Raw genomic sequence first — 232,173 nt, forward strand, 5'->3', positions numbered from 1 at the left:
ATAACATGGATGGACCTAGAAGGTATTATGCTAAGTGAAATAAGCCAGTCAGAGAAAGACAAATACCATATTATTTCCCTCATATGTGGAATTTAAGGAACAAGAGAAACAAGCAAAGGAGAAAGAGAGAGACAAACCAAGAAGCAGACTCTTAACTATGGAGAACAAACTGATGGTTACTAGAGGTGAGGTGAGTAGGGGGATGGGTGTAATATGTGAAGGGGATTAAGAGCACATTCATCATGCTGAACACTAAGTAATGTGTAGAATTGGTGAATCACTATATTGTACATTTGAAATGAAGATAAAATTGTATGTTAATTACACTGAAATAAAAATAAAAATAAATAAATAAGGCACTTGCCTTCATCTTACCTCGGTGCTTGGGATTAAAATTTAAAATGTCACATTCCACTCCTCTTTTCAATAAACACCACAGGTTGGCCTGTTCTTTCACAGCTACTTATTGCATTCCAGAGCACCCAGTACAGTGCAATGAATCACTGAAGAGATCTACATACACAACTTTGTATCACATTTTCAGGGCTGTGTAAGAGAGATCTATTTATTCCTTTTGGAAGAAGCATATGAACCCTGCTCATTCAGAGGACAATCACTTATTCTTAAATGTTGGGTTTTCTTTTGTTTTCTTAATGAAGTTGCTAACGCCATCTACAATGTAGTATCTTCTACCAATATCTACTTGCATTGCACTGTCAGGAAACTGATTTTAATTGCTAATTTTAGTATTTTGTGCTAGATTTAACTTATTTTTCTTTTATTCATTCATTCAGCAACATTACAGAGCACCTCAACTTCATCACATTGTCCTACATCCAGTGCTTTGAACATAGTTAAGAACTTTATAAATATTAAACTAAAAACATACTAATCTTTAAACCTATTCAAGCTTAGAATGCTTGAAGAGTAATTCAAAAAGCATTAAACCAAGACTTTTCTCAGAAGAAATAAAAAAGCAGGATGTGGATCTTTAAAAAGATGCCATTTAAGTCCTACTTTCTTTATCACATTAACATAAAGAACAAATCAAATTTGGGGAAAAGTGTAAATAGGCAAAAATAAATTTATCCTTCAAATAATATTCAGTTAATCAATCCTAGTAGGTATTTTTATATTTACTGTCAATTTTCTTGAGGCTTAGCATCCTCCACTACAAAAAGAGGATTCATTAATTAATTTATTAACAAATATGTACTGAATGCCTATTATATGCCAGGTGCTGGTTTAGGCTTTGGGAATATAGTGGTAAACAAAACGTGCAATTCCTGTGTTTATGGTGCTAGTATTCTCATGCAGATAATAATACTAATCTCATAGGATTATTCAAAAGATTGGATATTAATGTAATTAACTGTTTTGTGACTTGCAAAGTGCTTTGTAAATCCAAGACTCTTGAATGTGATAACTGCCTTATTCCTTCGTTCTAGCTCCACAACTCAATAGGTGTTTGAGTGGATACAAGTGTAGCAATACTATCACATTTGACCACTAGAGGTCCTCCACAGACATTTCCAACATTAATCCATTCTATTTATTATATTCACTCATTCCAGTATGATAATTTACCAAAAGTCATTTAAGAAAGTTGGTCATATTAAACAAAATTTATTATATGAAACACGAAGAGACTATCCACAAGAGGTTAATGATATTAACTCAGGTATCACACCATGCAGTAAGAACTGTGCTGTCCCTGGCTGAATGCTGCAAATTAAGAAAAACTATATATTGTTTTATCACAGCAGTCTTGCAAAAAACAAGCCACTTCATCACCATATATACTTCTTCTAAGACAAAGCAAAGTCAACCTCATTTTTAATGACTATATGGTATTCTATTTTATGGCTATACCAATATTAGCATGTGCTATAGTTAACAACCTTATTGCTAAATCCATGCATGTATTATTTCTTCAAGATCAAGTATTGTGTTTTTTTTGCCAGAATAAAACAGTGTATTTATAGGAAAACAACTATAAAATATCAGTTTACAATCTCAGATTTACTGGTAATTGTTTTTTAATGTTTTCCTAATATTCCCCCAAATTTCATAATCTCATGACTTTAAGTTTAAAATTGTACACACAGGTTTTCCTTACAAATAGTTAGGGAAATATAAGAATTTTGCCTAAGTGGAATTTTTTTGTTTTCTTTTTAGGAACATCACAAGAAATACATATTGAACACATATTGAACTAGTTTTTATAATTGCTCTGATCATGAATATACAAAAACATGAGTATTTTCAAGGCTATTCTCACTGTGTCTGAGTGTGTAATTAAAACAGAATTCCAGGAACTGGAAATTCCTCCTATCAGTAGCCTTCCATTAACACGATACTTGTGTAATCTACAGAACTGTGCTTTAATAAACAATAAATTATTTCTATTATCTCAGTTATCATTAAATATGAGTTTAGCCTTTACTGAGTCAAACTTCTAGGAGATACAGCAACTTAGGGAACAAAAATACTGCTATTTAACAGCAGAATCTTATAATCTCATGGGAGTACTGAAATGAATTTCATATGTGTAAAAAGGACAGTTTAAGTAGCAATAAAATCAAAACTATTCTCAAATTATGAGTGCTTAATATATGTGATTATGAGTGCTTAATATATGTGATTTCTCACATGAACCAAGTGATCAGAATGTATTCACAACACACAAAAAAGCAAATGGAGAACTCGTTTACGTTTAAATTTTAATACTTGAGAAAATATAAGTTAAAATCTGATACAAACACTGCTGCACAAGAAAATGTGCACAAATTTGGATTCAAATGGAGTCATATGTGAACCTGGATGTACAAATGTATAATAACCACTTATCATTGAGGGCTTTAAGACTAATAGATTTAAAAATCAAGTAGAGATAAATAGATTACAGAAGGAAGAGCAATTTTTTCTCAAAAAATTTCCCTTATCCATTAAGAATTGTAAACTCAATATGGAAAGGAAAGTTAGAGGTCACTTAATTTATCAAGGTATTTTGAAGACATAAATCTTAAACAACTGCTGTAAGCCCAAACAATCTAAAAATGATCAGCATTTCATTTTCCTTTGAAGATTAGTTTGATGTATGTCATGTTAACAAATTATAGCAAAGAAAAATAAAAACTCATTCCATCCTTTTTTGAAAATACATGCTATTTCTTCTGCCAGGTGCTTTAACAATTTAAGCTTAATACTCATTTTATTAAATATGAAATATGAAAAATCTTTTAAAACCTTGTATTATGAGTAAGAAGAAATGAAAACTTTCCACCTTCGGTATTGTATTTTAAAAACTGTGAAAATGATTAGAAACACCAGTTCTTTAAAAGCATTTCAAAATATATTTGAAGAAAGTATCTTTCAGCTGTTGCTTTTTTTAAAAAATCTTTATGTTGGAAGGGTAAGCTATATATAAATAAAAATTCATTCAACATGAACATAACTGGAAAAATTCCCTACTGATGACGAACAGGGCCATTTGTAAATTAACTTCCAATTTAACAACAACAACAAAATTCTTGGAATTTGTGCCAGATGCCTGTGGGATGCTTTTATTCCTGATTACTCTCAACACAAAAGTTACTGTTTACATACTGTAAAATTTACTTGGATTCATAGGTTGGTTGTAATATCATATTTTTTTTAAGTTCTAGAAGTTACTGATAGAGAAGAATTCTTTGATCTTATGAGGAAATAAACTCCTTCTTGAAGGTAAAACTCTTCCTCGTTGACAGATACATTAAATATTTCTGATCACTAAAAATGTAAAGCTTCCAGCACTTCTTGAACTTGATTTCACTTTCCAAAGACGTAAATATTCCCTCTCAAGGCCCAGAGCAACAGAACGAAACCAAATATTTGGTGACTGTCTCTTGTAAGAAGAGAAACATCAATTATTCCAAAAACGAGCCGGCATATATCTCTGATTTTAACTATATTCCTCAGACAAAAGGTCACTTCATTTTATACAAAGTTTTCTTGCTTTATAATCTGTAGAATGTTAGTAGTCAACTTAAGATGCTTATCTTATAATTGCACCTTTGTATAAACCATTATTTTTCTTTAGACAACACATTCTAGCTTAAAATAGGGAAATACAAACCACAATTTTGAAAACAATAACCTATGATAACTGATAACACTATAAAGTTCATAAGCACACCCCCCAAACTTCTGAAAGTACATTAATACTTTTTTAAATAGTCACAATCCCTTGAAAAATTATTTACATTTATCTTAGATCAATGGAACCTATGCGGTCATTACATGATGTGGATATGTTCCTTGGAGAATCTGCTTACAGAGCCCAAAATGCCGCATATGTACTGTCCACTTGCCATTGAAAAACTGAAAGCAGCATGACATTATTAAAAAAATAATAATAATGTAATTGAAAGGATCTACTTAAAATTGGCATTGTGCTATCTAAAGAAAAATAACAATCACATGAGAGAATTTTTATATAGCACCACCATAAGATTCTTTAATAACACCTTAATTTTAAGGCTGTTAAAACATAATTCTGATGTTAAAACATTATGTTAAAGTAAAAATTCGTATCTGCACTCATAGGAAACTATAATAAAAATATTTTTAATATGATAAAAGTTACTAAATCAGTTTCCCCTTTCACATTGCACAACACCCATCTAAAAGAGGTGTACATTTTATAATGTCTTGTTTTTTTACCAAATTTCAGTTTATATTTCAATATTTTGTGTTTTTTTACCAAAAATATTACAAATTTTTTACCAAAAATATAATAAAATATTACCAATATTAAAATAAGCCAGTCAAAAATCAAAAACCTGATTTGGAAAGCTTGAAAAATTTTAAGTAATAGGATTCTACCAACCCTAGAATAACATCCAGCTAATCAACAGCAGCAGCCACTGGTACTTAGTATTGTTCAATCAGGCAATCCTGATCAAACAATTAAATTAGGTGCCTTTTGTAAGAAAAATGCCAAACCGTTGCTAATTTTAAGATGCAATAATTAATATTTAGAGCACCACTGTTGCCATTAGCCAGTATGTAACCTCCATATTTAATACACATTAAAAAATATAGCAACTATAATTATAACTCTAGTAGTGTTATTTAACTCTATATTTCCCTTAAAGGGCAGACATTAACAAAGATGCTATGAATTGAAAATCATATAAATGTCTATTATTAATAAGAACCTTATAGCAATTTTACAACTGTCCGCCTCAAAAGGGTACCTTCTGGTGAATTCAGAAATGTGAATTCTGATGCACCTTCCACCTCCATCCCCAACCTCCAACCCCCATCTTACTGTGCCTAATGTCTGAACCTATTTGGACAAACAGGAGAAATTTTTAAGATGTGATGCTAATACATTCACTCTTTGACTTTCCTGTTTTCTTCAAATGACACATTTGTGTTTACTTTCTAGGTTTCTTACTTCCAGTCATAACAAAATAATGGTCATCATCTTCCTTTTTCTTTGCAGTATGTTTTTTATCGCCGCCAACTGCTTCCTTGCCAGATGAGGGTGGTTTCCTGGTTGAGGCTGGGGCTTTGGCACTTTTTGGAAGCCCTTTAGCTAAATACTGGCTCTTAGTGGCAGTCTGTGCTGACTTTGGTACAGTCTGTGTCTTGACTGAGGACTGGGGAAGACTCACAATGGACAGCGGGGTACGGCCAGGGGACTTCGAGGAGCTGGGTCCTATCTTCTGGGATGTACTTTTATTTTGAGGCTGCTTTTTGGCAACTGAAACCATATTCTTATCTTTCGATTCCTGTGCAGCTTTTGCAGGCACAACTGAGGATACCGAGAGTGGCTGCTTTAAATTCAAGGCTGACTTAAGTTTCTGTGTTGGCATTGCTCTTGCTTGTGGGGCTCCATCAGATGGCTGACACCCTGTTCCTAGACCTGCGGTTGTAGTTTTGGAACTAGATTTTGTAACTTTTGTAGGGGAATGGAATGAAGGGGAAGGTTTAGGCCTTACATGGATATTTGCTTTAGGGAGCTTTGGACCCTTTGATGATGAATCTGAATGTGCAGCTGAGCGAGATACTGCATTATCCCTGGAAGATACATGAGTGTGTTTCAAATGCTTTGGTTCAGTTTTTCCAGAAGATTTATTTGGCAAAAGTGCAGACTCAGGCACATCTCTGGGCTTCTGGGCCATAGTAAGCTTGACCTTAGGAGTACTGGGTGATGGGATGCATTTAGGTGCAGTTCTGGATGAAGCTGGTGAGGAAGTACTTTTACCTACTGGATTTAAAGAAGGAAGTGAAGACGATGCATTGTTTGAAGGCACTGGTGGTTTCTTTACTATGCCTTTTGAAGATTTGAGCTTAAGATGAGAAGACACTGCTGGAGTATTTGGCAATTTAGGACGGACTGACACGGAGCCCAGATTCCCTCCTTTTGGGGAAGAGGCTGGCAGCAGCTCAGCCGGTGGACATGTCTGCTTTTCTTTGCTCCTTGGAATACCAACTGGTGTGCCAGGTTTTGATTTTTGTTTCTGAAACATGCTAACTGCTGACAAAGGATTCATTTCAGGAAGCTGAGGTGTTCTGGCAGATGAATCAGGTATACTTTCATTAGCAACTCCTTTTTGAAATGCTAGAATTTTTTGTTCTAGTGTAGCAAACTGCAATATGCGACAGGGATCATATTTAAGCAAAAATCCTTGAAGAGTATCCCAGCCTCCACCAACACGGACCATGACGTGTTTTCCATGAAGCATCTTTCCCCCAAAAGAAAGTAAAAAGTAAAGCTGTAAAACTGAAACGTTCAGTTACAATTCATTAGCAGTCACAATTTGTGACATCTGTGATCTATGAAATTCAGAGTACTTGCCAACAGCTTCACTATAAATTGACAGTCTATTCCTTACAATATTAAAATAATCAATTTAATTCATACTGAATCATGCAACAATATACGTCTTCTAATTTGTAAGAAAAATATTTGCACATAACTTGCATCCAAAAATCCAAATTACAAATATACACAAGTGCAAGGGCAATATTATTCAATAAAGAATGAAATATTGAAGGAAGAAAAGAGAGAAGAAAGATGGAGGGATTGGAAGAGAAGTGAGGACTTACAGAAAGTAAGCATCATAAGAAAGAAAAAGTAATTATGGGAGAAAGATAAAAATGACTAAAACTTGTGCTTCAATTTTTTTAATGTTTATTTATTTTTGAGAGAGAGAGAGAGAGAAGGGGAGAGGGAGAGGGAGAGGGAGAGAGAGAGATAGAGAAAGAGAGAGAGAAAGAGAGAGAGAGAGAGAGAGAGAGAGAGAGAGAGAGAATGAGCAGGGGAGGGACAGAGAGAGGGAGACACAGAATCCAAAGCAGGCTCCAGGCTCTGAGCTGTCAGCACAGAGCCCGACACAGGGATCGAACTCACAAACTGTGAGATCATGACCTGAGCCAAAGTTGGATGCCTAACCAAATGAGCCACCCAGGTGCCCCATGTAGTTTACAATTTAAATAAATTACTTTCATGTACATTTTAGCAATTTAATATTTCAAAAACTTTGATATAATTTATCATTTATAAATATATTTATATTGTATTATATTATATTACATAATATATATTCTATATTATATCATTTATAAATATATTTATCATTTCTTCTTTGTATACAAGAAAATTTTGGCTCTGAGAGATTGAGGAAATAGTCTCAAATCACACAGCCTGGCCAGGTCTCAAACATACCAGGCTGCCCAACCCAAATGGTGTTTTTGTGCGGACAAGATGCATCCTGGGTCTGCCAGCACAGCCCCAGCTGATTTTCAGGCCCCTATCCATTCAGCAGGCAAATATTCTCAATTATTTGAGATTGCCCTGCAAATTTTAACTTAAATACCATGCTCTGTGCACCATCACTGTATCAGACTGCCTTAAAAAAAATAAAGCTAATTAAAAAGTAGAAAATGCTTGGATGTGTTTCTATGTGAGTTGGGTGGGTTGTGGGTAATGATAACATATGAAATAACAGAAAATATGGATGGTGAAATTATCTTTTAAAAACTTTTATATTATACTCCTAAATTGGGAATAAAAGAGGTCTAGTATCAGAAGTAGACAGAATGCTCAACAGGTGAAACTTCTCTTTACCAATAAAGGGGATGGCCAATCACCTGTGGGTTGCAGATGGGGCGAAGGAAGGGAATGAAGATGCATATCAGGATGGTGGTATATGCACTGATGCGGTGTCAATGCAAAAAGGTTTTACACTTAAGACCCAATCTATACAGTATTATAAGCTTCAGTGTTTCTACTTCCTTTTCTTATGACTGATATTGAAACTTACTAGATGTATTGTTTTGCTTTTTTCTTCTCATGATGGAAAATTATGCCTTTTTAGAAAATATCAAAAATGGAATACAATACCTAAAGTATACAAATATTTTCCCCCAAAAATTATATTCAATGTCTGAGCAGTCTTAGCTATCCTGTAGTTAGGAGTTTGTTGTGTTCAAGGTATCTACCCAAACTCATTATACGCTCATGAAAGCAAGGATTCCATATTTTTCCTGTAGAGTAAAATTCTTCCATTAATAACACCCTCTATTCCAATTTTTTAAAAATTAAAAGAGAAGCAAAAGGAATTTGGTAAAGCAATAAATCCAATTTCAAAACAAGATCTGTATGTAAATAGAGTGTAAATGGTGGACTTACTCTTATAAAGAGTATCTTATCCCCAAGTCGGTACCGTCCTTCAGATAGGTACTCAATAGAAAATCGGTGGGAACAACTACAAGGAGGGTCTTCAGCAATATGTTTAACCTAAGATTAAAAATAAACAAAATTTAGTGCTTGTGACAAAAAATATTTTATTTAAGATTAAAATGCAAGGTTATTTGATAAGAAAATCAAACTCAAAGATAAGAATTTAAAGACAGTTGAGCCATTTATCTCTCCTTTACCTGTTGACATATATTGGGATATGTTTGTTTTTTTTTTTTTTAAGTAGCCTCTATACCCAACCTGAGGCTTGAACTCGTGATACCAAGATCAAGAGTCACATGGTCTACCAACTGAGCTAGCCAGGCGCCCTGACAACTGTTGAGATTAGACATTAACTAATCTAATAAAAGCTGGCAGTGACAGTCTTTTTTTTTTTTAAAGTAGACTCCACACCCAACGTGGGGCTCGAACTTAGGACCCTGAAATCAAGAGTCACATATTCTACTGACTGAGCCACCCCCAGCTGCCCCAGTGATGAAGTCCTGAGTCTCTCTCTCCCCCTCCCACCCTACCTCTTTCCCTCCCCCTCACTCTCTCTCTGCCCAAGTGCAATCAGGATCCTAGTGCTTTCACTGACCACTGGAGAAGTTCTAAAAATGTGTACAACAGTGAAGTCAATTCAAAACACATTACAACACATTAGGAAATACATGAATTCATTTTTAAGCTTGAATTGTTTTATGCCCTTGATTAATATATCTTTGTCAAATCAAAGACAGGCCACTCAGATAAAGCTTGAGTAGGAATTCTCCCTTGTTCCTTAACACCATGCTAACAGTGGAGGGAAATATCTAGATTCTTCCAAAGTTACTGTTTGAAATAAGTAGAGGCATATTTATATCTATTCACCCAAACAGGGTGAAATTCTAAAGAATTCAATTCAAGAGGCATTTTTTCTAAAAGTGCTCACTTTGTTTCAATAGTCTGCTAAGGAGATGAGAGTTGGAAAGAAATCCCTACCTCTATCCCTCAAGGAGCTTACAGATTTTTACCTGCAGTAAACATCTAAAAAATTACAAAAACTGGAATATAAAAAGAAATTCAGGAATTTTATATTTAAAACGTGGACATTGTAATAAATTGATTAAAAATTAAAATATTTGTTAAGATATGTTTGATTGAAAAAAAGTTGCATATCAGCCACCATGGAAAATAGTTTGTTTTCCTAAAATTACATTTTTGAAAAAGCAAGGCCATGAATATTTTTCTCAATTACTTATCACACACAGCATATCTAAACAAACTCATTTAATTGAACTTAGGCATGACGTTAAACCAAAATCTCTTCAGATATGCCCAATTTAGCTGAGCACTAATAGAAATGTATGATTGTCTTCATTATCCACCCAACGTGAATAGCCACAGGTGGATTCACCAGGGCCTGATCAGAAGGGTCCAGAATTTATCTCCCTACATAATTCATTTAACAAAATAATATGATCATAAATAGAACTTATTTTCATAAGCCATTCAATTAAGTTTATCTTGTTCATAGCCTGGTATATGTGCACATGTGCACACACATAGTACATGCATAAGATGGCTAAAAATAAAGTAAGTATGGGTAAAGAATTTACCATTATTAGAACCATTTACACATTAGTTAACCAAAGTAATCTAAAAGGAGGTATTTTTTTAGTCACTACTTTCTATCCATAAATGTTTCATAGGCATACAGAATTATAGTTGAATGCAGCACTCTAAATAATGAATCAGATGATAATTGTTCCTTATTTTAAACCTGACCCCAAGATTTCTATAGACCCCATATGTATAGGTGAACACTGAATGTATTCACGTAGCACATATATATTTGGAGAAATGTGTTCCTTTTTAGTTTTCACAAGAATGTGAACATGAAAAGTCACTACTTTCTTGAAAATATCCACATACCACTTGCATTCAGCAGTAAAGATTAGCGTTGATCCACAATCTAAATAAAGGGGTAAGCTTAAAAGAAATGAGCTATGGGTAAGAAGTGTTCTCTTCTGATTTCATCTATTGCATAATTAACATTAAAACACTAAAGGACGGGGCGCCTGGGTGGCTCCATCGGTTAATGTCCAACTTCGGCTCAAGTCATGCTCTCACGGTTTATGAGTTCGAGCCCCGCGTTGGGCTCTGTGCTACGAGCTCAGAGCCTGGAGCCTGCTTCAGATTCTATGTCTCCCCCTTCTCTGCCTCTCCCTCGCTCGTGCTCTGTCTCTCTCTGTCTCTCAATAATAAACAAACGTTAAAAAAAATTTTTTAAGTAAAATAAAAAAATAAACCACTAAAGGAAACAGCTAATGAAATTAAAATAATTTAAAAAGGTACTACTCTACTATCGATTATGTACTTTTCACAAATATTTTTCTTATTGCTATATAGTCTTCCAAAGGATCACATACAATGATTATTCTGTTAAGATAATGATTCTAATTCACCTACCCATTGACCTATTTGAGAATATTTACATTGCTTCCAATTTCTCACCATTATAAATAAACACAATAAATACTTTCATGCATTCTACTTTTTTATTCCCCTTCAATTACAACAAAAAGGAAAGAGAGACACTTTTGTGGTTCTTGATATCCATTTGTCAACTTGTTTTTCAAAAGTTTACATCATTTTCCATCACAAGTAGCAATCCCTAAGTATAGTTTTACCAGAATTTACCAGCACCAGATTTCATAATTTTAAAAAATTTTACTAATGAGGCAAATGGTGTGTCTTAATTCCTTGATTATCAGCAAGTTTCAACACTGTATTTTTCTCTTGTGTGAACAACAATCTTTGCCCATTTACCTTCTGGAAATGTTTTTCTTATCAAACTGTGCATGATCTTTATATAATAGGGAAATTAACACAATGTACTTCCTATTTAGTAAAAAAATATTTTGGGGCACCTGGGTGGCTCAGTTGGTTAAGCATCCAATTCTTGGTTTCGGCTCAGGTCATAATCTCACAATTTGTGAGATCAAGCCCTGCATTTGGCTCAGTGCTAACAGCACCAGAGCCTGCTTGGGATTCTGTCTGTCTGTCTCTTTCTCATTCTCTCTCTCAAAATAAATAAACATTTTTTAAAACTTTACCAATGTTTTCTTCTTTATCATTATTTTAAATTATATGAAATGGAAAATGTTTTACTTTTTACCTACTACATTATCACTGTGTAACATACTGACATTGGCAGTCATCAGATAAATCAATAATATCATGTAGGTAAATATATTTTGGCCTGGTAAAGAGTATTCAGGTTGACATTTTCTTAATCTGTCTTGCAAGGATATCCAAATGTCTTACTACAGATTTTTATTACATTAAACAAAACAATCAAAGCAACACTTTCTAAATGTTTATTAGTAATGACTTATTCATTATTTCTTTTTTTAAAAAATTTTTTAATGTTTATGTATTTTTGAGAGAGACAGAGTGTGAACGGGGTGGGGCAGAGAGAGGCGGAGACACAGAATCCAAAGCAGGCTCCAGGCTCTGAGCTGCCAGCACAGACCCAGATATGGGGCTCAAACTCACAAACTGTGAGATCATGACCTGAGCTGAAGTCAGATGCTTAACCGACTGAGCCACCCAGGCGCCCCTTATTCGTTATTTCTTAAATAATTGTGTACATTAAGCACTTTCATAAATACTACAGTCTGAAAAAGACCATAATTCTAAGCAACAGTGGAAGCAGAAAGAAATGTTTGCTACTCAGTTCACCTCCATCATTTACTAGACTACAGTCATTGCAGAAGACCCAGCCTGAGCAACTGCAATTCTAACTTCTACATGATGACGAACAGGTCAAGTTAAAAGGCTTTCCAGTTGAGACCCCTTATCTAAAAGTCTGCATATATTCTGTCAGGGCAACATTCACAAAAACCCCATCAATTTGCTCCCACAGCTTTTCCTCCTATATTCTTCAAGTATCACTATACCTTTACATAGAAACCTTGGAAATCACCCTAGATTTTCTCCCTCATCAGAATCAGGATTCCTTCAATTCTACCTCTAAATATGTCCTATAATTGTTCATTCTGGTTCACCTTCACTACTGCTGCTTGAGTTTAGGTTCTCATCATCTTACATCTGGATTATTACAATAAAACCACTATAATCTCTACATGACCATGAGAGTAATCCTCATAATTTGCAAATCATATTATAATAGTAACATGTTTTAAACAAGAATTAATACATTCTTTGGCCTACAGTACCCTTCATGGTGGATTCCAGCCTATTTGCCTCTCCACTTCTCAACTACACATCCATCCCTTATCTTAAACAAGAAACAACAAATTACCTTTAACAGATAGTGCCCTAAACTCACCAGGGAATGGAAATTAGTACTGGTGTATGTTCTGAATAAGAAACATTTTCTTTTAAATGGAACATCACCTGTGGCAAACTATGAGACTTTGACATATCATAGTTGAGAGAGAAAATAGAGTGATTACTTACAGCTTCATGCAGTTCTTCATGCTGACAGCATGATTTCGGAATGCTAATGGAATCTTCAGGCCCAGAAGTATTAAGTAAGGTCTCTTCCAGTTCAATTTCTTTCTCAAGTTTTACTAATACTGGTGGCTCAATCCCATATCTGGAAACCAATTAGGAGATCTCATTATTCAAGAAAAGTCTGACCCAAACACTTCCCTGCATATCATGATAGGTTATGTTTTATTTTTAAAGTGAAGTCCTTATGATTCTCTTCTACCAGTTGTTTCACTGGAATATCTGGAAATGCTTTTTAATGTTACATGGACTGCCAAAAATTTAAGATATAATCACATCATACTATATATTTGTACTACTGGATGCTCCCAAATTTCAACTGGGATCCCAAAAGTCAGTTACCTTTAAAGTCAGCTCGAGAGTTAGGGTGACTGGGTGGCTCAGTCGGTTAAAGTCAGCTCGAGAGTAAAGACGGGGCTGAGCCAGGTATGGAGGACACCAAGCCTCCACCTTCTTATCAGACCCTCTTTGTGTCCAGAGGATTTGCCTTGCCTTGAAGTGCTAAGAGTTTTACATGCTCTTACCCTATTCTTAGTCTAAAAACTCTAAGTAACTACTTTTACAGTTTAATATTAAATGAAGGTAAAGTATATGGGTGAGCAGATGTTGACACATGACACAGCTCACACAAATAGAACAAAGTTAATATAAAAAAAAAAGGAAGAAGAAGAATAAATAAGAGATTAAGGTATTTCAATCAAAAATTCTTTTCTTTTAGGGATGCCTGGTAGTTCAGTCAGTTAAGCATCCAACTCTTGATTTGGGCTCAGGTCATGATCTCACAGCTCAGGAGTTCGAGCCCCACATTGGGCTATGTGCTGACAGCATGGAGCCTTCTTGGGATTCTCTCTTTCCTTTGCTCTCTGCTCTTTCCCCACTCTCTCTCTCTCTTTCAAGATAAATAAATAAACATTTTTTTAAAAAGTATTTTCTTTTATTTATAGAAAATAGTGTTCTATCTAAAATAAAGTAGTTTTTAAAAAGTTTATAACATTGAAGTTCTGAAATAATGTGAATGCATACCTTGACACAATTCGACCAATTTCTAGAAGACAAAGATACACCTGTCTTGGGTCTTTGTGCAAAACTGTGAGAAAATAAGACCACATATTTTAAAGGGCAAAATTAAATAGGGAAATGTATTTCTGGCATGGAAGAGGTAAAAGAAAAGAATAATGAAGACACTAGGTTTACTTGTATGGAGACTTAGAAAAGACATTTTTATTTTCTCTACATATTATCATCTTCCATAAATTTTTAAAAAACTGGCTAACAAGAAGAAGATGAAAACTTACCATGTACCCAAATTTGTAGCATTTTAGGTCTAAACACCTAAGATCTTAGTAACATTAAGTTATTATATTTCAGATCTCTCAATAAGAGATATTAAGAGATATATCACTTCAATTTTATTCTAAACTCTCTTTAGCTTAGGACTATGTGTTAATGACCTTCTCAAACTTTTTCAAAAACAGAAAAGAAGGAGCACTTCCTAACTCATTCTATGAGGTCAATATTACCCTGATACCAAAGTCAAATATATCACAAGAAAACTAAAGACCAGTATCTTTTACGAATATAGATACAAAAATCTTCAATGCAATCCTGACAAACTAAATCCTGGAGCAAGTGGAATTTATCCCAAGAATGCAAAGTTGGTTGAACATATGAAAATCAACCAATATAATGCACCATATTAATAAAATAAAAGAAACACACAATTATCTCAGTAGTCACAGAAAAAGAATTTGACAAAACCCAAAACCCTTTACTTGAGAAGAATTAGAAGAAGGAGGAGGAGGAGAAGAAAAGACTCAACAAACTAGGAATAGAAGGAAACTTTATAAATCTGAAAATGTACATCTTTGAAAAATCCATAGTTAACATCATTCTTAATGGTAAAAGACTTAGAATCTTCCTCCTAAGAATAGGGAGAAGATGAGGATGTCCACACTCTCCTCTTCTATTTGGAATTGTACTGGAGGTTCTAGGCAGGGCATGTAGGCAAGAAAAACAAATAAAAGGCATCCATATGGGAAAGGAAGAAGAAAAACTATCTGTATTCACAGATGACATTGTCCTTTGCATCTAAAATCCCTAAGGAATTTATTAAAAAAAAAAAAAAAGGCAAACAAGCAGGTTCAGCAAAGTTGCAGGATACAAGATGAGTATACAAAAATCATTTCACTTTACACACTAGAAATAAACAATCTGAAAATGTAATTTAAAAATAATTCAGTTTGCAATGCTTCAAGAAGAATAAAGTACTTAGGAATAAACTTAATCAAAGAATTGTATGACTTGTTTACTGAAAAGTACAAAATATTGTTGAAAGAAGATACAAATAAATGGAAAGACATCCTGTGTTCATGGATTGGAAGACATAATACTGTTAAGATGACAATACTCTCCAAAACTGACCTACAGATTCAATGCAATCCCTATCAAAATTCCAATAGCCTTTTTTAAAGAAATGGATAAGCTGATAAAATTCACATAGAATTGTAAGACAGAATAGCCAAAATAAAAACAAAGTTGGAAGACTCACATTTCCCAATTTCAAAACTTACTACAAAGCTACAGTTAAGCAAGACAATGTGTTACTGGCATAAGGATAGACATATAGACCAGTGGAATGGAACTGAGTGTCCAGAAATAAATCCAGACATTTATGTTCAATTGATTTTTAAAAACAGTGGCAAGACAACACAATAAGGAAAAGAACAGTTTTTTCAACAAATGGTGCTAGCACAAGTGGATGTCTACATGCAAAAGAATGAATTTCGACTCTTACTTCACAACATATACAAAAGATAACTCAAAATGGATCAAAGACCTAAAGATAAAGGCTAAAACTATAAAACTCTTAGAAGGAATAAGAGGTGAAAATCTGTGTGGCCCTGGATTAGGCCATAGTATTTTAAATATGACACCAAAAGCACAAGTAATCAAAGAAAAGATAAACTGAACTTAATCAAAATAAAAACTTTCATGAATCAAAGGACACTATCAAGACAGTGAAAGGCAACCCAAAGACTGGGTGAAAATATTTGCAAATCATGTATTTGATAAGGGCCTATTATTCAGAATAAATAAAGAACTCTTACAAGGCAACCAAAAAAGATAAAAGACCTCCCCAAAAAAATGAGCAAAAGATTTGAATAAAGATTTCTCCAAAGAAGACAAATAAAAGGTCAATACGCCATGAAAAGATGGCCAATATCATTGGTCATTAAGGAAATGCGAATCAGAACCATAATAAGCCGCCGCTTCACATCTCCACTAGGATAGTCATAAAAAACAAATAAATAACAAGATATGAAGGTGTGTTTCACCAGTGGGAATGTAAAATGGTGCAGTCACTGTGAAAAGTTTGGTAGTTCCTCAAAAAGATAAACATAGAATTACTATGTGATTCAACAATTCCACTTTTGGTATATCCCTGAGAGAATTAAAAACATACATTCACTCAAAAACTTGCATACAAATATACATAGCAGCATTATTCATAATGACCAAAAAGAAAAAACAATCAAAATGTCTATCAGATGATAATGTATTTTAAATAATGCAGTATATCCACACATAGAATATCATTCAGCCACAAAAAGGAATGAAGTACTGTTGAATGCTACAACATAAATGAAACATGTTAAATGAAAAAAAAGCCAGACACAAAAAGCCACATATGTATGGTTCTATTTATACAAAATGTCCACAATATGCAAATCGATAGAGAAAGAAAGTAGCTTAGTGGTTGCCAGAAGATGACGGTAGGCAGTAATTGGGACTACTTGTTAATAGCTATGAGTTTTCTTTTGTGAATGATGGAAATGTTCTGGAATTAATTAGTGGTGAGTGTTGCATCACACAGTGAATGTACTAAAAACCAGTTAAGTGTACATTTTGAAATGAAGAACTTTATGTTACATGAAGTACATATCAATTTTTTTTAATGCTATCAACAAAACCTATTATGCTTAAAATGGTTAAGATGCTAAGTTTTGTTCTGTATACTTTAGCACATTAGAAAATTTTGTTTGATTTTTTTTTAAAGGAACCCAAATGTTAACCTAATGGTTCAAAGATCCTTAATGAAAAACAAAGTCAGAGAAACAAAAACCCTGACCATTAGAACTCAGCTAAATGCACCAATACGGTAGTTGTGGATCATCTACCTTTCTTTTCTTGTCCTTAGAGTTAAAAACATTAGGAAACTTCTGAACCCTAACAGAATAATGGTATATGTGATGAATAATATGCATACTGACTTCCCCAATGGAAATGGCAATTGTTCTTGGATTTATGAATATTATCTATTATATAACCCAAGCACAAAGTATACTCTTCCAAAGCAATAGCAAGGCCTTATTTTAATTTAAAATTCATACCAAAAGGAATTTGTCCTGCAATTTTTATTAAACTTGTTTCTCTAAACACTTAAGTACCTTAAAATAGCATGTTTGCTTTTTTAATTGTTTTCCCTAGCAAAATGTAAAAAATTAAGAGTCTTATCTCTGAAACTTCTAGAAAGTAAAAACATTAGGTCATCAGTTCAATGCCTAGAAATGAATTAATGTTACTGGCAGTGCTTTATTTAGTCTTATACTGACCTTCAGGACAGTCAGAAGATGCCATCTACTTAGAATGAGAAACATACAATTTTATATCCTTTCAGAAACAAAAATTAGAAAGTAGAGACTTCAAAGCATGTCCTCTTCCCCTTGATCTCTACAAGCTGTATAGGACATTAAATCAACCTCATTGTCAATAACAATCAGCACACCTGGATTAAAGCAGGGTGAAAATGGGGGTAAAATAGTAACTCATTACATTTTTTTTTAATTGTACAGTGAATAGGAATATCCAGAGACATATCAAATGGGTAGCAGTGGGAGCAGCCTACCCTATGTGCAGGCAACAAGGGTGTGCACAGTGAGAGAATTTATTTTGTTCTTTTTTTAGTTTATTTTCTCAGTTTATGTTTGATATGAGACTATGAACAGATGGTTACCTAATAGCCTGAGTCTTTGCTTAAGGTAGTGGAACTAGTTACTCCTTTTTTTTTAAGTTCAGAGAATTTTAAAACAATAATAAAACTGTCTAAAAATTGGTTTGTTTTTCATTATCACCGTGAACCAGCAATTCTAAACAACGTCAGCGATAAAATACTTGTCTCTACCAGGGCACATTACTACTCCCATGACCCCCGCCAACCCGTGGTACACTACTGTTCCTATCAAAACATTATCAATTCTATATGTGTATGTATGTACATATACAAATGCTTTGAGGAAATATATACATATAGTAATCTAAAACTTAGGTATCTAAGATACCTAACACTTTAGTCCACACAAATGCTTCTACTAACTTAAAGTACATGAGATAATATGTCAGTAATTCTTCAGTAGAACATGACTTTTTAAAATGAATTGTCAAAAACATGAATCCACTTAGATAATCAATTTGTCAGCTACTGTGTATAAGGTAAATCTAAATACCACCATGAGCATAAACTATTTGGCCTTCTGTTATTTCTATAATTATTCAGTTAAAAAGAAATTACTAATAATTTAGACTTTGTAGAATAATTCTGAAAAGATTCATTAGTAAAGGATTAGTCCAAAACCTTCCCTTGACCAACTCATTTAGGAAGTAAAATATTTCTACAGCATTCTAAATATATGAGATCTTTAACTATAAATGAAAAGCCTAATATATATGATTTAGAATCTGATTCTCCAATTGTTTTACATATATTTAAAGTATAAATTTTTCTAAGACAATGAGATATGGAATTTGAGTCCTTATTTGGGGAAAAAAAAATTAGATGTGAGGCATACAAAATTACCCTAATAAACATTAAACACAATGATAACAACAACACTTACCTAAACCTTCAGATTCAAAGAGGTAAGTCTCATCAACCCCAATGTGCCTACACCAGTGAAGGAAGTTTGCAGTATTGTCTCTAGCAAAGAATGAACCTGAGACAGCATCTTTCTTACAGGGCACTTTTCTCATTGGAAAATTCTGGAAAAGGTGAAAGAATAATTTCAAAAATGCAGATCAAAAGTATTTTTATTAGATATCCATTATGATATTACTAAGTAAATGTTTGATGTACTGAATGTCACTTAATAGTACACATTAGGAAGAAAAGATATTTTCAAAAATTATTTTATTTTACTTTAAATATATTTTAGGGGCGCCTGGGTGCGCAGTCAGTTAAGCGTCCGACTTCAGCCAGGTCACGATCTCGTGGTCTGTGAGTTCGAGCGCCGCGTCAGGCTCTGGGCTGATGGCTCAGAGCCTGGAGCCTGTTTCCGAATCTGTGTCTCCCTCTCTCTCTGCCCCTTCCCCGTTCATGCTCTGTCTCTCTCTGTCCCAAAAATAAATAAATGTTGAAAAAAAATTTTTAAAAAAATAAATAAATAAATATATTTCAGAAGATGATTCCTAGAAAATCAATCTAGTCAAAACTGGCAGCAGGATTAAGCATCTCTAACCTCTTTCTTCTTAAAATGACACAACAGTCTTAATTAAAATAAAAAAATGACAGTCTAATAATTCCAAAGCACATCTAAATGTCTCTCCATATGCAGGTAAATACAAACACAAAATTATTGCTATGTTAAAGGTTAATGTTATGTTAACTCAGTTTTGCTCATTTCCTTATTTGCGGAGTCATAAATATGGTTCTGAGTTTCTTGGAGAAACTGTCAAATAAGGAAGTAGTAACCCATTCTTAATTCAAGTTCTTTGAAAACTGATGGTCTAAGTTTTATAGAATCCTAATTCTTTGACTATCTGGACCAAGAATAGTTAGATAATCTTGCTAAGGCGGAGTGGTTTTAGTTCTGTTTTAAATTTTTACTTGAAAAAGCAATTTATGCATAAGATTTTTTAAAATGCAATAGGCACAATAGGGTATAAGTCTTTCTCCCACTTCTATCACTCAGTTCCTCTCTTTATCTAGAGATAACCACTATTACCAGTTCCTTATATACCCTTCCTGTTGCTGTATTTTCCAGAATTAAAAGTCTTGTGAGTTTTTGTAATTGTCAACTGAAATCTTCTCACTCACATGTTAACAAGCATCGCTACGCACAGAGTATACATATCTACACCGACAGAATGCTACATAAACATGCTAGGCTGCAATATGATTTGTGTATGTGCACATACACACTTAACAGTAGGCTGTAGGCATCTTTTGGGGTGAAAAATAACAGATTAAAATAGTCATTTCTAATGAATGGATAATACATTCCACTCTGTTTAGGTACCATAATTAATTTTTAACAATTTATTGATAAGCATTTAAGCTGCTCTTTTTTGCACACTCATTTGTGTGAATTTGTGGTTATTTTCCTAGAATAAATTCCTGGGAGAATTACGTTATGTATCAAAAGATGTGCTTTATTTTCAGTGTGCTGTCTATCACCCACTGTCTCCCAGCAAGATGATACCAATTTATATTTCTGCCAACACTGTGTGAGGGTCCAGACCCCACATTCACAGACCTCAGATCTCATCAGTGACCAATGTCTGATGAAAAGAAGAAGCCTCATCTACTTCAAATCATGAATTTAGGGTCAATGGAAGAAAAATGTCTAAAAAAATTATTATTCATTCAACCAAATTATAGAATTTACCATCAAGATGATATATATGGAGAATATGATGATGATGATGATAATGATGATGATGGTAATAGTAATGGTAATAATAATAATAATAATAATAATAATAGCCCCAAACTGTGTGCCAGGGACCAACACAAGCTTTTTTCTCACTTAACTCTCACAAGTGAGAATATTGTTCTCAGGAACAGCTAACTAGTTACTGGATATTAATTTACACTAAATGCTAGTGTAATACTAGATATTACTGGATATTAACTTACACTAAATGCTAAGCTAAATACCATCCATACGTTACCTCATTTAATTTCACCAAACCTTCACAAATAAATCTAACAAGGTAAATGTCAATACCTCCATTTTGCAAGTGAGAATATTTTTTTCAGATGCTCAAAAAGATTAGGTAAATTATCTAACGTCTTGTAGATACTTGGGTGGAAGTTCACAACCTTTCAGACATGATAGGAAATGTACATAAACAAACTAATATGTACACAGGTATAAAGTCACTACTGTCAAACATGTTCTTACCCCAGGATCTTCAGAGTTGCATGTTTTCACCATGTTTTGAAGAACATCAATCAGTTGGCATAGTAGTACTCCATTATCAAGTTCTTCCAATAATCGTTCTGCCTTAACTTCAATACCTAAAAACATATTTTAAAGTTAAGATCTACTAGAAACAGTAAATTCAAACAATATGGTTAAAATTTAATTAAATGTAATTAGATTATAGCTGAAACACAAAACAAATTTAGATCAGACCAAATATTCACTCTTAGAAATTACAGTTAAAATAGGTAATGCCAAACTACATGAAAGACAACTGAAACAAAAATATCTGTGATATAGAAGGAAAAATAAAATGACCATTTATTTCATTTTTTAAAAACTAGAGTGTTTTATTTTTCAATATTAACTGTTAATGTTAAGTTTTGATTCACTGCACGTTACTGCTTACACAAGAAAAATATTCTCTTTATATAAGATAGACATTGTTACGATTTTAAAATTATAGGTAATAACATAACAAACACCCAGGGAATACCATCTTTTCACCTCTCAAACCTTTCTTTAGAACCATTATTATTACATAATAAACTTTAAAAAAAATTACCAAATCATCAGGCTGATAAAAACTGTGCAGTTTTTTTTAATTATCTTGAGAAGGCCATAGATAAGCTTTATATATTCCTTTTCACAAAAACTTTGGAGTGCTACATGAAATTTTGCATTTAAAAAGAGAGCTTTTGGGGGCATGTGGGTGGCTCAGTTGGTTAAGCATCAGACTCTTGATTTCAGCTCAGGTCATGATCTCATGGTTCATGGGATGGAGTCCTATGTCAGGCTCTAAGCTGACTACACAGAGCCTGCTTAGGATTCTCTTTCTCTGTTTCTCTCTCTCTGCCCCTCCCCACTCATGCTTGTTCTCTTTATCTCTCTCTCTCAAAACAAACAAACATTTAAAAAGAGAGAGAGAGAGCTTTTTTTCTGGAGAGAAAGTTCAGAGCACTCCTCAATTCTAATTGAGTAAAGAAATATGATGCCAGATATTCTCTAACCTGACACTTCCTCCTAGGGTTTACATTAGGGTTTACATGCCTCCACTCCTCAATGCCTCAGAAATAGCAATCATTTTAACTACAGTATATATTCTACTCAGAATTTCATTCCTTATATAAGATTAAGGTGGGGGAGGTCAGTAATATAGACCCCAATATCAGACCTATATACTTTAAAAAAAGATTTTAACATTAACAACTGAAATGTTAATTATTCAAAGATCACTACTGACCCCTTCTGTTAAGCCTCAAACTTCCTTACTATCCAAGTCCTAAGGTTCAGGGTGAATTGGAATATTTCCCCAACTAGAATGTAAGCTTGTTGAGAACAAGAATATCATATGTTTCCTTCACTAAATTATCCCCAGGCTCTGGAACAATCACTCCTCAACAAAGAGTAAGATTCTCAATAAATATTTACTAAATAAAAAATACAATTTTGAGTATCTTTTCAGGCCTTACCTAACAAACCAGATAGCCATATTGACAGATCTTCTTGCATGGGCAACAGGGTGGCTTCATGCCTCACAGCTATCCACTCATCATACTGACAAACATCAGCCAAACCTGGCCCATGTCTGGGGGTCAGAGGACTCCGCGGACTTAGAGGCAGGTCTTCTCCAAACCACACCTAGAGAAAAACACCAACCTTTTTAAAAGTCAGCATAACTCACATCTATATTTAAATGATGAATTATAGACCATATATTATATACACATATACTAAACTGCAGCAATTCACATAAATTTATAAACTAGAAGCAAACTATTAATCTAGACACTTGAGATATTTTCAGTATTCAGTACTGTGGTAAATATAAGTAAATCCCTAATCAATGAATCGATATCAACCAACAGGATAAAGGCCAACAAATACTATTTTTCCTTCACCTGCTAGCTAAGTTTAATAAGTTACTTGATCAGGGGTGTCTGGGTGGCTCAGTTAAGTGTCCGACTGGTTCAGGTCATGATCTCGCGGTGTTTCCTTCTCTTTCTGTTCCTCCCCTGCTCATGCTCTGTCTCTCTCTCTCAAAAATAAATAAACATTTAAAAAAATAATAAGTTACCTGATAAGACCTCAGCTTCTCAGCTCTAAAATGGGTTAAGATACATCTTTGTAGTGTCTAGCATTGGGCCTAGCAGTATTTGTTATACAATGGATAAATGAATGAATAAATGCATAAATGACATTTTATAAACTTCTGGTCATTATATAAGCATTATCTAAAAAAAATCTAAATAATCTGATTTTTGCATGGCCCACAATCTAAGAATGGTTTTTACATTTTTTTTCTAAGTTTATTTTTGAGAGAGAGAGAGCAAGCTGGGGAAGGGCAAAGAGAGAGGGAAAGAAAGAGAATCCCAAGCAGTCTCTATACTTGAATTCCAAGTCAGCATAGAGTCCGATGCAGGGCTTGAACTCACGAACCATGAGATCATGACCTGAACTAAAATCAAGAGTTGGACGCTTAACCGACTGAGCCACCGAAGCACCCTGATTTTTACATTTTAAAATGGCTGTTATATAAGTACCTACATAATTTGTTATATAATGATGTTATATAATAATGATGTTATATAATAATGTTATATAAGTACCTACATAAGTACCTACATAAAAGCCTCCATTTTGCCTATTGGCTCACAAAGCCAAAAATATTTACTAGCTGGCCAATTCCTGGTTAAGAATAAAACTTGACAGAAACATACTGTCAATCCGACACTCACAAAAATTTGAAATACAATTAGATATACTTTAATATAATATTATTTAGAGAAAAGACTATCATCTCTCAACTCAGGAAGGGGTATTTGAGCCCAAGTGAAGTGATGAGGGGTTCTCACAGGAGGGAATCTTGAAATGGAGGATTGGGCCTTGAGTGAGATAAGAGAGTGTCCACACCTGGGAAAAGCCCTGTGCACGGTATCAGAACCTGAGTAGGATGAGGGTGTCCACAGGGGAAGATGAGGGAACAGCCCAGTGCAGGGTGTCAGAGCCCAAGTGAGCTGAGAAAGCCATCAATACAGGGAGCAACAATGGGAGACTGGTTACATTCACAGGGATTTATCAAATGGGAGCCAGTTTTCTCACTGCCAAAGAAGAGAGGTATAACTCTTCTACGGAGTGAGAGAAAACTAGAATGAATCCTATGATGACAGGAGTATCTTTTACCAGAAAGCAAAGAAGGGCTCAAAGAATGATCGGGACATACCAAAATGACATAGACGTTAGCATAAAGGGACTTCTACTGGCTAAATCAAGAGCAATTTGAGCATCAAACAATGATATAAATGGATTATAACACATTGAGTAAAATAAAAAAACTATTCTTTCATATAGATAAAAATATATGAATAAACTTGAATTTTGATGAGGAATTAGATTTTTATATGGTTTCAAAGTACTTCCCCACAAAATGCTTATTACAAAGAGAAGAAAGAATAATTTTACAGTAGAGAAACCTGACAGATAGCAACTTAACCAAGTAACAAAGGTAAACACCATCAATAATGGGACAAATCAAAATCACATTCTACCTGAAAGGATGCAATGAGAAAACACAATATCCCTCTGTGATATTCCTGCCAAAGATGCATAACCTGAATCTAATCATGAGAACAGGCAAATCCAAACTGAGGGACATTCTACAAAATAATTGGTCTATAATATTCAAAAGTGTCAAGGTCATTAAAGAAAGCAAAGCGTGAGATACTGTTCTAGACTGAGACTAAGGGACATGGCAGCTAAATGTAGCTTGTGATTCTAAACTAGACATTATGGGGACTACTGGCAATACTTGAATATGGTCTGAATATTGATTGGATGGTAGTACTGTACCAATGTTAATATCCTGGCTCCAATTATTTTATTGCAGTTCTGATAGGAAGATGTCTTTATTTGTGAGAAATACACACTAAAGAATTCAGAGGTAGTGGGTCATTAGATTGGCAACTTATTCTCAAATGGTTCAGCAAACAAATACCTCTGTTCTACATTTAAAGCTACTTTTCAGGCTTGTGATTACTTTAAAATAAAGGTTTTTTTTTTGTGTTTAAAAAAAGAGGTATGAGTATAGGTAATACCAAGTGAATCTAGTCCTTTCTTGATTTTTAAATGTAGATCATTTTCCTGCTAAAATATATTAAACTTATTGAGGTTTATTTAAGGCAAGTCTTAGTACACCAAATCAAAATCCACACCACCATTGTTAATCCAGACAAACTTTGGAGGAAATGAAAGAAAGAAAGAGCTGCTTTCAATCTCCTATGATGAGAAACAAACACATTAAAAAAAAAATCCCAAAGGCAAAGAAAGAAAATGAACACAAGAGGAAAACAGGAGTGGTGAAACTCAATTAAAATATCCAAAGACAAACAAACAAACAAAAAACCCATAACTTATTTCAGGGCTGTTATTTCAGGAACTAAGGGTAGAGACTGGAGAATGAACTCCTACATATATGAAGACCCTATAAAGTTTTAGGAAAAAGACAAGATGTCCTTTTTATTTGTTTCTCTGAATTCTCTTACAATTATTTCAAAGGGAGTATAACAAAGATTTACTACCTAAATCTTCCTTTCATAAGCATGTCTTATTTCTGTTTACAATCCCAGAACTCAGTAGAGGACATAGCACATGGTACTAAGTCACATATTTGTTGACTAATTGAGGATATTAGCAAATGACTCTGTGTACCATCAAAATCAAGATGCATCTCACATTAGAGGGTATTTCATAGTCAACAGAATGTTATTTTTCTTTTAACCATTTGGCTGAGCTGGAAAAAAGGCACAGCATTTGCAAATGTTTTGTCAAGGAAAGATGTGCATTAGTTAGAAAGGTGGTTTTGAAAAAAATCATCTGTGAAAATGGAGAAGTTAATATTAACAAAAGTCATTCTAATTTCTTGCCACATTAGAGAGAATACTTGGATTCTCCTACTATTGCCATAGAAGATTCTATAATAACCTGGGCTGGTCAGTACCATATTAATGTTGTTAAAAGTTAGATGTAAATAGCAGAAACTGTCTGTGTAAAGGTTGTTCTCAAACATGCAAAAGCTGTCATATTGCAAAGATTCTTAATCCATAGGTAGTCTGTAGATGAACTTGAGTACATATATAAACAACTTACATTTAGGCGAAATTTTATGCCTACATACAAACGGGCCTTTTCTCAGTTCATAGCTTTTTGTCAAATTCTCAAAGGGGACTATGACACAAGAGAGATTAGGAACTATTGTTCATTTGTAGACTGTATGACTATTCACTAATCAGAATGAAGGATATAAATTCAAAAAGAGGGACAAGGAAGATCTTTTTTTTTTTTTTAAGTTTATTTATTTATTTTGAAAGGGAGGGGGTGAAAAGCATAGAGAGGGAGAGAGAGAGTCCCAAGCGGGCTCCACGCTCAATCCCACAAACTGTGAGGTGATAACCTCAAGAGTTGAAATCAAGAGCTGGATCCTTAACTGACTGAGCCACCCAGGTGCCCCAAGGGAAGATCTTAATGTATTAAATTAACAAGAAATCAATTGACGGGTGCCTGTGTGGCTCAGTTGGTTAAGCGTCTGACTCCTGATTTGGGGTCAGGTCATGATCTCACATTTTGTGGGTTTGAGCCCCGCATGGGGTCTCCATGCTGAGAAATGTAGAGCCTGGTTGGGACTCTTTCCATCTCCCTCTCTCTCTGCCCCACCCTGTCTCTCAAAAATAAATAAATTTTTAAAAAAATAAGAAATCAATTAATCAGCTATCTGATGGATGTCTCCTCTCTACAAGGCACTTATGAATATGCAACTGGCTTATATAATTAGCTGAGAAAGAGGTGAAAATCCTACAAAGTTCTCACATTCATCAGAGAGAGAATCAAAAAACATCCATGAGAGATGTCAAGGGTACTCTTATAAAGAATTAATAAAGATGAATCTGTAAAATCTGGATCAGAGAAGATTTCATAGAACTTTAAAACAAAACTCTGAAGAAAATTACCAAGTTAAGAAAATATTAATGGCATTAGAATAGAATGAGAAAAACATGATCAATGTGGCAATGATATAAAGCACACCATAAGGAATCAAGAAAAAACTGATGACATTTCTGAGACTTGGGTAAAGAGGTGAAAAGAGGACAAATAGAAATAATCAGATTAAAAAATGGTATTAAAAATGGTTTTGAGTAATGAAGGAGTTTTGAGCATCCTCAATGTGGGTTTGAGAGGACTCAGAGGGCAAGAACAAGACCTTTTGGAACACTGCCATGGACTTCCAAGTCCCAAAAGGAAAAAAGTATAATAGAACTCTTTATTAACAGAGTGGAGGATACAGCTGCATAGTACACACAGGAGGGAGTATAAGCAGGATCATGTTCAGAGTTGCTAACATTTGATAAATAAATCATCTTCTCTAGGCTTCACTCACTGCCATCTTTCTAAGAATGAATGAATGAAAGAAAGAAAGAAAGAAAGAAAGAGAAAAGAAAGAAAGAAAGAAAGAAAGAAAGAAAGAAAGAAAGAAAGAAAAGAGAGAAAGAGACAGAAAGAAAGAGAAAGAGAGGGAGAGAAAGAGAGGAAGGGAGAAAGAAAGAAAGAAAGAAAGAAAGAAAGAAAGAAAGAAAGAAAGAAAGAAAGAAGAAAAGAGAAAAGAAAAAAAAAATACTTTCAAGACACAAGTTTAATCTCCAGTTTTATATCTGGAGAATTTTGTTGTACCAATGATGCAACCAAATTTTGGAAGTGTCTACTATGCAACGTATATTCTAGTAGGCACTTTGCTCATGTTCTTTCATTGATTCCATTGATTTCCTCACAACAACCCTGAAACATAAGTGCTATTATCTTTACCTTGGAGGTAAGGAAGCAGAGACTCTTAGAGGTAAAATAAGTTGCCAGAATCTCACAACCAAGAGTGGAAGACCCAGAATGAGAAATGATTGATTTTAAAGTTCTCACTTTGCAAGGCAAATTTTATTAATAGCTGCTTGCATCTTTATAGGTAGAATTTCAATGTGATTTTTATCTTTAAGATTCAAGCATGTTCTATTTATATCAAAAGAAAACATTTAAAAGAATATAGAAGCAATATAGCAAATACCAACTCTGGACATCATTCAAATTTAAGATTATTCTGGTTTGTCTGTTTATCTTGCCTCCCCTGACCAAAAAGCAAACAAAAAAACACTAAATTTTAAGTTTTAATGCCTGATCATTTACAGTCATAACAGGGCACAGAGACAACTGTATAAAATAAATAATTTATAATTGTTTTCATTGATAGCTCTTTTAATTACAAACACATAATAAATTGTAAGGACAGGGAAACTACAAAATATTCCAATTCTCTTCCCTCGGTAGTATAAGTAAGATGGACCCACAAATTCTAAGGAACTTTTGAGTCTTACAAATATTTAGTAAAAAAGTTAAAATTAAAATCTTTTCAGAACTAGAAAGTTAAAATATATTAATTCCTGTAACTAAAATTTGATACTTAAGAAACTAGTTCCTTAAACACATTTTGTGATAATTTTAATATTTTACTAATTATCATAAATTTATTATAATCTCATAATTTAAATACATATTTTTCCAAGAAAAACACTTACTTGAATTGCAGGTTGCATGGCCATCTATGTTGAAATGAAAATGCTTTTCTGAAAATAGAACAAAACATTAATATGCAAATAGTGGTAGCTTTCCTACTCCCCCACCTCCAAATTACAAGGAATCTGCTTTAATCTTCCATTTGACTGAAAACCTAAAACTTTTTCTTCTATTTGGAATAGTTTGACTGTAGGAGAATTCAATTATCACCCCTAGCTTCTCACTTATGAAAGTATTCCTCATTTAAAAGAGGAAAACCTGAAACACATTTAATATGTAGATTCTGGCATTGATATCAAAGTAATTCTTGAAGCATCTGGTGAGTAAAATAAAACTGACAATAAAACTTAGCACATATAAAAGTCTCCCAAAAATTTCCCCTGTAAACATAATGTAACTGTAATGCAAACATAAATATCACAACTGATACCGAAGTCAAGATAAAGAGATCGTATAAGTTCATCTGGACTTTGTATAAAGTCACAGGCTTAACCATTAGCTTCTTCTGCCAGACAACAAGGTAATAAAGACAGACAGCAATTTTAACTATGAAACAATACTCAGGGACTTTCTATAATAATTCTTCATAAGCTATTTTATCCATAAGGTGCTAAAGACAAAAAAAAAAAAAAAAAACAGAAACAAAAAACAGCAATTTTAACTCCAAAGTACTATTTTTGAAATGTATAAGAAAAAACTACAATTTAATTAATTAAGTTAGGTTAATAAAATTCTTTAATGTATTTTTAGAAAGGAAAAAGTGAAGAGTTTAAAAACACTCACAATAACATAGACAACAACATATAAAATTTAGGAATATTGATTGCTTATACGAGCATAATATACTAGTCTATTTTTTATTGTAAACCACCATTAAAACATTCTAATAAAAAATATAAAATGGTTTATAAAGCTATAATGCTATCAATTTCCAAGGAAAGTTATTTTCTCCCCTAAGTTATACCAAACATACCACTTTTCTTTCAGGAATATTTCTGCTGGTACCAAAGTTGAACTTGAGCTAAATCTAACAAAAGTCTAATATTACATCACGTTTTCTTTGCGGGAAGGCAAAGGACAGCAGAATGTCCTTTTTGATGTCATTTTTCCTTCTCTCTACCATAGCAAAAGGCCAAAGTACAATTGAGCATTACTAATAAGCTTGTTATGCTTCCCACGAGCTAATTCAGTGGGGAATACATTTTCCTTTAGCATAAATAATCCTTTGTCCTCAACAAAGATCCACAGTAAGAAGCTTCCGAGACCATTTTTTAAAAATGCAGCAAAGAAGCTGCTCCCATTAAAATAAGGAGTCCCACATAATCAGACAAGAGCTTTAACAGTTGGAACTGCCAACCCAAAACAAAAGAAGGCCTAAATTATAAGGCGTGTGCAAATCAAGAACAGTGACACATTCACAAAGAAGCTATCACAAGAATGTTTAGTAGTTGCACTTTTTATGCAAAAATCCAACAGAATTCGTTTTATGAAAGAAATCAAGAATTTGTGAACAACCTTCAGTCACTTGAACTTTAGCAGAAGAGTCTTTTGTATATATATTTTCAAAACATTCTTCTTGTATAATGCAAAGAACTACTTTTAAGATGACAAAATATGACCATCTAAATTACCTTTAAAAAGAGATTCTTTAATAAAATCATACTCAGATAAGCTATAATGTATCTTCACATAGGAAAAATTATCACATATGCAAATATATACTTTTATTGAGAAATTTTTATAAACTGAGATTGTATCAGTAAACCATCAGTTAATTAATGAGTAGTCACCATGTCCCAGGTACTAAGAGCCAGTTGTAGATATTTTCTAGTCACTTACTATTATCTTTCTAAACCATTTTTGTGTCTCAGGCTTTTAATCCCAAGAGTAGCATCTATTCTATAGTTGGCCCCGACCCCAGTCTGCATCATAATTATTATTCTTGCTTCTCACTCATTTGATTACCTATTCTCCTCTTTTCTTTCCCTAAAAGTCTCAGTCTCTATTTTTCTCATATAAACCAATTATGCTGAGTCAGCAGCATTTCTTTTTTTTTTTTTTTTTTTTTTTTTTTTTTTTTTTTTTTTTTTGGGTGGGGAGCTGCATCTTAATTAGCAAATTATTGCCTTTGTTTTGTTTTGTTTTTGTCTTTCTTCCTTTTGGGGGGAGTCTATTTCTATTCTTTGCCAACTTGAGGAAGTCCTTTCCCTTAGATTTGGGCAAAAAGACCTCTCATGTGACCAAGTCCAAACTATACTGTAACACTGCTGGGAATCATTCACAAGACCAGGAGCTTATCCAGAGATCATAAGGGAAGAGTACTATACTTAACCTTTAAAATCTGGGGAAAACAAAACACAGAAGGCACTCACCTACCTGAAACTTGAATAGGATTTGTACCTAACCCACTTACTCATCTTAGAAACAAGATCAGTCATGAGGTCCTTAAGATCATTTATGGTAAGCCTCTTCATACCAATTTGGCTTCAGATCATGACTGGCAAAAATGCCAACCTGTTGAACTGATCCTTTGTCCCATAGCTGTAGGCTCTGAAACTGAGTACATTTTTATTCCTCACCCATGTTACAAGATATGGCGGGAGAGCATAAAGTGGCAAAGCTCATTCCTGGTACAAATCAGGGGGCCAATTTAAAAAAGAATGGCAAAAAAGCAAAGAAATAAGGTAAGTTTTTTTCAGAAAAATAATGATATTAACTGCACCGTACCACATATCGTACTCAGACACCAGATTATTGCCAAGATACATAAGCTGCAGGGATATGATAAATTCCAAAGTTGGGATAGTGGGATAATGTTTACTGCTGAGGAGAGGGAGGAAGATGAGATTGAGGAGAAATGGCTTTCAACTGTACTGGTAAGATTTTATTTCAAGATAAGTGGTGAGAACACAGGTGTTATACTAGTCTGTACACCTTTCTGTATGTCAAAAACCATGTCATCATTTTTCAAGGCTTCATTTAGAAAAATAGTTGTAAAAGATATCCTCTCTGATTTGTTCAGGGGGAAAAAATTTCTTAGCTTTAAAATTTTGAGTTAAATATTTTCTAATTGCCTACTAGGGAAAATAGAAATGTTATAGTCATACAAAACATATTTCACTTTTTTAATGTGTTCTAAAACAACTCACCATAGAGACACCAGCTATAGTAGTAGTAGTAAAAAATAGCAGACACATCTGGTTTGAATTCCAGGTCTAGCATATTAACTATATGACCTTGGGATTCTTAATTTCTCTGATTCTCAGTGTTCTCATCTGTAAAATGAGATACCACCACCTCCTTCATATGGTTATTATAAAGATTAAGTGAGATGATACATATAAAGGACCTGACAGATAACTAGCACTTAACAAATTAGTTGGTATAATTAATACTGTGATGAGACATAATTATAGTTTATTTAATATAACTTATCAAATTAAAAAGAGATAAGGCTAATAACACTCAGAAATCATTAAACATAATATGGATAACTTATTTCACTAACATAAATAAATATAGTTATAAGTGAAAGTAAAAGCTATAAAATGCCCATGTCATAATTGGGAGGATACTCACATATTAATTTATGACTCACAATCCTGTTGGCTAGAATAAAAGTCTTTAGGAATTTATCTAACATAGGCCCTTTGCTCCATTCAGCCTATCTCCTCATTGTTCTCCCTCAGTTTCGTTCATTTCTGTGGCTATGCTGCGGTTCAGGCTGTATGCTTTTCCATGTGGTGTATATTCATTCATTTATTCAACAAGCATTTATTACTCTTCCTCTGCAGTGAACTAGCACCATAGGCAAGAGACACAGTAATGAATGTCAACAGACGTGTGACTGCCCTTACGGAATGAATACACCAGTGGGAAGGTTAAAAAAAAAAAAAAAAAGCAACCACACAAATGAATACACAGTGTTAAATCATGATAACTGCTTTGAAGAAAAGAACAGGGAAGGAAACAGCTACTTTAGACTTAGATTGAATGATTAGAAACGGTTTTGCTGGACGGAAAACATGAATTTGAAGAATGATAGGATTTAGCCAGAGAAAGAGAGGAAGAGTTCTAAGTATAGAGAATAATTTTTGTAAAGACTTTGAAGAGAGAATGTGGCACATACCTAGAACTGAAAGAAGCAGGTATGGCTGAAGCATGGAGAATGTGTGGCTTAGGATGGGGTTGAAACATTAAGCAGCAGCCCCATCACACAGGACCATGTTGAGGAAATTAGATTTCATTTTAGGAGCAGTGAGAAACCATGGAAGAGCTTTACCCAAGGGAGAGACGATCTAACTCATAGTTTCAAAAGAACTCTCTGAGGGGGAGAGAGGAGTATGGGAGTGAAATAGTAATGGGTTTAAGAGAGAAAGTGGGAAGGAAACTGAAAGGGGAATGGGTAGAGATGGGAAAAAGAACCAGGGGAATCAATGAAAGAAGGAGACAAAGACAGGGGTAGAAACAGTGAGACCATATAGGAAATGGGAGCATACAGGAAATGAGGTGGAGAGGTGCCTAGCAGAGGAAGGGTTAGGAATCTACTGCAGTACTGCAGTAGTTTGGTGACAAATGATGGTGACTGAACTAGAATGTGGATAGTGTCTCTACTCAAGAGAAGTGGATGGATTTGATATCCACTTCAGTTAGAACCAAGACTTGATAATGGTTAGAAATGGAGAGGTGGATAGGAGGGATGTAAGGACAGAGTGAACTATTAAGAATGACTCCCAGGTTTCTGGCTTAAGCAACTGAGCAAATAGTTAGTGGGAGATGAGGATGATGGGAGTCTGAATAGATCAAAGCAGGGAACAGAGTACTAACAGGTCAAAAGTGCTGTGCTTTGGTCATGTTTAATTTGAGAAGCCTTTAAAGACAGCCAAGTGGGAGTGTCGATCTAGCAGTTGGAAATACTATTCTAGAGCTAAGAAAAAAGTTCAAGGAGGTAGAAATTGTCAGCAAATACTTGGGAGGTAAAGCCACTGAAAAGAATGAGATCATCTAAGAAAGAAATGGAGAAAACAGTGATAAAGGCCTAAGAACAAGTCCTGACAAAATCCAACATTTAGACATGAGAGGAGTTAGCAAAGGACATAGAGAAAGAAGAGTTGAAAAGATCCCTCATCTAAGATCATCTCAGCTAACTGGGCTTATAATTTATTACCTCCTCCCAGTAGCCTTCCTGACTGGTCTGAATTCCTTCTGATTTTATCTTTAACTCTTGAATTCACATAGCATTTCTAATCACGTCCTTTATACTGCTTCATACCATTTTGTATTATTTCTGTACATTGCTTCACCAACTATAAGTTCCTGGACTGCTGTTGGAAACAGTATTGAAAAAAGTATTCAAGCCTAAAGTTTAGGAAACATTTTTGGTAGGAAAAATTTCAAAATCTCTGGGGAAAACTGGGTTGTCTCCCTTCTCCACACTGCTTTTGTTGTAGAACAAAATGTGACAGTAGGTTAGAAGCAGCTACATAGTAGACAAGTATCTACTGGGAGACCATTTTTGGTATTCTTTATTATTTTCATTTATTATGTAACCTAAATTGATAAATGATTTTGCCTTTCACCCAGCATGTCCAAAGTGAAATATGTACAGTGGTTACTGGTTAAGGTACCAGCAGGTCAAGTGAGATGCCTTAGAATCACTAAGAAAAAGAAAATGACTAAAAATGGTATATAGGCAGAGTATCCAAGTGAAAAGGACAGAATAGCTGTGCCAAGGGGCAAGGATTCTGGAAGCAATGTGCTACTCAGGAATTTGTATGCCTCAGTGGACAGTACATTTTTATTACATCTTAAATAAACTCTATTTGTGGTAGACAGAATAATGACTCCCCAAAATGTCTACATCCTAATCCCCAGAATCTGTGTGTGAGCAAGATGTGCTTTACAGATTAAGTAAATTAAAGACTTTGGGATAACAGATGATCTTGGTGAGTTCAATGTAATCACAAGACTCTTTATAAGAAGGATGCAGAGGCCAAAATCACCGATAAACATAGATGCAAAAATCCTCAACAAAATATTAGCAAACTGAATTCAACAATACATTAAAAGGATCATACACCATGATCAAGTGGGATTTATTCAAGGAATGCAAGGATGGTTCAATATGCACAAATCAATCAACATGGTATATACCATGTTAACAAACTAAAAAATAAAAATCATATAATCATTCAATAGATATAGAAATAGCATTCTAACAAAACTCAACATCAATTTATAAGACAAACTCTCAACAGACTGGGTATAAAGGGAACACTACATATCAAAGGTCATATATATCAAGCCCATAGCCAACATCATATGGTCAAAAACTGAATGCCTTTCCTCTAAAATCAAAAACAAGACATGGATCCCTACTCTCTCTACTTTTATGCAACATAGTATTTGGCAGTCATAGCCAAACCAATTAGGCAAGAAAAAATAAAAATATCTAAACTAGAAAGAAATAAAACTGTCACTATTTGTACATTACATGATATTACATATAAAACACTGTAAAGATCACCAAAAAATTCTTAGAATAAATGAATTCAACATTTAGACAAGAATCAATACATAAAAATCTGTTGTTTTGCCCCATGTCAGGCTCTGAACTGATGGCGCAGAGCCTGCTTGGGATTCTGTCTCTCCTTCTCTCTGTCCCTCCCCTGCTCATGTTCTCTCTCTCTCAAAACAAATAAACTTTAAAAAAAAATCTATTGTTTCTATACACTAATAATAAATTATCAGCAAGAGAAATTAAGTAAATAATCCCATTTACAGTGGCATCATAAAGAATAAAATACCTGGGAATAAATTTAACCAAGGAGGTAAAAGATGTGTACAAACTGAAAATTGTAAAACATTGATGAAAGAAATTAAAGGCACGAATATATGAAAAGATATTTCATGCTCTTAAACTAGAAGAATTAATGTTTTTAAAAGGTCCATATTACCCAAAGCAATCTACAGATTCATTGCAATCCCTTCCAAGATTCGAATGGCATTTTTCACAGAAACAGAACAAACAATCCTAAAATTTGTATGTAACCACAAAAGGCTCCAAATAACTAAAGCAATCTTAAGAAAGAAAAACAAAGCTAGAGACATCACTCTCCCTGTTTTCAAAACTATATTACAAAGCTGCAATAATCAAAACAGTATAGGTAGCTACACTTGCAATAAGTACAGAATAATGGATAGACTTGTGGAATCACTATGTTGTACACTTGAAGCTAAAGTAACAATGTGTGTTACATTACACTTCAATAACAACAACAACAAAAACAGTATGGTACTGGCATGAAAACAGACATACAGATCAATAGAACAGATTAGAGAACCCAAAAATAAACCCATGTTTGTGGTCAATTTTTAACAAAGGAGCCTAAAATATGTTATAGGGAATGAACAGTCTCTTTAGTAAATGGTGTTGGACAGGGGCACCTGCGTGGCTCAGTCAGTTAAGCATTCAACTTCGGCTCAGGTCTGATCTCATGGTTTGTGAGTTCAAGCCCAGTCAGGCTCTGTGCTGACAGCTTGGAGCCAGGAGCCTGGAGCCTGCTTCAGATTCTGTGTCTCCATCTCTCTCTGCCCCTCCCCCCACTCGCACTTTCTCTGTCTGTCCCTCAAAAATAAATAAACATTAAAAAAAAATTTTTTTCATGATGTTGGGAAAACTGGACAACCACATGCAAAAAAATGAAACTGGACCACTATCTTACACCATTCACAAAAATTAACTCAAATGGATTAAAGGCTTGAATTTGAATGTAAGACCTAAAACCATAAAACTCCTAGAAGAAAACATTGGCAGTAAGATCCTTGACATCAGTCTTGGAGATGATTTTTTGGATCTTACTCCCAAGGCAAAGGCAACAAAAGCAAAAATAAGCAAGTGGGACTACATCAAACTAAAAAGCTGACGCACAGCAAGAAAACCAACAACAAAATGAAAAGGCAACCTATGGAATGGGAGAAAGTATTTGCAAATCATATATCTGATAAGGGCTTAATATCCAATTCAACTCAATAGCAAAAAAAAAAAAAAAAAAAAGGAAAAGAAAAAGAAAAAGAAAAATCTGATTAAATAATGGTCAGAGGACCTTACCTTTACAGACATTTTTCCAAAGAAGACATACAGATGGGCAGGCAGCAAGACATCATGAAAAGGCAACATCACAAATCATTAGGGAAATGCAAATCAAAACTACAATGAGATATCATCTCACACCTGTCAGAATGGCTATCATCAAAAAGATGAGAAATAACAAGTGTTGGTGAGAATGTGGAGAAAAGGAAAACTCATGCACTGTTGGTGGGAATGTAAATTGATATAGCCACTATGAAAAACAGTATGGAATTTCCTAAAAAAAAAAAAAAAAAATGAAAATGAAAATGAAACTACCACATGATCCAACAATTCCATTTCTGGGTATTTAATCAAAGAAAATGAAAGCAGTGATTCAAAAAAGATATATGCACCTCCATGTTCACTACAGCATTGTTTACAATAGCCAAGATACATAAACAATGTAAGTGTCAACTGATGGATGAATGGATAAAGATGTAGTACACAAATACAATGGAATATTATTCAGCCATAAAAAAAGAATGAAATCTTGCCATTTGTGACAACATAGATGGACCTGAAGAGCATTATGCTAAGTGAAATAAGTCAGAGAAAAACAAATGCTGTATGATCTCATTTATAGGTGGAATCTAAACAAACAAACCAAGCTTACAGATAAAGAGAACAGATGGGTGATTGCCAGAGGGAGGAGTAGGGGGTGGGCAAAATGAGTAAAGGGGGTCAAAGGATACAACCTACAGTTATAAAGTAAGTAAGTCATGGGGATGTAATTATAGCATGGTGACTGACTATAGTTAATATTTTATTGCATATTTGGAAGCTGGTAAGAAAGTAAACTTAAAGGTCCTCATCACAAGAAAAACAATTATAACCATGTATGGGGATGGATGCCAGCTAGATTTACTGTGGTGACCATTTTACAAGATATACAGATATCAAATCATGTATATTGTACATCTGAAACTAATATAACATGATATGTCAATTGTGCCTCAATAAAAAGAAATACATTTTATTTTTAAAAAGGATGCAGAAAAGTCAGAGAAGGCAAAGTGAGAAGCAGAGAGAAAAAAGGAGATATCATGATGGAAAAGAGGCAGAGAGGGAGACAGATTTGGGTTGTGCCACTGAGGGCTGTGACGATGGAGGAAGGAGTCAGGGAATACAGGCATCCTCTCAAAGCTGGAAAAGGGAAAGAAATGGACTTTCCCCTGGAGCCTCCAGAAAGAAGGAAGCCCTGACAATATCTTTTTTTTTCCTTTCTTAGCTCATTTCTGATTTGTGACCTCTCAAACCATAAGATCATACATTTGTGTTGTTTTAAACCAATAAGTTTGTGGTAATGTGTTCTGGTAGTAATAGGAAAGTAATACACATCTTAAGTGGAGAATGGAAACTGCACCCAGAGGGTCAAGACATTTGGCCTGAAGAAACTGATACACATCCAGAACATGATTAGAAGATATAGCGAGCCCATCATGTTTGAAGCAACAAGGAAAATGGCACCAGTTGTAAATAGTATGCTAAAATATAAACAAAACCAACCAAACAAAAAAACATGCAAAATTTATAGGTGAAACCCATTGTGCTATGCATTGTCTACCATCATCATCATCACCATCACCATCACCACCAAAGGGCCCTGCCTCTGTGTAACTGAGATCATTTATTCATTTACTCACTCATTTAAACATTTACAAAAGCTTCCTGTGTTTACTACAGGGAACAGCACCAACATTCGCCAAGTTAAACAGGTCATCCATGATTCCTTGCTCTCCCACGCCTCCACCGCCTCCTTGAATCCCTCAGTCAAAACAATCTGTGACCATATCTTATTGCTTGTACCTCTAAGTTTTCTCTTCAATATCTATGGCCACCCCTCTAGTTCAAGCCACCATCACCTCTCTCTAGCTTTACTGAAACAGCTTCCAATCAGTCACCTTTTCTCCAGCCTTGCAAGTCTCCAACCTGCTCTTCACGTACTACAGCCAGACAGATCCTTCACAAACACTCATCTGAGGACACCTTACTACTCCCCTGCTTAAAACCCTTAATGACCCTCCAATGCCTTCAGGATAAAGCCCCAACTCCCCAACAAAGCTAACAAAGCTTTATAAGTTCCTGCTAGCCTCTTCTCTTGATCCTCACACTCCAGCTATACTGAACTTCTTTCAGACCCTTTGAGCATGCTCTCTCATCTCTGGGACTTCGACATGATGATCTATCTACATGCAACAATCGTTCTCCTCCTTTCCTCAAGACTCCCTCCTACCTATTTTCAGATTCAATTCCTCTAAGGAAAAAAAAAAAACACACACACAAAAAACCTCATGAACTCCCTCCCCACTTTAGGGTACACAGCAATCAATACATGATTCTATTTTACTCTATACTTTATAAAATAAGAATCTTGGGGGGTGGGTGGGTAACATTCTCCATTTCTTCTACTACAATATAGAAATTAGTGCTAAAATTAGTACCAGACTTACTCCTAAATACAATAAATGTTGCATTTATCACTAAAGGGAACATGAAACAATAATGAAGTAAATCTGTGGTACGTGCATTTAAGGAAAAAGCAGCTTCCAAAACAGATGAAGACTCAAGAGAAAGAAATAAGATTCTTAGAGCTTCATAAAAAATCACGTTATTTGCAAAATTATAAAGACTGTTCATTTGTTGGGAGTCTTTGCTTTTCTATTTGAAATTTTTCTCTTGCAATGTTTCATAGAGATTCCACCTGAATAACTTAATTTTATGTTTGATAGAACTATTCATTTATCCTAAAAATTTTTAAACAACTTCCATCAGTTAGCCTTTATATATGATAAACTAAAAGACTCTATGGAAAACATACACATACACAAACACTAATATAAAGAAATGTAAAAACAACATAAAGCATCTATTAACAGGAAGGTGCTCAAATAAGTTGCAGTATATTATTCAGCCACTTGAAAAAGGAAGAGCTATAGCTACTGCTATGAAAAGATGTCTATTATACATTATGTGACCAAAAGCAATCTGCAGAGCAGTATGTATGTTATTAGGATCACAATGTTTTCCAAATTGGGGGAGGGAAGGTGTGAAAAAGAAAAACTCCTGCACAAACAAGTTTTTCAACAGCCAATTTTATTTTTAGAATAAAAAATAGTAACAAGTCATCCATCAAGAAAAAATAAGTCATTATGTTTAAAACTCTATGTAAAAGGAGTTCTCCACCATAGCTAATATTATACTATTACAGAAAAATGTATGGTGTGTGACAGTAGGCAGAAGTCTCTATTAGCACTTCAGCAATATCTATCACATGACTGATGGTCTTTGTACTATAAATTCCTAAAAGCTTTCAACATCAAAGATGAAATTAACATTTAGTGCATTTGCTACATTTTATTACATTCTAGTTCTTTGGAAATTAGTGATTTATAAAATACATGGTAACTCTGTTAAAACAAACTACTCTGTAGCAAAGTAATAGCATGAGAAAACTTTTTAGAATGAGAAACACTGAAGAAATACAATTGTAATTACTGCCTTACCTTGTAAGCATGGCTTCTGAGGCATTTCTCTGTGGCAGTTAAATTTCAATTAAAAATGGGGAAACCGGCAGTGGGACAAACTTACTGACAGACTCAAGCTTCCTACTCTCTCAAATTCCATGTATATCACATGGTTCATTAGGTACGTAAAGGTGTATCTGATATCGAAGTATAGAAAGCAATAGGTAACAAGAAAGCAAAACACATGCACACATTCACGCAGACATACACAGACATGTTACTGTAAGAAAGTAAAATCTAACAATACATATTAACCTTAATCCCTTACTTTCCTCATCAACAGTAGGCTTGGAAATATTATTGAAATAACTGAACTTTCTTCTCTTATCTCCAAACTTGAGATTTACAGGAGGAAAAAAAAACAATTGAGGAGTGCGGCATAGTAAAAATATAGTGAATACACAAAAGCTAAATGGAAAAATACAAACTGGGAAACATTATTTTTAAATTGGTAAATTCTCCAAACACCACTGGACTCATTTAGTGTTTTAGTAATACATTTGTTACTGACTTTATTCTCTTATCACACACTTTGATCTACCATCACAAATTATTTCATTATTTTTTTTAATTAAAGAAATGTTCAAAATAAACCTATGCCCATGGCAGAAATGAACCTGGGCCATACAAACAACTCTGTGCAGAGAAGTTATATAGTGCTGGGAATATAAATGAAGGGCGGTGTGACACAAAGAAAACCGTGGACTGAATTCCAGGAGGACTTAGTAGGTTATTTGCTTTCTCTGAGCTTCAGTTTCCTCATCTATTACAGGGAGGATTACTTACAGGTTTAACAATAATGTAAGTTAAGCACCTAAAACACATACCTGCACATCCTAGGTAATAATGAGTCTGATAAATAGTAACAGTATTTAGTATGTGCCAGATACTATTTTTAATGCTTTACAGGCATTTAATTAATCAATGAATGAGAACTCATCGCTGCCTCTGGCACTGCCTTTACCTTCTGCTCTCTCAGCCCTTTGGGTGTAGCTTGAAACTTTGAATACAAATTAAACAGCACAGAAATAATAATAGCTCTGTGCCGGGCACTGTACTAAACCATTTACATGGATTATTTCATTTAATCCTCATAACAACCTTTCCATCAATAAGGTAGGGAACTAATATTGACCTTCTTTCACAGATCAGGAAATTTATTTAGCCTTAGAAAGATTAAACAACTTGCCTAAGGTCACACACATGGTAAAACCTGATTTCAGAGCCTGAATGTTTAGCAACTCTGCTATGCTGAAAAGAAATATTACTTTTAATTCAGTAATGTCAAAATAGCAGAGGCATCTACTATCCAAAGTCGGTTGGCTTTTAACGAGCTTTTGAAACAGATGAGTCAGACAACTTGTATCAGAATCTACGCGAGAAAATTCTCATCGGTTTCCACTTTTTCATTCAAATCCATTCCAATCTCCTCCCAAAGAAAATCTGAGGTGGTGAGAATTCTAATTCTTAACAATTTAAGCGCCAAGAGAGGTGATCAAACAGCAGTTCACTAACTGCTTATCTTCTGAGAAAGTAGTTGTTAGCGCGCTTCATCCGAGCAAAAGAAAACCCAAAGCGTGACTTGGACTGGGCCTGCAAAAAAAACACCCCCATCTCTTCACTTAAAGGCTGGATCAGCAACTCCACCGTGCGTCCCGTAAAGCACTCTTAAATCCATAAAGTTCAATCCCTGGGTTTGAAAAGATTACTTAGGAACCAGGAGTGACTCCAAGAGGAAGCAAGCTTTCCAAGTTCTCCCTGGATTTCCAGAGCAATCTACAAGTCTTCCCTTTCTTTTGCAATCCTCCCCCAAGGCAGCCCTCCAAGCTGAGGGGTGCAGGTGGGAAAGCAGAGCCCTGCCCGGACCAGAGAGAACAAGTAGGGAAGAAGCTGTCAGCTCTGCCGGCAGGCAAAAAGGAAGGTCTGTGTCATTCTCTCCCCAAGGTCAGTAACTTCATTCATTCTTCCAAAGGGTGGTGTTGAGGAATCAAGTGACCCTTATCTGTGCTACGCGCTTGGGGATAAGGGTGCCCCCGGAGACCCTCAACTAAACTGCAGGCTCTGATCCCTCTCTAGATTCCAAAGCAGAGCGGTAAAGGCGGATACCTCTTTCCCCACCTACTGTGTCTGCACCTGCCGTCCCCCCGCCCCTGCACACCTGTTGCGCCTCACGCCACACACAAGGGTGGGCAGGAGAGGGCCGGGGAGGGCAGGCAAAACTTCACCTTGACAGCCCCAGGGACCAATCAGACGACGCGAACTCTGCGGCGGGCCAATCGCAGAACGTCTTGGATCCCGCAGCCCCAAACAAACCACCGCTTGGACTCCGCTGAGCGCGAGAAGGGGGGTGGGGGTGGGGGTCCCTCGACCGGCACCTGAGGGGCAGCAGCCCCTAGAAGGCGAGGGAAGGCTCGCGAGTTAAAAAGAAGGCAAACGGGGAAGTACTCACTCGCCCCGGCGCGGGATGGTCACTTCTTCCTGCGGGGTGACATCTCAATTCAATCTGTGCGGAGCCGGCACGCCCCTGACCAACCGCCGCCGCCTCCGCCTGAGCCTCCGGGCTCGCAGCGGTTCGCCGCCTGTTTCGAAAGGACCAATCAGAAGGCGGAGGGAGGGCGTGGCTGGAGGCCCCGCCCCGACCGCCGGGAGCACGCGACCGGCGCGCGCGTCTCAGTCAGCCCAGGGTGCCCCGCCTTCCTCCTCTTGGCGTCTCCCAACTCTGGTGGCCAAACCCCGCTTTTCAACCGAAAGGCAAAGTGGCTCGGTCACGGAGCGAGTCCGCGCATCTGGCCCCTACGCGACCTCAGCAGCCCCGATATTTGTCCCGATAGGCATAAGAGGTGAGGCAGCATCGCCTCCAAACATCCTGAAGAGTTGCAAGGTAGAGTTCAAGGGCGTTGCCCTGAGTTTTATTCACATCTGTGAAGAGCCCTTACCAACCCTAAGCCACTGGAGATCTGGCTGTACTGAGGGCGCCACGGTTTCCGGAGACAAACTGTCACGCAGCAGGAATGGGAGTCGCTTCCTGACAGAGGTCCCTCTTCCTGTGAGGGGTTGGTGGTGAAAGATGGAGAGGATCCTGTAACTCCCAGTCACAACTGGAAGCAAAAAGACGATGTTGGCTCTTCAGGAAACATACCAGGCAACGGAGTAAAAAAAAAAAAAAAAAAAATTTAACCTTATCACAATGAGGGACGCTTATTAGCTGCTGTGAGGGTTTAAATAAAGCAGAGACTGGAGTTCGATGTAGCAATAAATAGGTCTCTAACTGTAACTGGCTTGCTAATAGTGAAGAAGAAAAAAAAATCAATGGCCAAAAGCCTGGAGGCCCAGATCCTTCCCCTCTTGTTGGATTTTGTCAGGTCACGTCACTTCCCCGGGCCTCAGTTTCCCATCTGTAACGTGAGGGCGTTCCCCTGGAGTGAGGTTCTCTCTCTAGCGTTTATGCCTTCATTCACTCATCAAGAACAATGAGGAGGTTCTGCTGCTGCTTTGCTGAGGAGACTAAAATGAAGACAGTCCCCGCCTCCAAAGTGCTCAGCGCCCTGGTACAGGCTCAGTGAAGGTGTGCCAGAGAGGAAACCCCCAACAGTCACGGAGGGTGACCATCAGAGGTTCAAAAGGAGCTGAGTTTTGAAGGATGAATAGGAATCTGCCAAGAGCGAGGATAATTGGGGATAAGGAGTGCTCAATCACGTTTCCAGAGATGTGAGAGCACCTGGAATGTTCTGGGAATTGTAGTTTTGAATGACTAAAGTTTGGGGATTGGGAGATGGGTCAAGCTGGAGGCGTAGGCACGATGAAAGGCCTGGTAGGTGCTCAGGAATTTAGAATTTTTCTTGGAAGTCGTTTGGGATTAGCTATTAAAGGGGTATGAGGTTTCAGAAAAAACAAAAAACAGTTTCCAAGGATTTCTGAAGAATAGAATAAGACTGGCGACAATTCCCCCCAAAAAAAAAAAAAAAAAGTTAGCCATCGCCTAAACTGATTCAAAAGTGATACAGCTGGAGAGGAAGAGGTCTCTGGAGATACCTAAGAGGCTGACTTATCTGGACTTGGTTACCATGTGACAGCGGTGCCAATCTAAGGAATGTGGGGAAAGAAAACTGCATTTTGGTTTCAGTTTGAAGTGTGAGAGGAACATGCAGGGTGGTTAGGTCTGAAGTGGTTTAAACTGGCTGATGCAGGAGACACAGATTTGAGAAGTTAATTCGATAAATATTATCAACTACTTGCTCTGCACCAGACTCTCTCCTAGCACAAAGGGTCCTGTTCTCACAGAGCTTACATTCTGGGGTGGGTGGGTCACATGGCCATTCAAACCTTGACAGTCTAAGTGGTAATTAAACCTGATGCCCTGGAGTGGTTGCTCCTTTTTAGCTAAAGTTAATCCCAGAACCCTTTGCTCCCCCTGACTGCAGCAGATCAATTTGCACAGGCCCTGCTGTTCAAATAAACACATGTTTTATAGTGTTTCTGTTTAAAACTAAAGGACAGTTTGTCACGTGACATCATTTAGCCAAACTTTGAAGTGGAGTTGTAGCTTTAAGTTGGATTTGTTGGGGCCTAATATAAAAATCTGGCCACTTCTCTATAGAACTTTTAAGAGTTGACAAGTCGTTTTTTTTTTTCTTACACGCATACTATGTGCCTAAACATTTGAATACCACTTAATAAAAGTTGAAAGTGTGTTGTACTCCTATATGTACTCTCTCTCCCTCATATACACACACACACACAGACACACACACACACACAACACTTAGTATTTCTGAAGCACATACTGAAACTGGCAGCAGGATACTTCATACTTCATGCTTGCTTTCTTTTTATTTTCATTGTCTTTGTAGTTTGTCTTGGTAACTTCTGTGCCTTATAAAGATATAAGACAGTGTGGAAGAAAGTGACTCTGCAATCAAAAAGTCTATGCAGGGGCACCTGGGTGGCTCAGTCAGTTAAGTGTCCAACTGTCCAACTCTTGATTTCAGCTCAGGTCTTGATGTCACAGTTTGTGAGATTGGGCTCTGTGCTGACAAAGCAGAGCCTGCCTGGGATTTTTCTCTCTCCCTGTCTCTCTGCCCCTCCCCTATGTGCTCTCTCTCTCTCAAAATAAATAAACATTTTTTTTTAAAGTCCATTAAATCACTTCTCTTTAAGCCCATATCCTTCACTGAATAAATGTATAGATTGGGTGAGGAGTTCTCTTCTAAATTCTTTGATTCTTGGTGCTTTTCCCTTCTGTTCCCTTCCCTTCTTGTGCTTTCCCCTGCTTTTTACTTTCTGTACAAAAAGTAAGAAAGTTCTCCTGTTGCTTTCTAAACCTCACTTTTACATTAACTCCCAGTTAGTAACCCACACCCTAAGTGCACTCACCATCTTACCTATCTTGATTTTAACACTGCAATTACTAATTGAGGGTTCCACTTAATGAGGTACAATCTACTTTCATGTGTAGATTTTCTAATTAGTGGTTAGGTTAATAGCCATATTTTAGAGGTCCTTATTTTACTTGAAATTGCCATGGTTAGAACATGTACAGCAAGTCTCACCAGTCTGTGTCCATCAGATGACAAAGTCTATTATAAGTTATGACTTTGCCAGAATTATGAAGATGTACCTACTTTAAGAAAGTACCATGCTTGGAAATCTAAGTTTTAAAAAAAGTTATTACATTAGGAATAATCATTTATCTGACTAATCAAACATCTCTCCAGAATACAGAAGAACCTTCAAAATCATATGCACCTTGGATGTTGAGATATGATTTGGCTTTTTCACAGCCCTGAAAGAATGCTCTAGTGCTTAAAATATACCATAGTTGCAAAAATAAGTTTAAAATGGATTAAGAACTTAGTGTGAGACCTGAAACCACAAGAGCCCTAGAAGAGAACACAGGCAGTAATTTTTCTGACATCAGCTATAGCAACACTTTTTTAGATATGTCTCCTGAGGCAAGAGAAATCACAAAATAAATTGGGACTACATCAGCAGAGCAAAGGAAACAATAAAACTGAAAGGCAACCTATGAAATGGGAGAAGATATTTACAAATGACATATCTGATAAAGGGTTAGTATCTAAAAATATATAAAGAACTCCTGCCGCCTGGTGGCTCAGTCAGTTAAGTGTCCTACTCTCGGTTTCAGCTCAGGTCATGATCCTAGAGTCGTGGAATTGAGCCCAGAGTTAGACTCTGCACTAAGCGTGGTGCCTGCTTAAGATTCTCTCTCTCTCTTTCTCTCTCTCTCTCTCCCTCTCCCCCACTTTCACTCTCTCTCTCTCTCTTTGAAATAAAATACATATATTCAAAGAACGTATACAACTCAACACCACAAAAACAAATAATCCAATTTATTTTTTTCAAATAATCCAATTTAAAAGATAGAAGACATGAACAGACATTTCTCCAAAGACGACATACAGATAGCCACAGACACATGAAAATATGCTCAACATCACTAATCATCAGAGAAATTCAAAATCACGATGAGATATCACCTCACACCTGTCAGAATGGCTACAGTCAAAAATACAAAGAACAACAAGAAAATACAAGAAATACAAGAAACAAGAAGTGTTGGCAAGGATGTGGAAGAAAAGGAACTCATGCACCATTAGTGGGAATGCAAACTAGTGCAGCCACTGTGGAAAACATTATGGAGGTTCCTCAAAAAATTAAACATAGAACTACCATATGATCCAGTAATTCCACTACTGGGTGTTTACTCAAAGAATACAAAAACACTAATTTGAGAAGATATACACACCCTTATGTTTATTGCAACATTGTTTACAATAGCCAAATTATGGAAGCAGCCCAGGTGTCCACCGATAGACGAATGGATAAAGATGTGATACACACAGAAGCACACACATGCACACTTACATATGTGTATATATATATACATATATATATATATGTATATATATATATATAAGTATATACAGTGGACTATTATTTATTCATAAAAAAGAATGAAATCTTGCCAGTTGCAACAACATGGGTGGATCTAGAGAGTATAATGTTAAGTGAAATAAGTCAGAGAAGAGACAAATACCATATGATTTCACTCATTTGTGGAATTTAAGAAAAAAATGAACAGAGAAAAATGGAGACAAACCAAAAAACAGACTCTTAACTACGGAGAACAAACTGGCAGTTACCACAAGGAGGTTGGTAGGGGAATGGGTGAAATAGGTGAAGGGGATTAAGTGTTCACTTATCTTGATGAGCCCTAAGTAATATATAGAATTGTTGAATTACTATATTGCATACCTGAAACTAATATAACATTGTATGTTAGGTATACTAGAATTTTTATTTATTTTTCATTTTTTTAATATTTATTTTTGAAGAGAGAGAAAGAGAGAGAGAGAGAGACCGAGCGTGAGTGGAGGAGGGGCAGAGAGGGAGACACAGAATCTGAAGCAGGCTCCTTTGAGATGTCAGCACAGAGCCTGACGTGGGGCTTGAACTCACAAACTGCGAGACCATGACCTGAGCCAAAGTCAGGTGCTTAACTGACTGAGCCACCCAGGAGCCCCTGGAATTTTTTAAGAATACCGTAGTTGTTGCTTTTTTTGTTTTGTTTTGTTTTGATTGATTAGTTGTTTTGTTCTGCATTTTGTGGCAGCTGCTGTTGCATTTAATGTCTTGATATTTTTGGGTGTCAATCTATGGATTATGTCTGATGTGAAGTACTGGATAAAATTTGGGGGCAATGGAAGTCTTGATTTATTCACAATCAATTAAACTACTCATTCAGCAGATAGTCTATTGAGAACCAACTACATTAAAAACAACATTTAGCTTATCTTAAAGAAATGTATATTATAAATATATATAAGTAATTCAATGATATAAAATGTTACAATAACAACAGTTGTGATTAATACTAAAACGTTCTATCTATGTAGTGGGTGGAATAGTGTGCCCCCACGCCCAAATTCATGTCCATCTGGAACCTCAGAATGTGAACTTATTTGTAAATAAGATCTTTACTGATGAACTCCCTCTTCAATTTTGAGAATTTGCTAGTATGGCTCACAGAACTCTGGAAACAGTTTATTTACTATTACTGGTTTCTTATAAAGGGTACAACTCAATAGCCAAAATGGAAGAGGCACAGGGTTGGGTAGGGGGTGGGGGAGAGAACATGGTGTTTCCATGCTCTCTCCAGCACCCTGTACCCCAGCACCTTGATGTGTGCACCAACCCAAAAAACTCTCCAAACCCATCATTTAGGGATATTTATGGAACATCCATTACACAAGCATGATTGATTAAATCCCTGGCCACTGGTAATTGACCTCTCCCCACTTCAGAGTCTGGGGATGGGGTTGAAAGATCCAGCTCTCTAATCACAAGGTTGGTTCCTCTAGCAAACATCTCCCATTCTGAAGCATCTAGATTCCGCCCCCCCCCCCCCATCACCTTATTAGCATAAACTCAGGTGTGATTGAAAGGGGCTTGTTATGAATAACAAAAGATGCTCCTTTCACCCCTATTAGGAAATTTCAGTGGTGTTAGAAGCTCTGTGTCAGGAACCAGGGACAAAGCGCCAATATGTATTTCTTATTGTATCACAGTTTTCTACATGACAAGCATTATGATTTGCCATTACAAGGTCTTAACTACATGAATAAATCCACACTTACAGGAGAAACTCCTAGCTCTCTCCCTTCCAGCTCATTTCTCACCACCTTCTGTACAGATGCCTTGTGATCTAGAAACACCAAACCACACTCCTTTCCTAAACTGGATCTCATCTTTCACGCATTCAGAAATTTACTTCTCTATCTTAAGTGTCCTTTCTTTACCAGCCCTCTTCCTTGGTGAGCCTGCAACTTCCCACTTCCTTTTCATTCAGGAACTAAATCCCTTGAGATGGTAGGGGCTGATATCTTCATTTCACAATGGGGAAACCGAGGCTCAAGAAGGGTTGTGCACTCTAGATCTCTCCCCAGATTACTTGTGCTTTTTAACATCTGCACAACTCCCCACCCTTTGCTTTTGTTCCTGCCACCCCTTCCACTTTTAATCCTCCTCCCTCTCACCCTGATCCATGGAAGTCCTGGCTATCTTTCCAAGCCCAAGGGAAATCCCACCTCCATAAGACTTGCCCAGTGAGCCCATAAAACTTGCCTCTGCACTTCTTTATAAACCCCTCCTGGAAGTTACTTTGTCCCTATAGGGATCTTTACTTAATGGGGACTCAAGTCTTGTTGCAGCAAGTGGAATTCAATTAGTACTAGCCCCAACTCATTCCTCTTTCCTCTATGCTTAGGACTTCAGGGTTGCTCTAATATTTGAACACAAAAAACCTTTCGCATGCTAAGTAAAGCTTCATTTTGACTGACTTCAGGAGAAAGGGAGATATAAACCCATTACTTACAGAAGGTGTTTTATTGTGTTCACCAAAGGATAACGGGGAGAAGAATGCAACAGTATAACAATGAATGAAGGAAATGAAGGAATTCCTGCTTTGGGGGAAGGATACAACAGCTGTGCACCCATCTGTAGGAGTGTTTTCCAAAAGCAAAACAAAACAAACCAAAAAAAAAAAAAAAAAAAAAAAAGATTGATTATATGCACTGAAGCCAATAGTGAGTACTTTTAAGAGAGAAAAGGGAATATTCCAACACTGGAGTTATCTGCATAGTCTGGATTTGTAAATACTGCTTCAAGACCCTAATTGTGGAAAGGGTTTGCTTGAGGGAATACTTCACTCGAGAATCATTAACTTTTCTGTGTGCTATCTCTTTGAACTTCAAATGAAATAATACAAATAAATGAATATTCACCAGGGCTTCTTCAGGGATTAGAAGAACACCATTTGTGCTGTGAGAGTTTATCCATCACCCCACCCCCGGGCCCAATATGATGTCATTGACCATTTAAAGAAATGAGTTTGTATATTTTTCAAATTTTGTTCTGGAAGAAAAGCCTGTTGCCATTATGCTGAGTTTATTGCCAAAATTGAACACAACTCTTTTATAAAATATATGCAACAAGGTAAGATAAAGAGCAAAATGAAATTTTCCCTATTTCAAAAGATAGAAGTGAAGAATGATCAGTTTGATTAGGCAAACAGGGCATGCCACTTAGAGTGAAAGAATCCCTGAAGCCATGTAAAATACAATGTAAAGAAAGTAATCCTATCTAGCTTCATATTTACAATGGTAGAAGTTACATAATTACTGCATAAATATTCATCAAAATTCTTATGTGAAACCAGGTACAAATGAAATAAAAGAAAGTTATACATCAGATTTATATTATAAGGAAAATAAATCACTAGATGCTGTTGCTCCTGCAATGCTCATCACTGCACATCCCAGATTTCACAGAGAAGTGGGGTAAATTTGTGGTCATTTACTCTCCAAGACATCAGCATCTCGGCATGGTGATGATTGAATGTCCGCAACTCAGTCAGTCGACCCAGGAGACAGGCAAAGTGTTGAGGATTTTCAGGCTGATAAATCTTGCACAGCTTTTGTAGCACATCAAGCAGTGGTTCCTGAAGCTTCTCTACTGCCTCTCTGTCCTTTATGTATTGTCTGTCTGTTTTGAAGTTTAAAATAAGACGACAAAATAAAAAAGTAGAAAAGTATTCATTTGGCATAATAATAGCAATGGTAACTTTCTTGCAACGTAACTTACAAATGTGCACTTCTAAATGTACAAATAACGTGTTCAACTTGATGAATTTTCACACACACACGTATATATTCATGTAATCACAACTAGATCAAGATATAAAACATCTACTGGCCCACCACAGAAGCCTCTCTAAATTCTCCTTTTAATCCATGCCCCCAAAGGTAACCCATATGGTAGACATAAGCATCATTTCTAGTGGGTGTATTCTAAGTAGCAGAATTGCTAGGTCATAGGGTGCATGTGTGTGTGTGTGTGTGTGTGTGTGTGTGTGCAGCTTTAGGATATATGGTCAAGAAATTTTTTTAATTGTAAGTTTTATGGTAAAAAAATTAAGTAACAACTAGTTTCTGCCTCAATATTATATATAAAAACGGTTTAAGGCTAATATTGAAATATTGGAAACATCCTGAATATCCAAACATGGTAACAATTAAGTAAGTGATTGTACATTAATATGATAAATATGATGGATACATATATTTCAACAAAGTTTGAAATATACTGCAAATATAATTTTTTAATGACATGGGAAAAAAAACTTTAAAGAAAAGATAGTATGCTCTATATTATGTTAAAAAAGATGTAAGGGGCACCTGAGTGGCTCAGTCAGCTAAGCGTCCAACTCTTGATCTTGGCTCAGGTCATGATCCCACAGTTCATGAGATTGAGCCCCATGTCATTCCATCTCCACTCTGATAGTGCAGAGCCTGCTTGGGATTTTTCTCTCTCCGTCGCTCCCCTCCTTGTACTCTCTCTCTCTTTCTCTCAATAAATAAATACATACATACATACATACCTACATACATACATAAACTTAAAAGAAAGTAAGTTTAAAAAGGATGTAACTTCCTTTACTTCCCTGTTCAAATTTCAATCCCTTAGAAAAGCCTTTCCTGCCCACCAATTGTAACATTCTGCTGCCACTTTCCTTCCTTATAGCCTCATCTTTATAGTTGTTTTACCATTACCACCTCCTGAAAGTTATTTTTGTTTCTTCATTTATTGTCTTTCTCATCCTACTAGGATGCAAGCTCTATGTAGCTATATTTGGCCTGTTTCTTTACTGCTGTATCCTCCATTGTCTGGAACCATGTTTAGTACATAGTAGGTGTTCCAAACTCAATTATTCAATGAAAGACTTTAATGTTTACAGGAAAGGCTGGGAAGAACTACACTGAAATATTAACAATGATTCCATTTGAGTAGTGGAATTACAGGCCATTTTATTTTTTCTTTATGCCTCTGTGTCTTCTACACTTTTCTTTAAGAAACTTTATTGCTATTATACTGGAGAGGGAGGAGAATAAACAAATGGCATAAAGATAAAAACATAACAATAAAATTACCTGGAGAGAGGATAACAATTGCTGTAAGCAGAGCATACTCTTCTTGAGTCATTTTCAATTCTGCAACACTTTTATAAAAACTAAACATAGGTGTTATATACTCATCAGAGATACCTATGGGGGAAGGATGAAAAATTACAGAGGCATAGTTAAATTTTTGAATGACTAAAAAGTGAGAAACTACAAACATATATACATGCACATGTTAATATTTATGCACAAATAATGTCTATATTTTATTTGTCCAATCAAAGGCAGTTCACTGCAAAGAAGGTCATTTAACAAAATCCTCAATATATAACTTAATCAGCAATGCCTTTATTTTAGTCACTCCTGTCCAACAATAAATCATAATGTTCTTGAATCGCCCAAAGAATCTCCCAACTTCACCATTTTCTGGATGGGGTTTGGTTAATCTTTTTAATATTAATATCTATTGTGGGGAATAAGCTTAAGAATTCCCTGAGCTTGCACCAATGGGTTAACAAGGCTTAGAGCAGAAAGTGGCCACAGGGCAAAAGCGGCCCAGTGTAGAACAAAGAGCAGAGCAGAAATCTGCTTCCACAGGACTAAAGCTTCCTAGAATAGGTAAACAGGTAAAGAGGGCAAAAAAGACCTCCGCCACACCCACCCAACATGGCGGAGAAGTAGGGGGATCCATACCTCCCACATCTCTCAAACAAAGAAGTTGTGAAGCCAAAGGACTTTGAACCCCAACAGTCTGGGAGGAAAAGAGACTGAATCTACCGGGAAGAAAATGGGACAACTTGAGAAACGATAGGTGGGTGATTGTGAATTGGGGAAGATAAAACAGGCTTCGTAGACATGGAGGGGAGGGATCCCCTTCTGCGGAGAGACAAAAGGCAGAGAAGGAGCGGCTGGGGAAGTGCAGGACTGTATCTGGACAAGAGAAAAACCTCCGACTGGGACTGAGAGGGATCCTATCTCTAACTGCAGGGTTTTCTTCAGACTGCGGCCGGGTCCCTGTTTGTGCACCTGGGGAAGAGGGGAGCCAGCCCTGGGTTTGGGGGTAGATCAGGGGAGCAGTCTGCACTAGGAGAAAGTGGCCCCCTCTCAGGAGCACTGTGGGAAAAGACAAAGCCTGCCTGCACCCACCACCCCCAGGGCCCAGCGAGGTTGGCGGGGCAGTCCGCAGTAGGAGAAGGCAACCCTCCCTGAAGTGCTGCGGCACAGACAAAGCTAACTTAAGACCACATATTATGTGCCACACAGAGAGGCGCTTCCCCAGTGTCAGAGCACATGGAGCGGGTCTTTGATTCCCAGCCAAGTCCAGGGTCAGGGGAGTTGGTGGAGCGAGAAGGACAGCCCTGTCTGGGCCCATGGCACAATGAGGATGACTCAAATGGAGTCCACCAGGTCCATGGAGAAGAGACTGGGGGATCGCCATTCCCCCCCCCCTCCACCACCAAGGCAGGGCTTCAGGGATCATCCGAGGGTCCCACAGTGGAGGCAGGACCAGCCTACACCAAACCATGCCCCTCCACACTGGGTAACTGTGTATCTACTGGAGCAAGACAGACCCTGTTTAACCAGATGGACAGCTCCTCTAGACCAGTGCTGCAGCATTGCCTGGATTAATTCCAGGTCAATTCTGGATATACAGATATATTCTCCCCACCATTTTTCCTCCTTATCTCTTCCCTCCTCTAGGCTGGTTACCCTGGTTATTGGTTTGTCTAAACAGACAAATGAAATCAAAGGCATCAAAATTGGCAAAGATGAAGTCAAACTTTCACTTTTCACAGACAACGTGATACTCTACATGGAAAACCTGACAGACTCCACCAAAAGTCTGCTAGAACTGATACATGAATTCAGCAAAGTGGCAGGGTACAAAATTAATGTATAGAAATCGGTTGCATTTTTATACACCAATAATGAAGCAACAGAAAGAGAAATAAAGAAACTGATCCCATTCACAATTGCACCAAGAAGCATAAAATACCTAGGAATAAAACCTAACCAAACATGTAAAAGATCTGTATGCTGAAAACTATAGAAAGCTTACGAAGGAAATTGAAGAAGATACAAAGAAATGGAAAAACATTCCATGCTCATGAATTGGAAGAATAAATACTGTTAAAATGTCAATACTACCCAAAGCAATCTACACATTCAATGCAATCCCAATCAAAATTGCACCAGCATTCTTCTCGAGGCTAGAACAAGCAATCCTAAAATTTATATGGAACCACAAAAGACCCCAAATAGCCAAAGTAATCTTGAAGAACAAAACCAGAATGGGAGGCATCACAATCCCAGACTTTAGCCTCTACTACAAAAGCTGTAATCATCAAGAGAGCATGGTATTGGCACAAAAACAGACACATAGACCAATGGAATAGAATAGAGACCCCAGAATTGGACTCACAAATGTATGGTCAACTAATCTTTGACAAAGCAGGAAAGAATATCCAATGGAAAAAAGACAGTCTCTTTAACAAATGGTGCTGGGAGAACTGGACAGCAACATGCAGAAGAATGAAACTAGACCACTTTCTTACACCATTCACAAAAATAAACTCAAAATGGATGAAGGACTTGAGTGTGGGACAGGAAACCATCAAAACCCTAGAGGAAAAAGTAGGAAAAAACCTCTTTGACCTCAGTCGCAGCAATTTCTTACTCGATACATCTCCAAAGGCAAGGGAATTAAAAGCAAAAAAGAACTATTGGGACCTCATGAAGATAAAAAGCTCTGCACTGCAGAGGAAACAATCAACAAAACTAAAAGGCAACTGACAGAATGGGAAAAGATATTTGCAAATGACACATCAGATAAAGGGCTAGTATCCAAAATCTATAAAGAACTCACCAAACTCCACACCCGAAAAACAAATAATCCAGTGAGGAAATGGGCAGAAGACATGAATAGACACTTTTCTAAAGGAGACATCCAGATGGCCAACAGACACATGAAAAGATGCTCAACGTCACTCATCATCAGGGAAATACAAATCAAAACCACACTGAGACACCACCTCATGCCAGTCAGAGTGGCTAAAATGAACAAATCAGGAGACTATAGATGCTGGAGAGGATGTGGAGAAACGGGAACCCTCTTGCACTGTTGGTGGGCATGCAAACTGGTGCAGCCACTCTGGAAAATAGGGTGGAAGTTCCTCAAAAAATTAAAAATAGATCTACCCTATGACCCAGCAATAGCACTGCTAGGAATTTACCCAAGGGATACAGGAGTATTGATGCATAGGGGCACTTGTACCCCCAATGTTTATAGCAGCACTTTCAACAATAGCCAAATTATGGAAGGAGCCTAAATGTCCATCAACTGATGAATGGATAAAGAAGTTGTGGTTTATATATACAGTGGAATACTATTTGGCAATGAGAAAGAATGAAATCTGGCCATTTGTAGCAACCTGGATGGAACTGGAGGGTATTAGGCTAAGTGAAATAAATCATACAGAGAAAGACAGATACCATATGTTTTCACTCTTATGTGGATCCTGAGAAACTTAACAGAAGACCATGGGGGAGGGGAAGGGGGGAAAAAAAGTTACAGAGAGGGAGGGAGACAAACCATAAGAGACTCTTACTGAGATCAAACTGAGGGTTGATGGGGGGGTGGGGGAGAAGGGAAAGTGGGTTATGGGCATTTAGGAGGGCACCTGTAGGGATGAGCACTGGGTGTTGTATGGAAACCAATTTGACAATAAATTATATTTAATTAAAAAAAAAGACCTCCACAGCAAGGCAAAATTACCTGGAGCTAATCAGTAAAAACAAAAATAAATAAATACATACATACATACATATATACACATATACATACATACACACACACATACACACACACACACACACACACACACACACACATACATACATAAATGCCTTATTAACCCTGAGATAGCGTCCTCCATCTGTCTTATCCCCTAGACAAGTTAAGGTAAACAGACATGGCACCTGGCACCTGCAGTAAACAGCCGTCTGCTCGGTGCTGCAATTTTGTTTTGTATTGACTGAAATCCCTAATACCACATATCTTTGAAAACCCCTTTCTCTCACACACTTGAGTTAATGATCACTGTTTTATTATCTCTTTTTGCACATCCATCACGTTTGTAAGCCTTCTGATCCTAATAAATATGGAGCAAGGACCCTTACTCGGGGCTCTTGTCTCCTCCCGAACATTAGCCTCTCTTGTATTCAATTCTGTGTCTGCTGTCTTGCTGGACAAGAGAGAACTCCAGAGTCAAAGTCTGTGACAATCTGTAATTAAGGTATAGGTAGCATCTTAAATAATCAACAAAAAAAATTATTGTTCTTAAGCCCAGAAGTATAAACATCTTGACTTAATACATTGGCTAGGATTCTTCTCAGTTCCAGTGCTTACTAGGGCATTGGTACTTGTCTGTTCTCTTCAAACTTACATGTCTAAAACCAAAGATACCATGTACAGAACTAAACTCCTCATCTTCCTCCAAATCCACCTCTTTCCTGATATTCCCATTCTCAGTGACATATCTTTACTCATACACTTTCCCCTGCCTGACAACTGAGATTTGGCCCTCTCTCTAACCCAGTTAGGTGCCAAGTCCTATGATTCAGCATGATAACTCTCCCTAGGTGTTCTTTCTCCTCTCCACAACTCCTAGAATTGACTTAGTTTCAGTCCTTATTTCTTTTCATCTGGACTGCCTCCTCAGTCTTCAGTTTGGTCCCAGAATCACAAAATTCAAATCACACCCTGTCTCCTCAATTTTTACAAATCTTCAAAAACTCTCAGTGGCTTTTGGCATAAATGTTCTTCTTTTTTACATAGGAAGCTCCAAGACCTGTACCCACCCACTACTCACCTACCTGATAATAGTAGTAATAGTAGGATCCATATTTGTTGACTACTCATTATGTATTATACGCTGTTCCAAGCACTTCTTATGCTATAATTCATTTAATCTTCCTAATACCTCATGAGGTAGGTGCTGTGAGGTTATCTCATTTGCCCAGAGAACCACAGCTCATGATTGGTGGAAACAATATTCAAACCATGGATAGCTAGCAGGCTCCAGAGTCCTGGCTTTTAGCTGTCACTAAGCTGTGCAATCTTTCTATCACACAGCCTTTACTCCAGCCATGTTTAGCCACTTGGATCTCCCTAAATAATTCATACTGCTCAGTTTTGTTTTTAAATTTTCTTAGTTCATCTATTTTGAGAGGAAGAAAGAGAGCACACATGAAGGGGAAGGGCAAAGAGAGAGGGAATGAGAGAATCCCAAGCAGATTCTGCACTGATAGTCCAACGCAGGGCCCACAAACTGTAAGACCTTGACTTGAGCCAAGATTGAGAGCCAGTTGCTTAACTGACTGAGCCCCCTAGGCACACCCACACTGATCAAGATATTCTACCTGGAATATCCTCCGTCTCCTTTATCTAGATGTAACTCTTCATAATTGAAGGCTCTTTTGTGTCACTTCCTCCACTCATTCAACAAGTATTAACTAGGTGCCTGTTCCTGTGCATGGCTCCATTCCAGAAAAGTTTTGACAGGGGAATTACAGAGACAGAAAAAAAGAAGGAGAAGAAGAAGAGGAGGGTGGGAGGAGGAAAAGGAGGAAGAAGGGAAAGGGAAGGGAAGAAGGGGAAGGAGGAGAAGGAGGGAAGGATTGGGGGAAGAGGAGAAGAAGGAGAAGGAAGAGGAAGAAGAGGAAAAGGAGGAGGAAGAGGAAAAGGAGGAGGAAGAGGAAAAAGAAAAAAGACCATGGGTGGGCAGGGGGTGGGGGAGACTGATACGACTTATGGATGAATTAAAATGAGGATGAGATTCCCTGAATTGTTCCACACTAAAATAGAATGCTGTATCCCATCCTGAAGCAGACCTAGAGACATACAGCTTTGGTAAAACCAAACTAGAATACATTTGGATTCCAGATGCTAAAGAACATAATTATCATCTAATATTCTGCTTCATAGAATCAGAAAGTCTAAATCCTTACCTTGAGAATAATCTAAAGAGTCTTCCCAAATTGAATCCCTGGTCTTCCTCTCTTTAGTCAAAATGCCACACTTTTCTCCCTCCTTGACTTTTGATTCTTTAATCTACCCAGTGGGCTCTCTTAACAACAGTGTCTTTGTTAAGCAATTTGGGTATTACATCATGTGGAAGATTCCAGCTTTTACAGATTGATCCAAATACCCATCACTGAATTAGATACAATTTAAAAATGTAGAAGGTGAAGTATGTGATCCTGGGAATACCAGTCCTGGTTTCCAACAAACATAGAGGTTAAGAGTTAGTGAGCCAGCTCTGAGTTTGAAATTTGACCTATGATTTGATCTTAGTCACAGAACTTAAACTCCATAAACCCCAATTTCTTCATTTGTGAAATGTGAATTATAACAATAGGAAGTTGTTATATTGTATGAGATAATATGCGTGGAGTGCTTAGCATAATGCCTGGTTAATAATAAACCCTCAATAAATGTTAGAGCAAATACTAATAATAACTATTATTGTTATTCAGGAAATTGGATTAATTTTACTTCAGTAGTTCATTTTAATCTCAGTTCATCTTAATTTTAGTTAGATTAAGCTCATGTACTTTTGTGTTTACAAAGCTACATTTTTGTTTTGTTTTTATATTCTGCACTTTTATATTCTGCACTAGAGATGAATCCAAATTGGCCGATCAGAGATTTGCTTCAGTATTTTTCTAGGTGTTAAAGCTTAACTACATCTACATTTTCTTGGCAAGGTTGTTCTATTTCACTTTAAAAAAGAAAAATGGCAGTCTTTAGGCTTTCTTCAGCATTCAGGGACTATGCCCATCATATCTGGCTACCCAAAATAGTAATTCATGATTCTGCTATTTTTAAAAATAGTTTACAAGGATATGGGGATAATATTAAAGGCAGCTGATTTGAAAATATTTAAATTTTAGAAATTATCTTTGACTACCTAATTTTCTATTTTGTCTTTCTTTTTTTAACTTTTTTAAATGTTTATTTATTTTTGAAAGACAGAGAGTAAGCAGGGGAGCGGCAGAGAGAGAGGGAGACACAGAATCTGAAGCAGGCTCCAGGCTCTGAGCAGTCAGCACAGAGCTCAACGCGAGGCTCAAACCCACGAACTGTGAGGTCATGATCTGAGCTGAAGCTGGATGCTTAACCGACTGAGCCACCCAGGCGCCCCATCTATTTTGTCTTTCTAAATCCCCATTAACCTACCAAAACTGCTACCTTCATTAGCGACCTCATTATTGTTAATAGTTTTCAGGAAAAAAAAAAGTAAGGAAATTGGTTATGATTGTTCATCTTGTACATGTTCTACAAGCCAACAGTGAATATACATTATAAAAGTAAGAAAAAGAATTTTATAAAAATAAATTTCCTACAGGATAGATCAAATATAAATCTACTTTTGGAATTAGAGTTAATAATCAGAATTAACCACAGCACCATCAACAAAAGGGTATTTTAAGTGTTTACGAACCAGCAATTTCTAACCTAAGAAATGTAACACTAACATCATTCTGAAGGGGCAGTCTTTTCTTGATTTCCTGCCTCCTCCTCTCTGGAGACTTGCTTAAAGTTTGTTTCGTTTTTTGCTCTTTTGCCCAATTAGCTGATTTTTGGTCACAAGGGGGGGCTATTTTCTAACTTAAGGACAAAGACTACTGTGGAAAAGTGCAAAGTTGTAAAAAAAAAAGTTTGTTTGCACTCCTGTTTCTTGTTTTGCCTTAAAAAAAAAAAGAGGTATGTAATTTATAAATTATTTTAAAATCAGAAATATTCCTTGAGAGAAAAACTATTTGATAGAATTAACTCTGCTATTTTCAGTTATTTTGAACGTAAATGTCTTTCACTTCCTAATTATCTTCCAAGTTTTGACTGGGAAAAAAAATAAAGCAGAGGGGTGTGTATGTGTGATACAAGAATACGTATTATGTAAGAAAATTCCCACCCCTTCATTGAGGGAAAGAAGAGAAGAGGAAAGGAAAGAGTGTGTGCTGACAAACGATTTCTGAGATTGATAGTTTGGACCTAACTTTAAATACCAATAAAATTATATTTGTCATGTCAAAGATCTATTTGAATGAAAACTCATAAACTAAAATCTGTTTTTTAATATTTATTAAGTTAAAAAAAAATAGGGGCACCTGGGTGGCGCAGTCGGTTGGCGTCCGACTTCAGCCAGGTCACGATCTCGCGGTCCGTGAGTTCGAGCCCCGCGTCTGGCTCTGGGCTGATGGCTCAGAGCCTGGAGCCTGTTTCCGATTCTGTGTCTCCCTCTCTCTCTGCCCCTCCCCCGTTCATGCTCTGTCTCTCTCTGTCCCAAAAATAAATAAAAACGTTGAAAAAAAAATTAAAAAAAAAAAATAATAAAATTCCTGGTATTTTAAATACCTCTATCTGATATAATTGGTTTGATCAAGATAGACCAAGAATCTTATTAAAAATGATACTATTTACTCAAAACCATATAATTTGACATTTTTCTAGAAATGATGCCGCCCCATAGCATAGAAGTTAAGTCTCTGACATGGCACACAAAGCAATGTTTACTTTCTGCTTTCCTTCCAAACTAAGCTCTCTCCATCTAACTACTCCGTCCAGTAGTTTCCCTATGAACTAATGACTTCCACTCTTGGTTCCTGAAGCTGATTCAGGTCATTGTCTACACAGCTTATCTACCTCCCCCTGACCCTAACCTTATGGCCATGTACTATGGCAAAGACAGATTGAAACTCCAGCCCAAGGTCCAGCCCCCGTTGGTCTCATTTCTCTTGTCAGAGGTTGGTTAGTCAGCGACAGTACAATTCTGACCAATGAGACAAAGGGGAGTCTACTCAGGAGCTCTCAAGAAAGATTTCTACACTCAGGAAGAGACCATTAAGTTTCTACATTGAGTTTCTTTCTCCTTTGGCCATTGTTGCACCACATGTGATGCCTGAAAATGCTCTGGCCAGGAAGAGAATCAGCCTGAGGGTAAAGCCAATACACCAAGAATAGCAAAGCAGAAAGATGAAAAAAAGACCTATGTTCCTGATAATGTGTTGATCCCTTTAATTAACCAATTTTGCTGTCACCCTTCCTCTGGGTTTTTCATTTGAGTTAATGTCCTTACTTTTTCAGGCCATATGGAATTGGATTTCCTGTGATTGTCAGCCAAGAGCATCCTAACAGATAGTTCCTCTAACACATAAGATACATTTTTAATGTTTTCATGCTTTTGGGTCTGAAGTATAAGGTAGGATCCCTGTGAGGCTAGGACACACCATTCATTTTTCAAGGCAACATTCAAATTTTGCTTCCTCTGTGGAGGTTTCCCTGTCACCAGGAAGCATAATTATTTTCTCCCTTATGTAGGTTCAATTCTATTGCATGTATCAGAATTCATATCTCTTTCCCATTAGAGTGTGAAATGCCATAAAAAATTTTTATGCGAGCAGGAACTAATGCTGTATTCCCAGTGCCTGACACACTGCCTGACCACTAAATGGTGCTCCATAGATGTTTCTTATCCACCTCTGTATTCTCAGTAACTATCATCCTACTGGAGACATGGTTAAGAATAACAATTGTTTGTTAAATTGGGCAATATTATGTTTTGCTAGTTCTTTGCAATGAAGGTCACATAGTTCTGAGATGTAATGGTGGCAAGGGAGGCCATTAGACAATGGAAACATTTTCATGGTGTTAAGAGATTGGACCCTAACCTCTACTTCAACTGCTACCTAGTGAGTCATTTGTGCCATACTGTTGGCCTTAAGTAAAAAGCTGCCATCAGATTAGCAATTCAAAAAATAACTACTTTCAGTATAAAAGATTTAATTTGAAATACTTAATAAACACTTTCCATTAGCCCAAGTGGTTAAAAGTTATCTGGCTAAATTAGATCTTACTGGTACTTAGGAATTGCCAGTGTCTGGATTGTCAAGTTCCAGATTCATCTCAACAAAATTCACCAATTTTTGTATGACAAATGTGTGCCATGCACTATGATAACACTGGGAATAATCTTCTAGCAGTTAATGGATTAATGGAAGGGACAGATACATAAATAAATACATAATGTCCAATACTGGACAAGTATAAAAGGCTTAGGGAATACAGCTGAGAGCCATTGAAAAGGCTGACTCTTGTATCAGTTTAACACTTTCTCTTATTTTGAAAAAGATTTTTCCTACAGTTTGAATCCCAAATTTTTCCATGCCACAACTACCACATGACCACTATGAAAAACAAAATGAGAGGTGTTGAGAACTCCAAATTTTGACTTACACATTTACCTTTTTTACAAATATTCTGCCATTTGTTCTTTACATTTCCAACCCTTTTTTCAAAGTCAGTATCTGAACTGATAATCAGCTTACATCTTCTTCTTTAGAAAATTTAGTTCTTCCAATTGTTTTCATTTGTTACCAAAGCTAAAGCAACGAAATCATGTGTATTTAAAGAGCAGAGACATAAGCACAGTATACTACATAGAGCACACCTTACTATGCTACTGTAAACTAGTTACAACTCTACCATGCTAATAAGGATGTCTCATTTCTCTAACCTCCTTGATCCTATTTATCATTTACTTAAAATCAATTTCAAATTGCTACTCATTGCTTATACTTTCTCTCTCAACCAAAGGGCAGGAATCTGTTTTACTAGATCTTTGTATTCCCTACTAGCTGATAGTAGAGCAAATATTAGGCCATGGTGAGTGAAACATATAGAAAGAGTACTGAGCTTTGAGTTGAATCACCTGTGTTCATCTCTTGGCAATCTGCTGATTAGTTGTGTGTCTTTGGGCAGGTCAACCGGCCTCTCTAAGCCTGTTTCCTCATCTATAAAGTAAAAGCAATGGCACCCACCTTCTGGGGCCACTGTGAATACAATAAGATGATGTGTATAAAAGGAAAGCATTGAAAAAATCACAAGAGATATTGTCATCCTGATAAATACAAATCAATTGAATATTTCATTTATGTCTGTTACGGGGATCAAAAAAAGACCTAAATATACCATAACTTTCAGTGGCTATTTATATTTGAAGTTAATAGAACAAGTTACATTGGTCTGTGAAAAGTTATTGCTCATTCCCTTAATGTTAAAATAGAAAATCATTCAATGTTAGCAATTATAGTGTTGTCATATTTTATCATATGATTATTCCTATTTTTAATAAATATTTTAGCTTTAAAGCCTAGTTTGCATAATACTACATTAGGAATAATATAATTGAGGCACTAAAATTATATGGAAACAACCCAACCACAGGTTATGTCAGATATAATGTTCTGAAGCTTCAATTAACATATATAAACACTGTAACCCTCATTAATTAAATGTATCTCAGGAGACAGTATTTTTGTGTATGTAATTGAGAAAATAATAGCAAACAAAAGAGTATGAATATGAAGAAAAAAAAGAAATTTCACATTGTATTCTTTAAAGACTTCTGTAGGCATAAACAGGGCAACTTTGAGATGTTATGTTTCTCTAGAATTAAAGGTACAATAGAAAGAATATGTTATATTTGCACAAGAATAAAAAGTTATTCTGAAAGGTCATCTTGCAAGATCATGGTTCTATGTGGTGTGTGGAAGAGGCAATGTTCTGAAAATCCACTGGGAGAAGCAAATTCATAAATATTAATAAATGGAAGCATCATTATAGATAATAAAATATGAAGCAGCATGCAAGTTTGAATGGTTTTTATTGTTACAATATGTGGTTGATGTTTGGGTAAAGTAATCTATTTGTGAACTGGAGGCATGCATATTTATTTATACAGTTCTTCTTATGGAAAACTTCGTTCTTGAACTTTTCTGAAATTTGCAAAATCACAAGTTCTGAAACCTATGCTAATCAAGCAAGTTTTTTTCTTTTTTATTACCTATTTTTTAACCTGCAAGACCCTCACCATTTCTCACCTAGTTTTTGCACTGATTTCTTTATAGGGACCTGCTTCTTATCTCAATCCCTCCAAACTTTCCTTCATATTACTGCTCGAAAGATCTTTCTACAGTACTGGTATGGTCATGTCACACAGGCTCCGAACATTACAGAAGACTCCCCACTATATAAGAACTACAATAAACTACTTTTGTGGTGTTCAACATCCATAAAAATCTAGCAGTTACTACATTTCACCTTCACAAATATTATTTTTAGCAATATCAAGGTATTTGTGAGTCCTCTACATGGATGCTCTCACATACCTCCTCATCTTTGCACTTGCAATTTCTATATTATTATAATTTAATGGATATATCTCTTGGAATGCCATTCTCAGGCTTTTGTGGCTTGACAAGTTCCTAACCATGATTCACTTGTCAACTTTGCAAGCCTTTTCTGACTCACCAAGTAAGCTCACACAGAAAGGCAAGTACATCTTTATGCTTCTATTTCATTTTTCAATTTTATGCTTCTATTTCATATTTCAACATACATTCCTCGTAGTCCTTATTACACTGCACCTTGATTTGGAGTCCTTTGCTTATAGCTCTTTCCAACTAGTCAGTAAGCTCCCTGAGGACAAAGACATTTCCTCATCTCCATACCCTCAATAATCACACAGTGCTTGGCACAAAGTAAGTATTAAATGGATATTTGTTGATTGGAAAGATCTCCTTTAATGTGCCTATTGATCAGTAACTTATTTTCCTATCCTAATCAATGGCCATAACGTTTCAGTTAAGCAAGATAAATAAGTTCTAGAGATCTACTATACAACATTGTACCTTTAGGCAACAATTCTGTGTTGTACACTTAAAATTTTGTTAAGAGGATAGATCTCATGCTAAGTGTTCTTACCACAATAAAAAAAAAAATCAAGATACTCAAGGAGCTGCCTGCCTGACTGGCTAAACCAGCAATCAGAAATATTGATTAGTTAAGAGAAGGCAACCAGTAAGACTTATACAACTAGATGGTGCCTTGGAGGTTACCTGATTGAATTCTTCTCCCTTACTCCCAGCATCCTGGACAGATGGATGGAGGGATGGATACACACACACACACACTGTACATTTCAGAACACGTAAAATAAAATCTGTCCAGGACAAGAATCTATATTTCTTTATAATACACTGTCTTTCAAAAGGTGAAAATCTCCAACAATCTATTTCTCAGATCTTTTCCCTTCTTTCCATTTCTTCTGGCAGCACATTCGTGAAACCTTTGCCTTCTGACTGGTGTCACTGGAAGATTTGTAAAGCATGATGTTGATGTTTTTTCCTCCTCTGCTCAAAAATCTTCAGTGTCTCCCTGTTTCTTTTTTTTTTTTTTTTAGTGTTTTATTTTTGAGAGAGAGAGAGAGAGAGAGAGAGAGAAAGTGAGCAGAGGAGGGGCAGAGAAAGAGGGAGACACAGAATCCGAAGCAGGTTCCAGGCTCTGAGCTGTCAGCACAGAGCCTGACACGGGGCTCAAACCCATGAAACATAAGATCATGACCAGAGCCAAAGTCAGATGCTTAACTAACTGAGCCACCCAGGTGCCCCAGTATCCCCTATTTCTTATAAAATAAAGAATAAAACCTTTAGCCCAGCATTCAAGGCCCTCAACCATTTGATTCTTTTTAGAAATTCTATTTCCCTTTAATGTAACGCTTAATCTAAATAAACTCAACTATTCATTCTTCTTTGAATGCATAACCTGGGCTTTCTTGCCTCAATCCTTTGCTTGGGTTGGTCCTTCTTTCTTGTACCTCTATCCTGAATATCCACATCTAATATCATTCAAGGCCCAGTTTGCCAGTGAAATCTTCCAGAGCCCTACCAACTAGGAGTCACCTTTCTCTCAGTTCTCTTCCACATTTTGTTATAACTACCTATGTAAAGTTCATGTCTTCCTACTAGACTGTAAGCTTCATAGGAGAAGGAACACATCTGATTCCTCTCTTTACTGCCTCCATAGTTGCTTGCCCTTAAGTACATGTTAAACTAGTAAATCAATGATATATACAAATAATGCATATTTTAAATGTATATTCTTTAAATCTATCAATAATGATAATTATACTTTCAGTGTTTAAAAAAACACAATGACTATGGGATGGCTGCTTTTAAAAAATTATTTCCAATTTTTCAATTATTTTTCTTATATAACAAATGCAGAACTTCCTAAAAACTTTCCTTCCAACCTCTGTTCTAAAACACTGATTTTATAAGTACCTAAACTTTGTTCTAGTCTTTCATAGAAGGATACTTTGGGAAGAAAGGATCTTGAGACATCATCTCTTCTCATTCATCTCTCCCCTCCCAACCCATATAGAAAGTATCTCAGGAAAACAAGCACTTATCCTATTTTAAGACTCTTCTAAGATAAACTGCACAGAATTCCAGGAAATTTATTGCAATGTCTCTTAACCCTTTCTGTCGCAGTATTCCTCCATAATAAGTTCAACTCATACTATTATTTCATTTTGTCTCTTGAGAGACATGTAGCATAGTGGCTTAGACACACAGCTTCTGAAGTCAGACTTCCTGTCTGTCTCTGGGAAAGTCATTAACCACTCTCTGTGTCAGTCTCCTTATCGATAAATTTTGAATAATAATGGTACTTATTTCATAAGACTTTGCAAGATTCTGATGAAATCATGTATGTAAATTATTTAGAACAGTGTCTAAAACCTAATGATAATGATATATAAATTAAATGATATATAAATGTTGCTATTAATAATTCTTTTTATTTTGCTTTGAATAGAGACGGATAATAGTTTGAGCCACAGTCTTTCATACATGAAGATTTTGAACAAGTGAATCTTTTTTTCGACTGAATAATCCCAACTCCTTTATGCTATGTTTTTCTATCTAATTTTCCAAACTTCTAAAAATTCCTCCTTTGGCGCTTAATCTTAGTATAGGGCAAAGAGTATTTTTAGTATTTTGCTACTACAAGGACATGTGAAGCAACCCTCTAAAAGCCTCATCTAAGGGCACCTGAGTGGCTCAATCGGTTAAGCCTAAGACTTGAGCTCAGACTTCAGCTCAGGTCATGATCTCACTGTTCATGAGTGTGAGCCCCACATCAGGCTCTGTGCTAACAGCCCAGAGCCTGGAGCTTTCTTCAGATTCTGTGACTCCCTCTCTCTCCACCCTTGCCCCACTCACACTCTATCTGTCTCTCTCTCAAAAATAAATCAATATTAAAAAATTAAAAACAAAAAGCCTCATCTATTTAACACATATCTTTTTAGAGTCATTCACCATACTAGTCACAATGTGAATGTAACTTTGCATAAGATAGGTAAGAAGCCTGCCTTCATGGAATGCTTACTTGCAGGAGCAAACTCTTTACCATTAACCAAATCACATACCACTCCTCCGAATTCTTTCTTCCAATAGGTCAGCATGTCCAGCTGGAAGCTTCTTATTGAAAATCTCAGCTGAACGGAGGAACATAGCTTCTACTGCAGACCCTTTCAGCAAAGCAATTTGATCTTCATGGTCCAAAGTCTGAAATCCTGGATGAAGATGATAATCAAATCAAATCAATCAAATCAAGGAACTGTGAATGCTATATAACAATATTTCATCATCATTATCATCCCCATTGATAAAACATTTCCATAAAGTTATTTTGTAATTGTTTTAAGATTGGGTAGTCAGATTGAGTCACTAAAAATTGATTTTTCTGTCCCAAATAGAAGCTGACTTTTATCTTATTGAGTAGGATTTGTTGTACAAGTTGGGTAAAAAAGAATGTCCTATCCACACCAAAAATACATATAATGGCAGTAAAGGCTTATTCAGATGAAGGAACTCTGAAGTTAGAAGCAAACAGATTCTCTTTTAGCCATTATATTAGTCACATCTGGTGATACAGGGTCAACTCTGAAGAATGGAAGCATCCACAGACCAGAAAAAAATCTTTACATGTATCCAGCCATGGGAAGGAATTGACAACCTGAAGGAATTGACAACCTGAAGGAATATAACACCACTTGGAAAATCCAAAGTCCTTATCCAGGCTTGTATGCCACAGTCTCCAGCAGCCTCTCTGACATCATTTCCTCCTCTTCCTTTCTCTCATTCACTGTGTTCCAGCCACACTGACTCATGGCCCTGCTGTGAACATACAAGTTTGCTTTGCCTCAGGAGTAAATGCCCTTCCCCAGCTATCCAAATGCTTTACTCCCCCAACTATATGCAGAGACCCTATATTCAAGGTGACCCTACTAAAATAATACTACTCCCCATAACTCACTAGCCCCTATCTGCTTTATTTTTTAATGTTTATTTATTTATTTTTGACAGAAAGTGTGTGATCAGGGGAGGGGTAGAGAGGGAGACAGAGAATCTGAAGCAGAATCCACACTGTTAGCACAGAGCCTGACACAAGGCTCGAACTCATGGACACAAGCTGAAGTCAGACACTTAACCAACTGAGCCACCCATTAACCCCACTAGTTGCTTTATTTTTACTCATAGAATTTACCACTACCTGACATAATAAATTTATCTGCATATTTATTCATCATTTGCCACCTCGAATAGAGTATAAACTTCATGAGGGCAGAGACTTTGCCTGTTTTGTTCACTTTTGTATCCCTAGTACCTGGCACATAATTGATATCCAAGACTTATTTGTTGAATAGTTGGATAACTGAATAAATGGGAAACAAACATAAGCTCCTATGCACATGTATACATATACATAACACACTTATGAAGATAAACTAATACCATCAGGGTCCAGATGGCTTAGAAAAGTATTAAATAGAAATGGGGTTTAGAGAAGAGAGTAATGTTAAGGTTTAAGAATCACTATCTTAGGGGTGCCTGGGTGGCCCAATCATTTTAGACATCCCATTCTTGATTTTTGCCCAGGTCATTATCTCAGGGTTCATGAGATCGAGCCCCGCATCATTTGTTAGGCCCTACTGACAGCATGCAACCTGCTTGGGAAATTCTCCCCCCACCCCCTCTAACTAACTAACTAACTAGATAGATAGATAAATAAATAAATAAATAAATAAATAAATAAATAAATAAATAAATAAATAAATAATTCAACTTAAAAAAAAAAAAGAATCACTATCTCAGAGCTCCTTTGAAGGCAGAAGCCATTCCTGCAGGGTCTCCAGCACCCTGGACAGTGCCTGGCACAGGTCGTGCACCATGAACTACAAAATGAAATGATTCATCTCTTTAACCCACACCATTTCATTATTGGTATTATATCACTATTACTGTTATTTTTATTAATGTTGTCATTTCCATAATTATTGTTAAAATATTAATTTTAACTATATTACTAGTACTGTTAAAATTTCTTTCTCAGGAGTTTTGGTCTTTTATTTCCTATTGTATTTTTTTTCCTTCTGTTTTCTCATTTTTAAAAGTTTATTTTTAAGTAATCTCTACAGCCAACATGGGGCTTGAAACTCACAACCCCAAGATCGAGTCACATGTTCTCCCAACTGAGCCAGCCAGGTCCCCCTGCTTGACTCATTAAACACACATTAATTATACTCTTTCTTCCCCCTCAGGAACTAGTCTAAGCACTGGAAATAAAGAGATGTGTTAGATATTGCTGTTGCTTTCAGATAAGCTACCTTTTATGAACAAGATTTTTTTCTTCAATTATTTTGTGGATCAAGACCAATAGACCATTTGAACTGAAAACCTCTCTTTTCACAAACAACCAAAAATATATTTCTCCCATTCCCAATTCCTCCTCCCACACCTTTCACTCTTGTATAATCTTGTTTTTGATCAAGATTCCCCTCACCTTAATTAGCATATAACAAATTAAGTTCCTCTTTCATTGTAATAAAGAAGTGAGAGAATATTAATGTTAAAATGAAAATGAGAACTTCCTCCTCACATTTTATGAGTTTATGTAGGCTTATGTCTATTCATGACACTTTAATAAAATAATAGCATGATGCTGGCCAAAGAAGACAAATTAACCTAATTAAAATCTTACATCAGAAGTTACCTTCTATAATTTAATATTACAGTGCTGTGCTGTTATACAAGGTATTTATTATACTCTTCCAGTGCCCGGCTAGCTCAGTCGCTAGAGCATGAGACTCTTATTATACTCTTCCGGATCATAGAATTCTATTGTACTAATATATTTTTAAAACACCAAAACAACTTAAATCTATTGGCTGAGATAGCATTGATAATGTAGCCAAAGGAATTGGGAAGCTGAGAGATTAGAATCTTGAATTCCAGTTTCTGTACTGGCCCCATCCAAATGACTATAGATAAATTCCTTTCCCTTGTCCCACAATATATTGTTCAGTAAGCTCTACTGATTTTTGAATCTCTCTTCATTTTGTTTCCTCTTCCATCTCCCAGTGCTGTTGCTTTATTTCAAGCCTTCTGACTTGAGTGGTGCAGTAGCATCCTAAATGATCCTCCTGCCTCTGGTCCCTCCTCATTCAAATTCATCTTATACAAAATGGAACAAGTCATATCTGTATTAGCATAAATCCCATCACTTCCCTCTCAATATAAACAACAACAAAAAACCACCAAAAACTCTTTACCATTCAGGGGATGAAAATTAAATTCCTTACTTAAGCCCTTGTTAATCTGACACCAACTTAACCTTATGCCTAACCAAGGAGTCTACCACATTATGCTGTGGCCACATTGAATTTTTCCATCTCTAATAATCCTATTTTTGTCCATGCCTCATTATATTTTCACAAGTAGATCTCTCGACTTGGAAGGTTCCTTCTATTCCATACCACCAGGACAACTCCGTTTTCTTTTAGACCCAATTAAAATATGATTTTCTTTGAGGTCTCCCTGTCTTTCTCAGGTACAAATAGCAACAACTTCCTCTCTGTTCAAACAGCACCTTGTATATAATATTTTTATTATAGCCTTTCTTAAATCACTTCCCTTGAAGGCACTAGCTACATACTTAGTATAGAATACGTATCAACAAGTGCTTATTAAATGAATAAATGCATGAATGACAACTTCACAAAGTCTCAATTTCTTAGTCTATCAATCTGGAAAAATTATTATAAGTGATTTGAAATATCCTATCTGGCCCTAACCATTCATGTCTATAGTAGTTAGACATATTAATTTAAATCAGATGTGAGATAATTTCTACTTTACGAACAACAGACCTGACTTTCTCAGTGTCACAAGAATATTGCACAGTATAGCATATACATGTAAAAAATACCTGGAAGTTTTTTTGTGAATTCTACAAGAATCTGTACATGACTGGTAGCCATTTCAGTTAAAATGAGAAAATTTTCTTCTGCACTGAATTCTTCTTTTAACTAAATTTTAAGAAGAAAAGCAAATGATTAATAAGTAGATAAAAGGATAAATCAAACACAAAATCATTATACTAAAGAATAAGATTTGGATAATAAAATTTAAGATCGAGCTTATATTTTTCAGTTCCTTGGAGAGCAATTACTATTACCAAGATAGATATGAAACGTCTGTTCTTTGTCTAATGCTGCTAAAAGTTTAAATGCATAACTTGAATTCTCAGCTCTAATTATTTCAAAGTAACAAATTCATATATAATTTATATAGAAAATATTAACTTTCAACCTATGCATTTTTAGATATTTGTACGTACAATTTTATTTGTTATTTCCTGAGGCATCCTCTGTTTGCTATACGAATCCATAATATAATGAAGAAGATTCTGTTGATCTGGGGTGAGTTCAGTTTTCTCCTACACTGGCAAAAAAATAAAAGGTATTAGGGAGGGTGGTTGTAATGTACTTTTCCTATATGCACATTCATCTGGAGTAAACTAATCTCAGAAATTATTGATAAAAGCCCTAAATATGGCAGGAACTATGCATTCTGATACAGTGTGCACTGTAATGGCTTACTCTGGGTCCTTGGTCAAGCATATCACAATTCACTAAATGGGTCCCAAATTGTTCATTTTTCTATTTGTAAAATAAGGATAACAAAATATTCATTTCATGTATATCTTGGGGATAAATAATAGTCTAGATTTGAACCCTATCAACCCCATTCATAGAGAAGTTCAGTGAAAGTTCAAGGTTTAGTCACTAAGGAAAAGTTCCCACATATAAAATAGAGAATCCAATTAAGGGCATTCATTTAGGGCAGGAGTTGACAAACTATGGCCCATCTACCAAATCTACCTGACTCTACTGGAACACAACCACGTTCATTTGTTTATGTGTTATATACGCTACTTCTACACTAAAATAGCAGAGTTCAATAGTTGTCATAGAAACCTTGTAGCCAAAGCCTAAAATATCTGACCGTTTACAGAAAAAAAAAATGTTTACCTAGCTCTGAAATAGAAAGTCATCAATCTGGACAATTCAGACACCAACTATCACTTTCTCCTTTACTAGCACATTTTGAAGAGTGTGGATAATTGTGTCAGCTCTTTGCTTCCTTATACCAAAAAGTGTTATTGATGAAGTACTATGGCAAAATAACACTTTGATATAAAATTATTTTTTTCTCAAATAAATGCAAAATACTATACTTGGAAAACTAAATGTGGATGAAGTTTTCCTTGTTAGTAGTACAATCAATATTAAGAAGAGTGTGACTTAAATAATCATGGATTTTTGTTTTCTCAACTAATGGCAAATTAAATTTCCTCCATATACCCTGTGGATTATCACAATGTGTTTAGTTAATCATCCAAGATGCTGTTCCTCTATTTTGTCTCAAGTTGTTCAAAGAACTCCTTGCATAAGAAATTTGAGCATAAGAAAATTGTGAATTCATTGGGAAAGGCTTCTCTCTGTTGTTCCACAGATGTGTATCCACCCAATTTTACCCATTGATAGGGACTAATCAGCAAACCTCTACTGAGTACATCTCCTTCCCACTGTAGGCCTCCCTTCTCAATGACAGGAAAAAGAAAAAGGTCATCAAAACTCAACCTGAAAAATCCATTCTATACACTGAACTAATTCTACTGGCAACCTCTTGGTAGTAGGAGTGGAATGGAGCCAGAGAAATGGAGAGCTTTCACTTTTTTACCTGATTTACTGCTATTATTTGAGTTTCTAGACCAAAGCAGGTATTACTTTCTTGATTAAAAAGAAAACTATTTAATACACAATTGAAATGAAATTCTGCTTGTGGCCTGTGGCTCTAATTTTAAAGCCTCCCAACCAGATCACTGATGTGGATAACAAAGGCAAAAGAAATATAGAAAAAATTAAATTTCCTTTGCAGCCCATTGACAAGTTCTTGGGACAGGCAAGGTGACCTTCCTCCAGGAACTCAACTGCCTCAATGTTAATACTTCACTAGAGGCAAAAGGCAACCTTTGCTTGACATTAGCCCGACCTCCAGGATCCTGTAAGTCTTCTTTAACATATAAAAATCCCTTTGGAAACTTCCTTTATCTCTACCCACCCCCAAAGATATATGTTAGCAATCAACCTCCAAGCATTTGCCCACTGATATACATCTGAAGGGTCTCATGACAAGGGTTTACTAGACAATATAAATGACCCCTGGAGATCCTGGACACTTGCTTACAAATTCCTTAGAGACTAACCTTATCTCTAACCCTCTCCCAACTTGAAAGTGTATAATCAGTCATTTCTCATAATCCCCGTGCTGCTCTTTGTGCCCACAGGTCCTGTCCCATGCTTTAATAAAACCACCTTTTTTTGCACCAAAGATGTCTCAAGAGTTATTTGACTGTTCACTCCCAAGCTGCAACATTTCACATTAATCACTACATGCCAGAAGCTCAGCTCCTTCTGGCTTAGCCGACACCATTGCATGGTATTACCCTGCATGACTTAGTCGTCGAGGTCACTTGTCGCAAATCTCGACCTTCACTGTCTTCATTAATGGTCTGATCTGCATGCTGCTTCACATTTTTTCTTAGTCGTTTAGATTTACACTGAATTTCAGTTAACAAGCCTGACAAAATAAAAAACAGAGACTTCACCATGAAGTTCTAGTGGGTGCGTGGTCATGAGGCAGCTGATGTGTAGTCTGCTCACATCTGTGCAATTTGGCACAGAGCTAATTCTAGCCCTTTTGAATTTTAAGACTTGGACTTGAACAAGAAATTTATCCCTCTGTGAGTCTCACTTTCTTCACTTGTAAAACAGAAGTAATATCTACCTAAGAGTTTTGTGTAGATTAAGTATAATTGGGTCTTCTTTAAAAAAATGTACTTTATATAAAGAATTTGTAATACCAAAGCATTGTAGAAATGCAAGATATTCAGTAAATAAAAAGGGAACAACACCCTCCCTATTCCTAGTCTAGTGGACCCTGAAAGCTAGTGTTTCACAACTAATACTATTCTCATCCATGTTTATATAACTGTACCATAAAAAGCATATTCAGTTTCACATTAAACACACATAAGTAAACACGTGCTGTGTAAAACAAATGTCAACATCCTTCAGAGAAAATTTTTAAATCTTGTTAATTTTCAGAACTGTATAAATTATTGAGGACATAGAGATGAAAATAAGTCAAGGGGACTTTGAAATTTTCTTCTGAATAATTATGCAATATCATCATTAATTTACACTTGAGCTATAAAAAATAATGCAAAACAATCTTCCATAGTCCCATTTAACCTCCATATTCTCCAATGTTAATGAGAAATTCCAGGAATTTCTTTGTCCAGGGCATTTATTTTGCAAGATCAGATGAAAGCTCTGCATCTGTTACTGGACAAGTTTGTGTTCATAAATAATATGATAGACTTCTATAAGTGGAGTGTTGAAAAATGTCCTCAGTGCTTCCATTGGAACAAGTTCATATTTAAGTGATGAGCAACATGAACCATCCAGTATCAAAGTAAGCGTTTCCATTGCAGGATTGGATTCCAGCAGTCATCCCTCTTGCAGTCTCTTGTTTCATATGCTAAGAGGAGATAGTGATCATCTACTATAAAACTTTCATCCACCAGAGCTGGATTATTTACACTGACCTATTTTTCCCCCTCATGCACACATTATTTCTCTGGGTCCATCCCAGTTGCTTGTACAGTTTGGGAACAATAGAATTGGAGTCACCTTCCAAAGGCTTTTTATTCCATGTGGCATTCCCTCCCTGAATGTTATCATCCCCTTGGTGACATTTGTTTGTCATTTGTTTTTTGAGGAGGAATGGGCCATATCTCAAAATCTGAGTGGTCTGTAGAATTTGCAGAATGAAAAATTAATACATTATATACTAGCATGCATTCCAAATTGATGAAGATTATGGTTCCTCACAAAGCCAGCAGTTAATACAGTGTCTCTTTATCAGATCAAAGGGCCAAATTATATTAAAACTCACAGTAGTTAATTTCCTGTGTAAACCTATACAAATTGGTTCAAAGCTGCACTAAGAGAAGAAGGACTACTAATAAAATGACTTGGTTTAAAACTCTATTTAGACAATTCAGAGGCAGTTATACTTTATAAAGCATTCTTAATCTTTCCCACAACTGTGAATGTTTATGCTAATTAAACAATAAGAAAGATATTAAATCACATTTGGAGAAAACTTTTAGACTGCTATCATTCTTGGAAGCTACTGTAGATTAATGCCACCTCACTCCACATATGATTCCTTGCAACAATGAATAACAAAAAACTGTTTCTTTCAGGTGAACAAAATGCTCTTTAGCTGACACTTTGGACAATTTCAGTGGTTCATTACCCTTTTCAAGAACTTTGATGGCTTAGTAAATCCCTTCTTTAATATGTGAAGTACCATTCTAATCATGTGAGTTACCTGCCATCTGCCTCCTTAGATTTTTAGTGGAATTTAATTGCTTGATGTGAATACCTGTATACATACATTCAGCCAACATTCCCATCTCTTTGCATTTCCTTAGGCGACACTCTTGGCACTTTCTTCGCATGTACATGTCCATCACACAGTTGCCCCCATTTTTACACTTGTACACGGCATTTTTGGTAATGCTTCTCCTGAAGAAACCTGTGAAAGAAACACAGAAAGGAATAAAAACTATCCTAACAACTTCCACTCAGAAAAACATATTAGGATTAAGGGATGCCAGAGCATTTTCTCAGGAACCCCCGGCAAACACCCAGGCAATCTTCAGGTGGACTGGTGACAGATAACTTCAACTGCACTGTGACTTCCAGAAGCCTGCTCTTTTCAATCTCTATCTCAAAGATAAAGACATGTTTGAACTGTAGCCTCTCTTAGAGAAAATCTTGCTTTTTTTTTTTTAAGAATGGTTACTTTCATTACATCTTTACTGGAAGACCATTGTGTTCCAGTGAGCTCTAGATGCTGGTGGTCCGAAGGTGAGTAAGTCATCCCTGCCCTCTTTGAGTTTACAGCCTAGTGGAGGGCAAAGCCATGCAAGCAATCAAACAAGTGAAATTAGGTGTTCCTGGTCTGTGCTGGGACAGAAGAGGGAGGGAGAATGATCGGTTCTGGGTGAAGAGATCAGACTTGGAAGCAAGTGTTGTGCTAATCCTTGCAAAACAAGTTGCTGTTTACCAGGCAGACTGGGAGAGGTCACATTCAAGGTTTCAGTTCAGTTCTTAACATGCCCAGCCTGGTGCAGTAATACAAATGCCAACCTTGATTTAAAAGCAAACATCTCCCCTGAGACGGTGGAGCCACCATTGCCAGCCTGCAACAGTTAAGCTGCAGGTGGAGAGGGAACACAAACGCCTTTCTTTCAGTTTCTTTTTTCTCCCACTTTCTACTTTTACTCTTCATCCTCCACCTGGCTAACCATAATTTCTGACACTTCCAGACTCAAGGTGGAGTGTGAATAAGGAGAGGATTTGGGGAGGCATGGGAAGAAGTGACAGGAAAGTGCTTACTTGGCTGGCTTGTGCCCCGCAAGTTTCTGAAATTGACTCCTTCTCTCTTGGAGTTGGGTTCTTTAGAGAATGCCCACCACTGGGATCCATTCCTTTGCAAGTCCTCAATGAGGACAAGTACATCTCTATTCTAGCCCGGGGCTTCTATCTCCTTCTTCCGCATGTAGGAATTTGGCAATTCACCACCATCCTCTGTACTCTGGGTCCCTCCATGTTGCCTTCTTGTCATGAGCTGATGATAATGACCCCGTGCCAGCTTTTTTTGGTCCAGCAAACTGCTGGAAGGAGAAATCTCTCCCACTTACCCATAAGCAGTCAGCCACCATACCTCCTGCCCTTTCATCTTCTCAGGTGAAAGTCAGATGCCAGTCTCCTGTGTCCCTCAGCCGTAAGGGATACATATCAATCTCCTCAAGGGATCCTGTTGAAGACCCTTTCATTGCGCCTGGGGCAGGAGGGCCTCCTTACTGTATAGATTACACCTGAGAAGGGTGGGACACGTTCTCCTAATTCTCACAAAAGTACCATACTTTCAGTGGTGGTCCCCAAGGCAGACATCTGTATCCCATCTGCCCACTCCTTTGCAGTGGGGAATGGGATCTATAGCACACTAGTCACATGCTCCAAAATCTTTAAAGACTATACTCTAGAATTTCCAACTCCTGCACACTTCATACCTTAAACTAGGTGAGGTTTTAACCATTTCTTGACTACTGACTACAAGATGGGCTCACTTTGGATGTAGCAACTAGTGCCAAAACTGAGATAGCAGGAGTCTTTCCTATTTTAACAGCCTGTCAGAATAATAGCTAACATTTATTAAGCACTCACTAGCTTTTGTTCTATTTCACCTGTATTTAGTTATTTAAACTCCGTATCAATTTTATGATGAAGATAATATTATATGTCCCCATATTACAGCATGTGGGGAAAATGCACAGAGAAATTAAGCATTTTGGCCATGATCACATGGTTAATAAGTGGATTAGGAGGATTCAAACCCAGGCAGTCATGGACCAAAGGCCACACTCCCAACCACTATATCATAATTGTCTCTCTTAGGTTACAAGAGAATAGAATAACAATATTAAGTACCTACCACCTGAAAGCTACATTCTCTAACCTGGCAGACGTCCAGATAAATAAGACAACCCTTGTCCTCAGAGTTTCCAACTTAGAAGACAGAGAAGAAGTACATTTACAGCATAATATAAGATAGAGTGATAGGATAGTTAATTAAGTAATAAATAATTGGAATGTAGATGAAAAAGTGATCATTTCAAGGCCACATTATATGCTTATGAACATACTGTCACATTCAGAGGAGGCAGCAATTCCATCACAGACATGGAGATTTGTATATTTGTTATGACAATTTTTCCTGCAGAAGGCAATAAAAATTTGTTCTAGTAAAATAAATATGACAATGTCTCAACACCTAGAAATCAAGTGTCTTGAGAGGAAAAGGCATTATAGGGTCTAAGAATGGCCCTGATTAATTCCAGGTAGGGGAAATCAGAGAATTCAGGAAGGAGTAGAATTTGAGCTGGATGTTGAAGAATAAGTAGAGTTTTGAAACATGGACTGTGAGGGAGGAAGCACAGTCTGGGAAATGAGAAAAGGCAACAAGTTATGGAAATTCCAGGGAAGAGTGGATAGTCTATTTTGGTGGAAGGGTAGAATGAAGGGAGAATTAGTGAGAGGTGTGTGAGGGCATGTAGTGGGACAGAATATAAATGCCCTTCAATGCCACAATTGAGTCTTTACCATGCAGAAAGAGAGAAACCATTAGAGGATTTTGGAAGAAGAGGGTGTGACCTAACCTCCATGTTGGGAAGAATCTTTGGTGCAAGGTGAAGAAAAGTGGACCAGCCCAGAGGTTATTAGTGCCTGAACTGGCTGGAGGGTGAGAAAAGAGAAGAGGAAAGGGAGGAACTCATGACTTGGTAACTAACTCAACATAAAAACAGAAGCAGAAGGAAAAGTTAGAGATAGCAAGGTTAAAAAAAAGTCATAGACTTGCTTGTGAAATTGTCAGCTGGTGTAACTTTCAGTAGGAAAGATCTTACCATTTTCCTAAATGTCAAATCCAACCACACAAAGTCTAAAAAAAGATTTTGTGCTTCAGATCAACATTGATATTGGGAGTGCAAATACCAAAGCATGTATTTTAAAAGAGACTCTAGGCAAGGGAAGGAAGGAAGGAAGGAAGGAAGGAAGGAAGGAAGGAAGGAAGGAAGGAAGGAAGGAAGGAAGGAAAAATGTATTTCCTGGTACCAAATCATTGAGCTCAATGACCGTATTAGTCGACCTGAGTCAGTTTTCCACAAATATTCAGCCCTTCCCAGGAATGATTCAATTTAAAACCACCATAGATACTGATAGCTCAATAGTTAACAGAAATAAACCTCCTTATTCCAAGATGAATCAAAGGAACAGTGCTAGGACAATTCTGCAGGTTTTTTTTTTTAACTCTGGTATTAACTGAGAAAGAAATCATTATCATCTCAATAGCTGAATTAATTAGCTTTCACTCTTAGGTGGCAACACAATACTATCATTATATCACTTAAATATGGGTATATATACTGTATTTATACTTATGCAAATCATCCATACACATACCTCTGCCTCTATCTTGTGCATATTTAACAATGCCCAGAAAAGTCATTTGAAAATGAATGGAAAGGAAATTCACTGAGGAACAGAGGCTTCCTGGTAATGAAAGATGAGTAGACCGACCTGGCATTGCCATCTGAGGAATGTGTAGTGCTGGGGGATTCCTGGAGAATGTCTATAGGATAGTAAAATGGATCCCTCAAATATGCATAATATTGCACATTCTGCTTCTCTGCTTCTTTATACAGATATAACTCACATACCATAGCCTATTCACAACTCCTATATACATATGTGTAAGTGTGCACACATATGTGCACACAGTGCACATGTACACATCAGACTCTAGTGACTGACAGTAGCTACCTATTACTTTGAAATCAATAATATATTGGCTGTTTAAAACTTTGAGGGTTCCCACACTTTTTACACAGCAACAAATGCACAAAGCTGAATAACTAGTGATCTCTACATCCAATATGGCTTAAATAGAGTCAGGCTTTAGGTCTATCTCAGCACACTGTAGAATAACAAGGACTCCTCCACCCTCTTATATAGAACTTACTTTGTATCAGGCACTGTTCTAAACACTTTGCTTATGGTGATTCATTTACTATTCATAACAATCCTATAAAATATTCTATTATTATCTCTCTCTCATAACTAAGGAGACTGCGTTACAGAGAGATGAAGCACTTGCTCAAGGTTCTACAGATAATAAACGGTGGAACTTACCTGATAGGTTCAGTTCCAATCTCTGTGTTCTTAACCCCTCTACATTAGGCTGTCTTTCTAGTAAGGAGTTCATATTGCTAAAAATGGTCTTTAGACATTAATCTCCCCCAATCCCACACCAAGTGTTAAGTGCTCCATGGTTTCTTCTCTATATCCAAAACTGTTCAAAACACCCTATTCTCCCTCCTCCAACCCAGGTGTCTTTTCCACCACAGATTCATTATTAGGAAACTATGCAATGGCCACAAACTAGAGAGGAGGGAGCCGATATAAAAAGGTAAGCTTTGGTCTCCATCACACAATTTCTTAAAGATCTCAGCGCTTGTCCCTGAGCTGCTTGCTGAAATTTTTAGAACTTGATAATAGACTCCTGATCACCTAGTAGGAGCTGTTTCAGACTATTATTTTTGAAAAAGCAACCCTCACACTTCTGAAATGAAATTGATGAAAATTACTATTTTTTAAGCTTTCTTTTAATTCATTAGTTAACATACAGTGTTATATTAGTTTCAGGTGTAGAATACAATGAGTCAACACTTCTATACATCACCCAGTGCTCAGCATGACAGGTGCACTCCTTAATCTCCATCACCTATTTCACCCATCCCCCACTCCCTCCCTTCTGATAACCTTCAGTTTGTTCTCAATAATTAAGAGTGTTTCTTGGTTTCTCTCTTTTTCCCTTTGATCATTTGTTTTTGTTTCTTAAATTCCACATATGAATGAAATCATATGGCATTTGTCTTTCTCTGACTGACTTATTTCACTTAGCATTATACTCTCTAGCTTCATCCACATTGTTGTAAATGCCAAGGTTTCATTCTTTTTTATGGCCAAATAATATTCCATTGTATATATATATATATATATATATATATATATACCCTACATCTTCTTTATCCATTCACCTATTGATGGACGATACATGGGCTGCTTCCCTATCTTGGCTTTTGTAAATAATGCTACTATAAACACAGGGGTGCATGTATCCCTTTGAATTAATGTTTTTTTTTTTTTTATTTTTTTGAGTAAATACCTAGTAGTGTGATTACTGGATCATAGCGTAGTTCTATTTCTAACTTAAAAAAAAATTTTTTTAATGTTCACTTATTTTTGAGAGAGAGACAGAAAGTGAGCAGGGGAGGGGCAGAGAGAGAGGGAGACTCAGTATCCGAAGCAGGTTCCAGGCTCTGAGCTGTCAGCACAGATTCTGACACGGGGCTTGAACCCACAAACTGTGAGATCGTGACCTGAGCCAAAGACAGATGCTTAACTGACTGAGCCACCCAGGTGCCCCTATTTTTAGCTTTTTGAGGAATCGCCACACTGTTTTCCATAGTGGCTTCACAAAGTTGCATTCCCACCAATAGTCCAAGAGTTTCCGTTTTCTCCACATCCTTTCCAACACCAGTTGTTTCTTGTGATGAAAATTATTATTGACTAGTTAATGCTAATAAGTAATTTTAAGTTTTTCCCCCTTTAATCTGTTGGGGAGCCACATACAGGCAAAAAAAATTCATCTGACTTTTCCAACACTTACTTTTACCAACTACAATCCCTACTGACTTTTTTTCTTAAATAAATTTTTTAAAGGACTGACTTTGAATTACTTGGGGAAGTTGCCTAACATCCTTTCAAAGTAGTCAAATCTACAAACAACTTAGTAGCCAAAGGACATGCGTCAAACTTCTATACTCCCTTCAGTCAAAAATACCACAAAGTAGGAAAGTTCATGAAACAGCAGTCTCTGAGAGTTAGAGTACAACTCCCTCAGTGTATCAAAAATGTTGATGAATCTCTGAAAGCTAGGAAACAGAGTAAATTTATGAATAAACATTGCCCAAGACAGGTGAAGAATGTAGGATTAGGAGTAAGGGAGGAAACTCCAAGTTCAGATACAAGATGCTCATGGCCTACAAGCATTCAGAAGGAGTCCTGTACTAAGCCAGGAGTTAGCTAACCACAACATGAAGGGAAAATTCCACCCCTTGCTTATTTCTGCATGTGCTGCAACCTAAGAATGGTTTTTACATGATTAGTGGTTGGAGAAAAGAAAAGTATTTTGTGGTATGTAAAATTTTTGACAAATTTTAGTGTTCATAAATAAAGTTTTATTGGAACACAGCCAAGCTCATTCATTTATATGCATGTCTGCTTTCACATTACAATGACAGTCAAATAATTGTGACAGAGACCTTAGTACCCATGAAGCCTAAAATACTGACTATCCGGCCCTTTACAAAAAGTTTGCCATCCATCTAAGCCATGGATGGTAGTAGTATTTGCATACAGTCTCAAGCAATGATATAAACCAGAGTGGGAGGGCAATGCTCAGGAGGAATGGCCTAGAAGACAAGGACTGAAACATTCTGTCCAACACACATCTTATCCTCCCTCCAGATTGCTAAAAGCAGGCTGCACAAACACAAACAGCTTCCTCAGAAGGGTGAACAGGGAATCTCAGAGACTCCCTGACTGTCCTTTCTAAAGTCATTTGAGAAGTGCCTTTGTGGGAGTTTGCCTGGGAGGCAACTCTTGAGTCTATTCCTCCTTTCACCTTAACCTATTAATAGAAGGTACAGGGTCAAAGTGTAAGACACTGCAAGGCAAGCTTCTACAAAGGCCCTTCTTAAATTATATATTTTAATGCTCTTGTATATCACAATTAGAAATGAAGACACTTAGATGCTTCATTCTTTATTTTTTAAAAGTGATATGACTAGTGATTGTCATTTCTATGTGTGCAGGGGGCTAACAACCTTACTTAGTTACTCAGAGGATGGTCTATTTTGGGGTGCCTGGGTGGCTCAGTCAGTTGGGCATCTGACTTTGGCTCAGGTCATGGATTTCACAGCTTGTGGGTTCGAGCCCATGTTGGGCTCTGTGCTGACAGCTCGGAGCCTGGAGCCAACCTTGGATTCTGTAGGATTCCGCTCCTCCCCCACTCACTCTCTGTCTCTCTCTCTCAAAAAGAAATAAACATTTTTTAAAAAGAGGATGTTCTATTTTGTACACAAGTGAGTGTTGTTCAATGATTCATAGTTGTGAGTGCTTTGGGAAAGTATATTGGTGGAGAACACCAGGAGACCATTCTGTCAAATGACTAATGGGTTTAGATTCACCATCATCTAGATTTCATTTGGTTTTCTCTTTGTTGGTGTGTTTTTTCCTTAAACACAGAACCAACTTTTGAAACACTCATTTTCCTTGCATATGCTTTAGTGTTGAATGTCTTCAGAAAGTCACTGACAAAAGGATACAAGGAAGGACAACACAGAGGGCAAAGTATAGCTCAGGAGCCCTAGAGATTTGACTACCCATCCTACCCCAATCTTTTATAGCTGTGAGGCCTGGACAAGTCTCTGAGTGTTGGTATCTTTATTCGCAAAAAGGAAATGATAATACCATCTACTGGAGCCATTATAAAGATAAATGAAATAAACAGTCTATAACAGAATGCCACAACAGAAACAAAGTCATTATGTTCCCCAATTTGTTTGAGCCCATTAATGTATATTTTTTCAATAATTTTAGCAATGTTAATATGAAAGGATAATTTATTGAGTGATTCCCAAGTATGCTTTGTTCTTGCTCCTGTTGTTTTTTGGGGTCTGTTTTTTTGGTTTTTGGGTTTGTTTTTTGTTTTGTTTTTGCTGCTTTGATTCCTCTCTCTCTCTCTCTCTTTTTGCTTTTATTTCCCATCCCAGGAGGAGAAAAGATAGGTAGCTATCTTTCTACATTTACTTAATAAAACAAAAGGTAAAGTCCCTCTCTAAAAAAGAGATAACTGTCACATAGAGTTTTTTTTATTAAATTTTTTTTCAACGTTTTTTTATTTATTTTTGGGACAGAGAGAGACAGAGCATGAACGGGGAAGGGGCAGAGAGAGAGGAAGACACAGAATGGAAAGCAGGCTCCAGGCTCTGAGCCATCAGCCCAGAGCCCGACGCAGGGCTCGAACTCACGGACCGCAAGATCTTGACCTGGCTGAAGTCGGACGCTTAACCGACTGCGCCACCCAGGCGCCCCTATCACATAGAGTTTTTTTCAACCCCTCATTGAAAGGGTTATACTTGATCATCTCAAAGATGATAGAGGTGGAGGTCAGTGCTTTTGTTGGGAAAATGAAGGGAGGGGTAACAATGCTCTGCGTTAGCTTGCCTTTACCGTCTTTAAGAGCCATATAGACTCCAAGGTAGGCAAACTCCAGGAGTTGAAGGCTTATGTCAACTAGAGGGTTTTTTTAGTCCTACTTTCATATTTACATATTGCTTATGTATTTAGTTTAAACATTTTTCTTTGTTTAAATGTAATTTTTGTCTTAGGTTTGTCTTGCATCATTGCTATATATTTATTTGAAATTTCCATTTTTGCCCACTGGAAATCATCATATTACTATTTAAGGATGTTCTTTTTGATACTATTTCGTTGCTTTTATATTTTTTAATCTTTTTTTTTTCTTTCTTACTGTTTTCTCTTTTTGTCTATTTTACATAAACTGTTTCCTTGCTTTGCTTTAAAATGGTGATGAAGAGAACTGGAATTTTGTCTGTTTTGTTCACCATTGCATCTCCTATGCTTAGAATAGTGCCTGGCAGGGGCGCCTGGATGCTCAGTCAGTTAAGTGTCTGACTTCTGCTCAGGTCATGATCTCACGGTTCGTGGATTTGAGCCCCACATCATGCTCTGTGTTGACAGCTCAGAGCCTGGACCCTGCTTTGGGTTCTGTGTCTCCCTCTCTCTGCTCCTCCCCCACTCACTCTCTGTCTCTCTCTCTCTCTCCCAAAAAATAAATAAACATTAAAAAAGAATAGTGCCTGGCATATGGTTGCTGAATAAAGAATTGAATTAATGAATTCAAACTCTCAGGAGCTGGAGACTTAACTAATTAATTAATAGGTGGAGAGACAGTTTTGAAGATAGTGTATGATCAAAATTTGGGAGGCCAGATGAATAGAATAACAATAATAAAATAGTAAGAATTCACCAATAAAGCAGCAATAACTAAGGCTTACTGAGCACTCAAGTGTGCCAGGTACTGAGCTAGATATTTCAAAAACAATGTCTCATTTTTTTTTCTTCACAACAACTCAATGATAATAGTAATATTTACAGAGGGTTCACCATAGGCAAGTACTATGTTAATTGCTTTACACACATAATCTTCTTCAATCTTCCCACCAGCCTCTAGGTGCCTACCTCAAAGGGATGTCCCAAAGATTAAATGAGTTAGTACATGCAAAGCCTCCAGATAAAGCCTGCACATAATAATCATTTAATATATCTTATCTATGAGCAGCATGAGTTAGTACATGCAAAGCCTCCAGATAAAGCCTGCACATAATAATCATTTAATATATCTTATCTATGAGCAGCATCACCATCATCCTCCTCTCAAGGTCTTCCTCCTCCTCCTCCTCTTTATTATTATCCTCATTTTATAAGTGAGAAGTCTGAAGCCCAGACATATTCAGTAACTTGGAACAGCTGGGAAGAGAATCAGCCATGGGGGAAGGGTCGGATGATATCCAGGTCATCTGCTGTCAGAATCCCACTCTTGTGATTATTTAAAAAGTCTTATTTATTTATTTTGAGAGAGAGCGAGAGTGGGGGAGAGGCAGAGAGAGAATCCCAGGCAGGCTCCATGCTGTCAGCACAGAGCCTGACCCAGGACTCAAACTCATTAACCATGAGATCATGGCCTGAGCCGAAATCAAGAGTCAGATGCTCAACCGACTGAGCCGCCCAGGTGATTTTTAGAACACTTATTACAAAAGGCTTCCAACGCAGTAAAATAGCATAAGCCCCACCCCCTTGCATCACATTCTAGTTTGACCTATAGAGTTCATTAGGGTTATTATCAGATCTCATAAAATCAGATCCCAAAGTCAAATAGGATTTCAGGAGGTTTGTGTGTGAATCAGGGCACCTCAGCCCTGACCCATAAACAAAGTGCCCACTGGAAACACTCTGCATCTATTCTACATACCAGAATAGTTTCTGTAACTATCGAGTCTTTTCTACAACCTCAGAACTAAGTCAGAATGTGTTCGAAAGGACAACAGGTTACCCATTTACTCATAAAATGCCTTTTAAGAATTCTTTCACTCTCTCATTGATAGGTGCAAACTCCTGACCTGGAGATGAATGTGACTGACAGTGACCTATTTAAAAATGCGGTCATTTGAAATTTCCAGTCAGATGCAGATCAGTTTTGTTAGTTGAGGCTTGAAGTTTGAATCAAAATTCATCCCCAGACATTAGCACATTTTCGTATGTTCCACTGATAAGTGGGGGAAAAGAAAGCTCTTGATTTAATCTAGTGCTGAGCAAATGGCAGTCATTGTCAATGCGTTATACTTGTGTTCTTGCAATTATACTTTTAAAAATGTATTGCAATGACTCTCATTGATGCCATAAATATCTACAATAAAACATACATTAAAATTAAAATATTTCTAACAGAAACAGATATAGAGACCAATGAAATCAGGATGTTAACCATGATCTTTGCTTTGTTTTTAAGTTTTTAAAAATTTTCTTGTGTGTGTGTGTGTGTGTGTGTGTGTGTGTGTGTGTGTGAGTATCACAAGTCTGACAGGTCTGCAGTGAAGTCTTAAAGGAAGAAAGCTCCCAGGATCTTTAAAATATAAAAATCTGGGGTGTCTCGGTAGCTTACTCGCTTAAATATCTGACTTTTGATTTCAGCTCAGGTCATGATCTCACAATTCCATGAGTTCGAGTACCACATCAGCCTCTGTGTGGGACTCGAGCACAGTGCCTGCTTGGGATTCTGTCTCCCTCTCTCTCTGCCCCTCCCCTGCTCTCCCCCTCTCTCTCTCAAAAGTAAATAAACTTTAAAAAATCTTATAAAATATAAAAATTTAACTGAATTCTACAAAGACCCTGTTAAATTGATATTATCATTCTTTGCAGATTGGAGGCTCAGAGAAGCAAAATAGTCCATAAACTAAGGATTGGCTAGCTGGATATCCACTGTACCTACTTCTAATCTATCATACATTCTCTATCATAAAGGCAAGAAATTGGACACAATCTTTCCCAGACTCCCTTGCAGCTAACATTGTGCATATGATTTAAGCTCTTCCAGACAGATGCACTTATAAGACTGTTGTTTCTGCTGGCAAGTAGGATTGTGGAATTGTGCAGCAATATTGGGTTCCAGCTGCTAGCTTAGAGGATGTTGAAAAGCAAGACACAGGGCCTTCATCATGCACATGTACAGATTTAGCTGGCACGCCATGTCTCTAGAGCCAGTGATTATGGTGGAGGCAGCTTCCTGGTCCCAAGATGGCAGCTAAGGTGGTGTTTTTCTGGAACCAACAGTTCTGTGTTAGCTTCCTGTTTCCCCATCTTGTTGACTATAGCAATGGCCCGGGCAGGCCAGTTCTGCAGTGTGTGCACTAAGCATCCTCTTGGAGACTCAGCATAGAACCTGCTCCTCTGCCCTTCCAACTTCTTCTTCATTCATTCCTTACTGCTTGAAGTTTTGGTTTCTGTTTTATTTCGCTGAACTCTGACCGATATATTAAGTAATTGCATACTCAGCCAAGAATTACAGAGTCTAGATTCAATGCATGCCTGTGAACCCCCAAAGTTCACACATTCCCTTTGATGGAAAGTTAAAGAGTAAAATTCACTTTGTATCTTGTAAGCACAGACATGCAAGGGGTGCCAGGTGAGGGGACTGGGTTGGCCAAGCTGTTAGGCCTTCCTGGCATAGGCTCCTGCTTCTTCCCCTTGTACTCTACCCTATGCTGTGAACCTCCTACCTATCCACTAAGCCAGGATCATTTTCATTTGTTTCCTCAGGAGAACATATACAGAGCACAAAGGAGCTCATTATTGGTTTTTAGTCACCACAATCTGAGCCTTCAGATCCCAGACACTAAATTTCCCCAAGTTGGGAAGGGCAAATAAAGAAAGAGGAAGTTAAAAAAAAAGAGTCAAGACATATATTAGATACGTGAAAAGCCCTGAGTTCTGTCCTTCCCCTCTTCACGCCCAGACTGCATCCTGGGATGCTTGTATTGAAAGATTATAGAAACTCCATGTCATTCAGGAGTTCGAGAACAGAAAAATTCTTGCACCCTTCCCGGGAGACAGCCCGGAGAGGCACTGGGTGCTGCCTGCACACTGGGTGGCAGGGGAGCAGATGAAATGGCTTCATGTTTTCTCTGAGCAGCCAGGTCTTCCAACACGACACTGCAGGAGCATCGGGAACCCACCCCACCTGAGTTGCAGGACAGCAGGCAGGCCAGACAGGAAGGAGGAATGTACTCAAGACCCTGGGATGGAGCCTCAGAGACCTTTCCCACTGGTTACCGCAGACCAGCTAGAACAACACCCAGCAGATGCTGGACTGTGTTAACAACACTGGAGACCAGAGTCCCACCTGCAGTGCCCAATCCCTCCCTGACCCTGGATAATCACAGAATTTAGACAAAACCCCAGAGAAATGTGAGAGTTTTTTTGGTGGGGGTGAGGGTGAGCAGAATAATCCTAAGTTAAATGAAATAAAGGCTCCACAAGGGCTTGAAACTGAATTCAACCCAGCTACACAAAATGAGTTTATGTTTCCTGTATACATGCCCTGACTCTTGTGCTCTCTCACTATATAGCTTCTAGTTAATAGGCTGATACTCACCCTCAAGAGTCATTGGTCCAGAACAAGGTCAGCAAACTACAGCTAGGCCTATGAGCCAAATTCGGCATGCTGCCTGTTTTTTTTTTAATTTCCTTACCTATTTTTGTAAGTTAAATAAAGCCATGGCTATGCCCCTTCTTTATGTGGCCGTGTTTGCAGAGTTGAGTAATCGCAAGAGAGACCGCTAAAATATTTACTCTCTCTTTACAGAAAAAAAAAATTGCGTACCCTAATGTAGCACACGGGCTCATCCTGGCCCCATCTCATCTCCTCCCTTGCACTCTGGTCCTTTTGCTCGTACCACTGGGGCAAAGTCTCAAGTCAAAATCAATGAAAAAGCTCTGCTTTTTTTTTTTTTTTTTTGCTCTTAAAAATTATATCTACATCCAGCTCCAGCTTTTCCTTCCTGAACTTGCCCAAGGACAAGTTCTCTTTTGACCACTTTTCTGTCCCCTTCTGTCCTATGACCCTGCACTTTCCTGGTTGCCCCCCCCCCTCTGGCTTTCTTCTATACCCTTTAGGGGATTCTCTTCCCCTGCCTGCTTTTAAAGTCGGTGTTTTTTAGGGTTGTCCTAGGCACACTGGTTTCACTCCAGTTACCCTGGATGCCCCAGATTCTTCTCAGGAGGACCAGGTTTCTCTAAGTGCTCATCTGTAAGGAGTTGAGCCGACCCAGGTTACTGACTTCAGGAGTCTATTTCCTTGGCCTAGACAATACCAATACTTTGGCCACTGAATTAGTCAATACTAGCCTTGACCAAATAGCTCAAAGAATAGAATGATCATTTAGTAGGCAAGGATTAAAAAACATGGTAGCCAAGTGGTTAATAGCAAATGCTCTGGAGTTAGATTCATAAGCTATACTTTTGAAGCTCCACCTCTAATTAGCTGTGAAGCCTTGAGTAAGTTGATTAACTTCTTGTGCTGCACTTTCTTCATCTATAAAATGGGAATGAGCATGAGAACTAATGTTTACTACTGAGGTATAACAAATACATTATATAATAAAGTATTATTCTCCTTGATCTTAATTTTAAGAAAAGGAAAAGAAAACAACCTAAGGCACCGGGTGGCTCGGTCAGTTAAGTGTCCGACTTCAGCTCAGGTCATGATCTCATGATTCGTGGGTTCGAGCCCCGCATGGGGCTCTGTGCTGACAGCTCAGAGACTGGAGCCTGCTTTGGATTCTGTGTCTCCCTCTCTCTCTGCCCCTCCCCCACTCACACTCTGTCTCTCTCTCTTTTTCTCTCAAAAATAAACATTAAAAAAATTAAATTAAAAAATAACAACCTCCTACCCCTATAAAACCCACAATCCATAAATTCTTTTTAACCATGTGTAAGGTTATAAATAGGAAATAGTTTGTTTATATATAAGCTAAATGCTCTAAAAAGGCTTTTCCTAGAAATCTGTAACAGGTAGGAGCAGAGGAGGAGAAAATGGGAACTTATCTGGGAAAAGGGAAGAATCCAGTCTGAGATATCTCAACAACCAACACAGTAAAACTTGAACAAGGAGAAAATGACCAACCAAAGAAGCTTACCTTTGCACCCCTCACAGGTCAGCGCATTATAATGGTATCCAGATGCTCTGTCTCCACAAACAACACATAATTCATCCCCTTTTATTCTCCCCGTTGTTGTACCCATTCGAGCCTTTTTTGTTACAGGAATCTCTGCTACCTCAATCTCTCCCTGGTAAAGAGTCTCAGCTGGCATTCGCCTGAGTTCATATATTCCAGGAGAATACCACTCTTCAGGCTGCTGGGGGTAGAAACCCAGGTTGGAATAATAGGACGATGAGGAAATCTGTGGTTGAACTTGGGGAAATGGAACATTGTTGTATTGTGAGTATGGTTCCACTTCTAGATTCTGTCCCAAAGGACCTGCTGCTTGTTCTGTTAGTACACCTGAACAAGAGTAACAAAACTGGAATTAAGAAGAGACAAAAATTTAACTATATAAATATTAACAACTTTTTTTACAGCCCAAAAACACCGTAAAAAGGATTTAATGACAAATTACAAGCTCAGAACAATATCCACAACATAAAAGACAGACAGAAGACTCATATCATTAATATGTAAAGAGCACTTGAAACCAATAAGAAAAATTCAACAGCCTCATGGAAAGAAAGGATAGAGGATATGAATGGACTGCCTGTTTTTAGAAATACAATGTGTTTTTATAAGCATACAAAAATGCATTCACCCTTACCAATAATTAAATTTAAATTTAAATTTAAATTTAAATAATTCTCGGATAATTTCAGATGTGTGATGCTTTAAAGCATGATAGTAAATACTTTTCTCTTCCTCCCTTTGGACTTCCCTTGGTTAGTCCAATATATAAACTGCAATATAAAATATGATCATGTTCATCCTCAAATGAGTAAAGGTTAAAAATGCTCAACAGAACACACTCTTAGAAAAGCAAACATTCTTGGAGGGTAATTTTTTAATATCTTTCAGCATCTAAAACTCTAATACTCTTTTAACCCAGCAATTAGACTGCAAGGAATTTTTTATTTTATTATTTCATTTCATTCATTTCATCTCATTTCATTGAGGGAGACAGCATGCAAGTGGGGGAGAGGAGCAGAGAGAGAGAGAGAGAATCTTAAGCAGGGGCTTAAGATGCGGGGCTTGATCCCACAACCCTGGAATTATGACCTAAGCTGAAATCAAGAGTCAGATGCTCAGCTGACTGAACCACCCAGGCACCCCAAGGAAATTAATTTTAGAGACAGGTTTGCATCTGTGTGAAATGTTTCTGTAAAGATGTCCATTTGCAGGAAAATCTGTAAGAACTATAATCAGAAACAATTTAAATAGCCACCAATAGGAGTCTGGTTTAATGAATTACACGATGTGATGCACTGAAATACTATGTAAATATGAAACAATGATTTAGATCTATATGTATTGATAAAGAAAGGTTTCTGTGATGTGCTACTATTTGAAAAAATTAAGCTACAGAATAATGCATAGATTTATGTGGGTATTGAAAAAATAATGTGTGTGGTGTATGTGTGTGTGTACAAGGCAGATTTCTGTATGATACAAAAGAAACTGGATGATGGGGACTGGAAAGTGAGATTGTTGACTTGTTCTTTGGGATAGGAGGTTGCATAGTATTTATACTGTTTGTACTTTTGCCAAATATATTTGTATTTTAATCATTATTTTAAAAAAAGGAGGGGCTTTAAAAAAAAAAAAGAAAAGAAAACAATGCAGTTCCTGGAATTGAGTATGGTTCAAATACCAGTCCTGTTACTTATTTTCTGTGTGCATGTTGACAATTTATTTAATGTCTTTAAGGATCAAATTTCTCTTCATAAAATAGGGAATAATACCTATCTCATTAGTTTGATGTAAGAATTAAACAAGATAATGCAGGCCAAGCACTTTGCTAAATGTTGGGCACACAAGGAGTGCCTGATAAGTTATAGTTGCCATTAAATTATTATTAATAATAATCATTATTCCTACCACCATTATTACAAAATGAGACTTTTATCTATAAAACCTCTAGGTATTAGAAAACTATCAGGTTGTGAAAATGCTTCTATTTCCTAGAAGCATAAACTATGACTCTTTAGAAAATAAAAACATTTAAACTATGCAAAGCACTAAAAAATTTAATAAACATAAATAAGATATGAGAGTGTACAAATGTGTCTGATTCTTCAAAGCATAGTCAGGCAATCCTAGACTGAAATTCCAACTCCATCTCCTATGAAGAGCGGGACTCTCAGGCACTGATGAACCCCAGTTTTGATAGCAGCAAGCCTGAGATGAAAATATCTCTATCAAGGGTTTTGCTGAGGAATGAATGACATAATACAGATTCACAGTTCTTCACCTGAAACTCTTGCTGTCATATGTGTTTTGGAATTCAGAATTGTTTGTGTTTTGGAACAGAATATAGTGCTATTTTTCCCAGCGTGGTCTGAGACAGAACTCAGAATCAAACACAACACTCTTTTCCAGAGTGAAATGTACACATATTCATACTAAGGAATAAAAAAATGCCATAAATATCCTCACATCCGTTCAGGTCAGGTTTTGCCACCAAAGAAGTTTGTGTCAAACTTTGGATAAAACGTTTGGTTTTTAGAGCATTTGGAGTTTAAAATCGTCGGTTAGGGACTGTGGATCTATGTATCTATACATGTGGAATATTTTGTGCGGTGCTCAAAAAATGGTTGTAGATGTGTTGTTATTACTGCTACAACCACTACTGTCAGAAAACTCTTAGAGCCTCCCTCCTAATGCCAGGCACTTGTATATTTTCATCTCTCTCTCACAAAATCTTAGGAGGTGAGTAACATCATTATCCTTATTTACAAATGAGTAGCCTGGGGCACAAAGAAGTTAGGCAACTTTACTCCTACCTACCCGAATAGCTAAGATTTGAACTTTGGTAGTCTGACTTCAAAGCATCACTTGTCTCAGATAATTTCAGATGTGTGATGCTTTAAAGCATGATAGTAAACAGTTTTCTCTTCTTCCCTTTGGACTTCCCTTGGTTAGTCCCTTCAATGCCTCTGCTTGCAAGTAAGCTGCAACCAGGTGTGCAAGGCTCTGCATGATCCTACATTTTATTTTCCAGCCATTTCTCATGTTTTGACTTCTCTGTTCCTTGTATTGCTGCTTCCAGACTCAGGACCTCTCTTCTCCTCACCCCTACCCTTACCCCCCCGACCCCCGCCCCCACACGACTCTTTCCTGAGCCTGGAAACTTCTGCAACACAGCCATCTGCTCACAGAGCTTCATCTCACTATTCTCCGCTTATCTCTAAATTTCTTTTTCAGTATAAGCTTCTCTTGGGAAGTCTTCCCTGACTTTCTGCTCCTGGGCATCCTGAATCTAGTTACATGGTACTTACCTATCCTCTCTGGGCGGCTTTGCTCATCTGTAAAGAAAAGACTTCATGTTGGATGACCTTATAGTTCTTTATATCTAAAATCTCCATAAGTATATGACTAATAGCCTATAGGCATAAGAATTCAGGGATCTTCTACAATGGCAGTGGGGAATATATGCATAACAAAAGTTTGTTAAAAAGAATGCTTTCTGCATTGACTCAGAAAAAGATTGCTGAAGCACAAAGTATACACTATCTGGGCAAAAATTAACTTCCTGTCTTTTATGCCTGACTTCTCCATATAAAACTAGCATTGAATCAGTATATCTGACAGACAAAAAGTTTCGGCAGTGGTGCTTTGTCTTATTACCACAAAATGGAAGAATATGAAAATATGATATTATCACAGCAAAAAGAAAAGATAAAATATAAGCAAAATCCTGATCTATTTCATAACCAAATATGACTAAAATTTGTAGAATGAATAGGCTTGAAAAGAACTGAGAAGCATTAAAAGCATTAGTTTCACTTACACTTATTCCTAGATTTTGTCCTCCAACTGATCTTACCCCAAGTCAATTACCTGTCCCCAGCCCCAGCCCCTCTCTTTCTGTAGGTCCAGCAAGGTTGAGCAATTTGCCTGAGGTCAAACAACCAATTAATGATAGAATCTGGATTTTACAAAATCCAAGGAAATGTGTAGTTTTTTTTCTCCTCAAGTGACAATTGCAAGATCTCTGAGCACTGTTTCAATAAAACTAATATTCTTGTAATCAATAGACACAATATACTCCCAAGTAAAGTCAGAACATGGAATCAGTGTCAAATGTCTTTGGAATCATTTCAAGTAAAATGGAAAGTTTTCACAAAGACATTGATAATATTACACGAAAACAATGAAATGTAAGAATATGAGAACAGCACATAATATTATTAAATAATGTTTCTATTCTCAAAGCACATCCACTTCTAGTATTTCAGTGTCCCCACCAAATCTTGACAGAGGAGAAACAATCAGTATGCAGGCAACTTATAATAAAAAATCCAGCGTGGTCAACATAACCCAAAATAGTGAGATTAGAACAGCTTCCATCATGAACTCACTGACAGGCTTCAAACAACTGCCTAACATTTTTCTTTTTCATTTTTTTCTGGGACTATTAACGCCCAACCTTGCTATCTCATAGGTAATCCTGAATATAAAATAAGGTAGTTGAGAAAATGTTTTGATATGTTGAATGCCATAAAAAGACATGTTTGCTTCTAAAAGAACCTAGCAAAATCCTGATTTTAATGATAGTTGACTGATAGCTAATTAGTAATTATTAACACTTAGTCTGTTTTAATAACATAAGTTATAGGATACTTCTTTCATTTATAAACATATACTGAACACTTGTTATTTGACAGGAACTGTGCTAGACCCTGAGGATACAACAGTGAACAAGATAGAGATAATACAGACACAAAAGGCCCATCCCTTCTCTGTGCATGTGTTTGTGTGTGGAGAGATGTCAAGGGACAAAAACAAGTAAATGAATACCAGAACTTTGTGATAGGACTTTTCACATCAGATGTGGAAGGGGCAGAGAGGTAAGTCAACTTTAAAACATGCTTTCTAAAAAGGTGCATTTATTTCTACTTTAATACAATTTAAAGGGAATATATATATGTATGTGTGTGTGTATTATACATACATACATATATATGTATTTGTATGTACATATATATGCGTGTATATATGTACATATGTATGTATATAACACATATATTTGGATTTATCAGTGCTTTTCTGGAATCAGTCTAACAAGGAGAGGGACAATTTGGATTCCTTTATGACAGGGAATGTTCCCTGAGAGTTTAGAAAGAGCTTTTAAATGGCAACACATGAATAGACATGAGGGGAGTCTCCATGCAGGGAGATCCCCTGCAAAAGGAAAGCAAAACTCTTTTGGGTAGAGTCTTTAGCATTTAATAGTTTTTCTAAAGGAGTAGAATCTGACCGAATTTTGTGAGATGATGGAAATGTTTTATACCTACCAATATGGTAGCCACTAACCATATGAGAATGTGGCTAGTGATATTGAGAAACTGAGTTTGAAGTTGTATTTAATTTTAAATAATTGAAATTTAAAAATTTGTGGCCACATGTTACTAGTGCCTACCATATTAGACCGTACCTCTCCAAGGAGTGTGTGATTGAATCCTTGGGTACCCAAATGGGAGAATCAGGTTCATGTAATAATGATGGCACTTTGCCATGATCTCAGTTTGTTTCTGAAGAGACTGGAAAGCATTCACATTGTATCCATTTTTTTACTCCTGGCACTATTTTACTCTTGACCATAGTAAACATTTCATGACTGCTTGTTAAAATGTTTCATGCATGGAAAAATTGCCTTCTATGCCTTCCTTTATTTCGTAATCCATTGTTTCTTAACTAAAATGATATGGCTTCATTTGTAAGCTGTCTGCCATTCCTGGCCTTTGTGATGTTGGTGCCTTTCCCTGGCTTGCCAGCTGATCACCTCCTCTGTGAGGCCTGTCCTAGCTCCCCTCGATTAATCTCCCCTAGAATTAATCTCACCTACTGTCTGTACACACCTCTATTGCAGCGCTTAGAAGCATGGACTATTGTTTGACTTGTTTACAGGCTTATCTTCCACGCTAAACTTGAAGTTTAGTGACATACAGGTTTACCAGGGCCCTTCTGCATGCACAAATCTGGATTCAATTCACCTGCAATTTGCTAGATGTATGAACTTGGGAAAGACATTGAACTTTTTTAAGCTTCTCTTCCTTCCTTTATAATGTGGAATAAACGACCTGGGTGAGAGGTTGTAGTATAGGTAAGCTAAGGCAAAGAACATAAACTGCATAGGGCTGGATATAGCATAAACATTCATTTTTTAAATTTTTTTAATGTTTTATTCATTTTCTGAGAAAGAGAGAGAGAGAGAGAGAGAGAGCAGGGAAGGGGCAGAGAGAGACAGAGGGAGACACAGAATCCAAAGCAGGCTCCATGGCCCAGAGCCTGATGTGGGGCTCAAACTCATGAACCATGAGATCATGACCCGAGCTATAGTCAGACATTTAACTGACTGAGCAACCCAGGCACCCCTCAATACATTTTTTATTGTTGTGGTTAGCCAGTGAACTCTTTGGGGAATATATTAGATTATATTCCTCTCCTCTTTTTTTTTTTCATTCCTGGCACCTTACACAAAGCCTGACACAGTACGCCTAATAAATGTCTCTTAAATGGAAATAGTGGGAAATTTGCTTCTCCTGCCTTTCAACTAACTTCCTAAGTACAATGCCAGTCACTTTTGAACATCATATTTAAATAAAATGTTATGCTACCATGTCTACAATCAGAAATAGGCTCAAAATTATAATTATTGTAAAAATGATTAGAGTTTCTCTTTTAACTGAAAATTTAAAAGGTAAGATTCTGTTTTGAGAAGAATATTAAAATAGACAATATTACATTATACAGTCTATGTTTTAATTATAATCTGTGTTTTGCTTCAGAGAAAACAAACAGCCTAGGCCTAAAGCTGAACTCTTTACTTATCTAATTTTCCACAGACTTGGGAGAAATCAGCTGTGAAACTAGTTCAGTACATCGATGTTTCTCAATCTCTTTTTATTTTTCTCACCACAACAATAGTTTGAAATACATCTTATATCATGACCCCTGTATACACATAAACATATGTAGAACTAATTGAAACAAAATTTCCATGAAATAACACTTACCCCTACTTCTTAAAGTACACTCTGACATTTCTATTCTATTCTACTCCTATTCTATTCTATTCTAGTCTAGTCTAGTCTAATTTTCAATACTGGTTATAAGCCCCAAATAGGCTTCATGATCCACTGGGGTCTAAGACATGCCATTTTTAAAACACTGCATTAAATAATGCACTTCAAAGTGTTTTTTCAAGTGTCTACAGGCATTATTGTTAGAACTGTCTAGTGTTTAACTTGAAAAAAATCTTGCTCATTTTACATAATATTCAATGAAGAATCTTGGGAAAAAATACTTAGATTTTATCTCAATGAGATATTCACCTGCCTCGAATCCTAAAAAATCACCCCACCTCAACTTCTCACCCCAGTCTTCTGGCTCTGACTGAGACATCTTTGACATAGATCTGTTGCTAAAATCTCAAACAAAAGCCCCCACACTTGCTCAGCCCAGTTGTGTAAATTTGACCAAGAGCAATTGTGAACAGTATCCTACCTTTATCAGGCTTCATGCTCATCATTTCCATGACAAATCCTGATGATGTGTGGCTATGGCAAGGACTACTTTGAATTGGATATTCTAACCCCTGAAACTGCATTACCATTCTTAGCTTATTCACAGCAACTGAAAATGAGACCAGGTAAGGAGTGACAGAGGCCAGAGGTTGTATGGTTTACTGATTAACTTCATTACAGAGCAGAATATTTGTAAATGTTTATGAGAAAAGTCCTCGATGCCAAGTTGCCTAGTAAACTGGAAACCAGTCTCTTAGTTTAATTTTGGGGAGTACTTTCCAGTTTCAGAACTTAATATGTAGAATAGATTTCTGGTCAGTGGCCCTAAAAGTGGATTTGGGATCAATTGCCATGCTCTAGGTCTTGACATTTGTTCCTATCAAAAGACTACAGAATAATTTAATTTTATGATGTCAGGAAACAATAAAGCATAATGCTTAACAGTAGAAGGCCAATTGATCTGGGTTTATATCCAGTGTTATTGGTGGAATTGTGTCCCACCCCCCCACCAAATTGGTATGTTGAAGTCCTAACCTCATCATGTGACATTATTTGGAGAGAGGGTTTTTATAGAGGTAATCAAGTTAAAATGCAATCATGAAGGTGATCCCTTATCCCATATAACTGGTGTCCTTATATAAATGGGAAATTTAGACACAGAGACAGTATGAAGAGACACAGGGATCTACAAGCCAAGGAGAGAAACCAGGAACACACCCTTCCCTCACAGCCTCCAGAAAGAATCAACCCTGCCAACACCTTGATTTTGGACTTTTAGCCTCAGGAATAGTGAAACAATCCATTTCTGTTGTTTAATCCACCCAGTCTGGGACTTCATTAAAGCATCCTTAGCAAACTGATACATCCAGACTCCCTTGGTACTCACTAGCTCCGTGGACCATGGACCAATTCCTGAACCATTTTCTGCCTCCATTTCCTCATCTATAAAGTGGGACTTATAACCATAAAATCTCATAGAGTTAGTATGAGGATTAAAGAAGATAATATTGATGAAATGCTTAGCACAGTGGGTGGATACCCACCATCATTACATTGATGTTATGATTCTTCATCTTTGGACTCAGGTTGTAGGGTGGCTTGCTTACTGAGTAGAAATAGTTTCTACAGCACAACTGGTGGATATCAAGCTTGTGACTGTTGCTTATTTCTTGGAAGAGAGGGCTCTAGAATAGGAATTGGTAGGACTAGGGTTAAGCTCACATTTAATGCAATCAGACACCCTGTATAACCTTAGGCCAGTCTCTCAGCTTCTCTGGGCCTCATTTGTCTACATCAACAGATGGTAAAACATAGATAATAATTCCTGCCCTACTTCCCTCATAGACTTGTTGTGAAGATAAAAACGCAATAAATATGAAAGCTGTTTCAAAGGCAATAGTGATCTGTACAAATGCAGTCATCATTGCCAAGACATTTCAACAGCTTTCACGTGTTTACAAAGTGGTTCCACATGCATTACCTCATTTGATCCTTCTCACATCCTCTGAGGAAGGTATTATATCTGAGGCCCACTATCTTCTACCCTATTTTACAGACTCTACAAGGCAGTGACATTCAGTGATTTATCTAAAGTCATGCAGTTAGTGAGGGATGAAGTTAGGACTTTACCCCAGGTCTTCTGACTCAAAACCCCGTGGTTGAAAAACTGAGGCACACTTGCCCTAGTTGCCAAGAAGGGGAAAAGAGTGATAGTGCATGGGTATGTTTCAGTTCAGCTTGCCAAATCACTTACCATTTGCAAAGCTATTCTCACTCCTCAGTCTACTTCCGATTTCATTCTCCTCTCCTCACAACCCCAGAACTATCCTTGCCTTGAGAGGATCCTGGGTGGAAGAGCTACCCAAAGGATTTAACCAGGACAAATTATCTCTGAGTTTTCAATTTTAATAATTCTCTACTGACTTTTTAACTGCTCAAACAAATGGGCTTCTTGCCCTCAGAAACTGCTATACTAACAAGGAAATGAGTAGGACAATTTAGCTGATCGGGGAAACAGCTGTTGCTGAGTGACAGTCACACACGATATTCTCATAATAAGACTGGTTGGATCCCTTTGCTTCTTTCTCAGTGATGACCAACTGCCTCATGTTATTTTTTTTCTAAAAACACATTATCCCCCTGCTGTTCTGTGCACTGAAATAGTAGCCACTAGTGATATATGCCTACTTAAGTTAAAATTAATTAAATTAAATTAGAATCAATTCCTCAGTTACACTCGTCTTATTTTAAGTGTTAATATGTGGACAGTAGCAACTGCATTGGACAATGTAGATCTAGAACACTTCACCATCACAGAAAGTTCTATTGGTCCTATTGCATAAGGTACTTGGGAACAATGTGAATGATATATCCTTCCTGGTAAGTCGGAGAATGAGCTATGAAGCCTTGAAATTAGGTAGTCCCAGGTTTTCTGAGAACTATCCTTTAGAGGAGACTTGACCAATAGACTCTGGGTGATGTAATCTCATTGGAAAGACCTCCCCTGAGAAGGCGAATGTGAGTGTTCTCTTAGCCTGGATCCTTAACCATCCAATTCTAATTCCTTGTCTTGATTATATTTTGGTTTCCACTTAACTACCTATGGAACTTTAAGCAGATTATTGAAATTTTTAAATCTCCATTTTCTCCCCAGTAAAAGGGGAATAGTAATGGTATACACCTCATAGGAGTGTTGTAAGAATTAATATTAATGGTGGGGCACCTGGGTGGCTCAGTCAGATAAACATCCAACTTGGGCTCAGTTCATGATCTCATGGTTCATGGGTTGGAGCCCCACATCGGGCTCTGTGCTGACAGCTCAGAGCCTGGAGCCTGCTTCGGATTCTGTGTCTCCCTCTCTCTCTGCCTCTGCCATACTCGTGCTGTCTCTCTCTCTTTCTCTCAAAAATAAATAAAACATTTCAAAAAATTTTAATAAAAAAATAAAAGAATTAATACTAATGGCAAATAGTTATAGAGTACTTGTGATGTGCCAGGCATTCTTCTGAGAACTTGATTAAATAAAGCAAGTCACTTGCATAAAGTTAAAGGACCACATACCAGTAAATGACAGAGATGGACTTGAATGCAGGAAGCTTGCTAACTAATATAGAATAAGTATGATATCTGACATATAGAAAGCACTCAAGAAATAGTAGCTGTTACCATTAGCACAATTCTTTTTATCCCTGTAAGTGTATAAATTTTCAATCTGATTTTATATTCAACCTTTCTCAGCTTGGTTATTCTGAGTGCCCTTGAGATTTGTTTCTTAGCCTACAAGGTTGAGCGCAAGGCCCTGGATGGCAATGGAGTCACCCACCAGTTAGCCACTTTGTAATTCTTCATCCCACTGCATGCCTTCTCCAAACTATTCAGCCCTATCAGAAGAAGCACTGTTTTGTCTACTCTATTTTGTAATAAGGAAAGTCCCTGTCAATACTTCTTTACCATCTTCCATTTCTAAACTCCACCAACAAGGGTTACCAGATCTGAGATTCCTGGGAGTGCAAAATCCAAAGCCATAGTGAATTAATAAAAACTTAGATATTGCATAAATCTGCAGAAAAGATATGGTTAAGAAACAGTAGTGACACAATATTTACATTACACTAAAACAAAGCTCCCGATTTGTCTGAGCCAATGGTATCTTTTCATCTTCTGGAAACTTTCAGCTTCAATTTACCCATCACATCAGAACTACATTCACTTTAGTTGAACTCAGTGAGATTAAAAAAAAAAAAAAAAACCTGAAGTGAAATGTCAGAAATATTCCACAAAACTGCATCTTAAGACCTTTAATTGTATTTTAAAACATCTGACTGACTCTGTAACATCTGAAAGATTCTTTTAATTTAAGCAAAAGACATAAGCAAGAATAAGATTCTAAAATGAATATCTTTTAATAAAAATAGAACTACCCAAGGGCACCTGGGTGGCTCAGTCAGTTAAGCATCTGACTTCGGCTCAGGACATGATTTCTCAGTTCATGAGTTCAAGCCCTGTGTCTAGCTCTGTGCTGCCAGCTCAGAGCCTGGAGCCTGCTTTGGATTCTGTGTCTCCCTCTCTCTCTGTACCTCCCCTGCACACACTCTGTATCTCTCTTTCTCTCAAAAATAAGTAATCATTTAAAAAAAATTTTTAATAAAAAAATAAAACTACCCAGAGAAAATGGACATAAACAGCTAAGGGAAGCACAAAGTAATGAAAAATAGCTAAAGGAAAGGAATTATTTGGGATATGCCTCCTGCCACTTGCTGATCCTCATTCAAAACAGGGCTTTGGAAAGACTATTAGATACAAATATAAAAATTAATATAAAAACACAGATTCCATAGCTATTGTTAGCAAAGCCATAATACCAAGATGAGACAGAACAAGTGTTTCCTTCCTTAGGGCACCTGGAAATTTATTTCCATGCTGTTGGGTTTTGTTGGCTCCTTGAAGATTCTTTGCTTCAACAATGTTAAGATAAATAGCACTTCCTTCCCTTAATGAGTAGGGCGGTGTTTATCATTTCAACAATTTAAATAGTAACAACTACCTTGAAAACTCTGGATTAATTATGTTGTGTGATGCCTTCAGGTTTACAAAAACACTTTCAACACAGCCACTCAATTCTCCCAACAAGCTGTAATGTGTCATTATTATCCCCATTTACAAGGGAGAAAACTAAACTTCAGAGTGTCTCAATTGCCTCTTAGACTTTATTTCTTTAAATTTCATTGCTTATTTCCACTCACAATCAGTGAACTTTTCCCAATATCACTGAGCCAAAAGAACCAGAATTCACTGCACTAAGAACATTGGATATTGGAGCGTAAGACAGTACCTTCTCTTGCTTATGCTATCCTATTGTTACAATGCTTTTTTATTCATCTGAAATTTTGTGATTTTTTGAGTTCTTAAGGCACAGTTTGGTAAAAGAATACATAGGTTTTGGGGCGCCTGGGTGGCGCAGTCGGTTAAGCGTCCGACTTCAGCCAGGTCACGATCTCGCGGTCCGTGGGTTCGAGCCCCGCATCGGGCTCTGGGCTGATGGCTCAGAGCCTGGAGCCTGTTTCCGATTCTGTGTCTCCCTCTCTCTCTGCCCCTCCCCCGTTCATGCTCTGTCTCTCTCTGTCCCAAAAATAAAATAAACGTTGAAAAAAAAAAATTAAAAAAAAAAAAAAAGAATACATAGGTTTTATATAACATACCTATTCACCATGTCAAACTGTGGAAAGCTGTGGACTTTGTCATGATTACCTTTTATTGTGCACTAATTGCATAAAGATCCTGCCTTCTTCATTCATCAGAGAAGCCTTTCTCAACCCACTAAATTAATCTTTGACCAAGTTTCCTGGCTTGTAGGATGTCCCAAAGGAAAGGAGACTTATCTCTTTTGGGTCACCATGTCCTTCTATTCCGAGTCCTACATGTGGATTGAGTTACCAATGAGCTAGATTCCCATCTGGATTTGTCAGGGATGTGTGGTAGCAGAATAAATTAAACGACCTCAGAAAGTGATTCCAGTCTCATCTCTACAATTCCATTCTGTCCCAGCTTCTTTCCTTCTTTTCTGCAAGAACCAGTTTAAGAAAACAGAATCTATAGAGCAAATCTGCCCCATCCCCCCTCCAAATCTTAGCCTTCCTTTGAATATTTAAACTGATTTAGCGGAAAAGTCACATTAATACTGTGTGGCAGACCCCTCTGGTGGCAGTGTCACATCCTGAAGCCCACCCCTCATTTCAGCTGTAGCCACAGCAAGTGATCACATATGAGCTCAGACTCACCTCATACTTAGTCTGTCATTTCAGGATCATGCTGCATATCTTTTTGCTTTCTGCTCAGAACTTCTCCAACACCATAGGAGGGAGACCACTTGGCCTGATTCCACTGGGAGTAATAAAGGCACAACCCACAAGTGCCAGGGAGTTCATGCCCCCAGGGGTGACCCTGTTAGTAACTGCCCCAGTCCCTGGTTCCTCAGAAGACAATCCTCTGTGCTACTCTCAGGGGAATCAAGATCCCCTTGTCCACAACAGGGACCCTCGTAACTCATCTCATGTTGGTTTTCCTCTGTCCCCGTTTCATGACTCCAGTCTTTGATTTCTACAACCCAGGATCACCTCTCACATAAACTGCCTGTGTGCAAGTCCTTGCTTCAGGCTCCTCTCTTCAGGGTAACCATTTATACATGAGGAGATGCACTCCCATCACCTTACCCAAAGCCTTCAGAGAGTAAGGCGTCCATAGCCATCTCTAGAAGAGGCTGAAAGTTCTCACTGCAGAGGTAATTAGTGTCACCAGTGCCCATTAGTGAGTACTTATCAGTATTTGCTATATAATCTTACCAGCACCTTCCCACTGTCTTAACATTGGGATTTCATTATGGCCTTTATAGTAACCTGCAGGGAGGAGGACCATGCCCAAGGCCACCTTAGAAGTCACATCATGTGCCAGATAAGTACCACTGAGTCCAGGTCACCGCTTTCTAGCACAACTAGAGCAATTTGTGGATTCAGATGTTAAAACTAGACAGTGGTTGGGGCGCCTGGGTGGCTCAGTCGGTTGAGCGTCTGACTTCAGCTCAGGTCACGATCTCACGGTCCGTGAGTTCGAGCCCCGCGTCGGGCTCTGGGCTCAGAGCCTGGAGCCTGCTTCCAATTCTGTGTCTCCTTCTCTCTCTGCCCCTCCCCCGTTCATGCTCTGTCTCTCTCTGTCTCAAAAATAAATAAAAATGTTAAAAAAAAATTTAAAAAAAAAACTAGACAGTGGTTCTAGAATTCTCCATCTAATCATCTCCTTTTACTCATGTTGGTTAATGGGGATGCAGGGTCCAAAACCAGTTGTCTAGACTCTTTCAATGACCCTAAATAAAAATGAAAAGACAAGGCCTTAAAGTCCATTGCAGACTTTGGGCTTTTGCATTTACTATTTCCTCTGCCTAAAATGTTCTCCTTGGCTTCTTGTCTTTCAGTCTCAGCTCAATTGTCAACTCCTCAGAGGCTTTCCTTGGCCACACCAGTTAGAGCAGTCCCATCCTTCCAGTTACTATGATATCACCCTGTTTTATTGTTTTCATAGCACTTACCACTGCCTCATGTTATTTTGTTTATTTATTTATTTGTATGCTTATTGTGAGTCTACCCTCCACTAGGATCTTGCCTGTCTTTTTCCCTGCTTTATTCCAATGCCTGGTATATAGTTGGTACTCAATATTTGGGTGGAAGAAATGATAGCTATCCATATGCCATACAATTAACCTCACTTTCCTTTGTTGTAACAACATGATAGCTGGTTTTCATTACACAGACCATTGGAAAAGAGTTTCACTCTCCAGCTAGTTGAGTCCATGGGTTAATACTTCCGAGTCTCTAGCATATCTCAAAATCCAGGAGTGGTGAGTTAGGCACTGTGGGTTACTCATCCATGGGCCATAGTCTTTTCCCTGGTGCTCTGAATCCTAAGCTCAGGATGGGAAGCCCAAAGAATCCATCAGGCTCATCAGGAGACAAAAGAAGATGGGAGGAGGAATAAGGAAATTAAAATGAAAGTCTCCATCCACCGCTTTGGTGTACCTTTAGCTCAGGTATGTTGTGTGGAGTGAGACTGAGCCCCCAGGAGGAAAGAGATGTGATAAAAATGCTTAGGGCCGGCTCTAGAACTTAATGGAGAAAAGGAAAGCATGTCCCAATGGCCACACTGGATATTAATTTACCAGGAGAGAAGACCAGATGAAGATTTGAGGAAACTGCTCCAGTCGGGAATAACAGCTGTGCTGGTGGCTCATGCGTCTTATACTATGTATTCTCAGAAATCTTAAATGACTGTGTTAGGAAACAAATTAAGAATGTGGTCTAGCAAAAGAGAGCTGGAGGAAAAGCAACACTGAAAGCATGAGTTACAGTGCTTCTTCAAGCAATCATTTCCAGATGCTTCTAACGTGACAGCACCTTCACAAATTTTTCTCTATCTGCTCACATCTTTTTCACCTCATGGCTGATGAGGTGAGCCTTCAATCTAATAATGTGCTCTCTCAGAAATCCTACCATGCAATCATAAAATTTCAGTGAAGTGAAAAAATAATCTTAAGTAGAATTTTCCTTAGTCTATGATATACATGTACAGTTTTAACTATCCTGTGAGTTCTGATTAGTAGGACAAAAATTATAAAGATGTCTATGCAGGCTGTTTTCAGGACTCATAAAAGGGTAGAACAGAAGTAAATGGTCATGTAAATGGACATGGAAGTAGGCACCGTTGTCTTTGAATGCATCCATAGGATGAAGAAACGCCAAATGGAAGAAATAAGATACAGCACTTATGTCCCAGAACTGGCATTTCATAAATAATTACTGCTGCCTTTGGTCTCTCTGAGAGTTACTGATAAATATCTCTTTTTCTCCCTAAACCTCTTTTCTCCTTCCCTTTTTTTTTTTTTTCCAACGTTTTTATTTATTTATGGGACAGACAGAGACAGAGCATGAACGGGGGAGGGGCAGAGAGAGAGGGAGACACAGAATCGGAAACAGGCTCCAGGCTCCGAGCCATCAGCCCAGAGCCTGACGCGGGGCTCGAACTCACGGACCGTGAGATCGTGACCTGGCTGAAGTCGGACGCTTAACTGACTGCGCCACCCAGGCGCCCCTCTCCTTCCCTTTTATTATTTATTAGTTGGTTCTTATTTATCAAGTGCATACTAGGATTAGTAAAATATGGTCACTGCCCTTAAATGCTCTTATACTGTATGGTACAGGTAGATATGTAAACAGGTAATACAAATAATGACCTCTCCTTGGAAATGACCTGCTAAACCATTACACACTAAGATGCTAATGGCTACTGGGTAATAGCATAAGCTATTAATTAATATTGTTCAAGGTTGTCTGCAACCAAATAGGCAAGGATGTCATGCCTCCAAATATTGCATTTTGTGGAATTATAAATGTTTGCATTTTCACTATCAGAGTCCATGGTCCATACTTTAATGTAGAGTAAAAAACTGGGAGCATCCAAGCCTCCCAGAAGGGCTATTATACAGAAGGGAATTATTTTAAGAGTGGCAGAAAGCTTCCCTGCCCCATCTAAAATATTGCTGCTGTTGAGTCTTTGCTGATGTTCTCAACTGAAACTATAATGAGAAGTTTTTTCATAAATGCATAAAGTGAAGCAATATATCATTTTATGGTATCATCTAGTTACAGATCTACTGAAAACAACTTAGTACAGATTGTCCTCAATCCAATTTAAATGACTAATCATGACACTGTGCCATATATCCCCCAGCATGGGAAGAAGAGTGGAAAGGAAACTTATTGCAGAACTATAACCTAAGCAACCCCAACCTTTTATAGGTATAATATTAAACCATAAGAGGCATGATTTCATACTCTAGTACATGCTATAATAATATCAGAATTAGCCCGGAACAGGGATCTGTTTCTACTCCAGCTCTGTTAATTATCTAGCCTCATGGCCTTGAACAAGTCACAAAGCTCTCTTGCCTTGCAGCCCTCGACTATAAAAAAGAAGACCATCAGGCTCAATAAATCCAAGGTGTGATCTGCCTCTAACCTGGCATGGTATCTAATGTTTATTGAGTACTTAGATGGAACAAAAACTTTTCTGGGTTCTGTTGGATTCATCATCTAGGCTTTTTTCTCATGTATTTCCAAGTTGCACTTTATTTTCACTTATATTCAAATGAACTTGACAACTTACCAAATAAATTTTCAGAAAGAGAAAATTCATCCGTGACAGGTAAGTGGGAGTGTTCGATGAGATTCATTTTTGATCCCATCCAAAGTTCTATTTAAAATATCCCTTTGTTACGGTAGTCTTCAAAAGAAAACTCTGAAAGACAAATAAGTAGTAGAGTTTGAGGAACGGTGGGGGCATAGATATTTAGTTAAAAGAGAGAGGGAGAAAGGGAGCAAGCTTATACACAAAATAGCAAATGGATCTGTTTGTAGACATTTTGCCAGAGCCTTTCTGTACATATCTGTTCTCAGTATTTATCATTTTTACCCCTCATTTGAACTTACAAATGCCCAGGATATGTGCTTTCAAAAGAGACACTCTGTAATGGATCTGGGAAAACACCATATGTTTTCATTTAAATTTCAGCACTTGAGAAATTTGTACAAGATTTGATGACATTTTGGTTGTGTCTTTATTTCTTTTACAAGTAGAAAAAAACAGAAACAAATAGAAAGGCTTTGATTAAAAATGGGATAAATTAATGACTTAATCTCTTAAACCTTATTCCTAAGTTGAACAGGTATTTCCAGACACAAAAGTGATTTAAGACCATTTCCTTCTGGAATTTTCTTTAGTAGGCACTATAGCAGCAAATCAAAAATTCACAAAATGTTCTCACAGGATCTTAATTTTTGCTTTTTAGAGAAAATTTCAGGGGCTTTCATTTTCACTCTCAGGGTCTATCATGGTCTTATATTTACATGGGATAGAAAAAAAGTTATGGTAAAAGGAAAAATAATGGTAAATCTCACCAAAGTGTCTGAAGTTTCATACTGAGTAATGTCCAGAATGAATCCAAGAACCCAAGGGAAGCAATGTCCACTTTTAGTTATATCCTTAGGCCTTCCTTCCTTCCTACCTTCTTTCCTTCCTTCCTTCCACTATGTTTCCTACTTTCCTGAAGAGATAACTTGAAAGGTCAAGTAATGAAGTTATACAATCAGAATTTCTTTTCCAAGGCTGTTTTCTAAGGATGATTTTTTAGACCTTTTTATGATGTCTCTACTAAGAAATCATTTTGTTTACAAATAAATATTTACATTTGCTATTCAGGAAGAGCATATAGAGTTTCTGTTGGACAAATTTATTTCATTATAATGTCCCTACTATTTATGTCTCTATTTCTTTCTCTTTCACTCAGCAGAATGTTCCAGTTCAAGCAGAAGTGAGTTTCAGATACACTAGGCTTCTGTTAAGGTAGTCTACCAGACTATGCTGATGCATTCATTTATTTATTCATGCTTGCAAAAAACATTTATTGAGGATTTATTCTGCATTAAGCTCTTGGCTGGATCTTTGGCGCTAAAATGGTAAAAGGAAAAAAAAGTATCCACGATTTATGACATCAAGCGTAATAAAGAGATTAAAAATAATCACACATCGGGGCACCTACGTGGCTCAGTTGGTTAGGTATCCAACTTTGGCTCAGGTCATGATCTTACAGTTACTGAGTTTGGGCCCCGCATCTGGCTCTGCACTGACAATGCGAAGCCTGCTTGGTATTTTCTGTCTCTCTCTGCCTGCCTCTCCTCCACTCTCATACACGCTTGCTCTCTCTCTCTCTCTCAAAATAAATAAATAAACTTAAAAAAATCACACATATACACAGACAATTACAGATTGTCATGAAAGATGGTGATAAAGCCTAAGATCAGTATGCTCTAATAGAGAGGTTGGAGCATGAAAAGGTGCCAAGATAGGGAAGTAGCTGATGAAGAAGTGGTTTCAAGGGCAATTTTTATAGAGGGGGTGGCTGTAGAGGCAAGAAAGAGAGAGAACCTCCTGCTACAGGATACAAAGCCCATTGTGGGAATGCAGACAAATCTGGGTCCATCTGGGACCCAGGCATTGGTTCCCTAGGAACCAATGGCATGGCCCTACCAGAATCTACTCTCCAGAAAACTAAGGGACCTGTTGGGGGAAAAAAACCCATTCTAAAGTCAGAGGGAGCCAGGAACCTTCATCCTAAAGCAAACCTTAGTCATTTCAGAAATGTGTAATTCTCAATGTAGCACGGTTTGGCCAAACCATACTGGATTCAAAAGGCCTTCCTGCCACCCTAAGGTGAGAGGGAAGGCTATAAATAAAAATGAAATCTAGAAGCATTGAAGTATAAAGTAGAGGTAGATCCTTCCAACAGAATGCAACAAGTAGGAGAGACTACTCACCCTCACGCAACTCTGGCACATATCACAGTGGAACTTTGACCCCAAGAGGACCAGGGCCTTTCTGGGGCAATTGTGAAATAGCAGCAGCACCCTAGGTATCACCATAACCCATGGAGAAGGAGAGGAACTGTGACTGCTGGTTGGGCACTACTCTTACTCATGGACACAAGAGGTAATGGAAGAGACAGCCAGAACAAACCTGATCATGAACAAACATGAGGAGACCCTAAGGCACTTCTGAAATACTTGGACTCTGATAGAAAGCTGAAGGTCCTGAGTAATAAACCAGTAAAAGATGAGTTGTCACTATTTATAAGACCTCATTCATACTAACAAGCCAGTTGTGGACTAGGAAAATTCAACTTTTAATATGTGTGTATGAATTGTTTAGGTATATATTCACTGTGTATATATTAATATATAAATTAATTATGTATGATCATTATGTATATGTGCCTGCATATTGTATAATAAATGGATTGAAAAGCCTCCCCAAAATTCAAGCAACTATTCTTCTAGATAGAGTTCCTTCTCTGGAATAGGAAATTCCACAGTTTCCTTCCCATAAAAATAGTCTTCAGGAACCCACAATATAGAGTTAGGAATTTCTCCTAATTTCCAATCCAAATGTATACTCTGTAATAACATAAGACCCTTTTCCTCTGGTCTTTAAAAAAAGGGGGGGAGATTTTAGTTCTTTGACTCTTCCCTTACATTTCCCTCTGTGCTATGTTTTTCTCATATTTGTCTTTTTCAGCCTTCAGTCATGTTCATCAAGCTCCCTCATACCACATGATAGCTCTGTAATATTTTCCAGGTATACTCATCTTTATTTTGGATTCTTGTATTTTCCTTCTTATATTTTACTCTGTATGTTCATATAAACTTGGTGTCTTTAGTTCAAGTGCCTGGCACATAATAGGCCCTCAAGAAATGTTGGCTCAATTAAATGATCTGTATTAATTGCTTCTCCCGCTTCATTCCGCCAAATTCCCTGCCATTTGGCATGCTCTTCCTGGAGAAATGGTACAAGATAAGGAAGAGGTTCTCCTATTAGCACAAAGGACATAATTTGTCAATCTCTCACCCAAATTAAAGTCCAATTCCCCAAATTCTGTAGCACTTGAGTCATTACCCCTGGCTGGAGATCCACAATATGGGTGCCCCTGAGTAGCTAACAAGAGAGCCCTCTAGAATCTGGAAACAGTTGGCAGAGTCTGCTCAAACCAGATTTGTTGGGTTTATGATTTCTCAAGGGACTTAAAGAAAAGGACACTCTTTAATTTTTGAAATGGCAATGCAAGCATGTGGTAAGCAATTCAAACAGTACACTGAAAAATTAGTCTTCCTTCTAGCTCTGTTACCCATTTCCGTTACCAAAATTCAACTACAATGGCCAGTTTCTTGTGTATCCTTCCAATACTACACCCACTCTTAGCATAAAGGGCCCTTAAACAGTGCCTTAAATCAGGGTTTGGCAAACTATTGCTCACAGGCTAACACTGGTCTGCCATCTGTTTTTATACAGCCTGCAAGCTAACAATGGTACTATACTTTTGGATGGTTGAAAAAAATCAAAAGAAGGATATTTCATAAGACATAAAACTTATATGAAACTCAAACATAACTATTCATAAAGTGTAAGTGGCACATAGTCACATCCATTTGTTTATGGAATATCTATGGCTTCCTTCCCCCAGAAAAGAAGTTGGGTAGTTGCAACAGATACTGTAGCCCACAAAGCTAAAAACATGTATTACCTAGCCCTGTGCAGAAGTTTGTTAATCCCTGCCTTAAATAACAAAAGAAGAAATCTTTTTAATTAAGTAAATATAGGCAAACTATGAATAAACATAATGATTGCCTTGGGGGTATAAACTCACTTATATACATCTCATAATAGTACGGTCTTCTTAGCAGCTCCTTACTGGGATTGGTGACTTTAGCCTTACCTGGTTTGTCACGTAATGAGCATCTACCATGTCCCAAGCATTTGACAATTGTTTCCACATATATTATTTCTTTCATTAGGGTTACTTCTATGTCCTCCTTTCTGTAATATTTTCCACCCTCTTGTTAGGGGAAGAATTGCAATGGAAAGCCTAAGTCCCAGGAGACCCCACACCTTAGCTCTGCAGTCTTTTTTTCCCCTCAAATCCTCCCTTCCATATAAGGAGTCATATTTGTAGGTTGAGAATAAGCAATGAGTATTCTTTACACTAGTGGCCTCGGAATAGTTTTTGTTCATTTATCCCATATAAAATGGTTGAAAAACAATATACTCCATCAACACATTTTTTGGTTTATATCCATAGTTTTTCACATAAAAGTTGCAAAAAAGTTAACTTCTGACATATTATAAAAATTGACATTTTATGTGTTATTACATTATTCTCAACCCTATTCAATTACTCTTAAATCTACTCTTAAATACCACAGCAACTTAATATCCTCCCTTATCCTTCAAAGAAATACTCCCTTATCCTAAAAAGTGTTAACATCTGGAAAAAAATTTTTTATCATTCCTGTTCCTGAGTTCACATTTCATTCCACTAGACTGCAGAATCTTACTCTAGTGTAGCACATTTTAATGACTGGATGTCTATAATTGATTATCATATCATACTTTTCTGTAACTAAAACATACACATAAATATGAATTTAAAAAGTCTAGTGAGCTTAAGATTTTTAATGTTTAAATAATAAATATTCTGGATTGAGTTTATTACTAATTATTATCAGTGTCCATTTCATCAAAACTATACCTTGCCCATTAGGCTTTCTCTACAAATAGCATGGATCTTTCTCCTTGGAGCCAAAGAGCACAGGTAGAGAAAGTCTGTTGTGGATGAATGAGCATGCAGATGAGAAAGGAAGTCACCACTGTCAGGCACCAGCCACACAGCCAGCAATGACTAAGCACATGCATTAAAAGAACACCTGCTTAGAAATACGGTTAAAGGTTCTGTTTAAATACTGAACTTTAAGAAACTATAGACAGAGAACCTAAAAATTCTCTGGAGTTAGTAATAAAAATGCAGATCACAGAAAGCCATTATTTCTATTCAGATAAATTCATGTGTGTGTTAATACACAAAGGATTGAATTTAGAATCAGAGCAAAGAAAGAAAGATGTCTGAATTTGCACACAGGCTTCCCTTTCTGTTTTCCTGAAAAGTTAACATTTATTTTTAAATGAAAGTATTTTTAAAATAAAAGAGCCATTGCAGAAAATTCAGACAATACAAAAAAGCATTTGAAAATGCCAAATTGCATTCTATAATCTTTTTTTAATCTACACTCCCAGCAGCATTCAGTAAGAGTACCTGCCTTTCTCAGCACACCTTCCTTCAACAATCTTCTCTAACCTGATAGGTGACAAATCCTATCTCACTGTATTAAATTGCATTTCTTTATTAGTAAAGTTTAAAAAAAAAACTTTACATCTTTTTTTCTTTTTACTTCTTTGTTTTGAGAGAGAGAGGAGAGAGAGAGAGACAGAGAGGGCATGTGCCCATGAGCTTGGGAGAGGCAGAGAGAGAGGGAGACAGAATCCCAAGGAGTCTCCATGCTTTCAGTACAGAACCCAACACAGGATTTGATCCCACAAACTGTGAGATCATGACATGAGATGAAATCAAGAGTTGGATGCTTAACAGACTGAGCCACCCAGGCACCCTTTTACATCTTTATTGTCTATATGTGATAGGTTCTTTCCATTTTCTGTTTATGTTCTTTGTCATTTTTCTATGGAAGTGTTCATCTTTTTTGTTGACTTATAAGAGTTCTTTGCATATTGAATGTATTCCTATTCTGGAATATCTGGAATATTTACTACAAACATTTTTATTTGCTTTTAATTATCTTCACCTGAAAAGTTTTTCCATTGTATGTGGTTAAATATATCAGACTTTTTAAGCTTATTTTTATTGCTTTTTATTTTTAAGTTTATGGTACAAGGTGAGTTTTCTCAGAATTGTTTCTTAAATACTTTTTCCCACTGATCTATGCTCCTTGTATTGACTCTAAATTTAGTTTCCCATTGATCTCACAGTTCTATCTTGTACCAATATCATCCTTCCCTATTAAGGTTCATTCTTTTTCAGTATTTCCTAAGATACTCTCATCTTTTTATTCTCTGTAGTAAATAATCATATCTTGTGTCACATTCTTTTTCTAAAAAGTTTCTTTAGGAGTTTGAGATGGTACCAAACCTATATATTTAGGTAGGAGGATTTACCTCTTTATAATATGCAATTTGCTTTTCATGGGCAAGCATGTCTCTATTTACTCAAATGTGCTCTTATAGCTCTCAGTTTTGTAGATTTTTTTTTCCATGTATGCCCCAATTTCTCCATGGACACTCCTCTGTCATTTATCTTTCTCCTCCTCATGTGGTAATTAATGAGTTATCTACATCTGTCATCTTCCCCTTTGTAGCACAGGATTGTAAATTCGAAGAAGGCTGGAGTCACAACTTATATTTCTTTTGTGTCCTCCTATCACACCTGGTAGTGCTACACATACACAGAAGCAACAACTGTGGTCTAACAGAGAATAGAGATGAGACGTGAGATTAGGATGGAGAACTATGCTGACCTTCCCTAGCTTCATGTATGACCTGGGACTATCCACTTAACACTCCCCTCCCCATACTACACTCTGAGCTTCAGGTGAAGGAAAACTTAAAAGTCTAAATTATAGGGCTGCTGTAGAGATTAAAAGGTAACCCTTCATAAGTGTTTACATATATGTATAGGTGACATGTACACAAATGTTCACTGCATTGTTTCCAATAGTAAAAAACTGGAAACAGCATATATGTCCATCAACAAGACAATGGACAATAAATAGTACATGTATAATGCAGTAAGTATATTCCTAAATGCTATACAACACTTAAAGCGAATGAACTAGGACTATCCATATGTATTCATATGGATCAAACTTAAAACCTCTTGAGCAAAAGAATCAGGTTACAGAAAAATACAGTTTGATAAATGCATGTAAGTTTAAAGATACGCAAACAACGCTCTATATTATCATTGATACTCTAATGCAGGGGTCAGTAAACTAGGATTCATGAGCCAAATGCAGCCTGCCAAAGATCAAATTTGCCCTTTTGTTTACATATGTCTGTGGCTGTCTTCATGCAACAATAGCAGAGTTAAGTAGTTTTGACACAGTCCATATGGTCTGCAAAGCCTAAAATATTCACTATCTGGCCTTTATAGAAAACACTTGTGATCCCTGCTGTAACCTCTAGAGACACGTATGGAAGTGTTGAATCCACATTCAGAACAGTGGCACAGAAAGACTGGGTGGGTACATAAGGGAATTTCCACAGCATCTATAATACTCTCCTTAAGCTGGAGGGTAAATACAAGAAGGCTGATGATATTACTCAATTTTTTGCATATGGGAAATATTTCATAATGAAAAAAGACTGAATGAAACTAAGTATGTGAAAAGCTTCCTCATCTATGAAGTTACACAAGTTCATACAGGATTCTATCATTCTTAAGGCTCTGAGGAGAAAGTATTCCTTTCTGTAAAATGTTTGGGGACTCTGTGTCAGTGTGGAGCTAGTGGAAATGCTGAGCAACACAATGAGATCTGTGTTCAAGAGTACTCTAATGAGAAGGTGGCATGGGCAGGGTAAGCAGTAAAAGGAGGAAATTTGCTGCTGAAGTGAGATGACTTTATGCTTAGCACAGTGGTGTCTGGATGGATGGAAAGAAAGAGACTTGAATAGAGCAGATATAAAGGAGGGGCGAGGACAGAAAGAATCCTAATGATTCAAAGTTTAAGCCTTGAGTATTTGTGGGAGCAGGGATAAAATGTTTATTTTACTTTATGTTTATTTGTATGGAGCTGCAACCTAAGTCTCAACTTAAGGACCCAGGAATAGTTTCAGAAATGGTATGCACTGTTTGTTTTTAATGTGATAAGACACATAGTGACTGGTAACTTGGACTCCCACTTTCTAGTTATCAATTTTTACTTGTTTAGATACTGCATGTGACAGGAAGTTCATGGTATGTAGAGCTTTTCTGATGCAGCATAAACCATGTGCAAATAGAGATCTTGGAAAGACCCTGTTCCAATTAAATAGCTTTGACTGTGATTTAGAAGAATCTCAGTTTTCAGAAGATGAAGATAAAAACCATTTATATATGTTGGTTCCCTATGAATTCTACACACCCAAGGACAAAGTCCTTGGTGACATTTTTCTCAGATGAACCCAGTTGTTGATGACAAAGTATACCTTTTGTTAAAAATGTAAATCATTCTTAAATAGCAGGGAAAAAGTAAACTTTTTCTAGCTATCATTATTTCATGCCCAGGGGAAGCCCTGGATTTAGCCCAAAGTCTGGAAGAATGTTCTTAAGAGAAAGGAGCTCTAAAGGAGCTCCTTAAAAAAAGAGAGAGATTTATCTTTCCAGGAACTTAGTTTTCCCAGAAGCATTCAAACTTAAGTCATTCTTTTCAGGGCAAAAATACAAATTTAATTTAAGGTAAATAGATCTTTCTCAAAGTCCACAAAGATTTATAGGACAATCTGTGGCCAGTACCAACCACAGGTCAGGCAGGATGACTGCACGTCAGTACAGCCATTGTGACTACATTATTCTGAGAATGATGCCCTATAGGAACCAGACCATATTTATTACTATCAGAGTAACTAGTACATATTTGGGGAGATATAGATTAAAATAATATCTACCATACTATGAGTACTTAGTATGTGGTAGCATCATCCATGCTATGTTATCTCATTTAATCTATAATGAGCCAAACAAATATTAACATACACACTTTATAGATGAGAAAACTGAGGTTCAAAGAGATTAAGCAAACTTTTCAAGCTCACACTGCTAGTAAAAAGCAGAATGGGGACATAAACCCACATCTAACTCTAAATTCATGCTCTCTCGTGTACTCTCCCACCAAGACTGTCACTAACCACTTACCAGCCCCTAGTAAGGGTGAATTGGCAGTTCTGCAAGGTCACTTCTGCCTAAGGCAGTCAATGTGTTCATATGCACATATAATGAAGTAAGCCTATACATGGCTTGCCCATTATATTGTTTCTTCTTTTGTATTTCTAAAGTACCCACTTAAAGGTATATTTCCTTGAGGCATTGTGAACCAAAAGTACTTAAGCCAACCAGACCTCGACAGCCCTTTGAGTTTCTGTGCTCTGGAGGTTACACAATGGTGCCTATAGAGTGGCTGAGTTTGGGGCGCTCCCGGGTGGCTCAGTCGTTTAAGGGTCTGACTTCAGATCAGGTCACGATCTCATGGTGTGTGGGTTCCATCCCCACTTTGGGTTCTGTGCTGAGAGCTCAGAGTCTGGAGCCTGCTTAGGAATCTGTCTCCCTCTCTCTCTTTGCCCCTGCCCCACTAGCGCTCTGTCTTTCAAAAAATGAAAACATGTTTAAAGAAATAAAAAAGTGGCTGAGCTTTATTTCCAGCTGACTATAAAAGTTGAGGCCCTGAGAGCCAGGAACTTGACAGTGAGTACTCCTTCCATTCTGTACCTGCTCCCTGCTGGTCTTGCTCAAGCTCTAGCCTGGCTACCTTCACTAGCACTAACCTTCAGGAGTCTTTGATACCACTCGGTACCTCTTCTTGTCACAGTTGTAACTCAGTCTTTGTGTTTGTGGTGAGTAGTTGTCTATCTCCCCCACTGGACCATCAGCTCCAGGAGAACTCACATTGGATCTCCAGTGCCTAGCAGACTGCCAGGTATGTATTAGATACAAAATAAAACTTACTGATTGAATGAATTAGAGGGTGGACAAATTAACTGCACACACATATGAAAAAATGAATAATATACCTTAGTAGATAACCACCTTTAGAGTCCATCTTGTTTGGGCCACAGGACCATTAGTGAATAGAAATGTACAACAGCAACACACATAGAAACTGAAGAAGGATTTTTTTTTAATCACATACAAAACCTGACAACTAAGGCTGTTTTCTCCCAATGAAGCCCTCATTAGTGAACTGTATCCATTCTTGTTGGAAATCTCTTAACTATTTTAAATGCGAATTGACCATCCCATAAAATGGTTTTAATAATCCTCCCAAATCTCCTTTTGTTAATTTCTCTTCCCTCAGAATTATCAGAAATAGTTTTGTGTCTTCTTAATGTTTACTCTTCATAGTCAAGAAAGCTCTTTTCCTCCATAATCTTCTATAGTCGGAATGGTCAAGAAATTATTTATGCTTTCTCTATTACTGACCTATCATGTTTTTTCCCAAATAGTTCATTAGATCTCCTAAAATTTTATGATTATTACTTATGTAAATTATTTGTTATTTGTGAAAGTAGACACTATACATTCTTCCATTCTACACTCCATTTTGCAATGTTAGTTTGCCACTACCCTTCAACAGATGAAGTCTATTCTCCAACCCTCGAACATGAGCTGATCTGGTACCTTTCTTGACAAGTAGAATGGTGAACACAATGCTATGAGACATCTGAGTGAGACCTTAAGAGAACTTTGAGCTTCTTTTCCTCATCTAGGAATGTTGCCCTGAGAGTGGCACACTATGTATAGATGCCCTCAGATACAAAACCTTTAGGACAGAGAAGTCCAGATATCCCAATTGTCCCAGCTGACAGCCACATCAAAACTATAGGCATATTTACAAGGCCGTCTTGGACCTTCCCTTCCAGTTGATCTTGTATCTGAATAAGCCACATGAGTAAGTCCCTGCAAAAATGGCAGAGAACCTACTCAGCTGACTCATAGAAATATGAGAATTAATGAATCATTATTTTTTTAAGTCAGTATGCTTTTGGGTAGCTGTTAACAAAGAAAAAAATAACAGATATAGAAGCAGTACCTGTCAGAGGGAGGATGTAAAAACAACAACACAAAAAGGGCTAAAACGTGTGGCCTTGGCTTTGGGATTAAGGGTTGGGCAGAGCCTAGAAGGGCAGTAAGGAGACTGCTTTGGAAATTGGAAGAACAGTGAGAAAATTACTATAAGAAACTGCAAAGGGGATGGATCACTTTTTATAGTCATGAAAAAATTGGCGACACTGTCACCTGTGGTAACTTGGGAGATGGAGAGTTTTCTAATAAATTTGTGGACCTGATTGAGGAGATTTCTAAGGAGTATAATGAATGTGTCGGTTGGTGTTTTTAGCTATGCATGATAAGGTCCATAAAGAAAGAGATGAATTAATGAAGGCACTGTTCATTTTCAAGTAGAATTTAAAGTCAAATGATGCTTTCAAGACATGCTAAGTTGAAAAGTAAGACTGTTTTGCATTTTTGGTCTCTCCATATGGCAGAAGATTCTCAAGTAAGAGATAGACAAAGGGTAAATATCAAATCATGGGTGTGGCTGTAAGATCCTTGCTAAGAGTTCAAAAAATTTAAGGAGGTGCCTAATAGATATTCACATCTAGGTAAAAAGGCATTCTAGGTAAACGGGCATAATCCCGTTATCTCATAGCATTGTTCCACAATCGCTTGACATGCCCAAAGTAGAAAGAAGTCTGTCTCAAAAAATTATGGATGTAGGTTTTCAGGCACAGAGTGAGTCCTAAAAAGGCTCATAATAAATCCATAAAGTGTTATGCAAATTGCTCTAGTGAGACCAATGCTATCTTGAACCAAAAGCTGATTTTGCATTTTTTCCCATTATTGAATGAAGTCTATTTCATCAAGTCTATTTCATCACCCCTCTAATGAGCTGTTATTATTACAAATTTCTTTGACCAATAGAATTGTTTGACTTCTGAGGCTAAGCCTCAAGAGACCTGTGACTTCTGTTTTCACCTTCTTGGAATGATGGGCTGAGGCCACCATGCCATAAAGAGGCCAGGAATAAAATACTCCAGGAGAAAGAGACTTGGTTATTCCAAGCATCCCAATCAACAGCCAATATCAGAGACTTCAGTCATGGGAGTAAGACCTAGTTTATCTTCCAGTTGAAATCAGTTGCATGATTGAGCCCAGGAAAAACCAGCAGAAGAATCACCTATCCAACCCATAGAATTACAATAAATAATAAATCATTATCTTTTTCAGCCATTAAGTTTTGGGGCAGCTTGTTACACAGTATTAGATAACTGATTATAATCCCCCAAATGAACAATATGGCATGCTGGCTTTTGTCTTACTGGTATCTAAAGAAAGTGAGTATTTCCTTTAAAGTAATATATTTACTCTTGGGGCACCTGGGTGGCTCAGTCGGCTGAGTGTCCAATTTTGGCTCAGGTCATGATCTCACAGCTCATGGGTTTGAGCCCCACATCAGACTCAGTGCTGACAGCTCAGAGTCTGGAGCCTGTTTCGGATTCTGTGTCTTCCTCTCTCTCTGCCCCTCCCCTGCTTGTGCTCTGTCTCTTTCTGTCTCTCAAAACTAAATGTTAAAAAAATTTTTTTAAATAAATAAAGTAATATATTTACTCTTTAAAAATGGTATCTCAATGTCAAGTTCCAATGTCAATGCCAAGTGAATTCATTTACTCACTTATTTATTCAGCCAATATACATTTATCAACCCTGTGTCAAGCATCAGATATAAAGACAAAAAAAGAAAGAAAGAAAGAAAGAAAGAAAGAAAGAAAGAAAGAAAGAAAGAAAGATAGATCATGATCCTTCAGGAAGCTTAGTATAAACATCAGTCAAGGAAACCCAATTAAAATAGTGTGGGGGCTGCTATGACAGAGGTAAGCATAAGTCCCTTCAGGAACATAAACAAGGACATTCATTTATTCAACATTCATTAATTCTCCACTATGTATCAGACTTTGATTTATATCTTGGAACTAGAGTGAAAGATGAGAAAGAAAAAAAAATCAGTACATTCTAGTGCAAGAGTTGGATAGTTTGAAAATAAACAAAAAGTGAGATTTCTACTAATGATAATAAGAAAATAAAGGGGACAAGTGATAGCACGATGCCATCGGACACTGTTTTGGACAGTGGGAACTAGGAAGAGCTCTCTGAAGAGTCGAAATTTAAGCTGAGAAGTGGAGGATAAGTAGCAAAGCTCCAAGGCAGAGTGGTCAGCAAGTTCTGAGAGCCAGGCTCAGGATACTGGAGGACAGCAAAAGCCCAATGAAATGAGTGAGCAAAGGGAGAGAACAGGAGGTGAGGTCTGAGAGAAGACAGCTTTCATACGGCCTTGTTGATTGTGGTAAGCAGTTTGGATTCATTCTAAATGGGAATCACTGGTGGGTGTGAAGCATGTGACTAGGAAATATTTCTGAGGGTGGAGGGCTGCCTCTTGAATTTAATCCTGAGTGGGCACTAGACTAGGAAGAAGGCATGCAGTGGGGATGGCTGTAGGAAGGGAAATAGCATGCTCTGTGCAGCATTGCAACAATGCTAGTGGATTCAGCTGGCATCAGTGGGGGAAGAATGACCTACCTCTTCAAGACGTAGTGTCCAGAAAATTGACAATTCCTTTGAGGGAAAAAAAATTAAAGCTTTGTACCTTGTATCATGCTTACAAATAAGTCTCGGGTGGATTAAAAACTTTAAAATTATAAAATTATTGGGGCGCCTGGGTGGCGCAGTCGGTTAAGCGTCCGACTTCAGCCAGGTCACAATCTCGCGGTCCGTGAGTTCGAGCCCCGCGTCAGGCTCTGGGCTGATGGCTCAGAGCCTGGAGCCTGTTTCCGATTCTGTGTCTCCCTCTCTCTCTGACCCTCCCCCGTTCATGCTCTGTCTCTCTCTGTCCCAAAAATAAATAAACGTTGAAAAAAAAATTTTTTTTTAAATAAAATAAAATTATAAAATTATTGAGAGAAAATATAGGAAAACACATTCATGACCTTTATGAATGTAGGGATTAAGGAGAATCTATTAAATAATAAATAAGTAGCAAAAGAATAAATTTGACTATGTTAAAAGAAAAAAGAAAGAAATCAAGACACCATAAACAGAGTTAAATTTAGGAAACAAACTGGGAGAAAATGTTTACAGCATAAATAGCAGCCAAAAATTAGTCCAAACCATACATAAATAACTCCTATAAATAAAAACAGAAAGGATAAACAATCCAAGAAAGAAATTGGCAAAGGATATAAAGAGGAAAATTCACCAACAGGAAAACAAAAATCCAATAAACATACAAAACATCTGAAATTAATTAATTAGAAAAATGCAAATTAATGTAACTAGACAGTGTTTCCACCTATCAGATTATCAAAATATTTTGATAATATGTATTTTCACAGACTGCTAGTGAGGGCATAGGTTTTAGTCTTTTTGGAGGGCCCTTGAGCACTGTATATTAAAATAAAATACAATTCTAATACTTAAATATGGCTCCTGGATAAACCTTTGCACACGTGCACAAGGATGTTCATTGCAACATTGATTCTGTTTAGAGTGGGAAGTAAAATCTCAAAGTTTATTAGAATTTTATCTTGAAAAATAAAAATTAATCAAAAATCTATATTGCATTCACACACATTAATTTTTAGTCACCAGAACTCTGTTGTAATACTTGGACCTAACAAAGAAAAAATATGTTACTCTGTCTATGCATTATTTCACTTTGCAATCAAGTTGCATTATATTATTAGCACTGTATTGACACAAATTTACAAAAAGAGAGAGGATAAGAATAGAAGACACTCCTTTATTACAAAAACTGGAAAGGGGCAAAGTGAGGGAGAAACTAACTGCCTATGGAGGGCACAGGGATTAGAGAATGATAGCATAGGGAGAGAGAAGACAAAGATGGGTTGGTATTTTTATGTAGAGACAACGTTTGCCTTCCCATGCAGCTAGGTAACTAAAAACACTCGTATAGTATGTGGCCACATCTCCACTGGCAGGAAATAACACCACAATAGGAAATAACTGGGAAAAAGAAAATTGGTCCTATTTCTTTCGGCACCTTCATAATCTATGTTGCTAGGATGTAAGAGGAAAATGAGACTATTAGTGAAATGAAGGGGAAACTCTTCCTATCAAGAAAAGAACACATGCCTTCATGTTTTCCTTTATTCATGCACCTGAGGACAATGTGAGCCTTTTAAAATCTATCACATGGTGATGTGTATTCTCCAGGCTTTCATAACCTGCAGACTCTATGAACCAATAGCAGTGCTGAGCTCCTCTTGGACATCCCTAATCACAGCACCATGGTGGGTTCACGGAGTCTTTAATTAAGATACTCTTAACTGAAATCTCCAACCAGCATTCCCAGACTGACCTCTGGGTTAAAGCAAATAGTGCTGAAACTTTCCACTTCCCCTACTCATGGTGTAGTCACTAGAAAACACCCTAGGAGGCTTTGGGAATCTTCACAATTATGCTATGGCTAATGCATCACCTCTGTCAGCTGAATTACTTCCAAGCAGATCCTCCTCCTCTCCCATAATTCCAGATTTCAAGTTTTCCCAGCCTCCAACAATGTCAGGGTGGCAAGGAAAGGACTTTGGAGTCAGAAAGACTCCATGTTCGGGACCTGCTACTTCCTAACCATGTCATCATGGGTAAGTTATTTGTCTTCTTTCATGAGGCACCTGGCTAGTTTCAGTTGGTAGAAACGTGATTATTGAACTCAAGGTTGTGAGTTCTAGCCCCACACTGGGGGTAGAGTTTACTTTAAAAAAATGAGTTGTCCTCTTTGAGCCTCTGTTTGCTCATCTGAAAAATGAATATAAGACAAAATTCAAGTAGGCTTATTGTGAGATGGGAACAGGCAGTTTTGGTAAAGCCTGTGACCTGTTAGTAGACGCTCAAAGCCAGTTCCATTACAAACTCATGAACACACACACACGTTTCTTTTCCTTTCCTTACAAAGTACTCAGGGCCTCACAACTATAGGGTGTTCCATTACAATCTGATCAGATTTGGGAGGTGTAGAGGTGTGGGAAGACCAGGTTACATTACTTCACCTCTCCAACTATGGTGAGAGGGCAGAGGAGCCTAGAGAAAAACACTGCTGCAAATAGTGAGGAAGGGTCTCAGGACAAGAGTGTGTTGTCCCTGGCTGGTACTTATCAGCTACCTTCAAGTTGCATCAGCCACATTGCAACATTCTCAGCAAAACAGAAAAGTCCACGGTGCAAATGGCATAGGTCCATAATTTGGAGTGGGGCAAGGGGAGCAGTGACTCAAAGATGAAAGTGTCTACCATTTCATAAAATCACAGCTAGAAACCCAGTGATAGTTCCCTCAACATCTTTCTCTACTTCTCTTGTTAATACTGCCGAAGTCCTTCTAAGGCAGTGCCAGTGACACATCAAATTTCTTTAAAACTCAGGTGAGTTTCCTAGAGAAAGAATCCAAAGTGAGTCATGTGTATCCCCTCCCCGCTTCTAAATAAAAACTCAGTTAAAAGAAATGATCCAGGCTCACCTTTCAGTTGCTTAATTCACTGTGGCAGTAAGCAGACAAGGAGATGCCTTGTCTGTAGATTCAAACCTTGGACACTTTTAATATCAAAGTTCTTCCTAACATTTTCCATCTTTTTTTAGTATTTCCATCTGATATTAGTATGATAAATGGAAAGCAGGTTTACAACCGAAATCAAAAGAGAAAGCTTTTAAACCTACTCTTCTCCTAGGAAAAACTTTTATTTTAATTAAGAATGGCTTAAATATTGTCCTGTCCCTAGGTCCCAAGTCATTTGATATTAGCAATATTCCCAGACTCACAGCAAGATCTGATAAATCACCAAAATAGAGCATAATATACAAGTCAAATTGTCTATGGAATCAGAACAGAAAACATTTCTGAAATTCACGGTCTCTGGTGATTCTCCTGGGTGACCACAATGTTTAAAAGATATCCCTAAATAATTTGTCAATAAGGTAAGCAACTGTTAGACCCAATAACTCCTGCTGCTTTTTGTTTGTTTTTAGTTTCTGTTTCTCTCCCTTCCTGTTTTCAGGATTTTACATCAAACTCTACTAACTTAGAATTCATTCATCAACCACACTTCTTAACGTTAAAGAAAAATTTTAAATGATAACTTCCCCTCTGTTGCCTTGAGATAGACACCCCCTCCCAGAGGAATTAGGTACTCACTTGGATTGTCTCAGGTCAGAGATGAACTTTCAAGGCCCTGGGAGGATTCTGAGTCCAGTCTTCCTCCAAATCGCAGCAATTCTGCTACAAATGTTCAGAACCTGGGTTTGCATTGGGGTGAGTCCAGGAGACAGTGGGGTGAGGAGGAGGAGGAAGAGGAGAGAGTTCTAGCAAAAGCTGTAGATGATCACAGGCGGCCTTCCGGCTCAGCAGCAACATCTCTTCCTTGGCTCTGTGCCTCATGAACACAGATTAGTCATTAACAATCCTTTCCCTGATAAATGATATAAACATAGAAAGGAACCTTGGGAGAGCCTCGAGATTCCCAGGACAAACTCCCAGAGCCCCAGAGTAGGGAATGGGACCCAGTCAAGGAGCCCTGAAACTTGCCTTTTAAAACATTTCTCCTCAGACTGCCTGCAGGATTCTGAGAACCCAGGTTTCTGCACCAAGGCCTTAAACTGGAACTGTACTCTCCCCTCCCCCCATCCCCAATTTCTTTTAATAGCTCCACCACCTCCCAGGGACTGAAGTTAGCAACTGAGCCTTCTTGACCCTTCCCTCTCCAGGGCCTCCTATATCAAGTAATAACAGATTCATGTGGATTCTATCTTTGGAATGTCTCTTATTTCCAGCCCACCATGTTCCTCTGCTAATTTGGGCCTACCACAGTCTCCTTCTTGAAGAATGGCACTGGCCTCATATCTCTTTTCCTCTTTTCTTTCTCTGCTTTCCAAGTTGCATAGCGGCATAAAGCGTGGGCTCTGGTCAGATGCCTACTTGTTTGTCACAGCCCTCGGCAAGACACATAGCCTCTCTGAGTCTTAGCTTCCTCATCTGGAAGATGGAAATGGAGTATCTCATGGGCTGTGGTGAGAATTACTTGCATAGTTAAAAATGTGTAAAATGTTTGAAAAAAAGTGCCAGCAGGTGCACAATAAATTTTAGCCATTATTATTTCTTTGCTTTATCAATTGAACTAATATTGATTGGTTGTCTGCATACCCTGTACCCAGCAAGCACCCTGCTAGATGCTCTTCTAATCAAAAACCCCCAATGGGTTTCCATTGACTACAGAATAATTTTAAAATGCTATGGTTTGACATTTAGAACCCCTTCCACCTTCTGACAATCTAGCCCTAATCTATCTTTCTAGCATTTTCTCACATCCTGTCTCTCCATAGACCTTAACTTCTTGCCTACATATGCCAAGCTCTCAGACCTCCATGCCTTTGCACAAGTTCTTCCTTTTGCTTAAATCACCTTCCTTTCATATCTTTATGTCTGCCAGGCCCACCATAATTGCTGTGTTCTCCCTGAAGACAACCCCGTTCTTCATCTGTCTCTATGCTGCCCACCAAACCCTCCTCACCCTTTATTTGTAGTTCCCTCAATGTCCCTTAATTCTTCCGACCTTGTCTATTAATGTTACCTACTTATCTCTTCTACAAGAACAAAATTTCTGAAGGACAAGGACGGTAGCCAACTTGTGTTTGTATCCATCTCTGGTCTTAGCATAGTATCTCTCATGGAAAAACGGTTGCATAACTATTTGTTAGCTAAATCAATGAGTGAGCTGAGAAAAGAACAATTTTCCAAAGTAGCATATCTGTGCACACACATGGGTGTGTGTGTGTGTGTGTGTGTGTGTGCAAGCACCAGTGTTCCCGGTAAAGTTAGTGGAAGGTCTATATTAAAATCTGTTAGGAATGGTAGATTTTACTCCTCTTGTTAAATAGCATGTGTTGGTCCTACAGGTTCACACTCCTTATGCCTGTGGACTCCCTGTATACTGAACCATGCCCCCAGACACACCCTTCATCACAAGGAAGAAGAGAAACTTAGCCCTATAAATTACCCCCTCCCATTTGGAGAGTCTGTGGTGACACTCACCCTGCTCTGCAGCTCTGGGCACCCCGAAGGACTCCTGCATGACTCCCAGACCAGTTCTTCGTGGATGGCAAGAGCCTATGCTATGATTTCATTCTCCCCAGTAGCAGTGGAAGGTGATGGTGGAGGACACACACTCTGGAACCTATCACTTGTGTCCAAATCTCAGCTCTGGCACATATGAGCTGTGTGACCTTAGACCTTAGGATTTTATTTAACATCCCTAGATCTCCTCATCTGTAAAATGGACATATAATTACTACCCACTTCACGGGGGTTATTATAAAGATGAAATCAATTCATATGTGGTACATGCTAGTACATATAGAGAATCTGATACCTAGAAATGCTATCTAAGCATTAGCGATTATTGTTTTCCCTAGCATTTCATACTATCACATCTGCCCAGCTGGACTAGAACTGAAGGAGCTCAGGTGTCTTGAGTGCGAAAGGTATTGAGAAGAAAATTTCAGGCAAGGGTAAGGCAGCAGCAAAGCTCTGAGCCAGGAGGTAGCTTGGAGAATCCCATGAAGTAAAAGAAGGCCAGTGTTTTGCAACAGAGTATGGAGGACGCATGAAGAGATAGGGGTAGGGGCAGTAGTATGCCCGGGAATGTTTAACAGTCAGCTCTCAGGGAGGTGAGTACATATAAAGACACATCCTCATGTTTCGCCTTTTTAGATATAACAGATGTGTAACATGTTTCACAAATAATAATAAAACATAAAATTTTTGTGTATTGTAAATTCCATGTAGCCAATTGACTCCCACAGAATGCTTTTAGTTAGCTTGCTGAATTCTCTTGTATTGGTAACTGGTTTCCAACCATGATTTAACAAATGGAACTGCATTCTAGTCCGCTGATGCTTTCCCTAGTATATTTGCTGTCATGAAATCACATGTGCAATGTACTGTTGAACTGTTACCGTCACACAAATTATATTCATTAAACTGCACCCTCTTTCAGCTCCAACATATATGTTGCATCACTTAATCAGTGATGCAAGCAGCTTCTTTGATGAATCAAATAATAGTTGTCAGACATCAGAAGACATTTCTTCATTTTTGGGTGTGTGCTCCTCACAATGTAAAGCTACAAGCATGAGGTGCTTTTAAGTTTAATCTTTACTATTAACATTTTATACTCAGCAAACTTTTCTCTAAAGGGCCAAAAAGTAAATATTTTAGGTTTTGCAGCCACATATGATCTCTGTCAGATTTTTAAAAAATATGAAACTTCTTAGCTTGCAAGCTGTACAAAAATATCCATGGGCCAAACAATCGACAAAGCAACAAATCAAGTCCTGATTTATAGATTTTGCTCATTTCTGTGGTGTAAATATTCTCATTGTAGCCACACTATCAACAAGGTGTTACTCAACCCAAGGTTGGAAAGAAATGTACAGTGGCACATCATTATTTAGTATTTCCACATTACAGATACAACAGATGGAATTAACCACAAGGGCAGAGATAATTGTAAAATATAGTAAAATAACTAGCATGTGATGAGTTTTGAGTATTTATTACCTCTGTTTTTAAAATGTATTTAATTGTAAGTTTATTTAATTTTTAATAATGGCTATATTTAACCACCAACTCAGAAAGCTCCTGAAAATTTACCAGTTGTCTCTTATGAGCTGGGACAAGCCAACTCAGCACATCACTGGGGGCATGAGGGCTTCTTACATTCAGTCCTTATTAGTTAGAAGCTAGGAAGTATTACCTCCATTTTACAAATGAGGAAACCAAGGCTTAGAGATTCAGTGACTTGTCAAAAGCAACAAAGGTGGGCTTTAAACAGCTTTGTTTTCTTCAAAGCTGATCTAGTTTCTCCTATACTTTATTCTACTACTAAGCCAGGTGAAGTGAGATCAAAATATTTATGAAATGCTTATCAGAACTGGGATATTTTAATTAATTGCTGAATAGAATACAGACGAGGGAAGTCATTAACATATTGCTAGTGATCAATTCTGGTATAGTATTAGGTGTGCAGCAGAAAAACCATTCTGTCACAAAAAGACCTCTATTCATAGAAATTAATATTTTTTGATTAATGCTTTGGCTTCTTTATCTGCTAGAGGATTCCTCCTTTTTTTAATTGAAAATTCCCCCCATCTACCCTAATGAATGAGTTTCTCACAGATCAAGGATGATAAAAGATCCTGAAGCAAATGGGAAGCAGAACAGGTACACTGTGAATATTGTAGCAAGGGTGCAACCTAACCTAGGGACAGGAGGTGTGTGTGACCACCACAGTCAGAGAACAGAAACAGGGCATTTAGCTTCACAGGGCAGTGACCACAGTGGGGACACTGAAAAGCACAAAAGGAGAGAAGGAAAGAGAGCGTGGATAGTCGAGTTGACCTCTTTCCCCACTGGCTCACTCCTGGATGTGAGTGTGAATCTCTGTCCCAACACTGAACTGGTCTTAGCAGAAGTGTGTGTGCAACAGTCCTTATACTACAGCCTTAAATAACTTCTTTTCTCTGGTTAGGCACCACAACCCTCAAGAAGCTATGCTCTCAAACCAGAGAAAATTTCTAAGACCTAGGACAACATGGTAGGGGCAGTGGCAAAAGCATGGGCTAATATAAGAGTCAGGGACGTAGGTTTGAGTCCTGACTCTGGTTTTGTCATATGACCTTGTGCAAGTCAATCTCTCGATCTTAGTTTTCTCCCTCCAAAATAATATAATAATGGAAAAAGATGTCCACAACATAGGATTATTGTGAAAATCAACATGAAATATCGTATGAAAATGCATGGTATAAAAACAGCAAAGGGAAGCAACTGCCAGGCACCATCAGATGTGAAATCTTCTAGAAACTGGAAACCATACAAGAGTCTGACCCATCTCTCTGCCATCACCTTTTTTAAGTGACTCCCTAAAGTCATGGGGTCTACATTGCGGAGATAGCCCTCCTATAGATGGTGAAGAACATAGCTGAACATTTATCTGAACCCAGACAACCAATCTTAATAATCAGAACCTTTTAAAAATAAAATATTCATAACCTGTTTTAAGATGTAATCCATGAGATAGAACATTACTATATTGTACTTAGGAAGTCTCAAGTTAGTTTCTCCATTCATCCTAGATCAAATGCACTTTGCTTTTTGTATCTTCCTTGCCCCCCCCCTTTTTTGGAGGAGTCCTTTATTGCTGTTGTTATTGTTTTTAATTCATAAGTAGCAATGGTAATTGTAGAAAAATAGAAAATACACATAATAATAAAGAAGAAAATAAAATTCACTTATATTCTTACAACCTATAGAATCATAGAATATACTATCCATACTGATCTATTTCCTTCTTAACTTTTAATGCAAATAGGTATATCACAACTTCTCATCTCATAAAAATGATATATGGTATATACTGTTCTGAATCTGCTTTCCTCCTTTACTGTATCATCAATATTTTAATATCACTAAATCTTTTACATATAACATAATTTAATGACAACATAATATTCAGTTCATATATATATATATATATATATATATAGCCCTCAGTTGACCAATTGCCTACTGTTGAAACTTTCACTTGTTTCCAATTTTCCTCCATTATAAATAATATTGCAATGATCACCCTTTGTACTTAAATCCTTAGATTCTAAATCCTTAAAATCCTTGAGATTCTACAGTAAACTTAGCAAACTGATTCCAGAAAGATTGGGCCAATTTATATTCTCCCAATAGGGTCTAAATGTGTCTATTTCTCGCCCTTTGCCAGCAAATGGGGGCCTTGTTGGTTCTTCTCTTTTCCAGAGGAAATGCCCTATGTGATGCCTCCCATCCTCACTTACCCCTCCCAGTACAGAAGCAACATGGACATTGCAGCAGAGTCTTTTGAACTGTGTGACATGACCCATTAGTGGTTCATAAAATCAAGTTAATGGGTCATGACCAGCATTTATTTGGTTTCAATGAAATAGAGCATTTGTTTAAAATAGTATAGCAAATATCACCATTGCAAGTAGAAAAGTATGTACCAATTACTGGAGCTTTTGTTTCACTTACACATGTACATGTTGATGAGGCCTAGATTTCAATATAAAACAGTTATAAGATCACAGCGTAGATCTAACTAAGCACTGGTTAGTCAAAAGATCATAGAATCCAGGCTGATGGGGTATAGATTCAGGGCATAATTTGGTGGGGAAGGAAGCAAAGGGAATAGAGAAAGGACACACATTCCATTCATATTCCCTGGTAGGAAAGCTATCTTTCTTCAATGGGGAGAAAGCTACGTTATTAATAGAAATGTGATAGAACTCTCAGAGGTACACAAAATTAGCTACTTAAAAAAGTGTAACATAAGTCATGGTTTTATAGTAGGTGAAATTATAAATTTCAGGGTGGGACAAGTAATCTGTACCTCTCTTCTCCACATATTTCTGTCACATTATGTCTATAGTTTTAGATCCAGAGGCGCCTGGGTGGCTCAGTTGGTTAAGCATCCAACTTTGGCTCAGGTCATGATCTCACAGCTCGTGAGTTGGAGCCCCACATCAGGCTCTGTGCTGACAGCTCAGATTCAGATTCTGTGTCTCCACCTCTCTCTGCCCCTCCCTTGCTCATGATTTCTCTCTTTCTCTCTCTCTCTCTCAAACATAAATAAACATTAAAAAAAAAATTATAGTTATAGATCTGCCTCTGCTTATCCCACCAGTGTTTGGGGGGCAACTCACCTTATCTCTCTAAGCCCCAGCTTTCTCACCTACAAAATGAGGATATTCAATCAGATGACAGCCAAGGGCCCTTCCACATCTGCGGTCCCAGGGATCTGTGCTGTGCTGATCCATTGCAGCTTTCAGTGGCCCATTAACAGGAGCTGTTAATTGCATGGCTGTTCGTGAGCATGCAATCTATGCAGTCATACAGGGTCCCTCACTTAGAAGGCCTTGTGCTTAGTTGAATGCTTTATTGTCATTGTTTTGAAAATTCTTAATAATTTTTTGACAAAGGGTCTCATATTTTCATTTTCCACAGAGCCCCACAGATTACATAGCTGGTCCAGTCTATTAAGTCAGACAACATGAAGTCTTCCTGATAGGAACATGGAGTTCTTTCCTCTGGCACTGCTGGGAGCTGACGCAGTGGCTCTCAACCCCAGTGGATAAAGTACAAGCTGCTTAGAGGGTTTATGACTTGCAAAAGTCTGCGGTGCACTACAAACAACACATAAGGGATGCTGTTTAGAACTTTTGTTCTGCCCAAGGCTTGTGTTCAATTGTTCCAGCCCCAGCTGGAGTGGATTGTCCAAACCGCATTCAACTCTTATAAAAAATAGTCTTAAAATAGGATGACCCATTTAATGCCATGTGCCGCTCTACGGGTTAATTGGATGTGAAACATTCACAGCAGGTTCTCAATAAAAGATATAATAGAAAGATGAAGGTCAGTGTTGGGCCTGAGTACTATATTATGTCCAACCTGCATTTTAAACCCAGAGGCTGCTAAAAAGATGATTAATAGGTAGAATAAAGAAAACATTTGAGGGCATGGTCCATTTTATATTTGAAAAGGCCCCCATCTGTTTGGAAAATTCAACTGATAGCTCAATGGTAAGCTATCTTTCTTCAATAGGGAGAAGGCTACTTATCATCAAGAAGGCACATTTTCAGACCTTTATAATGGTGGTGACATTGTATTTACACTATTCATTTTGTTTTTCCAGGGACCAAATATAGACCATGACAATAGAGCAGCATCAGATATGGTGAAAATCATAATGCTGGTCTCCTTACAAAATCATGATACTGAAACAGAAGAGGCAAACAAGGTACTTAAAATGTCTGTCTTTACACATAGAACAATCATTTATTAAACATCTGGTTTAATAAAGACTTTGTTCAACCTTTGCAGAATTCCCTAATCAGCATGGTCCATGTGAAAATGTTATCTATTTTCTGTACCCTCAAAGCACTCCATGTTCACCCCCCTCCATGCACTTTTTATTCATTATTGCAACTGTTTATTTCCTCATCTGTCTCCTTTACTAGTTTGTAAGCTCCTTGAAGGCAAGTCCTGTAGTGGTGTTTTTTTAGTTTCTCGATCTCTAGTCCTCACACAGCACCAAGCCTATTACAGGTGCTCATAAAATCTCTACAGTTAACTAAAAGAATGAGTGGCACATTATATATGAAGAGCTTTTACAAATCAATAAGAAAAAGATCAACAACACAAAAGAAAAATGGGTAAAGTACATGCAAAGATGATACTTATAAGAGGTTGCACAAATGACTGTTAAACATATGAAAAGACTTTTTTTCTTCAAATTTTAAAATTCTAGTTAGTTAACCTATAGTGTAGTATTGGTTTCAGGAGTAGAATTGAATGATTCGTCACTTACGTATAACATCCAGTGCTCATCACAAGTCCCTCCTTAATCCCCATTGCCCATTTAGCTCATCCCCCCCCCCCACCTCCCTCTAGCAACTCTCAGTTTGTTCTCTATCGTTAAGAGTATCTTATGGTTTGCTTCCCTCTCTTTTTTTCCAACATTTAAAAAAGACATTTAAACTCAATCATAAAAAAATAAATAAATAAATAAACTCAATCATAATAAGAACCATAATAAAAGACAACAAAGGATATATAAATGGCTGATAACACATAAAAGACATTCATATTCAATCATAATAAGAGAAATTCAAGCTATACTGAGATATCATTTTTCACCCATCAGATGGGCAAAGATAAAAAGAAGTTTGCTAACATATCGTGCCAGTGAGGATGAAGAAACAAGTACTTTCACATATTGCTGGTGGGGATGTATATTGGTACAATCTCCAAGGAGAACAGATTGCAAGTGTATACAACCTTTTACCCAGTAATTCCCCTTCCTGGAGTCTATCCTAAAAGATACTCACTCAGATGTGTGAAATGATACTTGAACTCAGTGCTAAATTCACCTAGTATGCTCCAGATGTACTGTACTGATGATTAAAATATTAAAATTCTTATTTGTTGGGAAACATAGCTGTCCTGAGCCCACCCAGCTGCCTACTCCTGCCCTGCCCATCCAGCCCCTTCCCCAAACCCCAGACCTTGCTGCAACCAGGCATTTCAAAAGAACAAACTGAGGGTGGATGGAGGAGGTGGGTACAGGATGGGCTAGATGGGTGATGGCTATTAAGGAGGGCACTTGGTGATGAGCCCTGGCTGTTGTATGTAAATGATGAGTCACTGAATTGAATTCCACTCCTCAAATCAACATTGCACAGTATGTTGGCTAACTAAAATTTACATTAAAAAAAAAAAAGAAGAAGTAACACCTGATACTGCAGGGGCCTCCAGGACCATGCTTCAACACTGTGGCCAGCCTCATTCTGATTGATTGGTGCTTGTGCTGTAAGGGTTGTTATATATTTGGATAGCACTCCTATGTCCAAGGCTGTTCCCTGAAGCATAGGATGCAATAGCAAAATTTGGGAAACAACCTAATCAAAAGCTAACATTTATTGAGAGCTTACTATGTGCCACTCACTGTTCGAAGCACTTTACATTGATTCTCATATTTAATCCTCACAACAGGCCTAGGAAGGAGGTACTGTTATAATTCCCATTTTATAGATGAGAAAAGGAGGCACAGAGAAGTTAAGTAAGTTAACATATAGCCAACATCATATACTAATCAGTGATGAACGAGAACTCTGTCAGGGTAGTCTGATTCCAAGGCCTATGCTCTTAAAACAAAATGTGTTTCAGTAGAGACTGGTGACATTAATTAGGGTATACCCATGGAATAGAAACTTATACAGCCACAGAGAAGATGGGGAAGCTCTTTTTTTTGTAATGTTTATTTATTTTTGAGAGAGAGAGAGAGTGTGAGCTGGGGAGGGGCAGAGAGAGAGAGGAGGACAGAGTTTCCCAAAAGGGCTCTGCACTAAAGGCAGAGACACTGATGCAGGGCTTGAACTCACAAACTGTGAGTTTATGATCCAAGCCGAAGTTGGTCACTTAACCAACTGAGCCACCCAGGTGCCCCAGGGAAGTGCTTTATGAACTCATAATTGATATAGCATTCAAGCTAAACTACTCATTGTAAAGAAAGTACAGAAAAATGTGTAGTACTTATCCAGTTTGTGGATACACACATGTGTGTATATGTATTTAGATACATAGACATATATATGTATGTATACATATATGTGTGTATATATACACACACACACATACACACACACATATATACACACACACATATATGCACACACATAAAATCACAAATTGGATACGTAGGATGTGTCTGAAATGATATATAAGAAACTGGTAACACTGGTTGCCTGCTTCTGGGGGACAAGGTATTAGGAAAAATGTTTTCTGTGTGTACTTTTTGTACCTTTTGGATTGTATACTATATGCACATACTGCCTGTTTTAAAAATTAAACTGCAAATTAGTGTTTTAAATGAATGATATGTACACAAAGATTCTGAGTCAGAAAGTCAAAAGGGCTTAGAGAGAAATAGGAAAGGTGTCCAGGTGGTCAGAGGTGAGTGAGATTACACCCTTCTGGTCATCAGGCAGAGCTGAGCCTTTAAAGAAGGGAAAGTTGTGAGGATATTTGGGGAGTGGGGGAGGGCAGCCTGCTGTGGGGCAGGTAAGGGGCCTGTGATGAACTTTAGCACACAGTGAAGACTGTGTGTCCTCTCTGGATGTGAGTACATGCATAGGAAGCCAAGATCTGGGTGTGAAGGGTCTGGGAGGAGCCCCTGAGGTTGAACGCAGATTAGAAACCAGCCTTTTGTTGCCCATTCTAGGGAAGTTCAGGGGAACATAAACTAGAAGTGCCCAAACTTTGTCTTGTCTGACATCCAGGGCTGGTAAGGAGTTAAGCTGTGGAGCCATTTTCAAAGGACTGGACAAGAAACAAAGAAGTAATTGAAGGGTTGGTGGAAAATAGGGCTGAGGAAAAATGGTCCAAGGAGCTGATATTGTTGGTTCTGAAGGAGGACAATTACTGTCCCCTTCTTGACGACACATCATTGTCATTGGGAGGGTGACCAGCTGTTCTCTGTCACCACAAAGGAGACAAAGAGGAAAAGGGTTTCAACTGTAGCATGAGCAATCTAAATTAGATTCAGAGAAAATCTTTCATCAGAAAAAAATTAAGTTGTTAAACACTGAGGGAACAGACTCCGAGAGAAGATATGGTACCACTATCCCTCCCTCTAAATTAGACCTAATAGTGTAGAAGCCAAGCTGCACCTGACTCAGTCATCATTTGTGTATCCAGTGTCTTCATCTTAAGCTGTGGGCAGCAACACCAACCTCATAAAGTTGTTAAAAAGGTTAAAAGAGAGACTGTGTGACCCTGAAGGACCCTGAAGGACAATAGCTGCTATCGTTCAGTGTTTACTAACACTGAACGATAGCAGCTATTGTCCTTCAGGGTAAAATAGACAGTGTCTACTAACCATGAAACTCTTCAGTGATTTAGATGGTCACTTGGGATGGTCCCTGGTGGTCTTTTGAATTCAAGCAAATATCCCAGTGCTTCAATGGTTTTATGTCCACAGCTTTATAAGGAAATTCTAACTTTTCTTGAATAAATAGTAGACCATTCATCTCATCTGCTTTGGTTGTAAAGAGTTCTGATGTCAACCATATTCCCAGAAGTCACATTTAAACAACCTCACTCTCTGGGGAAGTGCAGACCACAGTTGTTCAAATATTTTGAATTGGGACCCAAATAGTAAATAAATTTCATACCACAATGCAGACCACAAATGCACACACACACACACACACATTCATATATGTGTGACTGAAATAAAAGTTCATAAACAAAAATGCTTAGGCTTCTATGTGTCATCTATTCTGATATTTTCTATTTTATTTTATTCTAATTTTTAAAACACTGATCTTGACCCACTAGATTGATTTCATGACCTGCCAATGGATTGTGACCCATAGTTTGAAAAACTTGTGTCAAGTCTAAGAGCATTGGGCAAGTTTCTGAACTGTTCTGGGATCTACTAGAACAACTATAAAAAGAAGATTAAAGTATCTATAGCTTGGTGTCTAATGAAGTTTAATTTAGAACATCAAATACACTGGACTTCACTTTTATTTAATAGACCCTCCTCAATTAAAGTTGATAATGTCATTAAAATGGCTGCCATGAAGGCTCTGCATCAAAGCCAGGCTTGGGTCCTGGCCCAGAGCCCATTTGCTGTTATTTGGTAGGTATCCTCCCAAGTCAAGGTGCTTGGTTTCCTCTCTGATAACAAATGCTCATCAGCAAACCAGAAAAGAATCTAGAACAAGGTGAGAGGTGGCCACAAGCAGGAGACCAAAGTTTTCCCCAAAATATGAGAGGACTCTGTTTAATATGAAAACCCAGAAGAGAGTGAGTGTTGGGGAGCTGCAGAAAGAGGTAAATTGTGTCCTCTTCTTTCATGTAAAAGGCAGGGTAGAACAGAATGTATTTTAGAGGGCAAAAATCTGTTCCAAGAGGCAAAAATACAAAAAATAACTAAATATTTTGTTTCTTGAAGAATCCATGCTGGGGCACCTGGTGGCTCGGTCAGTTAAGTGTCTGACTCTTGATCTCAGCTCAGATAATGATCTCCCAGTTTGTGGGTTCAAGCCCCATGTCGGGCTCTGCACTGACAGAGTAGATCCTGCTTGGGATTCTGTCTCTCCCTCTCTCTGCCTTCCCCCTCCCCAAAATAAATAAATAAACTTTAAAAAAATCCATCTTGGGTGTTGAAAAAATTACTGGAAAGAGCTCTTCCTTCAACTACGACAAATGCAAGAACTATCAGTGCCATTTGAAATAAATTGTCAGAAAGAAAGAATGGGCATTTCACCCATAAACACAGTCCCCTTTTACCCGGTAGTTATGATTCCTTGCTTTGAACCCCAAAAAACTAAATACAAACAGTTTTCAAATTTTGTTTCTATCATGTTTATAACTTCTTATCATGAGCTGTGAAGCAGGATATTAATGGGATATATGTGTGTTGTCCCTCTATTCTCCAGTCCCTCCAGAAAAGCCACCACTCTAAGCAAGTAGATAGATCTTGTGCATTTCCTTTTCTTTGCCTACCCACCCCCATGGTCCCATATATCCAACTGGGGAAAAAGTAGAAAACCCCTGAAAGACCTCTTCAAAAATATTTTAATGGTAACCTGAGAGGAGAGAGAGAAGAGAAGTGACTTGTGGGCAAGATTTAGAATTTTAGAGATCCTGACTGAGAGGAATATGGTGCCAACATTACCATCCTCCAAACATAAATCAAAATAAAAAAAATATTAACCCATAACATCAATAAAAAGAAATCCAATTAAGGGTGCCTGGGTGGCTCAGTCGGTAAAGCATATGACTTTGGCTCAGGTCATGATCTCACAGTTCGGGAGTTCGAGTCCTGTGCGGGGCTCTGTGCTGACAGCTCAGAGCCTGGAGCCCGTTTCAGATTCTGTGTCTCCCTCTCTCTGCCCCTCCCCAGCTCATGCTCTGTCTCTCTCTGTCTCTCAAAAATAAATAAACATTAAAAAAAAGAAATCCAATTACATTTAGATTTCTTTTGATCAATAAAATGATTTTTTTGTAATATCAATTCTTCTAAAAGTGTGTGTGTGTGTGTGTGTGTGTGTGCACCCAAGCCCCTGCATTGCTAATACTCTAATTGACTATTCAACTCTTGGGTTTATTTAACACTTAGTGCTTTAGAGGAAAGATATTCTCAAGATTGGAAAGTAGAAGATTAGTAAGAACTCTCACTCTGCCATGTGTAGTGAGGGGACTTCCAAGAAATGACTCCAAGGGGTTTCTAGAAAGTCTGGGCTTGAGGCCCAGGGGTTCCAAGCCTTGCCAAAGATTCAGGCACCCTGCGTGTGGTGCAGAAACCAGTGAGCTGCAGAGAAGGCCCCTGCAGTCTGGGACAATGGGTAGCCCCGTGGTGAACACTGTGGATGGTGTCCCATAATTGATGAAGTTGTACTATGTGTAAGAGCTTGACACAACACTAGAGTAGAATCCCAATAATGACCAAGACTGATTATCGTGACAGCTTAGAAGAATGGAAAATAGGACTATTTTTCACACACTTGAGTTTCTCGCCAGCAATTTAAACTTGCTCACTGCTGGACCTGACATCTTAGTGATACCTCTGCAGATGTGGCTGAAATCTTTCTTCCTGCACCATGGAGCCTATGGCCTTTGAGAACACTTCTACCAATGTCAGGCAATTTTCTCCCCTGGTCCAGCTCAGCCAATTAGACTTTATACCCTGGGCATAAGTTGTCAGGTTAGTGTCTTACAAGCAAGACTTGAGCAATAGGCAAAAGATGAGCTGAATACCTATACCTATCTCTTGGGTTTTACATTTCAGAAACGAACTCATACTCCTACTACAATAATACATCATCATCTGTTATATCGAAAGGATATAAGGCAAGGTGACACTTTAGGGAGACACATCTCACTAGAAAATGAAAAACTGTTTCAGACATAAGATGCTCTCAGCCCATCCCCCCCTTTCCTATTGGTAGGCAGAGGAAGGGAATGTGTCTGTATCACATTTGGGAATCAGATATCACAGATGAGGCTGAAAAGAGTGAAAGCTTTGTTCTTTTAACAAAGCCCATTTTCAAAATATTGTCCCTCCCTGCTACTATACTTATCAAAGAGAATCAGATTGTCATCAGAATGAGGCCCAGTATCATTTTATAAAGAAAGTAGATCATTACTCACTGGATTTTAATTACTAGGTTTCATTTTGTCGATGCCACCTCCTTTCATTTTTTTTCTCCTAAAAGATCTCCTTGGAAGTTTCTTCCATCCTTTCTGATTTATGATTCCATATCTTATGAATATTAAATACTTGGTTTATTAACATTTTTTCTTAATTGATTTTTAAAATTCAGTGCTAAGCATAAGTCTCTATAAATCACTTTGGTAATATCTTCTCTGTGAATCCATAGCCAATGGTTAATACAACCAATCATGGGCTTTTTCATTAGTGGATAGTTTATTAAAGTGTTATTCTTATAGCATAATATTAAAGCATCTATCCACAAACGTGGGCTTCCCTGGGCTCAATTGCTAAACGTACTATATTGAAAAAGCAAAGCTACTATCTACAAGATAAAATGAGCAGAATGTGTCTATAACAATCACATATGAAATCTAAAATTATAATCAGAGCTGGAGTTCCTCATCTCCCTCCGAAAAGGTAAAAGGAAATAAGATGGAGAAGGTAATTATGAAAATCAAATCAAACAGATCTTCAGCAATAGTAGAAAGGGGAACGTGTGAATTATCATTCAGACCAATGAGGGTATTGGAAGACTGGACCCCTCATCCTCAGGGGCAATGTGATATTAGAAAGATTTCCAAATCAGAAAACTTGATGCATGGTGTAATGAGGATGAGTACAGTTATGGGCACAAGCACTCCCCACTTCACCCTAATTCATTCATTCATTTATTCATTCAATCATTCATTCAATACATATTTATCGAGCCCTTGGTCTGAGCCAGTCATTGGGCATACAACAGAGCACAAAACTGATACATTTCCTATCTTAATGAAGCATATTATCTAGTAAACTCCAAATCTACTTTATATAAACAAACACCATGAAAAAAAATGTGTAAAAACAAAAGCAACTGAAACAAACTTAGACCTCCCTGGCTGCAAATAGGAATCAAAGAAAACTAGACAACCATCATCATACTCATTATGTCCTGACCTGCCATTTTACATATAATTACCCTAGTACTTAAAAAACTTTTTAAAGTAGATCCTGTTACCTTCTTTACAGCTGAGGATGCTGAAGCAGGCTAAGGGACTTGCTTAAAGCCAAGGGCTAGAAGGTAGCCACAAGACCCACAACATTCTGGTGCCACACTCTTTCCCTGTACAGGGATGACTTCTCTGGGCAGAGGGCTTTTCCTGCAACTGAAAAACCAGACTCATCATATTAGAATAACAGAAAGAGGCCTACCTAGAGCATATTAGCTTAATTCTTCATAGAAATGCTTCATAAGGATTTATCATCTCTTTTAGAGATGATATTAGATCATCTATTAGAAAAATAACTGTTATATATAGATCACTTCTGTTTCTTCTAAAATGAAGATACCATCATTTACCTTACCTCTATTATTAAAGACCACACAATAACTTGTTTTGCCCAGCTTCCATGTTTTCTTACATTAGATACATAACTCATCATGGTTCCCTTTTTGCTCTAGCTTCTAGGAACTTCTAAGCTTAAAATGTCTGATTTTACTTTAATTCACTCATTTGTTCACTCAACAAACATTTATGGAAAATGATTACTTTAGTGTGATTATCTTGTACCTGCCTCAAAGGCTTTTGATTTCCTTTTTATCTTTATTGTAATTGCTTTTCTATTATATGTTATTATAATGTATTTTATTACTTGTGTTTTTGGGAGTAAGAGAGAGGGTATAAAATGTAAATGACTGACAGCTAAAATGGTTTTACTGTAAAAATGATAGAATCTGGGATACACTGTAGTAGCTGTGACTGAGAGCACAGGGCTTAGGATCTTATAGCCTCTGGGTTCAAATCTTAGTTCTGCCCCACTCACAGTGTAAACTGAGACAAAATACATTTTCTGAGCCTCTGTTTCATAAAATGGGACTAAGCATTCCCACACAAGATGTTTCTAAAAACTAAACAGGATAATGTATATAAAGCATTTAGCACTGCATGGCACATAGTGTTTATTAGTCACTACTTGTGATTAAAGCACATAAATACACAACAAATAATTCTACCCATAAATACCCAGTCTCTGAGGTAGGTTGAGCTTGGTTTCCATGGAAAATAAGTGGACATTTTTAAAACCTCAAAATTTAAATTAATTTTAAACTGCTTCCCTTTGGTCCTCTCCAAGATTCTCGGCAATGTTCCATCACCCCTGGTTGTTGAGCCCTGTCTAATTATAAACCAAATTCTGGCTTGTTAGCAGAAAAGATTTTCTCAGGCTCTGTTCTATAAACAATACCAGAAAAATCACAGATGCTTTGAAAACTGGGAGGGCCCTCCCAGTCTGAAGTTTTTGGGTTTTTTTTTTTTATCTTAAAGATCCCACAAATGAGTCTGGCTTTAAATTTTGTGTATTTGCTATCAATAAGCACAGTACCTTATACTTTCCTCTTTGATAACATGAATCACACTTTCTTGTTTATGTCCATGTCTGCCTCACCCATAGGAAACGTCTTGAGGGTGGGCAGTATTTCCCATTCCCCATTCATCCCCAGTTCCCAGCCCAGTGGCAGGCTTATAGTAGGTGCTCAATAAATATTTTCTGAATCAATGAATGACTTAACCAGTTAATAAAAAGCTACATTAAGCCAAGGACCATATCTAATACATTGTGTTATCTTCCCATAGCACCTATCATTGTGAATGAATAAATGATCATTTAGCTGAGTCCACTTGAGATACAAAGAAATTTTTAAATACTAATCACTTAAATATATATTTTTTAGCTTAAGCCACGAAATAATAACTTTTTAAAATCCCAGAATCAATTTTTGGAGAACTTTCGAAGCACGACCAGCATTTACGTTTGGATTTCTTTGTGACTATTTTCATCAAAATTCTCAAACAAACCTTGTGAAGAAGTTCACACAGTATTCTGGTGTGGAGTCTTGGTGTTGTACTTTTTCTCTTAGTGATAGGGGAAGCTGGGACAGAGAGGGGTGAATGGACTCTCCCAAGATCAGACTGAGTTTAGTAAGGTCTGCAGCTGGAGCCTGGGTTGTGTTCTTCCTAGAACTCAGGTCTACTTTTCATATCTAGAAGATGTGAAAGAGGATTGTCAGGGGTTCATTCACTATGAACGCCCAGGAAACTATAGAGAAATTACTCTCCAAAATTGGGTTCAAGGACACCAAGCCCATGGAGGGTGATGCTGAGTGCCTACATTCGTGAACTGTTTCACTGTTCTTTATCATGCACATTATTGACTTGCACATGAAACTTAACCCCTTCCTAGATTCTAACCCATACATAAAACCCAACCTCACAGAGGCTTTCTTTAAATGGCAGACCTGAGGGGCACCTGGGTGGCGCAGTCGGTTAAGCGTCCGACTTCAGCCAGGTCACGATCTCGCGGTCCGTGAGTTCGAGCTCCACGTCAGGCTCTGGGCTGATGGCTCAGAGCCTGGAGCCTGTTTCCGATTCTGTGTCTCCCTCTCTCTCTGACCCTCCCCCGTTCATGCTCTGTCTCTCTCTGTCCCAAAAATAAATAAACGTTGAAAAAAAAATTTAAAAAAAATAAAAATAAAAAAAATAAATGGCAGACCTGATAAAAATTTGGAGAGTCTAGATTCTTTGTCAAGTAACTTGGTACCCCTCCCTTTCTCCTCTTCCTGATACCTTCATTTACCCATGCAGAGAAATATCCAAACTCCTTTTATCCTACTTTCTCTTCCTAGACTTTGCCCTGATGCTTTTATTTTTATACCCAACTAACTCATAAATATATTTCCCTAAACAATACACTTCCCTTTATAAGAAGAATCTTGTACCAGCTGTTAAAGAATGATTTTCACCACTTGGGCAGAGATTCCTAATTATTTCCCAATATCCATTCTCCTTTCATAAGCTTAAAACTAGAACTCTTGAATTTTAACTGGGCACATGGACACCCAGAACAAAGACTTTCTCAGCCTCCCTATGTGCCAGGTATAATCATGGAACATAAGCAGAACTAACATGAGAAACTTACTAGTATTCCTTACAAGGAAGGAGCATGTCCTCCACTTTCTTTGTATCTGTTTCCTATTGGATGAAATGTGGACATGATGGTGAATGCTGGAGCGGCCATCTTGGACCATATGAGGAGGTTCATCTTGGACCATATGAGGAGGTTGTATATTGAGAATGACAAAGCAACAAGATCAAAGGAGTCTGGGTCCCTGCCAATGCAGAGCTGCTATTTTAGTCCTGAACTACTTAAACTCAGACTATTGTGTGAGGGACAAATAGATTTTTCCCTTGTTTAAGCTACTTTTATTTTGGTTCTTCATGGCAGCCATTAAAACTGTATCCCGCCTAATACACCTCTTTACACAGATATTGGCAAACATAAGCAACATCAGTAAATACTGTGACAGGCATTCTAATCAGATTATCCATTGGAGTAAGCCCTGCTCATTTCCTATTGCTTTTTTTTGTTTTCCTTTTTATGTAGACTCATTCTGCCAACTCTTATCAAGTTGACAGATCTCTATTGTTTTGGTTATAAGTAAAAAGCTTAGCATTTTATATGAAATGGAATTTTTTCAAACATTTCCAATTAACACTGCATGCTTCTGAATTTAGCATTAGTTTACATTTAACTTAAATTTAAATTTTCTATTTAAATTTTCTATTTAAATTTTCTACTTAAATTTCAATAAGCTTAAAACTTTTCTTTCAGATTGTGTCCTTCTATAAATGTTTTAGAATGAAATCTTCAGCTATGCAGAGAAAATATTTTTTAAACTCCAAGAAATCACTAATCAATCATATTCAAGAAATTTTAAGGCTTTGTCGTACTTGTTTCATTTAAACTTTATGTATATTACTCTGTGACTTGCTTTTCCATTCAACAGCAGGCTCTATTTCATTCATTTACATTCTCTTTTATAATTATTCTGCAATGTAGCCATCCTCCCATTGATGAACATTAAGGTTGCTTTCAATTTTTCACTATTCTGATCAATGCCAAAATGAACATTCTTACATTCTTACATCTTAATCCCGGGGTCACAGGTTCAGATGTTTTCTAGGATATGTCCCTGGAACTGAGATGGTAGCACAATAGTGTATGCACACTTTCAACATTAATAGACTTTACTGAATTGCTCTCCAAACTTGCTCTACCAATTATAATCTCATTTCTCTACATCTTATCTTCACTGACATATGATATTGTCAGCTGTTTTACTGCCAATATGATGAGTACCAAATGGTATCTCATTTTAATTTTCATTTCTTTGATTACTAGTTAAGCTTCTTTGACATTCAGTTTTGCTATTCTGTGACTTGCCTCTTAATATTCTTTGCCCATTTTATTATTGGGTTGTTTGGATTTTTCATTGATTTGTAGCTAAAACTTTACATATTTGGAATCTTCAATTTTTCTGGTTACATGCATTACAAATATGTTCTCCTTATGGGCTGTCTTTTAACTTTGATGCACAGAATTTGAACACTGTAATGTTGATTCTGTTTTGCTGTCTGTTGTGCTTTTGTCCTGATTAACCATACAAATACACTTCAATATTTTATTCTAAAAATTTTTAAGTAATTTTGTTCAAATACAGGTCTTTAATCCATGGAGAAATAATATAAATTCAAATTAAAAATGTTTAATACTAGGAATACAAAATTATACCTTTTTTGACAATTTAAAAATTGGCAAAAGAAAAAAATTGTGAAAAAGTAGAAATGACACCCAAAGTATCCACAAAAAAGATCAGAAGTAGCTGAAAGAATTCTGTCATATGTATTGTTTCTTTTTATGTAATTTTAAAGTACTCCCTGGATCCTTTCATCCATTTCTCATGCAACATATAACCCTCAGCTTATGTATGGAGCTCATTTTATGCCCCACTCCAGATCTGCTCATCCTCACATATCCTGCAGCCTTGGCCACTTGCCCTTCTTCCCAGGCTGGAGCAATCCCAGAGATGGCTCACATCCCAGCTGTTGCCACCATCACCTCATATTAGGTTATGATCCCACATCTCCAATTTTCTCATCCTCCCTAGAGATGAAGGCTGGGCTTAAGCACAGATTCCTCTGCGCCAGCTGTAAGGGAACTGCAGCAGGTCCAGGGTGCAGCCCCAACCTGCTTTTCCCAGCAAGTGTTTGCCCAAAGTGAGAAACTCAGTGCCCTGTCGGGGAGGCTTTTCCCAAGGAGCAGAAGATGGAAATAGGTTTGCAGATAAATGCCATGCCCTTATTCTTCTTCCACAGTGGACTGTTCTAAGAAGCAATGAATCCATGTGACCACTCAGGAGATGTCCCACATTAGCTAGCAATGTTTTCTTGAGAAGGTGTGCCTAAGCTTGGCAACATACCAACTTGTATTGCTTTCCCTCGTTCTCTGCCTTATTCCCATTTTTCCCTCCCTCTTGCATTCTTAGGATTGCATCCTATTCTCCAATAAGCACTGGCATGAAAGTTTTGCTTCATACTTTCTTTTCCACACTAAGAGAGCTTGCCTAAAATTTTCAAACCTGTATTATCCATCGGTAACTAAAATTTATAATTTTTATTAAAACTAGTAAGCAGTTTTGGATTTGCATATGTGACCCATCTCTAAGGCCAGGAAGTCTACTGGAGAACCTCTAGGAGACATTTTTTTCCCTCGATAAAACAGAGAGCCACATAAGAATAAAGCTTTCATCTGCCTTCAAAACCCTCTTCCTTTCCACTTTAAATGTGTTATGTGGAAACCTGAGGTTTGGAGCTTTAACGGCCATCTTGAAACTGTGAGACAGCCTTGTCTCACAGAATGGCAGAGCTGAAAGGTAGAAAGAGTATTGGTGCCTGATAACATCTCTGAATCCCTGAACTAACCCTGGAACAGACTATCTCCCGACTTCTTGTTCTATAAGATGGTTCTATAAATATCATCACTCTTAAGCCATTATTGGGTATTGTGATGTTTGCAGCCAAAGTCTCCCTAAACAACGCAGATATCATCTGCACACAATAATTGGAGCAATAGGAGTGGATGAGACCAGCAGAGAAGGCCTTGGGTAGGACTCCAAAAAATGCCAATGTTAAAAGGACAGACAAGAGAGAACAGAATCCACCAAGGAGTGTTAGAAGGACTAGCTCAGATGTTAATAATCCCAAATAACAAAGGCAAGAGTACTCATAATCTAGCAGGACCACAGGGAAGAAATGTAACTGAAAACTCACAATTTAGCTCTTTAATTGCAAATCTGTTTAAATATTTGGCCAAGATAAGGTGGAAAACAGGAACCACAGGTTTTTATCTAAATAAATGTTGTTGTTGTTGTTGTGTTGTTTTAATTATGGTAATTTTATTCTTTTTTTCCCCATCCCATTATCCCCATCAAGAATTAGAATGGAGTCATTCACTGATAGATAAAGTGAATATCTTCAAATTCCTTGCTTAAGAGTTTCCTATGGGTTTGGGTCATGAAATTCACTCAGCCCTGGAGAAATAATTGCCTGTCAGCATGAAGCCAGGCTGATGAGTAATTCTGACAATATCACACACCAAATTAGTGAACTGGCCAACTTCAAATTTCTCAACTAGCTACTGTTTCTGCCAAGTTTTTAATTGTGAATGGACGTGATAAGGTTATCCCTGTCCCTTCACTTAGAATAAATATTTGTAGACTCACTGACATTACCCTGCCCATGTAATGCATTTATTCTGTCATTGTGTTAATGGTGGTTTAAGGATAAATACTCTGCTAGACCAAAGCATAAAAGATGAGATCGGGAAATACTTCGTGGGAGATAATAGTGTAATTTTAGAAATTTTTAAGGTAAACTAATTTAGCACTAGGAAGAAGAAAGGGCCTGGGAAAGAACTCTGGAGTCAGAGCTGCTGTTGAATTTCAGCCCTGTCACTTGGAAACTGTGAGAAATTAAGCAAGTTGCTTGGACTCTCTGAATCTCAGTTTTTGCTCTGCCAGATGGAGATAGTATCAACTCCATAGGGTTGTTCTGAAGACTAAATCGTGTCTGAAAAGAGCTAGCACAGTGCCTGGCTTTTAATGAATAACTAAAACTCCTAAATCAAAATATTTACAGATTGTTTTTAAGAGATTATTGAGGCTAAATATCTATTAACTACATTGCAAAAACATTCTCCCAAGCAGCCTTAAATTTCTTAACTTGTATATAGTGTTTTTCTTTGGGCAAAAAATTTCCACGTTTATGTCGTTGTGTCTGTCCACTTTTTTCTCTTTATGACTTCTGTCTTTATGTCTTGCTTAGAAAACCATTCTCATTTTCCAGATTTTAATATGTTGCCCCTTATTTTGTCCTAATACTTGAGTAGTTACATATTGCAATAATCAGAGATTTTGTGTTAGATTATGACCTAACTTTTTTTTTTCAAAATCAATATCCAGTAATCTCTCTCTTCTATTGAAATGACAACTTTACCATAGATTCAATTCTGTAAATGTATACCTCCGTTTCTAAACTTTGTCATCTGTTTCATTCATCAATTTATCTATTTCCACATAAGTACTACATTGTTTCCATTAATACTGCCTTATAGTATGCTCTAGTATCTGGTAAGGCAAGATCCTCATTATTCTTTTTTCTCAAAATATTTTTTATTCTAGCACAATTCTTTTAATCACATGAATTTAAGAATCAATTTATTAGTTTTCTTTCCCACCCAAAAAAAATCCAGCTGTAAACATTATTGGGATTGGATTGAATTGATATGTTTATGAAATTCAGTCTTCCCATCCAGATCTATTCAAAATGTCTTTTGTAGCCTTTAAAAGAGGTTCCTGCACATTTCTTGTTAGGTGTATTCATAGACATATTTTATAGTTTTTAAATTATAAGAACAATTCTTGTTAGGTTTTTGATCCCCATTTTATAGTTTTGTTGCTAAGATAACAGGAGGGTTTTTTTTTTACACTTTCTAATTGGTCATCACTGCTATACATGGGAAAGCTATGGTTTCTAGCTTCTTGTGTGATCAGGTGTGTGCTCTTCTGAATCTTTATATTAGTCTTACTAGTTTTTCTACTGGTTTTCTTGAATCTTTAAAAACAGAACATCAGATTTTTACAAAGAGTGACAATTTTATCTCTTGCAATCAAATATTTATACTTTCTTCTTTTTCTCATTATATTGTATGTTTTAAGCTCTCTGGTATAATGTTGAATATAGTGGTGATAATTGGCCTCTTTGTCTTGTTTCTGACAGCAGTAGGAATTTTTCTGATGTTTCACCATTGGGCATAATTTTTTCAGATTCTACATTTGCTGAGAGATTTGATGAGGTAGAGGCACTGAGGGTCATCAAATACCAGTGTCTATCTACTTGCATCTGTTAGCAAATAGCTTTTCGAATGTTGAAGCATCCTTGTATTCCTGGGATAAACCCTACCTTTTTGTGAATTTTGTCTCTACATTGCTTGATTTACCATACTGATGTTTTGTTTTTTCCCATTCATGTGTCTGTGGGTGAACATAAATTTTCCTTTGTGTGTGTGCTCTCTGTGATAGTTGTTGAGTTACTGTCTCTCAGCTCCAAGCCCACCCTTCTATACTTTGATTTGTGAGGCTAGAACTCTGCAAACCATATTTCTGCTCTGTCAGCTGGCTTTTTATTAGGTTCCGACTAACAAAGGAGACCGCAGGGCTAGAAGAGGAAGAGGGGATTTACTCCTTCCTGACAGCTTGCTGTGATATTCCTGTTTGCTCCATTTCCTGTGTGTGGTTTCCTGGCAACCGCACCACTTCTTCACCCAGGCAGCAGCGGTGCCTTCCCATGGCAACAGCTGAATCCAGACTGTAGTTTTATTCAATACTTGCAGAACCAGCCTCAGCATGTTCCACACCCCTACTCCACCACATCCTAGACACCAGCACCAATGGGACAGCAGCCTCTCTTGAGAGATCTGAGTTTCAGTTCAGGGGGACCTCTTCCAAACTTCTATATTTTAATAAATTTAAGTTCTTCCCTTTATTTCTTCATGCCCTGGGGTGGAACCTGTTTTTTTCAGTTGCTACAATTCTGATTCCTTAGAGTTCACTTTCTATTCTTTCAGTTACCTGGGTAACAATTTTACATCTAGTTATCAATTCTTTCCATTATTTTATCATTTTTTCAATAATTGGCAAGGTTTCAGTCTCCTGACTAGACCGTCACTCATCCGCTACCCTATCTGGCTTTTGGTAGGGTTTGCTAGCCTCTTTGAATGAGTTGGAAAGCTTTCCTTATTTTTTCATCTGTTCCATGAAGTTTAATGAAACTCTCCTATAGATACTTCTGGGCCTGGTGCCTTTTAAGAGCTATATATTGAAACTAATTTTTAATTTCTTCTATATAGTTCTATTCAATTTTTCTATTTCTTCTTGAGTCAATTTTGGGAATCTAGATTTTCCAAGAAAAGCATCCATTTCAACTTAATTTTCAAATGTGTTCCTATTAAGGTATTCACAGTATTTTCTTAAAATTCAGTTATCACTCATATTTTCATTTGCCTGGTTATAGAATATTAGATTCAAAATCAAATTCTTTCAGGCTTTTGAACATTTGGTCCACTGTCTTTTAGCATTCCGCCAATGAGAAGTCTGTTACCACTTAGCTCTTCTCCCTTTTGTAGAGAAAGCTTCCCTTTTTCTTTCCTTCTTTCTCCCTGTATAAAAGTTTCCTAATTTTTTTCTTTATTCTTTCAGAGTGAAGAATTTTCACCAGATTGATTTTGTTGCAAAAAATTTTCTGCTTGTAATTCTCTGTAAAAAATGTGTCTATTTCCATGTAACATGTCTATTCACTTCTAGAATTTTTTTTCTGTTGTTTTGATATTTTTTTATTATTTGCCTTCTCTGGAAATCTTATCAGATGAATGTTGGACCAGCTTCCATTCCTGCCCATGATAGGGTAATAGGGATTGAATTTATGCTCTTGCTTTAAATGATTAGAAAACTGGACAAAATATATGAAACAATGGAGTTAGACATTGGATAATAGAATTTAGGACTATCATCTCTAAGAAAAGTGAAACAAATTAGGTGATTGTTATGATTGGCCCAGCTTACTTTGGGGAGGCAGTTTCCAGGCCATAATGCAGGGAGATGCTGTGAAACAGAAATAACTTGGCAATCTTGTTAAGTTGGGTAGTTCAGGGAACTACCATTGCTTAGCTATCAGATAGCCAAAAATTAAAAAGTATGATCTCACTTTCTGTTGGCAAGACTGTGGGAAAACAGGCACAGAGGCCCTCATACATGCTGGTGGGAATGTAAACCAGTAAAACTCTTCAGGAAATATATCAGGCAATATATTACAAAAGTACATATGTACTTACCTTTTGAACCAGCAATCTCACTTCTAGAAATCTACCTTGAAGATACATCTTCAATTATATATATTCATCACATCATTCTTTACAACTGCAAAAATATTAAATGATCTAAATGCACAAATATAGGGGACTAGTTAGTTAAACTATCCACATAAGAGAATATAATGCCACTATAGAAAAGAATGAGGAAGACTATGAGATAATAGAGAGTAATTTCCAGGATATTGCCAAATGAAAAAACAAAGTATGAAGAATGTGAATAGTATGCTCTCCTTCCTGTAAGAAAGAAAAGTATATAAGAAAATATATTTCTGCTCATTTGATAAGGAGAATTAACCAGAAACTAATGAAATTGTCACCTGTGATGCATGGGTGAGAGATGGAAAGAATAGGGGAAGAGGAATGGTGTGATGGGGTGAGAAGGGTAATGACACTTCTCTGAATATACAATTTGAGTAGACTTGACTGTTAGAATCATGGTATGTTTCACATGCCAAAAGACAAACAATCCATCACCACCAACTAAGATGAGTGTATGCAGAGAGGAAGGGAAGGGGAGGACCCAAAATGGGATGCAAACAGTAACAAGTGAACCGAACCATCATACAAGTGAATAATAGAGTCACACTTGCTGCATCTCTGCAAAGTCAAATCAGATTCCAAACCAGACAGCCAGGATGCACTGTACCAGCCTTAGACTGCCTCATAGTAGGCTCATACCTAATTTTGTTATGTTTTTCCAATGCCTGTACGTCTGGAGTCCTCCGACTGTTTTACTGATGTTCAGCTATTTGTCATCACCCTAAGTGACATCCTTAGTTAACATCTGAAGGAAGCCATAGGCTTAGGAAAATGTTCATTAATGTTTAGATTTGGCTCTTTTTTTCCATTTTAGGAAATTTGGGGTAGGAGGATGTCAGGGGGAAGGGAAGAAGAGAGCGCGAGAGAGCGCGAGAGAGCGCGAGAGAGCGCGAGAGAGCGCGAGAGAGCGCGAGAGAGCGCGAGAGAGCGCGAGAGAGAATGAATCTTAACCAGGCTCCACACTCAGTGTGGAGCCAAACACAGGGCTCAATCCCATGACCCTGAAATCATGACCTGAGCTGAAATGAAGAGTCAGATGCTCAACTGACTGAACCACCCAGGTGCCCCTAGATTTGGCTCTTAGTTTTAGAAATATCTGCTATTGGGATCAAGACCATTCCCTGCCAGATAAGGGGTAGAGAAAGAAAGAGATTGGTTGGCATAGGTTGGTGGAGAAGAAAAGTCTTCTTTTGTGAAATAAAGAGCACTATGGTGGATGAAAAGATTTCATAATCATCAGTTTCTACATGATTTTAGAATGTTCTTCATGCTGATTAACAAAGATTAATTATAGTTAGCCTTTTCAGTTTAATCAAAATTGGAAGAGAAGTAGGCACAGGTTTTAAAAGCCTGGTGAGACATTGAATATGTGAGTGCTTAAATGATTCACTGCTGAGGACCTGAACTCTCAGCTTATCAAGATGTGTTAGGTATAATACTGAGAGATAATCAATAATCAAGAAGTCATTTTTTTTACCTTTAAAAATATTGACCTGCTGATTTCATGCTCAACAATTTCTCATGAGAAAATCATCAGAGACACATGCAAGTGTTTATGTACAAAGACTGCAGCATTATTTTTCATAGCACAACAATGGATGGTACCTAGATGTCCAACAGCAGAGAAACAGCTAAGGACATTATGTTACAGCTATACTGTGTTATATTATGCATCTATTTAAAATGTTTTCCAAAAAAATAATAAAAAAATGTTTTCCAAAAACATCTAATGAAATGGAAATTCTCAGAATATTAGAAAACAATGCTACAGGGAAGCTTGCCTTCATAATGCTGCCTGCAAACAGAAAAATTCTGGATATCAATAGCTCAGAGGTATTTTCATTATGTTAAGTTTTTTTAAGTAGGATAAATATGTGTGTGTGTGTATATATATACTGCTTTACATATGTATTTATATATTTTTATTTTATGCATACACACACACAGATAAAGAGCCTAGAACAATTAATAAGGAAGGGGAAAAAATGACTAGATGGAAACATCAAAATTTTAACAATGTGTTATCTTTAAGTAATAGGAACTTTGGGTAACTATTGTTTTCTTACTTCTATTTTAGGTGCGTTCCAGATATCCTGCAGTAAACATGAGTTACTTTTGGTAACTGTTTTTCCTATTGCTCAAGCCAATAACCTTGGAGCTATCTCAATCCTTTTTCTCTAAGATCCCATATCGAATCCATCAGCAAACCTGTCAACTCTACCTTGAAAGCAGTACTGAATCTGTTCACTCACTTATCATCTCCCCTTTTGATGGTCCAAATTACTCTCATCTGGCACCTGAATTTCTGCCACAGCCTTCTTTCTGGTGTTTTGATTCCACACTTACTCTCCACTCCTATCCTCCATCTTTAGAAGGGTTAGAAGAGGGGTTTTAAGAGAAAATTATGGGGAGTAAAACAGGGTCCCGTTTACTAAACAAGCCAAAGTCTAAAGAGGAGCATTTCTAATGGGGGAATTCCAGGAAAGGCTGATACATTTCAAGGAATACTAGAGTTTGACATTGCATATGAAGTTATGTTCCTGTTCTGTTCTTAAATTGCACACCCATCTCCCATTATCAACTCAAAACACACAATGAAAATTTCGTCTCCATATTGAGAAAGTAGGAAACAAGAAAGATGACAAATGAAGAGCAGGAAAGAACTGGAGAAAGAAGTGACTGACAGGAATCTTCCAAAAGCACTGAAGTAGAGCATGGAATTTCCACAGTAGGTGTGAGGAAGAATTGAGCCATTTAACTCCCACAAGAAGAGAAAAGGGACCTCAAAAGTCTGGAGAACTTAAGTACATCCACTCAGACAATTATGTTACATTAACACAATATCAGGGAAACAATGGTTTGGACAGATGTCATTTCCACATTGCTTTCTTTTTTTTAAGTTTGTTTGTTTATTGAGAGAGAGAGCATGCAAGTGTATGAGAGGCAGAGAGAGGGAGAGAATCCCAGGCAGGCTCAGCACTGTCAGCACAGAGCCCAATGCAGGGCTCAATCTCACAAAATCATGAAATCTTGACCTGAGACAAAGTCAAACACTTACTGACTGAGCCACGCAGCCACCCCTCTGCATTGCTTTCTAATTGGCTTATGTGAATATCTCATGAGCAGAGGCAGTGCCTCATTAATCTTTATATGCCTGACACCTACCACAGGACCTGCCACAAAACTGGTGTCAGAAAGTCATAAAATTAGTGGATCAGCAAATTAGGAAGGAAGAAGGAAGGGAGGGAAGAAAGAGGGAAGGAAGTAAGGGAGAAAGGAACAAATAAGGAAGAGAGGGAAGAAGGAAGAAAGGGAGGTAAGAAAGAGGGAAGGGAGGGACAGATGGAGGAAGGAAGAAGGAATGGATGAATTTACAGATAACAATAAAAATGACTAGTGCTTCTGGAGAATTTACTATATCAGGTGCTATTCTAAGTGCTTTCATGTACTAACTCATTGACTAAAAATTAGAATTCAGTTCCCCCTGGCTTTCTGTACCTTGTATATTTTCATTATTAGTGTCACCAATGATCAGATTCATGGTGCAAAGAAACTCTCTAATGAGACTGATTTTAAAAAGCAGATGTCCTTAATTAAAAAAGATGATGCTCATCAGAGCTGTTCTTATATAAGTTGTCCAGGTGCTGTTGGCTTATGAAAATGCGTTCGAGCACCAGAGGTTAGAAATGCTGAGGGGATGTCCTCATTATCCCATTATATGAACAACTAGAATTGACAGGCTAAGTCAAAGCAAAGTAATTATGCTGTTAATTCAGGCCTCCCCAAAAGCTGCTGGTCTCGGCAGTTGTCTTAGTTCACTAATAACAAACCTAACAGATTTGTAAATTTTTCCCAAGGGTCTTCGAGTTAATTCTCTTTCGTTTAGTCATTCAATAAGTATTTACTGGGCCTCTACCTTGCACAAGGCACCATTCTAAGTGCCTGGGTACAGAAGTAATGAGAACTCTGTCACTGCTCCATGGAGTTCACATGACCTCACAACTGAGACAGCAGAGCAGTAATCCCCACTTCACAGAAAAAGAAGTTATGGCTCAAAGAGTTTAAGAGACTCTGATTATGATCAGAGATAATGACGCTAGATTCTAATTCTTGCTACTTAGAATTTAAAACATTGGAGCTTATATCTCCTTATATAGAGATAAAATAGTTTACAGTATTTTTGTTTCTCCTCAGACTGAGGAATATTTTACCATGTGTCACACACATAGTGTGAAGGTAGAACCCTCTATTCCCTTGTGGCAGTGATGCTTAGAGGATTCAATGGGGAGGTCCTTGGTGGGAAAGCTGTAGGCATCCTTGATTCCTTTCTTTCTCTCAAATCTCTCAAAAAACCTTATCCAGAACCCAGTCACTTCCCTCTACCTCCATTGCTGCACTCTGGCCTAAGCCACCTTGATTTCTTGTCAAGGTGTCTACCGTCCTTGTTCCTCTTTACATTCCTCACCACAATAGCCAGAAGGATGCTTTTAACACGGAAGTTGGATCTTGTCACTTCTCTGACCAAAACCCTAAAAAGACTCCTCCATTTCACTGAGAATTAAAGTCAGCCAGCATCCTTACAGTGGCCCACAAGGCCCTACACAGTCTGGCCCCTATTTTCACCTGACCTCATCTCCTTCATTCTCCTCTTTGACTCTTGCTGTCTAGTCACACTGACTTTCCCACTGTTTCTCAAACCCACAGGGCTTGTTTCCACCTCAGGCCCTTTGCACTAGCTCTTCTCTCTGCCTCAGAGTTTCACCCCAGATATCTTCATCTTCAAATCTTTGCTCAAGTATTATCTTCTTAGGGATCGCCTGCCCTGAGCACTCTATTCGAACTTGTTACACTCTCAGATACTTCTGAAATCTCCCAAACTCCCTTATCCTGCTCTATTTATTTCCCTTGTCACATTTACCACCTTCCAAAAAACCATATGGATTGTTTCTATATTATGTTCATTGTCTTTCTGCTTCCACAAAGTTGGGAATCTCTCTTCCTTTTATTTATTTATGTAATCCCAGAAACTAGATTAATGCCTGGCATATTTAAACACCAAGCATGCATAATCATTATTATTACTATTATTTGTGAATGTCAAGGGGCAGGAATTAAGACACCAGACTTCAGGGAAGAAGATGAGAATTTTTCATAGTCAAAGATAATTAGATTTGAATCCTAGTTCTGCCATTTACTTGGGGCCTTGAGCCAGGTACTCAGTGTCTGTGACTTTCAAGTCTCTCGAATGCAAAAATAGGAAAACTATTACTTACCTCACAAAGTTGCAGGATTATGAAATGATGTAATATAGAGAAAGTATCTACATGGAGTCTGCTTGGGATTCTCCCTTTCTACCACTCTCTGCTCCTCCCCCAACTCATGTTTTCTCTCTCTCAAAATGAATAAATAAAGAAAAAGTTTTTGGTGCAATCAGAACACAATTAATATTGACCCTCCCACACTGCTACTCAAGTAGCAATTCTGTTTTACTTTGGCCAGATTCTTACTTAACAGCATGGCTTTGAACACAGTCCTTCCCCTTTCAGTCCATACAGCTATATAATGAAAGGGTTCGTTGAGATGTTCTCGTAGCCCACGACCACTACCAGCTTGAAGACTTCCACGGGGACCAGTGGGAACCTTGGGCCTCACAAGACATTGCTTCACCTCTTCCAATGAGTTAGCTAATCTACCTCTGTTCATTACCCAGCCCTTTAAAAGTCAACAGATAATAACGAGATAAATAAAACCTTTGTCACTTACTGCTGCCTCAGTTCTATGCAAGTGAGATGCCAAAAGGAATTGCAACAGGAACCTTTGAACAGGAGACCAGTCAAATGGCACATGCTGATAAACATGTTTAGAATGCAGTTTTCCACTGGAATTTCTCAGAATTAGCCAACTGCACTAACCAAGACCCTTCTAGACAGCTGTTTAGACTAGTTGTTCCCAGATTTCTCACCATTGGACATCCCCTGTTTTCCCACAACCTCCCCCATATAAGCCCAGGTTTCCAAAGTTCTTTCTACCAAATAAACTGATGTAGATGTATCAAGTGATAATTCCTGTATTTTTTCCATTAGTGAACTAATAGTATGGTCAAAGACTTATGTTCATGGGAACTTCCAATCAGCATGAGGTAGACATATTTTCAGGCTGCATGGTTATCCTTCAAGCCACAAAGAAATGGTGATATTTTACACAGCCTGAGCAGCCTAATTTGAAGTCTATTCATCTGTTCAACATATATTTAATGAATACCTGTTATCTGCCAGACACTATTCTAGGTTCTGCAATAAATATAGCAGTGAACAAAATGCACAAAAATTCCTACCCCCATGGATTTTGTGTTCTAATGAAGATAGACAATAAGAAGAAAAATAAATAAAATCTACAGATAGCATAAATTCTAAGGGAAAGCAGGAAGGAAGGTGGGATGCCCAAAACATGATAGGGGTACAGGGTTTTTCTCTCTAATGGTGAGGTTGTTCTTTTTAATGGTGAGAAGGTGACATTTGAGCAAAGATCTGGAGGATGTGACAGAGTGATCCCTTGAGGCATCTGGGAGAAAAGCAACAGGCCTGAGGAGGAAGCATGCCCAGTGTCTTTGGGGAGTAACTGAAAGGACAGCTGAGAAGCAGGAGGCAGAGGAGAATAGATCTAAAGAAACTCAGAGTTTTTGCTCAGGATCAGTTTTTACTATTTGTGAGAAGGGAGCCATTTGGAGGGTTTTGAGAAAAGCAATGGCTTGGACTTCTATTTAATGACACCATTCTAACAGTTGTGTGAGGCAATGGGATGTTTCCAGTAGTACCCTTGAAATATTTAAAAGGGCTCCTAAGGGGCGCCTGACTGGCTCAGTAAGTGGAATGTGTGACTCTCGATCTTGGGATTGTGAGTTTGAGCCCCATGTTGAGAGTAGAGATTACTTAAAAACAATATCTTTTTCCAAATTTCCAAAATTGCTTTCTTAAAAAAAATAAGTAGGGCACCTAGGTGGCTCAGTCAGTTAAGTGCCCGACTCTTGATTTGGGCTCATGATCTCATGGTTCGTGGGTTGGGGCCCCACATCAGACTCCACACTGATGGTGCAAAACCTTCTTGGGATTCTGTCCCCTTCTCTCTCTGCCCTGCCCCTGCTTGATTTCTATCTCTCTCTCTCTCAAAATAAATACACATCTCCCTCTCTCTCTCTCTCTCTCTGTGCAAAACCTTCTTGGGATTCTGTCCCCCTCTCTCTCTGCCCTGCCCCTGCTTGATTTCTATCTCTCTCTCTCTCAAAATAAATACACATCTCCCTCTCTCTCTCTCTCTCTCTGTCCCTCCCCCACTCACACTCTGTGTCTCTCTCTCAAAAATAAACATTAAAAAAACTTGTTTAATAAACATTAAATAAAAATTTTAATAAAAATAAAAAGGGCTCATAAAAGTAGTAAATGCAGAGCTAAAGCATTAATAATAGCCAAAAAGTGGTAACAGCACAAATGTCCATCAATTGATGAACAGATAAACAAAATGTGGTATATTCATATAATGGGATATTATTTGGCCATAAAAAGGAATGAAGTGCTAACACATGCCACAACACGGATGAACCTTGAAAGCATTATGCTAAATGAAAGAAGCCAGTCATTTAAGGCTAATATACGATCCTATCTATACGAAATGTTCACAATGGGCAAATTCACAGAGACAGATAAAGTAGATTAGTGGTTGCCAAGAGATGAGAAAAGCTGGAGTGAGGAGTAACTGCTAATGGGCACTGGGTTCCTTGGGGGTGATAAAAACACTCTGGATTACATAGGGACGTTGGTCGCACAACTTTGTTAATATGCTAAAAGCTCCTTTAGCTTCACATTTTAAAGGAGGGAATTTTATGGTATGTGAATCAATCTCAATCTTTTCAAACAAAGGATTTCGCTTTTTGGAAACCAGTGCCAAGAAAATGACTTTCTCTCTGCTCTCTGCCCCACTGTCCTCCCCTCAGGTAACATGCAGCACTAAGTGAAGTCAATTTTGTGAAAGCGGTGAATTGAAGTCACATGCGAGACCCCAGGAGCGACCAGCAGAAGAACCACCTGCCTGATCCCAACCCAAATTGCTGACCTGTAGAACTGTGGGCCATTTCATAGTTTTGTGTTTCAAAACCATAAAAAAACCAAAAGTGATGGTTTTCTCTGCAGTGATAGATAAGTACTACAGAAATCTTTGGAGTTTCAAATAAGGTGTGAAATAAAATTTTTATCGTTTAAAGACCGGTTTAATCCCAAATATACTGATGAATCCATCCATAAAAACCATGGTCTTCAGGGGTGCCTGGATGGCTCAGTCAGTTAAGCGTCTGACTTTGCCTTAGGTCATAGTCTCATGGTCCGTGGGTTCGAGCCCCATGTTGGGCTCTGTGCTGACAGCTCGAAGCTTGCAGCCTGCTTCAGATTCTGTCTCCCTCCCTCTCTCTGCCCCTCCCTAGCTCACACTCTGTCTCTCTCTCTCAAAATTATAAAGAGTTTTTAAAAAACATGGTCTTCAAGCTTTCTAAAAAAGATAAAAATATTATAGCCTTGATTAGAGACAGTGCAGCTTACAAGTCTATGCTGGGTCACAGGGGTCTTAGTCCCTTCTCTTCAAAATGAAATCCTAGCCTCAAGCATATTAAAACCATGTGAAACCACAAACACTAGACAAAAAAAAGAGCCAAAAGTCATTTGACTCTTTACCCTATTTCAGCTAAGAATAGTATGAGAAAAATTCTGATGAAAACCAAGATAGCATTTTAGACCAGAATTCATTATGAAATGTGTTTCTAAAGAAGATTAAAAAGGAAGTATCTGTGAGTCCTAAACTGTGGCGTTTAGATTCTGTGTTATGCTGAAATAATCAAGGAACCATTACATCATTCTTAAAAATTTGAAAGACCGAAAGATGATCTTTGAACATACAATCTTGGAAACAACTTGAAAACAACCAGCACTGTTAAAATATAAAAAGCTATTTTGTGAAAAAATTCTGTAATTAGTGAAAGCCAAGATGTTTGCTCTTGCTGTGCATAATTATTTGATCTGCAGAGAAATGAGATTCACTTTTGTTATATAAATAGCATTATTTTTTAAATGGTTCTTTAAGTGATAATATTTAACCAGGCTTTATGGCTATTTATTCATAGTACCTCATAGTACTTTCCATTAATTTCTCAAGGATGTTAACATTATCTTCCTGGGGTGTTCATCATCATGTTTGATCACATATTTTGGTCAGATGGTATATGGCTTGACAGAAAACTATGCATAATACTTTCAAAATGAGTTTATTTAATTCCAATGTCTTATAATCATCTTATATTTCAATATCTTATAGCAAGGGTGGGAAAACATGGAAGAGAAATAATTTAGAGAAGTTCTTGCCCCACCATTCCAAGCCAAGTTTGCCCACTCAGTGTAGGACAGCAGAGAAAGAAAAGAAGGGTAGAAACAGACAAGAAAGGAGAAAGGAGAATCCAAGTGAAGTAAGGGGAAATATGATAAAAAATAAAGAAAGGAAATTAGATGAGGAAAAAAGGGGAGATGAGAAGGCCAGATCCTTGAGCAAGAGATTTAGGCTTTCACAAACAGCATGTCAAGCAGTGACTACCCAGCTGTTGTGTAACTATTAGGGTTCCTTCAATTTCGCACCTGTAGCTCATTCTGGCAAATCTTAGCCTCTTTTGGATCATGGACAACTTTGAGAATATGATGACAGCTATAAAATGTAGATAGATCCTCTCTCCAGGCACACGTGAACATATATACTTACCTTTTACTTCACATTTTCTGGGGGGTGTTCTATAAAATTTGGTGTTCTATCCCTAATTGAAAAGTTTCCAAGTCTCATATCAAGGCACTTGGGTAACTACCCCCACACCAACATTACCTGGAACCACAGTGGTTTTACCTGGCTTCAGGATCCAACCATAATTGCTCCTCTTTCCTGTGATACTCTCTCCACATGAAATTTGTGGCAAGGTGAGCGCTTTGCTAGAAAAACTTGGTCTCCTCCCCCAGGAGTAAAGGAGGCTACTTCTACTCTGCCACAAGCCATGACTGAAAGGCGGTGCTATCCACCCTCATTTGAGAAATTTAAGGAAGAAAGGAAATAGATTCACCTGGCAACAACTGCTAAGCCAATCTGCAAATACTACAAATATGGCTGAAAGAGCTGAAAGTCTCTTAAGTTGGTGGTATGTCTTAATTATTTGACTGAATTCAAACTTTATTTCACAATCCAGACATTAGGAGTGGAGATGTGTATGTGGAGTGATAAAGTTAATTCATATATCAGGACCCACAGAATGAAGGCAGCCAGAGTGGCCCAACCCACACCCCAAATCTAAACCTAAGTCAGCCTGCACATAGAGAAAAAACACCTGTCAAGGAAACCTAAAATACACTAATCACAGTCCTGCACCTCAGCTTTAGCTAGCTTACCTTACCCTGGAAAGTACAACCTGATCAACTTCTAGGAAAATCCCCGACCTCCTAGCCAATCATGCCTTGTTTCCGTATTGCCGCCTCTAATGCTCTATAAAACTCCCACTTGCCCCAAATCCTTTGGGAACAGTGTTCCACGGCTTGTGAGGCACTGTACTGCCTCCATGGGCTGTTTTCCCTGGGATAAAGGACATGAAACTCATTACTAAATTGTTTTAATTTTTAAAAAATTAAAAGTAAAAGTAAATTGTTTCATTTTCTCATTTGACAGGATAGAAAGACAAAAGGGGAAGGGAAGGGAGAGATGAAGAGAAAAATGCTATTACTTTGTGCTATTCCTGTTTGAAGTATTTTCAGGCTCTGGAATTTTAGTTAGCTATTCTCTTCAAGTGTAACTAATAAAGAAATGCATTTCAAAGCCACCTTGAAACTTTTTCAGGCAGCCACATTTTGCATCGTCTGTTCTGTTGTCACTGCTAATAAGTTTAACTGGTCACTTATTGAATGATAAATAATATAGAAATGGAAAGTCAGGTTAATTTTCCCTTGAAAATATCTCTCACAGGTGAGGTCAAGGGTTTATAATCAAGAACTATTATTTAAATAGTGGAAGTTTAGAAATTGCCTAAAACATCTAACAACTGGCCTAGGCACATAAGATGAAATAATAATACCAATTGGCCACTTTAAAAATCATGGTTTCATCTGCAAGGATGTGGAGCAATGGGAACTCCTATTCATAAATAATGAGAAAGTAAACTGACATAACCAGTGTGGCAAAATGTTGAGCAGCTTCTTACAAGCTTACACACCTATGCTATGACCCAGCAGCCCCACTTCTGGAGAAATAAAAACATGTCCACAAAAAGACAAGAATATTTATAGCAGCCTTATTCACAATCACCTCCTCCCTCACAACTGGAAACAATCCAAATGGTCTTCAATAGGAGAATGAATAAACAAATCTTGTTATATCCACACAATACAGTATTATACACCTATAAAAAAAGGAACTGCTGATAAACACAGTAACATATATCAATTTTTAAAATAGTGTACTAAGAGAAAAATGGTAGGATTTGGAAGAGTTGATTCCATCTGAAGCTCAAAAATAGGCAAATTTAGTCCACAATAATAGAAATCAGAATAGTGATTACTAGTAGGGATGGTATGCAGGTGTTATGTATGCATAAGTAAAAATCAGTTCATGTATAAACCTAAGATTTGTGCTTTTTACTCTATGTACATTACTGTAAATCATTTTAAAATCATGTTCTCAGGGCGCCTGGGTGGCTCAGTCGGTTGAGCATCTGACTTTGGCTCAGGTCATGATCTCATAGTTCACAAGTTCGAGCCCCACATCGGGCTCTGTGCTGACAGCTCAGAGCCTGGGCCCTGCTTCGGATTCTGTGTCTCCTTCTCTCTCTGCCCTTCCCCCATTTGTGCTCTGTCTCTCTCTCTGTCTATCAAAAATAAATTTAAAAAATATTTAAATCATGTTCTCAAGGAATATTTAAAGACATGGGAATTTATTATACCAGGTTAAGTGTAAAGAGCAGGACATAAAACCATTTACTGAAGTATGATACCAAATTATTCAAAAATACATTATGTGTAGAGGAAAGACTGAAGGCATGTGTGCTAAATGGCAAGAATAATTAAATCTGCTATAATACTAGGGTAATTTTTATTCCCCTCAATACATTTTTCTATATTTTGAAATGTTTCTACAAGGAGCATATATTACATATTTTAGGGGAAAAAAAAGGTTTTCTAAGCATTCTGTAACTACCATCTCCTCCCCATTTCCATTGCTCCGATCCTGGCTCTGCCCTCATTTCTAAATTATTATAACAGACTCCTAACTGATGTCCCAGACTCAAGAGTCTATCTAGCCCAATCTGCTTCTCTGGATATTTCTTCCTTTTTAAAAAATAGAATTCTATTTTTGTGCCATACGTGCAATATTTTTTCTTCCCTTTTACATTAAGATTTATTCTAATGTCTACATAGAAAATAAAAAGCCCACCCTTTATTAAACCTATACATCTAAGATTCTGTCATTACCATGACATTGAAACTGCTCTAGTCAAGGTCACCAATGATCTTCATGTTGCTAAATTCAATCATCCATTTCAGTCCTCATCTTCCTTGATCTTCCTTTGACACAACTGATCACATCATAACCCTAAAACCATCTCTGAGCCATACTTTCTTCACTTGGTCACTAAGTTCCTCTGCTCACCCCCCAAAACCCTCCTATCCCCCATGTACCCATCTCTCCTGCTGATTCCTTTTCATCTTCCTGATGGGTCTATGTTGGAGCATCCCCAGGGCTCAGTCATGTTCAAATCTTGATTATCTCATCTGGTCTTGTGGCTTAAACTATCACTGTTTGATGTGATGATGATTCACAAATATAAACCTCAGATCTGACCTCTGCCCTGAATTTCAGAATGTGTTTCCACTGCCCATCTGATATTGCCACATACATATCAATAGGTAAGTAAAATTCCAAAATCAAACATGTCCAGCTTCCTGATCCCTTCCTCACCAATCCTGATCCTCTTCAGTCTTCTCTCTCTCAGTAAATGTTCCATCTTCCTTCAAAATATCTCTAGAACCTGACTGCTTTAAGAACCTGGTGTTCTTTGAATATGCCAACCAAGTGTGTTCCCACGTGAGGGCTTTTGTACTTGCTTTTTTCTAATCCTGAAACTCTTCGCCCAAATATGCTTCTGACTTGTTCCCTCACTGCTTTCATTTCTCTGCTCAAAGTTCATTTTATCCCTGAACACTCAATATAACACAGCAACCCCTACACTCCCTATCTCATTTACCCTGTTTTATGTTTGTTCTTAGCATTTACCACCCTCTGCTATACTGGATTTACTCATAAACCTGCTTATTTTGTGTCTGCCCCCTAGAATATAAGCCCCATAAGAACAGAGACTTATTTTGTTAACTTGCTTTCTATTCCTAGTGCCTGGACCATTGTAGGTACTCAATAATTGACATGCTGATTATGAGTGCTAAATAATTGAAGGATGAATGAATGAATGAATGAATGATGCACTTTCTATTACCACATCAGGGCTTGGTGGGTGGCCTCCACAGAGAGTGAGTGGGTGGTTATTTTGATGGGGAAACAAACCCTAAATGTCAATGGCTATATGCCTTTCTCTTAGTGAATTCCCACTCCTCACCCCAAGATTCCTTCAATTTCCTGTATAGGGGATATAAACCTGACCACCAGTGTTTTGGAAACTCCACTCACAAATGCAGCTGAAAACTTTCAGTATCCAGTCTGAAAACTGTTAATTAATTTCTCTGTGTTTAGTAAGTTTCATTCATTCATTTATTGGACAAATATTTACCAAGTACTGTTCTATGTACTTGAGATATATTATCGGTGACCACAACAGACTAAAATCTCTACCTTTGGAGCTTGTATTGAACTACCATAGGTGTCCTTGAGTCCAGAGATTCCCTGTCCAGAAGATAGAACTACTACTGTTTTTCCACTAGGTACAGGGAGAAGCAGTTTCTTGGTTGAGCTGGTCAGGAACAGACTCTGGGGTTATAATTGCTCCTTATATACACTTCCAGCAGGGTTGCAAAATCTGGCAACTCTCACTTTCAACCAATCCTTGTGTTTTCAACCCCCCTCCTCTGACCTCATTATACCCACTCTGTCTGTGCTCCAGAGGTACCCGGGGCTGGGGCCTTCAATTCTTCAGCTTCCATGGGTGCAGTAACTCAAAATAGCTTCCTTCTTATTTCACTCGGTTCTGCTGAGGTCAGTTAAGACTGACATATCCCCATTCAACTTTCTAAATGCAGTTTTCACCTCCTTTCTTTTGTGTTTGTGTTGCCATACTTGGGGTGCCTGGGAGAAATTCAGTCCTGTGGAACCTGTCTCCACCCTTCTCCCCAATACACACACCCAGTAAGCATTGGGTTCAGCCTATCCATGTTATTGTTTGTGTACCCAGGGAAATAGGGAAAAGATAAGGACCTCTACTTCTTTTTTTTTTTTTTATTTTAAAAATTTTTTTTTTTCAACGTTTATTTATTTTTGGGACAGAGAGAGACAGAGCGTGAACGGGGGAGGGGCAGAGAGAGAGGGAGACACAGAATCAGAAACAGGCTCCAGGCTCTGAGCCATCAGCCCAGAGCCCGACGCGGGGCTCGAACTCACGGACCGCGAGATCGTGACCTGGCTGAAGTCGGACGCTTAACCGACTGCGCCACCCAGGCGCCCCAAGGACCTCTACTTCTTAATCTCACTTCAGTCCAGCAGTTGGTGAGATGAGAGATCTCACCTGTTCATCTGCTGTTTCACCTGTCCCTGTGCTTGGGTCTAAACTGTCATAACTCATTCCATCAGCTGGTTCATGTCTCGCCGAAATAAGTAGGACACTCTCCTGACTTTCAGAATCACCATTGTCTGGAATTACCACAGCCAGGAGAAGCAGTGGAGAACAGAATAAATATTAAGAAGTAAGATTAAAATATGGCCATTAGAGCCTTGCTTTTAAGTTCTGCCCAGAAACACCATTTACTTCTTAATAAATTCTTGGGAATAGATAGTTGAACCTTCTTCATGGGGTTGCCACGAAAATTAAATGAGATCATGTATGGAAAGGCCTTAGCATAAGGTCTGGAGCATAGTAACACATGATATCTAAAGAAAAGTTCAGTTTCTCTGGTCCATCAAATTGGTCCATATGGTTATTAACTCAAGTTTGAATCAGGCCAGAATCTATTCTACTCTAATGAATTGATATCTTTATGGTGTCTCCTGGAGGGGGCTCAAAACTCCCTCCCATTCAAGATTTCCTTCCTATAACCTAGTTAGGAACTTCCAGAATGCCACATAGCAGACTCATATCATTTATGGAACTTGGGGTTAGGAGACTAATTCAACATGCCAAGTAAGAGTTCAAAAGACCCTGAACCTGGGTCACCTGGGTGGCTCAGTTGGTTAAGTGACCAACTCTTGACTTATGCTCAAGTTATGATCTCATGGTTCATGAGTTCGAGCCCTGAGTTGGGCTCTGTGCTGACAGCATGGAGCCTGCTTGGGATACTTTCCCTCTCTCTGCCCCTCCCTCTCTCTCTGCCTCTCCCCAGCTTGTGCCTGTGCATGTGCTCTCTCTCTCTCTCTCTCTCTCTCTCAAAAGAAATAAGCATTAAAAAAAGATGGGGCACCTAGGTGGCTCAGTCGGTTGAGCGTCCGACTTCAGCTCAGGTCATGATCTCACAGTTAGTGAGTTTAAGCCCCACATTGGGCTCTGCTGACAGCCTGTCAGCACACAGCCTGCTTCATATTTTCTGTCCCTCTCTCTCTGCCCTGTCCCCGGCTTGTACTCTCTCAAAAATAAATAAACATTTTATAAAAAAAAAAAAAAAGAAGAAGAAAGAAAAAAGACCCTGAACCTAGGCTAGAACTAAGTGGCAGATGTAATTAGTGTTCACTCAGTAATCCACATGCTCCCCTTCATTCCGCAGCCACCTCTGAAGTTAGGTTGGGACTATATGGCTAGTGTAGGTCAATGGACTAGAAGCAGAGATGACAGTGTCATTTCCAAGTGGGGCCCCTTTTGCATGGTGATATCAGAGGTTATATGTTCCAAATGGTGAACTACAAGATGGTGAGTGGAGAAAAAATAAATCCTAGATACCTGAGTAACTGTCTGAAACAAGTTTCCAGTCTAGTCAATTAGTATACATAAGAGAGAAACAACATTTGCTGTTAAGCCACTGAGATTTGAGACTTATTACCACACTATCCCTAGGGAAATAAATCAGTTCAAGAGAACTTGTGAAGATAAAATTAAAAGAGACTTCAGCATCCATTAATGGTAGGCTATGTAATTCAGATGAACCTTCACACTAGAAAAGCTGAATAAAATTTATTTTTTTTTAAAAATATCTGCTCAACAGCATTGGAGACTCATCATAGAAGTGAAAAATTACCTGGTTACCATCTGGCCATCTGGACAAAGATAAAAATCCAGAGAAATAATCCTGACATTTGAGGCTGCTTTTCTCCTGGGAGCATTTGTTACTTATAACAAAGCCAGTGTTTGATAGCTGAGCAGTTTGATGGCTGGGTATAGAAACAAAAGTTGGATGCTAGTAGAGCACAGTAGTATGGGTTGGGACCACGAAGTTTTGTACTCTAGGAGTAAAGTTGAATGGAAACTACTGAGCATTCATGCTGCCTGTAGCCCAGCTTCAAATCATCTGGGTGGCCCAGAAGATCTCAGACTTTGCAACTGGAAAGTCTTTGGGCTCTTGGAAGAAGCAAACAAAAATCCTTTCTGGAGAGGGAGAGAGAAAACCAAAAGGCATTATTTTAAACCTAAAATCATTTCTACAAACAACTTTTCAAATACAATTTTGGATACAGACCGACGTAAGATAATGTGAACAAGAATTAGCAAAACCAACAGAAAATGGAATCACATGGTCTCCAGATATTGGCACTGATCAGACTTTAAAATAATTATCTTACTGCTTTCTAGAAAATAAAATACAAGATTGAAAATTTCAGCAGAGAATTGGAAATATTTTTCAAAAGACAGCAGAATTTTAAAAGAATCATTAGAAGTTCTAAAAGTAAGAATACAATAACTAAAATTAACAACACAATGGATTGTTTTTTTTACCAGATTAGACCTTGCTGAAAAGAGAAATAAAGAACTTAAAAATAAATCAGAAGAAGATATCCATGATGACACAGAAAAAGGAAAAAGCCTGGAAAATATAGAAAATGTAGAAGAGATTTAGAAGAGACTGTCCCATACACCGTCCAGCATCTATTTAACTGGACTCTTAGAAATTGCACAGAGATGAAGCAAAAGCAATACCAGAAGAGAAAGCAGCTAAAATCTTCCCATAATGGATGTAAAACATTGAGCCACAGACTGAAAGCAAAATTAAATGGATTTGGCAGGGAAGAGAGAGAGAGATTTACTTTTTTAAAAGTCCAAGGTGACTCCAAGATTTCTAGCTCCAGCAAAAGCTTGATGTGATGAGCTAAGAAACACAGAAGGAACAAGTTTGTTGGGGTCAGCAGGAGGCAGTGTGAAAGAGAAACAGTAGTTTCCAATTTTCATCTGCTGAATTTAGCATCTATACAGGGATAGGAAATATGTCATAATTTCTTGAATAATTTTTTTTTGGGGGGTCATATTTAGGAGTCTCCAAGGCTTGCATTCTCTAAAAAGGGCCAGTCAAACCTTTCTTGTGTCAACAATCCGACACTCTCAGGTTTTCCCTTCCCTTCTGCCAGAAGCTATGGTTTGCTTTCAAGGGCTGATCTACAGATGGATATTGCAACAAATTGTACAATGACTTGAAAACTGTATCTGCCTGGTGTTCAAATGTAATTACCTGTACAATGCAACCCTTGGAAAACCCATCACAACAAAATAATGTGTTTTCATTTTTAACACCATGATCCAGAGCTTCATAGGTTTTTTTCTGAATATTAGAAGAGCAAGTTACAGGAACCCTACATGCTTTGACTTATCAAAATGTGGACTTTCTGCATATGACATTGACTTTAAATGATGGAGCAAACACAACTTTGTATTGCAATCTGTAATACTACCTTAGGGATTGTCAGGAGTTTTTTAAATAGTTGTTTGACTTTATTAACAGAAGAAAAAATAAAACACTGGCTACCATAAATTTCTCATTTTTTTTTTACTTAGAAAACAGCACGAGTTTCACAATAAATTCTGGCTTATGGATGAAAATTATATAGCATGCTTTTTCTTCAACAGAAGAGTCCCAAAAAAGGTTGCAAGATGATAGCTAATGTTTATTGAGCACTTTCTACATGCCAGGAACTGTTCTATGGGACTTACATGCATTCACCCATGAAATACATTTAAAAGTATATAATAACATAAATTATATACAATGATATATTGGATATTATTTACTAGAGAGTCAGGCAATTCCTTTTTACTCTCAAAATTATTCTTTTTTAAAAATACACTACAACTCTGCTGGTACAATAAGGGACCAGAAATGTATATAGAAGAAATTACAAAAAACACTTTATAATAATAAGCTACAAGTAAAGCTAATTTTTTCTTTAATATTATATTTTTCTTCCAAAAGTAGAAATGAAAATTTCAAACCAATAAACAGGAAAATAATTTTATTTTCAAACAATCCTTTATGCGCCAATTTAAATTTTTTTTAATGTCATTAAATTTTAAGATTTATCCAGAGAGTATCCATGCTATTGCCTTATGTGATCAAAGATGAATTTTTCAGCACTGTTGGTCTAGTTGTCACAGGTGTTTTCTGTCATGCTCTCATTTCATTTCCCTATATAATTACTGCCATATTATTATGGTTTTCCTCAGTAACATTCCAAATACACTCATTAGGAATACTTCAATCATAGTTGTGCGTAGTTTGATCAAACTTCCAAATATGACCAGCAGAAATGTCTAAAGACATACATTTTTTAAAACAGAAGACTCTTTCAAGAGAATTTTACCTAATAAAACACGTGAACCAATTTCTTAAATTACTAAATGTCTTAAAGTTGTATAAGTAATTTGGGACATTATTTAGTTAACTAAATTCTTGATATTTTGAAGGGTTGAAATTCAGCCAAACCCTTGTTTACTTCTTCTCAGCCATTCTGGACACCAGATTCTTAGAAATTTAGCCATCTTATTCAGCTTTTTCCCTTTTCATTGTTCCTTTTCTTTCTTTCCTTTTTATTTTCTTTCTGTGTTCTTTTCTTTTCTTTTTTATGGTCTAACCTCTCTCTGAACCCAGGATCTTTGAATCCAGCCCCTGCTACAATGCAATGCTTTCTGCCATATCAAACCAGATGTTGATATGGCAGACGTTTCCCATTCTCCATGCCTGCCAAAATAGGGAATTATCCACAAGACCACCCTCTCCATTTTCAGTTTTCATTATTAAAAAAATGTGCCTTCTCTATACTGAGGTGAAAACTTCTTCCCCAAGACTGCCACCTATTTTGGACCCTGTGAATCTCAGCCCTGGCCCTCGGACAAATCAATATTGTGTTGCTTTAGCTTCCTTAGTTGTAAAATGAAGATAATAAATGTATGTCATAGAGGTGTGGAAATGAAATGAGAATGTTTATAAAGCTCCTGGCACGATGCAGGGTCCCCATGAGCAGTAGCCTTTATTAGGAATAGGAAACCCTCTTCTGCGTGGCTGCCCTCAGAAATGTGATGACAGCTCTTGTTTTCTCTGCTCCAAGCCAAATATGCTCAATTCCTTCGATTTTTCTTTGCATCGCATGGTATTGTCTCCCTTATTCTTCTAGTCATTCCTTTCTGAATAAGTTCAGAGCTTTGAGAACTGAACTTTAAGAACTCTTCTTTGAGAAGAGTCTACTGACAATCCAAAAATATTATATTTTTATACCCATTTTGTCAACTGAGAGCAAGCTCCATACCCATAAGTGTCATCGCATGATATTTTTCTTTTCTCTTCTCTATTGCTGGTCAGGTTTCCTTTCCTCCCCCTCCTACCTCCAGTGTCCCCATATTGACTCTCCAGCAAGCCAGGCTATGGGGAAGGTAATAGGTATAGATACTTTCTGGTTCTAAAGTGAGGAGAAGATGGAAGTGCCTTTCAGACACTAGGCTGTGTCTGAGAAGTTTCCCTCTTCATTCTGGTAGGATGTCAGCTCTTCCTCATCGAGGGTCACTCCTCTCTGTCCTCTCCATTTCTCCTTCTGGACTTCACAATTCTGGGTGGTGGCACCATAAGACATCTTCTTTTTGGGACTTGCAAAACTCTCATGGTTGAGTTCTGTCTCCTCAGCTAACTCATCTTGGTCAATGATTCCACACTTCTCCTCAGAGAGATTCTCAGGATCAGCCCATTCCTGTTTCTCCCCAGAAGCAAAGACCCCATAGAAGATCACGCCACTGTAGTGCACCAGGGCAGCTATGAGGAACACATTCTGCCATTCCTCACGAGTCTAAACAAGGAAATACAGTACCAATTAATGTGTTTTAACGAAAAATAGAATTTTTTTTAAATTTATTTTGAGAGAGAATGATATCAGGGGAGGGGCAGAGAGAGAGGGAGAGAGAATCCCAAGCAGGCTGGTGCACTGTCAGCACACAACCCGATGCGGGACTTGATCTCACAAACTACAAGATCATGACCTGAGCCAAAATCAAGAGTCAGGCACTTAACCAACTGAGACACCTAGGCACCCCTTAACCAAAAATAGAGATTAACAGTAGGTTCTAGAGGCTTTCACTGGGACAAAAACTCCTGCCCACCCCAAAGGCAATACTGTGCATCTAGGAAAGACGTAAGTCAGAAGCATGCCCAGGAGTCAAACAGAATTTGAGTGTTTAGAAAATGAATGTTAAGGGAACGTCTGGCTGGCTCAGTTGGCCAAGCAAGTGACTTTTGATCTTGGGGCCATGAATTTGAGCCCCATGTGTGGTGTAGAGTTTACTTAAAAAAAATTTTTTTTTAATGAGAGTTAACACTACAATGAATATAAAAATTACAGACTACAGTACATGTGCTTTTTTTAATTTATAAAAATACTTTTTAATATAAACAATATGTAAAAATCCATGCAGCACCATTTCACAGGTCTTTTAAATATACAATGTGGTTTCCCTTCACATGGTAGTTTAAATTAAGCTTGCTTTAGAAACCACCATTTTAAATATCAGACATCTCCTTCTTGCTTGCTGTTGGATACATAACAATATTTGAACCATGAAAATGCTGACTCTTAGCTGTCAATTACTTACTTATAATCATATTTTCTGTGTAAATACAGTAAATCAAAAAATAATGGGAATTTGTGTGTAAAGTTAGAAGAAGTTGGGACACCTCTGTGGCTCAGTCTGTTAAGCATCTGACTCTTGCTTTTGGCTCAGATCATGATCTCACAGTTTGTGAGTTCAAGCCCCACAATAGGCTTTGCACTAGGCAGTGTAGAACCTGCCTAGGAATCTCCTTCTTTCCCTCTCTCTCTGCCCCTCCCCCGTGCTCCCTCGCCTGCACACGCACTCTCTCTCTCTCTCAAAATAAGTAATAAACTTTAAAAAATAAAGTTAGGTGAAGTTAATATCTGAGATTTATTAGTCATGTTACCCATCCCATGATCTCATGAACAATGAGGAAGAACCTAGATCTTCTGCCTCTAAAATCCCCCAAATCCACCTTCATTTTCTATCAAAAAATAAGAAAAGTTAACCTACACTTTCTCCTCCAAGAAACTGGAAGATTTTCTGAAATCATATTAGTAATAGACAATCCAACTAAGAAAATAGTTGAGTAAAAACTCCATAGAATCAAAAAATTCTTATTTGTGGAAGGTAGCATCCTAAAACCTTTTCAACGACAGATTAAGAAACCATGTGGCCCGTGATTGAACTCTGGATAGATCTGGGTTCCTCCTCTATACCCACCCTCGCCTGAACACACAAAGGCTCAGTAATGACTGAGTGCCACACCCTTGTAGTTCTTATGGAGGGCCATTAATGTATTGTTCATTTTCTTCATAATAAGGAAGTCTAACAGCACTAATATCTTTACGCTGGAACATGCTAAGTAATAGATGGAAACAGGCTATAAAGTTTAATTGCTTAGAATTATAAAGCAATCTTGGGTAAATTATTTATCCTGAGTTATTGCCTCAGTTTCTTCTTTGTGTCTCTAAATAGTCATTATGATGATCGCTTCCCTCCCCCACGCCCCCAACATATGCCCCTTTTACTTCTTTGTTGAGAAAATGTGGAAACAAACATCAATCAGCCCTACTGCCATCAATAAATAATATTTTTTTTAAAAAATAAGAAGGAAGAAAAAAAGAACTTCAAATGACTCCGCCAAGGTCAAGGACATACACATTTACAGTCTGGGGCAGGGCCTTGAGATCTCAAATCTGTATAGTACTTCAGTCCTCTGATACTGCAACCCACAGCCCCAAAAGAGAACATTACCTTGTGCTTGGTCATTGCACCGACAATGAGGGGACAGACCATTCCAGAGAGAGTTCCCACTCCATTTGAGATCCCCATGAGAATGCTGGCATAGCGCGGGGCAATGTCCAGGTGGTTGACGTTAAAACCTACAGTGAAGCCAAAACCTCAAAATCAGAGTCAAGAACATTTTGGGAACTACACAGCTTTTCCCAACTCTCATCAATCTATTTGGTTTCCTCTGTGATATGACCAATGGATACCTCTACCGAGAGGGCTGGGTTGAGGATTGTCAGGCTGTGTCTGCACAGCGCAGAAAGATGTGCTGTGACTGATTAGCAATGGCTCCCATGGGTTCTCCGTGGGGAGAATTAGGACACCTGTGCTTGTAAGTTTGGAACTCCAAAGTAACCGTGTTTGGGGCAATACTGAAAAATTGAACAGATCACACTTAGAGGAAACAATCACATTGTTTACAGTTTGATTAGAACCAGACAGGACCTCATAATACCCTCCTTCCCAGTCCTCAACTCACTCCCAAAGGGCCACCCAAGGTAAGCCTGTCTTAGATGCTGCATGGCACAGTGGAAAAGGTACTTTTTTGATAACAAACATTTGCACAAACATTGGCGGAATCCTCTGTAACTTACAAGAGACTTTCACATAATACTTGACCTGGAGTCTGTAAATCTGGATCCGAGTATTACTTCTACCACTTAAGTAATTTTTAGGCCTTTGTTTTCTCCTCTCTAATATGGGGATAAAATGACTAATGCATAAAGATGCAGTGAGATGAGCCTCAGGAAATGCGTACGCAAAAGCCCTTGGCAAGCAGCTAAACTCTGCTAACCAGTGACCACTACACCTGGGACTCCACCCACTGCTGCCACTGGGCTAAGTGTCTCCCTCTTTTGAGGTCTTCTATCAAAAGATAATGCTGCTAGGAGGGGTAAAATAATAAGTTTCCAACACCTCACTATTTACCTGTTTATCAATAGAGAAGAATGAGTGGAATGAAGGGGGAGGAGTGAAGACAGGGGAAGGGGCTCGGTTCTGAGAGAGGAGGCCACCAGCCCTGGGAACCAATTCTATCAATAGTGCCCAGGCGTGCATTCTAGAATTGAACAGACCTGCCTCCAGCAGCTCAATTGAGATGCAAACCTGGACAAAGGATTTAAACTTTCTGAACCTCTGTTTCTTCATCGATAAGCAGGAATAATCATTCTTATAAAATTGTTGTAAGAATTCAGTTAAATAACATATGTTAAATACATGGTACATACAGGTAAAAACCAACATGTATGTTCCTTATGGGTGGTTACCCATCTGTATCATTTACCACCATCTTCCCTGAACTGGAAAAGTGCTTGGTACATAGTACACACTTGATAAATAATTATTTAATTACCCATTTGAGCCATTGAAATTACAGCAGGGGATTGTAGGTTTTGTTTATTCATGTTTTTGTTTTCCTTTGCCTTGCTTTTTAATTCTCTATTCTGTGCAAAGAACCTGAAAATAGGATTTTAAAAAAAATTTTTTTTTCCTGATCTGGCACATTAGTTGTTTTTCCCTACCTCCATTCAGGGAGAATTTTGAGAAAAACTTTTTTGCAATAAATATACCTTCCTTTCAGATCCAAGTGGCAGACCATCAGAATATAAAACAGCTGCAAGATTAATTAATCTTACTGTTGATTTGCAAGCGATAAACACTTTATTAGAAAAGAACCCAGAGATAAGAAGCAATTAATATGATCGTTGAGTATTATATTCTGATACAAAGCCTAGGCATCTGTGCTCAGCTAAAGATAATGTGAGAAAAGCCACTTAGATTTCTAGTTGCACAATCCTGGTGTTTAGAAGAAAAAATTCATTGAGAAACTGAGCTATTGATAGATTATTTTGTAGTGGATTAAAAAAAAATACACACAAGCTGAGAGAGTCTGTCTTCTCTACATAGGACATTTTTTAAAGTAAGTATCACCCTTCCTAATCTCACCTGTCTCAGCTCTCTTGTTGATAATCAATTCCCTAATGGTACCTCTCTTCCCAGCATCCCAAACCCCTTATAAAGTTGGCAGATAGTAGGTCCTGAGGAATCATCATCCACCCAGGGCCATAGTCCTTCCCACAGTGTCACTGTTGGGTCAGATAAAACTTCCCCCCACCCCACCCCCATCCTAGCTACTCAATTTATGTGGGCAAGTTAAGTCACCTTTCTAAGCCCCAGTGTCTTCGCTCTGGTAAAATGGATATAGCAATATCCCTCTCATAGGCTTGTCAGGAGGATTAAAGGAGATATGTCAAAAAGTTGCTAGCATTGAGTAAGTGCTAAAAAAAAATGGCAGAACTGTTTTTTAGTATTTGGGGTTTCTCTCCTTCTGATCATGGCATAATTGGCAATCCAGGAACAATGTGAAATATTTCATTACTGCTGAGGACAGGATATGAATCCCTTTGGCATCACAGAGCTATCAGGGGAAGTTGTTCCTCAACATCTACTGGAAATAAGTCATGATTGCCCTATCTTTGCTGCTCAAAGTATAGACCAAAGATCAGCAGCAGCAGCATCACTGAGGAGCTTGTTAGAAATGCTAAATCTCAGGCCCCAACCTGAACCTGCTGAATCAGAATCTGCATTCTGTAAGATGCTAGGGTGATTTGTGTGGGCATGAAAGTTTGAGAAGCCCCTGGCTAAAGTGTATAATAACTGAACAACACGATTCGTAATACTGAATACTTATTAATTTTGTTGTGCATCTGGCACTGCTAGGGGTTTCAAATGCTTTATTTCCACTAGAATGTAAACTTTATGAGGACACCATCTGATTTTTTTCCACTGCAATATCCCTTGTGCTGAAAACAGCACCTGGCTCATAGGAAGTATGAGCAAATGCATGAATTATCTGAAGTTCATTGCAATCTCCCAACAACCCTGTGAGGTTGTCATTATACCTCTCCAATTTCTGAGTGAGGAAACCAGGGCTTGAGAATTTAAATGAATTAGCCAACTTTTCCTTTTATAAGTAGCAAGTAGTAAAGAGAAACCTCAAAATCAGGTCTATGCAAGGGCACCTGGGTGGCTCAGTCAGTTAAGTGTCTGACTTCTGCTCAGATCATGATCTTGTGGTTGTAGGTTTGAGCCCCACATTGGGATCTGTGCTGACAGCTCAGAGCCTGGAGCCTGCTTCAGATTCTGTGTTTCTCCTTCTTTCTACCCCTCCCCCACTCACAGTCTGCCTCTCTGTCTCAAAAATAAATAAACGTTAAAAAAAATTTTTTTTTTTTAATCAGGTCTATGTACCACCAAACCCAAGCTCTTGGTTGCAAGCTACTTTTAAAATAGAGGGTTTTTGGGGCGCCTGGGTGGCGCAGTCGGTTAAGCGTCCGACTTCAGCCAGGTCACGATCTCGCGGTCCGTGAGTTCAAGCCCCGCGTCGGGCTCTGGGCTGATGGCTCGGAGCCTGGAGCCTGTTTCCGATTCTGTGTCTCCCTCCGTCTCTGCTCCTCCCCCGTTCATGCTCTGTCTCTGTCTGTCCCATAAATAAATAAAAAACGTTGAAAAAAAAAAAAAAAAAAAAAAAAGAAAATAAAATAGAGGGTTTTTTGGGGCGCCTGGGTGGCGCAGTCGGTTAAGCGTCCGACTTCAGCCAGGTCATGATCTCGCAGTCCGTGAGTTCGAGCCCCGCGTCAGGCTCTGGGCTGACGGCTCAGAGCCTGGAGCCTGTTTCCGATTCTGTGTCTCCCTCTCTCTGTGCCCCTCCCCTGTTCATGCTCTGTCTCTCTCTGTCCCAAAAATAAATAAACGTTGAAAAAAAATTTTTTTAATAGAGGGTTTTCACCCCTAATTTCACTGTTTAACAGCTCTATTAATTTGAAAAGATCACATCTTTATTTTAGGGTAGTTTAGAAAACTACCAGAGGTTCCACATTTCCCTGTCTTGGGACATTCGTCCTTTGATCTTTCGGGCAGCCTGGAATGGTAAAAAGAGCACGAACATGGAGACAGCCAGAAATGCACCTTACTTGTTCCTTTGCCACCAATTGTATGCCAGTAGAAAAATACTTTTTCTGAGTTTTAGGTACCTCATCAGTAAAATAGTGGTATTATCCACTTCCTTCACAGTGCTGTGAGATACACATGATATTTGTAAACTGTCCTGTAAGTGATCACTGTCAGTGTTACAGTATGTTTTAAGGGTAAAAAAACAACTAAATTTTACTTTTTCACCCAGTTTTGCATAGGGAGCTTCTGAAGCCTGTAAGACAGGGTATGATAGCACCCTGGCCTGTCACACAGTTGGTCTCTGCTCCTGTAAAACAAAGAGACTGATGCCACCTAGGGTAGTGTGAGAATTACACAGAGGGTTTTGAACAGTCCCAGGCACAGAGTTGTGCTTGGTCAAAGTTAGCTCTCACTGTCATCATTATTCTTACTATGTACTCTCGCCTATTGGGGAAGTCACTTCCCCTCTGCATTTCCTTCTTTAGAAAATGAAAGCCATGGAGAAGACAAAAGCTTCTAAAGACGCTTTCCACTCTAAAAAAACTTCTGACTTTATGGAACTATGTCAAATGACTACATCATGTGACTTTTGAGCTAATATTAGCCATCTCCAGTTAGAGGGAGGATAGAAAATCAAGAGCCTCTGTGAGGAAGAGTGACCTGGTCCTGAAGTATCAAGTGGCACCTAACCCAGGACACATGCTTGTGCCTCTGCCCACAGCTCAGGGGCGTTGCCTGCACTTTGTGTCTTCTTCAAAGCAGGGAGGTAGGGACAATTGCAGCTTGCCTAGGCTCCTAAGCCTAGTCCTCAATGATCTTACAAAGTCATTCCCACATGATGAAATTCTCCAGCCAGTAGCCTGCTCCTTGGGAATGGCCTGGCTACTAAAGGAAAGTAATACAATATTTTTTTCCTTCCTTCCTCCCAAGACTTGCTGAATCTGTAGAAAAGATTTGGAAAACCAAAGGACACCTCACCTGAAATAGCAAAGCCACTAAATCCTACAGCAAGCACCAGAAAGGAGATGGCCACCCCTTTGGTATGGGAAAAGCCAACCACCAGGAGTAAGGTTGCCTCCATGCCAAAACCTGCAAATGCAAACAGCAGGGAAAAAAATATTGTTTTCATGCCAGTCAGCTCAGTTCACAAATTTATCAAATAAGAATCTATTCATATTTCCATGGACCTAATTTTTTAGTATGTACATTCTGGCACATTGCTTACAATATTACCTGGGTGCTTCATCACTACATGACTATGCTAATATTATCCCAGTGTTCTGTGAGCCTTCCAACATGTGTCCTGGTGCACGTTGAATACTGAGAAGTTCCAGCACATTCCAATGATGCCCCTGGGATGGGGGATGTTTACTATCAGTTGCTTCATGGGTAGTTGCCCCTGCCATTTCTAAATACTAAAACTCTCTTATATACTGTCAGTGATCCCCTCTTTGGTTATGTAAGTTATGGCCTCTCACAGAAAAATACAATGACAACACTCGAATATATATCACCAGAAATGACCAGAACGCTGTAGAGAATATCAGAAACAAAAAGCAGATCTTCATCTCTTGTAAAGCATAAGGCAAAATTTTTCCCTTTCAGAAGTTCACCAAGCTCTCAAGCCTCTTTATAAAAGCCATGAGACATTTGCACAGAAATAAAGCAGAACAAAAGTACTTTCTGTTCCTTTCATTCTAAATAACTGAATCCAGTACAATAAAAAAGGATGAAGAAGTTATGAAGATGTTCCTTCTCACAAAACACACACCACACACATACTCACACACACATGTACACACACTCAAGTTCAGCCAACAGCAGACAGAAAGAAGATGTAAGTGCCATTTCCAGGTATATGAAGTGCCCTGGGGTATATGAAGACAATGATGCTTCATTCTGGAGACTGTCTGCTGATTCCAGACATCTCCACCCGACTGTCCTGTAGTCACCTCAAAGACAATAACAGATAGAATTAATCTATCAACCTATGTTTAGAACCCAGACTTTAGATTCAGACAAGCCTGGGTTCCGGTTCTACCACAAAACCACTAATTATGTGACCCTGGACAAGTCCCTTCACCCCTTAGATGCCTCATCCTCAAAAATGGGGCTAATGATACAACCTTGTAGGATGCTGGAAGAGTAAGTAAAATTGGGTATATAGGGCATCAAGTGCAGTCCCTGTCACATGACCACAGTGCAAGTCAACCAAAAGTGGGATGCCTGGCTGGCTTAGTCAGTGGAGCACGTGACTCTTGATCTTGGGTTTTGAGTCATGCCCCACATTGGGTGTAGAGATTACTTTTAAAAAAAAAAAAGACTTAAAAAAAAAAGTCAACCAAAAGTCAAATGTTCAAATCACAGAATCATCTTGGACACTTCTCACTCTTCCTCAGCTTTCACATACAAATCTGTAGGTGTCAAATATGACCTCTTTTTATCCTCCTCCACTGTCTCGGTCCTGGGTCCCACTTACTTCTCACCTGGACAAATTCAATAGCTCCTTTATTGGTCTCCCCACCTCTTCCTCTGACCCGTTCTCCACATCACTAGCTCTCTAAACTACACATTGACTCCATTGCCCTTTTGCTTAAGACTTTTGTCAAGGGTCACACGTTATCAGTATAGCACTTATAATAAACCCTCCTGCTGGTCCAGGTTCATCTGCCAGCCCTCACTGCCCTTCCCCTGCCCCATATAAAGCCTTCTGTTGTAGTTGCATAAATCTATGAGCATTTCCTACTCACAACACTGTTTCATCCCCCTGACGTATTTTTATAGGCTCTTCCTTTGCCTGCAATACTCTTCTCCAGCCACTTGTTTCTCTTTTTCTGGAGCAACCTTACTAGCCTTTAAAGGCCGTTTCAAATATTACTTCTAGGAAGCGTCTCTGACAACACTGCCCTTCCCCACACTGGTGAAGCTGACATCTCCTTTTTATTTCTCATATTACAGAACCTTTCAACATTGCTTTGTATTCCAAGCAGGCTCCATGCTGGCAGCGCTGAGCCTGACACAGGGTTCGAGCTCACAAACCATGAGATCATGACCTGAGCAGAAATCAAGGTCTGACGCATAACCGACTGAGCCACCCAGGTGCCTTTGGCTGAAACTTCTTTTATCTTAGTACTCTAGACAAAGGTTGTAAGGAAAAATTAATTCCCCCAAAGAATTAGAATGGAGACATTTTGTGAAAAATAAAACTTACAAATGACACACTAGTTCATCTATAAGGGGGAAAAAGTGATCTTTGCCAAATAGTTAGTAGATTTCCAAAGGACAGGGCGGGGGGGGGGGGTGGGAAAACATTTAAGAGCTTAAATAGTTTGTCTATAGTGAAAAATGCTAGAGATAGGACGACTATGTTCCAGGAGCTTAAGGATAAAATTTGAACGTCAGAGGTGATCAAAAGACCTTGAAAGTGAACCTATTCAGAGCTGACCAGAAAAATAGAACTAGGATTTAAATGTCTGAGAAAAATGTTCACTTCATATTAAAACAATCTAAAGTTCACACAGGCAACCGATGGAGCCAGACTAGAATTTTTTACCTCAGTCACACTTAACAAGTACCACAGAGGGAAGTGCAAGGATTTGACATCTGTTTTTGAGGATCTTGGAAATGTGCCCTGACTGAGAATGAACTAGAACAGACCTTCATGTCTTAGGTGATCTGTTTGTTTTAAATGATTCTAGCAGCAAACATCCCTTGCCTATGGAAAGAAAAGAAAGTGACAGACTCCAGCAAATGTGCGATCCTTCTCAGATGAGAAATGTCCTCTATATTTCTTCTTAGAGAATATGAAACCAACTAAAATTACCTATAAGATCATGCAAGTGCTTCATTATGTCCAAATCAATCTGGCTTGTTCAATGATGGCACAAAACTCTCTCTTCATGTATTTATTTCTAGTCTAGCATCTTTGTATATAAGCAAAATAAGACAACTATTTTTTAAAACATTCTGTGTAGAACTCACTGGTCCTGCTATTTCAAAATATAAAATGACATGACAAGATATGCAAAGAGGTTTTGGGGGTTTTGTTTTGTTCTTTAAGATGGGAGAGAGGCTAGGAAGGTTCTATGTTTGTGTTCTAGTTTTGGTGGGGTGGGGGGAAGAGATCTGCTTTCAACAGTCACTTTGTTAACACTTTAAAATCTTTGCGAATTCTCACCACCCCTCCTCCCAATGCCAACACTATCGATTGTGGAGGATCAATGGGTGAAGTGATTGGGGCAAAATTAAACACAAACAAGACATTCCTATAAAGTATGCTCAGAGTCTCCAAGACATCTGGCTTTAGAAAAGTTTGTACAAGTGGAATTGAAATCGAGAATTTTCTTTCAAATTCCAGGTTAAGAGGTTGCATATTTTTGGCTGTGGGAAATACACTTGAATAGCAAATACTTATTGAATGCCTCCTTAGAAAAACTTCTATTTTGTTAGTGTCTTAAACACAGGAGAGGAAAAATGCATTATCTACCAAAAACCTTCTATAGGTTGGACCCATGCTAGGTGCATTTGTACATTGTCTCATTTAACATTTGTAATAATCATTGAAAGAAAATATGATTATTCAGATTTTAAAGAAGAAAGTTGGGCTCAGAGAATTTAAAAATCCACCCAATTTTCTCCACCTCCATTGACACCACTTTAGTTCAAGTTACCGTCTTCTCTTGAAAGAGTAACCAAAATAGCCTCCTAACTGCTCTCCCTTCTTTTACTCTTGTGTTCTACATTCTATTCAGATTTGAAAATATAAGTCAAATCATGTCACTTTCCCTGTTTTAAACCCTCTACTTGCTTCCCAGGGCATTTCAAATAAAACGCAAGCTCTGCACGTGTCTACAAAGCCTCCCAAGATCTGGCCCTCATCAAGCATTCTGGTCCCATCTCCTGTCACTCTCCACCTCACTCCCTAGGCTCCAGCCATTTTGAATTTCCCTCTGCTCTCTAACATGCCACATTAATGCCTGCCTCAGGGCCATTGCACATGCTATTACTGCTGCCTAAAATGCTTTCCTGCAAGAGGTATAATAAGGTACCAATCAAGTGCATGCATGGGCAGGAGCAGTCACTGGAGGCTGATGTAAACTTCACAAGAAGGAGGATGAAATCATGTGGAAGGATGTGTGGATAGGACTAGGGTGAGAAGTGAAGGTGAGCATAATTCACAGTCAAGAGCAAGGGAGTAGGCAAAGTCAGAGGTGGAAAGGGATATCCAGGGCCTACTGTGGAGGGCTATTCAGCTGGAGCACAATGTGGTAATCAGAGGAGTGGCTCCTGTATGAGTTTCTGATTGCTGCTGTAACAAATCATCACAAATTTACTGGCTTAAAACCATACAAACTTATTACTGTATAGTGCTGGAGTTCAGAAGACTGAAATGGGTCCCGGAGACCTAAAATTAGGATGTTTACAGAGCTGTGTTCCTTCTGGAGGCTTTAAGGGAAACTCCATTCTTGCTTTTCCCAGCCTCTAGAGCCCACCTGCACTCCTTGGCTTGTGGCTGCATCACTCTGATATTTGCCTCTACCATCATATCTCCTTCTCTGACTGTCCCTCCTGCCTCCTCTTATAAGGAACTCTGTGATTGCACTGGGTCCACCCGGATAATCCAAGATCATCTCCCCATCTCAAGGTCCTTAACTTGATCATATTTGCAAAGTTCATTTTATTATATAGGGAAACATAAGCACAAATTTTGGGAATTAGAACATGGACATCTTTGGGGGACCATTATACTGTTTACCTCAGCTACCTTGAATGCAGTGCCTCAGAGCTTCACCTCTCACCTTCCAGAGAGCAGATCCACACCTGCCAACCTTCAGTCTCCTATAGAGAAGTTCACATCAATGGCAGGGCCAAATATCTCTGCCTGGGACCAGCAGTCAAACTGCTGGGAGAACTGATGCCAATAGGCTATTCCCAAGCTCCCTGGTCAGACTTTATACCTGAAATGCTGTTGGATCAGATTATGTCTGCTCTTGTGTAGCCTTCATATAATCTTCACTTTTAAGTGGTCCTGGCCCATCTAATCTAGAGTGACCGTCCACCCCTTCCCTCCTTTCCAACTTAATATTGCAGCTCTGACCTTTCACCCATAGATGGCACTGTTCTCCACCTCCTGCTTGCCCATCCTGACCCCAGTGCCCTGGAGGAGTAGCTTCAGTGACTGGGACAATGAGCTCAGACAGAGATCTTGCACAGGATCTGCCATGTGAGCAAGTCACTTTATTTTACCCCAGTTTCTTCACTGTAAACCACAGTGAGGACATAGCTTAGTGTCTGACACAGAAAGCATCCAATAAATGCTAATTTAAACACAAAAACAAACAAAAAAAAAAGATTTAAAAAAAAGTGGAAGGTTTAAAAAAGGTGAGCAGTCATAAACATTGTAGGGGTTCATGATTACCTTTACCTTCCTCTTTAGGAAAATCACCTAGCTTCTAATTTGTCTTTGCAAAATCAAAACATAAAGCAGAAACTAAACAAAACAGAAAAGAGTCTGTGTGTGTGTGTGTGTGTGTGCGCGCGCGCGTGCACATGCATATGTTAAGAAAGAAGACTATTCAGAGGAAATATTTTTCTTGTATTTCTTACCAAAACCTGTATATACAGAAAGGGATAAGGGAATAAACTACAAAAGCAAAGGATTATGTGTATGGGAGAATATATGGGAAGGATAAATAATAAAGATATGTCACAGGACATCAGTTTGCTTTGGCTTAAGAGTAAATGAAAGAAGCATTTCTGCAGTTGGAGGTGAGTACTGATCTATCAACTAAGTTGTCCTATTTCAGGCTGCACAAGCTGGATGACCAGTTAGCAGGGGTATGATGGACACTCAAGTATCTGCTGGGGGATGGATTCAGGGGCCTTTAAGATCCTTTCTAATGATTATACAGAACCCCCAAAATATGCTCTGCAGTTCATCTCATTCTGTAAAGGCTACTTAAGCCACCTATGAAATCCACAGTACCTCCACAGTTCATGATTTTTCTGACAGCAGTTGTGGTCAAAATTTTTCTGCTTCTTAAATAATCAGCCAATTGTCCTCCAATCGGCACAATGATGGTCATAACCATGTGTGGGACTGCTGACAAGAGACCCACCTGGAGAGAAATAAAAAACAATGAGCTATTTTTAGCTGCTTCAGACAGATGCACTTCCCCAATTCCTTGCCCACTCCCCACCAAGTTTAATCATCTAATTATATGAGACCCAGATAGGCCTGAATTTTATAATAAATAATGAATGAGTGAATGATTTTAAGTATAGACCTGTCTCTCCCACCAGACTGAAAGCTCCTTGAGGACAGACCTGACTTGTATTCATCACAGAGGCCCCAGCACCTGCCAAAGGGCCCAGCACATAGTAAACACTTGGCACAAAGTGAGCATTCATGGATGGCTTCATGGATATATATATATATATATATATATATATATATATATATATATAAGCTCCTCCATGGTCACCCCGGACAGTACCTGGGGCTATGAAAACATCTACCTCTACTAGGTCGCTGTTCTTTTCCTGTAGGAAGGTGGTTAATTCTTCCATGATGATGGCTATATTTCACCATCTACACCTTTCCTCCCTGAAACGCAGACAATCTAATCACAGTGGCTGGAGACATTGAAGGAGGTTTTTTCTAAACCATACAAGCCAATGGTTGTTATTACTATAACTACCATTATGGAGAGTGTGGTGGTCTGCAAAACAAGCTTTAAGTCTCTTACTGCTACTCACCAAGTACATTATAAGGGGAAAAAACCTTCTTGCCTTCAAATCTTTTTATTCTTACCTAATATGTGGTTCATGAGTTTAGCTTCAAAAAAACCTTTGAGATAGAATAGAACATAAATCTTTAAAAGCAGCTTAAAACAGCTTTGATCCTTACAAAGAAGAAATTAAATAGCTATGTATACTGTGCCCAGAACGTACAACTTGTCTTACCTCTAGGGTATTAGGTGTCACAGAACTGTTATGAATTTTGATCAGCAATTTAATTATTTTATCATGCAAAGATTTTCTCAGTAGAAGCAAGAAATTTAAGGTTAAAGAACATTAGAAGCATCTATGTGTTTACCTTACTTATTGCAAATCCAAAGACCTCTTCAAAATAAGCAGGCTGACTTATTAACAGCAAATAAAAGGTCCAGCTTCTGCAAAAATTTGCCACAATGATTGCATAAACTGGCAACGATGTGAAAAATTTTTTCCATGGTGTGTTAAATTTCTAGAGGGTAAAAATACCAGGAGATTTTTAGTGACTATATTGACATATTTTTTTTCTTGAGAGGACAACACAATCACTAAGAGAAGTAGAAAAGAGGCAAGTCTTCATCTGTCCATCTCTACTTACACTGAGACTAACCACGTTGGCTCCTTCTCCTATACTTGTCTCTATGTAGGTCCTCTCCTCACTGGATATTGTTGGGTGAGCAGCGGGACATTCATAGGCCTGCAGCAGCCAAAATGTGTACCAAATAATCCCAAACATACCTGCAGTAAAAAACAAAAGGCTTAATGATATGGTTTCCTGGTCTTTTGTCTCTAAATTTCCCAAATCTCAAAATATTGCCATATAGCATGACGTTCATCTAGAAAGAAGTATTTCTTTGCTTTTCCTGTTGTTGTTGTTGTTGTTGTTAGCTTGTATTTAAAGAAAGGTAATATTGTTCCCATTAAGAAAGTAACTTTAATACAAGCATTAAATGAATCATAAACAGACAAGTATTCCACTTACATGATAAACTTGTTTTAATAATCTCTATTTTCATATAGTAAATTCTTTTTTTAATGTTTATTTATTTTGAGAGAGAGAGAGAGAGAGACAGAGCAAGCATGGGAGAGGCAGAAAGAGAGAAAGAGATTGCCAGGTAGGCTCCATGCTGTTAGCACAGAGCCTGACGCAGGGCTCAGTCTCACTAATGGAAAGATCATGCATGACCTGAGCTGAGATCAAAAGTCAGGCACTTAACCAAGTGAGCTACACAGGCACTCCATTCATACAGTAAATTCTTAGCCAATCCCAATATACAATAAAATTCCATCTCTATGAGTCAACCATGGGAACTCATAAAGTCAACTTACTCACCATAAATATAAAAGACAGAGGCCCATCCAATGTACTGTACCAACACCCCAGCCAGAGGCATGGCAATCACTGCCCCCGCATAGGAACCTAGAACAAGGAAACATGGATGGAAACTTAGCAACAGTCACTCATGCCGCCTCAGGTCATCTCAAGTTCCTGCTGAGATGATGAATCGAACGGAGCGAGAGTCACAATGCGCCTGTGCAGAAGGACAAACTCCCAGGGTGCCTTACCACAGGGCTCCCAGCAGAGAAAGGTCACCAGGTGCCCTTTAACTACATCCAGGTACCATGGAGGAATGAGACAAAGATTGCTTGGGCGCAGCAATTTGGAATTACATGAAAAAATAGAACAAAGTGGTGAGAAAACTCTCAGAGAAATTTGAAAAATTCAACCAGGTACAATATTTTTTTTTAATGTTTATTTTATTTTTGAGAGAGAGAAAGAGAGTGTGACCAGGGGAGGGGCAGAGAGAGAGAGGGGGACAGAGGATCCGAAGCCGGCTCCACACTGACAGCTGGGAGCCCATGTCCGACGTGGGGCTCAAACCCATGAATCATTAGATAATGACCTGAGCCTGAAGTCAGACACTCAACCAACAGAGCCACCCAGGCCCCTGGGAGAGCCACCCAGCCACCCAGCCACCCAGCCACCCAGCCACTGGGTACAATATTATGTACTCAAGACAGCAAGCAAAGGCACAAATAGATCTTCCTTTCAGAGTTCACAGTTCAGAAGAATTATCACCTAGGTCTTTAAATGAGGGACTTCAAACTATTAAGAAATCAGTGTTTTTAGAGTCTTGATTTTTTTTTTTAATCAGGAAGGAAACAGTTCTGTTCCAGGATGGCAGTAGGAACAGGATGGCTGCTCTCTCCACCTACCTCCAGAATGGGCATATGTTTAAGTTTATTTCTTTGTAAATACTTAACCTTGTAAATACCTATATGTGGATGTTTATCTTGTCTAGACAAGATAACGAAGGCTAGAGGTCTGGTGTCCACTATGCCCTACAGCTCCGTGATATCTGCTGTAGAAACATGAGCCCTGAAAACTCCTAATCAATATTAACTGAATCAAAAAAACAAAAAAATTACTACCTGAAATTCCCTCTGGGCTGTGAATGAAAAAATTCTTGCTCTGAAAAAGTGAGTAGCAACAAGATATTCTATATCTCAGACTTCAGTGCTAAGGAAGACCTTCAGGAAATGGGAGTTTGGGGATCTTCCCAGAGAAAGAGATTAAATTCCATCTTTCCAAGGTGGGACTGACTGGCCAGGAAAGGCCCAACCTGGAATCTCAAATCTGAGCATCATGACACCTGAGGGAGTCTCTCAATCTGTGGGAATCATTTTCCTCAGATAGAAGATGGGAATGAAATCTCCATCTCACATAGTCATTTTGAGAATCAAATAAACTATGTCTGTGAAGATGTTTTGTAAGCTGTAATTAGAGCTGCACAAACGCCAACTATTATGCTACTGTAATGTACAGAATGACAATGCATTTTTTTTCAACCCCAGACTTCCTCAAACCAGGAAGACAAGCATTCCAAGGCAATTGTTTAGAAAGAGCTGCAGGCCTAACTCTGCTGTGGGTGTGGAGAAGGTGGTCTTTCCTGGGCCAAATTTCCTGGAAGTGAGGGGTAGGGAAATGCTAGGGATAGGGAAGGTCAGGGAATAACCACCACCAGCTAAAATGCATTGGATGCTTTGTGTGTGCCCTCTACTAGGTTGAAGATTCTAGACCCAAGATTGTATTTAACCCTTTTTTCAACCTCTTGGCATTGGTACCAATATCATCTCCATTTATGGGAGAAACCAAGGCTGGGTGAGGGGAGGTAAATTGTCTGAGGTCACACAGGTGTGAGTGATAGGAATCCAGAGTCTTTATCCTTAACTATTTAATAATTCAGTCCTGCCTCCTCCACTTAAATATGCCCATTATTTCCTCATACTAGGAAGCATTCTTTCATGGAGGACATTTTACACTTGAGACTGTCCTTCCCTGTCTAGTAGACAAACTCTCCCTCATCCTTCTGGACATGGCTGAGTGTCATCTCCTGTCACGCCCACAGCCTCTGAGCATACCCCCACGGGGTGCACCACCCAAACTGCCCTAGGGGAGCTGACTGTACCTTGATCCTTCTGTGGGCTGGCAGTGGAGGACAGAGGAGCCCTCCAATGCTTGTGGAATGGTGGGAGAAGGTGGAATAGCCATTAGGGGTAGGAGAGTCCCCACTTCTGTCCTCACTAGCTGGGAGAACTTACTTGACTCGATATTTCCTAAAGTCCCTGTCAACTCCAATATTTTTTGTGTAAGAACCGATTAACCCCAAATCTGGGTTTCCTTCTAATGACATTTCTCTTTGGCTGTTCTTTCAAACCAAGGCTACACCTTAGCCAGGAAAAGTAATAAAGCCTATAACTTTGATCAGGTAACTTTCCTTGAGAGTCAAACCATTTCTCAAATCAGCCCTTTGAGGGTTATAAAGACACTAAGAATGGAGAGTGGCAGCTAGTCATTCTTGCTTTGCAGGCAAATCAAAATGAAAAGCCTTATAAATAAACCATCCAAAGAAAATAAAGTCAAGGATCTGACAGTTCACAAGGTCAAAATCTTATATTCTTCTAGAGCTGGCACAAGGTCAGTAGTGGAAGGGGAGATGATCCTGAACTACAAGTGAGAGGAGAAAAATGGTTTCTAAGGACAAGAGAGGCTAAAAATACAAAGACATCTCAACTTTGCACGTAGTTCCAAACTAGGGATAAAATAGGTACATTGGTGAATATTCACACCAAAGTCCCAAAGATTCTATATTATTGTTGTTGTTATTATTATTATTATTATTATTTAAGGAGGTAAAGAGAAACATCAAGGGAGAAATAAATTAAAAGATTCACAGAAATTAAGAGGAAACTTTATTTCTCTCTTTAGCTAAGGAATACAAGTTAGTTTCTCTTAGTAAAGGCACACTAGCTTGAAAAACTAGACAGAACTAAATTCTGATCCTAATTTTGCCGAGTCCCCATTGTAACTTTCATGGCCTAAAGCACTTTTGTCTTCCTGGGCCTCTTCCCACATAAATATATATATATATATATATATATATATATATATATATATATATATATATATATATCACAACTGTGAAATATATATTTCATATATATATATGAAAATATATTTTACAACTGTGTTGATGGTGTCAGCATGCACTGTCCTTGTTTAATTATTGAAGGTAGACCCTTCAAACACCAATTATTTCAGAAATTCATAGAGGGCCAGTCCCCAAAACATGACCTGGAGTGAGACAACCTTAGCAAGGTGAGGTTTGGTGACCCAGGAATTAAAGTCACATCACTACTTAAGGACCACTAACATACTTTCAGGTAAGATGGATGGCCTCCATTTTCATCTGGAATGTAATGGCAAAAATTAATTAAAAGACCTCTGTGACAATGTGTACATAGTAATGCAGTGAGGAATGTTCTGAATTAAGAACCAGGTGGTACAGGGGTGTCTGGGTAGCTCAGTCGGTTAAACGTCCAACTGCTGATTTCAGCTCCAGCCCCACATTGGGCTCTCTGCTGTCAGTGCAGTCTGCTTCAGAGCCTCTGCCTCAATCTCTCTCTGACCCTCCCCCCATCAAAACTAAATAAATAAACATTAAAAAAAAAAAGAAGAAGAATCAGGTAGTCTAGCTCCCTTTCCATACCCCGTGTAAACTTGGATCTTAATTTCTGTTCAATGAAACTAAACTATAAACTTTCATTTCAGTTTCTCCATCTGTAAAAAGAAGAGAAGCAAAAGGTTTTATGATTCTCTCTCTTCTGCTTTTGATCTTGGCAAATATCATTTGTTGGCTAATTCAACAACCACATCCTTCTTTTTTACCTTTCTCTACTAAAGGTGCTGGAAAAGCTAGCTTTTCCTAGCTTTTCCTAGCTGCCTCTGTAGATGATAAAGCATTTGATGCAATTAGGGCCAATTGCGTCACTCTGGGGCTTCTATTATGTGAAAAAAATAGACTGTACCTAGTAGCATCTTTACTTGAAGCCAAAGCATTCCTAAGTAAAACCTGCTATTCTAATACACTTACCACAAAAAGAGGTTGTGGCCAGTCGGCTTCTCTCCAAAGGTGGTGCCCACTTACTCCACATCCCGTGGCAGGCTGGGTAAGTCACACCCTGGCAAAACAGTTGAAAACAGACTATTTTATTTGACTCCAGTTTCTGTTTGTTTAAAATATAGATCCTGCTTCTTTAAGACAGGCTACAACATAAAAGCCCAATTCATAAATACCAAGTAGCCTGTGTCAAGCTATTTTAACTCACAGCACAGATGCTGAAATTTGAATATCAGTTCAAATGTAAGAATGGTGGGGAATGGGGAAAAGGTCTTTATATTTCATATTATTATAGAATATCAGTATAGAAAGGGACTTCTGCAATCAATTGATCCATCCCCTTATTTCAAGATACAGAACCTGAGGTTAAGAAGCATTCAGTGACTACACTCTAGTCTTCATGGCTGTTAATAGCATATTCTTTCCACCCATCATTATTTTCTAAAATGCAGTATATGTCCCTCTAGTGGGACTAGAGTTATATTTGAGTTGCTACAACAACCTACATTTTTTTTTAAGTTTATTTATTTATTTTGAGAGAGAGAGAGAGAGAGCACAAGCAAGGGAAGGGCAGAGAGAGAGGGCGAGAGAATCCCAATCCGCATTGTCGGTGCGGAGCCCCAATGCAGGGCTCAAACCCACTAACTGTGGGATCATGACCTGAGCCGAAATCAAGAGCCAGATGCTTAACCAATGGAGCCACCCAGACACCCCACAACCTACTTTTTTTATCATAATTGGTGCATGTATATTCTAACAGGTTTTAGAAAAAAATGTAACTGGCACATCAAACCCATGATTTCAAAGATATTGTTGCTTATGATGAGGTTCTTTTGGGGTGTGGGTTTTTTTTTTAATGAATTGATCTAGGGAAACACTGTAGGTAAATAATAGTACAAATTGTATATGGATATGACAAAAGTGACAAAGGCTAGAGGCGAATGACTGAGCTTGGGAAACACTGCTCTACATCAGGGCTTGAGAAACTATGACCTGATTTAGCACACCATCCGTTTTTGTACTATTCATGAGGAAGGACTGGTTTTCACATTTTTTTTCTCAACTCGCATTTTTATTTTTTATTTTTTCATTAATTTTTTTTTTAGAGGTGCCTGGGTGGCTCACTTGATTAAGCATCTGACTCATGACTTCAGCTCAGGTGATGATCTCATGGTTCATGGGTTTGAGCCTCCCCCCACACCCTCCGTTGGGCTCTGCACTGAGAGTGCACAGCCTGCTTGGGATTCTCTCCCTCCCTCTCTCTCTGCCCCTCGCCCCCCACGCTCTCTCTCTTCCTCTCTCTTACAAATAAATAAACATTTAAAAATTTTCTTTTAAAAACTTTCTTTTTAATTCCAGGATCGGTAACATACAGTATTATGTTAGTTTCAGTTGTACAATATAGTGATTCAACAGTTCTATACATTACTCAGCATTCATGGTTTTCAAGCAAGTAAAAACAAATTGAAAGGAGAATAATATTTCATGGCATGTAAAAATCATATGAAATTCAAATTTCAGTATCCAAAAAGTTTTACTAAAGCTTGGCCATGCCCATTTGCTTACATATTGTCTCTGGCTGCTTTTGTTCTACAATGGCAGAGTTGAGTTGTTGCCCCACAGAACATATGGCAAAGTCCAAAATATTTACCTTCTGGCTCTCTACCATGCTACCTCTTTCTCTGAGTTAAATCTCTGTGTAACACTACACCCTGGAAATTTACATATTTACATATTTACAAATTTACATATTTATTAATAAATCCATTTAAATTGCTTTAGCGGAAAGGGACCCTGCAATGTGAACTAAAGGATTTGGGCTGCGGTCCTATCATTTATTAAAGGAAAGAGGTTGGATTAGATTATCTCTAAGATCATTCTTGGCTCATCTGAAATTCTGCACTCTATGAAATGGTTCTTTATTGTGTACAAATTTGTAATCACGCAAGGCATTTTCATTAAAGTACTCATAACTGTAGTTAAAACCAGAGAGTGAAAATAGCAGGACAATGTGTTGGAAAACTAAGCAAAGCAGGTTTTCTTCAGAAGCTGAATTTTCTAAAGGACCATACTTTATCTAGCAATATCAAAAACCATTAAGGAAAGAAACTCCTACCTCCACTAGACCTTGCAAAATTCTGACACCCATGACACAGCCGTAATGCACTCTGGCTGCAGAAGGGATGAACATGTTCAAGGTTGATGTTAAGAAGATGGCAGCTCCAAAGACCCTGAGGGACCAAAACACTGTATTAGTGGGCAGGCCCACTCATCGATGTGGTACTTTAGTCACACATCAGGAATGAACCTCACCATTCATGGAAAATCACCATGGAAATTAATAGAAAGAGAAATAGATGTTATGTTAGGATCTGGTATATCCCAAGCTGTACTGTTAGGCTGCTTTCCTTTCCTTTCCTTTCTTTACTTTGATACCTGAGCTCATCCCTGGACCAATTACAGACAGGTTTTTGGCAGTATAGGGATGCCCTTCTTGAATGAGGTCCTGAAGCTGGAGACTGACCAACAGGAGGTGAGCTTGCTGGAGATGCACCATTCTGCTTGGTTCTACCCAACTGACTCACTCTATTACCACATGACATCTGCACATTTGGATTGTGTCTCCTGCTTCGCAATTCTGCTCTGACTTTACTACAAGGCCACCCTACCTAAAAGCATGCTGTGTCATAAGATTAGCCAAGCACAAAAGAGGCTGTGTAACTCTGTCTTAGCCCCCAACTTGCTGCCCAGTGTCATTTGCCTTCTTTGCCCTGCCTGGACCAGACTGTTCTGGGAACAGAGAGCAGGCAGCATTTTCTTCCTTTCTCACACATTAATGATGCCTCAGCACTTTTAACATGCTGGGAAATATTATGTGTGATTTCTTTTTATGGCAGAAGTGTAAGCAGTAAACTCGAGGACCATATGAGCCAATATTCTATCACTTTTTGAAAAGAATACAATAGATAAGTGACAATGAATGAAAGACACAAATTGACAAGAACATAGGTAAATACAGTCATGCTTGTACATATTTAGATCTTATGGTAGTGACTTTCAAACTTTTTTGACCTTGACCTATAAAATAAAATATATTTCATATTGCAACCCAATACATAATCATATACACAAATGTAACTAAAACAAGTTTCTCAACCACTACTTTGTGTGCAATGAACTAAGATATTTTCTATTCTGTTTTATTTTATTTGATTATCTTCTCTTCTATTTTTCTCTCTTTTCTTAGAAAATGCTCATTGGTAAATCACTATATTGCTTTCATTATCATCTAATGAGTTGTGTTTTAGAGTTTGAGAAACACAACTTTAGAAAATGTACAATTCATGAATTCCATATATGTACAAATCACACAGGACATACAATTGGAAAGAAGCTGGAAATATTTAGTACACTCCTTTTCTGCTACATATACACCCTACATCTCCTCCAAGTGGCCATCTTCTTCTGCTTGAATACCTCTACTGACAGAGAACTCAACTGCTCCTTGAGGCAGCTCATTACATCTTGGACACATTTAATTGCTCAAACAGCTATTACAGAATCTCAAGGGCACTGAAGACATCTTGCAATCTAGAGGCAAGCCCCTACTACCCACACGACAAAACCTTTATGGTACAGGACTATATTTTTTTTTTTAAATTTTTTTTTTTTTTTTCAACGTTTATTTATTTTTGGGACAGAGAGAGACAGAGCATGAACGGGGGAGGGGCAGAGAGAGAGGGAGACACAGAATCGGAAACAGGCTCCAGGCTCTGAGCCATCAGCCCAGAGCCTGACGCGGGGCTCGAACTCGCGGACGGCAAGATCGTGACCTGGTTGAAGTCGGACGCTTAACCGACTGCGCCACCCAGGCGCCCCGGTACAGGACTATATTAACATAGTATATAGGATCACAGAATGTCACTTGTCAGAGAGAACTCAAACACAATCTAAACCATGCTTTATATCACAGATGAGGAAACAAAGACCCAGAGAAGGAAGAAAAGTGACTCAGTAGAGGTTACCAAGTGAGTTATTTAGGGCCCAGGAACTAAATAACTGAGTCTCCTGACTCAGATTCAATTGCTAATTTTACTACATAATCACTAAAGGAATTGAAAGATAAATTAAAATTAGACAAGAAAGTAAATAAAAGGAGACTCTTAAGAACAGAATCATATGGGATCAGTATCTATGAACCACATCTATTGGAATGCCTCCTGTCTCTCATTCTGCAACTCTAAATTGAGAGCCAACTGTGCAGATTTTGTAAAAACACAAAATCATGTTATGATCTGTACTGCATTCATGTTATGTCAGTTTGTCTTACCTGTTAGCAGCAAACTTATTTGAAATGAAACCACCTGGAATTTGTGTCACAATATAACCCCAGAAAAAAGATCCATGGATAAGGCCCACTGTCTCTGGATCCCAATTAAACTGTGCTGTCTGAAATGAGAAATCAGATATAGTTACGTTTGTAAAAAAACATTTGGCCATCATTTTTCAATGATGATCTTGCATAGTAACCCCACAAGGCCCTTCTTTCCTTCCCTTATCCAACAAATATTTCTGGAGGGCTTCTTAGATGCTTGGGATATAGCAATGGATGCAAAAAATTCCCTGTTCTCAATGAGCTTCCCTTTTAGTGAGGGCAAGGAAAGATTATGTACAAACTTAAATACACCCATATGTATTTAGTAATGATACAACTTTTAGGCCATTGAAAATGTGAGTCTCCAGGGCTGGACTCCCTTTCCTTACTTTCTTCCCAAAGTAACTCATTCTTTTCAGACTCCTTGAAAATGTCCCTTCCTCTGAAAAACTCCCCAACTCCCTTTTGAAGTGGTCACTTTTTCCTGCACTTGTTCCACAGACCTCTGTTCTTACAGACATGGCCACTGCAACATGCTGTTCTCAAACTAGCCATTCACACATACATTTCCCACACTGGTGGCAAGCAACTCTAAGGTGGAAGCCATGTCTTTTTGACTTTATAGCCTTAGCACCTAAAATAAATTCCTGGAAGGTACAATTAAATATTTGCCAAATGAGTGAATACATGAATGGTTTCATAAAGCATTGGGGCACCTGACTGAGTCTGTACAGCATGCAACTCTTGATCTTCGGGTTGTAAGTTCAAGCTCCAGCCTGGGTGCAGAGATTACTTAAAAATAAACTCTTAAAAAAAAAAGCATTGATATCAAAATGTAAGGTGTTCCTATTATGGAGGAAGGGTTCTTAATTATCAAGATGGTATGCCTTATAATTTTTCATCGGTTTATTTTCCTGTCACAAGTTGTTACTTATTTATTTGCTCATTTATTCAACATTCACCTAGTGCCTCCTGTGTGCCAGGTCAGGTGCTAGATAGTGTAAATACTAACTCAAACAAGAATTGCCTTCATGTCATAGGAGATCACAGTCCATGTAACACTGGCCTGTCCTCTATGCTGTATTTCCCATTTTGCCAATTCAGAAGTTGAAGTTTGAGAGCAAAATGAAACTGGGGTGTCTGGCTGACTCATTTGGTGGAGCATGCAACTTGGGGTCATAAGTTCAAGCCCACTTTAGGTATAGATTACTTTTAAAAAAGAATAAAAAAGGGGTGCCTGGGTGGCTCAGTCGGTTAAGCGTCCAACTTCAGCTCAGGTCATGATCTCACGGCCTGTGAGTTCGAGCCCCGCATCAGGCTCTGTGCCGACAGCTCAGAGCCTGGAACCTGCTTCAGATTCTGTGTCTCCCTCTCTCTCTGCCCCTCCCCTGCTCATGCTCTGTCTCTCTGTCTCAAAAAAAAAATTAAAGACAATAAAAAAAGAATAAAATGAAAGTAACAATCATTAATTCAAATTAGCTCAGTAAATTTTTATTTTATGCTACTATGTGCCACACATTGTTCTAGGTACTGGAGAAGACAGTGATTGCTGTTCACAAAGATGCCAGTGAGGACAGAAGATAGTAAACAAGTACAGACTGTGTTAGATGGTGATCAGGGATGAGGAGAAAAATAAAGCAGGGAAGGGAACAGGGAGGGCTGGATAGGAGTGCAGTAGAGTGCAATTTTAGACAGAGGAGCCAGGGAAGGCTTCTTTTGAGTAAAGCCATAAAAGAAAGAAGGGAGCAAATCATGCTCTTCATTATCTGAGAGAACTTTCTAGGCAGAGAAATAGCAAGTGTAAAGGCCCTAAGGTCAGAGGAATAGCAGGATGTCAGGATAACTGGAAGGTAATGAATGAAGGACAGGAGAGTAGGAGTTAAAGTAAGAGAGGTTCAAATGATGAAAGGCCCTTTTAATCACCATAAGGACCTTGGTTTTTATGCAATGGAAACCATTGGAAGCTAGGAGCAGAAGAGGGACATGATTTCGTTAAGGCACTGTCTATATATTTCCTCCCTTCATTCTTACACCTGGAGGTAATTATTGGCTCTTCTTTTGTAGATGAGGAAATTGAGGCTTAGAGAGATTAAGCTACTTGCCCAAGGTCATACAACTAGTTATAAGGAGAGTCAAGATCAGGACCTTTTATCTTCTTGACCCAAAAAACAATGTTTCTTTGCACTACTTGTAGAGACTTGACTTTCTTACTAAGAAGTAGAGATTAGACTTCCTTTGCCATTCATTCATGGAATAACCCAAGGAACCAAGGATCCAAGACAGAGGGATCTGCTTCATCCAGAAGCTAATTATCACTCACAGTGACCTTTGCTCATACTTTTCTCTGAGGGAATGGTGCTTAGGTCCATTCTCCAAAGGAGATGATACATGACAAAGAGCATGTAGGCTTGCTGAGAACTGATTTTCATCATCTCTTGAACCCCATTAGAATCATTATGACCCCATGTATGCACCATTACTATAAGCCAACCACCTTGTCAGGTACTGTGTTAGGTGAAGAATGGCCCCCAGATTTACACACAAAATCTCTGGAACCTATGAATGCTGCCTTATTTGGGAAAAGGGTTTTGTGGATGTGATAAAATCAAAGATCTTGAGATGAGTTATCCTGGATTATACAGCTGGGCCCTAAATCCAATGACAAATGTTCTTATAAGAGAAAGGCAGAGAGAGATTTGAGACAGAAGAGGAGAAGACACACAGCAAGAGGCTCACATGAAAACAGAGGTAGGATTAGAGTTATGTGTATGTATGTTAAATACGTAACAACTTGTGACAGGAAACCAAGGAAGCCAAGGAACGCTTGGAGCCCCCAAAGATGGCAGAAGCAAGGAAGGATTCTTCTGCAGAGCCTTCAGAACGAGTGTGGCCCTGCTGACACCTTTATTTCTTTTTTTTTTTTTTTTTTTTTTTTTTTTGAGAGCGAGAGATGGCACGCATGCGTGAGAAGGGGGAGGACAGAGGGAGAGACTGAATCTCAAGCAGGCTCCATGCTGTCAGCACAGAGCCTGACACAGGGCTCCATCCCACAACCCTGGGATCACGACCTGAGCTGAATTCAAGAGTCACTAGGCCAAAGGAGCCACCCAGGTAACCCAACACCTTCATTTCAAATTTCTGGTCTCTACAACTGTGAGAGAATAAATTTCAGTTGTTTTAAGCCACCATGTCTGAGGTAATTTGTTACAGCAGCCTTAAGAAACTAATATAGGCACTTGATATATCAGCACCAAGTAACTCATTTGATCTGCCCAGTAGGCCTTTTATTCCCATTTTACAATGAGGGTCAGCAAAGAGTTGCTAGAAATGCCAGGTTCCTGCCTCCTTGCTCACATTTCCTTCAGACAACATTCCCCACCCCTGCCCCCCATCTCAGCACCCTGGGCCTCCCCACTCCTGAGTGGCCAATCAGGCTCTCTCTGTCTGTCTCTCTCTGTCTCTCTGCATCTCTCTCCAATCTGAACCCAGAAATTGTACTTAGAAAACATCGAACACTTGAACTGAAAACAAGTCTCATTGGAGTCAAGGCCAACCAAGTACATCAGGTCCCAGGCAAGGCACTTCAGCTTTCGAGTGCAGTGAGAAGCCATGGAAAAGGAGAGAAGACAGTCCATGGAGAGTCCTGGGACAGTAGAGCATACTCAGAGAGAAGCAGATTAGGGACCATGTGGAACAAGGAAGCTGGAGACCTGAGCTTAGGATTTCCTAGTTCCCAGTAGGGTCAGCTCCACTCTGTCTTCCTGGCAGGGCCTCTGTTTATGCCTTGGAAAGAATTAGGTAAAGACTCCTTTTCTGTCCCTCAGGAAGACAGACTAGATTTCAGTCCCACTGCAGGGCACAGACCCCAGTGTCCAGGGCACAGACTGCACAAATATATACATCAGACCTGCTTTCTGTTCTTCACTTTCACGAGATCCCCTACAGCCCTACCATAATTCCCTTTTTAACTTGACCTGGTTTCACTGCATTTCTACTCCTTGCAACCAGCAATTCCTGACCAAGACATAAGGGCAATTTATTCAAGGTCCCAGAAGTCAAGTTTGAAACAAGGTCTGGCCAATTCCAAAGCCTATCCTAACTCTTCAGGACTCATGTTTCATGGGAAGGAGTTTGGACTTATCCTGAGGGTAAAAAGAGATGATTGCAAAGTTTCTCAAACATCAGTCATTTATTGCTTGCCATATGCCAGACGCTATTTTAAGTGATTTGCATGTTTTAAAATTCATAATTATTAAACTAAAAATGAATATTCACACATCAGCTAAAACTACGCTGTGTACCTCTGGTAGAATATATGACACTTATTTGCGAGACCTACATATCTATACTGCTTACTTCTCTCTCTCTTTTGAAAATGAGTATTTAAAAATATTTTAGTAAAAAATATCTAGTTTTATCCCCCCATAAAATGAAAAACCAAATAAACAAAAATGCCAGCCATTTAGAGCCTTTCTTAAAACAGTGAAATCTTTGGGGCGCCTGGGTGGCACAGTCGGTTAAGCGTCCGACTTCAGCCAGGTCACGATCTCGCGGTCTGTGAGTTCGAGCCCCGCATCGGGCTCTGGGCTGATGGCTCAGAGCCTGGAGCCTGTTTCCGATTCTGTGTCTCCCTCTCTCTCTGCCCCTCCCCCATTCATGCTCTGTCTCTCTCTGTCCCAAAAATAAAATAAACGTTAAAAAAAAAAATTAAAAAAAAAAAAAAAAACAGTGAAATCTTTGTCATCAGGTTGAACATGTTCACCTGATATGTAAGCTTTGTTCTGTTTGAGTGAAAGGGAAACGGCCTGCTATAAATTGGATTTGCCATAGAGTTTCCAAAATGCTACAAACTCCTGTTTTTGAGACCAGAAAAAAATGATGCAAAGCATATTTTAGATCTCAGTCAGTTTCTCTAAGACTCCAAAGGGAAAACCATAGACACAAGAGAGCACACACTAGCATTGTTCCTTAGGTTTGTCAAAATGTCTTTTCCATATGCCTCAAAGCAGATTCTGTTGACCTAGGCCTATCTTTCCAGGCAACAAACAAATGCAAACCAGCATCTCATTTGATCTGGGCCTCGGCAGACAAGTTTTAATTAGCTGGCCTTGCTCACAAAAGGCTGGGAGAATGCATGTGATACACATCTGAAACTTCACTAATATATGTCATCCTTTATTTAAAAACATGCATGGCTTGCCCCATCACACTTCTACTGCACTCCCTCCCCACCAAAAAATAAACAACTAGCATATCCTTTTAGAACAAATTCAGCCGTGGTATCAAAAAGAGGCTAGAAGACTCTCCATTGTGCTCTTTTAATCTGGCAGAATAATCTCTTAGCTAAAAACAAAACAAAACGAAACCAAAAAACCACACAAACTTGCAGAGCCATCTAAAGACTTCTTTTTAATGGATCAAAATCAAATTTTCCCAAATCAGTGCTTGGCAGGAACTGTTCCAGGTAATGCTAATAGATGTGGCATGAAAGAAAGGGCTCTACAGTAAAGTCCGGGAAATAATGCATACCATGCACACACATGCCACACACACACACACACACACACACACACACACACACACACACCTCACAATTGGAGTTCTCACAGGACACAGCACAGTAAAGGCCCCTATTTCATATAACACCTTCCTCACAGCAGAGCCAGCAGAACAGTGATTTGCCAAACACAAGTTTGGGAAACTCTGATCTAAATGTTTCTCCACATATGGGCAAGGACCAGACAACTATTAATGCCTCTCTACAATCTGTATGTATTTCCACATGAGTTATTCCAGTGTGTGTGTTCAATACAATGAAGTATGTGTTTATTGGGTATCTACTGCACATACATTTTCCTTTCTTTCCCCATAGCCTCCATACTTCTCTAGGCCCACTATTTAAGAAGAAAGCCAAATTGTATCTTTCCAGTGATTCATAAAAACAATGCTTTTAAGTCACATCAGAGTATGCTTGCTTATGACTACAACAGCTTTGGTTTGAACTGTGCCTCCTACTTCCACTCACTTCTATCCCAGTCCACCGGGAGATCACTGGCTGGATAGCAATTATTCCAGAGTGGATTTGATCATACCACCTTTCTGCCTAAAGCCCACCTACGACTCCCTACATGGTTTAACAGGCTTTACCTGGCCTAACCCTTATTTACCTGGGTGTCTCCCTGTCTTGATGTTCACTCTAATGCTCTACTATATTAACAGAGGTCCTCAGCCTGGAGTCCAAGGATGGAATCCTGTTGATCTGTGAACTTGGATGGGAAAAATCATCATTTTTATTTTGACTAACTGCTAGCTGAAATTTAGCATTTTCTGTGATCATGAATGTAGGCAACAAACCACAGTAGTTATCACTACCTGTGACTCTATCACTAGTGGAAATTATAAATCTGTTTGCATCACAACTGTCACCACTATCTTAAACTATGGTTTATACTTCAAACTTCAAAGCTACAGCAATCGTTAGACCCATTACTAGATTTTGTCATCTGCTGTGTTCATAAAGAAGTCCACATGTCTCTATATCATGAATTTTATTTTTAAACACTTTGAGGGGTGCCTGGGTGGCTCAGTCGATTAAACGTCCAACTTTGGCTCAGGCCATGATCTCATAGGCCATGAGTTTAAGCCCCACGTCAGGCTCTGTGCTGACAGCTCAGAGCCTGGAGCCTGCTTCAGATTCTGTGTCTCCCTCTCTCTGTGCCCCTCCCCTGCTCATGCTCTGTCTCTCTCTCTGTCTCAAAAATAAATTAAAAAAAAAATTAAAAAAAATTTTTAAATACTTTGACATGGGTCCTATTATAACTGGTTTCCTTTATAATCACGTGCATTTTATTGCAAGAATTTAAAACATTGTTTTGACAAAGTGTTTAAAAATCTACCACAGGTTGCCAAAGGGGCCCTGGCTTTGCACAGAAAAGATGAAGATGAAGATTTCTATCTCAGTTCCCGAACACCATCCCCTCTCTCTCTCTGTTTCTTTCCTTCTCTCTCCCTCCCTCCCTCTTCTCTCAGACAGTCTTTAACACATGATGTTCCTTTTTCTTCACTCTTCTTCCCACCCCACCAAACACTCTTTGTCAATTCCTCCTTATCTTTCAAAGCCAGCCATCACATCCTCTGGGAATTCTTTCAAAATATCAAAGTCTGGTGTAGAGTTCTCCTATATGACACCCAGCATTCTGAACACCTTTAGCTTAGCACCAACAGCTATGAATTTTTTTTTAAGTGTACTTATTTATTTTGAGAGAGACAGAGACAGTGCCCGGATGGTAGGGGCAGAGAGAGGGTGAGAGAAAGAATCCCAAGCAGGCTCCACACTGTCAGCACAGAGCCTGATGCAGGGATCAAACTCATGAACTGTGAGATCAAGACCTGAGCAGAAACCAAGAGCCGGAAGCTTAATCAAATGAGCCACGCTGGCGTCCCAAACTATGAATTATAATTACTTACTTGTACATCTCTATGAGGGCAAGGGCCCATTCTGTGATGTTCACCATTCTATTCCCCTCACCTTACACAGTGACTGGCAGGTGGTAGCCATTCTAGCCATTCTACATTTTTGTCACATCAATGGAAGAGGTGCATGCTTTCTTTCCTGTAACAAATCATTTGCACAGCTATGGCCAAAAGAGCCCCCACCACATTCTGACCTGAATTTCTGGTTTTCCATCAACATATACAGTGCTGTTGTTGACCATTTCCACAATGGCAACTCCAAGATTGCAGCGAATCCCAAAGGAAATGCAGAATCCCAGCCCACTCATAATGGCAATGATGTAACGCTTGGGGATGCCACAGCAGTGGCAGTTGCAGAGTGGGGGCATCTGCCTGGAAGTCTGCACTGGCCTTCCTTCTTCATTCAGCTCAGTGTTATCTTCTTCATCATTGGTCCCATCGATTTTTCTACAGTGGAAGAAAAATGGTCAGAGAAGAAAGGCCAGGATTAGAGAAAAAAGTAAGCGTACTAGTCACAAAGAGTATACCAAAGAAGAAAAAGGGAAACCCAAAGTAGGATGTGGCCTGAATTTCTAAAAGTTGTTATTGTCATTAAAATAAATGATAATGGCTAAAATTACTGATATTCTGGATATTGTATTGCACTTTTATGGGCATTAAATCATTTAAATCTCATAACAACTCCATGATGTAGATAGTGTTACCTTGCCATTATACAGATCAGGAAACTAAGTCATATTAGGTGGGATACAAGTCAAGTCCAAGTCTGTGTCCTCAACAATATGCTTTACTGAATTTCCTGCTGGAAGAGTATTGACAGACTTCAACTATATTGAATGACCCAGCTAACTATCACACTTGACCTTCAATTTAGTGGCACCTAAAGTTTGCTAAAAAGATACACAGTGGAAAATCGACCCATCTGCAGATTCTTTTCTTAGCTAGAGGTAGGGAGGTACATTTTCTCTCACAACATGTACCCAGTTGGTTGTATATCCTTTCTTCCTAGGTGGTTCTTCTAAGGAGGTGATCCTTTGACACCTTTTAACCAGATGGTAGGATTTTTAATTGACTTCTATAGGTTCAGATTATGGTATGTCAGTTATAGTGAATTTACCCTTTTCTCAAAAAAAATAAAAAGTAATTTGGCAAACTGAACACTATGTCAATTATAAAAGGAGCTATTTGTATCTTCTTATATATTGTAACCCTTTTGAGGATGTTGCTATGGCCTAATTAATGTTCAAGTTTTTGTAAAAATGAGCAAACCTTGTAAGTTTCCATGAATATGAAATCCAGTAATAAGTAGCTAATACAAGGATTAACAGAATAGATTGAAACACGGAATAATTTTCCCACCAATCCATAGAGAATATGATCTTGGAAGCTTCTTAATTCTCAAGCAAAATCAGGTCTAAAGTATATGTATAGAGAAACAAGTAAGCTAGATTCAATTCAATTCATCAAGTATTTATTCAGTGAGTACTGTGTGTCAGGCACTGTGCCAACTGTTAGGGAACAATGAAGAATGTGACATGTTCTCTGCCCTCCTTCATCTCTTAAGCTGATGAGGAAGAAATACACATATACAGGGAGCTATAATTACTGGAAGATGCAGGTTTTATTGAAATCAAAGTGAAGAGCAATGATAAAACAAGGGAAGGAACTTTCAATTTTAACTGAGCTCAGAGTGGTAGCTTAATAAATGTGTGCACACTGAAGAAACCAGAAGAGAACTTCAACAACCTCTCAGTGTACCTATCTACCTAACTGCACTTATACTGATGTATTCTACCTTTTCTTCAGTAATTATCCATGCTTCTACCCAAGGCCAACCAGATCTCACACCCTCTCATCTACTCAAGGATATTGTTCCAGAAATTCCCGCTCCAATATTTCATCAATTATTTTCTCCTCTCTACTAGATCATTCTTATTGTCTACAAACATGCTCTTATTTTTCCCACCTTAAAATTTAAAATAAAAACACTTTCTCCTCCAGCTACCTCTCCCTCCCATTTCTCATCTTCCTTTTTTAGAAAAATAGGAAGTTACTGTCCGCAATTCCTTTCCTCCCATTCTGTCTTGGACACACTCCAACCAGGTATCCCCCAACCTGTCCAAGAAAATTGCTCTTCTTAAGGTCATCAGCTCATTCCAATGGTCCTCAATCTTTGGTCATCATGTAGCCAGCCTATCAGCAGCACTTAATACAACTGATTACTCTCTCTTCTTTATTTTCTCTCAGGAAACCACACTCATGTGCTCTTCTTCTCAGTGCTCTGACTACTCCCTCTGTTTTGTCCCCTTAGACTGATTCCCTACTTCCTTGACCTATAAGCACTGGGATGCCCAGGACTCAGCCCACAGATCTCTTTTGTTTTCCACTGATACTCTATAGATGACCTTATTCCATCTGTGGGCTTTAGATACAATGCATATGTTGACAGATCCCAATTTTCATATAGAGACTTAATTGACATCTCCTTGGACACATAATCAACATCTCAAACTTAACATATCCAAACTGAATTTCCCCCAAAAATATTAATTCCTAAGATCTTTCCCATCCCAAGAAATGATAATTTTGTTCCACTGGTTTCTCAGGCAAAAATCTTGAAGCCATCCTGGATGCTTCATTTCTTCTCCACCCCATATCCAATCCAGGAGCCAGTGTGACTTAGCTTGAATATTTACACTTCCACTTACTTAACTGTGTGACTTTGGCCTAGTTAACATGTCTGGGCTTCAGTTTCTTCATCTGTAACCTAGGAATTATAAAAATACTTTCTTCTTTGTGGGGTTCTGCTCAAGATTGTCATAAGTGGATTATTATATTTAGATCATGTAGAACAGAACTTAACACATGTAAAAACTCAATATATACCAGCTACTTTTATTACATTAATCCTCACAAACATTTAATAGTCCATTCTGCTAGACTGAGCATTGATGCCATGTATTGCCATTTACATTGATGTCTAAGAGTCCTAGGACTCTGCATAATGTGCAGCCCCAGTGTTCTCCATGAATTTCTGGCATCAGAACATATATAATTTGAATAGCATGGAATGCTATTGCTCATTAGTAATGCTCTAATGTTGACAGAGCATTACTATAGTACTCTTAGTATTTGCTAAAACAGGGATAATATACAACCACACTAATATTTGTATAAAGCAAATTCAGTTCTCTCTCCCCACACTTTCATATCATGATTTCATTATGGTTAAAACAGTTCAGTGAGACATAGGAAGGCTAATACTTCCATTTGGCACAAATGTAACTCTAGTCCAGAAAGCAGGAGTGGATTGGCCAAGACCACACAGCCAGAAGAGGGTAGAGGCAAGGTCGAAAGGTTTTCTCCTATCAGGTCTCCTGGTTCCCTCTCATGGGTGTTCCCAGCTTGCCAGGCTATGTTCTGCCTCAGTGATCTTCCTGAGTCACCTTGCCATCTACATTCCATGACTTTGTGGCCCTTGCCCAAGCCACCCTGAACAACCCAAGTAGAGGAAAGTAAGAGAATGGACTCTGGAATGAGAGCAACTGAGTGCTATTTCTCCCATGTGCTAGCCTGTGACTTTGGCTAAGCCACAATATGCTGGTATTAGTTTGCCAGAGCTGCCATAACAAAGTACCACACACTGAGTGGCTCAAACAACAAAACTTTATTTTTTCACAGTTCTGGAGGCCAGAAGTCCAAGGTCAAGGTGTCGGCAGGATTGGTTTTTCCTAAGGCCTCTCTCCTTGGCCTGCAGATGGCTGTCTCCACATTACCTTCCCTCTGCATATCTCTGTGCCCAAATGTCCTTTTCATATAACACCGGTCATTTGGATTAGGACCCACCCTAAAGACTACATTTTAACTTAATTACCTATTTTGTTTGTTTGTTTGTTTAATCTTTGTATTCTTTTGTTTGTTTTATCTCTGCATTCTTTTATTTATTCTTTTGCTAAGCTTTTCATTTTGACTCCAGTATAGTTAACATACAGTGTCATATTAGTTTCAGGTGTACAATATAGTGATTCAACAATTCTATATATTACTCAGGGCTCATCAAGATAAGTGTATGCTTAATCCCTTTCACCTATTTCAACCATTCCCCCTCCCACTCTCCCCTCTGGTAACCATCAGTTTGTTCTCTGTAGTTAAGAGTCTCCCTCTCACTCTCTCTCTTTTTAATTACCTTTTTTTATTTACTTTTTAATTTACATCCAAGTTAGTTAGCATATAGTGAAATAATGATTTTTTAATTACCTTTTTAAAGAGCTTATCTCCAAAAACAGTCATATTCTGAGGCACTGGGGGTTAGGACTTCAACATATGAATTTGGGGGGAACACAATTCAGTCCATAACAACACCCATTTCTAAAATGGGCTAATGATCATAGCTATCTCATAGGGTTGTTTTAGTGATTAAATGACACAATATGCACGTAAATTATTTAGTGCAGTGCCTGGTACATAAAAGAGCTTTTTGTAAATGGTAAGTACTACTATTACTGCTAATAATAAAATTGTTACAAGCTATAAGCTTAGCATTTCTCTATAATCAGTCACGTGCTTTGGATGAAGAGTAACACAGACTAACATTTTCAGGCACCATGGAGTCTTGAGGAGCTTAATTAAAGACAATCCCAGCTGATATGCTCTGAATGCACCAGGATTTTGGCTGGAGTACTACCTTCCCACAGGCTGCTTCCCACCAAACACTGAACACAGCAGGGATAGAAGGCAGGCCCTTTCCTGCAAGAGGTGGGATGCCTCTGATGGGCAACTGGCTCCAGGACTCCCCATTGTTCTTACAAAATCTTCTAGTACTGGGGTGTAGTCTGAGACTCTTTCTACAAAATCTCCCCACCCTTTCCCCTACACAGATAGCATTGCAGTCCAAATGCTCTCCCAGCCCCCCTCAGCTCTTTCCCTATTTTCCCTTAGAGAATCTGTTCCTGTCCTAGCATCTCCTTCTTGGAGGACCTGAACCAACACAAGCACTCTCTGTGTGCATGATGCCATCTTGGGTGTCCTGAGAGTTTACAGAGAGAGGACACAACAGTATGGGGGACAGAGAGAAAGGAAAGAGGAGTGTGGTAAACAGGAAGATATACCACAAGGAAAGAAGTGTGGGCTCCCCAAGTGGCAGGACCTATAGCTGCCTCACCTCAATTGAACCACCTCTTACAGCACTCCCCTGAGTTTGAGATAGGATACGGGGAGCTGTGGAGAAGAGGCCTGGGCCCTGGGTCCCAGTTTCCCTTGCTTAAAGTACTAGCAGAGTCACCAGACTTCAAGCCACCATGGAACCAGACCCAAACATGGATCACCCCCACTGGAGGGACCTCCTGAGTTGTATGTGGGTCCTTTGCACAATCTGTTTGTGGCAGGAGGGGCCCACCCATATCAACTGAAAGTTCATTTACACCAGGCTAGGGCCTCAGAGTCAGGTTTGAGTTGTTTTAAAAACAGTTAAATAGTGGAACAAAGATCTATTCACCCTTGCCCAGAAACGAGTTTGTTTGTTTTTCTAAAGAGGAGTGGGGTCATAAGAGTAAGAAAAAGGGACTCCTTTCTTCGGAAGTGGAGAGCTTTAATTATCCTAAAGAGCTCTTTATCATATTAGGTTTTTAGGTGTTTGCGCTTGGTCTATAAGATCAAAGAATCTTCATTCTTGCCAGGGCAACGTCTGTCTTGTTGTCTCTCCAAATATAGAGAGCTGCTATCTGTGGGCTGCTGGCTCCTTACACACTAGAGAAGTACAAGCTCACTGTTCACAAACAGTTGTCCAGTAAACAGCTCAGCCCCAGGAGTCTAACTGCTTACTTAAGAATTCAAATGTATCCAGTAATTATGGAGCAGGTTTGGTTTGATTTGGTCTGGTAGGCAGTAAGGTCAACATTTGGAGCACAAAGCAAACAGGCTTACAGATCATTTTATGACTTTTAAAATCCATTCACTTGTGGGGCGCCTCGGTCGCCCAATTGGTTAAGTGTCCGACTTTAGCTGAGTCATGATCTCACAGTTGGTGAGTTTGAGCCCTGCATTGGGCTCTGTGCTGACAGTTCAGAGCCTGGAGCCTACTTCGGATTCTGTCTCTCTCTCTCTCTCTCTCTCTCTCTCACTCTCGCTCTTGCTCTCGCTCTCGCTATCTCTCTCTCTCTCTCTCAGATTCTCTCTCTCTCTCTCTGTTCCTCCCCCACTTGTTCTCTGTCTCTCTGTGTCTTTCTCTCTCTCTCAAAAATAAACAAACATTAAAATAAAATAAAATCCATTCACTTGCTCACTTATGGTAAGTGTTTATTTTTTTTAATGTTTATTTTTTGAGAGAGAGAGAGAGAGAGAGACACACACACACACACACACACACACACACACAGAGCGTAAGCGGGGGAGGGGCAGAGAGAGACGGAGACACAGAATCTGAAGCAGGCTCCAGGCTCTGAGTTGTCAGCACAGACCCCAATGTAACTCAAGAACCACGAGATCATGACCTGAGCCAGTCAGACCCTTAACCGAATGACCCACCCAGGTGCCCCTGGTAAGTATGTATTATGGGCTGAACTGTGTCCCCACGGTTCCCACCTTCAATTCTTATGTTGAAGCCTTAACCGTCAGGACCTCAGAATGTATTTGGACAAAGGGCCCTAAAGAGGTAATATGTTGGACTTGGAGCCTCCAAAACTGTGAGAAAATAAATTTCTGCTAAGTTAGTCACCCAGTCTCTGGTACTTTGTGACAGCAGCCCAAGCAGACTAATGTGGTACTCTAATTTACCTTCCAGAAGGGCCACATTTACTTCAGACTGGTTTTTACACAATCATTAAGTTGCTATTCTACTGGAAAAAGCAAGGGAATTGAAAAATATCAACTACATCCTACACTAGTACAGGGTGAGGTATTATATATATGTGTATATATAATATCTCCCTTAATCCTCAGAACAATCTTGAGAAGTAGAATTTATTCCTCTCTTACAGCTTGGGAGACTGAGACTCAGAACATTTCAGAAACTTGCCCAAGGGGTGCCTGAGTAGCTCAGTTGATTGAGCATCTGACTCTTGATATCGGCTTAGGTCGTGATTTTGCAGTCGTAGGATTGAGCCCACCTCAAGCTCCAAGCTGACAGTGTGGAGTCTGCTTGGGATTCTCTCACCCTCACTCTCTCTCTCTCTCTCTCTCTCTCTGCCCCTCCCCCACTTGAGTTCACTCTCTCTCAAAATAAATAAATATTTAAAAAAAAAAACTTTTAAAACATTTAAAACACTTAAAAAAGGAAAAGAGACTTGCCCAAGAGTCACCCAGCTGCAGTGGGTGAAGTGAAAACACAACCCAGATTTGATATCAGGCCTACTTCTAGAATGCTGCAGGACCTAACCAGAAAGCACCTTACAAATATCAAGTGCTTCACCTAAGTAAACATTTTTAAAGGTTCTGAGAAGCAATACTGAAGAGGGATTGAAGGAACATGCTCTAGAGTCAGACAGTCCTGTGTCAAATGCTGAGTTTGGTATTTATTAGCTGTCTGAACTTGAGCAAGTTACTTAGACCTCTCTGAACAGAACTATTGTGAGCACTAAATGAGATAAAACTTATGAAGCACTCAGTATCATTCCTAGCACCTGATAAATAATCATGAAATGATAACTTCTTTTTTAATGGCTTATTTATTTTTGAGAGAGAGAGAGAGACAGAGTATGAGCAGGGGAGGGGCAGAGAGAGAGGGAGACAGAATCTGAAGCAGGCTCCAGGCTCTGAGCTGTCAGCACAGAGCCCGATGCAGGGCTCAAACTCATGAACCATGAGATTGTGACCTGAGCCAAAGTCGGATGCTTAACCAACTGAGCCACCCATGCATCCCATGAAATGATAAGTTTTAAAAAAGGGGGGAGGGATTTAAAATCTGACTCCCAGAGCTAGTTTGGGATTTGAAATAGGATCTCATGAGTGTGGCTCTCAGGACATCAGATTCAAAAAGATCTCAAAATAATGCACCTGGTCAACTCCTACCCAATCAATAATGTCATAGTACCTGTATTTTTGTAATTTTTCAAATTAATATCTCCCTCTTCCAGTAGACTATAAGCTCAAAGTCAGGAGCCAAGTATCCCTAGCACCTAGCACATTTCCACAAATTTTGAAGTGTTAACTTGTTTTTATTTTTCTCCAGGTAATTTCAACCTTTCCTGTACCCTCATTCAAGGAGAGAGTCAGTTCTTATTACCTAATCAGGACATGATAAGATAGATCATAAGAAAAAAAAAAAAAAAAAAGACTTGGTCTCTATGGCTTTTTTATTCCAAAAGCCTAAGCTACAGGTGACAAACTGACAGCTCAAAGGCCAGTCTGGCCCACAGACAGGTTTCGGTTTATGGTTTGGTGTGTGTATGGTTTTTTAGAATTTGGATTAATTTCCAGAGTTTAACGTTTATTTTTATTTTTGAGACAGAGGGAGACAGAGCATGAACGGGGGAGGGTCAGAGAGAGGGAGACACAGAATCTGAAACAGGCTCCAGGCTCTGAGCTGTCAGCACAGAGCCCGACGCGAGACTCGAACTCACAGACCACAAGATCATGACCTGAGCCGAAGTTGGCCATCCAACCGACTGAGCCACCCAGGCTCCCCTAATTTCCAGAGTTTAAAAATCAGGACAGTGCTTCCAAATAAAAACAAAAATATATGTTCAAATCTTAACCTTCCAGTGCCTGTGAATATGACTTTATTTAGAAATAGGGTCTTTGCAGATGTAGTCAAGTTAAGACGAGGTCATACTGGATCAGAGTGGGCCCTTAGCCAACAACTGGTGTCCCTATAAAAATAGGGGAATTAGCAGATAGACACGGAAACTCTGGGAAGAAAGCCATGTGACAACAGACGCAGAGACTGGAGTGATGTGTGTCTACAAGCCAAGGAATGCCAAGGACTACCAGCAGCCTCCAGAAGCGAGGAAGAGGCAGAGATAAATCCTCCTCAGAGTCTTCAGAGAGAGTGTGGTCCTGCTGACACCTTGCTTTTGGACTTCTGGCCTCCAGAATGGTAAGAGAATAAATAAACGTAAGCCATTCAGTTTGTGGTGCTTTGTTATAGCAGCCTTAGGAAAAATTAATGCAAGGGGTATTCTCCCTTGAGACAGGATTTAACATCCTGGCAAAGGCCAGAAGAAATAGTTCTAATGAGCTACTAGTATGGCTCTCAGAGGTTTAGACAAAGTAGAGATGCCAAGAAGAGCCTGACAATTTCTCTCTCGTTTAAAAAGAATAATTATGTACTAATTTCTAGTCATTATTGCACTGTGGGCAGAGATTGGCCACTCTCACGTTTAAAAAAAAAAATGACTCAAGAGTTTCTTGTGGGTCAATAATTGAGCAGAGCAGATTGTTGAAGTGGATTTGACTATCAGTGACTTCTGACCATGAATGACTTCACCCTTTGAATAAGAACATAAAGATAGGGACCAGGAGAAGTCAGGTCATGGTTTAATAAGCATGTCCAACATCATTCCTCTTGCCATTCAGATTCATTTCAAAGAGAGAATAATCAAGGCCAGAAGAATATTCTTCTTTGGGTTCAGGGGCCTACTTTCTCTCCTTTCCTTCTTTGTCTTATAAACCTAAATTATAGGCCTATTTCATTTTTTAATGCCTATTACAGTGACTACTAAATTTGAGTGGCCCATATAGATGAATTAGTGAGGATTAAATTAGCTAAAATTTTGAGGTCTGTTATTTAGAATAAAAATTCATGACATATTTTCAATGTCAATCAGAATCATCAATAAATAGGTGCCCCTTTAACTGTTTTTGTTTTTTATTTTTTCAAAAAAAATTTTTGATGTTTATTTATTTTTGACAGAGAGACAGAGCACGAGCAGGGGAGGGACAGAGAAAGAGGCAGACAGAATCCGAAGCAGGCTCCAGGCTCTGAGCTGTCAGCACAAAGCCCAAGGTAGGGCATGAACCCACAAGCTGCGAGACCATGACCTGAGCCAAAGTCAGACACTCAACCGACTGAGCCACCCAGGAACCCCAACTGTTTTTGTTTTTTAGGAGAAATGCCAGAACTATTATGGCAGGTTGTAGAGAAAGGGACTGAAAGTCTCAAAAAAGGAGATATGCTATATGTATTTACTAGATAAGGCAGAAAACCCACAAGCTAACTATATTCCTTAGGAAGCCAGAGGAACCACATTCCATTTACCAAGGCAATAAGGAATGCAGGGTCATGGGGCCATCAGCACCAGTGAGCCTCTCTGCAGTGGCTGTCCTAGGCAGATCCCGTCTGACAGCAGGGGATACTTTTCCAGAACTGGGCTCCCGGGGCAGTCAGAACACTAGAATCTGGCAGTAGCAGAGGCCAATGGCAGCACTTCAAGATCAGAGAGAAGGATAGCAAGGTCAGAATGGCATTTGAGGGGTCTGACTCACAGCAACTGACAGACAAGAGGATGAACACAGAGTACGGACAGAGTGTGAGATGTTTGGGCTGCTCATGAACACACATCACAGACCTTCCCTTTGCAAAGGGAACTGAACGGTCAATGGACGGCTGGCTTGGCTGGTGGATATTAGCCAGCTTCTGCTCTCAGCCGCCCAGTTCTAGAGCAGTGGCACGTGGAGTGGCAATGGTAGCAGAGCTGGAGACTGTGCTTGGGATCCCACTCACCAAGACTGACGTGGCTACCACTGCTGTCAGCACCAAAACCAATGCTGAGTCCCTGCTATGGCACAATCCCTCAGGAGAAACCAGCTTCTTGGTGGCAAACTATTTATATCTGACTCCTTCCATCTTGGAAAGAGTAGCAATTCATCTTGAGTGGGTGGGGCTGACATATATTCCATATATGAGCCTGCAAGTCTTGGCCAGTATCACTATCTGAGGATTCACAGAATCCTGATCAGCCAACATGAAATCCCACATAACATCACCTAAGACCAAGACACCCAATTTATGGCAAAGGAAATATAGCAGGGGGCGCATAACAATGGCATCCACTGGACCTACCACAAGCTTCAGTATGCAGAAGGGTAGCCTGCCAGAGCTGAGGAAGCCTCTTAAAGATTCCACTGAGGCATCAGTTCAGAGAGGAATGCCCGCTAGGATAGAGCACCATCCTTCAGGATGCAGTATGTTCCATAAACCGATAGTTATTGTAATAGTGCTATGTCCCCAACAGGTGGAATACACTGGTCTGAGAAAGAAGGGATAAAAGTAGAAGTAGTCCATTTATCATCATTCCCAGTAACCCACTTCTGGAATATCTCACCTCTTCAATTTTAGACCCACTGGGTTTAGGAGTTCTGATGCCCAAGGAAGAATTCTTCCACTTGGGAATGCAATGAAAATTCCATTACATATAGTTATAACTGCTGCCCAGTCATGTTGGTGTCCTCAGGCCAAGACCAAAAAGCAACGCCAAAGGTCACCATAGTGGCATGGCTGACTGGTCCTGAACTGGTCCTAATCCTCAGCAGGGACAGCCCACAGTCAATGACTGACTGATGCAGAGACATAAAAGGCTGGCTCTTTTGCTTAAAGGGACAACTCAGTGCCAGTTATGCCCCAGATCCTCCCGCTCTGACCCCTGTGCATTACCTAAGATCACATCTTTGCTTGGTGTTCTCCTTTACTATCCTGATTTACTCCCTCCCAACTTCACCCCCAATAAATCATATCCTAGACTCTCCAAATCCCTGTTTCAGGCTCTGCTTTTAGAGGTAGAAATGGAGCAAAACAAAGCAGGGAAGAGAAACAGGGAATGGGGGAGGGGGGCTTTATCTTTAAATAGGATGGTCAGGAAAGTCTTCCCTGGGAAGGTAACCTTTGATGAGAGACGTGAACATGGGAGAACAAACCATCAGCCTATTAGAGAGAAAAGCTTTCAGGGTGAAAAAGATAGGGTGCATCATCTGGCACAAGAGTAGGTCTGGGAAGACAGTGGGTCTGGGGAGTTCCAATAAAAGTGCAGAGTATGGCTGGAGCAGAATGAGGCAGGGAAAGAAGGCCAGAAATGCCAGACTTCTCAAGTTCCCACAGCCCATGTAGGGCCTTGAAGGCCATTGAAAAGATGCTTGCTTTAACTCTGAGAGAGGTGGGGAACCATGGGGAGGTTTTGAGCAGAGGAGAGATGTGATCTGACTTTGTTTTTCTAGAATTACCCTGGCTGCAAAAGTGGAAGCCAAGCTGCCTGAGGTTGTACAGGCAGAAAGTAAATGATGTCACAGCAATTAGAACTGCGGGCCGGGCCCACCTGACCTCAGAGCCTGCTCTCACGCACTTGTGTTTATCAATGGAGCACACGGGGCATGTCTGCTGCATATGTTGAAATCACAGGCACTGAATGCTGAGGATGGACACAATACCCAGGGATTGGTCCATCTCTTTAAAGGGAAGATAAAAATATTTATAAGGAGAGTAGGCACCCCTTCAGTTTCCCTTGGGGGAAGTCTTCAATACTACATACTACAACTGATTAGGAGAAAAGCCCAGACTTGCCATAAGATCCAGAGGTGGCTGGCTACGTTGCGGCCCAAGTGACTCCCTAAGCCTACATGAGTCATTAAGTCTCAAGTCAGTAAGTGGGAAGAGCAAAGACACTTAGAGAGGTCACATAGAGTAATGAGTAAGAATAGTGGTCATAGAAAGTCTGGTCGGAAACCCAGCTCTGCCACTTATAGTCTGTGTGACCTTGGACAACTTACTTAACCTCGCTGTGCCTCGGCTTTCTCATCTGTAAAATGGTAACTGTAATAGCCCCCACCCCATAGGGTTTAATACAAGTAAATGAGTTTACAGTGTCTGGAATATATAATGTTTGCCATTATCATTTTATTACACATAGACAATTAGAGGACACTCATATTGTCATGTAAGTTGAACAAATCTACATGTCAATTTCTAGATGTTAACTTCCAAATTTAATGCCTTCTATGTCATCTGTTCTAATACTGGACTATAAATAAATGTATTCTTTCTTCCTACGCTTCTGAAATATTATTGTACTTTTAGCTGATTAAATTGTCCAGCTCCTTTTTATCAATAACTCTTCCAGGAGTAACAGGAAGGCTAATAATGCCTGACTGTAATCAGCCCCAGGTGCAAACTTCAAATGCTTCCCTATGCATTTGCCACTCCCCTGACTGTGCAGAATGCTCAGTAATTAAAAAGCACCCCAAGAATTCCATTTAGATGATGATTTCAGTATCAAATATTACAAGACAGTGAGTTATATACTGCTTGGTAAGTTAGGAAGTCAGAGTTTCTAACTTCCAAATGTTCTTGTTCCTTACAAAACAGAAAACAGTTTCTTCTGATTTTTTTTCCCCATTGGATTCTGCCAACTGGTTTTAGGTGAAAAATTAGCAAGTGGAGGGAATGGTCATTATATACCAGACCCTGGGCAAAGCCCTTTATATATAAATACCTCTAAGACAAGGTCAACATCAAGTGTGTGGCAGAGTTGGTCTCGCTGGAGGAGCCCTAATTCTGGAGGTTTGTTCAACGACTGCTAGAGCTTAGGGTGAACTTGGCTTGCTGGTCAATTAATGCCTGTTTTTTGTTTTTTTTTTTTTTGTTTTTTTTTTTAACCATCCTCTGTCAATAACTTCTTTCTAGAATCACTGAAAGAAGGGGTTCTAGTTTGGCTCTATTTTTTCTCAAGTCATTCTCCAATTAAGACAACAGTGGTAACATCTAGCATGCATTTTAGTGCATTCTGCATCTCTAGGCCTGTGTTAGCCATTTTTCTATTGTTTCATGATTCAGTTCCAAGGAAACCATTCAGAGTCCTAAACACATAGCTTTGTTTAGGGCTGAGGTCGCACAACTGGGAAATTATGAATTTTGTTCTATTCCTAAGCAAACCAATCTGGCAAACAAAAAGATCTTCAAGAGGATCATCCAATCAAACATAGCAAAACCAGTTCTTACAATAGTCTCTTACCAAAGAAAGTGATTAAATTTCAAAAAAGCAATTCAACTTAACGTTGGAAAGAAAATTCCTAAGTACTTCTTTGTCAAATATTTTATAAACTAAGGTACAGAGTCTGGTGATTATAATGGTGATTGTAGTCAACTCTGGTTTTTATGCCTGACTTTGTCAGATTCCTTTGTCATTATACTTGAATATGCCAATCAAGACACTGTACCTTCTTTTTCCATTTTTAATCAAATGAACACCACCACAGTAAGATGGACATTACCCGGGGAGTGTGCAACACAAGGATAAAACATTCTTCAAAGAAAAGGTCATTACAATCATTTGCTATGTCTGGTTGGTTTATCCTGCTGTCAGCTAGGTTTTTACCTATACACGATAATTCAGTGTAGGTCTAATCAAAACCTCTTCGTTTTTAACTTTTAAATTAATGAGGGGCTGACCCCAGCTCTCTTACTAGGAAAGCTCATCAAGAGTGATATAGTGGAAAATTTCACACTGACAGGAGCCCCTGTGTTATAAAATCCAAGGAATGGAATGCATCTCTGTGTGACTAGAAATAGTCCTTTGAATACTAAATTTTTTTTTTCATTGAAGAGATAACATATACAAGTTAAAAGGAGATGCCAGATGAAATTTCACTCATTAGGATTAGAAATAATCATTCAAACATATAAAAATCTTATCAGGAGTATTTTTCACATTTATTTATATCAGAGGGATTAAAGAAGTTGTCTTACCTTGTACATAAGGACTGCTTATTAATTCATCTATAAAACCTAGAAAGGCATTTACTATGTCTATAAAAAAAATCACAAATTAAAATGTCACATCAATTCATTCATTTGTGACACACTCTCCTTCTAATAATAATATATTTAACTTTAAAAAAGATTTATCTTTTTGGTTTGGACAAAAACATTCACTTTAATGATAGTACATAATATTTTCCCATTGTAACCATGTAAGGCTTTTTGTCTTAAATACTAATTTTTAAAGATACTTTCTTTAAACTACTGTGTAACTATTCTTTTCTTTCAAAACCAATCAGCAACCCCTCTAGTTTATATAACAATCTAAACACATACTTAATTTTGATTTATAGTGAAAAATTCCTAAAAATTATTTCAACCAAAAGTATACAATATAAAGTGGTTCCTGATTTTGTCATTATTATTGAATTAACATGAAATATTATCTCCCAAACCTCTTCCAATTGAATGCCAAACACACAATATGCAATATCACCATCTCTGGTAAGTACCAATACTACCATATAAGCAGAACGCCTATCTCGGTATTTTCTTAATTCAACCCTATACTTTCGATGCATCTTTTTTTTTCCCCCTCCAGACGTAACGTGTTGGAGCTGGAAGGGGATCCAGAAGCCATCTAATCTGACCTACCCACTCCTCTTTAAAAATTTAGCTTTTAAAACATGAAGCAAAGCCTCTCAAACATTGGCAATGTGAAACTACTCAGAAATAAACCTAAAGTTTGCATTCAAACTTTACCTTTGTAAAATCCCCAACGAATCTCCCACGGCGTTCTTCACTCCTTCCTTTCCAGGTTTCAAAATTTTTTCTTTGAAGGTATCAAATGCTTTAAAAGGCATTTTGAATGAGTATGGGGGACCTCCGAGCACTAAGAGTCAAGTCTCAGAAACTGTCATGCTTTCTCATTTCCAGCATGGGGACCACCCTGCTTCCCTCGATGAACACCCTGAAGTCAGTTCTCATGGAGGTAACTACTTAAAATCAAAAAGGAGATGAAACCCAGCCCAGATCTTTCAAGAGGAGACAAACCGCTCCCCCTCCCCGCAAAAAGAGGCCAAGTAGTGTCTGGCTGGGAATTCAGTCCCTTGAAAGCTACAAGCTCAGCAGCAGCCTGTGGCGCTGTCTCTGGCAGCCACTCTCAGGCTGAGCGCAGCCTCACTCCCTCCCTTGGGCTGCAGCTGGAGAAGCTGAAGTGGGCTCCAGCCCACGAGGTGTCCTGAGACCAGCGACAGCAACTGCAGCCTTTCTCCAGCCCCTCCTGCTGCTTCTGACCACATCCCCCTCCTGCCTCACTCAGCCCGTGGCTCTCACGGAGTGATCCTTTCCAAGGTGATGCTATAGTAACCGGCACAATACCTGCCCCTCAGCCGCTGGGGCTTATTAATGGGCTCTCAGCCAGAGCAGACACCCAGGGTGGAGTGTATGAAGCATTTACAAGTCCTCTGCTTCTCTGAGGTCTGGCCTTACAGACAGGCTCTCAGCCACCACATGATGCCTTTTATGCCCCTCGTGGGAAACATGAAACAGTTTTTCTGCCAGACACTAGTAGGGATGTGGTCCTTGGAGGGGCGCTTGCGCTCAAGCAGGCTAAAGGCAAACATCTAGGAAGGCATTTATTTTCTCCTGATCAACAGAGCGATCCCTCAAGGTGTGGTGCGGGGGTGCCATTGGGACCACCTCACTGAAGGTATCTGAGCTGGTCCTAGTACCTGCTTAGGCTTCTTCACTGATCCTCACTGTCCTCAGGAGAAATCCACATTCTTTATTCTCTATCATGGCTCACAAGGCCCTCCATGGGACCCCAGCCTTATTTCTTATTACTCTGCTCTTCATATCAGCCCTTTACTGAATTCATCAAGCTCCATGTCGCCTCTGAGTTTTGCTCAAGCTATATCCTCTGCCTGGGTAACTCTCCTCACCCTTTATCTGGGAAATGTCAGGGGATTCTTAAGTCTCACTGAGATGTCTCTTCCTCTAGAAACCCTCCTAGGCAAGGCGTCCCTCTCCATGCCTCCAAATCACCTGTCCTCTGCCCCAGGAGGACCTGCTCCATTGTGGGATATAACCTAAAAAGTTGTTGAACTGGGGTTAAAATATCACGTTGCTCCCATGTTTATGGGCTGCAGCTAATGCCTCTATATACGACGCTGTCATGAAGAAGCAGCTTTCGTCTGCAAGGTTCCAGTGCTCCAATCCCCCAGCCTGCATGTGCCTGACAAATCCTGTGTTTTAGCCTTTCAGATACCCCAAAAGTCATGTCCACAGGACTAGTAATTGCCAACCGCAAGCTGCATTCCAATCCTTCTCCAAGGTTTGAATTAAGTTATCTAAATCAGAGCTGGATCCTTGGTAGGTTAACTACTACTATCAATAATAACTATTATTATTATTATTATTATTATTATGGCTAATATTTTATTGAGTCCTCTCTATGGTCCAAATTCTGTTTAGTATTCTTCATGTACTATCACAATCTTTCCAACACTGTTTTGTGATTAGTAACTTATTTTTCCCAATTTTACTAACAGGAAGCTGAGGCAAAGAGGTTAGACTTGCCAGGTTTCAGATCCAAACAGCCTGGCTCCAACCATTCTCATCTGTCTCCCTGTGTGTCTCTCTCTCTTCCTCCATCACACCCTTCACATTGCCTCCTCTGACTTTATGAGGTATGTTTTGTATATCTGATAGTTTGTCCATTTCAAGTGGACAATGATGTTTAGCAAATTTACCAAGTTGTGCAACCATCACACTAAAGCACAAAGCAGATAGAACATGTCTATCACCCCAAAAAGATCCTTTATACTCACTGTTAATCCCCATCTTCCACCCCCACCCCCTGTCCCAAGGCAACCAGTAATCTACTTTCTTTCTCTATAGATTTGTCTTTTTTGGACACTTCGTATAAATGGAATCATACAATATACGGTCTCCTGTTCCTGGCTTCTTTCACTTAGTATAATAATTTTGAGGTTTGTCCAAGTCACAGCTCATATCAGTAGTTTGTCCCTTCTTTTTTCCTTTTCTGTGGAATATTTCAATATGTGGACTTACCACATGATGTCTATCCATTGACCTGTTGATGAACATTTAGGTTGTTTCCAATTTCTGAGTACTATGCAGAAAGCTGTCAAGAATATATCCATGCAGGTCTTTGCGTGGACATCTTTTCCTTTCTCTTGGACAAATACCTAGGAGTGAAATTGTTGGGTCATATGGTAAGTATATGTTGAACTTTTTAAGAAACTGCCAAATTATTTTCCAAAGTGGCTGCATTATTTTATATTCCCACAGTATGTATGAGGACTCCCATTTCTGCACAACCTCACCAATATTTGCTGTCTTTTTTAGTATAACCATTCTAGTGGGTATGAAATGGTATCTCATTGTGGTTTTAATTTGCATTTCCCTGATGACTAATGATATTGACCACCTTTTCATGTGGATATTGCCCACTTATATATCTTCTTTGGTGAAATTTCTATTCACATATTTTAACCATTTTTTAAATGAGATTTTTGTCTTATTGTTGAGGTGCATATATTTTCAATCCTTCTTCAGATCGTTTTACAAATATTTTCTCTCAGTCTGCCATTTGTCTTTTCATTTTCTTCATGCTGTATTTTGAAGTGTAAAAATGTTTAATTTTGATGAGGTCTAATTTATCTATTTTTTCTTTTATAGACTGTGCTTTTGTTCATATATCTAAGTAATCTTTGACTAGCCTGAGATCTTGAAGATTTTCTCCCATTTTTTCCTTTACAAGTTTTACTGTTTCAGCTCTTACATTTAAGTCTATGATCCATTTTGAATTCATTTATATATAATGGCGTGAGGTGAACATCTAAGTTCAACATTTTCCATGTGAATATCCAGTTGTCCCAAAACCATTTGTTAGAAAGGCTATCCTGGATTAATTGCTATCCTTGGCACCTTTGCAAAAAAAAAAAAAAAAATCAGGTGAACATAAAGATTTATTTCTAGACTGTCAATTCTTTTCTATTGACCTTCATGTCTACCTTTGTGCCAGTATCACACTGTCCTAACTATCGCTTAATATAGAGTATAACAAAAATTCCCGTCAGCCGCATGCTTTTAAAAGGCATAGTTTCTGGCCACCAATCTTGCCACCTATAAACCCTCAAGGCTGAGAATGCTAAGACCCCAGCACATCACACATCTAATCAATCCACCACCAAGTCTTTACCCATTTCCAAAAAAGCTCACTTATTCATCAAAAGCAAATACAATCAAAATATGACAAACATACCTTCTTGCTATGGAAAGCATCCACTGGTAGAGCTTCTAACCTTCTTCAATCCCCAGATACTCTTAGGTACTTATCTCTTAGAGCACACATTGGAAGCACTACTAGGCAAAGACCACATGACTCTTCTTTCTTAAGGGTCAAGTATTTATCTAAATTCAAGTCATTTAACATATAGTATTGGTTCCAGGAGTACAATTTAATGATTCATCACTGCTGTATAACACCCAGTGACATATAAAACCCAGTGACGTAAAACACCACATATAACATCACAGCAAATGCCCTGCTTAATGCCCATCACCCATTTAGCCCATCCCCCCACCCACCTCCCCTCCAGCAACCCTCAGTTTGTTCTCTACAGTTAGGAGTTTCTTATGGTTTGCCTCCCTCTCTGTTTTTATCTTTTTTATTTTTCCTTCCCTTCCACTATGTTCACTTGTGTGTGTGTGTGTGTGTGTGTGTGTGTGTGTGTATAATCTTCTTTACCCATTCATCAGTTGATGTCCATTGGTTTTTTTCCATAATTTGGCTATTGTTGATAGTGCTGCTATATAAACATTGGGGTACATGTGCCCCTTCAAATCAGTATTTTTGTATCCTTTGGATAAATACGTAGTAGTACAATTGCTGGCTTGTCAGGTAGGTCTACTTTTAACTTTTTGAGGAACCCCCATACTGTTTTCCAGAGTGGCTGCCCCAGTTTGCATTCCCACCAACGGTGGGAGAGTGTTCCCTTTGCTCATGAAACATACTTAAATCTACAAAAGTTTCTTAGTGGTGACTGAGATAGTTGATAAAGGTGATACCATTTGTGAAGTAGTTTCTAGGTATCAGACTTTAAGCACTCAACTCATTTAACCACCACAATGACACTCCAAGGTAGGCACCATCATTATATCATCTACAGATGAGGAAACTGAGGCACAGAGAGGTTAGGTAAACTTGCTTAAGTGCACATAGCTAAGAAACTAAACAGAATGGAATATGGACCCAGGAAGCCCGGCATTAGAGCCTGTACTCTTAAACTCCACACTAGAACTGTTGATAAGACAAGAAAATAAAAAGCCAGACTTCAAAGAATTGAGGCTCATTTTATTTATTCATTTGTTATTATTCTTGAAGGCCTCTATGTGGCAGCCCCTTTGAGGCACTGTGATAGGCTGAGATGTGATATTCCTCTTGAAGAAACAAAGAAATCAGAAAAATGAATGAGTCCTTTCAGTGTAGTGAGCCCCGAGTATGGAGTTATGGGAGCACCAGCAAGGGCTCCTCCTGTGCCTTGCTGATGGGGAATAGAGAGGGCTTCCTAGATGAGGAGGATGATAGTGTAAGTGTTCAGGAATGAGCAAGAGTGAGGCAAACAAGAGGAAAAAAATGTAGGAGCAAAGACTTACATGAGAGAGCATGACATCTGAGGGAACCGCGTATACTTTCAGAGATGGGTGAGTGTGCCATGTGGTACAAAACAGGGCCAGAGTGAAGGTCTTGAGCTTTACAGACTTTAGTTATTAAACATGTGATCCCCATCTCAAAACATCAAATGGTGCAAAGATATAGGAGATTGTGTGCAGAGCAGAACCTCCGGAAGGCCATGAAACTAAAACTTTGGTCCACTTTGGGATATGTAGACTGAACATTTACTAGAAAAAATTCTAGCCATTGACATATAGTAGATGACTTCCTGTCATCCTATAACAAAAAAAAGCCTCTTCCATTAGAGAAAATATTGACTACGACATCTTTAGAAATAATAGCCCAGTAACCCCAATTCCTCATTCTCAGGGACGAGCACAAAAATTTCTATTTTATCCAGCACTTACTTCTCTCAATCTTTAAACATTTTAAATTATATTGTTGACAATTATCATTTGTACTTATAAAATGATTTTTTCATTGCATTTCCGTATTTAACATTCATTCTTCTATTAGTCAAATTTGTATACAAAGCAGTTTCAAGTATTTAATCTGATTCTCACAACGACCCTGTGGAACACATAAGCAGATATCAAGACTCAATTTTGCCCAAGGTAACCTGGCTATTAGAATGTGGAGACCTGGGGGTAGGTCCTTACACCCATTTCCTGAGCTTGCAATACCACAGTACACAGTACATTGTGATCTTATAATCCCATGGGTACTAAAGAATGCCTTTAACATAACTCAGGAAAGATGTAGTCTGAATCCTTATGCCTTCAAAAATGTCACTGAGGGGTGCCCGGGTGGCTCAGTCGGTTAAGCATCCGACTTCGGCTCAGGTCATGATCTCCCAGTTTGGGAGTTTGAGCCCCATGTCAGGCTCTGTGCTGACAGCTCAGAGCCTGGAGCCTGCTTCAGATTCTGTGTCTCCCTCTCTCTCTGCCCCTCCCCCGCTTGTGCTCTGTCTCTCTCTGTCTCTCAATAATAAATAAACGTTAAGAAAAAAAAATTTTTTTTTTAATGTCATTGAGCACCTAATTATAGGCAAGCTTGTGGAGCTATTGTGGAAATTGTAGAAATAAATAAGACTGGGTGCTGGTTTTTAAGATTACAAACAAAGCTGTTGGCTTTCACTAAAAAGTTCCACTAAAAAGAAGGGCCAACCAATAATAAAATCAAGAGAAACTGACATAAAATACTGATGTACTAGCCCCTGGATTTTTTTTTTTTTTTTTTCCCCTGGATTAAGATTGCCACTATCCACCCAAGCCTGACAAGATATCCTTTCTAAGGCTAACAGGGAACTTTTAGCCCATTCTGTGGTAATTGCTTCCTTATTTGTCTTTTCTGACTTGAGTTACCTGATATCATTTCATTCTTACAAAGTAGAATGACCAAATAGATATTATCTCTCCATCTTAAAAATCAGCAAACAGGCTGAAACTCAAGAACTTGTTCAAAGTTACATAGTTTGTGGTGGAGCCAGGATTTAAGCCTCACTACATATGTTCATTATACAATGCTGCTTCCAGAACACCAATAAAGCATTATTACTCCCATTATATTTCAGCTCACTGTGAGTTGGGTACTAGAATTCAAATAATTTAGCTCTATGTTCCTAAATAATAGGAATATAATCTTATACCATTATTAAATAAAATACATCTCCATATACTTTGCAAACATAAGGTGGCATGTATAGACACCCTGGAAACCTAACAAGTTCTATTTTTGGTTCATCATCATAACTGCCTAAATATTAGGTGTCATTAACTTTTTTCCCAGTTAATGAAAATGTAAAAGAAAGTCAAATAATCAAAATATAGAATTACAGGATGTCCACATAGCATAATTTTTTTCTTTCTTTCTTTCTTTCTTTTTTTTTTTTTTTTTTTTTTTTTTTTTTGGTAGGCTTCACGCCCATGGCAGGGCCCAACAGGGAGCTTGAACTCACAACTATGAGATTAAGACCTGGGCTGAGATCAAGAGTCAGATGCTTAACCGAGTGAGCCACCAGGTGCCCCTGCATAAATTCCAAGTGTTTCACATTTTTCATAGAAGAATTTATTCATAACATGAACTCCTTATTTTTATGAAGCACTTTTCATTCTTTTTTTTTTAAATTTTTTTTTCAACGTTTTTTATTTATTTTGGGGACAGAGAGAGACAGAGCATGAACGGGGGAGGGGCAGAGAGAGAGGGAGACACAGAATCGGAAACAGGCTCCAGGCTCCGAGCCATCCGCCCAGAGCCTGACGCGGGGCTCGAATTCACAGACCGCGAGATCGTGACCTGGCTGAAGTCGGACGCTTAACCGACTGCGCCACCCAGGCGCCCCTGAGCACTTTTCATTCTTAACTGCTGTTTTGAGCCTTATAACTACCTAGAGGACCAAATAGCAGACTACCCCCACTTTACCATTGAAGCCAACGGCATGGAGAAAACCAATGAAGCACTTAATTCTTTTGAGGTACTGGGCAGAATTTCACTAGAAATCATACCCATATAGTCATCTGATGGCTGTCACTAGATGCCTTTAACAAATTATTTATCATTTCATCTTGGAGAAATCCATTCCCCACAGCACCCAGCATAAGACACTTAATTATCAACTCTCAAGTCGATTTTCTGGCTGTAAAGACCAGAGAATTTATTTTTCTTTAATATGTGTTATTGCCTGAACACTCTTGAGTATATATTGGTTCAGACTCAGTCTGGTGTCCCTATTTGTAAGTAATTGGGAAAATACTGGTTCATTTCACCCATGGAAAACACTTTCCAGTTCTGCTTTATACACCATGAATGGTAGCTTGAAAAAAAGATTCAGTGCTATCTTAGGTCGTGTCCAAGGCCAAAATATCCTAGGAAATCTGATAATTTAGTAAGTACAGTTGCATCATAATGCAACCTAAAGATGTGAGAGAAAGTAAAATCAGGGAGGATATTTTGAAGAATTTTTCACCACCTTCACCTCCAAGTGCAGATGGAACCAAGTGTCCAGATAATTTCAGTATATGGAGCAGCTAACAGGGTTCATACTTAGGACATAAAGAATCAAAACAGAACAAACCTACACACATTGGAGACATATTTCTTGTGAGGTCCTATCCTTCTCATAAATTAAATACAAAAAGCCAAATTTTCTTATCAGTCTATCACAGCCTGCTGGTGTTCAAAAAACGTACCTGCAAAAGTGCCAGTGTCATGGACCATTAATTGGGACACAGTGACATCTTCTGGTAGTTTATAGACTAAATACATTTATGCCAGACAACTTTTTCCCTGGAAGCCAGCCACTGTTTTAAAGGAATAGATTTACTTATCTTTTGGTATACCTTTATTGTACCCATAAGTGTGAATCATTAAATTTCTGAAATGAATGAAACATAAATTAGCTAAAAATGACATTATAGCTCACCTGCTCCTTGCCTTGTCATCCCTAGGTTCATCTAATACGGAAGGTTTTAAGCAGCCAATGTTAATTCCACTTTTCCTGGTAATCAAAAGTCATTTAACCAGACTTTCCTTAATTCAAGCATTTTTCATATAATCTTAAATTTTAAAAACCAGTGCTCTATTCCCCTTCCCAATGTAACCAGCTTCATTTGGGGAAATACAATCCCTAAATAATCATTTGATAGCATCCAAAACAATTTTAAAAAGGCACTATGCAAGGCTGACCTCATGTCCCATCTCTGGGAAGCCTTCCCACTCCTAGTCTAGGTTGTGCTTGCCTCCTGCGTATATCTGTCACATTACTATCCTATAATTGCTTACTCTGCTACCTTTATAACTATAGTGCAAATCCCTTGAGGGCAAGGCCTATTATCTCATAACCATTTGTGTCCCAAGAATCTCACTTTGCCAAACCTATAACCTATTTTTTGAAGAATGAATTCAAACCACGCTAGGTGATGTGTCTGTTCTTCACACAGATACTATTTTAGAGGCCTATGTCCATCATAAGGAAGATGAGGATATCTATTGAGCAGCTACCATGTACCTGGAGCCTTGCCAGATATTTCACACACTTTATTTCATTTAATCCTAATAAGCCTGCAAAGCATGATCCTCAATTTATGGCTGGGAAAACATATTACAGTCAGCTATCGAAAGAGACAAGATTTAAACCCATTCATTCTGTGTGTTTATTTATACACTATTCCAAAATGAGAATTTCTAAAGAAATGATATAAAACTTTGAAGAAAAAAAAAAAAAGGAAACCAGAACAAAGGAGAAGTAGGAATTTAAAAAATCAGATAAAGCCAGAAGGTAAACACTGAACAGTGCATACTATCAATATCCTATACATTTGCTACAAGTGGACTGCAAATTTGGCTGAACTTCCAAGCTGTTAATATGTGATTTTTTTACATTATTCAGAGACATTATCTTTTAAAGGTTAGGGCAAACCAGTTGCTTAGAAGCACATTTACTCCTGAACTGAAACCTGAAATTTCTCCTGTGGGTTCTCAAAGAAACCGTTATATGTTAGAGTGAACCAGCGTCATCCCTGGCATGGATGTTCAGTTTCCCTATACAGTCCAAAACTAAGTGTGGTAAAGGAACTTGATGTGTAACCAAAGGTACCCCAGACACAAAGGCCTCCATTTAGAGGGCTTAGTTTCTAGAGAACTGGAATGATTACTCAATATATGGCTTCTTCCATAAACATTTCTTAAAAGTGAGATTTTAAATGCTGGACAATAGACTTAAAGGCTTTCTCTGACAGGTACCTGGGGCATGGATATTATTGCTGATCAAGGGCAGGTGCATAGAATCACTGGTGCTGGGGAGAGAAAGAACATCCCTTCTGAAAGTGGACCAGTCTAATGAGGATATTGTTTCAGGGAGAGGCCTTTCCATCACTTCACAAGAGTGATCTTAAGAGTACCTACTGTTAGAGACAAGATTTTCTTAAAAACAAGTTTGGATCTGTTTCAACACATGAACAAACATATAAATCATGCCACCTCCTTACAGCATGAATGCTAGAATTTTAGCTTGAAAAATTCTAAAAACATAACAAAAAGCCTGCCAACTTTATCTGGCTCCAAAGTCCTATGCACTCTGTATGCTTCTAGTGTGTGCCCATGCAAATGCCCCATATCAGACTTTCATTTAATCACTGCATTTAGAAAAACTGGCAATCTTAAGGACAGAGACTTGGAAGAGACCTGAATGAATGTTGATTACTATATTCAGATTCTAGACATTAAAGTCTCAGTTTCATTTACTTATTTATATGAAAGTCAAACACTGGCTTTCCTAACAACCTAGGCCAACAAAGGAACATATGCAAAAAGTAGAAGGAAAAAAAAAAAGATAAAAATTGGAACTGCATCAACTAGGTATAATTAAAGTAGCTAAACCAGATTTCCCCCACAAGCACATTTAAAAAGAACTTTTAGAAGGTTTTTTTTTTTGTTTTTTTTTTCAACGTTTTTTTATATTTATTTTTGGGACAGAGAGAGACACAGCATGAACGGGGGAGGGGCAGAGAGAGAGGGAGACACAGAATCGGAAACAGGCTCCAGGCTCCGAGCCATCAGCCCAGAGCCCGACGCGGGGCTCGAACTCACGGACCGCGAGATCGTGACCTGGCTGAAGTCGGACGCTTAACCGACTGCGCCACCCAGGCGCCCCTAGAAGGTTTTAATATAGGCTAGGTATATAAAAATCAACCCCATTAACACTTTTGCTAGCAGCAAATATGTATCATATGGCCCCATTTTTAAACGGCTTAGTAACATATAGTTGTCAGATCACTACCTTGTACACCTGAAACTAATGTAACATTGTGTCAACTTTATACTTCAATACAAAGATTTTAATAATATTTTTAAATGTTTAAATAAAATGGCATAGTACTTTCAGGATCTATCAGTGAGTGAGGTCAGTAGGCAGAACCCACACCAGGTATTTGAATGAGGAAATTTTAATAAAATAATTGTTAACTGGTAGAAGCAGAACCCACACCAGGTATTTGAATGAGGAAATTTTAATAAAATAATTGTTAACTAGTAGTAGTAATGGTTAATTAATTAAAGGCACAAAAGAGGCCTGAGTACAGAAGTAGCAGTTGCAGGAAAAAAAGGAGCTACTACCTCTAGGCTGAGAGGAAGTGAAAAAAATTAAGTAACTAAAGACCAAGAGAGGCTCTCTTCCCCACCCCGGCCCCCACCCCCCAAGCTGAGCGCCAAGCTTCTCTGGAGTGGGTGTGGTTTCCACAGGAACTTTCAGACTGCCAGTATTGTAGAAATTTGTCAGAGTTCATGGACCACAGAGTGGGAGACAGCTGCTGAGTTGTCCCGGAAGTAGATCCCAGGAGCTGTTCCAAAGGGACAGCAAGGTTGGGAGAGTCTAACCCCGCGCACAGCTGGAACTCTCCTGCTGGGCTCCTGAGCTCCAACAGTAAATTAAAACAGAGAACCAGGACCCAGAAGTGAAGTGTCTTCTTGATGCTCTTGCTTTTTTGCAGGGCCACTTCAGGGCCCTCTATCAATGAAGACTAACATTCTGCTAAGCTCACGAAAGAGAGAAATTTATAAGGTCCAGGCTCCAGCATCACAAAGTAGGACAGAAAAGGTTGGATTTGGAGCTGGGAGATGGTTAAGCTGATAACTGCCATGGTTCACCCCTATGGCTGCTTAGCTTCTATATACACCTACACTATGTAATACAGTAGCTACTAGCAACATGGGGCTACTGAGTATCTGAAACGTGAGTAGCCTGAATTGAGGTGTGCTAAGTGTAAAATATATACTGGAGCTCAAAGACTAGGTATAAAATGTAAAATATCTCATTAAATTTTATATAAATTCTATGTTGAAATACTTTGGCTCTGAATTATTCAGTTAAACGTTAATTTCACCAATTTTTACTTTTTAATGAAGTTACTAGAAAATTTTAAATTACTTATGTGGCTTACATCTTGGAGATAATCCTCCCTTGAGTGGCAGGAGAAACTTGGCTGCTTTGGACAGAAAAAGTTTTTAATATCCAACAAGCTCCATTTTGGTGAAATGGTTTTTCCCACTGCACCCCCTCCTCCTCAGGGTTACATACTTTAATTCTGCTTCATGTCTGGATACCACAAGCACTGCTAACCCGGCTCCCCAGCCCTCCTCACCCACAATTCAGAGAAGCAGCTGATTTTAACCATAAACATTTGTTTCATCACCTCCCTCTCCTTCAACGTCAATTTTTCCAACATAAATATACTTACGGTATAAAATGAATACTGAACACATATTGCTACATAGAACATTCTCAACAAAAGCAACTGCAGAAGAATTCATACAATAAAGGATGCAACATGGCAGAACATCAGACTGCAGATTAGGGGGAAAAAAATCTAGCTTCTATTCCGGGCTCTGACCTCCTTGGGTTAGGCCATGTAAGTATCTGGCCCGCTATTTCTATAACTTGGAGAAAGGGCTGAATTATTCCAGTTTTATCCACACTACACCATGAAATTGTTTTGAGACTGCAAAGGTGTTGTTTTTTTTAATGAATAGGATAGAATAAAAAAATCAGAATATTCCACATGTATTAAAGACATTTTCTAAAACATTTGTTTCAGGTATATATTTCATATGCTGGTTTGCAGTGTAACGTATTTCTGAGTGTCATAGTTACAGTTTGAAAGCCACCAATGTAGATTATCTGTTAAAATCCTATATAGCTTAAATTCTTAGATTCATTTTGCTCAAAAATTATTTCAAGACCAGTAAATCACAAAGCATAAAATCACAACTTAATATAGAGATTTTTATCAAAGCTAAAATTTATTTGGTGCATACTCTGTGCTTGCTATCAGGTACTGTCACATATACGTTTTCTTTTAGTCTTGTAAAAGCAACCATGTGAGGTATTTTACAGGTTAAAATAACAAAAACCTACTTCCTTAACTTCTTCAGGTGAAAAGAGGGTTATAAGCATTCCAAAACAAAAACAAAAACAAACAAAAACCAGCCAAGTACACAGTCTATTTCCATTTCCTTTTATACATCCTCTCTCTATATATATCACACATTTTAGCATTAGGAGAATAAGGAACCAACTCAAATAAAGGGAATCTTTCTTGTAATTTTTGTCTATAGGTACTTTTTAACCCATCAACTTTCTACTCTAAGCACAAGGACTTAAATGTTGTCAATATCTGAAATAATTTTAAGATGATCTAGTATTGTGAAAATTTTGTTCACACAGAAATACAAGCCTAAAAATGGCACTATATTTCAGATGTAATTTCTTTCTTTCTCTCTTTCTTTCTTTCTTTCTTTCTTTCTTTCAAGTAAGCTGTACACCCAGTGGGGCTTGAGCTCACAACCCTGAGATCAAGAGTTGCGTGCTCTACCGACTGAGCCAGCCAGGCACCCATCAGATGCAATTTCTCAATAGATAAAGGGAATGGTAGCAGTTCAATTGATGGACATGATTTAGGTAAAATATCTTCAAGAAAACAGAAAAACTATACGAAAAGATTTCTAAAACTGTAGCACCATTACCTCAATGAATGAGAACATTTCAAGATGTAAAAATTACCTAAGAATTATATATTATATTCTTTCAAATAATCTATTTTTATATTTAGAAGTTCAAATTATATGTTGTTATATTCAACTTTCCTTCTAATTAGGAGTTC

General features: G+C 38.3%; 3 protein-coding genes and 1 long non-coding RNA gene across 11 annotated transcripts; 1 reads left to right on the forward strand and 3 right to left on the reverse strand.

Moving 5' to 3' along the window:
• Positions 1 to 2,709: 2,709 nt before the first annotated feature.
• Positions 2,710 to 43,305, reverse strand: GAS2L3 (growth arrest specific 2 like 3). 2 transcript variants are annotated; one of them, XM_025926952.2, is made up of 9 exons: positions 43,169 to 43,305; positions 29,067 to 29,114; positions 22,929 to 23,097; positions 21,436 to 21,551; positions 19,150 to 19,291; positions 14,279 to 14,342; positions 13,202 to 13,340; positions 8,687 to 8,794; positions 2,710 to 6,737 (listed from the first exon to the last, which is right to left on the reverse strand). In XM_025926952.2, the coding sequence occupies exons 2-9, from the start codon at positions 29,088 to 29,090 to the stop codon at positions 5,424 to 5,426; spliced, it is 2,076 nt and encodes a 691-aa protein (XP_025782737.1). In that variant the 5' UTR covers positions 29,091 to 29,114; positions 43,169 to 43,305; the 3' UTR covers positions 2,710 to 5,423. The 2 variants fall into 2 exon arrangements, with proteins under 2 accessions (XP_025782737.1, XP_086568679.1); XM_086712553.1 differs by lacking the exon at positions 43,169 to 43,305 and adding an exon at positions 30,038 to 30,271.
• A 7,363-nt stretch (positions 43,306 to 50,668) lies between these two features.
• NR1H4 (nuclear receptor subfamily 1 group H member 4) lies at positions 50,669 to 125,919 on the reverse strand. Of its 6 annotated transcripts, none has more exons than XM_025926563.2 (10): positions 125,590 to 125,911; positions 108,354 to 108,485; positions 91,048 to 91,413; positions 76,464 to 76,616; positions 74,455 to 74,588; positions 72,283 to 72,381; positions 71,872 to 71,971; positions 68,030 to 68,176; positions 52,728 to 52,841; positions 50,669 to 51,282 (listed from the first exon to the last, which is right to left on the reverse strand). In XM_025926563.2, the coding sequence occupies exons 2-10, from the start codon at positions 108,430 to 108,432 to the stop codon at positions 51,044 to 51,046; spliced, it is 1,431 nt and encodes a 476-aa protein (XP_025782348.1). In that variant the 5' UTR covers positions 108,433 to 108,485; positions 125,590 to 125,911; the 3' UTR covers positions 50,669 to 51,043. The 6 variants fall into 6 exon arrangements, with proteins under 6 accessions (XP_025782348.1, XP_025782349.1, XP_086568682.1 ...); XM_025926564.2 differs by having other exon boundaries at positions 76,476 to 76,616; positions 125,590 to 125,910; XM_086712556.1 differs by lacking the exon at positions 91,048 to 91,413 and having other exon boundaries at positions 125,590 to 125,919.
• On the forward strand, positions 123,884 to 159,853 carry LOC147578954 (uncharacterized). The gene is made up of 3 exons (XR_015253397.1): positions 123,884 to 124,049; positions 133,169 to 133,273; positions 159,588 to 159,853. It is a non-coding gene; the product is annotated as an uncharacterized LOC147578954 (long non-coding RNA).
• Positions 159,854 to 170,230: 10,377 nt separating this feature from the next.
• SLC17A8 (solute carrier family 17 member 8) lies at positions 170,231 to 219,303 on the reverse strand. Of its 2 annotated transcripts, none has more exons than XM_025926673.2 (12): positions 218,578 to 219,303; positions 203,330 to 203,582; positions 195,618 to 195,736; positions 193,404 to 193,518; positions 191,261 to 191,348; positions 187,159 to 187,245; positions 186,424 to 186,563; positions 186,148 to 186,297; positions 185,035 to 185,167; positions 179,028 to 179,138; positions 174,063 to 174,190; positions 170,231 to 172,066 (listed from the first exon to the last, which is right to left on the reverse strand). In XM_025926673.2, exons 1-12 carry the CDS (start codon positions 218,676 to 218,678, stop codon positions 171,722 to 171,724), a joined length of 1,770 nt encoding a protein of 589 aa, XP_025782458.1. In that variant the 5' UTR covers positions 218,679 to 219,303; the 3' UTR covers positions 170,231 to 171,721. The 2 variants fall into 2 exon arrangements, with proteins under 2 accessions (XP_025782458.1, XP_086568683.1); XM_086712557.1 differs by lacking the exon at positions 218,578 to 219,303 and adding an exon at positions 205,844 to 206,009.
• Between the last annotated feature and the right edge of the window lie 12,870 nt (positions 219,304 to 232,173).

Source organism: Puma concolor, chromosome B4, assembly GCF_028749965.1.
Source record: "Puma concolor isolate L17-30 chromosome B4, mPumCon1.1.hap2, whole genome shotgun sequence".
NCBI classification, from domain to species: domain Eukaryota; kingdom Metazoa; phylum Chordata; class Mammalia; order Carnivora; family Felidae; genus Puma; species Puma concolor.

Excerpts from the sequence above, each read along its gene's own strand:
- SLC17A8 (XM_025926673.2), bottom strand. The coding sequence starts at position 218,678 with ATGCCTTTTAAAGCATTTGATACCTTCAAAGAAAAAATTTTGAAACCT. Across the intron at positions 203,583-218,577 it reads TCGTTGGGGATTTTACAAAG|AAAAATCGATGGGACCAATG; the intron begins GTAAAGTTTGAA and ends CTTCCACTGTAG. Across the intron at positions 186,298-186,423 it reads CCAACGTGGTTAGTCTCAGT|AAATTTAACACACCATGGAA; the intron begins GTAAGTAGAGAT and ends TTTACCCTCTAG.
- NR1H4 (XM_025926561.2), bottom strand. The coding sequence starts at position 98,734 with ATGGTAATGCAGTTTCAGGGGTTAGAATATCCAATTCAAAGTAGTCCT. Across the intron at positions 91,414-98,625 it reads GAGCATGAAGCCTGATAAAG|GTGTACTAACAGAACAAGCA; the intron begins GTAGGATACTGT and ends ACTCTTGTTCAG. Across the intron at positions 74,589-76,463 it reads GGCTGAATGTATGTATACAG|GCTTGTTAACTGAAATTCAG; the intron begins GTATTCACATCA and ends TTATTTTGTCAG.
- GAS2L3 (XM_025926952.2), bottom strand. The coding sequence starts at position 29,090 with ATGGCCATGCAACCTGCAATTCAA. Across the intron at positions 23,098-29,066 it reads CCATGCAACCTGCAATTCAA|GTGTGGTTTGGAGAAGACCT; the intron begins GTAAGTGTTTTT and ends GTTTTTCTCTAG. Across the intron at positions 6,738-8,686 it reads ATAAGATACTCTTTATAAGA|ATGCTTCATGGAAAACACGT; the intron begins GTAAGTCCACCA and ends TTTGGGGGAAAG.